This window comes from Cryptomeria japonica, chromosome 9 (genome assembly GCF_030272615.1).
Source record: "Cryptomeria japonica chromosome 9, Sugi_1.0, whole genome shotgun sequence".
In the NCBI taxonomy this organism is placed as follows: Eukaryota; Viridiplantae; Streptophyta; class Pinopsida; order Cupressales; family Cupressaceae; genus Cryptomeria; species Cryptomeria japonica.
The window spans coordinates 750,095,544-750,383,901 of record NC_081413.1 but is presented as its reverse complement, the minus strand read 5'-3'; the positions used below and the strand labels follow the sequence as shown (position 1 = coordinate 750,383,901).

Genomic DNA, 288,358 nt, shown 5'->3' with positions numbered 1-288,358 from the left:
ATTCTTGAAAAATGAGTATGAGTTCTTTTCACCATCATATTGTGCTTTCCTGTCAAATTGCCAAGGTCTTCCTAAAAGCAAATGACAAGCATCCATAGGTAGTATATCACACAAAATCTTATCTTGGTACTCACCTATGTTAAACTCTACCCAAGTTTGTTCACTCACCAATACATGCTGCCCTTTTTTCAACCATGTGACCTTGTAGGGTTCATTGTGTTGTATCCTAGGTAGTTGAAGTTTTGTAGCAGCTTCTTCTGATATGATGTTGTCAGTTGATCCTGAGTCAATGATAACTTTGCACACCTTTCCTTGGATCTTACATTTGATCCTGAAAAGAGCTTTCCTTTGAGACATATCTTTCTGAGATGGCTCTTTCATGAGGATCCTCCTGATCATGAGGTTTTCCCCTTCTTCTAATGGTAGACACCTTTGATTTGGTGTGGTTTCCTCTTGCACAAAATGGACTCTCTTATCACCTCCTTGAGATGAACTTGGCTTCTCTAGGCATCTATATGCTGGATGGCCTAGTTTTTGACAGTTATAACACTTCATGGTGGAGAAGTATGAACCTCTTCCAGGTCCATTAGATATACCCCTTCCTGGGTTGCCTGATCCCCTACCCCTATAGTTGGGTCTGTTCTGAGAATCCCTGCTTTTCTCAATAAGCTTAGACTCTCCCTGGGACCTATGATCTATGTTCCTTCCCCCAAAACTGCCTCTATGACTGCCTTTGTTTCCTCTGCCTCTGCCTCTACCATTCTGTTCTTGTTTCTTCTTGTTTCTCTCTTCTACCTTCAGTGCTAGTTGATAACACTTATGTAATGTGTTGGGACACCATAGGCTTAACTCTTCCTGAATATTCCATCTTAACCCATTGAGATACCTAGCAACTCTGACATTTTCATCTTCTTGTACCTTAGATCTAAGGCATAGTTTTTGGAATTCTTCAGTATAACTACTGACATCTAGGTCTTTCTGTCTCAAGTTTTGTCTCTTCCTATGTAACTGGATTTCATAATCTTCAGGAATGTAGGTGTCTTTGATTTTAGTTACCATTGTCTTCCAGGTGGCTATGGGTTTCTTTCCCTCTTTCACCCTTTCCTCTTGGATGAACTTCCACCAAGTTAAGGCTGCCCCTCTCATTCTGGATTTGGCTACCTTCACTTTCTGTGCTTCAGTAATTCCATCACATTCAAAGTGATTCTCTAGACCCTCTATCCACTCCATTAGTGCTTCTGGTTCCATCTTGCCACTGAAAAGGGACACTCCATCTAGGGCCTTTCCAGTCAAAGCTTTCAAAGCTTGTAAAAAGGTTTCTTGTTCTCTATCCAAGATTGGATCTAGTTCTGGGACTTCTTCCTCTAAGGTTTCCTTCTTATCTTTAGCATTTTCTACTCTCTCACTAACTTCTTCAATCTTGACTTCTACTTGGTTCAACTTTTTTTCAAGTTGTTGTAATCTTTCCCTAAGGAGTCTATTCTCTTCAACCTGATCCTCCATCCTCTTTGCTAACTCTGCATTGGTCACCATGTTGTTGGTGTTGTCTCCCACTGACTCACTACCTAACATGTGCTAATCTCTCAACCCAAATCTGAATTGGCTTTGATACCACTATGATGAGGAGGTAGAATAGAAGTTGGTCTTCTTTTGAGGTTGATGGGCTTTTGTTCTCAATGTGTTTCCCAAATCAATCCCTAGGCACAAATGGGATTATTCTAAACCTTTCTCCTATCTCCTCCTCTCTATTCAACACTTCTTTCACCCTATTGTATTGTACATCACTCCTCCTTACCTTCCATGCTAAGGCATTCAAATCTGAAATGAGGTCCCAAGTTTGGTTGTCCAACTGGCTGAATCTCCTCTCTTCTAGGAATGGGCAATTGTTGGAGAACCATGATTTACCTAACCTTGTTTGCACCTTTTAAGGATTTTAATCATATTAATGTGTTGACTGAGCATCTGGACAGGTCTGCAAAGTCTGATGACTGTCCCTCACCTTTCAAGAGTGAAAATATCCAAGTTGGATGCAAAGAGCGTTGTTCTACTCAAGGCAACTTCTAGGTTCAAAAGGTCATCTTGATCAAATGACTTAATGCAATACTATGGAGCTTTTAGTAGGGTGCCTCAGGTCTTAACTCATTAATTTTGATGATTTGAAGCAATCATTTACTTCTCCTTCCTTACCGATTTCATGAAATTGTCAAATTGGCCCCAAAAAGGCTACTAGGATTAGCCCTAGTTTTTAGTGAAAATTGTTCACCCTGCTCAATCTGCTAAACTTAATGGAAAACCCTTGGAGATGTGGTCATTTGATGATGAAATCTCAAGGATTTTTGCTATGGCAAGTACTGTACGGACTGTTTGAGGACTGTCCCACAAAATACGCATTTTTCAAGGGTTTTTGAGGGTTTTAGTGAGGGTTTGCAAATTAAAGGACTTCTCCATGATACTAGACCCAATTAAATGTTTCAAACCTTGCTATGACATATTCCAAACACTCCCAAGGATTCAAAACCTATCTTAGAATACTGTCATTATGTCAAACAAATGCCATGCTGCTGCTTTTACATAGAAATAACAGTCTAGAGGACTGAGACAGTGATTTTTTTAAGGTTTTGCATACATTTTGAACATTGGTAAACCAAATACAGATGCAACAATGACTTGACAGAGGTTGGAACAACCTACAAGACAAATAGGAAAGGATTTTTTTTTATGACTGTTGTTCATTCACCCGCCATCACTGCACTTGGACAGTATTAAAACTGTTACAACTTCCTTTGTTTGTTTTGATGTACTTATTTACTCTGTCCCTGGCCTGCAAAAAGGTGTTAATGGCAAGATAGAACAATGCATATAGCCCCTTCAAATATCTTGTAAGTTTGAACACTTAAAAGATGCCACAAAGCATGACAACATTATAAGACTGTGACAGAGAATACACTTTTCTAGGATCCTTATTTAGGTCCTTTACAACCAAATTGTGTACCTTGTCTTCTTAACATTGAAAACACTTGTAAATGCATTCCCATGATGCATAAAAGAGGAATCCATCATTCCACACTGTCCATTAGGGAGGTTGGCAATGAGGTTTTAACAATGAAACAGTGACACACTGTTTTACAGTCTGATTACACCTTTGCTTCTTGCATCCAACCAAGTCATGAGAGAGACAAGGATGGTAAAATGCAATGATAACTCTTGCCAACTTAATTCTTCTTCAACATTTCAAAGTACAGTGCTATGAACAACAAGGTACCATTCAAACAACTTTAAGAATACCCAAGCCAAGTTGTTCACTTCACATACTTGCCATGGGCTTACAAACACTTGTGCATTGCTAGAAAAGGAAAATAGATGTATGATACAGTATGTACAAAGGGTCCAACAAGTTTCCTCAAAGCCATGGATGAATAGACCTTGAAGAAACTAGTTGGACCATGAAAGACCTTCCATTGGAACCACAAAACAGTGCCTTTCCCAAGAGCACTTCAAACAAAACTTGTTCCAAATCACTACTCAAACATCCAAGGAGATCACACCAATTAAAAACAGGAGTAGTACGGACTCATGAAGCCATGGTACGGACTGTACTCTCAAAAGTGCAGGAAACTAGTTAAAACTCAAAAAAAAAGAAGAAGAGCAAACAAGTATTTCTTTTACTTTTCCAACATGAACCACACATACAATGATGGGAACATGGTTTTTATACATGTTCCAACTTATTGAAGCCTTTGTACAGACAGGTACAGGCTGGAACTAACCAAAACCACCAAAAATCACTTTTTTGCACTTTTTGACAACTTTTTGACAACTTTTGTTGCTCAAAAAGTTGCATTTTGATTCCTGGTGACTTGGCACTTAAACCAATGACTCAACATCATTATAAACACTAAATAAACATGCTCCAATTCCTTTCAAGGCTTTACAACATCAAAAATTCAAAAATGCTCATTTGGACCCAAAATTGACAGTTTTTGGCCCACTGAGCAAAAAACAAAAATCTTGGAAACTCTTAAACAACAATGAGTTCCAAACCTTATTACACCACAAAACAAACCTATTAAACCTACTAGAAACATAAAATAAACACACATGCTTAATTTGCAACAAAATGCTATACCTGCTAGGATTTGAGCATTCAGGTGCTCAGGTGCTCCTGCACCACTATTGTTCATACTAATGCTTCTTTGGTTTTGCTTTGGACTGAGCTATGTATTTAGTATTTTTTCCTATGTACTAGAAGGATTTTGTGGCCATATATTTTTCCTTATTCGTATAGACTCATACCTAAATCAGGGACTCCAACAGGTAAATCAACTTGGGGTAATAACATGGACCATGTTGTAGATGTTATATTTTCTAGTGTTGATATGACACTATGTGTGCTATATCAAACCTTGAGTGTCCTTGTGCACTTTGGACTCAACTTTGGGAGATGCATGGAGACCCTCATATCTCTCCATTACCAAAGGATCTTGCAGCATATTGTCTTTTTCCTGTTAAAAATATAGATTTAATACCCTTTTATGATGATACTTTAGAGGATCTTGAGTATATCATAGGTCTTTCATGTTTTGATGGATTAGAGGCCTATCTTCATCTTCTATTGTTCTTAATCAAAATGGCATTAGCTCATGCATATCCCCCATTGATTCAGTGTAGCATTAAATTGTTCTTCCACACATGGTTAGTTGGGATTTGTATCTTGAAAACATATAATCCTTGTTTGTGGAGTTTTATATTGCAAATTCGGAGAATTATTTTAAGGACATCAATCTACTCTTTATCGATGGGCACATCAACATTGTTAGCTTATCTTCATCATCCATGGAGCTTGTTCTTCATAAGTTTTTGTAGAGTCTTGATTTGTCACCTCCTACATTATCTAGGCATGTACACTATTGGGTTGTGGCATCATCATCTATCATGGACATAGCAACATTTGAGAAATTTCCAAAGACACACACAATTTGGATTTGGATTATTACATCTTCCTATTTATGGGAGTGGCTTTTCCTATCTCCAATCGATTTACTATTTTCTATCTCTTATGAAGGGATATTCATTGTACTATTATGACTGATGCAGTGCTTGGGGATTCACATTGAGCCCTCCTTTCCTTCTTTCACTAGTGCACTATTGTATTTTCCCTCATTTGGAGAGGAGTTTTCTCCCATGGGTTTTTTCTCCCTTTTCTTTATTTGTGAGAGTTGCATTGTTTTTTATTGATTTGTACATGATTAGGTCTTTGTTGTCGGGACTCATTCATGCATTCATTCATATTATATTTTTAGCTCTTCCCTAAGTTAATCTTAAGAGGGGGGGGGGGGGGTGGTTGATGTAATTAGGACAATTATCTAATTATTAACTAATTATGTCCTTTAATTACTTTATTCAATTAAGTTAAACTTAGGTGCTTTTTACCTTTTATTTAATTAGGAAAATATTAGCTTCACTTTAGTTTAGCTTTATTGGAGTTTTATTTAGTTCTCCTAAATTTAGTTTAGCGTATCCTTGTTCTCTCTATATAAGCACAATATTATGCATTGTATTTTCATTATGTAATCTCTTCTTTAGAGGAATATGGCATATTTCTCTTGTTGTTCTCATTAATGGAAGGTGTTCTAGTTTTTTGTTTGATCTTATTGGCTTGTGTTGCAAAATTCAACATGGTACCAAATCTCAATCTTAAATTCAATAATGTTACCTAGATTTCATTTTTTTTATGAAAATTTTTCTATTCACATTTGATTATATTCTTCATGATAGTAATTCTTCTTTTTTCGTCTCAAATAATCATTACTTTGTGATGTTTATGATTGTCACAATTTCTCCTTTGATTTCACGTACACCCATAGTTATGGCTTGTTGATTCTATGTCATATTATGACTCCATGGTCTTTATCTATCATAGTTTTGTAGGTGTTTATATATTGTACCCATTGCTATCTTTAGAGCTTTATTTCATTATTCACCATTCATTTCTTGTAATGTCGGCCAACAATACCCTAGAGAAACTAACCAACTAATTAGAAAATAGAGATTTAAAAAATAAATAAATAAATACACCATCATATGAAACTTAAGAAATGCATGCGATAAATAAACATGATCTAATAAATTAAAGCACACAAACAAAAATATTACATTATCTAAATTACATTCCCTAGGGTAACTCAAAATCATTACTTAAACACAATATAAAAGATATGAACTACATTAACTAACATTGATAAAATATTTTCCTTACTCAATCTAGTGTAGATTTCATAACAATAACATAAGAAAATAACCACATAATCCATTGAATACCTAATCATGAATTATAACATAAAAAATATTTCCAATACAATAAGTCCTTTTAACGCACTAATGCCAAATGTTCCTAAAATACATTTCCTACATACTATTCATTCTAAACATTCTTACAATATAGCCAGTACCATTTCCAAATGGAAGAAATCACATAAGAACGTCATTACATAACATATTGCAACGCATACAAAGTAATAAATATGAATATACATATACTACTCTAGATAAGAGATAATGATGTCCTAACTACAAGAATAGTATCCAAGTTATATATTAAAATAATATTCCTCAATATTATAAAATAGATCATGTGTCAACTTGGAATTTCACTTCAAAATATACCTGCAACTTGTTAGTTTTCAACAATAATAAAGATAAAAGCTACAGGAAAACTCCAAATTTAACCAATGAAACAAATAAAGGAGTACAAAACCTGAAAGCTTTTACCTCTATCCTATTGTCTCATTGTGTCTTATCACCATTTGAACTTGGTTGCATATGTTTTGCTCTTACACATGCACTGTGGTTGCTTCCAAGATGACAACGATGAAGAGATTGATAACTAGATGTTAATATGATAAGCTAAATGATTATGCAAAAGCTATATTAAAATGATAAGCTAAAAACTCATGAATGCAAGATAATTCCTAGATGACTACTAGCTCTAAAATGCTTAGGAAATGCTCTTTTTATAGATTTCCATGAGAAAAAATCCCATGTGGTAGAGATCAACGGTTGAGATTAAATATTGCAAGATTGATGGCTATGAAAAGATTGGTTGGGATGTGAGAGAAAAAAAAAGGAAGATGTTCCTCCTACACATGTAGGATGGAGGAAAAGGTGGAAGGAGAAGCCAAGAATTAGAAGGCTCACCTTGACTGGAGTTGAAGACTTGAGAAAATATAGGATGGTTGGAGAAGATTTACAGATGTTGAGACAAGTGGACTCAACTTCTTCCAAAGATGTAGGAAGGTTGGAGAATATATAGGAAAATTAAAAATTTGTGTACGTACACATTATTTCATTTAGAAGATGAAGATTGAAGATAAATGTGACTATTAAATAATTAAAAATTAATAATTTGTTTAGCCACAAAATTGTGAGTTGGCAAGATTGAGTTGATGTGGAGATGAGGTGAGTTGGAAACGGATATTAAATAATTGTAAAATTATTTATTTAATGGAAACTTTAGAAGAATTGATAATGGATGATTAAATATTAAATATTTAGTAAGATTGAATTAGAAGAATGCCTAAATGAATTAAATTAATTAAAATTTTCGATTTAATTATTTAATAAAAGAATAAGCATTAAATAAATAATAAATATTTATTTAATTATTCATAGCCAATTTTGAGTGTATAGATTTTGCCCCTCTTTGAAATATTGTTGGAACAACATTGTTTCAAAGAAAAATCAAGTCTCGATATTTGCCCCCGACGGTTGATAAAATGCCAATAGTGTGCCCCCTCGGGAGAATGATCATGAAATTTTGAAAATTTTGATTGAGCGATGAATCTCACGATAAATTGATGATAAGATTTGATTAAAAATCCCCTAGCCATTAAATTTAAATTTTTTGTTTTTTTCGACCCTTTTTTTAGCGCATTTACCTTTTTTATTCACGCTTTTTTTTTGCGCATTTGCTTTATGTTTTCATGCTTTTGTTGATAGTTCTCACGCTTTCACCTTTTTAGCGCATGTGTTAAATGTTTTTGTGGTTTTGTTAGGTTTTGTGGTACTTTTACTTAGTATAGCACATTCACACTATGTTATCACACATTTGATGAATTTGATAGTGCTTTTGTGTGTTTTGGCACAAACGCCCTTTTGTTCATTCATTTAAGATATTGTGTAGCACTTTTGTTTAAAATAGCGCAAATACATTAAGTTTTGGTGCATATGCTATTTGATGTAGCGCTTTCGATTAAGACAGATAATTTTTTATCTCGTTTTCGATTAAGAGAGATGATTTGAGATACGATTGATAGATTGATAACCATGATTGATGCTTTTAAATTAGATAGAAGCTCTAAGAGACCGATTTAGTCTCTAATGAAGAGCTTGATAGATAGATTGGATAGATAGATTGATCATGCATTCCTTGATAGATAGGATAGATGAATTGATAAATAATGATTGACTTAGACAAGTTTGTTTCCATAAACATGAGATATTAGATGTTCTCTATTGTCGTGAGCAATTTTTGTCAATGCAACACTTAGTTCCAGAGTTAGATGTTGTTGGGAAAAATGGTGTCTCAACCTTGCATTTATGCGAGGTTACTATTTATAGTAAGTTTTCATTTGAGCACGAAATGGTGCGAAACTCTCCCTGAAGCTTCTGGTTGGTTAGATAAGCATTCCGGTAAAGTTTCGTCGCAAGGTCACAGCTAGTTTTGAAGATATTAAAGTTTTCGTCTTGGAGGGGTGCAATAAAATATTTAAACTTAATTTTGGGGACTTTAGAGGCTCCGAAACGCCCTGAAAAGTGGCCATAACCGGCGAAGCGGGTTACGAGGTGATAGAGCACTTCGCGAGCTTTCCGGCGCTTCAAACGGTTAGTCAATCGGACACCCGGTTCTCAAGTTATGGCCTCCGGAAGTTTGTACTCCTGAAATAGGAAAAATAATTTGTATCGGATACATAAATGAGCTGTAAAAGGGAGCGACACGTGTTGATGTGTGCTTTAACATGTCATAGAAGGGAGATAAGGTCGGCTACACCTTATTGGGTGGTTTTAGCCCATGGTTTTGTAATACCGTTTGATGGTTTCTTGTATTGTATCTCCTATTTATGAGGTGTGTGAGATAGAGGTTGGGTGTAAGAGTCTTATGGCTATTGAGTTGCCTCTGAATCTCTGATTAGTGCTACTCCTGCGAAGAGCTTGCTCTGCAAGTATTTTGTAATCTGTTTTTGATTGCTGAATAAAATATTGAGCTGCTTTTGGAGGGTGAGGTTTTTCTCCCGAAAGGGTTTTCCCCACGTAAATCATTGTGTTGTGGTATGATTGCTATTATATCTATTTCTATTTTCTGTAACTGTTGTAATGATCTGAAAAAGTTTTGCATTACCCTCCTCTCAAGGTTAGTGTAGGAAGTTGTTTCCGCTACTTAACTTCCTTTCAAGTGGTATCAGAGCCTGATCACCTTTGGTTTCAATTGTGGGCAGTTGGGTTTTTTGAACTAATTCAGATTTGAGTGGGAGCTTGTGCAGAAGACACTTTGTGATCTTGTTGCAGGAATATTCAGATGGCGAGTTCGTCAGGGAGAATAGAGGTGGAGAAATTTAATGGAAGTAATTTTGAGATGTGGAAGCTGAAGATGGAAGATCTGCTAATAGATCGAGATCTTTGGGATGCTATTGACGCGAATGTCCAAAGGCCCTCAGATCCTACCTCGGCAGCTCAGTATGATGTTATGGACCGAAAAGCCAAGGGTCTAATCAGACTGTGCCTGGCAGACTCTGTTCTAATCAATGTCCATGAAGAAAACTCTACAAAGAAGCTATGGACTAAGCTTGGTGAGATGTATCAAGTGAAATCTTTATTAAATCAAATTTTCTTAAGAAAGAAATTGTATTCCTTGAAGATGGAAGAGGGTGGACGAATTGCAGACCACCTAGAAGCATTCAATATGATTGTGGCTCAATTAGTATCCGTCGGTGTTAAGATGGACGAGGAGGAGAAATGTCAGATCTTGCTTTGTTCTTTGCCTGATTCGTGGGATTCTCTTGTTATGGCTATCGGTAGTACTTCTGTTGTTTTGAAATCTGAAGATGTGGTGGGTGCCCTACTCGGTGAAGAGATGCGAAGGAAGGTATCCATCAGTTCAAAGGAAGCCCTAACCGTTCGTGGAAGACCTAAGGAGAAAGGCAAGAAGAATGAGAAGCGCGGCAAGTCCAAATCCAAAGGGAGATCGAAATCTCCTGGAAAGTCCAAAGTCATTTGCTGGAATTGCGGTAAACCGGGTCACATCCGTAAGGACTGCAAAGAAGAAAAGAAGAAGCAAAAGAAAAAGTTCGATTCTGATTCTGAGTCCGACAAGGAAGATGGTGATGCATTTATTGCGGCTTTGGCGACTCATGCAGGTAATGATGCCTGGCTAATTGACTCAGGTGCATCTTTTCATATGACTTCCAATAGAGATTGGTTTTCTGAATATGAAGGATTTAATGGAGGTAAGGTGTACTTGGGTGATGATTCACATTTAGACATTGTTGGTCGAGGTAAAGTTAGAATCAGGTTTTCTGATGGTAGAATAAAAAGGATTAATGGTGTGTTGCATATCCCTGGATTAAAACGAAACCTGTTATCTGTGAGCAAACTAATAGATGCAGGTGTGCAGGTAGTCTTTTCTGAAACAGGATGTAAGATGATTAAGGGTGCTATGGTAGTTGCTAGAGGTGTCAGGTTTGGCACTTTGTATAAGCTTGAAGCATACACTGTTGAGTGTAATAGCACTTCTGTAAAAAGTAAATCTGTGGATACCTCACTGGAAGATTTGAAGGTTTCACCTTCAGCAGATGGAAATGGTTTTTGGGTACCTAAGGGTGCACTTTCATCTGAAGCAAAGTTACCTGCAGAGAAGACTATTTTATGGCACCAGAGACTTGGCCACATTGGAGAAAAGGGTCTAAGGACCTTGAAAAATAAAAACCTTGTTGAAGGTTTGAATGATTGTAATCTTGACTTTGATTTCTGTGAGCATTGCATTTATGGAAAACAAAACCGCGTTCAGTTTTACTCGAGTTCTCATAAAACTTGTGGTGTTTTGGACCTTATCCATTCTGATGTGTTTGGTCCAGTAGATGTCTCTTCGATTGGAAAATCCACATATTATGTTTCATTTATTGATGATTTTAGTAGAAAGACATGGGTATATTTTCTAAAGAGTAAATCTGAAGTTTTTAGTCGTTTTAAAGAATTTAAAGCAATGGTTGAGTTGCAGACTGGAAAGAAAATAAAATGTTTGAGAACTGATAATGGCGGTGAGTTTTGCTCTAATGATTTTGATAGATTCTGTAAAGACTGTGGAATTAACAGGCAGAAGACAACTCCGTATTCTCCACAGCAGAATGGAGTTGCAGAAAGAATGAACAGGACACTGATGGAAAAGGCTAGGAGTATGTTGAGTGGTGCTGGTCTTGAACAAAAGTTTTGGGCTGAAGCTGTTGCCACTGCTTGCTACCTGATTAACAGGTCTCCTACATCAGCTCTCGTTGATAAAACGCCTATGGAAGCATGGTCAGGTCACAAGCCTTCATTGAGACATCTTAGAGTTTTTGGTTGCGAGGCATATGCACATGTGCCAAAGGAGAAGCGAACAAAGTTGGAGAAAAAGGCTGTGAAATGTATCTTCATCGGGTATAGTTATGGTGTGAAAGGATACAAGCTTTGGGACCCTGTTGCACAAAAAGTAATTCACAGTAGAAGTGTTATTTTTAGAGAAATTAAGTCTCCTTCTGTTACATTGCAGCCAGAACAGACTAAAAAAGAAGATGTGATTCAACTTCCTTCTACACCTGAAAGAGTTGAATCAAGACCCCTAGATAGGCAAGAATTTGAGGAGAGCTCATCTAGCTCTGAATCTTCAGAAGAGGAGGAAGAACCTCCAACTCAGCTTGTTCGAAGGTCTACAAGACATAGACAACCACCTGAAAGGTATTCACCTGATGATTGGAGATGTATTTTTGCTCTGAATACTAGTGTGGATGAACCGAAATCTATAGAAGAGGCATTAGGTATGAATGATGCAGAATCCTGGAAGATTGCTATGGAGGAAGAAATGATAGCTTTGAAAAAGAATGATACATGGGATCTTGTACCATTGCCTGAAGGACGAAAACCTGTTGGTTGTAAATGGGTGTTCAAGAAAAAGATTGGTTCAGATGGAAGCATTGAAAAGTATAAAGCAAGGTTAGTTGCAAAAGGCTACTCTCAGGTTGAGGGTGTTGATTACGGTGAGATATTTTCTCCTGTTGCAAAAATGACGTCAATTAGATTTTTGCTTTCTATTGCTACTGCTTATGATTTAGAGGTTGAGCAAATGGATGTGAAAACTACTTTCCTTCATGGTGATTTGGAGGAAGATATTTATATGACACAGCCAGAGCACTATGTGGTGAAAGGCAAAAGTAATTTGGTCTGTAAATTGAAGAAATCTTTGTATGGCCTCAAACAAAGTCCTAGGATGTGGTACCAGAAATTTGATACATATGTGTTGAGTTTGGGATTTGAACGTTCTAAATCAGATCACTGTGTTTATTATAAATCTGATGGTGATCTTTTCTTATTCATTGCATTGTATGTTGATGATATGTTATTCATTGGTAAAGGGAAAGGTATGATTTCAGAACTGAAGTCTCAGCTCGCTGCTAAATTTGAAATGAAAGATCTTGGTGCAGCAAAGCACATTCTTGGGATGGAAATTAGAAGAGATAGGGAAAACAGAAAGCTATGGCTAGGCCAGAGTAAGTATGTGAATTCAGTGTTACAGAGGTTCAACATGCAAAATTGTAGACCATTGAGTGTTCCTTTTACAGTTGGAACGAAACTATCTGTTTCAGATTGTCCTACATCCCCATTGGAGATGGAAGACATGAGCAGAGTGCCTTACCAAAGTGCGGTTGGAAGCTTGATGTATGCTATGGTCTGTACTAGACCAGACATTGCCCAAGCAGTGGGAGTACTTTCTAGATATATGTCTAATCCTGGTAGAGTTCATTGGGATGCAGTCAAAAGAGTCTTCAGATATTTGAAGGGTACTTCAGAGTATTCTTTGTGTTATCATGGTAATTCAGTTGGAGACATGACTTCCCTTGATATCCATGGTTATGTGGATTCAGATTGGGCAGGTGATATTGATAGCAGAAGATCCACCAGTGCTTATGTGTTTACTTTGTTTGGTGGTGCAATTAGTTGGATGAGTAAGCGACAGGCTGTGGTTGCTTTATCCACTACTGAAGCGGAGTATATGGCAGCTACTCATGCTTGTAAAGAGGCCATTTGGCTTAAGAGACTGTGTTCAGATATTGGAATAAAACAAGGTACAGTGACAGTTTACTGTGACAGTCAGAGTGCAATTAGCCTAGCTAAGAACCCGACATTTCATGCCCGGACCAAACATATTGATATTCAGTATCATTTTGTTAGAGATATGGTCGAAGATGGTAGGGTGAAGCTGGTTAAGGTGGAAACTTTGATGAATGTTGCAGATGCTTTAACTAAGGCTGTGAGCACAGAGAATTTCAGATGGTGTTCAGAGTCTATGGGCCTTATGGCCCCTAGCAATTGATTCATTGTGTTGACATTCCCTTCCGCTCATGCAAGGTGTTCGACAAGTGGGAGATTTGTTGGGAAAAATGGTGTCTCAACCTTGCATTTATGCGAGGTTACTATTTATAGTAAGTTTTCATTTGAGCATGAAATGGTGCGAAACTCTCCCTGAAGCTTCTGGTTGGTTAGATAAGCATTCCGGTAAAGTTTCGTCGCAAGGTCACAGCTAGTTTTGAAGATATTAAAGTTTTCGTCTTGGAGGGGTGCAATAAAATATTTAAACTTAATTTTGGGGACTTTAGAGGCTCCGAAACGCCCTGAAAAGTGGCCGTAACCGGCAAAGCGGGTTACGAGGTGATAGAGCACTTCGCGAGCTTTCCGGCGCTTCAAACGGTTTGTCAATCGGACACCCGGTTCTCAAGTCATGGCCTCCGGAAGTTTGTACTCCTGAAATAGGAAAAATAATTTGTATCGGATACATAAATGAGCTGTAAAAGGGAGCGACACGTGTTGATGTGTGCTTTAACATGTCATAGAAGGGAGATAAGGTCGGCTACACCTTATTGGGTGGTTTTAGCCCATGGTTTTGTAATACCGTTTGATGGTTTCTTGTATTGTATCTCCTATTTATGAGGTGTGTGAGATAGAGGTTGGGTGTAAGAGTCTTATGGCTATTGAGTTGCCTCTGAATCTCTGATTAGTGCTACTCCTGCGAAGAGCTTGCTCTGCAAGTATTTTGTAATCTGTTTTTGATTGCTGAATAAAATATTGAGCTGCTTTTGGAGGGTGGGGTTTTTCTCCCGAAAGGGTTTTCCCCACGTAAATCATTGTGTTGTGGTATGATTGCTATTATATCTATTTCTATTTTCTGTAACTGTTGTAATGATCTGAAAAAGTTTTGCATTACCCTCCTCTCAAGGTTAGTGTAGGAAGTTGTTTCCACTACTTAACTTCCTTTCAGATGTCACAGCATTGAGACATATTGATGCATGTGGTTTGAGAAATCTACTGTACATGTCTGATATCAGGATAAACAAGGGATTATTGACATCTCTTGTGGAGAGGTGGCATAGCAACCACAACACCTTCCACCTCCCTACTAGCAAGATCAACATGACCTTGGGGGATGTATAAAGGATATTGCACATTCTGGTCATTGGTGAGCTTGTACAATATGATCACCATTAGATGGGTGGGACAACAATATTGATGACCGTTTTTGGTGATGAGACTATTGACAGTTCTGAGACCAGATGGGAGGATATGTTGATGTATTATAACACTCTTCCTTCCATTTTGGTCGGTCTAGTTGGAGGATTTATTCGCTTAGACAGAAGATCACGCAGATTGTAAGTTGGTTGGGGCAGGATTTTGTTGAGTGTGATGCAGGATCAAAATATATATGCATGGGGAGTTTGTATGCGGGCTCATTTATACCATGATCTTCATGAGGTTGTATATGATGGTGCTGCCAGTTTCTCATCAGGTGTCACTCTCCTACAGGTATGGTGTTGGGAGCATATTGCGATCACACGACCTGTTCATGATAGGGTGTGAAGTGATGGACTACCATATATTTATCTATATCATGGCATGATTACCCAGCACAAGCTAGGTAAGATTGAGTATTAGCGATGGGTTCTTGATTCCATGGACTCAGTTGTGTGGCGACCATATATAGATTGTGAGCCATGGATGGATGATCCTTGATCATTACTAGTTGTCATGCAGATGAGATACTTGATTGGTCTTACTCCATTTGTTATTGAGAGGTAGCTTATTCAAAGAGTTCGTAGACAATTTGGCAGGCCACAGGGTATGCCATAAGGTGTCACCTTGTATGCACAGACATACAAGGACAGGCGATATTGGGGGCCTTCTCTTTCCTTTGATGCAGCATATGCAAAGTTCATTTCCATGCCACTTGTTCCTTATGAGCTAAGACCACATATATTGGATGCTAGCACTACTGAGGAGTATGTGCACTACTTAGCAGCTCAACCATTCCCACACATTAAAGATCCTACAGATCCACCACTCAGTGCAGGGGACGAGGATGATAATGAGAATGACCCTTGATGGAGGAGGTGATGGTGATAGGGTGGTCGAAGAGGGGATGGAGAGGAGGGGGATGATGGTAGAGGTGGTAGGAGAGGTAGCATACCATGTGTTCAGGGTGGACCTTTTGTGCTAAGAGGGTGAGGTCTTCCACTACCTATCGGAGGCAAGGATGCAGGTAGGGGCGAAGAATGAGGTGGACCATTATTACTTGATCCAGGCAGAGGTGGTAGGAGATTTGGAGGTCGAGGGAGTGGCTCAGATAGAGACCGAGGAGGGAGAGAGGGGAGAGGTACACCTTTTGATTTTGGGCAGGTTGGTCCCGATCCAAGATTTTTGGTTGCACATGGTGGATTTGATGAGGAGGACTCTGAGAATGATGTGCCACTAATCAAACGTCGACTTACCAAGGTACAACAGGTTGATGCCCCAACAGGTGGACACACAACAGAGGGATGGATCATTGGGGATGGAGAGGATGAGTCGATGTAGCAGGATGTGCCAGAGGCACTAAATCATACTGGTGATTTGTGAGCGCAGGTTGCACAACTCATAGCTCAGGTTTAGGCTCTTACTCTCAAAAGGGATACCACTAGACATGTGATGGATACTACCATTGAGAGGTATAGTCAAGTGAAGACCATGTTAGACCAGATTCAATAGGTTGGCTCAGGTTCTCTCTCAGCTGATATAGTTAGATCCTTCGTTTGTGCTGGGAAGGAGATTTCACACTAGCGTGGGTTATATGAGAGTGTGGTTCCTCCCAGTTAGAGAGAAAACAACTATGTCTCCACATAGGGATTGGGCAGGCAGGGTCAAATAGAGAGTGGTGGAGTTATGGGACCACCTCGCCGAGATAGAGATCTGGATCCTGGGGTAGGACCATCAAGTGGGGCACATCCTACTCAACTGCGATAGACAAATTCTAGTGGTAGTGCCACATGATTTGATACTTGATGCATCTTTTGATGTTTGTATCATGAGACTTTTGTACACTATTGATGGTTTTTTTCGATATCATTGTATACTTGGACAGTTTATGATTTATGATGATATGAAGACATTGATGGACTTTATATGATGCTACTCTATGATGTTTACTTTGTTATTCATGCATGATGATGTTGTGATGATGATTTTATTATGATCTATATGATGATTATTTATTCTCTACATGCATTGATTCTATGAATGATATGACCTACATGCTTTATTTAAATGAATAATGTTTTGATTATGATGTCATATTCTTATATGTGATGCGTTGATGATACTTATGAATAAAAATGCTTATATGTTGATGATTTTAATGTGATGCATTATTACTATAGATATATATGACAATGATATGATGATAGGTAATGATGATAGATGAAGTGAATGTTTATGCAATGCAATACTATCTATAAATGCAAATATTCCTAATGAATATGATAACGAATCAATGAACTAAATCAATGATAAATGAACCTAAATGATTGAATGTAATGAACCTAAATGATTAAATGAAATGAATTTAATGATCTTAAATGTAATGAACTTAATGCAAATGTTTTTGTTTGTCCAAGTATACTCAATCATTATTTATCAACCATTGATCATGAATGATAAGGATGCTTATAATTCAAATGATAATGAACACTTTAAAATGAAAATGAAAATGAAAATGCAAAGATCTATCTAAATGATATTGTCATCTTTTCCGCATTTTGGAACAATGCTTGATTTCGTCATTGAGATTTTAAAATGTTGTAAGAAAATACAAGCACTTTGGTACAATTACAGCAAGATGACCTGAGTCTTACTTGCATGGATTTTGATTTAGTAAGTTAATACAAGCATCTAGTTATAAGGAACCAAGATGACCTAAGTATTTCTTGCATAACAGACAAGGATTGTCCCCTTTCATATATGACTCGACACGTCCTCGATGATCTTTTACCGATCATGTCCTTAGACAAGTACATACATTACCAAGAGCTAAACCACAAACAATGAACAAAGAAAATAATCATGTCCCATCATAGCTCCTCTAGTCGTGGACATCTTCGAGTTACATAGAGTACATGATTAATGAAAATCAAGATACAAACATTGAATCATGTATGTCACATGTACATTCTCTTGGTTAAAACAAACATAATCATCTCGATTAATGATTGTTGATATGTGTTATCACTTGCTTGTTGATTCTCCAAATTCAGAGTTTCACGATTCAATCTTGTCTACAACCTGATTTTGTTTTCTTGCCTTATTGCTTGTTGCCTGTTTTCAAAATCCAATTTATTTTTGGTTTTTCTAAGTTTTCAATGTTGCCCCCAGTTAAGCTCAAGATTTTGCCCCCATCTTAGAAACAAACTTTATTATGGATATACAACAATGATCAAAATATGGCGAGACAACCACACATGATTATATACAAAAGGCTTTATTATGATCATACATAGATGAGATGGATGGATGGATACAGAAAGAAAATGCGAACTCATAGACATAAGAGCCAGCGAGTAGATAGCGCCTGTTTGCCAGGTTTTCACCATCTGTTTTTATTGCATTTTTCCTTCTTTTTTTTCACTGTTTTTGCTATTTTCACCGGTTTTGTAATTTTCTCTTTTTCTGCTTTTTATGGGTTTTCTACTTTTCACTTTTTAGATTTTCTTCTGCTTCAAACATATATCTTTTTCAAGTGCATGGTATTGATTGTCTCTTCAAACCATTCTCCCTCTGGTGTAGATAACCTATAAGCTCCAGATCCGTATGCAGCTACTGTGATATAAGGACCCAACCAGTTTGGTTCAAACTTTCCCTTTTTCTCTCTATCTTGCTCGTTGCGTGGATTTTTCCTTAGAATAAGATCTCCCAACTAAAATACTTTGCGCTTTACTTTGTGATTATAGCTTCTTGCCATCCTTTGCTGATATGCTTTTAAGTGATTTGAAGCGCTCTGGCGACGTTCTTGTAGCAATTCAAGTTCTTTCAACCTTGATACTCTTCATTCCTCATATGGGATGAGTTCCTTCAATAACATGTATAGAGAAGGTATCTCTACTTCAATTGGTAATTGTAGACACCTAAAATTGTCTGGTCTAATTAAATAAATATTTTATTTATTTAATTATTTTAATCCTAATTCTTCTATTAATTAAATAAATCCTTATTTATTTAATTAATTCATTTATCCTCTTCTAGCCTTATTTCTCATTTAAATAAATACCTTTATTTATTTAAATTGTCATTTCCTAGATTAAATAAATATCTTATTTATTTATTTGGTCCCACTTCCTCTATTAATTAAATAAATCTTTATTTATTTAATTATTTCATTAACCTTTTCTACCCATGACACATGTCATTCATCTCTTAATTCCTACACTACCCACCCCCTCATTATTTTCTTATTTTCTCTACCTACCCTCTAATCATAGCCGACCATTTATCTTTTACACCTCTCAATCTTATCCCTCCATTTCTTATAGTGTCTTCTATATAAGGAGATTCTTCCTTCATTATCAACCCTAATCAATCTATGCATCCTGATCAATTGACTACACTCTTTCATATGCGATCAAGCCTACTTGCAACCACACTTTCGTTCTTTTTTGAGCTCTTGTGCACATAAAATCTGAGAGCAAATATATCAAGCAAGATCAATGGAGATGGGAAGAATGGAGATTCAAACCCTATTGGATATGTGATGGTATAATCTTTGTGATTTTATTTGATTTGCATTACCTTAGGTAATATTCATATGTTATGGTGGATCTTTGTTGTTGTTGGGCTAGGGTTTTGTGGTTGAAATCATTTATTCTTTCAATATTGTTGTTGTTTCCACTTTCACCGTATACTTTTTGGCATGCCCGGTGGGACTCTTGTTCTGTTTGCATTTAACATCTTTTGTTGGAGATTTTGTGTTTTGAAGTTGCAGATCTGACATTTTTGATAACATTTTGATATTTTCGTGTCTGCGTACTTTCGGATCGCGTTTTTGATTTTCTGTCGCGTCTGTGACATCTGGAATCGCGTCTGCGCCTTCGACAATATTTTATTTTTTTGCAGATTTTGGGAAACGCTTATGTGTTCCCTAGTCACGTCTGTGAAGTCTTCTGGCACGTTTGTGTTTAGGAATCGTGTCTGTATTTAGGAATCGTGTCTGTGTCAGATCTAAGCACGTCTGCGTATTTGTATAGTGTTTGTGTTTTCGATATCCGCATTTGTGTGCAGTTGTTTCATTTTGGGTTTCTTTGATTTGGTTTTTCGTCATTCGGATTTCAGATCTGGTTTATTTGGAGCTAACATCTTCAAGATCTAGCTAACGAAATTGGTGCAGCTTGTCTTGAAAGCAAAATCGTTTTGTCGAAAGCCCCTATTACAAAAGTCTTTTGGATGTAAAATTTACCTAACTTGTGTACTTGCAGGAAGGGGTAATCATTTGAAACAGTCCAAACTACTAATAGATCTTTGTTGCAGGACCTTGGCAAAAGTTTTTAGTTTTTATTTTGTGCCTTGTTTTCATAGACTAGCAAACACTTCAATTGGTGCACTAAAATTGAACCAGTGTCTTTTGTGTCTTGAGCAATAGGCTCTTTTTGTTTAATCTCTAGAGGGCTTGTCTCCCCGTGTGGTCATTAGGACTACTAGTGAGGAGAGAACGACCCAAGTGGTAGCAAGGAAAACCCACCTCTTCCGAACCACTATAAACAACTATATCCATGGTGAAAACTATGGATAACATGTGCTGATTAGTTCATACCGACACTATGTCTCCCCATAAACTCATTTGATCAAATTTATTTGATCATTTGTAAGGCATAACCCCTACCGGCTGGGAGCCTTCTATATTTACAGAGCTGAAAGTGTTGCATGTATGGCCACACGAGCGGATGCCCTTACTAGCACCTTTTTGTTTTAGAAGCCAAAATCCTTCTAGTTGTTGGGGCAGGAGGTCAGACCTCTGGTAGCGACCCACACACATACGGTTCTTAGTAGAGACACAAATTTCACCACGAGGAGTTTTCGTGGGGACTGATGCTTGGCTGCCCTAAGAAGTGAGTGCCAAGGGTGGAGCCAGTGGGGTCAAGCATCTAAGTATCTACTCTGAATAGCGTAGCCTCGGGGGAAACTCCATGTGGGATCAACAACTATTGTCCTAGCCAGCCATAAGAATTGTGCTTGACTTATAGTGTGAACTGGGGCATTCCTTGTTTGTGACTGTCTGATCTCCATGCAAACAAGTACAATGACTTTCTAGGTCAAACATGTATCTGGATTGTCATAACCTATTTTGTCATAATAAAGTTAACTGATGATAATGCACAAGAAGCTCTTTCACTTCCATATCTTCTATCTTCCATCCCCCTTTCTTGACTGACTTCCATCGTCCTTCTTCAGTCCATGTAGCCTGCTATCACATGACTGAGTATAATGACACACCAAAAACATTTGCATATCATGTAGTTGCACTTGCATTACCACATATTAAGCATTTCATACATACATATAGATATCACAATTGCATCACATCCTGCACACAACACATTTTAGCACATTTTAAATTCTCATTATGTAAATAGTTATTTGCATCGTCATATTCATCTGTATTTCATACATTCACATTTGCATAGCATATAAAACATAAAAGAACAAAAATATTTCATTTCATCATGTACATATTTGCATCCATATCATAATCGCCATCATTAAACATACATCATAAGAACATCTCATCACATAGATACACATGCATATAGCTGCCACAAGGATGAATCTCGTATATATCAAAATCATAAGTGTCATGATACAATGATGTCAAAATCATATGGCTACAATCACCCGAAGGTGTCTACATCATAATGCAAAGTGGTACAAAACCGATACATAGGGACCACTATAAGGCTATGATGAACTCCCTCCCTTGGAGCCACCTAGCCTCGATGGAGTCTAAGCCCTGGAAGGACCCGCCCTAGGATCATCTCTCCTACCCCCTCTATCTGGTGGTGGTGGAGGACCCATAACCCCACCGTTGGATGCTTGTCTCCTCTAACTCCCTCCAGTGGTAGTAGTTGTCTGTGATGGTCTGTGAAAGCTCCTAGCCCACTGATCTAGTGGCATTTCCCTATAGTATAGGTCTTGCCAATAACCTATCTCCTCCCCTACCCGCAGAACATAGGCGTATCCAGCCCCTGTGTCTTCTGTCGCCTGCCTCCCAGCACTTAGTGTTGTCTCAGCCTTAGTGTAACACTGGATAGCCTGATCTCGCTCCTGCTCAGTGTCTATGAGTTGTCTCCTTTGTCGATCCCTCTCCCTCTCCAGCTCCTGGATCTCATATGCCTGTCCCTGGCAGATCTCCCTCAGCTCTAATAGCTCATCCTCCTCCTCCTTGGCCCCCTGTACCTGTGGCTCTACTTGTGGCTGCCCCTATACTAGTGACAGTACATGTGCTTGCTCCTGTGGCTGCCTCTACCCCTGTCCCCACCCCTGTCCCTGTCCCTGCACCTATTTGGGACCCTGTGCTGCTGGCACCTGTAATGGCAACCCACCTCGGCCTCTCACCACCTGAGCGTGTCTCTCCTCTCCACCCTCTCTCTATGGAGCCACTCTCCTCTCTCCTACTGCACCCTACCTCCTTCGTCGGCCTCTACCCCCACCATCTCCATCATCATCATCATCCCCTCTGCCATCTCCATCTATCAGCTCTCCTGGATCTGTCAGGCGTTGAATTGGATGCTTTGCCCAATATGCAGTATACTCTGCATCCATCCCTGCATCCTCAATCTCAGGCCACATATCCCATGGCAAGGGAGTCATCTCTACCAGCTACATCACGACTGATCATATGATAACAGTGGCCCAAAGTGTGCCTGGTCTCGCATTGTCCGCACATACATACCGGAACCCCGTGGCATCCACTGGATCCTGCCAAACTGCCTGCATACCTTGTCTACTAACTGCCTCTCCAGTACATAGGGCGTCCACCCAATCAAATATCTGCTCCTGAAGGTATAGAGTAGCTCCGCTGCGTCACCCTCCCACTGCTCGCACTCTCAGTACGCCTCCACATCACAGTGTCAATCTCATCAAGGACTCGACGCCAGTACTCCAACCTGCCAATCTGTGGTTGTGATGTAATCATATCAGACAAGGGCACAAAGCTACGTCCATGACCCCTACCTCTAAAATGTATCGATCGTGTCACTGGCAGATGCTCATATGCCCACACCTGTAGCAATGTAACTCTGCAGCCCAATCCTATGGATCCATGGTAGATGAACTGATGGAGCTCATAATATAAATGTGTTAGCACACATGGTCCCCAGGAATATCTGGTATGTTGTGTCACCAGTGTCTCCAAGGTGCTCCCCCAGCCCACAGCCAACCCTCGTGTCGCCCTATTTGGACACAGGAACCCACTGATCACTCCTCCTAGCACTGCTGGTAGCGCCAGTTCTGTCATTGTCATGGTGTCCCAGGCGACATGTCCTGCCCTCATCTCCAGTCCTGGATCCCGGAACACTTGTCTCAATGCCTCCCTGTCTCCATCTCAATCATAGGGTATCAACTCCTCATCGATTGGTATCCTCAGAATCCTGTACACATCCTCTAAGGTGACTGTCATCTCACCCATCAGCAAATGGAATGTGCATGTCTCAGAATGCCATCTCTCAGCAAGTGCAGTCAGCAAACCCATGTTTGCCCAAAACTCAGGCACATACAAAATAAATCTCAAACCCACAACCTCAATGGCAGCTCGGTCCTCAAATGTTAGCTCCGGTCGTAACCTCTGAGTCGACGGGAATCTCTCTCGTGACTCCAGCATAGGTAGGTACTCCTGCAGTCAAGCAAATCAATCACGTCAGTCATAGTGGCATTCATTGTTCATCACAAAATGTTGCTTATTATCCTAGTGCTTATATCTAACATATGGTACTCTATCAAAGTGACACTCACTATTCATCACAAAGTGTTGCTTCTATTCAAGTGACACTCATTGTTCATCACAAAGTGTTGCTATTTTTTCCTAGTGGTACTCCATGTTCATCACAAAGTACTATGTGTTTTAGCACTCACTGTTCATCACAAAGTGTTGTTCATATTAGCACTCACTGTTCATCACAAAGTGCTACTCATATTAGCACTCACTGTTCATCACAAAGTGCTGCTCATATTTGCACTCAATGTTCATTACAAAGTGTTGTTCATATTAGCACTCCATGTTCATCACAAAGTGTTGCTCATATTTGTACTCCTTGTTCATCACAAAGTACTTTATCTTGGTACTCCCTATTCATCACAAAGTGTCTTGATCTATCCTAGTCTTCCCTAGAGGACCTGCTTGAGTGTATCCTCTCAGCAGCTTATCCAATCGACAGCGTATGTTCATCACAGAACTGTCGATTTAACCTAGAAGACATAAATGCGCCTTCATGACATAAACGTGCTTACATACTACATAAACACGTCTGTCTTGCACAGATGTGCCTCTGCTCTTCACAGACGTGCCTATCCTGCACAGACGTGCCCACATAGCACAAACGCGCCTGCACAACGTAAACGCGCTCGCATTTGGCACAGACGCTTTTTTTGGCACAGATGCACCTGGCACCAACGCAGACGCGCCTCGACATTTTTGACATTGTTTGACATATTTTAAAATGCATTAAATGTGCTACCTAACATGCATTAATGACAACATTTATTGCAACAAAGTACAAAGAGGTTTTGTGGTACTCATTGGCTCTCCTGCGTCGGTTGGCCTCTGAAATCGGTGAATGCGATCGAATCTATGCACCAATGCCATCGCTGTTGACTGTTGCTGCTCTATTCTCTCTCTGCACTCTGATCTCTTGGATGTGTGGATGACAATGAGGATATTTTTCCCTCGTGGTATATTTTATAGACTGCCCTAGCCCTAGCCCTAGCCCTAGCCCTAGCCCTAGCCCTAGCCCTAGCCCTCATTTCCCGACTCAGTCTTCTTTATCCCATGACTCTGTCACTCTATCCTATTCAGTCAGTCCTTTCTAGCCTTTCTTTCTTATCGAGAGATTGTCTACAATCTTTCCAGACATTTTCATCCAATCTCTCGAGTGGGCATATCATTCCCATCTTGGGGCAACTTTGTATCAGGTCATATTATCTTCTTTGAAACAACGCAACAAGCTTCTGTGATATAAGGACCCAACCAGTTTGGTTCAAACTTTCCCTTTTTCTCTCTATCTTGCTCGTTGCATGGATTTTTTCTTAGAACAAGATCTCCCAACTGAAATACTTTGCACTTTACTTTGTGATTATAGCTTCTTGCCATCCTTTGTTGATATGCTTTTAAGTGATTTGAAGTGCTCTGGCGACATTCTTGTAGCAATTCAAATTCTTGCAACCTTGATACTCTTCATTCCTCATATGGGATGAGTCCCTTCAGTAACATGTATAGAGAAGGTATTTCTACTTCAATTGGTAATATTGCTTCTGATCCATACACAAGACAATATGGAGTTGCTTCAGTTGGTGTACGAATGCTAGTGTGATAAGCCCATAGAGTAGGATTCAACTGAACATGCTAGTGTGATAGTATGGTGTCCCGAAGCTATGTTGGATTTGGAATCGCTCACATAGTTCTTCCACATCTTGATTTTTAAATGGTCTTCCATTATCAGTGATAATAGAGATAGGAATTTCATAGCGACAAATGATGTAATTAAGGATATGAGATGCAATTTGTTTTCCTGCCATTGTTGTTACAGGCACTGCTTTGATCCATTTAGTGAAGTATTCAGCTGTAGTCAAAATGAACTTGTGTCCATTTAAAGATGAAGGATTAGTCTTTCCCATCGGGTCCAGTCCTAATTGAGAAAACGACCATGATCTTGCCAAAGGATGCAATTCTTGTGTCGGTGCAATGTATAAGATTATCATGAATCTGACATTGTTTGCACTTTTTAATGTATGTGAAGGAATCTCTTTCCATAGTGGGCCAATAATAACCCAAACAAATGAGTTTCTTAGCAACGAAGATCACTTGAATGTGTGCCACAAATACCTTCATGGACTTCTTTTAGAGATTTTTTTGATTCTTCACGTTCAAGAAACCTTGGGAGAGTGTTATCCACACCTCGTCTATAAAGGATATCAACAATAATGGTGTAACGGGCTGATTAATGAATGAAGATTCGCTTCTGATTTTGGGATAGGTCTAGGGGAAGGATATTGTCTTTTAAGTATATATAAGTTTGCCTATATAGTGAGGCCTTAGTTCCGGATATATTGCAGGCGATTTGAAAATTATGGGAATCAGGGGCGAGATAAAAGATTTCTTCCACGAGGAATTCATAAGGCTCTTGATTTCTTGAGTTTGTATCAGAGATGCTATTGTGGCCATGGCATCCACTGCCTTATTCTCATTCCTTGAAATCTGAACAAATGTGATTTGAGTAAAGTATTTCTTGAAATCTTCAATCAGTTTCTTGTAGGGTATCAGTTTACCATCCTTGGTTTGATATTCATCATTTATCTAGTGTTGGCATTCTAGTGCATTTTGTATGACCGGTGAATGATATGGTTGTCATTGTTGGCAACATCATCTCTCAAGTCTTCATAGCCTATTGACAATAAGTAGACCGGTATACAAAGGTTAACTGGCTAAGAAATGTGTAGAAAGGCTAAGCAGTAAGTAGACTGACACACAGGAGGTCAACGGACAAGCAGTGAGTAGACCGACACATAAGAGGTCAACCGACTAAGCAGTGAGTAGACCAGCACAGAAGAGGTCAACTGGCTAAGCAGTGAATAGATCGGTATACAAAAGGTAATCGGCTAGGTAGATTTTGATCGGTAGAGTCTGTAACCGACAAACTTGTAATGTTCGGTTAACATCCAGTTAAACCGACAGTCTTCTCTAGTCAACAGGTGGACTTATCCACATGAATGACTATCTCGACAGAGATTCCTACAATGATTTCTAGAGAGTGATTTATGGCGTGGTAACAAATGATGTTTAGGAGGGAAAGTTTGCAACAAATTTATAGATACAACGCCATCCATTTTATGATGATAAAATTTCAAAAGAAGAAGAAAAAGAAAAAGGAAAAATTATGACAAGTTGAATAATAAGAAAAAGAAGCAGAAGAACAAGAGAAAGACCAAGAGTAGGCAAAAAAAATAAGAGAAAGAGTAAGAAAAAGAGAAACAAAATGAGCAAGAAAAAGAACAATAAAAAAGAAAATAAATATGAGAGCACAAAACAAAAATGCTTTTGTAAAATTAGTCTTAACAAAAATTAATGCAACACATAAACAATTAATCAATAACACATATCCAACACATGTACTATGTGCAGGAAGGCGGAAGTTGGGTCTGATGCTCGATTTGATGACCTACCCTTGGTTTGATATTCTTCATTTATCTAGTGTTGGCATTCTGGTGCATTTTGCATGACCGGTGAATGATATGGTTGTCATTGTTAGCCAGATCATCTCCGAAGTCTTCACAACCTATTGACAGTAAGTCTTCTAAGCATGGACTTTGTAGTAGGACTCCCCAAGACTAAGACAGGTGTGGATAGCATCTATGTGGTAGTAGATAGATTTTCCAAGATGAGCCATTTCATCCCATGTAGGACTACACATGATGCTAGCTATATTGCACATCTTTTCTTTAAGGAGATTGTAAGGATTCATGGACTCCCACTAAGCATTATTTCCGATAGGGACAGCAAGTTCATGGGCCATTTTTGGCAAACTTTATGGAGGAGACTAGGAACTAATCTCTCACTTAGCTCAGCTTACCATCCACAAATTGATGGTCAAACTGAAGTCATTAATAGGGTGTTAGGCAACTTGTTGAGATGTCTAACCAAGGAGTATGGGTAGACATGGGATCTAATCATTCCTCCAGTAGAGTATGCCTATAATGACAGTGTGAATAGGACCACTGGAAAGAGTCCTTTTGAGGTTGTCTATGGTAGACATCCAAGGGGAGTGTGTAAACTCAAGGAACTTGGTTCCATGGAGATGAAGAGTGGCCAAGTAGAGGACTTCACTCAAACCATCAAGGAGATCCAAGAGTAGGTCAAGAGACCCATCCTAGATTCTACTCAAAAACTGAAGGCCAAAGTGGATGAAAGAAGGAGGGAGGTTCAGTTCAAAGTGGGTGACTATGTGATGGTCCATCCGAGCAAAGCTAGAATGCAAAGTGGCAAGCCTACTAAATTGCAAATGAAGAGGGTAGGACCTTGTAGAATTCTGTCAAAATATGGTGAGAAAGCCTACAAGGTTCATCTTCCTTCAAACTTAGCCATTTCACCAGTCTTCAATGTTGCTAATTTGATTATGTACAAAGGTGAGATAGTAGGGCAGATTGAGAATCAAGCCAAAGTACTGCAAGACTTGGATGTGAATGCCTTACCCCAAGTGAAGCAACCTATAACAGAGGAGATCTTGGAGTCAAGGGTGAAGAAATCTACTAGACACCAGGTCTACATGGAGCACTTGGTGAAGTGGGCAGATCAACCTGTGTCTGAAGCTACTTGGGTTGAAGAAAGCAAGTTCAAGAAGCTTGGCATTGATCCAGCTCTCCTCACTCCCCTAGTTCCTTAGTTTGTTGCAGAGGGGGAGTATGGTGTAGGAGCACCCTTCAAAGGGCTCCCACCATTTGCTTTCATTGTGTTCTTGCTTCTTTAAGAAGCCATTGTATATAAAATAAGAGCCATGTGCTCATTGGTCCTAGTTTGGGTTCTAGGGTCATAAGTCAAAGTTGAGTTTTTCTTGAAAGTAAAGGGTATGTGTGACTTTGAGGTGATTAGGGTCCTTCTTAGCATGGTGGTGTCCTTAGGGTAGCCCAATGTGGGTCTAGGAGTCAAGAAAAGCAACATTGAGAAAGTTGCTCAAAAGTTGCAAAAGTTGCATGACAACTTTTCAAAGTTGTCAAGCAACTTTTCCACCTAGTAGGTCAAGATCTTGAGTTTAGCGTGGATAACCCTAATATGGGCACATAGACCAAGGAAAGGGTAGTATAAGTAGTTGCAAACCCTAAGAAAATGGGTTGGATGTCAGTTGTTGTACGTCCCAAGGAAAGTGACTTGACTGTGACTGCAATTTTGTTGCTAGTCGGCACAAATGGAGTAAGAAAAGATCATTAATGGATTGATTTTCGAGCAAAAATGTGTTGAGAGTCTTGTATGGTGTATATAATTCCATTTTGAGCATTTATATTAGGTTTTGTTTTGCAAGTGTGGTGTGTTTGTAAATATTTTGTACATTGCCTTCTCACTGTCCAGTTTTGGACTGTTTTGAGAAAATGGGTTGTTAACTCCTTTCCCCAATGTGGAATCACCATGAAACCATGGGGAATAGGAGTACAGACCCTGTACATTACTTCAAAGCAAGTAGGGCCCTTGAAGATGCAGGGAAGCCAACCAAAGACCCACTCCTAGGCGAGACTAGACAGTGCCCGGCTAGGAAGGGGTGAAGTTGTAAAGGTCCAGGAGAGCAAGGAAGGACAGAGGAGGAGGCACCCTTTGGAGGAGTTGTAGAGGGGTGAGTGGAGCACCATTGGTGAGAAGGAGGAGCTTCCACCAATCTAGACAAGGTGGTGAAATCAACAAACCAACACTGTAACCTTGGCAGGCCTAAAAACCCTCTTTAAAACCCTTAAAAAACCCAAAATTCACCTAGGGTGGTGTACGAACACTTGGAGGCCCAAAACTAGAAAAATCCTTGAGCCCTTGTCAAATTAATACTAGGTCCTTTAGGAAGTTTCACAAGATTATGCATCATTTGCAAGAGGGAGCCCTAAAAGTCCAGATAGGAGGCGTAATTGGGCACAATCCTTGTAGCCCTATTTTGTAGGAAGAAGACAAAATAGTGAAATCGGTAAGGGGTTGAAAGTTTGAAACCTCTTGGGGGAACTTGAATGGATGGAAAACCTTGTATAAGACCTATCCTATCCTTGCTAGGACCTCAGAAGGTGTGGTACAAGCCAAACCCTTATTAGCCTAAGTAAGGGTTCTTGAATCTCATGTGTAGGTGAGACCTTAGGAGTAGAATTTCTAGTTGTTGGTGGGTGGATTGGGCAAGGTCAGGGGATTCCATAAGCAGGGGAAGTCCTAAAGACCCTAGGGTGTGGTTAGAACACCTAGTGATCTAAGGAAAGGATCTAAGAGCATAGGCTAGGCTAGTCTATCCCAAACCCCATCCCATCACTTCACTTGCAATAAGTTTGGACACAAATCTAAAGAATGAAATTTCAAGTCAAATGTATCAAGATCACCATTCAAACCAATCAGTCCTAATAAAAGGAATAATTAGTTCAATGCCACCTGTTCCATGTGTGATAATTTTGGTCATTTTGCAGAAAAGTGTAAAATGAGAATGAGCCAGATAAATAATTCAGGACCATGGAGGAAAACTGGTATGGCATGTTTCAATTGCCATAAGATCAGCCACTTAGCGAGAGAGTGCAGGAACCGGTCCTATAACTAGTCTAAAAACAAGAACCGATTTAGCAAGAAGAAAGAGCAAAATGACCTAAATGGAAAGAAGACAATTGACGAAGTGAGAAATGAAATGAAAAAAAAATGGATCAAGAAGGAAGAAAGAAAAGAAGGAGAATCTCATTCTGAAACCAATTCCTCATTCATTGGTGATGACAGTTCCTCTTTTAACTAGGCATATCAATGCCTAGGGGGAGCACATATGGTAAAAAAAAAATTCCCCTTAACCAATATAAAGTTATGTCTATCTGCATAGTTGAGATGCATAAAAGTTAGACTAAGTTCTTGTTTGAGATATGCCCTGTAAGCTAATTGTTTGTGTATCGGTATCAGTAATAAACAATCGGTAAAAGGCAGATTGGTGTACTTTAAGTTGAAAGTTTCAAAATTAATTGTTGTATCATTATATCGATAAATCTTAATGAATAAATAAGGAAATGCCAACACATTTTCATTTATACTGATTTCTTGTGAACTTTCTTGAGCTCTTGTGCGATCAAAAGCGATTGAGATCTTGTTAGTAATTTTTGTGCGGAAAGTTCAAGCAGAGTGATAGTGGTGGTTGGTATTTCTGAGAAAAAGGTATTCAAACCCCATTTGAGAAAAGTTTGTTTGAAGGTCATCATGGCAGCACCGATATCGATTACTATGTTGGTTGAAGTTATCAACTAACCCTAACCCAATTTCAAGCTGCATACGATGAAAGCCGGTGAGATCGACATGACCGGTGCCTTATCATTTGTGCCTTCTGGTGTATTATTGGTTGAAGACATCCATTCCTACATTCACTGCAAGCTTGAAGAACTTGGAGACAAATTCATTCAAAATGAGTTTAAAGGGTTTTGTGTTAATGATCAATTGAAGGCAGAATATCTACCTTTGAAGACCAAGGGTTTGTCTAATGTTGTTGATTTTCCTGATCAGTTTCATGACGACTGGGTTAGGTATGTACTAAGAAGAGTTCATGATCAATTCTTGTGGTTGGAAACTCAAGCACCGATCAAGATCACAAGGGACGTGATTCGAAGAGTTACAGGGTTTAGTGAAACCGGAGAAGCATTAACCCTAAGAACGATTTCATCATCTGAAGTCATTCGGTTAACCAAATCCCGATGTGATAGTAGAGCAATGAGAATCACCCATATCGAGGATGTTGAAGTAAGATTTTCTTCTGCAGTGCTGGGTTATAGGGTTATCAATCAAGTCGGATGAATAGTGTGTCGAGCGGTGCCATACATGTTGCCTATCGAATTATCAAGGAGGATGCAACCTATGATATTTGTGAGATGATTAAAAGCCAATTTATGGTCAACGTGGAAAGAATTGAAGGACAAGAAGCAATCTTTCAAATATGGCTCACTACCGGTATGTATATTTTTCTATGTGTAAAACTTTTTCCCCGATAAGGGTAAGGTAGTATGGTCTAAAGAGAAACCTATCATGGTTCAGATAGGTGAAATGATTAGGGATCTAGGAGATAGATTTTGTGAAATAATGTAGGGATACTTTAAGGAATTTCAAATTAGGATGCACAAGAGGGAAAGAATTCCAACCGGTATAGTACAGAAATACAAAGACAACATTTGCTTTATTATAGACACAGATTGTTGTATCATTCAAGCGGTTCAACCCAGAACCTTTTGGGTTCCACCTATGGGCTATGAGGTTGCAGTAGATATTGTTAAAATTCATGTCAATATGCTACTGTCCAAACTGGTAGACTCGAAGGCAAAGAGATTTGGAATCTATGAGGAGGCAAGCTCCAAAATAAAACAAGAACTTCAGGTGCCAATCATGAAAAGAAAAGTAAGAAGAATGATTGATACTCTTGACAAGAAATATGGAGGTGAAGCATCTAGTGCCACTACCTCCATTGGCTCTAGTGTACAATCAAGGGTCAACCCGAATAAAGTTGAAGGATTAATAGGTGAAAAGAAGAAAGTGTCAAAGACAAAACCCAAGGGGACTGCAGCAACCAAGCCTGCAACATATACAAAATAAATTTTTTAGGTATTCCTATATCTTCCCCAAGTAAAGATAGATCGGTAGGAGTGACATATGCCAGAAAGAAGAAGAGTGAAGGAAAATTTGATACAAAGCTCAAAAAGGATGAGAAAGAGGGTGATATCACTGACACCCAATCAAATGTAGAAATTAAAGAGGTTAGAAGGACTGAAAGAAACAAAGCTCCAACAGTTGATGAATTGGTCCATGGGATCAAAGAATTTGGAGGTTTATCCGGTGTTGGGAAAACATATTCCCTTAGTAATGAAGAAGACAAAAGGAAAATTGAAGAAGCCCTGATCTGAAACTTGCACAAGTTTTGTAGGACTCCCAGCGAATTATATGGAATAATCCCATCAGATTTGCAAGATCAAATTGAAGGGAGATGGAAAAGAGCTCTAACTGTTGAGAAATAATACAAAATAAAAAGCACTTATGGAAGTGCAACATGATTTAGACCTTGATCAAGCTTCACTAGTGGTTGAAGCATGAATTCAACATTTCAAGATAAGAAATAGAACTGGGAGAGTGGCAATAGGTGAAGTTGAAGCAGTGCACAAAGAAGGTGTTACCTTGTGGAAGAAAATCATGAATCAACAAAAGGAAGCTGAAAAAAGAAATAGAAAAGGAAACAAAACAAGACCAAGGTGCAGTTGTCCTTGACAATGAAAAAGGTAAGGAAAAAGACTCTGATAAAGGTTCTGATGTCTTCTCAATTAATGAGATTATAGGAAATGTTGTGTCAGATATTCCCAATCTGACAAAGGATGTCGAGCAACCGGTTCACACTACACCGATGAAGGAAGCTGATCAAACTAAGCTTCCCAGTCAAGATGAAGTAATAGTTGAAGACATTCCTTATGAGGATACACCTCACAAAACTTCATTGGCACCAAATCCTATTTAGTTGGAAGAAGGCAAAGAGGAAGAGAAGAAACTAGAGGATAAGAAAGAAATAATGGATACTCCTCCGACAAAGAGGAAGTTAGACTTAGAAAATGAAAGTGAAAAGAAGAAGTTAAAAATCATCACAACAACTAGTTTAGAAGTTGAGACTGCAGAAAAGGAAGACGAAACAAAGGAGGAAGAAGAGGGAGAATTTGTCATTGATATAAAGAAAATGATTCCCAAGTAGCTAATGAAGGTTTCAGAAAAAACTGAAAAATTCAAGCTGAAAAGGCTAAGTTAAGACCAAAGAAAAGAAGGCAAGAATTCTCAATTCTGCCAAGACAATTCTCTCTAACCTAAATCCTGACATTGATGTTGTCAATACTGCCCCCATCATTGATCAGTTAAATACTCTTGTTACAACAATCGGTTCAAAGGCAACCGATCTAGAGAAGGTTGCAGTAAGGCAATATGAATCAAAGAGGAGAAAATTTAATGGAACAAAAATCAATTGAAAAGTTGCCCTCTCCACCCTAACAAAAGAAGTTAGAAATATACTTTAGGAAGTTGGTCAATTATTGGTCAAATCTTCAAGTTTTATCGATTTCATTAGAGATCTAAGAAGACAAAAGAAATCAGACTCAAAAACAAATTCAAGATTTGATAAGTTCTTTTGACCCTCTTACCAGTTTAGCATCAACTTTTACTGGTAAGGTTAAACAACTCGATCATGAAATCAAAAGGTTGAAAGAAGAAGAGGACAAACGAGGTCTTAGTTTGTTAGAGCTACAGTGCTATCTAGCACCAATTATTGACTTCATGCAAATAAACATTAAAGAAGCAGACCGCCTCATAAGTGAACTTGACTGCAAGACAGTTGATGATATGGAAGTTTTATTGCAGTTATGCATGGACACTTCACCACCATGAAACAGGTAAAATCTTTATGGGAATCCTCATTGAAAGCAACTCAAGAAAATTTCAAGGACCTTTTTGCTTTACTTTGAAAAATTATTTTGTATAGTCTTTGCCATTGATGGAAAAAGGGGGAATTTTGGAGACTTGTACATTGTGAGTTACAGGAGTAAGAAACAGGGGCCAAAACCCGCACAGTTTTGTAGTATTTGCCACCAATGCCACAGGGGGAGTTTGTTGGCATTCTGGTGCATTTTATATGACCGATGAATGATAAGGTTGTCATTGTTGGCAATATCATCTCCCAAGTCTTCACAGCCTATCGACAGGAAGTAGACCGGTATACAGAGGTTAATCGGCTAAGCAATGTGTAGACAGGCTAAGCAATAAGTAGACTGGAACACAGGAGGTCAAATAACAAGCAGTGAGTAGACTGGCACAAAAGAGGTCAATCGACATAGAATAGGTCAACCGACTAAGTAGTGAACAAATCAGTATACAGAAGGTAATCGGCTAGGTAGATTTTGATCAGTACATCAGTAGAGTTTGTAACCGACGGACTAGTAACGTTCAGTTAACATCTAGTTAAATCGACAATCTTTTCTAGTCAACCGATGGACTTATCAACATGAATGACTGTCTCAGCAAAGATTCCTACAATGATTTATGGAGAGTGATTTATGGTGTGGTAACAAAATTTTGAATTTGATGTTTTGGAGGGAAAGTTGGTGATAGATCGAAAGGGTAATAAATTCACATCTCATTTTGATGAGGTTGTTGTTCATGTGTAAAGTGAAAATGTGAAAGTGAACACAGGGGGAGTAAAATAGTGTGCAAAGTCGAGTGACAGAGGACCAACTGAGTGTAGAGCCAAGGATCAGTAGATCAGCAGAGTGCAAAGCCAAAGGTATATCGGAGTTGTGCAAAGCAGACACAACCGATGCAGATATAGTATGATTTTCAGTGTGATCTGATCAAGCTATCAGTAGCCACTCCAACATATCATCTTTATGTTGCTTTCTAACCATTGCAACTAAAACCCCTTCATAGGGTGGACTTTAACAGGTCCCATTGTAAAAATACCTTAATCGGGTGTCATCTTAATTAATGATCCTAAGACCTTTAACAAGGCTACCTTTAATAGGGTAAAGGCACTGACAGGCCTTAATCAAAATCCCTTAATTGGGTGGCACCTAATAGTGTCTTTGTAATCTCCTAACAAGGATGGCTCCTCATCGGGTGTACTCCAAAAAAGTATAAATTTTGTGAGTTCACACTCACACCGTAGTTTTCTCCCATTTGGGTTTCCATGAGATAAATCTTGGTGGCACTGTGTATCTTTTCATGCATGCATATTCTTCTGCATTAATTATTTATATTGATGAATGTTAAGTTAGTGCAAACTTAAAGTTTAAGTTTTAATTGAGTTAAAACCGGTATAGTGTTGGTTCATCCCTCCCCTCTCAGCACATGTTGGGACCAACATCTAGTTGATAATTTGTTGTGAATCTCCATAGACATGTAATTCTTTTATATTCCATTTAATAGCCATCTTTATCCCAATTATCATTGGCTCATATTCTGAAGTATTATTTGTACATGGGAAGCACAATGTGTTTGACTTAGGAATAGTATGAACCTAAGGTGTTATGAATAAAATTCGTGCACCTGATCCATGTTGTGTGTAGTTTCCATCAAAGAACAACTCCCAAGCCTTCGTGTTGATAGTGAGAACATCTGCATTAGGAAACTCAATATTTAAAGGTGCATAATCACGCAGGGGCGCTTCAGCTAGTTGATCTACAATCACTTGGCCTTTTATAGCTTTTCGGTCAACCTACTCAATGTCAAACTCACTTAGCACCATGACCCATTTAGCTAGTTGTCTTGTTAATGTTGCCTTACTAAGCAGATATTTTAGAGGATCAATTTTTGCAATCAACTTAACAAACTGTGTGAGCATATAATATCACAACTTTTGGGTTTCAAACACCACTACCATACATGTTTTCTCCACTATTGTATAGTTTAGCTCATAACCAACCAAAGTTTGTTGATATAATATATTACCCTTTCTTTTCCTTCATTTGCATGTTGTGCCAAGCAATGGTGGATTGACCAGGTATTCCTTGATTTGCATGAATGCTTCCTCACATTTATCATCCCATCTGAATGGAACATTCTTATGTTATAAGTGGGTAAATGGATGACATCGATCAGCTAATTGAGATACAAAACTTCTTATTGATTTCAACCTTCCTTGCAAAGAACGCAATTGACTGATATTCTTTGGAGATTCCATTTCCATTATACCTTGTACTTTTGTTGGATCGACTTCTATGCCACGAGTAGATATGATATATCCTAGGAGTTTACCTTATGTGACTCCAAAAGAACACTTCTTCGGGTTCAGTGTCAACTTATATTATTCTAGTCTGTCAAAAATCTTGTCTAAGATCTCCAAATGCTCTTCTTTGTTATGTAACTTTGCCAATATATCATCCACATAATCTTAAATGAAAGTATGCATCATATCATGAAAAATAGTTGTCATAGCTCTTTGATATGTAGCTTCAGCATTCTTGAGCCCAAATGGCATGATGTTCCAACATAAAGTACCCCAAGGGCATGTGAAAGTTTTTTTCTCTTGATCCTCAGGGGATATATTGATTTGGTTATACCCTGAGAAGCCATCCATTAAAGAGAACATTTGATGTCCTATTGTGAGACGTACAATAATATCAATGCTTGGTAATGTAAATTCATCATGTTAGATACTTGATCAGTCCCAAAGACACTAAGAGGGGGGGGTGAATCAGTGTCTAACTGGTAGATGAAATATTTAAACTTGTCTGCAACTTTATAACCCAAATTAATATATCGATAAGCAAATAATAATGCAGTAAAGAGAAACAAAATAATAAGCATCAATGCACACCATAACACAAATATTTTTGGCGAGGAAACCCGATAGGGGAAAAACCTCGATGGAATTTGTGACCCACAATATTTACTCACTGGCCAGTATGAATAAATATTACTTAGTACAATAGGGGCATGCACGTGCAGGAAGGCCAACTGCCTAGAGCTCACTGCTCAACAACAAAAATGAGTCCCACTTACTACAATTGGATGGTTAAATCCAATAATAATGTACTGCTCAAAATAGCATCTATAATGCTAGACTCAATACCAGTTTAAGCTCTATTTGATACCTCGGCCATAAACCTTGATTCGCTTTGCTCTGCTCTTATTCACTCTCAAAATAAATACATCAAAGTGCATATACAATTATTCGCTAACATATATCGCTTACACATACCTAATTACATTTCAAAATTACCTACAAGATCTCATATATATATGAGTCTTTACAATACATCATGTCGGCTATACAAATATATTTACAATACAATACAAAACAATACTATTTTCAAGTCGGCTTGGACTGCTGGTATAATTTGTTGCCGGTGTGAATAATCTTTGTTGTGACTGTCCGTGTCGGTAGGTGAAATCTATTGGCGGTATAGCCTGTGAACCATGTTACCAATTGGTTGTCATCAATGACAACATCAACCATTCTCATCTGAGTGTATAATGCCAACAATCTCCCCCTTTGGCATTGATGGCAACACTCATGAGAAAAATAAAAAAAATTGATATCCAAAATGAAGTCCAAAAACTGAGTGTGCTTCCCCTGAGCAAATGATCTCCTTCTGTACATATTTCTCATTACACCACTCCCCCTTTGACATCAATGACAAAGGATGTCAAAAGTATCAAAAATTACCTAGAACCTTGTAGTTGGTTATGTACAAACTGGAAAATGTCTACCAAAACTAAGTTAAGACCTTGCAAAAACTTAGTACTGTCAGAAATTATAGTCTCTGTCTGTCGGATCATATCGGTGAGATAATGCATTTGATGCTCCGGTGATTTGTCCCCTTGAATAGTTGCCTTGGATAACTCATTCCTATGTGTTAACAAATTGTCCAATCTAGGACCAAGTTTGTTCTTTAACTCCTGGGTTTTCATTCTCAGCATTGCCTTTTCTCTTTCCAACTTCTTAATCTTCTCTTCATAAATTACCATCTCTTGATCCAAAACTGATGTGAGTACTGAAGAACCAATCATATTGTCAGCAATGTCATCAATTTCTTTCTATGTCTTCTTTATTTGCTCATCAATATCTTCTGTTAAATGGTGTGGTTTGCGTGCTTCCCTGTACAATTCCTTGTATTCCAAAATGGTGGAATTAAGTGTCGGTAACAAAGAATCAATCTGTCCTGTACAGGCCTTTATTGTTTTGTTAAAGAAATTGTCCTTCTCCTTATTTACCCTTTCTTGAATGGTCTCCTCATTTATCTTATCTATAGTTTGAATATTAGAAGAAATGAATTTGGACAATGTGTCCAATTTACCTATAGACCCAACTATGTGATCAACCTTGCACGCCGGTGCAATCATCTGCAAAATTGGTAAAGAATCATCAATAGCCTTAAATGCTAAGGCATTTCATTTTGTTATCTTCTTGATGGAATCCAATAATACATCAATGACATTTGTCAGTCTATAATCTGTGGTTGATGTACTGGGAGAAGTGCTAGGTACTGCAATGATTTTCTTCTCTTCTCTAGTTACCTTAACCACTTCTGCTTCCTTGCTTCCATCCTTAACCTCTTCTTTATCCACTTTTTCTTCCTTATTCTCATTCATGTTTACATTCTTACTTTCATTCCCTACCGGTTCAAATATATTTTGTTCCTTTTCTGCTTCTGTCGGTATCCCAATATTCTCTTGAGTGTCAACAGTGTTGACCGGTGACTCAAAGATCTCAACTTTTGTAGCTTCAACTTTCTTTTCCTCTGCAGTATCCTTATCCAACACAATATTGATATCCTGAGTTTCAACATTCATGGTGAATAGAATGTCTGACTTGAGATCAACATTATCTTCTTTCACTTCCTTTGACTTATCTTCTCCAGGCTTATTTTTCATTTCTGTCGGTGCCTATGCTACTACCGGTGGGGTGTCCTGAGCTGGTGATATCTGGTATATTACCAACCTTACCCTTACCCTTATCTATCTTCTGATATACTTTACTAAATAATTTATCAATCTTTTGTCTATCTTTCTCTTCTTTCTTCTCCTTCTCAACAAATAATATATCCCATTTATCAGTTATTTCATCTGCAATCTCTTTAACTCCGCCGGACATAAGACTAACTTGTCGGTGACCACTCACAAAAATAGTCCTGTTAGCTTCAGATATTAAGTCATCTATTTCTTGCTTTTAATTAATAGGATGAATGGCTAGCATAGCCTCAACCTTCAATTTCTTGTCTAACTCCATAACAAACATTCTCTTTGCTTCAAGTCTTAAGTATAAATCACTAGGAAGAACATCTAAAACTTCAATAAGAACTTTCTTATATATATCAAGATACAAAATAATGCTTTCCTTAATAGTATCCTTATTTGAATCCTTAAAAGAATGATAAAACTTATTAATATTACTAAGATTTCCTTCCTGAGTAATTTCATTTACTAATTCTTCTGGTGAAAGAGTATCTGGTTCCTTTTGTTCCGGTTGATTCTTCTTTGGTGTGACTTTCTTCTTCTGACCATTGGGCTCTCTCACAACCTGTTGTTTCTTTCTGAGTGTTCTAGATTTCTTTGGTGATGGAGCCGGTACCGGTGAGGGTTTTCTTTTCTTTCTTTCCACCCTTTTGAATTCAGCTGCCTTACCACTGTCAGAATCAGATGAGGTAGCCACAAGAGAGATATGTGCTACCGGTTGTTGTTTTGATTTTCTTTCTTGTTCAGCAACACCTTTCATCAGATCTAGTTTCAATAGGACCTTCTTAACAATTTCCACAAACTTAGAAGCATCTTTTATTTATTTTTCTCTTTTCTTCCTTTGCTTCTACATAGCAACACCACTCTATATAGTTTCAACATTACCAAATATCTCCTCTGTTGGTTCCAATGGATCATCTAGGAGTATTTTAGCATATGAATCCAAGATGTGTGAATCCACCTCATAGCCCATCTCTGTTATTCAGACAGTTCTAGGTCTAACTGCCTCCATCCATACTTCATCTCTTTTAATCACAAAGCATATTTATTTGTCATATTTGTCTACAATGCTCTGAGGGATCCTTTCCCTTTGCCTCATTTTTGCTTGAAAATCCTTGAAGTACTCTTTTACCAGTTTGTCACTATCTGAGCCCATGCTAGTAATTACCTCCTTTATCTATTTTCAAACAAAAATATCATAGGCAAAGTCCTTGTGTCCAATACCAGGAATCACCTTTGAGAAATACAACATTAAGCACACAATCAGGTTTCCAAACTTGAAAGTTCCCTTCTTGTCACCTTTGATCTTGTGCAAATTTTCCAACATTTCATCTTTCAACCATTCATAGATATCAATTTTAGCATTATTCATAATCATCTCATAGGCACTATGAATGCATAAACTTGAAACAGAATTCAACCTATTAGTGTGAGCAACTTTGTATCCAATAACCATACTAGCATATTTAACATTGTTGTTAGTTATATCACTAACCCTAAGTGATCTGTTGTCAAATGTAGCTCTGGTTAAGCTCATAACCTCTTTGTTTGGAATTTTATTTTTCTTATCAGGCCTAGTACCAGTAGAAGGTAAACCAGTAACAACCTTAATTTCTTCCTTAGTTATCTTGAAAACTGAATCTAACCATAAAAATTCTCCATGAACTCTGCTAAGAACATAACAAATAATCTCATATGAGAATTCAAGCATGTGAAGGATGTCAATGAACCCTAAATCCTCAACAATCTTGTGTTCCGATTTGACTATACCTTGGTTGTCAGCAATAACATTTATGAACATATTCTTTAAATCTTCGAACCCTAAATCTTCGATGTTACAATGAATATATGCCCTAGGGTCTTCAACAAATGCGACTCCCTTTGGAATTTTTGAAAATATACCAATGAAGTCATCCAGCTTAGCTATCTTAGGTATGATTTTGAAGATAGGTCTAGGACGCTTGACATTTTCCACAATAGTAGGGTTTGCAATGAATTCAAGAACAAAAGATGAAGATGCCATGTCGTAAGATAAAGACCTTTTAACTGAAAAACCTTGGATGCCTTGAAAATCCTTTGTTGCTTTGCTTCCTGAATGTTGGTGCTCAACTTTCGCGCTCTTCGAATGCTTGAATTATTTGGTAAGTTGAAATGAGAAATTCAAGTGCTTTATAACCAAAAAGTTAACTCACAACTGCATTAAATGCTTCGTCGGTGAAGTAAATTTTCATTGTAACTCAACATGTCTGTCGGTAAAGAAGAAATATAACTTCTTACCACCAACTGAGGGTAAATGTATTATATTCAATTAGTTGCCTTAACCCTAAGGATTATTCCTTAGTTAGATGAAGAATCTCCTGCCAGTGCAAGATTGCTCTTGTTCTGTCGGTGCAGAGACAGATTCATCATTTCTCTGATCTCTCTTCCCGATTCATTGTTTAGTGAATTCTTGCTTGATTTCATTTACCTTTTCTTTGCCTTTGTCATTATATCCTTTATTGTTCATCGATACACTCTTGCTTCTACAAAATTTTGCAATATGCCCAATCTTGTTAGATGCATAACAAGTTACATTGTTTTTTTAAATAGCTTTTCCATAACCTTGACTGGTTTGAGTTCTGCATTGATTAGATAAATGTCCAAATCTACCACCAATATAGCATTTCACATTCATTCTGTAATTGTTTGAGTTATGACCATTTTTATTGCATTTGGAACATTGACCGGTGGATGAATTTGTATTTTGATTATTCCTAAATCTGCATTGATTTGCTCTATGACCAAATTAGATGCAATTAAAACATTTCCCATTGAATTTATAAGCATTAGGTTGCCTTACCGGTTTGCTATGATCATGATTGTTTGCAGTTCCAGAACTTTCTCCATGTTCAAATCCAAGTCCAACTATTTCTCCATCAGGTTTCTGACTTTTCAGCATATCATCAAGCTTGTCTGAACTATTCTTGAATTTGTCTTTGTATTCATTTGCAGCGACCAACTCACTTTCCAAAGTACTAACTTGTCTCATAAGTTCCTCTTTGTCATGTTGTTGTGAACCAAATATGTTTTAAGCATATCATTTTCATAACTAAGCCTTAGAGATTCATCTGATCTTTCATTAAGTCTACTAGCCAAATCTTCTTCATTCCTCTTTCTATCTTCAATATCCTTACATAGTCTCATGGTTAAATCTTGCATCTCATTCTTCATGTTATTGTTCTCTTGTCTCAGTTTCTCTGTAATATCTTTGAGAGTTTCCTTTTCTTCATCATCTTGGTTTTGTAGTTGCACATGCAATTCTTTTCTCTTATTCTTTGCTATAACTAGATTATCTTGAAGTGCTTGGATGAATTTCTGAGTAGCTCTGAGTTCATCTTCCAGTTTGATTTTCTTTAATTTTCCTACATCAAAATCTTCAAGTGCTCCTTCCAATTGTTGTCTCAAACTTTCCATCAGTACTGGTTTCAGAATCTTCCTCAAGTTGTTAAGCTTCTGCAAATAGAGGACTATGCTCTGATACCAATTGTTAGATACTTGATCAGTCCCAAAGACACTGAGAGGGGGGGGGGGGGGTGAATCAGTGTCTAATCAGTACATGAAATATTTAAACTTGTTTGCAACTTTAAAACCCAAATTAATATACCGGTAAGCAAATAATAATGCAGTAAAGAGAAACAAAAGAATAAGCATCAATGCACACCATAACACAAATATTTTTGGCGAGGAAACCCGGTAGGGGATAAACCTCGGTAGGATTTGTGACCCACAATATTTACTCACTGGCTAGTATGAATAAATATTACTAGTACAATAGGGACCTGCACATGTAGAAAGGCCAACTGCCTAGAGCTCACTGCTCAACAACAAAATGGAGTCCCACTGACTACAATTGGATGGTTGATTCCAATAACAATGTACTACTCAAAATAGCATCTGTAATGTTGGATTCAGTACCAGTTTAAGATCTATCTAATAGCTCTGCCATAAACCTTGATTCGCTCTACTCTACTGTTATTCGCTCTGCTCTGTTGTTATTCGCTCTCAAAATAAATACATCAAAGTACATATATAATTATTCGCTAACATATACCACTTGTACATACCTAATTACATTTCAAAATGACCTACAAGATATCATAAATATATGAGTCTTTACAATACATCATGTCGGCTATAAAAATATATTTACAATACAAAACAATATTACTTCCAAGTCGGCTTGGACTGCTGATATAATTTGTTGCCGGTGTACTGGATGCCAGTGTGAAAAAGATTTGTTGTGACTGCCAGTGCCGATAGGTGAAATATATTGCCGGTATATCTTGTGAACCATGTTACCAGTTGGTTTCCATTAATGACAACATCAGACATTCTCATCTGAGTGTATAATTCCAACACATCCTTTGGACATGCTTTGTTCAGGTCCCTGAAATCTATGCACACTCTGATACTTTTGTCTGGTTTCGATATAGGCACAATATTTGACACCCATTCTGGATATGCGATTGGTTGTATAAATCTTACATCCAATAATTTCTTCAACTCTGCTTTGACAAGAAGAGCAATATGAGGATGCATATTTCTAAGTTTCTGTTTGACAAGTTTTGCTCTTGTAGTGACATTGAGATGATGCATAATGAGATCTGGATCAAGTCTTGGCATATCAACATATGACCAGGCAAAGTTGATTTGCCTCTTCTTGAAAAACTTGGTAAAGTCTTGTCTTTCTTGTTTTGATACAGATGTTGCAGGATGAAGAATCTTAAGACTCCCTAGAGTACCAATATTAACAACCTTTGTGGGTTCTATCAGAATAGTTGATCTCTCTTGAAAATATTCTGGTAGAGTGTCAAATCTTCCATCTTCAGGCACTTAAAGGAGTTTTTCACCATCAAATACCTCCTTTATTTTATCTTTTCATTGATCTAATGTTGCCTTAAAATGGTTTTCAGCATTAGACCTTCTTCTTTGTTTTATTATTTCACTTTTGCGACTGGAAGATTTGGCACCCTCCCGACTACAAGAAGCGTTATTTGATTCACTGGTTGAAGCTCTCTTTGGTATTACGGGTTCAATAGCGTTAAGGTATACAAATATGGCATGGTCGTTTGGAAAGGTATCAACTTCAATGAGTTTAGTATCATCCCATCCAATAAGTTCTGGATGGACTAAGGGTAAATTATCTGCTTGATCGGTCTCAATGGTCATTACATAGTTGTCAAAGTTTTTGGGTATATTAGTCGAGTTAAGGATAGCACTCTCTTCAGGATATTCTCTCTTGATCATTCTCCTATTAGTTCTGGTGAAGTTAGAATGAGTAATTTTTTATTCACCCTCAAGTGATCCATCTTCTGACATTTGTCACTCAAATGAATTGATAATATTGACATATAAATCTTTTGTGTCACAAACTTCTTTAGAAGATGCCTCAAAATTTGTATCAAACTCCCACTCATGTGAATCGGTTACACTACTAGCTTGTAATCTACATATTTGTTCATATAGATTATTGGTAGCTTTTGCTCATTTCCTTGTCATTTATTTTCTTCTTTCATATTATGCTTCCTCTAGACTGATTGTTTCAACTACTTGGCTATCCATCAATTCTTCTATGGTTCTACCAAGTTTTGGTTCTTGATGACTAGAGATTGATGGAGATCTTATGTCCTTTTGTTCTTCTGACTATTGAGTAGTGATCATATCTGTCTTTTGGATAGTGACTTCTTGTTTTCTCTTATTTTCTTCCTCCTATTTTCTAGCATATGCTTATTTTCTTTGGATTCTGATTTCTTCTTGTCTTTTGTCAAGCTCTTCTTTCTGTTTCTTGGAAGATGTGTTATCTTTTAGAGTAGCATCCTTATCTTCAATTTTTCCACTTGATAAATCAGATAGTGGATCTGGACCCCAGTCATATTCATGTGAGTCAATTTCAGAATCACTTTCTAGGACTACACCACTGTATTTAACAAGAATATTGTATGGTCAAAAGAGTTTTCTGACTGCTGATACAAGGTTTTTTGTTGGTTCTTTAATGGCTTGATGAGGATTTGTACTTTCTTGCACTTAATGAATCTGTTTATAGGAAGCCTCCTCTCTTTGAATGGCGAGTTCTCCTTGTTGTTTCTCATATTCCTCTTCTTTTTGTTTTCTGTTTGACTTTTCACCTGCTTGTTGTATCACTTCTTGCCATGATTCCTCTTTGCGTGCTACTTTTCTTCTCCATTGGGGATTTTGATGATGATCTCAATTTTGTATAGGTTCAGTATGTTGGTCATACCCAAGTCCAGATTTATGTTTAACATGTCGAGAGTGAGATGTGATTGGTTTTATGATGCCTTCTTGACGCTTGTGAATAGGGCCTTTTCCTTGGTATCCAATTCTCTGCATGATTCTGAATCCATTGCCATGCTTCTCTATGGGGATAGTGATATCTAAAGTTGTTGCTTTGATTTCTTCTTCATCTTTGTATAGCCAATCAAAGATGTCATTTTCTTCATTTTCTTCAAATAATGTTCCAGCTTTGACAAATTTTCCATTGTTGGATTTGCGTTTTTGCATTTGTTGGTTTTCCATATGACTTTGGAGAAAGTGGTAAAGTTTGCAAACAATACTTTCCCATTCATGCATCATTTAATTTTAGATTTTTCTCAAAAATTTCCAAAGTGGATGTATATAATGTCTCTTGAGATGCTTTGGCAAGAGACAATGCTTCTCTGTCATGAGGAACCCTTGCATCTTGAGTTGGTTTCAAATTGTTGCAATATTGACTGGAATCTGTTGATATGGTTATTTCTTGTCCATTATGTGGAAATTTGACACATTGATGATATGTCAAGGGAACTGCTTGCATACCATGAATCCATCGTCTACCCAAAATAATGTTGTAAGATAAATTCAAGTCCAAGACTTGACAAACTGTATCTCTCTCAACTGATCATGTTTTGAGTGGTAAAACCACTGTTCTCCTAGAAGAGCGTTCTTCTTTGTCATAGGCCTTGATTGTTATTTTGTTTTTAGGATCCACTACATTTTCTGAATATCCCAAAGGAATTATCAAACATAATGCACAAATGTTTAAGCCATCTCCTCCATCAATAAGAACACGTTTGATACGGGTTGTATGAATAAGCACTTCAATATGTAGTGGAGCATTATGAGGATGTTGGAATGATACGTCATCATGTTTTGTGAATGATAAGCAATGAGGAGCTATGAGATGTCCCATCATGTTTTGGAATTGATTAACTTCCAAGTCCTTAGAGACTGTTGTTTCTGCTAGAGCTTTTTCCAATATTTCCTTATGCATTGGTGAGATCTTGAGAAGATATAAGATTCATATTTGCTCGGGTATTTTCTGTAATTGATCCACTAAGTTATATTTTCTTTAAGTGGATGTTATATCGTTTGTTACACTCAGAAATGTTACCTTTGCCTTACTTTGAGTAATTGCATTCACTGCTTTTGCAGGTGCTTTGTCTTTAACAATGATGGCATTCACTACATAGTCATATGTGTAGGTATAGTTTACCTTTGCTTTTCCCTTATCATCTCGTGGATTGGATGGTCCACCCTCTTTATAATTGGGCAGTGGAGTTTTGAATGCCAAGTGTGATTCATTCATTTTATGACCGTCCACTATGACAACCTCATTGTCAATCAAGTCCTGAATGAAATGTTTCAGTCTTTGACAATCATTCACTTGGTGTCCTTTGTTTCTATAAAAATTACAAAAATGATTGTCATTCCACCAACTTGGTTTGACCTTAGGCTCAAAATCTCTTTCTTTTGGTAATGTGATCAACTTGTTTGCAAGAAGAGTTTTTAAAGCCGATTCCAATGGTTCCTCAATGTTTGTAATTTTTTTGTGGGGGTTGGAATAAAAGGACTTTGGTTTAGTATTCTCTTTATTGTTTAGCGGTGTTCGACTTGATAGATTGAAAATGGGTTGTTGTGGTTTAGCATCGTTGTTATAAGATACTCCCTCATTGGCAACATTTTTGTTCTTCGTCCAAAATTTTGGTTTATCATTGTTGCTATTATTGCTATTTTTGTTGTTACCATTGTTGTTGTTGTTGTAGTTCGAGGAATTGTAGAGTTTTAATTCTCCTTTCTTAACCACAACGTCCTCTATTTTTAGACCATTTTCAATCATCTTTGCAAAAGTAGGAGGACATTGCAATTTGAGTCTATAACTCATTTCATTGTTAATATTATCAATGAATATGTCCATTTTCTCTTGATTTAGTACCTCTCTAGGGTATGTGTTGAATAAACATCTCCATCTCTAAAGGAAAATCATGAAAGATTCCCAATTCTTTTGCTTAATGTTGCATAGGTCTAGCATTGTTATCTCATTTTTTATGTTGTAGGAGTATTGTGAGAAGAATATGTTCATGAGTTATTCAAAAGATTTAATCCCAAATGGAAATTTGAAGAACCATTCCATTGATTGGCCGCTTAAACTTTTAGAAAATAAACGCATAAGATAGGTTTCATTGTGTGCAAATTTCATACTCATAGTGCAAAGTCCCTGATATGATCTTGAGGATCAGATTTCCCATCATATTTATCGTATTTTGGGATTTCGCAATGTAGTGGGAATGAGACCATGTTCAAACTCCTTTCAAAAGGATATGCACAAATGTCCTCCAATGAATATTTCTTGGAACTTGTTCTATTATACATATCTTGTAGTTGTTGTTGCAAAGTTTGCATTTGTTGAGTGAGAATTAAAAGAGGATTATCAACATGGGTTCTCCTTATATCTCTGTGAGTCTTTGCATCACCCTGATTTCTTCTTGTTTCCTCTTGGTTCCTTGTATCATCCTGGTCTCTTCTTGTTCTATCTCCTCTTGTTTCTTCTCTATCTCTTCTTGTTTCTTCCTAGTTTACCCGATTCAAGTCATCATCGTTGTGGTCATCAGTGTTTTGATTTTGACTTGTTTCAACATTTTGCTTCTAACTTTTCATATTAAAACCTTGTGGCAATTTTGCTCCTGAACTTGCCAACAATGGAAAATATTTTTGCTTTTCTTTTTCCAAGATTCTTTCCATTAATTTGTCAAATCTGGAATCTTGTTGAAGGTCTCTAATGATATTATTGATTGCTTCTTCATCAACATTTGTGTGTCCAAAGTCATGAAACATTGGATTTTCTTCTTCCATTTTTTTTTGTTTTTGTTTTCTCAATTGCTTTTGTTGAGCTCTAGTCCAAACTGGCATATGATCAATTTGAAACTTCCCAAGTTTTGATCTTCTAGATGTAACTCAATAGGTGATCAATTGTTCAGGCAAATAAGCTAAGTTGATTCTACCACCTCTATTGGTACATTGAGATAAAGCATCTCTTTGTTGAAAAGCATGTGCTTGTAAGGTTTCTTCATCAAACCCAGTTCCACGACCATGTAGATAGTAATGAAAATGGTGTAGGAATATTCCGTGTTTCAATAAAAGTTTGCAGTTTATGTATAGAAACTTTCTCTTTTCAAGAGTGCTTTATAGCTAAGTTTCCTCTTTTTAAGATGACACAAAATAGTCATACGAGCATGTAATAGTTTGCAAGTTTCTTTGATCCCAATGAGAATGCAAATGTTTTGTGAAATTTTGATATAACCAAGTTCAAAGAGAAACGATATATTCAATGCAAAGAACAAGGTTATTTTGATCAAGCTTTGTAGTTTCGCGATAAAGGATGATATATCCTGATGAGAAACTATGTTTGTGAGCTCAATTTATCAAATATAAGTGATTATGCACTTTAAAATGTTGGATCTATAACTTGTTGAGATGAATACTTGTATAAACCTTAGGTGTGATCTAGCTTTTATGCTCAAAATGTTCAAGAACCCTGTTCATTTGACTAGTTACGAAGCTTGTGATAGTTGAAATGAGATCTTCTCGAAAATGGGTATCTAAACCTATTTTCAAAATTTTATGGTGACAAGTGGAAATGCTCTCTATTTTGAATGTGCTACAAGATTATATGAATGCGCTACAGGAGTTGACAAATGCGCTACATGAGTTGACAAATGTGCGGTTGTTTTCTACGTAGGTGCTAATATACGTTGCAAATGTGCTATAGGATTGCGTGTATTTGCTAAAAAGTTTTGTTTATGTGCTAGATTGTTGTTTAAATACATTGTAGAATGTTTCAAATGCATCGTTTTGCGTTGCAAGTGCGTAATTCTATGTTTTCTCTGCAAATTTTTCAGTTTTATGTTGTCTTCAAAAAGGGATGATTTTTTTGTTTTGATTTGAGGATGTATTGCAAACACAACAAGCACAATGTTTGGAAAATAGAACTGAAAAGACAAGCACAATTCTTATGGCAGGCCAGTACAAGAATTGTTGAATCTCACATGGTTTCCCTGAGGCTACATTATTCAAAGCGGATACTTAGATGCTTGACCCCACTGGCTCCACTCCACGACACTCACTTCTTTGGGATAGCCAAGCATCAATTCCCATGAAAACTCCTCATGGAAAACTTTGTATCTCTACTAAGAACCGTATGTGTGTGAGTCTCATCAGAGGTCCTACCTCATGTACCAACAACTAGAAGGATTTTGGCTTCTATACAAGAGATTTTTTAGTAATGACATCCGGTCGAGTGGCCATACATGCAACGTGTTACAATCCATTAAGGAAGGCCTCCTAGCCTATAGAGGTTACGCTCTATAGGGTTTATGGGAAGTCATAATGTCGGTATGGACTAATCAGCACTTGTTGCCTGTAACTTTTGTTACAAACACAATTTATTTATAGTGGATTGGAAGAGCTTGTCATTAGCCCATTTTCACTTGGGTCGTTCCCTCTCACTAAGCCTTAAGGGCTACTCGAGAGGCAGACCCTCTAAAAATTACATTTTCTAGAAAGTGGGTTTGGTTTTCTGATCACCTGGTTAAGGTGAGAGCATAATAACCTACCACTTTATGCAAACACAAAAAATAGTTGATTAATTAACCCTCTACATTAGTCTAAGTGCAACTATTTAAAGAAAACACAAATTCAAGTTGCATGATGATAATTAATATCCTATTTAAGCTATGTGGAGCAAAAATGATCAATTACTGAATCCCTAGTTACACTAGATGTGAAATGTATGAAAAACACCTGTCAAACCACCAATTAGATGTTTGAAAGATTTTTTCTTCGATGGTCGAAAAGCTGCAAGTGTTAGTCAAACAAGCTCTTTTGAAAATTATTGCAAACCATCAAAACAAATTCGCTAAAACTGTGAATGCGCTAAAATTAATTGCAAATGTGCTATCTAAATTAACAAATGCGTTAAACTGTGTATTAAATATGCTAAAACATAATGAATGTGCTGCTAAAATTAATAGATGCATTGAATTATATGAGAAATACGCTTTAGAAAGTCACAAATGTGCTAAAAGGCTTATAAATGCATTAACAAAATGAGTAAATGCGCGACTCTGCTAAAACTTTGAGAATGAAAGACAAAAAATAGAAAGTGTGGCCCGAGCCTCGCGGTGGGAGCCAACATGTGTCAACTTGGAATTTCACTTCAAAATATACCTACAACTTGTTAGTTTTCAACAATAATAAAGATAAAAGTTACAAGAAAACTCCAACTTTATCTAATGAAATAAATAAAGGAGTACAAAACCTGAAAGCTTATACCTCTATCATGTTGCCTCATTGTGTCTTATCACCATTTGAACTTGGTTGCTTCTAAGATGACAATGATGAATATATTGATAACTAGATGTTAATATGATAAGCTAAATGATTATGCAAAAGCTATATGAAAATGATAAGCTAAAAACTCACGGATGCAAGATAACTCCTAGATGACTACTAGCTCTAAAATGCTTAGGAAATGCTCTTTTTATAGGTTTTCATGAGCAAAAATCCCATGTGGCAGAGATCAACGGTTGAGATTAAATCTTGCAAGATTGATGGCTATGAAGAGATTGGTTGGGATGTGAGAGAAAAAAAGGAAGATGTTCCTCCTACACATGTAGGATGGAGGAAAAGGTAGAAGGAGAAGCCAAGTGTCAGAAGGCTCACCTTGACTGGAGTTGAAGACTTAAGAGAATATAGGATGGTCGGAGAAGATTTAGGGATGTTGAGACAAGTGGACTCAACTTCTTCCAAAGATGTAGGAAGGTTGGAGAATATATAGGAAAATTGAAAATGTGTACGTACACATTATTTCATTTAGAAGATGGAGATCGAAGATAAATGTGACTATTAAATAATTAAAAATTAATAATTTTTTTAGCCACAAAATTGTGAGTTGGCAAGATTGAGTTGATGTGGAGATGAGGTGAGTTGGAAAAGGAGATTAAATAATTGTAAAATTATTTATTTAATGGAAACTTTAAAAGAATTGATAATGGATGATTAAATATTAAATATTTAATAAGATTGAATTAGAAGAATGACTAAATGAATTAATTTAATTAAACTTTTAAATTTAATTATTTAATAGAAGAATAAGCATTAAAAAAATAATAAATATTTATTTAATTATTCATATCCAATTTTGAGTGTATACAGATCATATTTGCTCCAAGAATCCATAGCATAAGAATTGAAGAAGCGTAGAATCCTCAACACACACATGAACATCCAACGAAGAAGATCCCAATGGAAGAAGGCATCAAACCACCCGACCATGTGGAACCAAAAAGGTCCACCCCCTGTGCTCCAGAGTATGACATAATATCCCACACACACTCTAAATCTAGGCTGACACCTCATCTCCAAGGAATCATAAAACCATAAATTAACTCGCAACAAAGATTATGACATAATACAAAGGCTAAATCACAAGACAAGGCTTGTCCATGAAATATAAACTCATCAAAGGCTTCCACAAAACATAAAGATTAAGGTAGTAGGACACATATAGGGAAGAGTGTCATCACGTGCCACCAACAAGGGTTATCCTGGCAGTCCGACCCTCTCCAAACTCTAGACACTGATGCCCATTTGATGCACATACAAAACTGATTCAACATTTCATGAGGACAAGGTAGTATAGTCATGCCAACAAGGCCTTCCCAATCTCATCCTGATCCTGTACTAGCACTCTAGGCCATGAGTGGGGCACCAAAATTATCTTGTTTAATGTGAAAGAAACTACCCAACCCTCCTAGATTAATTTATTAAGGTTATCACTTGATTACAAAAATTTCCAATGAGATGTCTTGGCAGCCACTTGGGGGCCCTAGCACCCACTTGGAAGCCACTCCCCCTACCATGTTCCTAAAACCTAGGGTGAAAAGATAAATATAAATAATCTCATGACAAACACATAATACAACATTACATGACATCCATATCAAAATCCGAGTATCAATAACTTCTAATTCATAACACAATATTCCAAATAATCAAATGTAAAACCAATAAAACAATCTGACAAACCAATATACAAGATTACAACAAATTCATCAAAATACAAATAACCAAAACTAGAAAAGACATCACAGAAAGTGACAAAATCTCGAAACAAGCCTCTAGTCCAACTCAACTCGACATAGACTGCAAAAATCAACCAAAAAGGTTAAAACAAAGAAGTGGCACTTTTGCATAAACTTTTGGCGCATTTACTAATTTCTTTGACACTTTCACAAGTTATTCTAGTGCATTTACGACTCAGAATAATGCATACAAAACATACAGTAGCGCATATGTGAATCTGAATAGGCCATACATTGATTAGATTAGAGCATACATTAATGAGAATAGCGCATATATTCACCATCTTAGTGTCTTTGTTAACCAAAGTAGCGCATACGACAGGTATAATAGCGCACACGACTCTCATTTTAGCACATTCATGCTAGAAAGCAAAATATGACTTAGGTACAAAATAAAAACTATCGACTATCTTAGAAAATCAATAGACACAAAAAAACTAACTACAAACAAATGCAAATAAAGGCATAAACAACCAAATACATAATTCAACAAACATAAAATATAAAACAAGACTAATAAGTTTTAATCACCAAGCATATTTCAGACAAAATGAAACCCACAATTTGTATTTCCAGGAAACCAAACTATTGCAAATTAAACACAAAACTTTTAGAATAACAAAAGACATCTTTCTGAACGTGCACAACATACAAGCTTTTTCTTTTACAACACTATGCACAAATAAAATGAGATTCATAACCACCAACCTGGAACAAAGAATAGAAAAAAAATCGTAAGAAAGATGATGCACAATAATTTTGAAAACACGAAACGATCCACAGCCCAACAAGCTCCTTTTACGCATATACGATAATAAGGCAGAATTCGTAAAGCAACTCCCAGTCTTCCAAAGTGTTGGTTAACAGATTTTTACCTTTCTAAAATATCTTCAAAGATGACTCACAAATGCCCCAAATTGAAAGACAAAACTGAAACCAATAATAGGATAGATCTCTATTAGATAGATAATCTTCCTCTGAATTTTAGAGATACAACACCCTCTTTGATATAATTTGATTTTTGGGTATGCTTTTGACTAGAAGCAGGAAAGGCAAAACTAACATCTGAGCATAGCCACACTACAAATGTGAACTACTAACTTATAAACAAAGGGACTGAAACCAATGACACGAAGTTCGCCCTTTCCTAACACAAGCAAGAAATAAGTAGGAAAATAACAACAATTCCTCAGAGAGTATGTGAATATTCTAGACTCAAAGTTCATAAAATAACTACATCATGATATACTGTAACATATGAAACCTTCTAGGATTGTTTGTTATTAACATAAGAAAACAACAATGATAAAGAAATGCCAATGAAAACAAAGTTTCAGAAACACCCTTTATTTCCTGAACAAAATTTGGAGAGTACAAAGACTCTTTCTTTCTGTACAAAGATTTTGTTTCCTTACTACAAAATTGCACTACTATTTTCCTTTTTTAGAGCTAAAATTACCCCCCCTCTCTATGATAACTGACTATATATATATATATATATATATATATATATATATATATATATATATATATATATATATATATATATATATATATAAACTTTTTTAGGATGAGATCCTTCAGTTTCAACTAACTGATTCTTGGACCCCTAATTCAAATAAGAATATTTTCACCACATGGTGGAAGGTGAGCTATCACCACATCCTTTTAAGTCTAAATGTTATCAGAATTAACAATTCCATTTGGCCCTTTAAATACCGCTTCAAATTGTATACTTTACCATTTGATGCTCCTTTTGTTGGATTAAAAGAAAAAGATGGTCGTTTTCTACTTCTGGGCATGATGAATAGAGACCATTAATACTTTCCCACTAAATCACAGCCATACTTTAAATTGTTGTGGGCATTTGGTTTTTTTTTGAAACCATGAAGAAAGAGAAATGTGGATATATTTCCTAGCCAAAATGTACCATCATTCGGTATTCATGAAATAACTTCTCTTTTTCAATCAGCGCCATGAAACTGACTGTCGTGTGTTCTTTGTCTCAATACTTCAGCGGTTCTAAAGTTTTCTCCTGCTAAACCCAATTGGTACAAACATCTTTTCTAGTGCATGGGATATCGATCCTGATCGATGAGGTAGAAACCCATGTAGAGTATGCACGACATGTGATAGTCATAAACTTTTGTAGTCTTGAAATGGAATCCCGCCTTTGTAGTATCTAGCTCTTCCATTTTCATGATACTTGCACACAACCTGGAGAGAAATTCTTCTTCTTTGTAACGTTAGGAAAGTATTCTAATCCAACCATCTTAATGCCATCTTCTAACAACTATCATAGCCAACTCCCGATCTTAACAAAGCATTTCCTTCTGGTCTTGTGAACAAACCAAGTTTACTTTGCCTGGAATTGGCGTTTACAATTGTTTGTCTCATCCTTCGATGATGAAGAAAGATAATACAGAGCATCTTCATCACCAAATTAGTGGGTCAAAGATAACCACATGTACTATAATTCCTAATTGACCTTTGGTTCAAATGAGAAATTTGTTTTCTCACACTCAAATCCGCTCTTTGAAAGCAGTGATGACACCACTAATATCAAGTCATTGGACTGAGAATTGAAGTGTTCTTCTCACAAATACACCTTAGGCACTAGAAAATCCAATTATATTTCATTCACTTCAAAGTGGTTTGTAATATTTGCAAGTCAAAGATCGTCCGAACTGTGGAACAGTACTAGACATTTCAATGGGTTTGTAAACACAATCGTCGACCCGATGATGAATGCACTATCGATCGATCGGAGAAGTTAAGAACCTTGGAACCATAATGAGGAATTTGGAAAAGCATATATAATCGATATTTCAAATGAACACAAAATGATATCGGGTTCGATGTTCATTTGTCATTATATCGGGGCTTTCAAGAAATTAGGAAACATAAATATCACCTGACAATGCTTAGTATCGACAAGTCGGAGCTTTGCGGTGTTTTGGAAACTACATGCGCTATCGGTCAATATTGGAACTCAAATCATCTTAAACACCTTTTATTATGTTCATTGGATCTGCAACTGTTTTGATAACCAAGGAAACAATGTCGGGTACCTTGACTATAAGTGCTATTACCAATACACAAAGAAGACAAGATCGTAGGGTTTTTGCATTCTCAAAGTATAATTTTCACAAATGGGAATAACATGGACATTAGTTCACTATATAGGCAAAACAAAACTTGACCTTGAAAAAATATGAATCATATATTGATTAAAGGAGGGGGGCTAAAAGTTCAAAATTTGGGGTAATACCAAAGCATACACAGAAAAATCCTCTTTCGATTTCAGATCTAAAAGCGCAATAATCATAATCATAATGAACGTAACAGTGATGATGATGATGATGATGATAATAACCCTTCTCAAATTTCAAGAAAATTAAATAAATTAAATAATAACCCCCAAATACAACTCCTAAAAACCAATAATATAATGGAGTGGGTAAATAAATAAATGCACAAATAAATATGAATGCTCAACCACTATAATTCCACCAAATAATCATTAATTTATTATACTCCCAATAAATAAACACATATTCATATATATCAATACCCACCATCATTATTAATTAATTAATTACTACAGCTCCATAAAATTAACCAAACATAAATTAAATAAAATACCACATTATACTTAACAAAATGACTCTAGCGAAAACACTAGAACTGACAAGACACCAACTAAGCCTATAGTGTGATAAGACCTTATGTCATCTCCAATCAACTTGCCATTGGGATTAGAGACAAGATTAGACCTGTGAAACCAAGTGGATTCAATGTCTAGTACCTGCAACTTACATAACACTAAACATATATACATAACATATATACATAAGGTAGTCAAGTAGGTGAAAGAGAATCACAACATCACACCTTGCTCATAAATGAGTGGTATAACGTCATCCCTTTCACGTCCACAATAATAAAGCAAACATGGAAAACATAGTTCATCATTGACTACATCATCACATCCAATATAAGCATGGAGTAGGGTTAGTTCATAGCACAACAAAATCATAAGTACATATAAGACACGACATGCATATAGTGAGTATGCATGAATAACCAAACATATAATCCGACGTCATAATAGTCTTGAGTATATCATCATCCAAATAAAACCATAATGTATCAATTATCAATATGTAATATCTAACCCCAAACTAGCAACATCGAAAAACATAAATAAAGTCATAAGTATCTATCGAGAGTATCATAAAAGAGTGTGATATGGGAAGGCACTACATTGCCAATTGTGTTTTTGGCTCACGAAGTTAAAAAAGGATTTCCTCTTTTTTATTGATATCTTGCTCTTGTTTTTTCTTTTATTCTTTAGTGTAATCTTCATTAGATTCCTAAACTCATTCTACCTTGAATTACCATTGGTCCTTATTACGTATAACGACCCGTAAAGTAATTGTTTTCTTCCTAACAAAGTGTAATGTCCTAGATGGATAAATTTATGAAATTAACTTTAATTTATAGAAAGGGACATAAAATGAAACTTATTCTCATTCCAAACCCTCATTCAAATGTAGTTTCCGAATGAATTGAAATACCCCCCAAAAATAGCAAGCAATCTCACAACTAAGCTCTTGATTTGTAGATCTGATTGTTGGATCAATCCAAAACAACAACAAACTTAACATGCAAGTTACATTTTATATTATAATCAATAAAATACATAATATTGTTCTCATAAATTTATGGTAACAACAATTAAACAATCCAAAGTTCTGCAAATCTGGAACAAACAACTCACTACGAACTACACTATCTCAGTGATAGCTTCAAATAATTCCACACATGAGTTCAATATAATAAATAATAGAAAATTACATTATATTTGTATAAAAACCATGACCTCAAAGCTACCAATAAAATTTGCAATATCAGAATACATAGAAACCCAAATACACTACTTAACTCTTTCCCGCAACTTGTCAAAATACATAGAAACTATATCTAATTTGCAGGAGAAACATTCCAAATTCTACACAATGGTTACAAAGAAATACCCAAAAAAACTCATTCATGATGATTCCATAAAGATCTACAACAAATAGAGCATTCTAACCCCAAACCATTGCTTCAAACCCTTGCCAACAAACCAAACTCTAAAACTGCCAAATCCTTAAGCATAATGGTAATTTCTAGATGAGATTACACTAAAAAACCCTCTACCTCCTGACCTTAGATCACCTAGAAACCATGGGCATCCCGCTCAGAGAGTCTCCTTCTCCACTGGTTTATCAACCACTAGAGAAACAAGCCAAAGCTATGTCAAAACATGTGAACAAGAATACCCAAAATGTGAAATCCTTTCCAAATATATAGAGGAGGAAACCCAAATGACCCTCTCTTGGAAAAATAAATAAAATAATATGACTTCCACTAATTTCCCTCTAACAATGATCTCCAAAATATCTCAAGCAAGTTTCCAAACCCAAATTAGTAAGCATCATCCATTATGACAACTTGCCATATAATCTATCATAGTCATTAATGCCTCTTGAGTTGGCTCCACCAAAATAATAATAAATTTAACATTTATTTGTCCAAAAGATGTAAACTGATCTTGGACAATATATAAATATTAAATAATTTTTTTTTGTCAATGTATCTTGTTATAGTTGACTCACTATTTCTGAAAAGTGGGAACTTACTATTTTTAGTAAGTATTATTTTTAGAAAAGGGGACATGACAAGTATTCCCTTCCTAAAATCTCTTATCCTCGAGTAATTGTAATCATATTCTCTGAGATCTTAATTCCAAAGTGACCATTCATGCCAAATTGCAAGTCAAGTCTTGCTTGATCTTGTCCTATTGAGATATTGCATCTTTTGCCCAAGAACATTGTAGAAAATAAAAGGTCTCAAATATTTGTATGACAATGCCATGTACTAAACAACAATATCCATGTAATACAAGCCCACTGCTATGACAATCCATATGGACTTGTTAGAATATTAATGTTTACTTGGTAAAGGTTAATTATTTATTTGTATTATGTTTGGGATATTCTTTTGGAATCCCTACATGTTATTTGTCTTTTATGTCATATCACACATGTGTGAGGATGACTTATTCTTTTAATTCCTTTATTAAGGATATTAGTTTTCTCCTCCTTATGAGGATTTTGCCACTTTTCACACACATAGTATGAATGGTGGCATTCATAGAGATGGGAGTTACTTTGTAACTCTTCTCCTCATCTCTATTTAAGAGATGATTTTCCTCTCATTCTTCATATAGGACATCATTGTAATAATCCTCTCTCTCTCTCTCTCTCTCTCTCTCTCTCTCTCTCTCTCTCTCTCTCTCTCTCTCTCTCTCTCTCTCTCTCTCTCTCTCTCTCTCTCTCTCTCTCTCTCTAGGCTATTGTCATTTATTCATAATTCATAAGCTCTTGCATCTCCTCTCATTTTTGGTGTTTGCTCAACTCAAGTTGTTCTTCATCTTGGTAACTTTTTTTCAATCAAAAATATCTTGGATTATTATTTTATTTATTGCTTTTATTTTCCTTTCATGGTTTTAGAGCAACGACTATGCACATAGACAGTGAGGTAGAAATAAATAACATGCACACACAAGAGAACTGCAGTGCAGTTACAAGTAGCATGTATGTAGAAGGAAATGCACAAAAATGATAATATTTGAAGCTGCAAGGAACAAAACAAAGACCAATACAAATAAAAATGCATCAATAATACGACAAGTGATAGGGAAGAAGGTTTTTTAAATAAGTTTACAAAGGCACAAGAATAATATAAAGTTTCTTGAATAGAGAGAACATAAAGTAAAATTTATTTCTAGAATAAGAACATATGAACGTATATCCGAAATCAAATCAATATATTATCAAGTGGATTTAAAAAAATAAAAAATAGATTAATTATAAATGAACCAAATAGGAATGGGTCCACCAATGTGGGCGTGCAAGAGGTTAGAGAGATAAGGAGACAAAGGAGCTATAAGGTGGTGCCAGGCTAAAAAACCCTCTTCTGTAACTTCAATTGCGCATTACTAAGCAATTTTTTTTAAATTTATTATTATTTTTATTAATTCATTTGGGGGGCGGATGACCCCACAACACAACGGTTGTTGTGATCCTTGCCTCAAAAAAGGTCTTGTGTTTGAATCTTAGCATGATGTGTTGTACCAAACACTCTATCCCCAACTCCGTCTTTGTTCAAACTGAACGATCATCGACAAATGAAAGCAACACAAATGGTGGAGTTTATCACTGGCTGGCTTCAATTGATGCCATTGTGGTGGCAAGCTACGACTCCCCTGCATCGCATTCCCTCAAGCCTTGACCAAGTTAGCCCCCCTATGGCAACATAGAGAGATAAAGGATGTTCGCTTGGCTGACGACATGGAGAGATAAGGTTGTTTACTTGGCTTAGGCGGTGGAAGTTGCAGGGGATAAAAATTCTAACATAGCCATGGACAAGCTACAACTCAATCAACCAACCCGAATACACAGTCATGCTTGCCGAACCTTGTGGTGAGCTGTGGTGGTTGCAGCGTGGAGTGATAAGGAGGAAAAATGGCACTATTGGAGAGATAAGGTGTGCCATTAAAGAGATAAGAAGTCAGACAATTCCACACTCAGGCAATGGAGAGATAATGCAATGGTTGGACATGGAAGATGGAAATATAGATAGGATGACATGAGGAGATAAAAGGGTGTATTGCCAAACAAACATGAGGATGAGGCCCCTAAATAATATGGTCTCATTGGTGCATAGCTCCAGTCAAAAGTGAATACTGCTTTGACCGTGATTGAACAAAAAAAAAAGAAATGAACCAAATAGATTTTGAAACAAGTTGAATCTGTTAGAAATTTTTGAGATATAAATGCTTGCCAATATAAAAGATTTAAAATAAATAATCTAAATATGAAAGTAAAACTAATGCAAATTTTATTTGCCAATTGTAGCATTAGATTTGATATCTGATCCATCAATGGATCTGGGCTAAACCAGAGGTTTTCTTCCCTCGATTCTTTCCTACCGATGCACTCACTGAATGGAGTTGTAATTATCATTTTTAAAATTAATAAAAAAATTCTGGCTTCGGCCTTTTACCGATAAAACAAAAACAAAAAAACTAATGCAGATTTAAAAACAAATTGAAACAAAAATACAAATTTATATATGAGAAATCTAAAGAAAGAAACTAAATCTTTCTAGAAACAATGTGACTTTTCAAAATTAATTTGGAAACAAAATGAATTAGAGAGATTAAAAATGTTAGAGAAATAATTCTTCTTGACAAAATCCTATAAAACTAACACTAGTGAGTAGAATAAATAAAACAAGATCAAATATAACTGATTCTTATTAAAATTCCTCTTAATAAATCTATAAAACAATGCATAGATCTTATACATAAAATGTTAGAAACTAGCTCTTCAAAGAAGAATATATAGAAAACTCTTAACCATAAATTTATTAGAAAGTGGAGGAAAGAGACATTAGCTAAAAACTTGGTATCAAGTTTGTTTTTTTAAAATTGAAAATGCCTGCAAATCTTCATAAACTATTATGAAATCTAAAACTAGATGAATAAATCTTGCACAAGAAAGATGCTAGAAAACAACTCTTCTCTTCTCTCCAAGAGTGCCTCCAAAGTTGAGCTCATAAAATAAGCCAACCTTCATCAACTTCGACTTAAATAAGGATTAGTAACATGCTCTGATAACATGAAAGGAAAATAAGAGCAATACATGAAATAGTAATATAAGAAGTAATATAGAGGTTGTGGAGGACAATCCTCCTTCTCTAAACCCTCCTCATGCATCTCTTCCTCAAATTGATAGTGATAGTGATGATGATCATGGTAATTCTACTTCTAATGATTATTCTTCTAGTGATGACCCTATTACTTCTAAAAGAAAGCCTAGCCTAAATGGTTTAAAACTTTGATTCAATAAAGTGATGATCATTTAGCTAGAATGGATAGACTTAAGGCAAGAAAAGCCAATTATTACAATTATGCTTTGATGTCTATTATTACAAATACAAATGATCCTAAATCTTTTGAGCAAGTTAAAAATCAACCTCATTGGGAAAAGGCTATGCAAGAGGAATATGATACTTTGATTGCTATTCAAATTTGGGATTTAATTCCTTTACCTCAAGGTAAAAATCTTGTTTCTTGTAAATGGTTATATAAAAATAAGTTCAATGTTATTAATGAAGTTAGTAAGTTTAAATCTAGGTTACTTGCTAGAGGTTTTTCTCAAATAGAAGGCCTTGATTATAATGAAACCTTTGCTCCAATTGCTAAAATGCCTACTATTAAACTTGTTGTTGCTTTTTCTTCCCATATGCATTGGCGTATTCATCTAATGGATGCTAAAAGTGCTTTTCTAAATGGTGATTTACATGAAGAAATTTTTATGTCTCAACCTCCTGGTTTTGTTAAGGAATGTAATGAACATTTAGTTTGTAAGTTAAATAAATCTATCTATGGATTGAAACAATCTCCTAGAGAATGGTATTCTAAAATCAACGCTTTCTTTATTTCTCAAGGTTTTATTAGAAGCAAAAATTATCCTGACTTATATATTGAGCATACTAATGATAATATCGTGATTATTATTTTATATGTAGATGATTTAATTCTAATCTCAAGTTCTAATAATTTGATTTTTAAGTAAAGTCTCAACTCAATCAAAAGTTTGAAAAGACTGATTTAGGACTCTTACATTATTTTTGCACAAATATCCATGGCAACAAGCAATAAAATCCTTATTATAGTAGTTACACATTTTGAAATCAACAACTAGCTTAAGCTCCAATCTGTTGAAACAAACATAGTTGAAAAGCATACTAGTAATCTCACACTTTACCCCAATCTATGAGTGATCATTTCCAACTTCATCGACTGATATGTAGGAGTCGAGGTAAAATTTTGCAGCAACCATTAGCATCATACAAAGAAAAATCTCTTTCCTCAACACTCTAGACAACTCATTTTGATAGAAATTGATGTACACTCTCATAGTGTCAAGGTATACATAGTTGAAATACACAACAACTAACCCATCCTTCACCTCTATTTGAAAGATATCAATTTCAGGTGCATGGACTGATTAAAAATAATAGGAGTATAATGAAGGATCAAAAACAAAAAATCTACAATAACACCAAATTTGACATACTAGACATGCAAGCATGATCTCATGAAATGTAGGGATTACCTCTTCAATTTCTCTCAAAACTTATTGTGTAGCATTTTTGTTCTTTCTCATAGCACACATGAATTTTCTAAATGATATTAAATCAATCCCCTATGTAAATATTTTAGCTACAAATTCATTTTTATTGAATGCATTCCCACTTTTAATGGCATCCCATCTCCAAGAGATACATTTGAAGTCAACTATGATCAAATAAATTTTCTTACCTAAAGTTTGAATGGCTCCTTTATCATGGGCACACAAGAAGTGACATTCTTATAATCCTTTCATTGGACTCATAGACTGCAACCATTGAACCATATGATTATTCACCTCATTCTCCTTAAACCTTTGTTTGTTGATTGAAGAAAAGTTACCAAGATGAAGAACAAGAAGTGAAATAATAATCCAAGAAGTTTTTTGATAGAAGAAAAGTTACCAATTTGAAGATCAACTTGAGTCGAGAAAACACCAAAAAAGAGAGGAGACACAAGAGATTTTGAAAGGGAAAAAGCAAAGGAAAAACTCTTTATAGATTATGAATGAATGACAATAGCCAAACAGAGAGAGAGAGAGAGAGAGAGCAAGAACTGAAATAATAATCCAAAAAGTTTGTTGATTGAAAAAAAGTTGCCAAGATGAAGAACAACTTGAGTTGAGAAAACACTAGAAAAGAGAGGAGACACACGAGTTTTTAAAAGGGGAAAAAGAAAAGATAAAAACCCTTATAGATTATGAAAGAATGGCAATAGCCTAGAGAGAGAGAGAGAGAGAGAGAGAGAGAGAGAGAGAGAGAGAGAGAGAGAGAGAGAGAGAGAGAGAGAGAGAGAGAGAGAGAGAGAGAGAGAGAGAGAGAGAGAGAGAGAGAGAGAGAGAGAAGAAGCTTAATACAATGGTATCTTATAGGGAGAATGAGAGGAAAAACATCTCTTAAATAGAGATGAGGAGAGGAGTAACAAAGTAACTCCCATCTCTATAAATGCCACCATTAATGCTTTGTGTGTGCGATGTGGCAAAATCCTCATGAGGAGGAGAAAACTAATATTCGTAAATAAAAGAAGTAAAAGAAATGAGTCATCCTCACACATGTGTGAGATGACACAAAAGACAAATAACATGTAGGGATTCCAAAGGAATATCCCAAACATAATACAAATAACACAAATAAATCATTAAACCTTTACCAAGTAGAGATTAATATTCTAACACCCCCCCTTAAGCTTTACTTGGGGAGTTTACATCAAACCCTTCAATGGGTTGCAAACCAAGATTTTTACAATGAAGTTGGAGTTTGTCTTTATATAGTGGCTTAGAGAGAATATTGGCAACTCGATCTTGTCTTTTACAATAGAAAAGAGAAAATGTTTGTCTTCAATTTGTTCCCTAACGAATTGATGTTGAATAGCAATATGTGTGTTCCTTGCATGGAATATTGGATTCTTAGCCAAGGAAATGGAACTTTGACTATCACAATACAAAGGTGTTTGATCTTCTTGAGGCAGCCCCAAGTCTTAAAGTAATCTTCGTAATCAAAGAGCTTCTTTAGATGCATTAGTAGAATGTTGTTTTTTACTATTCCAAGAAATGACACTTGAACCAACAAAGAAACAATATCCACAAGTAGACTTACCATCATTGGGATCTCCCTCTAGTTTTGAATCAGTATATCCCTTTAAAATAAAATCACAATTTGCATCATAAAATAAACCGACATTAATAGTACCTTTAACATACCTCAAAATTCTTTTTGCAACTTTGAAATGAGTTTGTTGAGGTTTAGACATAAATCTAGAAACTAAACCAACGCTATAAGAAATATCGGGCCTAGTAAGAGTTAAATAATTTAAACTTCCAACTAGTTGCCTATATAAAGTAGCATCAACAAAAGATTTTTGCATATCAATCATAAGTTTAGTGCCTAATTCACAAGGAGTATAAACATGATGACCATCATTCATTTTAAATTTATTTAAAAGATCTTGAGCATATTTACTTTGACATAGAAAGATACCTTGAGATGTTTTCCAAATTTGCATACCCCTTGGAATGATGTATAGTGATTTTTTTGGGTCCTCTCTTTCTCTCGGAGTGGACCACTTTGAGTATTTTTGGTTCAGGTGGGTTATTTTGTATAATAATGTTTATTATATTCTTGGTCAACCCTCAATTAGGTTCTTGGTGATCTATCTTATATTTAAGGAGTGTGGATGTATGAGTTGTGTATGGGATAGTGTGTAAAATGATGAGAAGTGAATGTGGATGATATGCAAGTAGATTTGAGATTGCAAATGTGTAAAATGTGAAGAGATTTGAAGGTAATACATTTGGTGAGATAGTGTGTTGTGACAGTGGTGATTATCAGAGATGTATGTCATAATGCTAGTTGCTTGACATAGAGGTTCAAGGATAATCTAATGATCAAGAGATTATTCTCATATCAGTTCTACTATTATTTCTATTGCCGGAACACAGTGGGTCTCTTTGTAGCCTCCTTTGTATCTTGCCCTGAAGCAGTGTGCCTCAGTTGAGCAGGTCCATGTATCTTGCCCTAAGCCAGTGCGACTTAGTCTTGTAAGCTCATCAGGTGCATGTTGCCCCTTGGTAGTAAGCCTGAAAATTTGTAATCATTTATATTTATATTATAAGTATGATTCTCATTGTTGATTTTCCCTGATTGGGTTTTCAATGTAAATCTAGTGTTCATGTGTTGATTGTTGATGTTTTTAGTATTGTTAATTACTGTTTAATATCATTTAGATCATATTTGGAATGTTCCAAACTGATTCACCCACCCTCTTAGTCCTGTCATGGGTTTAATAGGGGCCACATTTACATGATTATGGATCTCCACTCCTTCTATAGTATTATGGGAGATTTGGAAGGAGAGAAACCGTAGGTTATTTCAAGAGAAATAAATGAATGTGGCATCGCTACAAAACAAAATTGAGTCTTCTATAGTGTAACTAATGAATAGAAGAATCTTGAAGCTACTACTAGAAGGATTACCATTCACAAAATGGGATGTGAAGATGAGATTGTTGGCAGGACTTAAAATCCCATTGTGGGTGGGCTTGAGAGGAGAAATAACAAAGATTTCTATAGCACAAATAGGATGACATCCCCCCAATTATGGTTGGATCAAGCTAAATTTGTGTGGTTCGTCAAGAGGTAATCCAAGTAAGTCATGGGTAGATTGTGTTTTACGTGACTGGAAAATCATATTAAGTGCTTCAATGCTATTTCTAGATGGCACCAATAATGGAGTTGAGTTTACGGATCTAATAAATGGATTAAAATTCAGTAATGAGCTACATATTTTTCGGTTGGAAGTGGAAGGTGACTCAACCCTAGTCATCAACGCAATTTAAGAGTTGACTCAACTTCAAACTAGAAGTTAAGAGATGTGCTAGAAAAACCTCAAGAATTAATTAGAAACTTTGAAGCAATATCATTTAACCACACATATCAAGAACGAAACACTTTACTAATAAACCAACAAATGAGGGAGTTGATGGTGTGGATTCATTCATCAGGGATGCAAAATTGGTGGTGACAATACATCAGCTAAGTATTGATGGGCACATATAAACATTAGAGGCAAATTGTCCTTTCATTGGAAAATGAGGCCCTTCTCTCAATATAATGGGAAAACAAAACTATGCTCAGACATGACCACCACGAAAGGTATGATGGTACAATGAAAGAATTTTAGCATTGTCATTCTCCGCTGTAAAAGAATGTGTTAATAGGAATGTCAAATCAAAGCACACAAAATATTGAAAGATGGCAACATGACATCCTCAAATGGAATAACTAGACACGATCATTTAATAAACATTGAGAAATGCATTCAATTAAATTATATGTGGCCAAATTTAAAAGGCCATCGATGGCTTCACTCATATTCATTCTTCAGTAGATCAAAATTGAGATGGCGACTCCAATACACCTGCAATGCAATAAATGTCAAATGTCAATCTTAGGGTTCATCTCAGACTCTAGGCTAGAATCAATATACAAAGTGCATAGGCTATTGGCAATGGAATCCATTATAATAGTTTTCGGTAAAGAGCTCCTCATTTTAACCAACATATATCAAGTAAACATTGATATAACATCTCAGTTTATGGCTTCACTCCTAGACTTAGGAGTATCAAAGGTGGATACTCTACTTTTATGGGAGATGTTTAAAGATGAACTCCTTCTTGACAATGTAGAGATTGCAATTTATGTAGATATTGGAGTGGGTATTCAATGGCCAGATGACCTCCCGAAGTTTCTTCAACTTGGAGCAGTGGTGGTAAAACAACCGTTCCTCCTCAATCTAGACGACGTGGCTCTGGCTTGATACAAGAGATGGGCAATAGTTGGTTGGTATTTTCTTCAAAAGCGTGCGGGTATTGACAATTTTGAGAATTTCTAGTGGCTTAATGGGTTTGCAAAGATGGTTTGTTCTAATGCTTTCTACAATGAAGATTGAAGACACGACTGGTAACACTTTTTTGTATTTATTTGCTTTATGGTTAAATGTCTGGTGAAAATGGAGGATAGTGGCCTTGGGTCTACAAATCAGGGCTCCAAATGGGTTTAGCTTGCCTTTGCATCGTGTTCTTTTGACTTTAGAAAGTTGGGCTTTGATGTTCTTATCTTAAGGAGCTTTATATTATCTGACTTGAGAAGAGTTGTCGGTGATTCTGTGTCTCTACTCTTATTTTGTCGCTAGTAATTACGTGGCACCTATGTTATGAGAATGACATCTTATGGCTAAGGAAATTAACTACTAGCATGTGTCCTAACAACAATTTTTTATCTTATGAGTTGGTGTCACATTTAAAATTATAAAAAATTCAAGTACTCTTTTTTGTTAATATAAATACTTTGTAGCTTCTACTTGTTGTTTACTAATAAAAATAAATAAATTATGAATATCAGATCCACAAGGCTTTATAGAATTCAAAAGGAAAACTATCACATCTTGGCGCTTTATAATCATCCATAGAATTGACCACTTCCTTGAGGTCCTCGAAGGAAAGCAATTGATCACAATTTATTTTTTGAGCTTTAGAATTCCTACACTAGACAACGTAGAGGTAGTCCCAAAGAGCACACCCTCGCTCAAGGTAGGGATCCCAAGTAGTTAAAACCTTCCTATAGTGGCGAACTAAGGCTTGGAGAATATCTAGGAGCTCAGAGAGAACCAACTGACATTCCTTAATATTTAAATTTCTTGAGAGGAATGCCGATCTCTGAGAGCTAGGAAGAACTTCTGAGACGAATGATCACCCACTTTAAGCCAACACAATTTGGCTTTAATTGGAGTGCCTTATAAAATGACCATCAACAATTTATTTTTGCTAACAAATCTGTACCATGTGAACTTGCAAGGTGGGAGAAAAAGGGTCCACAACAAGAGCTTGTGTTGCATGACAAAGATTTGAGGTTGTTGCCTCGTATGATTGCTAATGAAGAATGGCCAATTGTTAACTATTAATACGAAAGAAGCACAAGGTGCATTTGAATTACACAATTCCACCAAGCAATCCATTCAATTTGCTAAGTGGGACAACATTCAAGATTCTAAATCCACTAAATGTGATCCAATGTGGGTTGCTGAGTCGTCAACAAGGTGTTAAAAAAGAATTGGGATGTGGAAGGACACATCGAGCACACATGCCATTCAATGTTAAATTTGATGGAAAAGTGGTTTGAAAAGGTTCCCTTCAAAAGAGGCATAACTAACAAGGCATGACAAGAGGCAAATGAAAAAAAGATTGCACTAAGATCATGGCATGACCATGTTGTTTAAAAACTGTCATTTCCCACTTGGAAATTACTCTATGTATGCTAGACAATTTGAGAATGATGACCGTGTAAATTAGGGTCATAAAGGTGTTGGCATGTTGTGACTGATCATGTTGTAGGGCTTAAATTTTGGTGACTTTGTTAGTTGTGTTTTCCCTACAAAGCAAAAATAACCCATTATTTAATAAAGGAGTCAACTATTACTCTGGTATGTAAATCGACCTTTGTAAATTGACAAATAGGGCTTAATAAATAAGTGGTTGTGTAATGAGAAAAATTATCAGATTATTATTTTCTCTTCACTAGATAATAAAAGGAAAGTGGACGGTTGTTTCATTGTGGATGTAGCTTGCATTGGGTGAATCACATTAAATTTGTGTGTTATTATGGATTGTTATTTTTGCCATTTATTTTGTGTTATATTTAATATTGTTTTATTGCTCAAGTCTGCCTAAACCCCAACAAAAGGTCCAATTTATTGTACATATAAAATCATGCCTCTCGCTTGCCAATTATGCAACGAAAAGGCAAAGTCCCATCTTTATCATATGCCACCTCGATCATATTGAAGTCGTTGTACATAATCCAAGTAGTTGGGGGCATTGAATTTGTAGTCCACCACCATAGATAAAATTGTTCAACATCATTGGAAGCCTAAACATTAATGATCCCAAAAGAATGACTATCCATATTCATGAGGATCCACACACGATGCTGAGTTGGAATCTACCACACAAGATTGCTACTGTGGCGCAAACAAGGTGACAACTCCCCCATGACTAGACTCGTGATTGAGGCAAAAACAAGGCCCTATGGTCAAATACAATGACATGTTGTAGAAAGCATGTATGTGACAATTTTTAACTTCTTGAAGACACAAAACATCAATACCAAAGTAATTGTGATGAGTATCCCACACAAAATACTTATTGGAGAGGTCAATTAGACCTCAAATATTCCAAGAGAGGAAATTCATGGAAATTCTTGCATATCATCCCCATCCCCATCCTCCATAGAGGAGAAGTGAGTTTTATCTCAAAATTCCATTCCATTATTTTTCTGAAACAAACCCGCTATTCTCCAAGCACCTCATTGGGCTGCACAAGTGATGCAAGCTAGATGACTGAGAAGAAAGTATCGTTGTTGGCTAAGGAGTTCACGCAAATTTTGGTCAAACAAAAGTCTCAGGAGCAATGATAGTAGTAATATCTTTCCCCTTTGTAGAAGAGTCTAAAACTGTTGGTTGAGGCTATGCTGCAACATGCTCTTGAATTGGCCTTTAGGACTAACAACAAAAGTCCCTTTGCCCTCATCAGTCACCGTAGTCCATTTTTCCTCAATTTTGGAGTTTCAAGAGCTTGTGAAGGGTCAAATATACGAAGGGGTCTTAACCTTGGGGGCCACCATCAAACAATCCATGATTTCATGCTCCAACAAGTGGCACCAAAAATAAGTATTGGGTAAATTTAGATAAATTATTCATTGAGTGTGGTGAAAATCACCAATCTAAATATCAACTGACTCATCGAGATCTTGAGACAAGTTGACTTCCACACATACTTGTTTTTTAGGTCATGCTTGATAAAAATAGTCTAGCTCAACACAAATAACCTTTTCCACAGAAGAGGCAATAGTTCGAAGAAAATGCCCAGAAACTCAAGCCACACTGGCACACCAAGTTTCTTATTGTTCGAGATAGAAAAGTCTAAAGTCCATGGTTGGAAAATCAAAAGAGATGATTGAACATACCAATGGCCATGTTGAAACATGGTCTGAACATGGCTAACTTCAATACAATAATAATAAAAAGAACCCCCTTGGCAAGGTTCTGAACACCATCAAGGTGAACCTCATGAGGGGCCTAATTTTTAGTAAACAAATCCCATAACATGCTTTCAGAGGGGGACCTCTTAACAAAGTAACCCAATAAGAGTATGCTGCTCTAACCATTGACATACAATATCAAAATCTGGGATGGGTAAAGTGAGTTTTAGAATGCATAACTTGTGAAAAACCTTTTGAACAAATTTACAGGGATGCTTGTTTGGAGGAGCCATTGTTTGCAATTGCCAAACTATCAATGCCAACAAAAGTTGTTGGGCTAAAGCTAATCGAGACCATTTAAAGAAAGACTTAAAATTCTCACAATAAATGTAGTATGACACAAGAAAGAACCGCAATGCAAAGCTAAGATACATTGATAAAAGACAAAACCCTAGCAACCCTGTTTATATGTTTGTCATTTTAGATACCCACACAATTGATCAAGCAAGATGTGTCGCCTTAAGATCTCCCATATACCACAATTATATATAATTAATTGCATTATTTTAACTATCCTAGATATATGATGTAAAGGTATGTGATTTTCCCTTTTCCCTTAAATAAATTATATATATATATATATATATATATTATATAATAAGAAATTAATCCGAGGTATATACACACACCTTTCTTCCTCACCTTGGTGTTTTCTTACATAAGAATACCTGGACATTTCTAAACACTTCCATGGCAAAATTCATATAAAACGCCTTAAGATTTCATAATAAACCAAGTCTGCATTGTTTGAAAATCTCAGAGAGAAGTCACATACATCCTGTACCATATCCACATCAATTTTGTGTTAATTATAAGGTTTTTATCCGCCAGATGTTCGTGTTCGAATCTTCGGAAATCCTGTAAAGTTTGGGGGCATTTTCAGAGAACTTAATATTTTCACAGTAACTTGGTATGTAACTCTCAATTCTTCAAAACTTCTCTATATTATTAGGGTTATGCAATGATAACACTTGCTTTATGCCAGATTGAGTTGTGCACTGATTTAAAACTTTAAATTTTCAAAAGATCTGAAAATCTGACTTAGCATTGAATGCTTGTAATACAATGGATTTGTACTCGCCAAAATACACTGTTAAATATGAATTATTTAGACACTTTCTCACGTTTGAAAAATATTGAAGGAAAAATGTGTGTTGTAACACTTTTTAAGTTTACTTCCAGGAGATCATCTTTTATTTGTTTATGCATTTTGATGTTGAACTGGGCATTGAATATGTCTGCAAAGGATCCCTATTTTGTCTGATCTTAATTCAGTTGCCTTCCCTTTTTTCATTTTTTGCTTTGTTCGGTTAAGAGAAAAAGGACTCGTGTGAGATAATGGGCTGCCTGTAAAGAGGACCAGGGCGAATTAGAACCACATTCTCAGGCTTCTGGACTTGGTCCGTGGAGGGTGTTGCCACTTCTATTTTTGTTGAGGGAGTCGTCTGGTGAAATGCCCCAAGCCGAGCAATTTGAATAGACAGAATCTAAATTCGAAAACGTGGAGCCTCAATTTCTTGTATGGGAAACATTAAATCTACACAGAAGTGCTAGAGTTTTTTTTTCTCCCCAAATGACAGCTTTGACTTGGTGAGTTTTGCCAAAGATGTTATATTCTGATAGTTTCTACTTTCTAGTGCATACTTCCTGAAAGAGGGTAGCAAAAGTGGCAAATTCCATCTTTATTGTTACATAAAACTCTCCTAGCACTTGTTAACAGTGCTAGCCAAGGAAAATATGTCAACTTCTCTTTATAGGACCATTGTTTTAAGAAGTGTAAACATCGGGTCTCATTTAAATGTACCCCATAACGTTTACACCACAAATTAGCAACATGTCCATAGGGATCATGGGTCACTTAATTGCAATGAGCTGCGGTGAAGGGGGAAATTCGGACTTTTGTCCTCCCATTACCATTATGCCACGAGTAGTTGCCTGTCCTTTTCACTTTGCGCAAACTCGACATCCTTTATTTTTCTTGGCAAGGGTAACTAAGATCATCACTGGGCCCAAACTGGGCTTGGGAGTAACAAGCCCCAGCATTGGATTTGTTATTAGACGAGCATATGTCCTCAAAGTTATGGGCCACCTAGTGGCAGTTTGGTGATTTGTACTTGGGTCACCATTTTTTATGAATGCACTTTTATTTATGTTACACCTCAACCAATTGGGCACAAACTTCCTTCTTGTTTCTGTGTTTTCTTATTGCCCACCCGAGTCCACACTTACTATCTCAAATCAAAAGCAGCTGAGAAGTCTTCAGAGTGCATCACACTTTCGCAAGTAATGCAGATGATTTTGTAACAAATCAAGACCATTTATATCCTAGACATGCTAGCAAGACTAGAAGGAACTCCCATTTGGCAGTGATGCACATCAGTCTTATTTGACATAATACCAAACCATCCATATACCTTCAGAAAGATGATTAGCACTGAATATTTGGGAGCATTGTTAGCACTTGTATTGGTTCATGGTTTTCAATGCTACTACCTGTTATTCAGAATGTCAACAAATTCAGTTAGCAAACCAGTTTATTTAAGTGTTCTAAACTAGCAAGACCATGGCGGGTTTTTTGAGCTAAACTGCAGTAATCTTGCTCTGATGACGGTGAATAGTCTGAGAGATATGTCATTGCAGATTAGGATCAATAGCAAGGGAGTGATTGCTGATTAAGATCAAGAGAAAGGGACTGATGGCTTAACAACAAACACTCTCTGTAATGTTTTAAAGCAGTTACTGACATCCAAGTTTAGCTTCTTGGATTACATTAATAATAGTAAATGTTTAGTCGCCATCAGCATTTGCTGACAACCAGCTTTTGCAATTGCATTAGAAACTTGCCATTTCCAGTGCTGTGATGTTTTGCTAGCTTGAGTGCTTTCCTGGGACTGAATTAGAAATATAATATTTTATTTCCTTGGGAGGAAGACTTGGGGTTGTGCCACAAATATGGCAGGATACATGGAATTGCTTTGTACTTTAATCCAACATGTGGCAGACACTAACTTTATACAACTTTGTAAATATATCTTGAGCATTAGCAGTGTGCATGGTCTCACTTATTGTTGAATGCCTAACTTTGAAGTAGAACATCATTTGTGTAGTTAAAGACAAAACTAGCAGTGTAGCACTATTAATTAGTTTTTCTGTCAAGCTTTGAAGTAGTTCCCCTCTTAAAACATGTGTTTTCCTCAATGCATTAGTTTCTTTTAGATTACTTTAGCAACAACCTTAAGTGTTGTTTTCTTCTTTTCTTTTGTTGGTAACCTTGTAAATACATACACTCATCAACTTTTTAATGTACGGGGAACTTGCAATCAAACCATAAATAGTGTTTGGCTTGAATGTCTATCCCGTCAAAAATAATCTGGGACTTGTACCTAGCCTCACCCAGGTTTTGGCCTGCATTATCACATGTTTTCATGACCAACGTGGTTTAAATTTGGGTCATAATCATGGAAATTGGTTTGCTAGAACGTGGCCACAGGATACATGTCATTTTGTTCTGTTCTGCTTAATTTGTGGTATTGTTGTGTTTTGATCCCCTCTCTCTTGTTGTTACAGGCTTTTGCCAACTGCATACGTAGGATAGAACTAGTCCAACTATTGACAAACTTTGTTCCACGCATATATAAATAGACTTTAATTTTTTTTTGGATATATTTACAAATTTAGGTCAAATGAGCAACAGATTACAAAGTCTAGCAAAGATCAAGTCCATCCAAAATGAAGAAACATTATTGACAGTACATTTCACCCAACAGGTCCATCCAAAATGAAGAAACATTATCATCAAGTCAAAACACCTGTCAGCCTCATTCTAAAATGAAGAACAAAAACAGCAGACCAAAAACTTAGCTACCGGGTCTAACTGCAGAGACCATGCTCAGCAAGCTTACGCAATCATGTAAAACCGAACATTTGCATATTATATACCACCCAAAAAGAAGAAAAAAAATAACAGTCCAAAAGTTCAATAACTCAGCCTAAGTGTAGAATCCAAGACCAGCAAGACATATATATCAGCAGTATTTAATAAACTGATCAGCAACACAATATGTACCAGCCAAGGGCCCATATACAAGAACACAATGCATGACAAAGATTACTTGCCACCTTACCCACCTTTTTTTGGTCCAAACTATCAATGAGATGCTCAATATTCTTCTTCAAGGACTGCACCCTGAAGTCCACAAGTCGTGCAGCCAGATTTAAGATCGATGCTAATTGGAACAGTTGGATAGGGTGTATTGGCATCATCTTCATCTCTATCAAAGGAACTATTACCTGCTAACCGTTCAATACTCAGCCTAGAAATGTCATCTGCAACACACTTCTACATATCAACAAGCAAATCAATAGCAGAATCAAAAACTCCATGTCGAACAGCAGTAGCACATTCATAACAGCACGGGGAATCACATTTTGTGAAACAGATGGAGCAATAGGCTACTCATCCTTATCATATGCAACATTGTGAGAGCCAACCACCACTGTACACTCTGAGAGTCCAGGATAGGTGAGCCATCACGAAAAAAATTTCTTGATATATTCACTCCTGTGAACCTGCAAGGTCACATTATTTGCAACAAGAGACATAGTGACTTCCTGAGAAAAGTCAAAGAGCAATTGTCTACAATCCTGGAAAATCTCATTATTTCTTGCAACACAGGTAAACCACATCATTTCAGACATAATCAGCCACAGCATATCTGAAAATTTTGTAAGACGAGAAGAGCACTAAATACTGCCAAAAAGAATATTATACCACTGGATAGAAGATTTACCAGCACACAATGACCAAGTGGGAAGATTTACTGCATCTTCTTCGCAAAAGGACACTCATAAAACAAATAAATGATAGACTTAACACCCCCACAAACAAGCCAATACATTGACTCAGGGTTTAATATGCTAGTACCAACAGCCGGTTTTTTGAGTAATTACAGACCAAATTCTTTCCAATCTCTCAGGCTAGACATTCCCCTGGTCATGATATATCCACAAGGCATTCAACTTGCTGAGCAAGTCCATTGAAAAGACATCAAAGCATACAAGTGCCTAGGAGTGACATGCAGAAATTTCTTGTCCCCCATTCATTGGATCTCATCACAAAGACTATCATGCCAACGAGTGACCTCAAACTCAATTTAAACTAGCCTTTTTGACCATGGTGTATGTCTTCTTTGGCTGATCAAGAATACTAATTTTGCTCTGAACAAGCTGCTAATGCATTAAACTCACATCAAGAATAATACTGTCAGAAAAATTAATCCCCTTAGTGTAGCAAAACTTAGCAGAACAACCTTTGTTAGAGGCTAAAAGAGCACTCTTGCCCTTGAGAGTCCACCACAAAAACATAAAACCGACCAACTTTTTCTTGTTATGAGAAAAGAAACCACGCCCTTTGGCAAAAGTTTAAAACCTTTAACACACAGCCAAGCCTTCCAAATAGAGCAGAAAACATGAGATCCAAAGGGCTTCATTGTAAAGTTGCCAAAAAGAACACCTCACAATTGTAAATTTTTTCAATCAGAATACAATTTAGGAACAATGGAAGCAGTGAATCTTTGTCGTGCATTGCGTTGCTGATCAAGTAGCCAAAAACTGCTTCCATTGCTCATTACTATGAATAGCTTTGAATCCTTTGATAATGTATTTGATAGAGAGAGAGACATCGTGTTTGAAAATATCCTTCAGACCCATCTCCCCACTATTCTAGACTTATGTACTGTCACTAAAATTTGAAAGCAATTAACCAACACCCACCCCTTAGCCAACACTCCTCATACATCTCCCGTAGAATCTTAAGGGGAACAAAAGAGTTTAAATGTTTTTGTCAAATAAGACAAACCGCATCAGCCACACTAGAAGACAAAAGACACTAAAAGACAAAAGGCACTAGAATATAAAACATACTGAAGACAAAAGATAAAAAGGGATACATGTTTTATCAAATAATATTAAGAAAGCATCGATTGGTTTTGAAGGGGCAGCAATTCCATAAGGCATGCAAAAGAAAATTAATTAAGAGTTTCATTACAGCGATTAATAAAGGGAACTCCAAGGCAGCGATTACTTGTGAAGACTGAAGAGGTGTTTCCCTTGCAAAAACACAAGTCTTAATGAAAGGGTGTGGCCCCTTCCCATTTGATGATATAAGAGGGAGAACAAATGCCTTGGGAAAGGACATGGAATGATAAAGAGAAAATAGAGAATAAGAAATCTGAACATCATGGAAATGAATAGAGCTGAAATAAGAATGAATATCAATAAAGTTAATCAAATGGTTAAGTTTGAATTAGAAAAGTATACAGAAATAGAATAACAGCAGTCTATAGTATGAAGTGGAAATTAAATAAGAATTATGAATTAAGTTTAATTCAGAAAAAGTGTAGTCATCTATAATATTTTGAAAAGTGATTGGTATGCAATATGGTTAAATGTATTTGTCTGTAAATCTGCTAAGTAGCTTTAATTTATTTGATTTCCAACAAGCAATCATATCTGGAATCAATGTGAAACGTGTGATAAGGAGATGCAGCAATATGGTTTCTTCATCAAGTACGCCAAACACAAGCTAGATGTACCATTTCTGTGGACCAAGGGGCTGAAGGACTCGGAGGCTCATTCTGTGCCCTCGGGGTTGATTGAGGAGGACAGTCTCTTGGCGCCGTAACATGCTTTCCCATCAAATTCCTAATATGGGTGGCTGTTGGAAATAAGCTATGAAGTGAATCCAAATGCATTTAGGATATTGTGTTTTCAATAGGGGATTATTTACTTGATGTTAATCAATTACAATCTTTTCTAAGTTTAATTGCAATTATGTAATTTATTTATAGAATACTCTTTGCAAATAAGTTGTATTGTTGGAATTGTTATTTTTGGGCAAAAATCAGGTATATCCCAAATGGGAACATTACTTCTTAAGATGTTCCTTTAAGAGACAACATGCTTCTTATTTCCTTTTCTATTGGAACAGAGAAAACCTTTGATAAGATTTCTTAATTGATTAACATGAGAAGATGACACAAGCCAATGAGAAGAAAAACATAAGGTGTAGGAGGAAAACACTTTTTGGCACACTTGACAGCAAGAGAGACACCATGTTTGAAAATCTCCTTCAGACACATCTCCCTCACAATTCTAGGCATAACATATTGCTCCCAAGAGACAACATGCTTCTTATTTCCTTTTATGTCAGACAATATAAAGCTTTTAATAAGCTTTCTTAATGATTAACATGAGAAGAGGACACAAGCTAATAGGAAGAAAAATACAAGGGGTAGAAGAAAACACTTTTTGGCACACTTGAAACCTTCTTGAAATAGGCAATGAATTTTGCTGCTACTAAGCAATTTTGTTTTTTAGTTTCTACATAGCCCAACACCACATGCTTTTCAATAAAGAATTAAGGGAGACTGGGATCCCCAAATACTCGATTACCTCATTTGGGCCTACACACTTCCAGCCCTTGTTTAATAGCCAGTTGGAAAACTTATTAGCCCAACTAAGCAACTAGAAGTTAAGAAGAATAATGGAAACATTACCCTTTGAAAAATTGGCCTAGTGCTTCCCTTCAAAGTTAGTTAATAACTCATCCAAAATGTACTTACAATTCACAAAATTAGTTTCAGAGGGGGAGATCACATAGGGTAAGATTTTTTGAACTCTTGAAGCTAAAGCCTTAGCAAAAATACTATAAGATACATTGAGCAAAGTATTGGTCTCTAGTTCTTTGATTGACTTGATCACCATCACTAGGAAGCAACTTAATAATACCTTTGTTGATCTAGATTCCAAGAGTACCAACTACAATGATATCTCTATAGACCTCAAGCAATAATTTGTTGATCCAGTTAATTTTGGCTTTATAGAACCCAATAGGGAAGCCATTACACCCAAAAGCCTTGCCCTTTTTCATATGATAAAATGTGTTTTTAATCTCATCCAGAGTAAGATCAACATCTAGGTTATTACAACTTTATTCCCTAGTTTAACTTTACAAGGCACAACTTTGGAAACAATGCTTCTAGGATTAGACACAAGAACATCATCATCTTCTGAAGTGAACAAATTACTATATTTTTTTTGAAAAGCTTTCCTAATCTTAGTCTCATCCATTACTAGAACCCCCACCTCATTTGCCTTAATCTTCTCCCTATAATGCTTCACTTTCAAATACTTAAAAAGAACATAGAACCCTTGTCACCAAGGTGCAGCCACATAAGCCTAGACCCATATCTAGCATCCCTAGCCTTGTGGAACGTGTCACATCTCATCAAATGTTTAACTTCTAGGGCTTTTGTCTCCAAAATTGCATCAAAGGGGCTGACTTGGAGATCACTTTCCACTATAATAAGATCTTATTGCAACCTTCTAAGCCCATTTGCTCTATTTGTAGCTTTGTTCTCACCAAAAATCCTCACAAACTTGATAGAAACATGAACAACCATAGCCTTGTTCCATCTACTAAAATTAAAGCCTTATGAAAGCTTCCCAAAATTCAAAATCCACAAATTAAACATGGTAGTAAAGCAAGAAGGGTGTTTCAAATGAGAAATATTGAGCTTATAAAGACCTTCAAAGGCACAGGGAGGGAGAGGAGGATTGGAGAGAGGGAAGAATTCACTCTCAATGGGATGATGATCTATAGAGTTTTTTTTTGATTGGTAATTATGATTTTTAATTATATTAAATTGAAAAGAGTTCATACATAATTCATAAATATGTTGTGGCTTCATTCACTGATAAAACTATGAACCCGACTAGAGATCAAAATCCTATCAAACCGCCCATATGAGAATTATCCACCACCCATACATACTATTTTCTACTCATATATCCATATTGTTTGGTGTGACAAAGCAAAAACCTAGCCATCAACACCTACGAAACAGACTTTCCAAGCATATATAACATAATTACAGAGTTTATAGACTCTATTGACCCAAAAAATCCTGATAAAATACTTATTTTTTCATACTGCTAATTTTACTTTTTCCCCTAGTGCGGCACGCTCACCCTTCAGTCATCCTTCTTAAACTTCAACCTATTGCATTCTTCACAACCTTAGGGCCCAACATCTGCACCCCCCACTCTCTATCTTGGAGATATTCCTTGATGAAATCCCAACCCACTTGGGCTTCTGCACGACGCTCCTTCTTGTTACTAGATGCACTCCACAAGAGAAAGGGTCTTAGAGGCGGAGTGAATTCTACCACATGCAGCGATTCACCGTTTCATGCCACAAACCCTTCGCTGGGCCTTGCCATTGCTACAAATGCCCCCATACCATAAGTCTACTTATCTCTCATACATTTCCTCATTCACCAGTGGGTGTCTTCCTTATTTCCTAGCTCTAGGCACCAGGACAAGAAGAGGGATGTAATATTGACATTCGTTTAACTGTTAACATTTATATTCTGACTTCATGAATTCCTCGCCCAACAAAACATCTACCATCAGCAAGAACATCAGGTTGTCAATTTTGAAGACATTTCTCAGCCTCTTCTCTGATATTTTCCCCAAGAAAGCGATTTGTTGCTTTCTTGTGATAAATGTAAAATTCACCTGCATTTTCAGTATGCAACCCTCGACAACTCACCACTGCTCACAACACTCAAGGCCAAATTCAAATGAGCCTTTACAAGACTCAACCTGCAATTAAAAAAGGCTTCACATGTATACCATCATGCAAAGGCAAGGCTTAATGCCTCATTAATACTTCCTCAATTGGCTGCATATGGAAACGTCCAATCATCAACTTGTATATCTCTAAGATCTTCCCAAATCTCATCGGTTTGAGCATCATTAATGGCAACTACCCAATTTGATAGGACGTCAACTAAAACATTACCTTCCGGCCAAAAATGAGTTAATTTAAACTCATCGAACTTTGACAGCTCACTTCTCATGATTTTTATAAATTTATTTAATCTCCAGGTTAAAGCTTCACCTTTCTTAATTGCATTAATAATAATTATAATTTATGGAATCACCTTCTAAATGTAGTTTGGGGATTGACAGTCTGCTTGCCAATTTGATTGTCAAGATTACCGCTTGGGCCTCGGCTTCATTATTCGTACCATTTGCCAACCTTTTGGCTCCAAAGGCAACACTATTACCATTGCTATCCTGAGCCACAAACCCAACCCTAGGTGGACTAGGATTACCTTCTGATGCCCCGTTGAAGTTGATCTTGATCCAACCATCTTTTGGTTTGAGCCAAGTAATATTCTTTTTATTGGGATCAACTGGATCAACCTAGGAAGGCCCATTAACAGGCCGGTATTTGATTAGAGGCCATTTGGATTGAATTACACCATCCCACAGACTAAAAGGAGTTTTGATAGGATTTAAATGGGAGGCAGCTGCAGTTACCATTTATGAAATTGCATTCTCTATACAGACAAACATCCGAGATAAAGACGACTCCTCTTGAAAAATACGCCTGTTTTTCTCTTGCCAAATTTCCCAAACGAGAGTTGCCGGGCAAATCTTCTAGATACTCGAAAAGGTAGATTTATGTTGCTCTTTGAACCAACATTGGAACATCTCTCTTAGGGATGCCGGGAAAGGGGACTGCCATCCTAGTTTCTGAGTCATAAATCTCCAACAGCTATTAGTATAACCACGGTGAACAAATTGAGGATTTAATGTTTCCTCACTTGCATTACAAAGTGTGCACTTGAATGGACCTGAGAAACCAATCTTTTTTAATCTCTCCCCCATGAGAATATGTTCTCTCAAAGCCAACCAAGTAAAGGAGCTTGCCTTTGGTAAGTTGAATTTATTCCAACACAACTGATATGGCCAATTCTCCTTAGACACTGCAGATTCCAGCAAATTATAACTTATTTTGACTGAATATTTACCATGTTTTGAACCACACCAAATTATCTCGTCTTGGGAATCTGCGAGAAGTATATTCCTTTCTGAGAAAATGCTTTGGAGAATTTCAGACTGTTCTCTGGTTAAATTCAGATTGTTATAAGATATCCAACGCCATTACACCTTCTCATTCACCCTGCATTCTTCCATATAATCTGCTCTCTTAGTGCCCCACTGCTCTTCTGTTATTTGTTTGACTACTTGATATCTGGTGTTCTCCTTTAAGACAGGGAGTCCATCCCAGGAATCATTCCAAAAACTAGCTGATTTTTTATTGCCCAACTGCCATGTGAGATGATCAATGATAACAGATTGGCAAGAAACTAAAAAATGCCAAATGGTTGAATCCATTCATGATTTGTGTTTTTAAATATGCTCGAAATGAGTTTTGCACCCATCGCCTCATTCATAAGGTTCGAATTTCTAATGCCCGCAGTAACAGCTGTGTAATGTACCACCCCAGAAGGAACTACTGGGAACTGTTTTGTAGCAACCTGCTAGTTAATTTTAATTTAATAAACTATCTTTTCCTGTGTTTTGGTAGTCTTTCAGAATTAGACAGAAGTTGCTGAAGTTGTGTTTGTAGTTTTTGAAGAGAAATAACAATTATATTCTTTTTCCAATTAATGAAGCCAACTGAAACTAACTTAGGAATTACAGTCGCTTGTTATTTCAATCAGACTTCTACTGTAAACAAATACACTGTTTTCTTATGATAATGGTGCTATTACAAACAAGCAATGTCTTTTAAATCACTTTCTAACATACCCGATGGCTCCTTTGCATAAGAGTAGTTAATGAGTCAATCTTTAGGCAAGCAAACAACCAAGGTGCTCACTCTGTGATTCACAGTGATTTAGAAATCTGCTCTTCCCTTCTTCAAACTGCTGTCATATGGAGGTTTGATGTAGGTGCTCATATTGGTAGACATATGCTATGATTAACCCTTGAGTTTGGAGATGTATAGAGACTCCATATCCTTCAGCTGGTACGACCTGTTATAGGTCTGATTTATGTATATTAAATCCCTTTTGTTTGCTGCAACCCTTGTATACTGAACTATTGTGTTGGAGATGTAATCCCGATGATAGCCAGCTACCTAGAACGAAGTTCAGGGTTGGAATGAACTTCAAATCAATTGCAAAGGGGGTCGGCAAAGGGGGTCGGCCTAGCAAGCAGCCACCTCACTACAGCCACCACTAGAAGACTCCTTAATCTGATCCAAAAAACCCTTCAAACTGCTGGGAATGGAGTTTCATAAAAACCCCAATCTGAAAATGCATCAAAAGACTCTTGTTCACTTCCAACAAGCCAAATAGGGAGTGGCTAAACAAGCAAGCTCCTCTTTCAGATTTTTATCAGCAAATACATTTTCCAAAACTGGTTTCTTGTAGCCCAATTGAGATCCCTCAAGTAGAATCTCCTTGCACACTCTTGGTTTCTCACAGCTGCAAGTATGTTTACTTATGGAGGATTCGTCTCCAATAAGCAGCTTAAACCCTAAGGTTTAGACAAGCTCCTCTAAGGAGACAAGAACAAGATTAAAATACCACATAACATACCAAATGATTTCCAAATAGCCTTTTTAATATTCTCCAAGTCATGTGCCCTATTTAGGGTTTCTTCCCAACACCCACTTTATGTTTTTTAATTGAGTTTTGCTTTTCTCTTTAATACTTCTTTTAATTTGAGATTACTTAAAACTTTTAAATCTCACTCAATTTCTTGTAATGATCTTTTCTTTGTCCTCGAGGGCGTACAAGATAAGTCACTTAATTTCACCCTTTTATCATTTTCAATGACTTTATTATAACTTAATAATTTGGCTTTCCAAGACACCTTTAATATCTTTTATAATATTATAAATAACCATAAAATGAGTGAACTCTATTTTCTCTCTCTTGGGACGTCTAGCAAGGAAGCACCTCATTCTTTCTCTAGACTCATGTATGCCTTTGAAGGAGATATTCTGGGGTTTTATACAGTTTTAGACTTGCAACTTGGAGATAACAATACTGTTGACTGATTCCATCAATGTTTACTCTAAAGTGCCCTCAGAAATAGGAGAAAATCACCAGTCTAGTGTCCTCTGGCCATCCTTATCAGTCTACGAGGACTTTGTTAATTGACTGATCCTAATCTGTTGACTCTGGCTAAGAAGGGGACATTACAAGCAGACTTTGGTTGACAAATTTTATCCCATGCCAACAAGGGAATTTTATCTTCCTCTTGATTTCCATTCCAAAAAAACTTTCTCATCTTTTGTTCAATGACTTTGATAATCTTGGGGGGGATCTTTAAACACATCATAGAATAAAGAGAGATTGCAGAAATCACTGACTTCAGCATTAAAATTCTACCTGCAGAAGTTAGCCACTTACTTTTTGATGATCATAGAGTGTTGTAAGAATTATCTTGGACCACATTGTCGTTAAGAACAGGGATGGGATCAGAACTAAGCTATCAAGCATGAACTTGTACAACCTAGAAAACATCCTCTTATTACTTGTTTGAAAAGTAGACTAGGTGAACCAAATACCCTTGCTGTCTTGCTTCCACCCTAGCAAGGGGTCAACAAGGTTTCTTCTCCTTTTGAACTTGCTCATTTTTTTCATTCCCTTTCCATTCAAATTTACAATCTCCCGTTTTGTTAGAACTAGATTCAACCATATTGAAATCACCACCACAAACCCTTGTAATATCTCTTAAATTATTGGCTAACCATTTCTACAAATTAGATCTTCCTTTGTAGTCATTGGAAGCATAAACTAAACTTATACCAAAAATTTTCTTATCCAGTTGAAACTGAAAAACATTTTATCTTGGAGTGTGAAGCACTTAAAGTCAGCCGGGAGAAGTTTGCCAATTTCCTAACTGCCAGCACATGGTATAACCTGTTCAGCGAGGAGCATATCGTGAAGATGGGTGCTCTCATCATCAGCCTGAATAAGCAGAGATCAGACCTTAAAAAACTGATTCAGCTTGATCAGATTGTCCCATAGGCTATTCTTAGCCTCGTGGACGTTAAAATTCTTTCTTCTTCTTCTTCTAACCTATTATAAGGAGAAATGTGGTGAAAAATGGGGCCCAAAAGGGTGTTCAAGAGAATGGAAACCCTCCCTATCCCTTTGGAATGCTTTTAGGAAAAAAAAAATGCATTTGGTCTGATAACCTTACATGCATGATGCACCTTCCTAACAACATCCAATTGATTTCATTTCTTGCAAGAGAACACAGTTTAAGTTTACCTTGGCTTTGCACAAGGATTTAACAAGATATTCCAGTTTAAGGCTTTCATCAAAGCAGAATAAAGAGAAAAATACGGAAATTTGCTGGGAGGGGGGAATTACTTCCCCCTTTCTCCCTACTCATCCTTTCCAAAGAAAAGGGGGGAGATCATTACTCTCCGCAACACACCAATAGAAGAGCCAGATTTAATTTCATCAATTAGCATACCATCTTCACTGTTTCCATTTAACACATCATTATCAATATGAGACACATCATGAGCAAAAGTTTTCTGCCTTAAGAAGAATGTCAGAAGAATTTTTACTACCCTTGGATACAGGTCCAAACTGTTCCCACCAGACCCCTTTGCAAGGATTTGCCAAAGGGTCTGGAATCTCCTAACACCCCAAGGCCCTTTTATTATAGTTATTCAGTTCAATAATTTGAAAGGGTGGGTTTAAATCATTGGAGACTTATCAGAGGAAGGTTTCTTAACAGAACAAGCTGGAATAACATCATCTTATTGACTCTCTTTGATAATCTGTGGCAAAAACATCAGCCTCTTCACAATTTTTTTTCAGTCTAACTCTAAATCCATATTTCGATCCACAACCTGATCAGTACTGTTTCCTAAATCAATTCTCGTCTTTTTTGCAGAAAAAACAAGTTCTCCCAGGCCATTAACTTTACGGTTATGAACAGACCCATGGAAAGGAACTGAAATGAAGCTAGGAAGACAAATGTTGTGTTTAAACTTTGAAGTAAATCAAAATTCTTGCATTCATATGTGGAACAGAAGATCTAGTACCATCCATTTTTATTACTTCACCAAGGGGTTTTAAAACTTGTGGAATCAAAAACCAGAATCTAGGTGGCACATTGCAGATTTCAACCCCTTTCTGGGAAGAGTTTAAAATCACATTCTCAGGGTTTGTAATAAGGTCCTAGGTAAATGCTTTAAACAAGTATCTTCCCACATTCCAAAATCCTTTTCTGCATACTATTTTTCTTTAAGCAAATGAAAAATAAACCCTTGCAAATCAATGGCAAAATGTAACATGTGATCCCATTTTTATTCCCCACATATTTGATAACCAATCATCAAAAAACCTTCTCACAGGGAGAGTCTCTGGTGTGAAACAAACAAAGAAAAGACCCACAAGTTTTAACCTATTTTCTTATTTCTCCAAAACACCAAGCATTGCTCATCTTGCAGGCTTTTTGCTTGCACCTGTGTATGAATGGACCCTCCATCCTCCTCCCTCTTCAACTATTGTCTGCTTGCAAGAAACCAGAGCTTCCTTGAATGATTTACCATCAAATCCACTTCCATTAGTCTTCCCTTTAAAATCTATCTCTATCTATACCCTGCTGCATTTGGATGCTGCCGGACTGCAAGCAAATATGTTGCAGAACATTCGCAGTTCACACACTGGGGAATAAAGGAAATGTACCTACAAGCCCAAAATTGCAGATGGAATGTGGGAAATATCCAATGTAAAAAAAACAAAACACAAGACACAAAATATGTCACAACAGCGCTTAATTAAATGAATCCACCAAACCCAAAACCACAAAATAAAACACCAAGAGGGCAAGATCACAGAGAGAGCAAAGAAATAAAGCAAGCTAGAAGGAGGAGATCAATGGAGGGGGATTTTTTGTCTTCCACACCAAAGCTTTCAACACCAGCCCTCTTTCCAGGCATTGGTTTATAGACTTGAATTTATGCATACAGATAGTTCTTAGGCCATTATTAAAATCTGAAGAGCTTTTTAAGTCATTTCTGGGGTCAACTTGCATATGCTTGTAGTTCCTTTTTGTGTGCATTCAACTTTTCTACAATCAAAACTTTGTAGCAATAGGACAAAGTTACAACGCTCTTGTTGAGCTTTTGATAGGTAAATAATTTTAATCGCTCAAACTGTCTAGCTGCAAGTGTCTTCAGATTAAGATTTCAAGAGTTGCACCCATTGTGCTTTTATAGTTATATTTTAACTTTTGATTCTAATCAATCTTGCTACAAAAGGCCACATAAAATTCCTTTACTGAAAATTGAAAATGTATTTGCATATAAATATCTGATATGCTTGCACAATGCTTTTGGTAGCTAAATATGTGCAGTGTCAACTCCACACTTTGTTGTAAGATTCCTGATGTGCAACTTATGGTGAAAGAAAATTGTCTGTTGAAAGTTTTATGTTTAAAACATCAATTGCAAAATTGAAAGTTAACATTGAATAACGAGCTCAAAGAAGACTCAAATCTGGAATGCCAAATTCTCAGCATCTGCTCTAGCATAGCATTTTGTGGAACTATGATCCGCACTAAAGAAATAGATTAAAATGTAACATATTGTCAGCAGAAGTTGGCATCCACAAGCTGTCATTTAAGCTTCAGGCAACTATGATTTGACAGACTCTGAACACACATTTCAGCTCATTGTATATGTTTTTAACATTTTCTACTTCTTTGTAATTCAGATATCATTGCCCTTTTCCACATTGCATATGTGCATGTAGGAGTGATTTGACAGACACTCTGAACCAGAGTTCCGTGACTCGCCATGACTCGCCAAAACTCGGCGAGTCACGGGCCGAGTGACCCTCGGCGAGTCTTGGGTGGCTCGGACCCGGACTCGGCGAGTCATGGCGAGTCATGGATTAGACACCTTTGTAGGTAGGACCTAGGCTCCTCTGAGCCATAGACTTGTAGTTGTTTTACTTTTGATATATGTGTGGAACTGGAACATTTGAATTTTGATGTCATGGATTTCATATTCCATGAGTTTTGTAATATTTTTACATTTGACACTATTTATATATCTATGGTTATTGGGTGCTATTTCCTTCAGCTACAATTTGCGTATATACTAATGTGATCGATGTATACTTGTGTATGTGATCAAATTAACTTCTATTTGATGATGTTATTGTGTATTTAAGGTTTGTTAAATAAAGGGTGCATGAAACAAGTTTTAAATCCTTAAAAATCACTAAATTTCTTGGGTTTTTCATTTTGCCGAGTCTTGCCGAGTCCTGGCCGATCCGAGTGCCGAGTCCTGGCCGATCCGAGTCACCCTTGCCGAGTCCGCGCCGAGTCCAAGTCCCATTTCTATGGTCTGAACACACAATTCAGCTTATTGGATATTTGTTCTATTTGTGAGAGGGACTTATGCTATCATCTGTCTTGGAAGTCTTATACTTTGGGAGAGAACCAAGAAAGCAAATCCAAGTTACAATTTTCTTTTTTTGTAATGCACATTGAAAGACATTTATATAAATTATATTAGAATTACCGTCAAGTTACCTTGCATCATAGTCTTTTAGGTGCAAGATAGCTGCATTGTGTTGGATATGGTTTTTGTCAGATAATATTTTATGTTTTTGTAAGTAATGTTTTGAATTTTGATAAAGCCATAATAATAAATGAAGAGAATGGTCTATAACATGAAAACACAAAACATTTCAATTCTTGGAGAAATTGGAGGGTTTTGTAGAATGTGAAAAGTCATTATCCGTATTAAGTTATCAACAAGGTTGTCTAACATGATAACATCTTTATATCATTGAGCAAAACATCTGTTTGCGAGGGTTATGTTGATATTCTGTTTAGTGAAGGAATTGTTTCATCTTTTGCCCTTTCTCTTATTCATATGATTGCTGTGATATTATAGGTTTTCTGTGCACCACCTATTTAAATAGTCATGATCTGAATATTCTTGGGATTCATGTATAAATGTGAACTGTTATCAACGAGGTCACTGTTTGGGTACATTGATTCTAAGTTGATGTTAATGACTTAAACCTGCCTATAGCATTGCTTTTATGAGATTCCTACCTTTCATTTTTTAATCAATCAGTAAGGGCTTATCTATAATTTGACTGATTGTAGTATGTTCACAACTAGATGATGCTGTTTGAAAGGCTCTCTAGGGTGTAAATGAACAGATTGGCAAGGCCTGGTTTATTCCCGAGCTCAGTGATAAGTGATGAGGTTGAAACCCTAGGGGTACAAAATGTGAACACCATATATAAAGTAAAGTCAAATAGTCCCTTTTTTCCTGCAAGGGAGCTTTCATTAGCAGGAGGCACGATGGCTAGGCTGTCGGCTTAAAGAAAAGGATCTCTTGTTCCCATCCAAGAGCAATGCAGCTATTCATGAGTACTGCTTTTGAATTTAACCCAAAAACTTTTCCTCATCACGAGTTGAAATTTTCTTCTAATGAATGTAAATCTATGTATCTTGGGGATGTGCCCCCTATGTTCTCAGACCCTGTCCCCTATAGGGGATGCAGGGACCGTTCAGAAATGTGCCCCAACTATCTCTGATGAGCAGAAATTCTAGGAAATGGCCCTTTTCTTGTTGGTATTAGAATAATAATTTGTTATTATATCTTTTATGGTCAATATTGTAATATTAGTGTAATCTTAGTTAGATTAGCTAGTTTCTTTTTCTGTCGTCGGATTGATTTTTTCTAGAAACATCGTATCCATAATTGCTATATGTACATATCATTCTTTCAATAATAAGCAAGCAATTACCATTTAATTAACATGGTATCAGAGTGGGAGATGCTTTTTATTTGGAAAAATCTTATAAATCTAAAATTTTTTGTAAGGAAATTTTAGTGAAATTTTTTCAAAAATAATCTTTTTGTCTGTGGGTTTTGTCTTTTCTCGTGTGCCCTCTCCTACGTGGTTTTCTGCTCGTGATTCTTTTCATAGGCCGTGCAACTACATGTTTTTTAGTTTTCTAGAAATTGCGGCCTCTTTTTGCACGTGTTCAAGGGTTTCGAGAGTCGATTTTCCCTGTTTGAAAGTCATGTTGGTCTGCAAATTGTGCATAAGTGGAAATCGTGCCATTTTTTTTTCATCTTGAAATTTTTGTATGTGATGTTTTTTTTACATGACTGCGGGTTCGTTTGGCGATTTTTAGTTTGCATCCCGTCGCGTGTTTTTCACGGGCTCCTGGCTATAGATTTTAGAAGGCACATCTTTTGCAAGAAGTCACACCCATTTCCTGCCTGTTCTTTGCAAAAATCGTGACCTTTTCGCCTTTTTTGGGCTCACGAATTTACTTCCGATGATTCATTTTTTTGTGACGGGATCTCCTTTGTTTTCCAACCTCTTGTGTTTCTGTCCACGATTTTCAAAAAAATGTGTTTTGTTTTTCTTCTTGCGGGCTATCTTGTCACTATTCGCGGCTAGGTTTTTTTTTCAGCAGATTGTTTTCACGATTTTTTACAAAATCGTTTGGTTCTTCAACAATTTTCTGCGACCTAGGGTTTTTGTCTCAAAATTTGTGTCGCCATCTTTTGCAGTGCCTTGAAATTCGTGTTAGGGTTTTTTGCCTCAAAATTTGTGCTTGAATTCGCCTTAGTTTTTTGTGCATTGGGATCCATGCCTTGGGTTCGTTTTAGCCTTTTCTGTTTGCCTTGTTTTTTTGTGTCTTGAAAAGTGTGAAAGATGGCTTCTTTGACCAACATTATGTTGGAAGGTAGTTAGCAATTCAACGGGCGCAACTACAACACTTGGAAGCAGCGAATGATGGCCATATTTGAATATTGCCGCCTTAATGCACTCGTTTTGGGTACAGAAACTTGTCCTACAATAGCTGGATAGGACCAGGACAAATTTGATGAGCGCAACTAGGAAGCTGTAATGCTTATCAAACTTTCAATTACTGATGATCAGATACCTCAAGTGTTGTTTGGCAAGATAGTTGCAGAGATTTGGACTCATCTGAAGGATCTCCATGCAACATCAAACAAGAGTCGTGTGTTCTTTTTGAAAAGCCAACTGTTCTCCATAATGATGCTTGAAAAGATGTCTCTGCAGGAGCATTTGCTTAATATCAAGGACATTTGTGATCAGTTGGAAGCAATCGGGTGGAAGATGGAAAAAGAGGACATGGTAGTTATCACTTTGAAGAGTCTGCCGAAGTCTTATGAGCATTTTGTTGAGACACTCAATATTACTGCAACTAATGTTGGCCCCAAATTTCCAGATCTATGCAACAAACTTCTGCGGCAAGATCAGTGGAAACAACAGGTCGGCAGCGGTGCCAGTTCGTTCTCCATAGAACAAGCTTTCATAGCCAAGTCTTTTCACAAGGATAAAGGAATATCTTAGTCTTCTCGAATCTCAGCAGAAGAACTCTGCTCCATCATCAAAAAGCTCGAAGAAGAAGAACGTTCAGTGCAACTACTGTCACAAGTACGGTCACATGAAGTTGGAATATCGTAAACTCTTGGCTGCTCAGTCCAAGCAAGGAGGTTCTCAACCTAAGGCGAATGTTGTAGAGCACACTGAGTAGAATGAATTTGCCTTTTACGCTTTCATGGCTAAAAGACCTGCAGATCATGTGAAGTCTTCTGCTTGGTACATCGATTCAGGTGCTTCTTGATGCTTCACTCATTGCCGCGACTGGTTCATAGAATATCAATCTTTTTTCAGATTTTGTGATTTTTGGAGAATAGTATATTGTCGTCGGCAAGGGCAATGTACATATTCAGTCTGGAGGGAGGATTTCGATTTTCCTCAATGATTACTACGTTCCAGGAATGGAACTCAACCTTCTCTCTGTCAGTCAGATTAGGAGACACTCTCCTCGGCTCGATGTGATCTTTAGTTCACATAAGTGCAGTTTGGTTGATCGGGAGACTCGGTCTACAGTTACTGTCGGTCTTGAGGATCATGGTCTATATAGACTCATTGATTTGGGTGATTTTCAAGAGCATGCTATGGCAGCCAAGCGCTGTTCCATCAGTAACCTCTGGCATCAGCAGTATGGGCATTTGAATGTGCACTATCTCTTTCAACTTTTTTGGGAGGATCTGGTTATTGGGTTGCTAGAGATTCAGACCTAGAGTCTAGGAGTTTGCAGAGCTTTTCAGGATAGAAAGTAGCATTGGACTCTGTTTTCGGATGGTGACTCTGTTTTGGTCAACACATAATTACTCTTAGGTCAGATAATGGGGGGGAGTTTTGTTCTTTTGCTTTCTCCAACTTCTGTGAACAACATGGTATTAAGCGTTAGCTTACAACACCTTACACCCCTTGCAAAACGGTGTTGTTGAGCGGCACAACCGCACTATAACTGAAATGGCTTGGTTTATGTTGGAACATAAAAGTGTTCCAAAGAAATTTTGGGCGGAAGCAGTCTACATTGCTGTCTACCTCTTGAATCGGTCCCCTACAATGGTCATTAAGAAGAAGACTCTAGAAGAGGCCTGGTCAGGCCGCAAGCCCAAAATCAGTCACTTGAAAGTTTTTTGCTCCATAACATTTGTTTGGATTCCTAATGCCAAGTGCACCGAGTTGGATTCCAAGAGCCAAAAACTCATGTTCATTGTTACAACAAGAATCACAAAGCTTATTGGTTGATTGATGTAGACATAGATCATCTCATATTTAGTTGGGATGCGGTCTTTAATGAAGAACGAGGGCCATTTTAGCTCTTTTCTCCTATGTTGGATCTTGATGATCAGCCGAAGGCTAAAGATTTGGGTGTTCGGAAGTGTTCGTCTTCCGTTAGGTAACAAGTTTACTTGATGGGAGGGATACAGCTGTTCCAAGCTGTACACTTGTTAGTTTTGCTGTAGGGTCTCCCAAAGAGGTAGTTGCTCCACTTAACTATCCTCAAGATCCTTTCGATCTTTTGTTTGATGAATCTGTTCCCGCTGCACCTCCTAATCCAGATGTTGGTACTTCTACTCTCCGGCCTAAATGGTGGGCTCAGACCATTGGTGATCTTCATGATGTTGAGCTCATCGAGGGTAGATCAGCTCGAAACAAGAGCAAACACCCTGATTTAGTAATTCTGCTCTCATGGCCAACATTCACAGTGTGTATGAGCCTCAAACATACTCTGAAGGGATACTTGAGTGGGAACAAGCTATGGAGGTGGAGCACCATAGTCTTCTAAAGAACAACACTTGGGTTTTGTCTGATCTTCCCCCAGGGAAGAAACCCATTGGTTGCAAATGGGTCTATAAGGTCAAGTATAAGGCTATGGTACATTGGATGAGTACAAAGCTCGACTGGTAGTGAATGGCTTCTCTTAGCGTGAAGGTATTGACTACGAGGAGACCTTTGCTCCAACAACAAAGATGAGAACCATCAGATTAGTTCTAGCCATGGTAACTCAGTTTGGCTGGAAGGTCCATTAGATGGAATTTAAGATTGCCTTCCTCAATGGTGAGTTGCAGGAAGAAGTCTACATGATGCAACCTCCTAGATTCAAGGTTGCTGGTAAAGAACACCAGGTGTGCAAATTGGTGAAAGCACTCTATGGCTTGAAATAGGCTTCTCGGGCTTGGTACATGAAAATTGATAAGTACCTCACTCATCAAGGCTTCCAAAGGAGTCCTTTCAACTCAATTTTGTATGTCAAAACCATTGGTAATGATATCATCCTTCTTGTCATCTATGTGGATGATCTAATTATCATTGACAGTTTGGCACTTTTGATTTAGGAAATCAAACAGAGTTTGTGCTAGTCGTTTGACATGATCAACCTAGGGCTTCTGCATTATTGCTTAGGTGTTGAACTTTGGTAGAATGGTGACAACATCTTCATCTCTTAGTTGAAGTATGCCAGGGCTCTGCTAGACAAGTTTCGAATGCAGTACTGCAAACCTACATCTACACCAATGGAGAAAGTGTTGATGTATTTTTTATGCACTTCAAACACAAAATAAAATACCAAAAGTATTCTATCCTCTCTTGATCAAAATCTTCTTGGATGCTAAATTATATGATCAATCAAGATGACTCCAAGGTTTCTATAGTCAGGTCTTGACGTGTTGATAGCTCAATTGGTTGATGTAATTGCTGGTAATCCAAGGGGACTTACATTGCATACTTGAATGTTGAGCGTTTGGATGTTGCTGGAACTTAACCATCCAATATTGCAATTTAGTGATGCTTTCTCTTTAACTGACTTGGATTTAAAAAAAGAAGAAGAAGGGTTTAGAGAATCTAGTCTATTTCTAGAATGTAAGAGCGATGGACAATCTTTGGTGAAACTCCAACTAAGCTAAGCTTTGACATGCGAGCAACATCTCCACAAAGCTAGTGCAATCTCCTAAGGTAAGCATATGATGTTCAAATCACCACCATGAACATAGACACCATCAAGATAATGCATATCAATGAAGAAGTAGCAATTGAAGTGAAGCTTGGCTAAATAGATCCACTTGACTATGCAAGGCAAGTCTACAATCAACAAATTGCTAGTAGTATGGATATATGAATTTCACCATTGATCATGCACAAAGTTCTTTCATTCATCTAATTATTCTAACATGAAGATCTAACAAGAAACCATGCTATTGTATAAGAAACAACACATTCCACCACAACTTCAATGAAAAGGAAGCTTATTTACAACTTTGGCAACAATTTCTGCCTTCTCTTCCTATTCTACTCTAGCTGCTATCTGCTACTAAACTATTCTTGAACTACTAACTATTATTGAACTATTAACTATTAACCTTTACAAATGAGAGATTTGAGCCTTCTATAGATAGCTCTTTACGATGAATGGCTCGGATCGATTCGCAATCAATGGCTGAGATTACATAATGGAAACCCTAATTAGGGTTGGTAAGACAACTCCCTTTCAGCCAATGAGAAAATTACATTTAATTTGACATGTGTTCCACATTGAATGTGAACCAATGAAATATGAGATTAGGTAGCTCAAAGTTTGTGTCTCCATATGATGAGTTAGGGGCATTGCATTTGGACATGCTGATGTGGAGCCTCTTGATTGGTGGAGTGGTGACTAGGATGCCACTTCAATTTGCACTTGTAGACTTGATAGATTATCATGAAGGAATGTTGAGCAATATCTCGTGATACTCAACATTATTCAGTTTGCTCAATGTGATGATGATGATTGATCTTTCCTTATTCATGATTTACTTGATGAATGATACACCTGGTTTGAGTTAACTCCTCAATGTATTGACTTTGATTCTTGGATTCCCAAAGGGAATTCAAGATTGTAAAAACATTCCTTCAACATTCCTTGATCAACCAAACTTCTTCATTTTACCATGATGCAATGAAAAACTTTGAATATATTATGCTCCTCTTGTTGTCATGCTTGCCTCGTGTCACGGTTATTGAAATGCTTGAAGTTCTTCATCTGTGCAATGTTTTGAATCTTCTTCCATGCTTTCGAAACCTTGACTCTTTTACATTGTATCAGACTAATCTTGGACATGACAATCTTAGGTCTGATTTGTGAATTAAGCCTGCATCTCTGATTTTTAAGTTATTTCAGGTCTAATGCTATGTGAATTTTCACAGAATGATGCCTTAAATGTCCTCTTTGTTGCCATTGATGTGGCGAGAACCTTGATGAAATAAAGATCTCCAATGATGATCTTGCTTGAGTTCTCCTTTCATCCTCATCATGCTACTGAGTTCTTTCACTTGATCCTTTGCCTTTGCTTATATGGTGAAATCCATCTTTGAATTGTTGTTCTTATCTCCTACAATTAGGTCTGCCCTTTTGATTTCCTGCTTTGTCACCTGCAAAACAAACTAGTAGGTATCAAACACACATAACACATACTTAGTTTCATCCATCTTTTATCCCTTATGTGTTCTAATTCTGTCTGATTTGTGTTTGCTACAGGTCTGATCATGTAATGGAATTCCTCCAAAATCTGCCCAGATTGCTTTCAAAATGGATAAAAGAATGTCTTCAACTTGATCTTAAGCTACCCAATTCCGAAATTGTCTTCTTTAAGTATATTTTGATCAAACCCAATGATCAAGAAAATTGTCCAAAACTCGCTGTTTCCAAATGAAATTCGCTGTCTCAGACCACAACTGGAAATCGTTTTAAATGATGTTGAAATGAGATATAAGCACTCCTTTATATGGGTGCTGATGCTAAGAGTTGCATCTCTTCATTCTTAGGACAACTTGCTTTTAATAAATATAATGGTTAATTACCCTTTCCTTGCTGGGCACGTACAGTACTCAAGATGACATCCGACTTAATGTTCTTGAATTGCTTTATTATTATTTTAAGGTTTTTGAATTTTCAATGCCTTCGTTTAAAATCGTTGCCAATGAAGCTGACTCAATTCTTTTTATTACTTTATGCCTTTTCATAACTTAGAATCTTGTTTCTCTATGTTTGCCTTCAGATTATTGAATTAAAACTTTTATATCAAGTGGGCCCCCTCTTTCATCTTTGCTGGCACTGACGTCTTTTCCATGCTAGTTGGGGTTTTTTGAGTTTTCTAAATTTGTGATCGGTCTCCTCTTTGACTGGTACCTCCTTGACATCCTTGCTGCACTAAGACTTTTCCATACCTGTTGAGTGCCTTAGACTTGATCATAACATGCCGCGGTGGGAGAAGAGAGAAGGATGTTGGTGATGACGTGAGAGAAGGTAGAGGGGGATGTGTGAAGAAGGACATGCTGTGGCGAGGGAGACATAAGGAATGTTGATGAAGCACATGCCATGGTGGAAGGGGAGAGCAATATGAGGGGAAGGAACATGCTGCGGTGGAAGGAGTGTGGGGGATGCGAGGTAGGGATATGCCGTGGTGAAGGGATAGGTGAAGGATGTGGGGAGGAAGCATGTGCCGTGAGGAAGATAGGGGTGCAGGATGTAGAAAGGGGATGTGCCATGATGGGAAGGGAGAGAAGGATGTGGGGTGAGGAAAGGTAGTGAAGGTGAGATGGGCGTATAAGGGGATAAAGGGAGGTAAATGGAGGATGGGATGAAATAAGGATGGGTGACAGTGGATAAAGGGAGATATAAGGATGGTTACCGGTGGGTAGGGAGGTTAGGCAAAGGGAAGTAAGGGAATGAAGGATGGGGGGGTGGTGAAAGGGTAGGTTAGGATAGGATGGAAGTTGGGAGGTAGGAAAGTGAAGGAAGGGAGGTAAAAGGATGTGAAGGATAGGATGGGGGTTAGGTAGGTGAAGAAAGGGGGTTTAGGATATATGGCGTGGGCTAGGATAGGATAGGAAGGTAAGTGGGTGTGGATGTGAAAGGTAGATAGGAATAGTAGGAAGTGAGGTGGAAAGGGAGGCATAAGGGATGTGAAGGGTGAAGGTAATGAGGGATGTGGAAGGTGAAAAGGGGTAATGGAAGGTGAAGGGGAAGGAGGGTGAAGGTAAAAAGGAAGATGATGGAAAGGATAGATGGAAGGAGGGAAGGAAGGATGGAGGGTGGAAGGAGATGAAGGAAAATGGAGGGAAGATGGAGGTGGATGGAAGGAAGGGAGAATAGAGGGAGGCATGAAGGATGTTGCGGCTAGGGAAGGTGTAAAGGATATGGAGGATAAGGGATGAAGGTTGAAGGATGAAAGGAAGGGTGGATGAAAGGATTATGGAAAGGTAATCAAGGACGGATAGGTGAAAGGAAGGAAGGATTGAAATGTATGGACGGAAGAATGGAGAGGCAGGCTCCCTCATGTGAAGATTTTACCCTTGAATTTTATTTCGGGAATCCAAGGAAAGAAATTGATATTCCAAATTTCACTCTTTCATACATTTCTTACTCCGAACCTTCATCATGGAATTCATGCTTGGACATGACCTGGAAACTGCATTGCATCTTCTCTCAAGTAAGAGGTTGAAAGCTCCAAAACTATTGCTAAGCTAGGCGACTAAACTAAGACAACTACTCTAGTAAGCGAAAAAAAGTAGGGGTCCCCATTTGCAATGGGGCGATGTGTGAAAATGTCACAACAAAAAGGCCTTCGGCCAAATCTGATTCACCTATTGAGAATGAATCCACATTCCGACAACTAGTGGGCAGTCTCATCTATCTCACTGCCACTAGACCTGATCTCAGTTATGTTGTGAGCTACATTTCTTGTTTCATGACAACCCCTATAGCTGAACATTGGATTGTAGTGAAGCGTGACCTGTGCTATGTCAAGGGCACTTTTGACTTTGACATTCTGTATGGCAGAAACAAAGATCTTAGACTCATTGATTACATAGTCTTAGATTGGGCAGGCTATGTTGATGACAAAAAATCTACATTTGGATATGTCTTTAGTTTGGGAACAGGTACTGTTACTTGGACTAGTAAGAAGCAACAGGCTGTAGCTCTTTCCTCGACCAAAGCAGAATATTGGGGAACTGTAAAAACAACTTGTGAGGCAATTTGGCTTCGAAGGATGCTTTCAGACATGCAAATGTCTTAGGTGGGCCCTTCACCCCGCTTCTGTGACAATCAAGGGGTGCTCAAACTTGCCAAGAATCCAATCTCCCATGAACGAACCAAGCATGTTGAGCTTCATTGTCAATTCATTTGAAAGCTGGTTGAAGACGGATCAATAGATTTTTAGTATGTTCCAACTGAGGATCAAACTGCAGACATCCTCACCAAGGCTCTGGGCTTAGATAAGTTCGTCAAATTTAGGGGACAATTTGGTGTAGTTGACAAATTGACCATTAATGGAGGGTATTAGAAGAATAATTTGTTATTATTTCTTTAATGGTCAATATTGTAATATTAGTGTAAAGTGTAAACTTAGTTAGATTAGCTAGTTTTCTTTTCTGTCGTGTGTGATTGATTGTGTCTTTTAGAAACATCGTATCCGTAGTTGCTATATGTACATATTATTCTTTCAGTAATAAGCATGTAATTACCATTTAATTAATAGTTGGTGTGGGGGGAGGGGAAATGGCATGGCTAGCTGTTCACTACAGCCCAGTTAGAAGAAAACATATATTACAAAAAAACACAAAATTGAAGAAAAAGGATGTGGCATTGGCTTTGTTTTAATGCTCTAGTTTCAGGATGAAACAATAATGTCATCTTACGAGTAGCTTGTGCTATAGATGACATTTTCTTATGGTACTCAAAATTTCGCCCAAACTTGATGAAACATTGCTATCAACATGTCCAATACCTAGTATTTGGCAACCACAAGCCACATCTACAATTTCTATATAAGGTTTTTTAAAAGATTAGTGATTTTTTTCAGCCTGCTATAATTCTCAATTCAAGTAAATTTTGGTTTTGACGACAGCACTGGTCGCTTCAACCAATGAAAGTCATGAGCAATGTAAAGGAAATTGCCATTTTAGTGTACCATTGACTTTTAAATTATTAGATGTGCACACTATAACAGAAAAATTTCTGTACTCTATTAAAATACAATCAATATACTTGATGCCTATGCATTGCTTGTGATAGTGTCTAAATCATTTTGAAGTGCCATTTATATAAACTTGAAATTCTAGTTCAGTATGGTAGACAACATTTTTTTAGTAACAACGTAATCTTAAATTATGTTTACCCCAAGTCTAGCTCAAGTAAGATAAGGTGATTGCAAAAGCAGAAGGCATCCAATCAAACTGTTGCATTGGTCATATGATCATTTAAACTACAAGAGCACCCCAAAACCTTGAGGTATTTATACAATATTGCTACTACTTGAATATGAATGAACAAACATTTGTCTATTCCAAGTGGTGAGTATTCACACACACACATGTATGTATGTGTATACTTATATGTATATGCTGCCACTTGAATATGAAGGAACAAAGATTTGACTGTTCCTAGAGATAAGCATGTTAAATTTAATATATATAAATGCCAGTTATTAATATTGGTTAGTAAATATTCACATTGACAATGAAAGTAATGAAAATTATTTAACTTGTGCATTGACTCACACAAAATCTGAAATTTCAATTCAGTTATAAAAGTATGTACATTGTATTAAGGTTATATAATGTATATGATGAATGCCTTATCAATCTTATTGTATGAAATTATGAATACTTTAAATTTCTTATATTTTAAGCATTTCCCTTTTTTTAATAGCCATCTGTTGCCATCCCCTAAAAACTTGCCTCCGAAAAAACCCATCTTGGAAATGTGTCGCCCATTCTTGGAAACTTGGTGTAAAGTATATGTGAATCTGAAGCCTCTAATATGATGCTGTACAAAATTTTAACTGCAGCACAGGGTATGGAAATCTATAACTTCGCTATTTTATCACATTGTTTCAACTAATTTCTAGCCACACTCTTCGTTTCATAGCAATGGCACTAAATGCACGATTATGTTTTATGCTAGTCTTCAAATCTTTTACAGCTCCATTACAACCTTATACTGAAGTCCTGTACTAGTTTTAATAGTGGATTCTTTTTTTAGTTTACTGCAACAATCATTAGCTCTGACTTTGCAGTTTTTGTGGTACAGCTAGATAAATCAGGCACAATGGGTATTATAGAGAAAATTAAGGAGATAGAAGCTGAAATGGCACGGACACAAAAGAATAAAGCTACAGGTTCATTTGTTGCTTTTACTTCAATTCATATTTGCTAGTATCTTTCATGGATTCTTGACGTGTTTCATGGTATTACTGTTATGTGTCTATGGATGTACAAATTTTATACCGCCAATCATGGAAAAATGCTGTGAATGGATTTAAAAGCTTTCACTCTTAGATCCTAGGTCAGATACTTATAGATCATAGATCTTTGTGTTTAATTATGATTTACTTGCATTGGTTTGACTTTCACTGCAGAAAAATTTCTTTGGTAGATCATTTATTTATCCTTATTCTACTTGTTAGCATTTTTATTTGTCTTTTGTGAGACAACATAAAATGGAAAGGTAAAACCACTTTTCAAACTGTAAAAGGAAGCTCCTTGAGACTTAACTAAACCTAAAACTAACCTTAGGCTAAAACTATAAAAATACTTTTCAAGTATGCACACTATACACAATTTTAATGAGGAGTTTTGCATAAATGTAAATTACTAATTTGACTATGTTTTTGCTCTAGATACATGTGCGGGAGTGTTAACAGTCAGCCTTTGCAGTGAGATTTACAGATATAATGGAGGGTGAACTATGAAGCACAATGAACAAACGCATCTTTTTGATAGCCAAAATAGAAACTAGTATTCCATTGCAACAAAGATTTTAAGGGAAAATGGACAAAGGCTTACTATTGGCTAAAGCAAAGACTAGTAGATCTACATCAACAGGAGAAAATTATACAAATTGAACATCATTTGAATTTAGAAAATAAATTTCTACTTGTGTAATGTCCCTTTCTAAAATAGGATTTGATAATAAATGATAATAAAATTAAAATATAAATAAATAAATATAATATAATTAAAAGTTAATTAAGTTTAATGAAAGGTCAAGAGGCATGCAATGAAGAGTTGTGACTCTTTCGAACATGAGATATAAAAGGGAGAAGCGTTCATTTGAAAGGGGATATGGAGGAGGGAAGAAACAATGGAGCATAGGAATGAAGGGTCAATGGAAGGAGAAAGGAATAGTAAGAGAATCAGGAAGTGACCCCTTCAAAAGGAAAAAATTATGAAGGTTTGTGCTCTTTCAAAAAGGTGATAATTGTGAAAGTTTGTGACTCTCTCAAAGGGGAGAAGTGATGAAGGGTTGTGACTCTTGCAAAGGGTGGTAATTGTGAATGTTGTTACTCTCTCAAGGGGCAGAAATGATGAAGGGTTGTGACTCTTTTGAAGGGTGGTATTTGTGAAAGGTTATGACCATTGCAAAGCGCATACATGATGAAGAGGTGTGACTCTCCCTCACATTGGAAGATATAAAGAGGAGAAGGTTTCATTTGAGGAGGACATTTAAAGGAGATGAATTTAGGGAATAATCTATCGTTTTCAAAGGCAACAATAAAAAGTGGTGACTCAATTCATATGAAAGTTGGTGACCCTTTCACCAATAAAGCATAAAGGAGAATTCATTCGCAGCATTGAAGGATCACTTATCAATCATCATTCATGAATCTATCAAAACAAATGCTTCATTCGTCCATCAATCATTAATCCCTCAAGAAATCAAGCAAACGATCAATCAGCAAGATAAAGCAAACAATCATCAAACCCACCTCAATCATCACTTCATTTTGGGATCAAGAAAAACAAACAATTCAGCAATCAAGCATCACTCTATCAAATCAACATTCATTCAATCATCATCCACCAATATATCAAACTAATGTTCATTACATCGGCACTTATCAATCAGATCACGGAGTTTTAGATATAAATTGTATTCAGAAATAAAGCAGCCATTTATATTTAGTAGAATAATTGGTATGCAATATGATTAAGTCTGTTATTTAATCTCTTATATGAATCATTGATTTATCTATTTGATTAGCTTGACAATCTACCAAGGAGTTAGAACTAATAAGCATTCATCAGATTTAATAGAACAATTTTATTAGAAACAGGCAAGGAAACATAGTAGGGTTGTAGGAGTACAAGTCCTGTCCAAAGTGTACACCCATTGAGTTGGTTGCTTGTGGGCCAAGGGGTCAGGTTGAGTTGGTTGCTTGTTCGATGCTCTTGGGCTTAATTGTGGAGGATAGTCTCCCGACATCTTATGGTGTTTTCCCCCCAAGTGTCTAATATGGTTGAAGCTATAGTGTGCATGCTTACAAATAGGAATCTTCATTATCATTTTGTTAATGATTAATTGATTATTCTCCCAAGTTCAATTCTTATTACATAATTTAGTGAAAGAATACTCTTGTAGATAAGTTATATTTTTGGATTTGTCATTCTTTTGGGCAAAATTAGGTATATCCCAAATGGAGACATTACAACGTGATATATAAAATTGTTAGTGAATAAGAAGCATTAATACAAACCTGGATAAAGTGAAAAATAATTGAATGATTTATTTACGAATATACAATGTATATAAAGAGAATTACAAGACGTTCTAAAAAGAATGAACCGTTCAACTAAAGCTTCAACATGAAGCTAAAAAGCTAAAACGCTTAAAAAAGCTAAAAAGCTAACTACGCCTTCTAATAAAAGTAGTAGTTATACTAAACGAACTAAAAAGACAACCAAGTCGACAACTAAGATGCCCATTATAGAATAGATATAATATTATTTTAATACCCTCCCTAATGGTCATCATACTCAATACCCTACAGAAAACACTGCAGGTTTTTTTGATCACAAATGCAAAGCAAAGAACACTTTGCCACTACAAAGATCCTCCCGGTATATGCAGAATGTTAATGACCAAGAGTATCGAAAGCTGTCCAACCTAATGTAATCCTCAGAAGCCTGAAACCATGATTTTGAGGAAAAATTGGCAAACCCTCCAATGAGCAACAAACATGATTTTGATAAAAACTGCAAAAACTTTTGCAGAAGAGTATCGAGCACTGTTTGCTCCAGCAACTTCAAAATGGACTGCAAGGTACCACGATTGTAGATGTTCGCCCTAGCAACTCCAGGTGCAACCCAAAACAGATTGCAACAAAGCATAATTTTTGTGGAAAAAACCGTCAAACCTTGAAAATTGGATTTATAAATCATCGTTTTTGTGGAAAAAATTGTAAAACTCTGATAACCAAAATCCCATGCGAACATCGCGAATTATAGATGATAATTTTCAAGGAAAAATTATAAACCCTACGAACAATTTTTGAGGAAAAAATCGTGAAAACCCTCCTATGATTTTTTATGGCAAAAAAAAAGAAAACCCAAAAAGATAATTTTTGTGAAAAAAATTTAACAAAACCCAAAATAATTTTTTTTGAAAACTAATTTTTTAAGGCAAAAAAAATTTAAAAAACCAGAAATAATTTTTTTAAGGGACAAATTATAAAACCTGGAATAATTTTTTTGAATCCAAAAAATTATAAAAACTCAAAACTTTTTTTTTCAAGAGACAAATTTTAAACCCAACAAATAATTCTTTTGGATAGAAATTATGAAAAACCCATCATGCCAAAAAAATCATCCATAGGTTTTGAGAAAGCTTAGTAGCAGGTACAAAAAACTCGGCGTAGAAGACCCTAGGGCCCAAAAAAACTTGATTTTTCTTTAAAAAAATTGTAAAAAAAAAACCATCAAAATGGCCGCCACCATCAAGGACAACACGGTCTCAAAAAAATGCGAAACGCATTAAACACGCGTAGGAAAAACGTTTATAATGCAGCTGAATATCGCACAGAAATGGCGAGGGGAAAAAATGTTATCGAAGATATGTTGCAGATTGAGAAAAAAAATCGTGAAAAAACACCGTCGGATAGCTTGTAAAAAAACGCCAATTTTTTTCTGTGTAGAACACTAATCCATAGAAACCCTATCTGTCACAGGAAAAGAAGCCGCCCTTTTCAGAGGCCTGCGTCGAAAATAAACCTCCTGCAATTTTTGCATGAAAAAACCTTTTTGGAAAAAATTCGCGCCGCCATAAAAAACACAAACACAAGTCGCGAATGAAGCCATGAAGTTGCAGAAAAATCTGGCCCCCCCCCCCCATCGCCATCGTATGTAAAAAACCGTCGCTAGAAAAAACTTGGAAATCCGACAAAAATATTGTTGATTTTTGGTGGAAAGAAGCTATGCAATGCAAGTAAATGAACAGAGGTCTCAAAAAAATTGAAAACACGAAGCCCTCAATTTTGCAAGAAGAAAGATTCAAAAACCCTTTACAAACCCACAAAATAAATCCATGAAAATTCCGACACAAAAAACCTTCAAAAATCTTTCGTGGCACAAACCCTCTACGATCCGAAAGTAGCAATATGTTTTTTTCATTAAAAAGCACTTCAAAAATTGCTGAAAATAATTTCCAAGTAGAAGGGCTTACGAATTTTTTATTAAAAAATTCGCCAAATTCTAAAAAATCCCATCGACCTGCTTTGATACCATGAAAAATAATTTAATGATTTATTTACGAATATACATGTATAAAGAGAATTACAAGATGGTGTTCTAAAAAGAACGAACCGTTCAATTAAAGCTTCAACATGAAGCTAAAAAGCTATAAATGAAAAAGCTAACTATGCCTTTTAATAAAAGCAGTAGTTACACTAAATGAACTTAAAAGACAACTAAGTCGACAACTAAGATGACCATTATAGAATAGATATAATATTTTATTTTAATAAGTAAATAGCTGGATAGGACAGCACCTCTATTAATAATAGAGGTTTTACATCCACCAGAGGTGTCTATATTTAGTTACCTCCTTCAAAAGGCTGAAATATATCCAATTTCAAAGTGCAAACAACAAAAAAGCACTAACTGTCTATATACCTGCTTTGACCAAGGATACAAAATCTGGACACAGAGATCTATACTGTATCAACACTGCACAACTATCTACCTACTACACAACATATAGTAATAAAACACCATAGTAATAAATGATAAAACAAAAAACCATGAGGGAAGAGGCACCATTATTTATTGTCCAAGGGGCTTGAAATGCTCTCATAAAACCTTTGAGCAGCAAGGGCCTGTGCTACAATTGGGCAGTCTTCACTGCAGTCCACATGAGCCTCCCTAGATGCAACTTCCTCCACCAGCCTCATGTCATTTGGAATCCACAGCTCCCCACGACCCAGACCCCAGTCATTACCATTTGCAACAACCTCATTATCATCCACCCCAATATCACGCCTATGTAATGTCCCCTTTTTAGCTTGTTCCTATTTTTGAACAATTAGCCTATCATTCTGACCCTCGTAGGCTAATGAGGATGGACAAAAGGTCTCTTTCAGTTGGTATATACTCTAGGATTCAGTATGCTTTGGTTTGGCTTTTGTTTGGCATTATTTGGATCTCATTTGCTATACATTTGCCATATTTACTATCTATAGTAAGCCAAAACTTGCTCAAGAGGGGACCTTTCTATTTTTAGAAAGAGTATATGGTCACATGGGGAAAAGCAGGATCGACTCCCATTTTAGACGGCATAACAAAATGTTAAGTATTTTGGGAGCTATTAATATTTTAGTGGCCAAATTAATATTAAATCATTAAATGGCTTATTATAAAGTTATAATCAAACTTTATAATTTCACTTAAGTTGAGGGTCAAGTCATCATTGGAAGGGGCCATTTATTCAATTAATTCTTGGAAGCCTAAGCCAAGGTATTAATAAAAGTATTGGAGTTAATGAAATATTATTTCATTTAAATGATTTAAAATGCCTTTTTGGAGAAATTAAAATTTCTTTGGAGATATATAAACCTTGGAATTAGAAGTTCGATTCATTATGTGATTATTTTTTCTAAACTTGTTTGTTGGAGAGCATTGGGGTTTGAAGAGACCAAGGGTTTTTGCAAATTTCAGAATTATTGGGCATTGGAGAGCGTAGCATCTTCACTGCAGCAGCTATCTGAGGTTGTGCAACATTCAATTGAGGATTGCTAATCAGTTGGCCTCACACAGGGGTCAATATTGGGCGAATTGGAATGAGAAATCAGTGGGTTTTTAATCAGATTTGAGGAACCAGATTGCAGGCATTCATATGTGATATTTAGGAGTGTTTTGGAACCATCTATATTCAGTTATGACTTGCTTTTTGGGCAGCCACAGTCAGCATTAATTGCGCTACCTGTAAAGGGGCAATTTTTTTGTTTGAACTTTGAAGGCATAAAAATTTCTGAATTTAATCTAGAAGGCAGCAGCTTACTATAGGGGATCAAAACGCCGCCTTTGGAGGTGTAAATCAAAGCTTATGTTGCAGATCAAATCGTTAAATCAGGTTCCTATTGCTCTATTGTAGTTGCTTTTTGGATTCCAGTCAATTCATAAGGGTTCAAAAAATAATTGGTTCCTTGTTAGCTCTATGAAATTCATGTTTTAATGTATGCATCTTGTTAAGTTTCTATGTACTTGATCATTTGTATATTCCTTTCATTCAATATATCTGAAAATTCTAAAAAAGCAAATAAAAAATCAGAAAACTCAAAACCAAAATAAACCCTCATTCACCAACAAAACATCAGAGAACCGGCATTGAAGACAAGGGGTCTCTACAGCCTACCCTGCAGGCCTTCCTCCCTCACATACTTTCCCAAATCATACCCTTCCGATCTTGCCAGATTGCCAGTAACAAACAGAATGAAAGTCAAATTTCTGTTTCTCTCCGCATGGCCTTGGTTGTATTTCTCCAGCTCCATAGTCTACAGAATGCAAAATTTCCTTGTCTTCCCCCCTGCATCCTGGGTCATGTAATATTGGTGGGCCAATGGAATACGATTCTGGTCATCAATGTTGCCTAGGATCCAGGACCGCATCGATTTCCCCCAAGAAGGAATGCCTGAAAATCATTTGGCACACCACCTTTGTTCTAGGTTTGCAGACACCCATCTGAATGCAAATGGCCAGAAACATGACCGGGATGCTCGAGTTCACTTTATACTTGTGTGTCGCCCGCAAAAACTCCGAGCCCAAAATCTTCCTAACCGCATGCAAAATCAGAGGTTGCTTTGATTCCAGAACCATCTGGAGACGCTTCTCTGTAATCTCCCCAAGAAATGCCATTTGTTGCTTGGTTGATTCCAAAAGAATAGGGGTGTCCATATCAATAGCTTCCAAATTACTCAGAAGAAGGGAATTATGCGAGATGCAACTCCTACCATACTTACCAAATGTATAACTCCCTTCACTAAGAAAGGTTGCGAGTCGTATTGATTGCCTATCTAATGAGATCATACCTCAACCCATACTCTAAATAAATTCTGAATGCAACCTTTATTTATTATAATTCCTTCTTAGGACATGAAGGCTTAGGTTGTTGCCATCTAGACATCGCACTGATTCGAGTACAAACCACAAATTTGGTTGATATTATGTAATAGATAGTTTGCCACTTGGAAATAGGCTTAGACATGTCGCTTGGTTATTGAATACTTAGTTGTCATATCCATACTTGCCAACTTCCTTGGAAATTTTCCCATCAACTACTGCCCAATCCTCGTAATTATTTCCACAACCAATTGCTATCAATTCCAAATCATTTTTCAGAGTGAATAGTATCAATGTTACTTTTTTGCTCCGCCACCTGTTTGGCCAAGTCATTTGCCATCCCATTGCCTTCTCGATAAATATGACAAATTTTAAATTCTACAAAACTTTTCAAAGCATTTGTGATTGGCGTAAGCGATCTCTCAAGTCGCCAACTTACCACCCATTGATTCTTGATTGCATTGATCATTAAAAGAGAATCCCCTTCAAGAGAGATTTTTTCTGCCCCCAATTTCCTAGCAAGCTCCACTCCTTTCAAGGCTGCTCGATATTCTGCTATGTTGTTAGTGGTCTTCCCAATGTATTCAGCCGATACCTTGATGGTGTGACCGTGGTCATCTCTAGCTATACAAGCAACACTTGCATGTCCTGGATTGCCTAAGGAGGCTCCATCAAAGTTTATTTTGATCCATCCCTTCTCCGGAGCTTGCCAGCATGTAGTCTTGCATTTTTCAGCAACAACCGATTGTGCAAACTCATAGCCCTTGGGAACCATCGGACCCGAGAATTGCCTCAACAACTCATTGTGTCGATTTGTAAAGATATTGGACTTACTGATACACCTTTTAGTTGCTTCATTTACCAATTCCACAATTCCAGCTTCCATCTTTGACACAAGAATTTCCCTAGGCATGGCCTGGTCCTTGAAGACCCTCCTATTCCTTTCTTTCCAGAGTTCCCATATGACTGTGGAGGGGAGAATTGACCAAATACTGCTGAACATACCTTTAGGCATCAATGTTGGCCAATATATGAACCATTCCTTGATGCTCTGAGGCTCCACATGCTGAAAGCCTAGCTTTCCCAGAAAGAATTTCCAACAAAATTGAGCATAAGGACAGGCCTAGAGGAGGTGATCAACGTATTGTGCATTGCTGTTACACAACAAACATCTGCTAGGTCCACAAATTCCAATTTTGGCAAGTCTATCCTGAGTCATAATCCTACCCTGGATGGCTAGCCAGGAGACACCAGCTTTGGGAAGGACATATTTGCCCCAAAGGAGTTTGATTGGCCAAAGGCCTTCCTCCAAAGCAGCTTCTTTCAGCCTATACCCAAGCTTTACCTTGTATTCTGCTTCTTGGCTGTGTATGAATTGCTTCATGGGCAACAACAATTCCCTCTGTGATAGACCTACCCGGGGCAAAACCACTCTGTTCTTCCGAGATGATCTTATCCAAAATCTTCTTTACTCTATTTGCCATTACTTTAGTGATTATCTTGTAGCACGTATTACATAAAGCAATTGGCCGAAAATCATTCATACCTGAAGCATCTTTCTTCTTGGGGATAAGGGCTAAAAAGGTATGATTGATGGATCCTAGAATTGTTGCTTTTTTTCAAGATTCCTCTGCAGCCTTGAGTAAATCATCTTTAATGATCTCCCAAAAGGTTTGATTGAAGCAAGCCGGAAATCCATCAGGTCCAGGGGCCTTGTCAGGGGCTAATTGAAAAGTAGCCTTTCTGAGTTCCTCCAAAGATATAGGCCTGGATATCTCCCTATTCTCCTCCTTAGAGATGATGCTGGGAATCTGATTGAGAAACTCAATCCTAGTAGCTCTCTAATTTATGTTTTGATTATCTCGATTCTGAAAGTATCCCATTGCTTCTCGACTGATCTCATCTTTGGAGCAGATTACAGTCCCGTCTTCTCTGATCAACTCTAGGATTTTGTTTCTGTTTCTATTTGTAACTGTAGAGTTGTGAAAGAATTTATATTATCATCCCCTTCCTAAAGCCAGAGCTTGTGCGACTTTTGTCTCCAATATTGTTCCTCTCAAATCAAGATTTCTGCTTGCTCCGCTTTAAGTTTTTGCTCCAATCTGAACTCTTCTTCTCTCATTCCTGGAGATATAACTTCATTTAGAACCCTTAGTTCACTTTCAATCCTTTGGCTTTCAGTGAAAATGTTCTTGAAGTGTACCCTGTTCCACTCCTTGAGTTTAGTCTTTATGTATGAGAGTTTCTTATGAAAAATAAACATCTTGGAATGGTTTCCAATCCTACATTCCTTCCACCATTGAGTCAATGAGGCCAAAAGGGATGGATCCCTGATCCTCATCCTCTCAAACCTGAAGGGGGACCCACCAGAATATGGACTTTAATACAAAGTTAATCAATTTAATTAATGAAATTACAAACACAATTAATAACTTCAAGTGAGCACTAATTTCTGCAGCATAGGCTTAGCATCAAACAACATTGCACAAAGTACTTCTTTATGGGTTAGAATAAAGAGTATTAAGAGACTTAAGAATATTAATTATATATCCCAAAAAGAATTAATTTAAAGCAAGCCTACCCTCAACTGCAGGAAGAATTGAAAGAAAACACGTCTAAAGCAAAGTAATTTTAAAACAATTAATAAAACACCAAGGTTTAAAATACGCTTATAGTTATATTCATTGTTGGGAAACAGCCACTACTAAAATTGACAGCTGCTTTATGTAGCTGGTGCTAAAAGTAGCATTGTTGCACATGAATGATTTAGTATTCTGAAGCAATTTTGTGTTCAACACTTGAAGAAGCAACTGTCCCTGGAATCTTCCTAAAAAATAATTTTTTTAAAAACGCATCTTTCTAAAAATAGTAAGTTGGACTCCAGAGCTCATCTTGGTATTCTTTGGAAAAGCAAACTTGATAAAAATAGCAGTTTCTGAAAATATAAATTTTTGTAAACTTTCAGATTTCCCATTGAACACGGGAAATTCAAGCATTTGATTATGCCAACCTTTTGCATTTCTTCTCCTGATGCATCACATTTTAACACAAATGAAAGAGAAAAATCAGGTATTAAATAAGATTAGAATAATTTTAAATGTTTATGGTACAGGGTGGAAAATTGCATGAAAGCTTCCACCGTGTTTAAATCTTTGTTTGATTCATATATACAAAGAAGGAAAGGAATGTCGTGTTGAGAAGTTTGCATTGATGATAATTATATATATATTTTTAAATAATATGATTGCTGCTTAGGCAATGCAGATTGCTCATATTTTTCTGAACTTATGAAATAGTTTAAGAAGGTGAACGGTCACATTTCACCAAGCTTGTAATTATTGCAGAATACCATTTGGGGCAGCTTAAAGCGAAGATAGCCAAGTTGAGGACACAATTGTTGGAGCCACCTAAGGTTTGAGTGTTTCTTACCAGAAATTTCTAGTTCTAATTATAACAAAATGATTTTTTTTTTGTATTTTCTCTATATCTAATTCTAAAATCATATGATAACTACATTATTGTGAAGTGGTGTTCCTACTGATGTTATTCAATTTAAGTTGCAATATTTCTAGAGTACAGGCAAGCTTGTACCCATGAAAACTCTATATGCAATGAAACTAATGCTGTATATACTTTTTGTCCAGCTTTTCCTGAATAGTTTAGCTTTTTCCTTAGTCATTTGACTCATTTCTGTATCACCTATACCACTATTTTTTAGTTATTTCTGTATCACATACACTACCATTTTTGTGATAGATTAGTGAGGATTCTATCGAGGCCATTATAGATGCTCATACAAAAAAGATAATAAGTAGAAATAAAATGGCCATATCAACCTAGGGCTAGCAGATTTGAATATTGCTGTTATGGCTTGAAGTGGAGGGGGAAGCTCTGTAGACACACTCAAAAACTAAACATAAGCTTATTGTTTGACAGGAACCCATAGAAGGAGAAACGAAATTCACTGATAAGGAGCAGGTGCCTTATCATTGCAAATACTACCCTAGCCACCAACCCCATGTGCATGTTCTTCAGCATGCTTAGAGAACCCTTTACCAATCTTCACTGTCATTGCATCACCTTTAGGGTAGGACACTTGGCTCCCTTTGCAGTTGGCCAGGTATCGAATCTTGGCATCTAGCATGATCTCTGCACATTAGCTGCATGATCCAGATTCCATCCTCCAGCAAAGGCAAGGTAAAGAAGCTTGCGATCTCCAACTTAACCCTACTTTGAGTATCCACCAGATGCTTGACAACCATTTTTAGATCAACACACATCAAACTATTAGAGCTGATTATACACTGCCAAAAGCTCCTTGCTGAACATTCTTAAATCTCCCATAGTAGTCACCTGCTTTAGTCCATCTGCCACACCTCTGTTTTGACCTCAATGTAGTTTGCTGAAAACAGAGGACGCATTATGTGTATGTAGAATCACACAAGACACTCATTCCACAATCTCTGTAGCCAACATCTTCTCTTCCAATTTTCGCAGGAAATCCTCCATGATTGAAGCCCTTGAATGTGCCACAGCAGTGTTCCCAGAGCATTGTTGCCCTAGGATACTTTTGAAGGTTGAGGGTTTCTAAATCAGGGCAGTAGAATATGTTACACAGGTGCCATTTAGAAATCAATCCTCTGTAATAGGGATCCTCTGGTTTGGCTTTAACCAAAGCATTGCGAAGAACCATTCAAACCTGCATATAGAGAAGAAGAAATATTACCAGCAAACGAGCACTCACAAAGTTGACTTGCAGAAGGACCTGCAGAGTGAAAAGCTGAGTGAAGAAATGAAGATTACACGCATGAAAGGCAAGCCAGCTCCATGCCTTAAAACTCACGCCATCGGAAACTTGCACGAACAAGCGGACAAAAGAAACTTCTCTTCCAAGACAAAAATAAATTAGTGTTGCCATTTTTGAAAGAAAATAATGAACTATGGGGGCTGCAATCATCATCAACATAGTTGCTGCCATTTATATATACATTTTTTATCTTTATTACAATAAATAATACAGATGATTACAGTTGGAAAAGTGAACAATTAACCTAAACTAAGAATCTGTAAAACCAAAGTTAGGGTGGAAAATCAATATCCATGAATGAGCCCATGCCATCCAATGCATACGTCTACTTATTGAACAAAGATGAGGAAGAGGATTGATCTACTCCTGCATTTTCCAAAAGATTAATGACCTTATTGCATTCTTGGAAACAATGACTAAAACAGATATCATTGAAAGACTTGTAGAAAACTAGGGTTTCATCAAAAAAAGTTCAAATTTATCGACTTTGATATGCCATTTTATTCAGTCCTTGAATAATCACTGAAAAATCTCCCTTTGTTATAAGATTTTTGCATTGCATGGCAATAGCCATAGGGAGACCTTTGATGAGTGTTTTCCATCCAGCTTCATTATTTGTCTTAGGACATATAAAGAAGGAACCTCTTTATAATAATAATAAAGGCTAATTGAATCTTGAATAACATCTCCCTCCCCTATTAAACGTGGATTACTTCATGAAGCACCATCAGCCTTAAGTTTGCAGAAACCTTATGGATAATTCATCCAAGATGATTGATTTCTAACTAACTGCTTATCTGTTATCACATTATCATGGTATACCACTACTTTCTTCATGAATGTATCTTAGACCATTTTCTATCCTTGTGTTGGAAATGCTGTCATTGATGTCAAAGGTATATAGACAATTGGAAGTTGTCATTAATGTCAAATTGTATAAGTGAATTTGGATTGATTGTCAATGATGCCAAAGGGTTCATAGAGCAAAGATTGATAGACGAAATAACTGGCATCATTATTGTTGATGTCAAATGAAATCTATGTCAAATGTGGGCAAAAAGGAGATCGTTGTCGAAGTGTAATCCATATCAATAGGATGGTCGACTCCATGCAGCATTGCATCTATAATATTGATTTTTTATTGGAGGAATTAAATTATCTTATAGTCTTTTAGACTGACCCCCTAATTTTGAAGTCAATGTTTTGAAACTTGTTTTAAAGGTGGTCGATTCTCATTATGGCAGTGAACCATGTTAAAGGAAGGCAACAAACTATCATTAAATACAGCATGGGAATTAAAGATAACAAACAGTAATTAATGACAGTGATTAAGATAAATGATGAAGTCTTAAGAGGCAGCGATCTGCATATGCATTCAAAAGAAAACATATGAGACAAAAGAAAAAAACATTTAAGGCAAACAACAAAAAATGACAAAAAACAGAAAATGACAAAAAGCAGAAAATGGCAAAAGTGGACAGCTATTTACAGAGGAGATGCTTATTCATAAATGTTGATTATTTTCTTGTCATTGATGTCAAAGTTTGGTTACTGGTTGTTGGGTTAAGCTTCTTATCTACTTGTTTGTTTGAGCAGCTCGAGCTGCCTGTGTGCTTATTTGTTTTGGTCAGCGGCAGCTTATTTGTTTTGCTCAACAGTCAACTTTATGCCATATCATTTTGGTGGGACCAGATTTTTCCTTTAAGTTTTTTGTGAATATTTTCCAGCCAGTGATATCATTTTGGTGGGACCAGATTTTTCCTTTAAAGTTTTTTTTTTGTGAATATTTTCCAGCCACCAATATCATTTTGGTGGGACCGGACTTTTCCTTCTGAATTTTTTTGTGAATATTTTCCAAGCATGGCTGGATGTTAAAACTTTTGTGCCACATCATTTTCTTTTGTGACACATCATCAGCTGTGTGTCAACTATTTGAATATCCTTTGACCATTTTTGGCATACATGGTTTAGTGTTAATATTTCTTAATAAGGAGTGTTGGCGGCCTGGTCAATTAAGATGTATAATGTATTTTCAGAAATCGCTTGGAGAATGGATGATAGTGGTCCGAGACTTTTGCTGATGATAATTAGTTTCTTTGCAGGGTCGTTTTTTTTAAGCCGAATATTGCTGTATGGTGGAACGAATTTATTTATTATGACAGATATCGTGCCTACTGTTTTAGGCATATGTGTTTATGCATTTAAGTCTGAATTCATTGGTTTTATTTTGAATTCGAATTTGTTTCGTATTCAGATATTTTAGGGGAGTTTATGACTTGCAATCATTTCACCGTGTGGCTGGGTTGTGGTGGAACGCATTTGACAGAAGTTTTTTAATAAGTCGGACCATTTAATTACTTCATGAGGTGGAGATTGTTGATGCCAAAAATAAAGAAGATATGCATGGCATTTTTCTTGAAAGTCGTTTTTGACAGAAAACTCTTTTCGGGATTGACTGCATGCGTCAGGGGTGCTGGAGTTGGGTCTCATGAATGAGTGATTATTATGTTTAGATGTGTTGTAACTGAAAATACAGCAAGCTATTCTTCTGATTTGAGATATATATTTCTGAACAGGGATATATATTATTTTGGTTCGTGGATTTCAGGGGTGATTGAGATGTAGAGTGGACACAAAAAATATATTTCTTTGTGTCTGTGCGTTGAATAAGCAGAACAGTATTGTAATGCTGAAAGGTTTTCTTTTGTCAAAATCTTACACTGAATTTATAGTGGAGTTCGCCTTATGTGTTGTTACAGTTGCATAAGGACAAGTTAGTGTCTACAGTGTTGCTGAATGAAACCATGTTACTATCATACTGAGACAGTCAAAATGTTCAAGAAGAGCCTAGCAGTGTTAAATCCTTTTTCTGAGCATTGTATTGAAGGAGTTGCAAGTTTTATCTTCAAAAATATTTGCTTGTAAGAGAGTTGGTGCTCTCAAAAGTTCTTGTTTAGTGATCATTCTCAGTTGGTGCTGAGTAGAGGGTTGGTACCTTCTTGATGTTTTTGTAATTTGGGTTGGTGCCCACTTTAAGATACTGAAGAGATTTTTGTGCCGTGGTTTTTTACCCGAAAGGGTTTTCCACGAAAAAATTTATGTGTCTGTCTATATGCTTAGCTTGCATTCATTTATTTACTTTTCGAGTGGGTTCAAATTTTGTTAGAGTTTTTTAAATTCTCCAATACTGATTCACCCCCCACCTCTCAGTATTGGCTGTGTGTTTTTCAATTGGTATTAGACGAGGTACCTTCTAGTTAGGCTTAAAATCTTCAAGGTAGATTTTGTTGGAACCTCAAAATGAGTGCTCTTGAAGGATTAGCAAGTAACAGATCTCTTCTATTTGATGGATCGAATTATGCCTTTTGGTTTGTCAGAATGAGAGCTTACCTAGTGTCACTTGGGTTTGATGTCTGGAATTCAGTGGCAACCGGCTACATGCCTCCTCAAAATCCACCGTCTACTCCTGATGAAAAGAGAGCATTTTAAAGTAATGCTAAAGCCATGAATGCCATACTTTGTGGATTATATGAATCTGAGTTTGTGAAAGTCATGCACTGTGACAGTGCTCAGGTTATGTGGGATAAGCTTAGAAATGCCTACGAAGGAGATGAAAAGGTTAAAAAGGCCAAGCTTCAAACTCACAGAATGCAGTTTGAAAGTTTGAAAATGAAAGATGATGAGGATGTTGCAGCATATTTCCTAAGGGTTGATGAAGTGGTCAACTCTTTCAAAGGCTTAGGAGAAACAGTTGATGATAAAGTTGTCATATAGAAAATTTTAAGATCTCTGCTGCTAAGGTTTGATGCAAAGATTTCTGCAGTTGAGGAGATGGATGATCTTGATCAAATGACTATTGACAAACTTCATGGTATTTTAACAGCATATGAGATGAGAACAAACACTGAATCGACAAAGAGAGAGACTGCCTTTAAAGCATCCAAGAAGGGCAAACAAAAGTAGCAAATGTCAAGTGATAGTTTGGAGGATGATGCTGATTTAGAAGAAGCAATGTTCACTAGAAGATCTAAGAAGGACTTTAGCAAATACAAAAAGACCTCTCTTAGGTGTTTTAACTGTGGCAAATTTGGACATTTTGCAGCAAAGTGCCCTTACGAAGACAATGAAGACAACAACAGTGAAAGGAAGTCAAATTCAATAAGAAGAAGTATAGAAGAAAGACAAGAAGACTTGGAAATCTAAGAAGAGCTTATACTCAAAGTGTAATGTCCCCTTTTTAGCGCAACATGATATGGGGTGTCGTTAGCCTATTCTGACATGGTCCAGAAGGCTAACAAGGACATTGGTGGGATCCTGAGGTGTTTTGGCCTAGGTGTTTTCAGTTTCAGGCCAATCGGTGCTACTCTGACAGGGTTTCTAGACACTTACTATTTATAGTAAGTTAGTCCCCAAGCAGTGACTTGAAATTTTTAGTGTTTCCCTGGTTGGCATAATTATCAGTAAAAATGTTTGAAGGCGACAATGATTTAAAGAGATTATCAACAATGTTTTAATATTTAACGATAAAGTGTAAAGTTAAATTAAATATTTAACTTTATCGTTATATTATAAGGTTGGGAATATAAAGTAATGTTTAAAATATTAAAAGTTCCCTTTAATGTGTACATTGTGGGAAATAATATTTTATTCTAAAATGTATTATCCCACATTTAGGAAATGAAGTGTTTTGCATCCAGGAAGAAGATATAAATGGAGGTTGAGAGCTCTCTTTTGGGGGGTATGCTGGGATGAGATTAATGTTATGCTGTTGGATTTCATAGAGATCTGATTATTGGGCTTGGAGGATGGAATCCCTCTTTGCTAGCATTCTCTTCGCTGTTGAAAGACACAGTTAGGAGGATTAATGGTGTTTTCATTCAGGAAACACATTGGGCTTCATCTGGTGCTCTCGCATGAAGTTTTTACAGGGGTTTGAAAGTGCAGATTTGAAGATAGTGATTTTGCTACAGTACCGCGTGAATAGTGTTTTTGCTACAGTATTGTGTGAATAGTGTTTTGCTACAGTACCGCGTGAATAGTGATTTGCTACAGTATCGCGTGAATAGTGATTTGCTACAGTGTCACGTGAATAGTGTTTTGCTACAGTGCCGCGTGAATAGTAAAAATGCTACAGTGCCGTGAATAGTGCAGCTATAGTGTGCGAACAGTGTTTCAGCAGGTTCTATACTTGTGGAGTTCAGGTTTGAATTTGTTTATTATCATATGGTCTGTAATGTTCTTCAGATCTGATTTGTATGCTTGAAGTTGGAATTAAATAAATACCATCAGCATTAATCTTCTTGTTTCTGGTATTTGATATGTTTGGTTGTTTTTATATTGAATGAACTTTGAAAGCTTTACAATAATATATCAGTTTATCCAATTTATCCTATTGCAAATCAAGAACCAAAAAATCCAGTAGTCAGCTTGCAAGCCAACTGTTTGACAAAATTACACTAAGTAAAAAGGACATAAATTTAGTGTCGAACAGGGGGTGTCCATTACACAAAGAAGGAAATTGAATCGTCTGATGAAAGTGATGAAGAATCTCTTAGTGACGAAATCTTGTTCATGGCCATGGAAGAGAATCATATAGAAAAGCAGGATGATGAAAGTGATCTTGGAGAAGAAGATGGAGAAGTTGGTTTAGAGCAAGAATTAATAAGTGCTCTTCATGAGATCAAAATTCTTAAGAAGAAAAATCTGGCTTTAAAAGTGTAGCTCAAAGAAGAATGTGAAGAAAAATCTGGTAAATCACAAGCTCTTGAAGATGTAGAAAATCTGAAAAACAAATTAAAAATCTGAAATTTCAGATTGAAGAGGCTAAGAAACTTGAAGAGGAATTGAGAAATTAGATTAAGGTTAAAGCTGAAAGTTGTGAAAAACTTGAAGATGAGATATCTTCTTTAAGGAAAATAGAAAAATCAACTACTCTACTAAATCATGAAGAGATAAATCAGAAAGGTTCACTCTCATTGGACAACCTGTTAGCTGCTCAAAAACAGTCCTCGGACAAGAGTGGTGTTGGTCTTAATGAATTCAAAAGTTCGAAAGTAGAACAACAGACTACAAATGGAGAAAACTCAAGGTTTTCATCAACAAAAACCAAAAACAATGGTTTCAGACAGCCCTTCAGTGCTAGGCAAGAACACTTATCCAGGTTTAATCATTCATTCTTTCATGGTTATTGTTTTGCATGTAACTATTATGGACACAAGGTAGCAAGTTGTAGGATGTCTTTTAGAAATAATTTTAGTTTTGCAATAGTTTTGCAAGCAAGAACTCTTTTGCTCCTCTGAGAGATTATACTTATGTTTGCTATAAATGTAATAACATTGGGCATAGTGCAAAGTTTTGTAAGAATGACAGGGCAGATTTTCAAAAGAAGGATGATAAGAACAGTGTGAAAGAAACCAAAGTTTGGAGGAAGAAGGAGGAGGCTGAAACTAAGTCTCTGATTGTGCAAACAACTCTTCTTGCACATAATGAGAAGGATATATGGTATGTGGATAGTGGCTGCTCTAGACACATGATTGGAGATGAGAGTAAATTTTTGACTCTCAAGAAATATGCAGGTGGTAAGGTTAGATTTGGTGGAAACTCTTCTGCTAAAGTTGCTGGAAAAGGTACACTCATGTTGAGTGATGGTAAGACTAAGGTTGAGAATGTGCTATTTGTTGAAGGCTTGAAACACAATCTACTCAGTGTTAGTCCGTTGTGTGATCAAGGTCATAGTCTAACTTTCAGTTCTGACTGTTGTAAAACCAGTAAAGATGGTATTCATATTGCTGATGCAAATAGGGCCCCGAATAATTTATATATTCTTGATGATGCTAACAGTGAATCATGTTGTTTAAGTATACTTGATGAATCTTGGTTGTGGCACAAGAGACTTGGTCATATAAGTTTTGATAGTCTTGTTCAGATCAGCAAGAAGGAATTGGTGAGAGACTTGCCAAAGCTCACTAAACCATCTAATATTGTATGCAAAGACTGTCAGTTGGGCAAACAAACTCGAAGGAGTTTTAAGGACAAAGAATATTCAAGCACAATGCCTTAAGAACTGATTCATACTGACTTGTGTGGACCAACAAGAACTGCATGCATTCAAGGTGAGAGATATTTTATGTTATTAATTGATGATTACTCACATATGACTTGGGTGGCATTTTTGAAGGAAAAATCAGAAGCTTTGGAGAAGTTCAAAGCTTTCAAAGCCTTGGTGTAAAATGAGAAAGGACTGAAAATCAAATGTCTCTGTTCAGATAATGGAGGGGAATTTACCTCCAATGAGTTCGTGAGCTTTTGTGAAAAGTATGGTATCAAGAGACAATTTTCAGCCCCTAGGACACCTCAACAAAATGGGGTGGTTGAGAGAAAGAACAAATCAGTTCAAGAGATGGCAAGAAGCATGATGAATGAATCAAAGGTAAAAGATTGTTTTTGGAAAGAAGCTGTCCATACAGCTGTTTATATTCAAAATAGAAGTTTTGTAAGGGCTAAGCATAACAAGTCACCTTCTGAATTGTGGAATGGTACGGCAACAACTCTTAAATATTTTAAAATTTTTGGGAGCCCATGTTATATTAGGAGAGATGAAGATAAGTTAGGCAAATTTGATCCTAGAGTTGATGAGGGTATTTTTTCTAGGATACTCTTAAAAAAGTAAGGCCTACAAATCTATTAATAAGAGATTACACAAAATAGTTGAAAGCCCCAATGTAAAAATTCATGAGATTACTAATTCTTCTAAAAATTTGCAAAGTTGTGATGATAGCTTGCAAGGAGTTGAAGCTGAAAATGTTGGCCAGCCAACTTCTACAAATCCACAAGTTGGGACAGCAAGCAACAATGTTGCAAATACTCCTAATGATCAAAATGAAGGTGCTGGTTCACTTTTTGAGGATGGAACAACAGAAAATCAGTCAAGTACAACAGATGCATTAGCTGGTCCTACAACTTCATATGATAGAAATGCAACTATAATCATAACTTCCCTCAAGTCTACTTCAAGATTTGTTGAGAAAAATCATTTTGTTAATCAAATTATGCAAGAGGACAGACCTAGAGCATCAAGAAGACAAGTTAATTACTATGAGGATGATGATATCTCATTGTTGTCCATGATTGAACCAAAAATGTTTGAAGAAGCAGTAGAGGATAAGTCTTGGGTTTCAGCTATGAAAGAGGAGTTAGACCAAATAAACAAGAGTGGAACTTGGGAGTTTGTTCCAAGACCTAGAGACAAAAACGTGATTGGTACAAAGTGGGTTTTTAGAAACAAATTGAATGAGGATGGCCAAGTGGTAAGGAACAAGGCAAGATTGGTGTGCAAGGGATATGCTCAGGTTGAAGGTATAGATTTCGATGAAACTTTTGCACTAGTTGCTAGATTAGAGGCTATTAGAATGTTTTTAGCATTTGCATCTTTTAAAGGTTTTAAGGCCTTTCAAATGGATGTTAAATTTGCATTCTTAAATGGTGACTTGAATGAAGAGGTATATGTAGAACAACCTGATGGTTTTATTTCAGAGAATCAAGATTATGTGTGCAAGCTGAAAAAGGCACTTTATGGGCTCAAACAAACACCTCGTGCTTGGTATGACAGATTGAACAGCTATTTGCTTCAGCAAGGGTTTAGAAGAGGTGTTGCGGACAACAACCTATACATCAAAGAGGAAGGTAAAAACATGCTAATTGTGGTTGTTTATGTTGATGATTTAATTTTTGGAAGTGATTGTGTGCAGATGTGTGAAGTTTTTGCAAATAACATGAAGGAGGAGTTTGAGATGTCAATGTTGGGAGAGCTGTCATTTTTCTTTGGGCTACAAATTCATCAATCTAAGGAAGGTATATTTATCTCTCAGACAAAATACATTAGAGAGATGTTGAAGAGATTTAAAATGGAAGATTGCACTCCTGTTTGCACTCCTATGGTGACTGGTTGTAAACTTAGTAGGGATGATGAATCACCAGATGCTAATCAGATTCTCTACAGGTCTATGATCGGTAGCTTGTTATATGTTACAACCACTAGACCTGCTATAATGGAGGCTGTAGGTTATCTTGTAAGGTTTCAAACAACCCCTAAGGAGGCACATGTTCATGGAATCAAGAGAATATTCAAGTACCTGTTGACGTGTATTTTATACACTATCATACACAGAATAAAATACCAATAGGTATCTTATCCTCTCTTGAGAAAATAGTCTCTAACTGCTGAAGATCTGCAAAAAGGATCAGTTAGATGGACTCCAAGGTTCTTTTAGTGGGGTCTCCACGTGTGGACAAGCTTTTTTAGTGGTATGATGTGATTTGCTGTTTCCTCCAAGGGGTCTTACGTATTCAAAGCTCGAAGATTTTACTAAACTAAAGGAACTTTCAAAAAAAAAGCAAAAGATAGGGTTTAAGAGGTCTAATCTAGCCTAACCCTATGAATGACTTAGCATGGACGAGACTTGGCAAGACTCAACCAACTTCAATTTTGCCATAAGATAACAACTCAATTGAAATTAGTGCGATCTTCTAAGGTAATAATGATGTTCAATGCATCAAAGACCAAGGACACTACTACGAAGGTACATATCCTAGATACGAAAATGCTTGAAGGTTAAGGACTCAAAATGTTCTCCAGTCGACCACGCAAGGCGTTCCTACAATCAGCAAGAAGCTAGTGGTTTGGATTGCGAATCCTACCAAATATCAAATCCCACACTTAGTCTTTCAAATTAACAAACTACTTTGATTGAGCGTGATTCAAGTACATCCAACAACCATGAAGATAACTTAAGAAATTTGCAACAAAACACCATAACTTCAATATTTTATTGATTTCCAAGTCATCATATACAACAATTGCTTGAATTTCTCTCTTCAAGACTCAATCTTGCTACAAAATAAAATTGCTTACAACTCTAATCTCTCTTCTCTATTACATCAACTATTACTATTATCTGACTATTAACTATTATCAAATGAAATGAAAAATGGGGGTATAAATAGCATCCCCAGTTACAATGAAAGGTCCAGATTGAAAATAAATCAACGGACAAGATCATGACACCTAAACCCTAATTAGGGTTTGTTACAAATGACCTCCTTTTTACTGAACAATATTAAATGCATAGCCAAATATTAAATTCGGCACAAAAATCTAGGAGGTATCAACCAATGAGAAATAAGATGTCATGTCATCTGTAACAACCTTTCATCTAGAATCTTATTCCCTTTCCAATTCTCTTTCTTAGCATATGCAATGAATTTTGTCACGATTCCTTCGATTTCTGTGATTGGAATCTCGGGAAGATTCTTGATACTCTCTTCTAAGTGGATGACCTGATCGAATGCATCTAGAAGAGCTGCGTCCCAAGTAGGTTCAAGTTCCTTCGTTCTATCAATCAGGAGCATGGTGGCATACATCTGATCATACTGTTCATCTGTAACATCTGCGTCCTTGCGAAAGATGATCTTGATTCTATCCTCAAATTCTTGTATATCCACATCTGTCTCGACCTCGATCCTTCTGCCAAGAATGGTACGAAGTACCTCAAATACTCTGTCCTGGATCGGATTGATCACCTCCTCAACTTGACCACATCTAACACTGATGTCCTCGAAGAGAACACTCTTTATATGAAGTAAGGTTGACCACTGAAACAAATTGTGAGAATCACCTTCTAAGATCCTCTCCTGTGCTAAAATTCTTCTGGATGTGTGTCTTATTACTTTCAAGACAGGGATGACAACGTCCTTGGTATGGGCAAATGCAGCTACTGTTGCCATCAATCTGTGGATTATCTCAAGAACTTGGATAGCCTGATGAATGATCTTCGACATCCTTGTAACAAACTCTATGGCCACTGTATGAGATCTATCCATCCAACTACATGTGCGCTGGACCAGGTTCCTGAATCTTTCTGCTTCATTGATCGATTGAAGGGGCAATGCCCGCACTGGTGACCTAACTGGATCCTGACGTCCCAAAGGTTCATTGATGTGACTGAAATATGTCCTCCATGCACCTCTCTCTCTCTCTCAAGCTTTCTATTCTTTTCCACTTCTTCTCTAAGCTTGTCCTTCAATGCCTCAAATGTGTCGGTAGCATCATCCATTGTCTGCTCTGCAGTGGATGGTCCTAACTCAATAGTTTGTATATGATAGTCTTCTACTAGGATCTCACCCTCATATTTATCTGCTGCCGGTGTAGCTATCTGCAGTTTTCTGGATCCAGTCTCATCCCGAATCATCTTGGACATCTTTGTAGCCTTCTTCTTCTCTGTTATCACATGTGAACGCCCAATAAGGCTCTCTAAATCAATTGCACTGTCCTCGTCCTCAATTACGATCACCTTAGTCAATCTTTCCTTCAACCAATCTGGGATATTCGATCTTGTCTCTTGAACTTGAATTTCTTTATGTACTATTTCTTCTTGTCTGGGAGGAGATGTCATTTCATTATCATTATCTAAATCATAGTCTTGGAGAGATCCATCTGACGAAACATGCTATGCCTGTCCTTCCTCCTGCTTGTCATTCTGTACCATCGACTCCATGGACTCTTCCACTCGAACTGTTCTATTTTCCGGTCTGGAAGAAGTACCTGGTGTTTGATCTTTGTTGGCACCTTGCTTTTTCTTGGAAGACTCTTTCTTTTCTGATCTTTCCTTTCTCTTTGAACCTCTCGAATGGAGATTGCCCTCACTGGCACATCGAAGGTTACCTTCACCTGAATTCCTTGGATTAGGATTGCCTTCACTAACACTGGCTCCACCTTCGGCTGGTTTCTCTTCCAAAGTAAAAGACATAGCTATGCCTTGTTCTCTCAACGTCTGATGCTGAACGTCTACCCATCTGCGAGTACAAGACAAGACTGGTGCCATCAAATCATCTAAATCCACGGCCTCGGGCTCATTCCAATCCAATCTTATCGTTTTGCTTTCTCTATCATATGAAGATTGGATGTGCCTGCCGTTGTCCTGAGCTTGGTCGGCCACTCTATAAATCCTGCATTTCCTGATGAAATCCAAAGGCAATCTAGAATGTATCTTTCGTTTCACTTCAAGATCATCTAGGAGGTTCATCATAAAATCTTCAATTTGGTGCTCATGTTTAAATCTTCTACCGACCGTCTCCTCTAAATGTCCATGTGGATCAAAACTATTCCTCCAAGCAAAAGATGAAAAAGAATACAAGGCTAACTCCTTCTCTGCGTCATCCATGGCTAAGACATTAGGACATACCTCAACTGAATTACCCAAAATAATAGGTACCTGAACTCCATTCTGATGTCTGTGTCTGAATGCCTTCACATATGCTGCCAACTGCCTTGTTACTTCAAGTAACACAATTCTGTCTGTCGGGTACCTCGGCAACATGTATGGAGGTAAAGGACATCCATGCACTCTAATGTAAGTGAACTTGGGAAACTGAATGAACCAAGCACCGTACCTCTTGATGAACTCCTGGGCATCTTGAGATAATCTGTTGTGAATTCCACCTTGCAACGTCCTTGTGATGTTCATCGTGAAAGTATCATTGACTAACTTGTAGTTTTTTCCTGGCGGATGATGCAAGTAGGTATAGGATTCACAAGCTCTGACCTCGCCGGGTCCTCTTCCAATCACTCCTCTGTGAGGTAGTCCTGCGTACTCAACACTCCTGATTAAGGCATAGATGACGTATGAACTCATGTGGAAGGACTTAGTAGCCCTGAGTCTCCTCAACTGTACGTCCAAGCAATGGCTAATTATTCTAGCCCAATGTATCGTACCCTTTCCTTGAACAATCACCTGGATGAAGTAAAACATCCACTTCTCAAAATAGAAGGCATGAGGTGCTCCTGTAACTCTGTTGAGCATAGTAATCAAATCTCTGTATTCCTCCTGGAAATCAATCCGATGCGGTGTGTTCGGTACCTTGCTTAGACGGGGACGACTCTTGAGTAGCCAGTTCTTGTTAATTATGCTTAGGCAAGCATCTGGATCATCATCGTACATTGATTTGGCTCCTTCAATGCTCTTGTATATCATGTCCCTGTGCTCTGGAAGATGGAAAGCTTCACTTATGGCTTCCTCTGAAAGGTACGCCAAAGTGTTTCCCTCATTGGACACAATTGTCCTGGACTGTGGATTGTAGTGACGGGCACACTCGATCATCAACTCGTGGCACTGAATAGCTGGAGGAAAACCGGCCGCCTTAATGATGCCACTCTCTATTATTCTCCGGGCGACAGGTGATGGCTTGCCGATGTAAGGGACCTCTCGGAACTTCTTCGTGCTAAAGTTCCCCAAGTTGGTATCTCCAATGTTGCTCCACTTCGACACGATCTTGGTCTCCACCTCTTCGGTCTTCTGATCTTCTTTCATGAGAGTTGAGCGGTTGGTGGATGCTCCCGCCTTTGGGGTCGCCATACCTACACAACATTTCATTATAAGAACTAGATTTTGCAATGAATAATGTAAATAAGAGAGAAAAGTTTTAGGAAACGTCATGATAAGTCTCTAGAGTTATCATTTCCTAAAAAAACAACGATTGAGCTAAGAGATTCAAAATTCAAAATTTCAAAATTTGAAATATGACGATGAATGAATAAAGCAATAATAATTAAAATCGCCATACCTCGATAGAGAGCTAACTCTAAAATGCAAAAAGGAAAAGATCGCCTAGGGAAAATTGGAGGAGTAAAATAGTCTTCAATGTGGTCTCCTCAAAATCGACTTCGCCACCTCTGGAGAGAACGTGATCTTCAATTATCGCCTTTGGTGTGGTCTTAAATGATCTTCAAATTCGCCCTTGACAAATCGCTCAAACAAATCCTCCAAGTCTTTAGCAAATTCGCCTCAATGTATCCTCAAGTTCGCATTTGGTGTGATCTTCAAATTCGCACCACCTTTTGATAACTAAGCGCCACCTTTGGTTTGAATTCGCACCACACCACAATCACACTTCGCACCACCCTTGGAGTGTCTACGCCACCTTCGATAATATTCGCACTATCTTCACTTCTCCTCAATTCACATGAAGAAAGGTAAAAATGATTATGTAAAAATGAAATCTCTCACCCTTCATATATAGCGCACTCATCCTTTCACCCCTTAGGCCGACTTAGATATAAAAAACATTTTTTTAAATGCTTTTCAATAAAATAACAAGGCCGACTTGCTTAATTGAGCGCTCTAAATCGATTTTTATTAATTAATTAATTAATTATTAATGCCTTGCGTTTGCAAATTTCGATTTTTTAATAAAGGCAAAAATAATTAATAAAAGATAACGCCATATTAAATGCTAAATAAAAATGGATTTTCAATTTTTTAATCGATTTAGCATTTAAGGAAATTTAAATTTGTTTATTTGGCGCCAAAATTGGAAGACAAAGGGACGTACCTCATCGGTCTGGTCCCTTGGAGAGGGACAGGAGCGATTCAACATTTTTGTCCTGATTTTGCATTTTTTCACGATCAACTCCTTCATCTCCACGTTAAAAATCGATCATCTTGATAGGTTCTTCGCATTTGATCATCTTGCATGTGTGCTTAAGTGCCTTTTGAGTGTACATCGCCCTGGTCCTTGTCCAAAGGACAGGAGCGATCTTCTTGTTTCCACGTCCATCTTGCATCTTTTAACTTCGATCTTTTATTGTTGGCGAATAACATCCTTTGTTCGTGTCTTTTGCGCTTATTCCATTTGCTCGCATGAAGTTTTGGGCGTATTAAAGGGATCATCGCCCTTGTCCCTTGGAGAGGGACAAGAGCGATCCATGTTTTCTCCTTGACCTTGTCAACTTTAAACCTTGATCTTCGTTGTGATGTCCTTCAAACGTCGTCCTTCACCTTACCTAACCTCGCCTTGCTTTGACCTCGAAGGAATATGAGGGCCTTTGATAAGATCGCCCTGGTCCTTGTCCAAAGGACAGGAGCGATGGGAGCTTTTCACCTTGATTGGCAATGTTTGGACGTTCAACACTCTTGCGAATTGTCTTCAAACGATGCCTTGGACCATGCATTACCTTATGAAATCTTGTTCTTACGTAAATCTTGCACAAAATGACCAATGCATCTAACATCGCCCTGGTCCCTTGGAGAGGGACAGGAGCGATCTATGTCCTAGGATGCGAATTTCATCATTGTGACGACCTTTTAATGTTTGTGCTTGCTAAAGACGCCTTGAAATGTCCCTCGCCACCTTGTCTTGACTTGGATCGACCTTGAACTTGCATAGGAAGTAACATCACCATTGTATCGCCCTGGTCCCTTGGAGAGGGATAGGAGCGATCCTCCTTTTGTAGCCTTTATCTCACTTTGTCAGGTTCCAAGTCTATATTCAACGTATTCGTCTTTCTTCACTCCATTCGTTCATGCCTTAACATCATCTGTAACTTTGCAAGAAAATCATTTATATCAAAAATCGCTCTGGTCCCTTCCTGAGGGACAAGAGCGAACTAGACATTTAGGACCCTAGTGGACGTCTAAAAAATCTTCAATTTGTATTCAATGCGTCCATCTCATGTTTTCCCTTATCTTTGAACGTAAACTTGCCTTGATTTTAGCTCGGATCTTGCCTAATGAAGGAAATCGCTCTGGTCCCTGGGAGAGGGACGGGAGCTACAAGGTACCTCGCCCTGGTCCCTTGGAGAGGGACAGGAGCGAACTTTGCATTCTGGGTTATTCTCCTTCATTTTAGCATTTCAAATTATATTCATTTGGTAAAGCATCTTCATTTGGACCCCTTCAAATTGTTAAGTCTTCGAAATCTTGCAAGGACAAGGCGAAATTGAATTTGTAGCTCCAGTCCTTCACTGAGGGACAGGAGCGATTTTCCTCCTAGAGGCATTTCTGTGCTCATAAAAATCTTCAATTTATATTCAATGGAAAGATATCGCCGTTCTCCATCACTTCCAACTTGAAATTTGTCTGGACTCTGCAGGGATGATGAGATATTTGAAAATGAGCTCCCGTCCTTCACTGAGGGACAGGAGCGATTTTGCTCCTACAGGCCAAAATAACATGATTTTTCACATTTTAACACTTCACGAGGCGAAAACAAATCAATTCCAATGCCCAGGATAAAAATCAAAAAAGGTCAAAATTTGGTCAAAATATTCAATCGGACAAAAATTCACATTTCACTTTCAACACTTAGACAAATTAAAGCTCTGCATTAACATTCTAATTGAAAATTAGACCATTTTGGCGAATTCATTGCATTCAAAATTTGCATCCTAGAAAAGGAAGCTCAAAAAGCTCTCAAAAACGACTGGATTCTGGCCTGAAAAGACAAAATTTAAAACCCTAAGGCTTGACCCTAAATCCAGACGACTAACTAACTAACAAAATCCTAAAAACGAAAGCGAAAACGAGCGAAAGACAAGCAGAAGAGGGGGTCCCCATTTGCGATGGGGCGATGTGTGAAATGGTCACAACAGTACCTCAAAGGTACAATGGAGTATGGTCTTTGGTATCCAAGTGGAAATGACTTCTTGCTTACAACATACACAGATGCAGATTGGGGTGGCTCAGTTGATGACCAGAAGAGCACAAGCGGAGGTGCCTTCTTTCTTGGTAAGTGTTCGGTTTCCTGGCATAATAAAAAACAAGCTTTAGTTTCTCTTTCAACCGCTGAAGCTGAACATATAGCAGCAGTGTCCTGCTGTACACAAGTTCTTTGGATGAAGTAAACATTGCAAGACTTCAAGGTAGATTTTAATCAGCCAATTCCTATTCTATATGATAACATGAGTGTTATTAGCATATCTAAAAATCCAGTTTTACACTCTAGAACCAAGCACATTCCAATTAAATATCACTTTTTGCGTGAACAAGTTAGTGATCAACAAGTGAAGCTTGAATATGTTTCTACTAAGGATCAACTTGCAGATGTTTTTACAAAGCCCTTGCCCTGGGACACCTTTGAAAGGTTAAGACAGCAGCTTGGAGTGGTTTCACTCCATTTTTGAAGGGGTGTATTGCATAGGGGGAGCATCCATTCTATGATCTTATGCTCCAGTTCAGTTTGTGCAGGTTTATTCATTGGTTTTTATCAGTTTGCAGCTTTGTATCAGTCATTGATGTCAAAGGGGTAGCAGGACTTCAGGTGGAGAAATGAAGAAGTTTTATCCCTTGGATTCCAGATGAAGGTTGTGTTGCCATCAATGAAGAAAAAGAGGGAGATTGCTGATTTTTTTCTTGTTATTGATGTCAAAGTTTGGTTACTGATTGTTCGGTTAAGCTTCTTATCTACTTGGTTGTTTGAGCAGGTTGAGCTGCCTGTGTGCTTATTTGTTTTGGTTAGCAACAACTTATTTGTTTTGGTCAGCAATCAACTTAATGCCACTTCAGCCTATTATGCCATATCATTTTGGTGGGACCAAATTTTTCCTTTAAGTTTTTTGTTAATATTTTCCAGCCAGCGATATCATTTTGGTGGGACCATGGTGGGACCAAATTTTTCCTTAAAAGTTTTTTTTTGTGAATATTTTCCAGCCACTGATATCATTTTGGTGGGACCAGACTTTTCCTTAAGATTTTTTTTAAGAGTATTTTCCAAGCATGGCTGGACATTAAATTTTTTGTGCCACATCATTTTCTTTTGTGACACATCATCAGCTATGTGTGAACTATTTGAATATCCTTTGACCATTTTTAGCATACGTGGTTGAGTGTTAATATTTCTTAATACGGAGTGTTGGCGGCCTGGTCAATTAAGATATATAACGTATTTTCAGATATCGCTTGGAGAATGGATGATAGTGGTCCGAGATTTTGCTGATGATAATTAGTTTCTTTGCAGGGTCGTTTTTTTTTAAGCTGAATATTGCTGTATGGTGGAACGAATTTATTTATTATGACAGATATCGTGCCTACTGTTTTAGGCATATGTGTATATGCGTTTAAGTCTAAATTCATCGGTTTTATTTTGAATTCGAATTTGTTTCATATTCAAATATTTTAGGGGAGTTTATGACTTGCAATCATTTCACCGTGTGCGGCTGGGTTGTGGTGGAACACATTTGACAGAAGCTTTTTAATAAGTCGGACCATTTAATTACTTCATGAGGTGGAGATTTTCGATACCAAAAATAAAGAAGAATATGTATGGCTTTTTTTTGTTGAAAGTTGTTTTTGACAGAATTTTTTTTTGGGGATTGACTGCATGCGTCAAGGGTACTGGAGTTGGGTCGCATGGATGAGTGATTATTATTTTTAGATGTGCTGTAACTGAAAATACAAGCTATTCTTCCGATTTGAGATATATATTTCTGAACAAGGATATATTTTTTTATGGTTTGTGGATTTCAGGGGTGATTGAGATGTAGAGCAGACACAAAAGATATATTTTTCTGTGTCTGTGCGTTGAATAAGCACAACAGTATTGTAATGCTGAAAGGTTTTCTTTTCTCAAAATCCTACTCTGAATTTATAATGGAGTTTGCCTTATGTGTTGTTACAGTTGAATAAGGACAAGTTAGTGTCTACAGTGTTGCTGAATGAAACCATGTTACTATCATACTGAGACATTCAAAATGTTCAAGAAGAGCCTAGCAGTGTTAAATCCTTTTTCCGAGTATTGTATTGAAGGAGTTGCAAGTTTTATCTTCAAAAATATTTGCTTGTAAGAGAGTTGGTGCTCTCAAAAGTTCTTGTTTAGTGATCATTCTTAGTTGGTGTTGAGTAGAGGGTTGGTGCCTTCTTGATGTTTTTGTAATCTGGGTTGGTGCCCACTTTAAGATATTTAATAGTTTTTTGTGCCGTGGTTTTTTACCCGAAAGGGTTTTCAACGAGAAAATTTCTGTGTCTGTCGATATGCTTAACACCCCCCCCCACGAGAACTTTTCGAGTGGGTTCAAGTTCTGTTAGAGTTTTTAAAATTCTCCAATACTGATTTACCCCCCCCCTCTTAGTATTGGCTGTGTCTTTTCCAATAAACAACAAATATATGTAATTAAGAAGAGTAAGGATTATTAATTTGTAGTAATAAACAAAGACAAATGAAAATCAACAAATAGGACAAAATAAGAATAAAACAAAAAGTCATCGGAAGAGATAAAAGAGTGTTAAAAAGTGCAAAGAGGAGCAAACGAAGAAGCAGCAATTACTATTTACGAGGGAAATGTACTAAGGCAGCACTTGAGCTCATGAAGTAAACTCTATTTAAAAGGATTAACTAATTATTTTTACACAGGCAGCGATTATCTTTGAGATGACTTTTGAAAATAAATAAAAACATAAAGATTTTGTTAACAAAGGTAATGTCTCTTTTGAAAGAGATATCTTTTCATTTGGACATAAAGATGTATGAATAAAGTTTATGAATTATTAAGAGAGGGCTTTTGAAAGAGATGAGTGAGACTGGAGTGAAATAAATAAATGAGATATACTGGGCATACATATGGGTTTATACATGCAGATTTGAAAAGAGGAATATTCAGATTTGAAGGAGGGCAAATTTGGAAATAAATGTCATGTCACTTAAAAGCAAGAGGATTTTGATGAGAAGAGCAAGATAAATATTTTGTCACACAAAGACAGATTCGTAAAGAGGAACATAGTGCAGAATTATGAAATAAGTTAGAGCAGACTTTTGAAACATTTTTACTGCAGATCTAAGAACAAGATTATAACAGATTAGTAATCAGATTTAAGGCATTTTTTGATCAGGTATATCGTATATGAGTTGAAAATATTGAATTGTGCATCATCCGTTGAAGAAGCAACATTCAAGGTGGAACATTGTTTTGGAAGTTGGTTGTTCCTGAAGGAGATATTGGTGTCTCTCTAGTAGGTTGGTGTCTACTTATTGAGTTGTGGGAGTTAGTGCTCACAAATTGAATGAGGGGTTGTGTTGATGTGTTTTTTATGACATTGTGAACACAAAATAAAATACTAATTATTCTATCCTCTCTTGAACAAGGAAACCCTATATGCTATACAATGTGATCATGTAAGACAACCCCAAGGTTTCTTTAGTCAAGTCTTGACATGCAAATGGATAGTCTCAATGAAATGATGTGATATGCTGGTATCACAAAGGGACTGGCGCTTTTGAATCATAGCTGGAGCTTTCAAAACTAACTTACTTAAACAAAGAAAAATAAAAAAGGAAAGGGTTTAGAGAATCTATGCTAATCCTAAGGACAATGATAATAATAGATGATGCTCGGATAGACAAATTCCTCAAACCAAACTTTGCTTCGCCATGATAACAACAACTACACAAAACTAATGCGATCTCCAAAGGTAGTAAATGATTTTCATATTGCAAACATCCATTCAAATACCCAATGCTAGCGCAATCCAAATGAACATTCACAATCAGACTATTGCAACAATAATTAGGCTCAGGCTTACTTTACACTGTAGCTTACAATCAACAAACCACTAAAAGCATGAACCAAGGAATTCATCACATATCATCGCATTTCTCCATCAAGATCAATGAACTTTAACTAACTAATAAATAACAAGAAACCATGCAACATGTGGAAATAACACAGAAGAATCCACCATATCTTGAACGAAAATCATATGTTTATTCCAACATGGCTTTGGCAATATTCTCTAGCTTCCTCCTCCTACTCTAATTCTACTTGCTAATTATGAACTATTATTTGAGTATTAACTATTAACCCTTACAAATGAAAAGGCAAAGCCTTTTATAGACATCTTAATTACAATTGAAGGGCCACGATTGATTTAGAATCAATGGATCAATGGCCAAGATTTGAACAAAACCCTAATTAGGGTGTGTTACAACTAACTCCTTCTCGACCAATGAGAAAATTACATTGCTTTGGACATATCTCGCTTTTGAATGTGGATCAATAAGAAATAAGGTTAGGTACATTGAATTTAATGGCCTCAACATGTGTAATTGTTGATGAGTCGGGTACATTGAACTTGGATGTCTCGACTTGGAATTATTTGGTTGGTTGAGAATGATTAGGTTCCACATTAGCATGCATATCTTGTAAAGTTTCTCCTTCATCACAAAGAAGTCCTTGTATTTCGAGCAATATCTCTTGATACTCAACATTTCCAATTGCTTGACCGATTGTGATGGTTCATATTCCCAAATTGCATCATCTTGATGATCAAGTTTCTAACTTTGCTCAACTCTTCTGAAACTATCTTTCCTCCTTGATCATTCTTCCTTTTCACTTTTCCATCTTCACATTTGGGAATTTTCCTTCTTTTGTGATGTTCTTCTTCTCAGATTTCCATTCTTTACTTTTGGAATCCTAAAATACTTCTTCGCCTTGGAATGTAGACCTTGTTGTGAAATTTCCTTGATGTAGAGTTCTCATGTTGATCTTCGATTTCCAAGGGAAATCCAAGGTTAATGTAATATCTTTCCTTGTAGAGCAATTAGAACTCAAACCTTTATTGCTCCCGTTGTCTCTTGCATGTTGCATGTTGCATTATTGAGGTTGTGAAGTCTTTCATTCTTACATGTGCATCCTCTTTGAAGTCCTTGAGCTTGTTTTTTCTTAATTGAGCAATCCTCCATATTGTTGAGTTCCTTCTCTTGCTGAAATGTGAAACTTCGATGTTGTAATTCCTTGAGCTTGCATTATCTTTTGCACTTGCATCTTCACTCCTTGCCATCCTTGTAGAGCAATCCTTGTGAAGTCCTCTTGATTTGGTGGAAAAGTCCATTCCATGCTCCACGCTCCTTATTCCTTGCTTCATCTATTACATTGAATGTAAGTATTAAAGAATATGATTATATGTTTCCCGTGATTCATTTGTGGATAGATGTTTCATAACATCTCTTTGCCATTGATGTCAAAGGGGGAGAGATATAAAATGGGGGAGAGTTAGAGAACAAAGAAAGAATTACGTTGCCATCAATTACAAAGGGGGAGATTGTTGGAAGTCTTGTAATTGATGTCAAAGGTATATAGACAATTGGAAGTTGTCATTGCTCTCAAAGTGTTTAAGAGAAGTTGTTGGATTGATTGTCAATGATGACAGAGAGTTCATAAAGTGAAGATTGATAGACAAAATAATTGCCATCATTATCATTGATTTCAAATGAAATCTATGTCAAATGTGGGCAAGAAGGAGATCGTTGTTAAAGTATAATCCACATCAATAGGATGGTTGACTTCATGTAGCATTGCATCCATATAATCCATATCAATAGGATGGTTGACTTCACACAACATTGCATCTATATTATTGATTTTGTATTGGAGGAATTAAATAATCTAATTGTCTTTTAGACTGACTACCTTTTTGAAGTCAATGTTGGGAAACTTGTTTTGAAGGTGGTCAATTCTCATTATGGCAGTGACGCATGTTAAAGGAAGGCAACAAACGATCATTAAGTACAATATGGGAATTAAATGTAACAAACAACAATTAATGACAATGATTAAGATAAATAACAAAGTCTTAGGAGAGTGATTTATATACGCATTCAATTTGTTGATATGCTTTCAAAAGAAAACACACAAGACAAGAAAAAACAGATAAGACAAAAAAGATAAAACGACAAAAAACAGAAAATGACAAAAGTGGACAGCAATTTATAGAGGAGGTGCTTATTCATAAATAGGAATTATATGTAATTAAGAAGAATATGAATTATTAAGAGTAGCGATTTGTATTAATAAACAAAGGCAAATGAAAGGCAACAAATAGGATAAAAGAAGAATAAAACAAGAAGTCATGAGAGACAAATAAAAAGTCAGCGGAAGAGATTAAAGAGTGTTAATAAGTGCAAAAAGGAGCAAACAAAGAAGCAGTGATTACTATTTGCAAGGGAAACGTGTTAAGGCAGCGCTTGGGTTCATGAATAGAGGAGGTGCTTATTCATAAATAGGAATTATATGTAATTAAGAAGAATATGAATTATCAAGAGTAGCGATTTGTATTAATAAACAAAGGCAAATGAAAGGCAACAAATAGGATAAAAGAAGAATAAAACAAGAAGTCATAGGAGACAAATAAAAAGTCAGCGGAAGAGATTAAAGAGTGTTAATAAGTGCAAAAAGGAGCAAACAAAGAAGCAGCGATTACTATTTGCAAGGGAAACGTGTTAAGGCAGCGCTTGGGTTCATGAAGTAAACTTTATTTAAAAGGATATATGATAGGTTTTGAGGATAAACAAATTAGTTTTCAAAAGCTGCGATTATCTTTGAGATGACTTTTGAAAATACATTAAAACATAAAGATCTTGTTAACAAAGGTAAAGTCTCTTCTAATGAATGTCTCTTTTCAAAGAGATACATATTTTCATTTGGACATAAAGATATAAATGAAGTTTATGAAATATGAAGAGAGGTAAGTGTGAAGAAAAGATATATCATTCTGATTTATTACAGCAGAGGAGAAATAAATATGAAAAATATTGCAGACTTGTGAAGGATTACCTCTTACCTCTCTTTGTAAAGAGGTATATTGGAGTAGTACAAAAGGAGATGAGTGAGATTAGAGTGAAAAAAAAAAAGAGATATACTCCAGCACATATGCGAGTTTATACATGCAGATTTGAAAAGAGGAATATGCAGGTTTGAAGGAGGGCAAACGTGGAAAGAAATGTCAAGTCATTTAAATGCAATAAGATTTTTATGAGAAGAGCAAGATAAATATTTTGTCATACAAAGACAGATTTCTAAAGAGGAACATAGTGCAAATATATGAAACAAGTTAGAGCAGACTTGTTAAACGTTTTTAGTGCAGATCTAAGAACAAGATTATACCAGATTAGTGATCAGATTTAAGGGTTTCCATGTAAATATCTGTGTTATTGTGTTCTTCTTTTGTGCATGATTATCGATGTTGAGTAAATAAGGTTATTATAATTGATAAAATTTTAACTTGGTAAAAGATATAGTAGCACTTATTATAGAATTTGCTTGTTTGTGGAGTGCCTTATGTTGTCTGGCTGCTAGCTTGCACAAGCTCCCTAGTTTCCTAGAATTATTTTTGTAAATCTCTGCCTTGTTGGCTGTGGGTGGAATCTTGACTTTTCTAGTACCATTCTGGTTCTTCTTATGGTAAGAAACCTTTGTTGGCTTTGGACTAACCAAAGATCACGTCTATCTATCTTGGGTTGTGGCATTACTTGGCATGTATTGCATGTCAGCAATGATTTATAGGGAATAGCAATACCAATTAAATTTGCCCTTTTTTTGGTTGAAAAAAAATTGCTTTTTTTGTGTGAAAATTTGGAAACAGTCCTTGCTATAACCTAGGTCATTGGCAGAATTTCTTTTTTAACAGACTGTTGAAGTTTTTGTATGCTCTTGTGAGGTTTTCTTATTATAGGGTCTCTTCCATATACAGATATTGAGTAAATCCATCTTAAGTTTGTTTGCATTGTTTATTCCTGTCACAGAGAGAATAAATGGCCAAGAGAACTTGAGATGTAATTTTGTGCTATCCCAATCTCTTTATTTGGACAGAAATCCCAGTTAGCATATGGCTGGTATTATTTGTTTGCAGATTTCTGTTTTTTTATAACTAATATGTTGCAAGCATGATATTTACAGAAATAATGGAAAATTAATTTTCTGTAGTGTATTTGAAATCTGTATGAATTTCAATTCTGCCCAATTAGTAGTTTGTTGTGTGTGAACTCTTCTCTTATATGATTTCTTTCTGTCGGTTCAATGTACAATATTAGTTGATTACTTATCACATGTTATTGAGGTTGGTGACACTTTTTACATTTTCAACACCTATCTTTGATAAAAATATGTTTTGATTATCGTGTTTATCAAAATTTCAATCAATAATGCAACAGGGTACTAGTGGAGGTGGTGATGGTTTTGAAGTCTCCAAATATGGCCATGGTCGTGTTGCTCTGATTGGATTCCCAAGGTATTATGTACACCACTAATATGGAGAAATGAATATTGATGGTATGAGTGTTTTTTATGGCTTTGTGAAGTTCATTTTGTCATGCTATAAATCTATATTGGAAGTATTTTTGCAGCTTGGGGCCAAAATGCTACCTAATCATACTTCTTTGATTGCTGCGATTAAACTTATCCATGATTCTATAGGCTACTGGCACAAGCTAAGCGTTGTGATAATCTGGCATTATTGAAGCTTGTGCCCTATTGCACCAATTGCAATGCCATGATTTCTTTAGAAGGAAAAAGCATGGATGATAGATTTTTTTAACACACTTGTAGGAAAGTTGAGAGGCTTTTGGGGAATCTGTTTTAGAAGGTTGTTTATTGGCTAAAAATCTACTCTGAGCATATGCAGAGTTGTTTATACAGCCTTGCAGGTTTTAGAGCTGAGTTGGCTGTTCATAACTCTCAGAACGTTTTTTTAATTATATGTACTGTCTGAAATTGCTTTTCAAAAAGTACAATAAAGTTCTATACACACAAATAACCTACTCTCGGTAAGACTTATTGTACTCTCTTTATTGTTTATTACTGCAAGTCTCTTCTAAGAAAACAGTTTATTGATGTTCAGTTCACATTGCTTTCCAATTTCCATTTCAGCTTTAAATTTGAAGATTTGAAGATTTCGTTTCATCATTATTGTCATGATTCTGTTTAACTCACAACAGTGTTACTAGAGTAAATTGGCCTATACCAGTAGTATTAAAGGTGGTTAAGATGTTAGGTGCAGAATTTTCAGTTATGAACAGCCACTGATTTCGTCATTTTGACCTGATCCTTAATCAGTCAAAACTCTCTATGACGATAATTGATTCAATCAGGTACCTGCACAGTTGATCCTTATAGAATTTAGAATTCACAAAAAAATATTTCTTCTGCTTGCTTAAAACAAATGAAATTGCTTAAGAGATATGAATATAGAGAGCACAAACAGAAACAATCTTGCAGAATAGTTATCATCTTCTACCTTTAATTTATTCTCTGTTATATGTTGATTGTGTCTATGCTTATGCGATTTTTGAGAATTCTTTGTAATTTCTCTTTCATTTTGAGTTGGAATTGTCTAATTGTTTCAATAAATTTTGAAGCTTTAGCCACTCCATTATCTTGTCATACTTGTTTCATTTTCTTACCGAAAGCTATATCAAGTGGACTTTAGTGCAAATACCCCTAGCATGCGTCAAATGGCAACTGATTTATAGATGAATGAATCACCCTATTATAGAAGTGATGAATGTACATCTGTGACTAATCCCAAGTTTTAAGACACTGTTGTATACCCTTATGTATTGCGCCAAGGGCTTGGGCCACAGTAATGTTTTTGAACCTTGTATCCATCATACTCGACAAAGTGGACCAAAATTTTCCCAATAGAATTGGTAAGCCTAAAGTGCACCCATACATGAGAAAAGAACATTTCAGCAGCTTCTTTACTTGTTATAAGTCTTTTTGCATGGTGTTAGAATTCACATTATACCGAATCTATCAATTACCATAAATAAATAATCATGTCCATGTCTAGTTATAGGCAATCCTCTTATAATGTGCATAGAAAATACTTTCCAATGGTCTTGTGGGGATAGGAAGAGGCAAATACGTAGCTTGTCTTAGATTTGCTAGTGCAACACAATTTGTAGTTTTTAACAAAACTTGCTACTTCCTGCTATATTTTGGGCCAAATCATATACCTTTGAAATGAAACACTGTTTTACCCATACTTCAAAAAAACTTGTGACCTGGGTAAAACATGACAGGCCCATATTTGACTTCAACTTAGCAAAATTTCCAAACATGAAAAAAGACACATTTTATTTTCAGTATCTTAAAAAACACGCATAAACATGAATTTAGAGAACTGATAAGTAGTTTTTCATTCCTTTATAGATGAAAACTAAAAGAGAAGTTCATCACACATCACATTGTTGTATGATCATTAATTACAAATCTGTACTATTATTTAAGAAACTTTTGAAATTTCTAAGTGGTTGTGTGGGTGCCTTTGTAGTGCCTTCATTAGATGTCCCTCCTCAGACATATCATGGGGAGGCACATCTGATGAAGATCCAATTGACACCTCGGCCATGCTTTTTGCTTCCTATTGTGTCACTACATATGCTGCCTATTCTGTTGCTTTGCTTTCAATATCAATGATCTCATCTGCAAAAAAGACGGGCTCCACATAATCAATGATTCAATCTAAATACAAATCTATGTCATCATGGTGAATGGCATCATGTGTGCCCTTCCCTTTGCCTTTTTTAGTACATAGACATGTACCACATAAAAACGAGGCCATTTAGGTGCTCTTGTGTCTATTATGTTTGAGAGCACACAAACTAAAATATATGTTATCATTCAATCAAATGACTTACATATTTATAGGATTCTCAAATCCTATTTTAGAGGAAATAAGTCCTCTAAAAATATAAGTTTTTTTTAACAACTCAACAAACATATTTACGTACAACCATAGTTTGCAAACTCTATGAGTACTCTCTGATTTGCCGAGTACTCTATTTTTTTTGCTGCGCGAGTTTTCACAAGTTTAACTCACGCTTTTATAGACACAAAAAAACATGGGTAAAAATGTCGATATAGGTAAAATGCTAATTAATATGCATTTTTTCACATGTTTTTTTTGCTATAAAACCATGCATTTTCTCTTTTAAGATGCCAATTTTTAAATTAATACATTTTGTAATTGAATTTAACAAAAAAAAAATGTTTCTTTAAGAGATTTTAATTTTTATAGTCTAAGTTGCCGAGTTTTTACCGAGTTTTTGTTGAGTTGAAAATTTTGGGCTTGCCAAGTACTCTTTGAGTCCAAGTTTGCGAACTACACGTACAACTAATATGTTACTAGCATACCTATCTTTAGAGGACTGCAGGTAAAGTATGTCAAAATATATCATATTTGTTCATTATTCTACTAAAAAAATTATTATATTATTATATTGTAATTAATATTAAATTATATTAATTATTATATTATGATATTGTAGTTAATATTAAATTATTCAAATATTATTATATTTTTATATTTCTATTAAACTCTTGACCAAAGCAAAAAAATCTATTAAGACTACATTATTATTATTTTATCATATCATTATATTATTATTATAATATTAGATTGAGATAATTATGAAGTTAATTGATTGCATGATGGAGATAGATTAAATTGATTGATTATTTAAACTAAGAGTGAGTGGTAGTTGAGAGGAGAAATTAAATAAAATATATATTTTTTGTTTTTCATACATTTAAGTGTCACAAACAAATGCTTCTAGTTTTTATTAACGAACTTTTTTGCATCCATTATGTGAGTGTAATATGCTTTTGGCATAATGATAGTCCACACATTACTAACAAACCTATAACAAACTATGTTGACTTTAACAAATATACCAACACCCTCCCTTAATGACAAACCTAATAGGTTTTGTCATTACAACAATTTGAACACACATAATCATGAACTCACATAATCACTTCTTTGATGAGTGTGGACATAGCTCTCTCATAGTACAAACTAACAAGACTTGAGCGAATCCCTAACTTACCCCTAAATTTTACAAATTTGAATCGACTGAGCAGTTTTGTCATTATGTCAGCAAGTTGTTCACGGCTGGACAATATCGAAGACAGGTTGCATTGTGGGCTGTAAGCTGCCGGACATAATGATGATGAATTTCGATATGTTTAGTGCGGGCATGATAAATTAGATGTTTAACCAGCTTGAGAACACTCTGATTGTCACAAAGAATAGGTGTTAGCTCATGTCGATCTATGTGAAGATCATAAAGAACTTGACATAACCAAACAACTTCACAGCCTACACTATATGCCACTTTATATTTTGCTTCTGTAGATGATAATGCAACAGTATGTTGTAATTTTGTATGCCAAGAAATAGCTCTAGATGCAAGTGAGAACACATATTTGGTAGTTGATCTATGATCATCAATGGAACTTGCCCAATCTGCATCTGTCTGCTCAAGTGAAATTCCTTTGTGTGCTGATACAATATACCAAAGTCAGGGATACCTTTGATATATTTCAAAATTCGTTTTGCTGCAAACAGTGTTTTGTCTTTGGAATGTACATGAATCGAGATAGATATCTAACTACAAAACACAGGTTTGGCTTGGTAGTAGTAGGATAGATCAAACTACCTACCGGTAGTCTGTAAATGGTCTGAGAGGAATCTAAATGGGTTGGCAACTTCAACCCAACTTCCGTAGGCGTAGCAAGAGGATTACGATCAAGCATCCAAAATTTCTCCAAAAGTGTTTCAGCATACTTGGCTTGAGAAATGAAAACCATACAATTTCTGTGCCAAAACTCTATGCCTAGGCAATAACGAAGGAGACCAAGATCTATCATTTCAAATACAAAACAAAGATCATTCTTAACTTTTTGAAGGAGCTGGCCTTCACTACCTATGATGACTAGGTCATCCACATGCAATGAGAATAACAATGCCCTCACCAGAAAGTTGTACATAGAGATTAGGATCTGAAGGACATCTTAATCCGGAATTTATAAGATGAGTGTCAATCTTAAAATACCAAGCTCTAGGAGCTTGCTTTAGTTCATACAAGGACTTGATTAGCCTACAAACAAGATGTTCCTTCCTTGCTACTTGAAACCCCTATGGTTGGACCATGTAGACTTCTTCATTTAAGTCACCATTCGAGAATGCTCTTTTGACATCCATTTGGTATAATGGCCACCCAAACTGAGCTACAAGAGAAGAAACAAGGTGAAGACATACTATTTTGGCTGTAGGAGCAAATGTCTCCTCATAGTTTATACCTTCTTGCTGTGTATATCCTTTGGCAACAAGTTGAGGTTTGAACTTGTCAATGAACCCATTTGATTTGTATTTCACCTTGTACACCCATTTGTAACAAATGGGCTTCTTGCCATGAGGCAATTCACATAGCTTCCATGTGTTGTTCTTTGTCAAGGCATCAAATTTTGCTTTTATAGCAGCTTCGTATTCTGGTTTACCAGAGGTTTCTTCAAATCGGGTTGGTTCAAACTCTTATGAGGCCGAGGCAAAATTTGCATACTTTGCAACTCTGTCTTTCCTTTTCATAGCTTGTCTCATTCGAGCAATTTTCTGTTCATCTTTTTTTTTAATGGTCTTATCAAACCATTTTGGACGAGTTCTAGGTATTTGTTGTTGATTGTCAACAGGTTTACTTGGAGAAGAACACACTGTATCCCAAAGAGGATTTTGTATATACCTATGTGGTCTATCCTCCTTCTTGTCATCTTCAGACTTTGAATGTTGACTACTTGATGAATCATCATTTGTACTTACAAACTCTTTCTTGACATGAAATTCATTGTTTGGAAGCTCAATTGGTTTACCATCATTTGCAAAGTAAGGTGTCTTTTCATGAACAATTACATCTCTACTAACAACTAATTTTCTAGTAATTACATCAAGCGATATGCTTTTGATTTTTCACTATAACCAACAAACATGAATTTCTGACTTTTTCCATCTAGTTTATCTACATTGTTTTGTTTAACTAGTGCAAAAGCAACACACCCAAAAATACAAAAATAATCAATAGTAGGCTTAGGACATATCCAAACTTCTTTAGGAGTAGTAATCTATAAAGACTTACTAGGACATCCTTTGAGAATGTGTACAATAGTCTGTACTGCTTCTGCCTAGTAATGGATTGCTACATTTTGACTATGCATCATACATTGATCCATTTCAACAATCGTCCTATTTTTGCATTCAACAATTACCTACTCCATGGGTGAACCTCCTTGTTGCTGCAAGCAACCCTTTCCTCTATTGTGGCAACTTCTTATGGCAAGTGGGTCAATTACTCACTCTTCTTTATTGTGAGTCCTTAGACCTATGGTTGCAAGTGGCCACCTTTATTGCAAGTGTCTTCTGCACTATGCCAACTCCTTTGTCGATGGCTGTGAGAACACTTTGCTATATTGAGAGGAGGGGGTGAATCAGTATAACAACAAACTTTTACTTTTCAAAACTTAATTAATCACAATAGCAATGCTTCAAATCTTATCCACAACAACACAAATGTAAGATCTAGCAATCATGTTTGCAAGACGTCCCAAGATATTCTAGATCAAAAATTTTATCAAGTAGGGGTGTGGGCCTAGTACCTTATATCTCCTGTCAACGTATAAACCCCTGTATTGTTGGTACTAGGTTGTGTTCTCCCCGTTGATTTCCGGTGGTCTTGCAAGGTTGCAGATGACTTGCTAGGGTGAATCTGAGGTTAGCAGGAATTGGGGATCCCTGCCTTCCTCAATGTAGCGCTTGATGATATCCTTGTTATATCCACCCCGCTCGGCGATAAACATGTCGTTTTGTTTCACAATCATCTAGAGGCGTGGGCCTAGCATTTCCCCATATTCTTTCGAGTCAATCTCCCCTTCCAAGTCCTCTGGTTCCACTTCCTTTGAGCTTGTACCTCCTTTTGTTTCTTCTCTTCTTCAAAATTATAGGCATAACAAAATAAGCATTCTTCAAGTTCTTGAAGATGCATGGCACAACAATGCCTTAAACCTGTTTTATTTTCAATGTTTTCTTGATCCACGTTATGGGTGCAACCTAGTCTTCTCCTGGTGCAAATGGTTGCTCTTTGATCACCGGGTCTTCTTTCGGTGTCAACTCCCTTCTTATCGTCTTGTCACCTTGGGTGGCATACCCCAACATGTTGATTGCTACAATGGGTATTCGTTCCTAGTAAATCTTAAGTTTGGATCCATTCACAGGATTGCAGATAGGCTTGTCATCGAGAGTTGCTAGTTTGATCACCTTGTTCTGGCCAACCTCCTGAACTTTATATGGTCCTAACCAAAGAACTTTAAACTTCCCAGGTTTGAGTCTGTTGTGGCCGTTATATTTTAAAACTAATTGTCTTGGTTAGAAGTTCATTTACCAGAGGTGTTTGTCATGCTATAACTTTCATCGACGTTGCACGGCCTTCGTTGTGCGCTATGCCATCACTCTTCATTTATTCAACTTATTAAGAGCAAGAAGATGGTCCTTCAAGCTCTTCATATCTTTGAGGCAGTTTTCGATGGCAATGTGTAGCCATGTACTTCATCGGAACCACTGTCTCCTGTCCATACATTAGTTGAAATGGACTATGTCCCATTGTCACTTTGTATGTCGTGCGGTACGCCCATAGTATTGTTGGGAGTCTTTCTTCCCAATCTTCTTTCTCCACATCACATGACATATATTATGGAGACCAAGACTTTGTTTGTCAAATCGGCCTAATCATTGGCTCGTAGGTAGTACAAACTTGACAGGTGATGAAAGATCTTAAATTCTGTAATCATCAATTGGATGACATTGTCCACAAAATATACTCCCCTGTCACTTGTAGTCTGGATTGGGATGCCGAACCTTGTTACCATCTGCTCATAGATGAACTTTGCTGTACTGAGGGCAGTATTGTCAGGGAGTGCTCTCCCCTTTGCCCACTTTGTGAGGTACTCCGTTGCCACCACAATATACTTACATCGGATGTGTCTGACTCATTTTTAACGGTCTAATGAAATCCAAGTCCCACCTCTCAAAAAGCTCCTGAAGCTGTGAATAGTGACTCGAGGTCCCACTTTGGTGGTTTTCCAGCTCTCTGGTACATATCACAACCCACTACCCACTTGCTAGCCTCTCTATGCAGCAAAGAAATGGGACTTGGACTCGGCTCAGACTCGGCAAGGCCGACTTGGACTTGGACTCGGGACTCAGCGTCAGACTCGACTGGACTCGGGAAAGTGAAAAACTCAAGAAATTTAGAGATTTTTAAAGATTTAAAACTTGTTTCATGCACCCTTTATTGAACACACCTTAAAGACACAATAACATCATCAAACTCGTCTCTTTTGATTACATACAGAAGTATACATCAATCACATAAACATAAACGCAAATTGTAGTTGAAGGAAATAACATAGATATATAAATATTGTCAAATGTATACAATATTAAAAAACTCATGCAATAAAAAATCCATGTCATCATATGATCATCATCAAATGTTCCATACAAATACCCAATGTAAATACAACTACAAGCCTATGGCTCAGACGAGTGTGCACCCTCTGGCCCTGACCCCCTATGAAGGCGTCTAAGGTAGGTTCTGGATGATTCGACAACCATAGCCGCTCCCCGTGACACCATGCCATGCTCACCAAAATCAAGAACATCTGTGTCACTATTTGCCTTTGAATCTCCTGTCTCTGCTCGTGCTCTCCGCTCCTCCTCTGCCATGGCTACAGCCTCAGCCTCTATATCTACTTGGTCGATCCAATTAGTGTCATCATCACTAAAGACAGCCACAAGATTTGTCTTAGTGGCCCACTCTGCATTAGGATCAACCTCATCTAGAATGATAGGAAAGATGTCAGCTAATGCATTCTTTCTCATTCTCAGGCGAAGGTTGTAGTGAACATAGACAAGATCATTCATCTTCTCCACGGATAATCTATTGCGCCTCTTGGAGTGTATGTGCTCAAACATACTCCAATTGCGTTCACAATCAGATGCGCTGCATGGTTGGCTCAAGATGCGAATGGCCAACTTCTAAAGATTTGGTGTCATTGGGCCAAAAAAGCTCCACCAATTATCTGAGTTTGAAATGAGAAAAACAAATAACATCAGTCTCACTCATAAACTCATTTAACAATATACAATGAAGTAAAATTAAGCCTTACAATTTATTTTTACTTGACATCATATTTGTCCTACTTTCTTTGGCGATAGGATGAGAGAAGGTCTCCCCTTGTGCATTTGAGAACAACTGTAGCTCTCGAATAAGCTCTGTCTGAGTAGAACCAGCAGGTGCCATCTTCTCCATGATTGAGTACAGCCCATTAAGGACCTCCAAATTAGCCTTGAAAGTAGGGCTAAAATGGAATGTCGGATTCAGATAATAGGTTGCTGCATGGATGGGCCTATGAAGCTAATGATGCCATCTCCTATCAATGATCTCCCAAATGGGACCATACTTGCTCTCATCTCCTCCATAGACGGATTTGATGCCCTCCTTCGCCCTATCCATGCCCTCATATATGTAGCCCATTGCGGGCTTTTCTCCATCCACAACTCGCAATAGAACCACCAAGGGCTTAACAAAGTGCAAAATTGAAAATATTGTGTAATTTAGAAAAAATGAGGAAATAAGAGGATATGATGAATAAGTTATAAAACAAAAAGTTAAATTGTAGAATTTATAAAAACTTTACCTTCACTATCTCATCACAAGGGATCCAAAAGTCTCGCTGATAAAAAATGCAGTCTGCCATATCTTTCCCTGCAGGGGTGGCAACATAGGATGAGGAAGACCACTCCTCACCAACAATTATACATCTCAAGGCCGACTTACACCGAAGCATGGACTGCAATGTGATGAAGTTTGTGGCAAATCTTGTGATTCCTGGAAGAGCTAACTCCTTCTGCTCTGTGTATTGTCTCATAAGAGCCAACACCCATGAATGATTATATACAAATTTGCACACATTTCTCGCCCTTTCTACACATCTCTTGACCCATGGGAGTTTTCTAATATCCTCCAACATGAGGTCAATGCAATGGGCAACACATGGAGTCCAAACTATAGATGGGTGCCTCTCCATCAATAGTCTACCTGCAGCAACATAATTTGTTGCATTGTAATTAATGAAGTTACACAATAGTAATTAATTTGCAAACAAAATTAGGTTGTAATCAAAAGTTTACGTGCAGGAACATAATTTGCTACATTGTCGGTCACCACCTGTACCACGTTCTCCTCACCCACCTCATCAAGTATCTCCTCTATTTGCTCACATAGGTAGGTGGCATTCTTGCAATGGGCGGAGGCATCAATGGACTTGATGAAAACGGTGCCCCTTGAAATAAAAAAATAAAACAAGATTAATAATCATTCAATAAATCATTAAATGAAAATAAAAAATTAATGACATAATGAAAGTAAAATTAATCAATCACCTACAGAAGAAACAAGAAAATTAAGGAGAGTTCTATTTTTCCCATCCGTCCAACCATCAGTCATGATGGTGCAACCTTTAGTGCTCTATATCTGGCGTTGTTCACCTAATTCCTTCTTCACATTATTCACCAATTGAGTCAAAATCGGTCCCCTCAAATCAGACTCAGAAGGGGCTTTGAACCCTGCCCACATATGGTAAGGGCATCAACCATTTCTTGCCAATAAGGAGACCTGTCACAAATAAATTAAATGAGATAAGTTAAGTATGTACGGGATAAAATAAAACGAAAAATCAAAGTATAAAAATTAAAACAATCAAACATAAAACATTGACCTGGCTGTAAAGAATTGAACATTGCTATAGACCCAAAACCTGCCAACTGCCATTTTAGCGGCATCATGGACCTCCTTGTTCCAACCCATGCTCTCAAGCGACTATTGGGACCTAGGAGTAGTGCAGGTTGCAAAGGAGGTATCCAACGTAGATTTACGAATTCTAGGTCCAATTGTAACACTCCCACTACCACTGGTAGTGCTAGGAACATGAGTAGTGGCACCTATAGAAGCACAAGCACTAGCACTAGTAGTAGCATCGTGAGTGGGATGATATGAAGGCGTGGAAGAAGGCCCTCCAACACAACCTAAAGCTGTCCCACTTCCAATGGCCGCGAGATCATCCTTTTGCTTCTTTTTGTTTTCAATTGCTTCAACTATTACATAGCACTCGCATATGGCCTCAGTCGTTGCTTCAATGCATCGGTCGTCATCATGCCCATGCACACCAGCAATATGGTATGTCAATCTGTATATGCCTTGATGGAATATTGTTTTGAAAAAAAAAACACTTTGTCTGCCTTGTTTTTTGCCCAGGAAAATCCTCATGAAATTTCCGAGCAAGGTCTTTTCTAATGGGGGGTGTAGAAGAACTAGAAGACATTGTATGATAGTTTTGTGAAACTTGAGGCAAATAAGAAAGTGAAGGTTGCTGCAATAAAACATTACAAATACAAAAATAAATTAATACATTCGGTCTCATTGAACATTTTTTTGAAAAAAACTAAGGTAAGGTTTGTAAATGTTTTTTTAAAAAAAATTGTAGGGTTTGTCAAACCCTACTTTAAAATTTTTTTTTTTACAAACCCTACATACAACCCTACATAGTAATATACAAAAGATTTTGGAAGAAAATGTAAAACTTTCAAAATAAATGAATAGAAAATGGAATTTTTGCAAACAAAAAAACCTCAAAAAAAACAATCTTACCTCTTACAACAAGCTTGAAATGAGCTGCAAACTCTTCCTATCCAACTCTTGATGCACCGAATCTAAACACAATGCAGCTCCAATGTGATTAAGGGAAAAAACCTTGAGCTTTCTCCTTGCTAGTTTTTCTTCAATGCACCCTTGTTTATCTTCATAGCTCACTTTACTCCTATTTTTGCAAGTGAATGAAATGAAGTTCAGTTTTCGGGGATAAGGATAAATAACAAAAAAAAAAGAAGTTAAAAAAACTTTTTAAAATGTGATTTTTTTGTCATTTTGTTTAACCCAGCCGACGATCGAGTTTCAGCATGGGACTCGCCGAGTTTGGCGATTTTAGGCCATACTCGGCAACTCCGCGAGTTTGGCGAGCTTGCCTCCTGGACTCGGTCGAGTTCGAGTCCGAGCTCTATAGACTCGAGAGGCATGATTCGGACTCGGACTCACCGAGTTTGGGTGAGTCCGGGCGATTCTCGTTTCTTTGATATGTAGTGTTGGCCACCACAACCCTGCCAGCAAGACCTTGTGTTATAGCTTCAAATGTCTTGCAATGCCTTGTAGGATCCTCCAATCCATTCCCTGTGAACTTTGTAAGTTTCTGCCTGTCAACACTTGGACTCACTAGGGGGGTCACAACCTTTCTTGATTGGTCTTTACCTTGTGCTCGGGACCAAATTGTATTGTTTTGCTCTTGATGTTCGGGTGTGTTTCTTGCACTTTCGACCATGTGCGAGCCCTCTACACGTCCATTGTTTGTGTCCTTTACACCTTGGTTACCTTCCTCGATCCTCAACTCTCTTCTCCTTAGAGTCTTTTGCACAGGCCCCCCTGTTCTTGGTCCCTCTGCTTTTGGTAGGTTCTCGATACCGTGTAGGTTGTTTTCAAATATTTTGGCAACCTTGTTCCCGAGATTTTGTCCTTCGTCTTCTTCATCACATATTGACCGTACGAACGGACTACTCTTAGTGGACTCGCTCTCGGAGTCTTCGTCCAACATTGATTGTACGGATTGGTTTTGTACTTGGTCCGCAAGGTCTTCGTCTACAACTTCTTCCCGCTCACTCCATGTATGAGGTGTTGTGTTCCCTTCGCTAGACGGTTGTCTCTCTCGACTAGGGCTTCGGCGGACACTTCTACTTCTACTCCTTGCTAGACTCCTATGATTCCTCAATCATTTTCCGTAACCGTCATCTATGATGTCCCTATCCAATCTATTAAACCAAACAAGCAAACAGTTATGTTGTGAGAAAGCTCCTTTTATTATCTTTATGAATGATGTGAAAAAAGAGGAGTGATGATTTACAAGAATGACAACTAAAGAATAAGAAACAACGACTAATGAACATCATATCCTATGAGTTTGAAGTATAACAGACAATGCAGCATTTACACAATATGTTAAGAGCCATAACGACAATCAGATGATGACTGGGCAATAGATATTAGAAGTATTGTCTTGTAAATGGTATTAGAGGAGTGATTGAATGATAATGAGCAATGATGATTATGAAGAGTATCATTTATTCAACAGAGTGGTTAATCCACTCTTCAGAAGCAGTGACTAAGGGAGATGCAGATGCTTATGATAAACTGCGATTAAAATATGACACAAGTTAACATAAATAACCATTAAAACGGTGGACACAAGTCAAGGTGGCACCGATGATTAATGCCAAAACAGTTGTTAAGAGCAGTGACTATATCTTGAAAAGATAGCACTCTTATTAGTAAGGAAAGTTTAAATGTTACAATGAACATAAGTGCAACGATTAATAACAAAGGAGATAATAATTTTTTACATCAATAATAAACAAACCTAATGGAGCGATTCATTATAAGGCTAAGACAACAAAAGGGTCGACTCTCTATGAAAGATAAAAGGCAGCGATTATGGATATAAAGGCAAAGGTGTCAATTTGCTGAACAAGACATAATTACTGTATGGCAAACAGATTAGCATGCTGACCAATCATTAAAAGCAACTAGTTATTTTGAAAAGGTATGGCTTGTAAGGAATGAAATGGTGCAATTTGTAATTTGCTTATTTAAAAGGAATCAAACATACAGTTTGATAAAATGCGATGCTTTGATTAGTGAAAGGGTGCGATTCTTATGCATAAACAATATTGGTTTTGAAGAGGTAAGGTGTTGATTATTTATGATATGAGTTTGCACCTCTCTGTGAAGGGATATGTGAAAGATATAAAATCATAAGGCAAGGGTTGATTGAAAGGTGTGTGAAGACTTTTATTACTTATTAAGTTCCAGATTTGAATCACTCTAGTAGAATAGAAATTCATCACTTTAGTAGAGTAGAAATTCATAACATGGAGGCATTTGTTTCAAGTACTTAAATCAGGCGAGGCTTCATAATAGAATTGCATAATTATAAGGATAACAATCAGGAAGAGCATTCAAGTTTCAAGGTCTATAATCTATCTTATATAGGCAGACTTAGACCCAATTTGATGCATCGATATAAGGACAATAAATCATGAACAGCAATAAGAGTTGTATTAAGATCAATATCATCTTCTTGCACATACAAATCATATTTCATATCGGAAACTCAAGCAAGTTATAATAGTTCATAGTTATCTAATAACTTATTATTTATTTTGATTGTTCAATTGTTAAATATATTGCAATTTAGTAGATATATTTCAGTGTTTTTAAAAGAGGACATTACATTGTCGTTGTTCACTTTGCTCTTTAAGCCAGGGAGATCTCCTCAACGATCCCTCTTCCTCCTCTCGTCTGTGTATAGTACGTCTTCTTTCCTTATTTGGCCATAGGAGCATTAATTGTTGGAGGTACGACGTCTGCTTGTGCTATGCTCTTCTTCCTCCCTTCCGTTCCTTTCCTCCTACTATTGTAGTATTTGCTGCCGATGTTGCTCTTGATCCCTTTCCTCCCAAAGATCTCGAAGGTCAATTAAGTTCCATGCCAATAGCCTTGGGAGTCGTTCAGAAGGTGATCGATCGCGTCGTGTACTGTTAGGTCATCATGGATGACGCTCTCAAGGACCTCTCATTGGAGAGCCTCCCTTTGAATGTATCGATTGACGAATACTTCCCACAGGTTTACTAGATCCTGTGTCAATTTGTTCTCAATTGTATCTTCCTCTTCTTTAGTAGTTTTCGATACTTCCTAGTCGAACGGTCAGCCATTACATTGTCGCCATACTACCTCTCTGTGGCTTAGATCTCCAGGTTTCGTATCGGCAACGACACCAAAATGTTTACTCCCGTAGGAAATTGGTTTAGATTATGCAGAGTAAACATGAATAGAAATCATATTATCAAGCAACACAACATAACAAATCAAAATACGAGAATATGGCCATAAACATATATCATTTATTGCTAGAATGTAATGTGTACATGAACATAAGTGGTTTTCGAGGCAACAATGAAGTATATATATAATACCCGGTGGTTGGTTAAGATTACCAACCGTCAGGAACCACCAACAACTACTCGGAAACAAATGTCATTACATAGCCAACTATAACATTATTACTTAACAATATATTATGTATTAATTATGGCAAAGCTGTCAACTACAATGTTTTACTGCATACCTATATGTTTTTGGGTCATTTTCTATGCTTTCATATAGAAAAATACAAAGTACAAGCAAACAAAATTTTTACTTTGAGTAGATTTTACTGTAGAAGTTAAATTTTCAACTATAATGAGGCTTATCCTTTTGAATTGTATCCTAATAAGGGTTTGGCTAAAAAAATGCAGGGCTGCCCCGAAAATAGTGGGCCATGCTTTGTGACAATTTCAGGGCTAGCCATTTTTTTCTAAAATAATCCTTTTTAGGTGAAAGTAAAATAGGTCTTTTTTGCTCCTCGGGGATGTGTTCTTTGTCTTTTTTACCCTTGTCCCCTATAGGGGACATTTTAGAGACACCTGAGAAATGCAACCCCTCCCATCCCCTTCCCTTCCCTCCCTTGTCATCTCTTTTGTCAAAATATAGGAAATGTCTTGGGGAATTCAAAAAATATGCTGGGTATGTTAGGGGCTAACATATCCAAGGACAATTTCAGTTACATAAAAAAAAACTTACAACCTTTGTTTGGTTTATGACATGTCCACTAGGATTCACAAAAAAATATAAAAATGTTGTTTGCCATGAAGGTTTGTGTGGTTTTGAAGATGTTAATATGTGCCCAAACTCTCAAACCCCATCACAACCAAGTAATAGACCAATGATGAATCATAATCACAAAATCTACAAAATTTGAAAAAACATATCTCCTATTGCAAATCTCTACCTCATCACAATCAAGGATTCTTGTTTTATATATTGGACAACTTGTTTAGTATACAAGGACTGCCATAGACAAAGTTGGCATGATATAGTCATTAGATTGTTGAATACGAGTTAAGTCATAGTTGGCAGGAAATGCCATTTTCATAATGCAAAAATGTATTTGCACAGGCAACTCATAGAACAATCTCATCTAAGGTCAAACTAGAACATAATCAGTTATCTTTTTACTTAACCATTCCTCTTTGTTAATGAGTTTGACAACAAAACATGCAGCCTTGAAGGCTTTAGGAAAACTTTAATACTAAATCCCTCACTTGAGTGTACGCACAAGTCAGGCATGTTTTCATTAACTCATGCTTATATGTATATACAAATAACATCATAACTCCTATTCAATTACCCATGCTGACAAAGGTTCTACAATGTCTATGAAGAATGCTATATCAATGTTTTCATATAAATATTTGAAATAAAAAATTGCTTTAAAAAAAAAAATAGTTGTCCCCTACTTTCCTTGTCCCAGGAACTTGTTGGAGCATAGGTTTTTTAGTCCTAAGCAATTTTATATGGTTAAAATTCGTATGATGTATTATGTCTGTTTTTTTCCTACTTTTTTACCCAGTAATTTGTTTTTAGTGTCCCAGTTTTGCTAAGTTTTCCTAAATTAAACACAGGCGACTGAATTTTATTTACAGTCGTATCACGTCATGCTAATGCCATGTAATGGGATGCTACTATCCTCCTATTGTGTAGGAAATTCAGATTGATCTGTCAATTTTTTTTTTTGTTGTTGGCATACTTTTTCTTCTATATATGCTATCTCAGCTCGTCTTAGATCATTATTCTCTTAAATGAGTGCCATTTAGATGTTATGTATTTGTTGTAGCCTTTGTGTTAAAAACTCTGTCCATGTCAGAAAGCTTTAGCTCAGCTCAGAACTTATGCTGGAAGAACTCATTCATATATGTATTCTTTTCACTGATGCTTGAAGCCTTAAAGGTAGCTTTCAATTCATGCAACTAAATTCTTGTAGATATATAACTGTAAAACCTGAATTTTCAAGACTTGAATTTCATAGATAACCGTGTCATTAAAAGTTTATAAACTCTTAACCTGTTCTCACAGTGTGGGAAAATCAACACTTCTTACAATGCTTACTGGGACGCACTCAGAAGCAGCATCGTATGAGTTCACAACACTTACCTGTATTCCTGGTGTCATACATTACAATGATGCCAAGATACAACTCCTCGATCTTCCTGGAATCATTGAGGGTGCTTCTGAAGGCAAAGGACGTGGTCGACAGGTAAAGTTTTGTTTATTTTTTTCTTTGCTTATTCTTTAATTTCTGCAAACTAAATTTTTACAAACATCTAACAAACATTATTCTGTAATCTGTGGAAGTGGAGTTTCATATTATAGATATTTTTCACAATCATGTTGAGAGTTTTAGTGTTGAGAGAATCTTAGCAGGGCACTTGTCACTTTATATTCATATTTTTTAGGTTGAGGAAAGATTGCATATGAAAAATATTCATAAAGGGGATTTATATATGGGCTTTTACCATATTTTTTTAATGATTTACATGGATACATGTAAAGATTGGAGCTGGGATGATGGCCATTTTAATTTCATGTGACTTGACCTTTGCAATATTTTGGAAATAGTTGCAAATTGTTGACATGAGTTGATTTTAAAACATGTCATGTTGTGTACTAAGTGAAAAAATACCTTTGATCATAAGAATTTGATATTTTGGATTTGATTGAATTTGTTGCAGGCTTAGAACAGATCTTTAGGAGGGCTTGTAGTTGACTAAATTTAGCTCAATTTTAATGCTATTGTGAGTCATTATATGTTATATGAAAAGTTGAGAACTTAGAAGGTTTGCAGGCTAATGAAAAATTCATCTTATATGTTGTGACTCTTCATTCCTGTTCTTTGTTGTATAATTTAATTCAAACTAGTTTTCAAGTTATGTCCTGCAGTTATGCTACCCATAATGTGAACAAGGAAGTGTAAAATAAGTTGTCTTTCAGTAAGAGGTTGTAGGGATAGAAGATCTGTGTTAGATTTTGTTGCTGATTTAGCTAGCCCTTTTTTGAAACTACAAAATTTTATCCAGGTCTCATTGCCAAGGGTAAGTTTGGTTCGAAACATTTCCCATTCTTTGATTTTTAAATTTTTGGAAGGAATACTTTAAATTACACCAAGGACCATGAGGGCTACATCAGCTGAACAACAATGTAATGTAAAAATCTTGTCATACAAAGATAGAAAGACATTAACATTTGAAATTTGCATAATCTTGGAAACATTTAATTCTGGATTTAACAAAGCTAAATCTCATATTCTAAGACAAATGGGGAACATTCTTGACAGTAGTCAACCTTACCCTATGGTATGTTTTTGCAACTATCTTTGATTATCTATGCAGCTTGCAAAACAGAGCGTTGCTAGGAATGAGAAGCAATGAGAATGTAATTAATATTCTGTTTGTGGCCATGCATTTCCGGAGGAGATGTATAGATTCTTCTCTCCCACAAAGAACACATAAAGACCCACATATTAAAACCATAACAGACATGCCAACCTTACTAAAGTGTTGTTTTGACACTTGAGCCTTGTTTATGCACAAAACACTCCAAGGATTTGTGTTTGATAGAAGATATTTTGATCTCCAAAGAGTCAGAAATCGTCTTCCATCTGATAGAGAATACTGGAAAATATATTCTAATACTTGTATTGTAATTTTGTAAATAATAGGATTGTACAGATATGATGATTGCAATACAATTAGAATGCCACATAAACAAAGACTATAGGAATCTGTTTCAAGTACATATATGCTATAACTAATATTAAAGTTTCTATTGCTTGAGATGCTTTGTTTCCAATGCATAGGGACTGAAGGATTTATGTCCACAAAAATGATTTTGTCATGATGGATCTTATCTTGGTAGGTTCTTCTTTTTGATTAGATATTTTGTAATATCATTCTTTAAAATTGCTTGAATGGCATTGATGGCAGCAAGAGAAATCATCTGTATATTTCCAAAGGAATGAATACATTGTTGACTTGGTAGTCAGCACCTCCTTGGGGACTTGTGACATGGCTTAACCGCCTCTTGTGTATCGGGTTAAATCTTGCGTTGATAGTTCGATCTTTTGGCGCAACGGCAAACGATTCCAACAATTGGTATCAGAGCCTTGCACGGGTTCGAGTCTCCCTTTAGTGGCTGTTGAGGGGGAGATTGTTGACTTGGTGGTCAGCACCTCCTTGGGGACTTGTGACATGGCTTAACCACCTCCCGTGGATGGGGTTAAATCTGGCGTTTGTATTGGGCGTTGATAGTTTGAGCTTTTGGCGCAATGGCAAACGATTCCAACATACGTTTAAATACACCTCATAGTGTAACCAATATTAATATTATTCTTTATATTTTCTCAAATGGTGTTAATGGTGACAAAAGAAATCATCTGCATATTTGCAAGGGAATGATGTATTTAAATACCCCTCATACTGTAACCAAGATTTGTTATAAATAGCCAATAGTAGACTTATTCCCACTACAATCTATTTCTACATGAATGGGAATTATTAGTGTTTTAATTAGCAACTTTTAGTGGAACATGAAAGGAAATAGATTTGTAGTAGAATTGCTCTTCAAATTAAAAGGAGAAACTCCTTTTAAAATAAAAATTAATCTACTAAGAACAAAATGTATTTGCAACGTATAATCTTTACAATGTTTTTCTAGGGATTTCACGTTCAACACAAGGCGAAGGATTTTATGCCTTTTGATTTAACATAAATCTTAACGCTAGATGCTTGTGCTGTTTACCTAAATGTAGAGATTGAACACTATGAGTACACACATGGAGTTGAATAGGTTAACACATAAACATGAACACTGGTAAATTAAATGCAGGACTTGATACAAAACCATGATCTACACTTTCGATTTAACCAGCAATATGCAGGCATGAGAATTACAATTAACTAAGTGCGAAAGGACACTTATTTATACTATTTTACAAAGCTATTGCATAAAAAAAAAACCTAACTATTACTGGGTGGAGCGTTGCTGAGCTAATAAAGCAGCACCTAACACCTCTGTTTTTTCTGTTACTGTTGTCTACTACCATTCACGTAGAAACTCTTAGGTCTTCCACATTTGTTAATTTGCTATTCATGTTGCTACCAGTTCCTATTTGAGTGCTACATGCCACAACTTTCACCAGTTCACAGGCACAAATTGAATATATGCTCTGATACCATAATACAATTCATTAAGAGGTAATGAGCAATTGATTTATTGAAAAATAAGAATGTTTACACAAGAAGGATGTGTGGTTAGCATTCAATTGATCACAACCAACTATTAACCATTTGTATGGTAAATGAAATGTTAACCATACAAATTCTAACACTCTTGAGCAGGGTAACCAATATAATTAAAGTTTTCTTTCACCTCCACCCTCCATCACCACTCGCTACTATTCTACCATGAGAAGAATACACGTGGCATCAAATTGATTGGATGCAACTCTTCATCACCACTCGCCACTATTCTACCATGAGAAGAATACATGTGGCATCAAATTGATTGGATGCATAGTAAATGGTTACTTACTTGAAACTTCAATTAAAAACAAATTCTTCAAAAGGTGTGAGGCTTTTCTAATTCTTTGTGAAGGAAATCATCACCAGTATGATACAGTGTTGTGCTAAACATTTTTCTATGATAGTGCTTTACTATCTGCACAATCCAACTACAGCTGCTTTGTAACTACATGGTTTGAAGTGAGACATAGATTCTAAGGCTGTCGATAATACACAAAAGGCACTGGATCAACTTTCACAACCTGAAGCATATAATATCATCACTAAATGGTCTCATAGTGCACATTCCAGCAATAGAGTTGATGAAGGATTTTATGATTTAGCTGTGGACATTATTTTGGAGGATTGCAATTGCCAACTTTATGGCCAAACCTTAGAAGAAGTCATGCAGCTGTCTCAAAATTGTTCCTCTCACCTTTGAAAGAGATTTATCATTTGCAGATTATTGGCATCCCAGATACTAACCATTTCTTGTGATGCTTTCCCACAATATCTGTAAAATTGTTATGCCGATTGATTATGTGCACTATTACATATCACCCACAATTTAAATATCTTGATTACGCAATGCATTCAGGCCATGCTAATGCAGGGAAAAGTATACAATAACATTTAATCCAATTTATCTGGAAGGAAAGTTTGCTTTAGTTTTCAAAAGGCTTCTAATTCTACCTTACCTCAGGAAAGCCAATAAACAACATCGAGAATTAGGCCCTTTTCCAGCAGCGCCTTGAGCTCTTTAAACACTGAACTTTTCAGACTACACGCTTTCTTTTGTAAATATAGAAGAAGAATCATGTATAGAGTCTCTAAGTGGTGAATTCAATGCTTAAGATTCGCAGTCACAGGCTTTCATTGGTAAAATAACGAAAAATCCCAGAGACAAATCCAAATACAATTCAACTCAACCTTTGTTGACACCAGATATGAAAAAAGAGTAATAATCTTTGTAGAAAAGCTAGAAACTGAAGAAAAGTTTTGGTTTAGGATTCCTTTGAACAATGATTGTTTCATATCAGCAAAATGGAGCAATGCATTGCTGAAGGCACTGAGTGGGGACAGGAGTTAAAAGATGCTGGAGTGTGAGGTAGCGAATCAAGTGAAGAAACTGCTGTTGTAAACCGTGCTTCCTATAAAGTTTCACACCTGATCAATAGGGTTGTATCCTCTGTTTAAGCACACCACAGCCATTGTTGGCTTGTGCATTTGCAACTATGTTTTAAAATATGTATTGAAAAAGAGGTTTTAGTTCCATATTTGGTGGGAAGCATTCTGTTTTGTAATTTCTAACCATTTACGGGTTAGAAATTAAATTTCTTAGTATTAACTTATAAGACATTGGCCTACCATGACAGTTGGCAGTATGTTGATTCGGATATGTTCTTGTTGTCTATTAAATGTAATGTTCCTTTTTGGTCCATTCCAACATTCTTAGAAACTTCCAAGATTCTTGGATGTAATATCCTGAACTCGGATATTGCTTCAATTTTTATTTAGGTTTTGCATTTTTGTCATGTTTTATTTCATCACAACATGAAAACATGCAGATTGGACATGCAAGATAACGATAGAGATTTCCAAGGAAATAAATAGATAAACAAGAGAATCTAATAGAGCCAATTATATAATCTTTTGTCTTGGAATACATATGGCTGTTCAGATCATAGATACTGCTGTTACAAGTTAATTCAAATTTATACAATATGCAAAGGAGATGACATACCATAAGAATATTGGCGCCTCAATCAAACTTAATAGATGCAGCTCCAAACAACATAACACAGAAATACAAAGAGGCATCTAGCACTCCCACTAAACATAGCCTCTTCCAAAGAATGAATTCACCTACTTGAGGTATGGCGACTCTCTTAGTATGTGCTACAATGAATTAATGAAAGCTGAGATAATATGGTAGCGACTGGAACTCGAAACTGGGCTATGACTTCTTCATATAAGCATCAACTTCAATCAGCTCTGTACATATAAATGGCTCTGGAATATAATAGGTTTTCTTTCCTCCAATATGGTGTTGGAATAGGGTAATGAAACCCTCATGAAATCCTTAAAACTCCTTCAGATTTCCAATACAAACCTAAGTACCATCTTTCAAATTTGTATTTGGCACAAATTGTTAAAAATTTGCAATAAATCCTTCATCATCAAAATTCAGAAATCTGCAGTAGATATAGCTTTGAATCTCCACAAAACTGAACAATACATTGCAATTGTGAATCTTGAGATGGATTCACCAAGTGGGCTGATCTGGGTTTTCATCTAAATACCCAAAACCTCTAGGGTTTATTGAACTTGCAAGCCAAAGCTCTCAAGCTCTCGAGGAAAAGTTTCTTTTTAAATAACAAGTCAAGAATGAATCCCCATTTCACTTTTTCCTCCTTTTATAATGCTTTTCGTTTTTGAAATTAATACTTTATTTTATTTCTCTTTTAATTTACTTTTCTCCTCAAAAGTGACTTTACTTTATAATTTGTCATTGACATTATTATAAAGCTACTTTATAAAATAAAGTATGTCTAGCTGCTAATTAATTAAATTTAAATAATCCCATAGGACTTAGGACTATTTAACATTTAATTAATTAATTTATTCCCTTAAATAAATCCTATTAGCCTATGGGAATAAAATAGGCTAATAATCTCCTCTAGGTGATCACTTGAAGATAAGGGGACATCACGTTGGAAAATACCAAATTAATCAAAAAAGAATTTTGATAGTGGCAGTGAGTTAAAGTGTTCAAGATGAGCCTAATGGTACCCAAATGTAGTTTCCACACTCTGAGAGTTCTCCACACTTCTTGGAGAAGTTTTCTATTTTTGGAAAGCACCAATTTTCATAAGGTTTCCGTTTGATATCGTAAGGACTTAAGATATTTTGGCATTGTTGGAATTCATATTTGATTCATTTTACTTTTCGACAACTTTGGTCATGTGGGCTGGAAACCCTTGTGAATGCAGGAGAAAAACCTTTGTGCGATTTGAAGAAACATGGCTGCACAAACCCGCATTCAACAAAAGATCCACGCAAATGTGAAGAAACATCCATGCGATTCACCTTCTAAAAAATCATGAAAAATGTCTAAAAACTGCCTGCCGCGAATCTGTAGAAGAAACCCTCGCTGCGATTTGGAGAAAAATAGGACTGACAAAACTGTGACATGTAGAAAAGGTTACGCAAAAAGTCCACATGATTTCACTAGTTACCCATGCGATTTTGTAATAGAAAAACCCTCGAAAAGATGCACCCACATTATTTTTGTTTTTTCGATTTTTTTAATAGAACCCTTGGTTCGAGAAAACTACGTTTTTGATTAAAAAACGATTCAAAAAAGTTCTGGAAAAAAATTCCAATTAGCGCACAATTTTTTTAAGAAAATTCGTCAAAAAACTTAACCTGCTTTGATACCATGAAATGGTATTTCGATTTATACAATAGAGACAAAAGGTTCTATTTATAAAAGATTACAAGATGATGTTTCTAAAAAGAAACAATCATAAACAACAAAAAAGGAAACTTACTAAACCAACTAAAATGACCATTATAGAAACATTACGATATTATTTTAATAGTTTGAGCTATTGTTCAACTATTCAGCCTAGGATGAGAACCCTAAGGAATATATTGGTTTCGTGGATGATAACCCATCTAGCCAATCCTTGGTGAATTCATGCAGTGTTCACAAGTGTGCAAATTTGTACAAGATTGATAAAGATCGTGAGAGAGAGATATATTGTTTTCTTCCAAGTTGAGTTTGCTACTTAGATTGTTGATTGAAAGATTATTATGAAGATTTGCAGGAAACAAATTTGTAGAAGATTTGCCTGAAAATTACAAAATTGAGGATAAAAAGTATTGATTTTTCATGTGATCTGAATTTGTTTTAGAATTTAGGTAACAATACTTGGTGTGACAATCCTGCGGTATTGTGAGAATATCAATGGACAATATGGCAAATCTGAAAATTAGGTGCATACTTCTAAAAGTCATCTTTATTCATTTAAAAAACAACATTGATACATTTACATGGAATATCAAAGGTCACCACATCCTTGGAAGTTGAATAGTTGGATGGGGGATAAACGACTAACGTAACTCAAATCTTCAAAAAGCAATATTTATTTTGGTACCTGTTGTGACCATTTCACACATCGCCCCATACAAATGGGGAGCCCCTCTTTTTGCTTTTGTTTTGCCTGTTCTTCTCTCCGCTTTTAAGGTTTTGAGTAAGTGAGTGAGTCGTCTGGACTAGGGTTAAGCCTTAAGGGTTTCTTTTGGATATTTTCAAGCCAAGTCTAGTCAAATTTTGAAAGATTATTAAGCATCCTCCCGAAGATTGCAATTTTTGAAATAAGATGAGCCTGCCAGGAAGTCAAGTATGTCTCAGGTTAGGTCCAGTCAGGATTTTGAGGGCAAAATTCAAGTTAGGTTTAAGTATTACCATTTTAATGATGGGATTGTGCATTTTTTTTTGTTTGGGTAAATTTTGACCAAAATTTTGGAAGCAAGATAACTGATTCCTGGCCTTGAAGATGACCTAACCCTGCATGATGAAGTGATTTGGAGATTTAAATTGTGGTTATTTTGGCTTATAAAGGCAAAATCGCTCCTGTCCCTCTCCCAGGGACCAAGGCGAAAATATTATTTGGTGCATATCTGTCTCTAACTTCCTTTAATTGTTTTGTGCAAGGTCGCCAGGAGATGATCGGATGTAAATTGAAGATTTTGAAGATTTTGAAGACTCGAAAATGATAAATTTTGAAGGTTTAAGGTGAATTCGCTCCTGTCCTCTACTGAAGGACCAAGGCGAAATGGTTTACTTAAGTCATTCTTGGCCTTGATCGATCAAATTGAAGTGCCAAGGATACAATGAAGGATGAAATGAGCATAATGGAGTATCCAGACTTAGTCGAAAGCGATGGAAGGTTGAACTTTTTGTCTAGAAAGATGAATTCGCTCCTGTCCCTCACCAAGGGACCAGAGCGATTTTTCTTTGTACACACCTTCTTGGACCATCTTTGGATTTGGGGTCTCGTTCACGGATTGTAAAAAGATGATATCTTCCCCAGCAAAGGAAATTTGAGATGAAAAGTGAAAAGATTTGGCCTTGAGGACAAAAGGCGCTCCTGTCCCTCACTGAAGGATCGGAGCTTGAATTCCAAATTTGCATTATCCTTGCAAGATCTAAGTAATTTTGCGATTTGAAGAGGTCAAGGGAAGTGTGTTTTATTCATTGGATATAACTTAAGTGGCCTACAAAGGAGAGAATCAACCCAAGTTGCAATAGGCGCTCCTGTCCCTCTCCAAGGGACCAGAGTGATTTTCAAAGGAAGCTCCTGTCCCTCTCCAAGGGACCAGAGCGAAATCTTCAAATTTGCCTAATAGCCTAACATTTTGGAATGCTACTTTCGTTTCCAAGACTCAAGATGGAATAAGGAATGATGTTTTACGCCTTGGAGGTAATTAGATATTGATATGGTTAAGAATTTGTGCTATGGACTAAAAATCGCTCCTGTCCTTCACTGGAGGACCAGGGCGATTTCTATAAAATCAACCATTTTCCTCCAAAGCCACGCCAAGACAAGGCGATACAAGATGGGAAATGTCCTTCGAAAGACGATGGACAAAGAATTGACCCCAAAAATCAACGATCCTGGGCTCAAATGTAAAAATCGCTCCTGTCCTTCACTGGAGGACCAGGGCGAAAATCCTTGGATGAGCTCATTTTGTCTTGAGAAAACGAGTTGAAAATGCACTGAAGGGACAATAAGGATCATTGCTTACCCCACCACATGAATTGGCGATTTGGAAGACAAGGACCAAGGACAAAAGGTAAGATCGCTCCTGTCCCTCACTAAGGGACCAGGGCGAAAGTGCTTTAAGGCACACTCCTTCCAAAGAAGGAATAAATTAAACTCAAGGTTCCCAATAAAAATGCTATTTTGGATGTCCAGGAAGAGACTTTGAACGTGAAAAGCAAGAAATACAAGGCCAAAAATGAAAGGGCGCTCCTGTCCCTCTCCCAGGGACCAAGGCGAGATTCTTAACAAAGTGATATTTTTACCATGCCTAGGCGCCAATGTCCTCTAAATCACATTAAATGTCAATTTCGCTAAAACTCCAAAATATTTAAAAAATTAAATTGACATTTAATAAGTGCGCATAGCATTTAATAATTAATTTTGAGCCTTAAAAAATCGAAATTTTTAATTATAAAGGCATTTAAAATTAATTATTATTAAATTAAATTTAAAAGATAGAGCGCTTGGGGTATTATTTTAATATTTTAATAAAGTCGGCCTCTTCTTTTATTAAATTTTGTTTATTTTGGTCTATTTTCACCAAGTCAGCCTATGGGAAATTGCAATGGTGAGCGCCTATATAATGGGGGTGTGTTGAACCATTTGAACCCATCATTCAATCATTTATTCAAGTGCGATTTGGAAGAACAAGAAGGAGTGCGAAATTTGATTTAAGAGGAGCGAATTTTATTGAAGGCTAGAGGTGGAGCGAATTTTCCTCAAGGCGTTGAAGACTAAAGGTGGTGAAGTTGATAAGGAAGCGCATTTTGCTAGAGGACTTCAATCTACCTTTTTCCTAGCGAATTTCCTTATTTTGCATTGTTTTTTAGAGTTAGTTCTCAAGAAGAGGTATGGCGAGATTTATCCTAGTCTCAATTTTGAATTTCAAATTACGTAGCCATATTTAGGAAATGATAATTCAAAGATTTATCATGAAGTTTCCTAATTGAAATCTTTGAATCTCCTTTCTACTCTATATGTTTAAATTGCAAAATATATTACTCATTATGAAATGTTATGTAGGTGTCAAGATGGCGACCCCAAAGGCGGGAGCACCCACTAGTCGTCCAGCTCTCATGAAGGAAGATCAAAGGAATGAAGAATTGGAGACCAAGATCGTGTCAAAGTGGAGCAACATTGGAGATACCAACTTGGGAAACTTCAGTGTGAAGAAGTTTTGAGAGGTCCCTTATATTGGAAAGCCATCACCTGTCGCAAGGAGAATAATTGAAAGTGGCATTATCAAGGCGGCCGGCTTCCCTCCAGCAGTCCAGTGTCATGAGCTGATGATCGAGTGTGCCCGCCATTATGACCCACAATCAAGATCAATCGTGTCCAAGGAAGGAAACACTTTGGCTTACCTTTCAGAAGAGGCTATCAGTGAAGCTCTCCATTTACCAGAACATAAAGATATGATTTACAAAAGCTTGGAAGGAGCTAGGTCCATGTACGAAGATGATCCAGACACTTGCTTGAGCATCATCGATAAGAATTGGTTACTCAAAAGTCGTCCTCGCCTGAGCAAGATTCCCAACACACCACATAGGATCGACTTCCAGGAGGAGTACAAAGATTTGATAACTTTACTCAATCGAGTTACAGGGGCTCCTCAAGCCTTCTATTTTGAGAAGTGGATGTTCTACTTCATCCAAGTGATAGTTCAAGGAAAAGGGACAATTCATTGGGCTAGAATTATTAGCCATTGCTTGGACGTGCAGTTGAGAAGACTGAAGGCTACCAAGTCATTCCACATGAGCTCGTACATCATATATGCCCTGATCAGGAGCTTTGAATATGCAGGACTACCTCACAGAGGAGTGATCGGAAGAGGGCCCGGGGAGGTCAGAGTTTGTGAATCTTATGTTCATTTGCATCACCCACCTGGAAGTAACTACAAGTTAGTTAATGATACCTTCACGATGAACATCACCAGGACATTGCAAGGCGGGATTCACAATCGGATATCTCAAGATGCACAAGAGCTTGTGAAGAGGTATGGTGCTTGGTTTATCCAATTCCAGAAGTTTACATATATTAGAGTTCATGGGTGTCCTTCACCTCCATATATGTTGCCAAGATATCCGACAGACAGAATAGTGTTACTGGAGGTGACTAGGCAGTTGGCAGCTTATGCAAAGGCATTCAGACACAGGCATGGAAATGGAATTCCTGTGCCTATCATACTAGGGAATTCAGTTGAGGTATGTCCTAATGCTCCAGCCATGGATGACGCAGAGAAAGAGTTGGCCTTATATTCATTTTCATTCTTTGCCTTGAGAGAGAATTTTGATCCTTATGGATATATAGAAGAAACAGTTGGTAGAAAGTACAAGCATGAATTTCAGATAGAGGATTTTTTGATGAATCTCTCAGATGATTTAGAAGTGAAAAGAAAGATGCATTCCAGGATACCTTTGGATCTCATCAGGAAATGCAAAGTTTACAGAGTGGCTGATCAAGCTCAGGACAGTGGCAGACATCTCCAATCATCTTATGACCGAGAAGACAAAGCAGTAAAGATAGATTGGAATGAACTTGAGGTTTTTGACTTAAAAGCTTTGATGGCTCCAGTTTTGTCTTGTACTCGCAGATGGGTTGATGTTCAACATCAAAAGTTAAGAGAACAGAACATACCTATGACTTTTACTTTGGAGGAAAGACCAGGGGAAGGAGGAGCAAGCACAAGCGAAGGCAATCCTCATCCTAGGAGCACAAATGAAGACAATCCTCACCCTAGATGCGTAAGTGAAGGCAATCCTCATCCTAGAAGCACGAAGAGGAAAGAAAGATCTGAGAAAAGGGAACCCTCCAAGAAGAAGCAGGAGGCCCATCGAGATCACTCATCTGGCACATCTTCCCGACATGAAAAAAGGACAAGTCAAGGACAAGAGAAGAGGGTACTTGAAGTTGAGGAATCTATGGAATCAATGGTCCAGAATGATAAACATGAAGAAAGGCAAGCACCTCAACGTTCATCAAGTCAATCTCCTCAAGTTAATGAGCTACATGAAGACAAGAATAACGATGAAGTGACATCTCCTCTCCGAGAAGAAGAACCATTGCCTAAAGAGATACAAGTTAGAGAGACAAGGTCTGCCATTCCAGATTGGTTAAAGGAGAGGCTAACAAGGGTGATTGTGATCGAAGATGAAGATAATGTGATTGATTTAGAAAGCCTCGCTGGAAATTCTCAGGGAGTAACAGAAAGGAAGAAGGCCACCAAAATGTCCAAGATGATCAGAGATGAGACAGGGTCCAGAAAGTTGCAGATAGCTACACCGACAGTGGACAAGTACGAAGGTGAAATCCTTGCAGAAGAGTATGATGTAGAAACATTTGAACTTGGTCCACTCACAGCCGAGCAGACACTGGATGAGGCAACTGATTCATTTGAGGCACTTAAAGACAAGCTTAAAGAAGAAATGGAAAAGAATAGAAAGCTTGAGCGAGAGGTCGGTGCTTGGAGAGGCTACTTTAGCCATCTCAATCAGCCTTTGGGACGTCAGGATCCAGCAGTATCTCCTGTGCAAGCACTTCCCCTTGAATCAGTTGGTGAGGCAGAAAGAGTTAAGAGCTTGGTCTAGCTTATGAGCTCTTGGATTGACAAATCCCATACCGTTGCCATTGAGTTCGTAACAAGAATGATGCAGACCACCCATCGAGCTATCCAGGTCCTTGAGATCATTCACAACCTAATGATAATAGTAGCCGCCTTTGCCCACGCTAGAGATGTTATCATTCCTTTTCTGCAAGTAATCAGGCAAACACCAAGGAAGATCTTAGCACAAGAAAAGATAATGGATGGAGGAGCTCATAATTTACTCCAGTGGTCAACTCTACTTCAGATGAAGGAAGTTCTTTTCGAAGACATTAGTACGAAATGCAATCAAGTTGAGGAGGTCATCCATCCAATTCAGGACAAGGTGTTTGAGGTGTTATGTTCTATTCTTGGCAGGAGGATTGAAGATGAGACAGATGTGAATCTTCAAGAGTTGGAGGAGAAGGTCAAGGTCATCTTTTGCAAAGATGAGAATGTTATCACAGATGAGCAAAGGGATCAAATGTTCGCTACTATGCTCCTGATTGAGAAAATCAAAGAACTCGAGCCTGGATGGGACATAGCTCTTCTCAAGGCTTTTGATCAGGTCATCCACTTGAAGGAACGAATGAGGAATCTTCCAGAGATTCCTATTGCTGGGATTGAAGGAATTGTGTCCAGATTCACTGCATACGCTAAGAAGGAGCATTGGAAAGGGAACAAGGTTCTAGAAGAGAGGTTGTTATAGATGATGTGGCACCTTAATTATCATTGGTTTATGTTTCCTAGATTTTTGTGCCAATTAAATATTTGGCTATGCATTTAATATTGTTCAATAAAAGGGGAACTTTTTGTAATAAAACCCTAATTAGGGTTTAGGTGTTAGAATCTCAGCCGTTGATCTTCTTTTGATCTGGGCTGTTCATTGTAATTGAGGATGCTATATATACCCTCATTCATTTTCATTTTGTCATTAGAAATTAGAGTATAGATAGAGAATAGCAGAATAGAATTAGAGCTTTTGGAGAGAAGAAAGTTATTTTGTAGCAAGATTGAGTTTTTGAATAGAGAATTTCAAGCAATTGTTGTCTATTTTGGCTTTGAGATTAATAAAATATTGAAGTTATGGTGTTTTATTGCAAATCTTGTGGCTACTTTCATGGTTGCTTACTTTCTTGAATCATTCTTGGTCGAAGTAGTATTTAAATTTGAAGGACTAAGTGTTGGGCTTGATCTTTGGTGAGATTCACGTTTCAAACCACTAGCTTCTTACTGATTGTAAGAATGCCTTGTGTGGTCAACTGGAGATATTTGGATTACTTAAACCTTCAGTCATTATTGAACTATTGATATGTACCTTCATGGTAGTGTCTATGATTCTTGATGAATTGAAAAATCAATAGTCACCTTAGAAGATCGCATCAACTTCAGTAGAGTTGTTATTCCTTGGCAATACTGAAATTGGTAGAATCTTACCAAGTCTAGCCTGCATTGAGTCATTCCTAGGATTAGATTAGAATTCATCTCTTGCAAACCCTACCTTTTGATCTTTTTGAGAACTTGTTAGTTTTAGGAAATCCTGTTCCTGCAATAACGGAAACGTAAGGCCCCTTGATGAAACAGCATTCACAACGACCACTGGTGCTTATCCACACGTAGAGACCCTACATCAAAGAACCTTGGAGTCATCCTGATTGATCCTTTCTCGCGACATCTTCAGCAATCAGAGGCTTTATTCAAGATAGGATAAGGTACCCTTGGGTATTTTATTCTGTGTTAGGCAGTGTACAAAATACACGTCAACAGTACCATAACTTGGTAGGGTCATAACTTCTAGCCCGTTGGACGAAATCTGAAATTTTTGGAATAATTGGAAAAGTCTTGAAGGGATCTAGTTTTAGTTCCTTGAAAAGGATACTTATGGCAACCATTTCAAGGGATCGAGATAGTCTCTAGGCCAAGTTTTTCTTTGAAGGCCTTCAAAAACATAATTTAGTAATGTGAAGAAAATACAAAAAAATTGGATTTTTAAAGTTTTCCATTATCAATTGTGCAAATGCCACCCAACTGTTCCGAAATTGCTACTATACCATTCCTCCCCCCTTGAGAGGCAATGGGCCCCATTGCATCAACGATCTACAACAAATGAGGAAATCATCTAGCAATGTATTCCTTGGTGAATAACTCGTGTTGATGAAGTAATTGTCCTGCTTGGACCACACGATAGAGAGGAATTTATTGCCTTTATAATTTTTTCACATGAACTTCAATAACCTGACAATAGGTTTGGGATTCAGTTCTACATTCTAAATTTTCTCAGTAATGCTCTACCCAATTGGAAAGCAATGATTTGCACGATGGTAGTCATGCGAGCCCTTTACTTTTGGTTCGTGTGCTGCACGTTCTCGTGAATTGGTTGTTGGAGATGGTGAATCTTATCAATTGAATTCTTGATCTGACAATGCAATGGAACCTTTGTTGGTGATGTGAGTACCCTTTTCAGTTTTGTTTGTAGTCTATCCCTCCGATTCTGCTGAATGGTGGTGGTGGTTGTTTTGGTATGAGATCTGGCTAGAATTGGCTGTGCCTCATTAGGGTGGACGATTAAGAATTTTAAAATACACAAGTTCCAGTTTGTGCAATTATATGCCTACATTGTGTTGCTTCAATTAGAGATGTAGATTTTGTAAGACTTACCTCAAGCATTTGATACTTCTTTTCGCCCAACTTGAAAATAACACTACGAGGTTTGGACTCATAAATGCTGTGACACTTGTACATGTATGGTTGTCCCAACAACACATCACACACATCCAAAGGTGCAACATCACATATTACCTCATCTTTGAATAGTTCGACAGAATAAGGCAAACAACATTGTTTTCTTTCTTGGATATCATGCCCTTGGCTCACCCAACCCATAGAGTAGGGTTGTGGGTGGGGTGTTGTTTGTACAGGCAAATTTTAAGGATAACATGTATCAAGTCAACAAAAAAATTTATAGATATCTTTTTTCAATATCATCTTATATTCAGTTGTGTAATCTATTTTGGGAGATTTTTTCTTCTTTTAAGAGGGATATTTATTTTTATTGTTTGTTATTTTTCCATTATAAATATATACAATTAATATTTTAACTTCATCACTGTTTTGCATTTGCAGGTGATTGCTGTTGCCAAATCTTCAGATCTGGTGTTAATGGTTCTTGATGCTTCTAAAGTAAGTTTGATTCACGATCTTAGTGTTTTTCTTGAGAAAATTTTATTTCAAAAATATAACCTTGATCCTCACAGGTTTTTGGAAATGATCATTACTGCAATATCTTATTGAAAATATGATTCAATTTTCAACTATGTTTTCAGAGTGAGGGTCATCGACAAATTTTAACAGGAGAATTAGAATCAGTGGGGTTGCGTTTAAACAAGAGACCACCTCAGGTATTTATCTTGCCTGGAAGAAAGGTTATTAAGAAGTGAGATATTAGTTTTCAAAATGTTCATTTTTTGATGCATTTCTGGTGTGGTACCTTAAGGAAATGAATTTATTAGTCAGAAACTTCCATGCTATGAGAGAAACAAAGATCATTCATTCTTCTTTTTGAGTTGGGGGCTTACAGCCATGTGTTCCACAGGGTGCATCCCCTGGCTTCTCTGACAAAAATAAAATCCTGGCATTTCTGGGATGGGGATATGTTAAAATTCAGTACTTGCTATACAGATTCTACACTATAGGGTTCGAAACAAATTGACTAATTTAACCTCTGATCAGACCTACAATTCTGAGTGCACTAACTTGCATATGCAAACTTCTGAAAGTGCAAAATAACTAAGTTGCCATTGGGGTACGGGAAGTGGAACCTGGTATGGTGGTACGGCAATTTTGTATTTTGCAAATTATGAATGTGAGGTATTTAGTTGTGAAAATGAAAATACTCAAGTCTCAAAATGTCATTACACCATGAAAGTTCAAATTACAATTGATATTTAAGTTCATATTCTTCTTCGTCAGAAGCATCAAGCTCAACATCAACATTTGGTTCAATTTCATTTGGACCACAATTGGATTGCCATTCCCACTTGCTCTGTCAAATGCAGAAGCTGGTTCAATTTTTTTTCAAACATTTGACAAAAAGCCAAATCATTAACATTACAAGGAAAGTGATTTCACAAAACATAAACAAACAGCTGCTACATAGGCATAATGTGAATCAACTGAATTCAATCTCATTAATGCTGATATAAAGTTTACTTCCCCGTGTTCACTGGTACAACTGACAAACATAACTGAAATGATATTTAATTACTTGCTTGCTGGTATATTCTGATACCTGTACCCGAAACGTACCCGTATGAGGACCCAGGTTTTACTAGCAGTACCCAGTAACATAAAATAATAACATGAATATCGGAATTTTTCAGTTGTGGGAAAGCAATTGTTATTATTCTGGAAAAATCTGGATACAAAAGATGGATGCCACAAAGTCATAATAACCCACAAACTTGGTGCTCCAAAATAGAACAAAGCAATCCTAAGTTTAGATGGTCTTTTACCACAAAAGAAACATCTAAATGCAAGTCAACACCCAGAATAAAACCAATAGAAGTAGTGCCTAAAAAAGTTCACACTCTGTCTAGAATAGAGCAGAAAACAGAGGTCCATGGGCTACTCAGAATGATTAGAAAGCAAAACTCTGTTTACACATGGAGTAAATCCGCAGTACAAGTAATGACAGCGCCAACTCAGCGGCTTCAACTCTTAAAATCAGGGCCTAACATTTAGAAAAACTTGTGCTTAAGATAATCCCAAACTTGGCGACTAGAACATTTATGACAAGTTTCAAAAATAGTCAGATTTTGCAGCACCCAGCAGAGGATAAAAATACTGAAAATACCATCTGATTTTTCTAATGTGCAGTGCCCAGTAACACCAAGTGACCATAATCTAATGATGTCTCTCAGTACTTGGAATCTCTTTTGACAGGGGCTTTGTCAAAATGTTTGCAATTTTCTCATTTTGAGGGAAGATAGCCTTCTAAATTTGGCCTTTGAGAAAATGGTAATGAATTTCCATGTGCTTGAAGCGATTATGAAACTCTAAAGTTTTAGATAGCTTAATGCGAATTTGATTGTCTTATTAAACTGTTGTAAGCTCCAACATTTGATTAGTAAATAAGTTTTGTTATCAGCTTGTGAAGCTAAATAGCATCACAACTCGCAAAAGAAGCTACTATATACAGTACACCGCTTCAGCTGAGCTTAATGCTACAACTACTTGTTTCTTGTTGAAATAGGATATGATTCTTGACCTAAGGTTGAGACAAAGCCTTGAAGTGCTCTTCCTATCACTAGCATCATTTGCTTGGTCTAGATCTACAAAGCCATGCATCACTAACTCTTTGTTTCCAACATTCTTCAATCCATAATGAATTATGTCCTTCAAGTATCAGAGCACATGTTTTGCAGCAGTCTGGTGAGTTTGTCTTATCTCCACTATTCATTGACTTAATATGTTCATTGCAAAGCAAATGTTAGGTCTAAAATGTTGATGATAGAATAGCTACGATCGGACTCCATTAGGGCCGACAGAGACAACGTAATTGTCTAATTGGCCGACATAATAAAATACCTAAAAGTATCTTCTCCTCTCTCGAACAAAATCTCCCAAATGCTGAAGATTAGATTAAGGATCACTTGAGAAGACTCCAATGTTCATGAATGTAGGGTCACTACGTGTGGATAAGCTCTGTTGGTTGATGTGATTATGCTGGAATCACAAGGGGACTTACATTTGAATGCCCGAATGCTTGATTCGCTGGAAATTAGATCATCTGATGTTACAATATGGTGATGCTTTTGATCCTAAACTAGCTAGAGTTTGAAAAAAAAGGCAAAAGATGAGGGGTTGAGAGAGTCTATTCTAATCCTAAGAATCTAGGAAGATGAGTGAATGATTAGATGGAATCCTACTGAGCGAGGTCTCACCATCAAACTGAACAATTTGACACAAGCTCAATGCAATCTTTTAAGGACGTTTCAAAGATGTTCGAATCAATACCATCAAATATTGATCACCATTCAAGTTAATGCATAAGCAATGAGTGTAGAACGATTCAAAGTTAAGCTCATATCATTCCAATTGACCACACAAGGCGCACTTACAAGCAGCAAGAGGCTAGTGGTATGGACAAAATGAATTCCACACAAATACATTCAACAAATTCCTCCACTCAATTTAATCAACATGAAAGTAAATTGAGAAGCAAAGACCATGTGAGTTGTTGAAATAACAAATGAAATTCACCTTAACTTCAATTAAATCAATTGTTCTTTACAACATTGTTTGGCAACAATCTTTGCCTTCTCCTACTCTAACTTCTATTCTAATCTAGCTACCATCTTAGCTCTATTCATTACTCTATTCACTATTCTATTCGCTATTAACTATTAACCTTTACAAATGAAGAGCTTGAGCCTTTTATAATGCTCTCAATACAATTCAATGGCTCAGATCCATTTGAAATCAATGGCCGAGATTTTACAATGAAAACCCTAATTAGGGTTTGTTACAACAAACTCTCCTTAGCCAATGAGAAAATTACATTCAATGAGCGTGGACCAATAGATATTAGGGGTAGGTACATCGGAGTTTGTGCATCCATGGGTAAGCTTGGTTTATTGAATCAAGATGCTCTGATGTGGATCTCTCTGATTGGTGGAGTAGCCACTGGGATGCCACCTCAATCTTGCACTTTGTAGAGTTGATTTGATTCATCACCATGAAGGGATGTTGAGAGATATCTCTTGATACTCAACATTATCCAGTTTGTTTAAAGTGATGATGATGAGAAGCGGACTTTGATTAACTCTTCTGAAACTATCTGCTTCTTTGATCATGTTTGATATTTTGTGATGACTTTGGTTGACTTTTTCGTGCTCATGATGTACTTTGAGTGGATGATGCACTTGGTTTAATGTAGCTCTTCAATGTACTGAATTTGATTCTTGGATTGCCGAAGGGAATTCAAGATTGTCAAACATTCTTCCATCATGTGGGTTATCTTTTCTTCATGCTCTAGTGCGTTGAGGTAGTTGAGTGGATTCTTCCTTGCATTCCTTTTATCTCCTCATGTCGTCATGATGTGGTGGGAATCTTTTGAGATCTTCACTCCCTTGATGTTCGTGTTTGCTGATGAAGTCTCCTCTTGATCTTGCATAATGGTGATAGGAAGTACATGTCATGGTCAAGTCATTCCTTCATCTTTTGATTGCTCATCTTGCCTCGAAGTAGTATCATCTTCCTTACATATCTGCAAAACAAAGCAAGTATAGTATCAAACACACATGATTTATAATATTTACATACTCCTATTTTGACTTGATCTCTTATTCTGATTTTATGGGATTTTTCACTAAATCTGATCAAAGGACTGACAATAATCAATGAATTCACTGTGTGGAAGGTAAACTTAATGTCCTAGGGCAAATCTGGGCTGTCTTGATGAAATCTGCTGGTTGGTAGGTCTCTTAACTAGGCAAATTCACTCCAACCTGATGCTCCAATGATTAATTCGCCTTCTCACAAAATCAGGGTTGCTCCTTTAATGATTGAAATTCGCCTTTATGTTGACTGAAAATCGCTGATGCTTGATGAAGTTTGCTGTCCTGCTGGTGAAATTCGCTGCTAGAGAGGGATTATGTTCTGAAATGATGCTAAAATGATTAATTTAACCTCTCTTTTATATGCGCTTTAGGGTAAAGGATGTGTCTCTTGGATATAAGGCTGACTTGGTCTAATAATAAATAGCTTCCTTAATGCTGGCCGACCTATGACATTCAAGCCCTCCCTTTTAAAATTCGAATTTTAAATCAATTTGGCACCAAAATACTTGTTTTTGGGGAATTCGCTCTAGGACCTTTGGGAGGTACATGGAAAAAATTCGCTCTTGGACCTTAGGAAGGTACATGTCCTTGTGAAGAAATTCGCTCTATGTCCTTTGCAAGGTACATGACTTGGAGATGAAAGTCGCTCTGGGACCTTAGCAAGGACATAACTCAAAATTCGCTCTAGGATCTCTCCAAGTACATAACTCAAAATTCGCTCTAGGACCTTTGGAAGGTACATGGCAGAGTTCGCTCTCAATCTTGAGCAAGGTACGGGACCTAATGAAAATTTCACTCCAAAGCTTGAGTAAGATACATGGTTTAGTGAAAAAGTTCACTTTAGATCCTTGACAAGGTACATGACCTTAGGAAGAAATTTGCTTTGGATACTTTGCAAGGCACAGGGTTCAAATAAGAAACTCGCTCAATGTCCTTGACAAGGTACATATGATAAAATTTGCTCTATGACCTCAGCAAGGTACATGATTGAGTAAAGGATTCACTCTGGTTTTGGACAAAGTTCGCTCTTAGACCTCTCCAAGGTACATCAATTGGGTAAAATTCGCTTTATGGCCTCTCCAAGGTACATCATTTCAAAATTCGTTGTAGGACCTCACTTGGAGAAATTTGCTCTTGATCCCTTGCAAGGTACACATCTTGGTGAAAATTTGCTTTGGACCCTTAGGAAGGTACATGTCCTTGTGAAGAAATTCGCTCTATGTCCTTTGCAAGGTACATCATTTGGAGATGAAATTCGCTCTAGGACCTTAGCAACGTACATCGATATTTCGCTTTGGATCCTTTGGAAGGTACATGCCCTTGGTGAAATTTTCGCTCTTGGACCTCAACAAGGTACATCATTTGGAAAGTTCGCTCTCAAGCATCTGCAAGGTACATGATTTCTCAAATTCGCTCTTGAGCCTTGGCAAGGTACAGGAGCTAAATGCAAAAATTCACTCTGGAACCTCAACAAGGTACATTACTTCAAAATTCGCTCTAAATCTTGAGTAAGGTATAGGACGGGGTCTAAGGCAAGTTTGCTCTAGCAAGGTACAAGGCCTAAATGAAATTCAAGGAGGACACCATTCAAACAACCAAGGCTTGTTCTTGCAACTAGAAATATGATCAGATAACACAAGAAACCTAGGCATGATATAAAGGAGTCCTATTTAACTATCATGCTCAACTCATTTGACTTTCTTAGTTCCTCATTTCAATCATAACCTTGCAAACAAGAGACAAGTCATTTATTCCAAAAGCCTCGACAATTGATTGTTTTCACTCCAACCTCAGGAGACCACCCTGACTTGATGAACCCTCTAGCTACTTGAGAAACTCTATCCCTTCAATGCAAAGATTAATAGCAAAGGACCAGAAAAAAAGTGGGGGTCCCCATTTGCAATGGGGCGATGTGTGAATACCTCACAACAAGATGAGAAGCTTCAATGGAAGAGAAAGAACCATAAAGCAATGAAGATGTTGGTTGACTCGGTGAAAGATCACATCGTGCCAATTATCTCCAAGTTGGAAACAACATATGGCATGTTCAAAGCATTAGAGGAGATGTATGAGATAAACAACACTAGCCGAGCCCTTGCATTAAAGCAACAACTTCACCACATCAAAATGACGAAAGAAGAATCCATCACCTCATACTTCATGAGGATTACTAAATTGAGAGATCAACTCTCTACCATTGGACACACTATAGAGGGCAAAGAGTTAACCATGTTGGCACTCAATGGTCTCCCTTCATCTTGGGAGTCATTTATTCAAGGGATAAGTGCAAGATCAAAACTTCCTAAGTTTGATCAATTGAAGATAGATTGCATTCAAGAAGAGTCAAGATTGGTCGCAAGAGGCATTGATCAAAGTTCTACAAATGAAGATATTCATGTTCTTGCCTCTCACTCCTCAGAGAAGAAAGGTAAGAAAGGACACTTCAAAAGAAGGAAGGATATTTCAGAAATCCAATGCATTAGATGTGACAAATATGGTCACTACGCAATGAAATGTCCAACCAGGACTATGCCTCAAGCTTCCATTGCGGATGTTGGTTAGACTCTTCCACAAAAGGATGCAAATGGATTCATATTCTGATTTGAAAGAGATTAGTTTTATGGTTGAATAATGTTCATGAATTTCATATGTAGTTATTAATTCATGCAATTACATTATGCGTGTTATTTGTGAAACAACATTGTCAGCAGAAGTCCGCTTACAACAAGCTGCATTTGGATATCGTGTTTTTAAATTTCTTCAATTTACTTGTCCCTTACATACAAGACATCTTCAGAATCACAGCCCGTTGCTTTTCAGGTTATAGAGTTTTGAAGTTCTATTTGTGATGAAGAGATTGAAATTCAGGAAGAATATGTAGAGGACTTTAGTGGAGATTTTGAGATTTTGCATTTCCAAACAAATATTTACCTGCAGAAGTGCAATTTACTTGTGAAAGCCATAGAGGCATTTGTGCAGGTGATGATATCATCTAGGGTTATGAAGCAAGATGAGACAAGAAGGCTCTTCTAGTGAGAGGGAGCACATGGCAAGGAGATTTTGTTCTAAATCTCAGGATGGTCATATTCCTGCCTAGGGCTTGATCTTATGACAGTAGATCCATGGTGGCTTTGGATCTAGCAGTTCTAGCTGTATGAGGATCATACCAAATGATGAGAGTCTCCTGAAGCAAGCTATCTTCCATGATTAGGGACCATGTGAGCAGGGGATGCTTCCGAAACAGACGAAGCAGCTAAGAGGATGTGCTTCGATTGATATCCGAGGATCTTGGTCATATTGGTTCAGAGGGAGTGGACCATGTCAAGATGGTTTCTCTAGTTATCAGTCAAAGGACTACGATTCATGGGATGGAGACCTATGTATGTAGGGTGGAAGGCCTTTATGCTGACTCCTAGGTCATGATATTCCTGGATAGATAAATACTTGGTGAGCCTGGAATACATCAAGAGTGATGCAGACTTCAACCTTGTATTTCATGAAAGGTCAAAGCATGTGGAGATCAAGTATCACTATGTTAGAGACATTGTGTAAAGGAATGCTATTCAGTTGAAGTACATTAGTACTGATGAGCAAACGACAAACACTCTCACCAAGTCTCTCTCCAGAATAAAGTTTGTGTACTTTCGAGGTAAGCTTTGTATGGTAGAGAATAAAGCCCTAGCTAAGATTGAGTCTCAACAACATTGACTTGTTTATATTTTGTTGATATATATATACTAATGTCTTCTTATTTTCAAAAGATGTTTAAAGTGTAAACTCTTGATTAATGCATTTCTCTTTGAGAGAGACTTGAGGTGTAAGCCCTTTTCTCACCCTCTGATATGGTTCATGGTGAATGTCGTGTGTGACTCCATGACAAACATCACGTGAGAGAATCCATGATGATTTTCTTGTACTTGTGTGTTTATCCTTTGGATGAGCCATGTTGAATATCATTGTGAAGTGACAATCTCACAATGATGAACACGCGTACATCTCACCATTATTGTAAGGTGACGATCCCACAATAATGGTTGTATATATCATTATGGTGGATATCACGTGAAGTGATATCTATGGATATGCCATAATGATTGATATCTCATGAGGTGATATCTGTGGACATGCCATAGTGGTGGATATTACATGAGGAGATATCTATGGATAAACCATAATGGTGGATATCATGTGAATTGATATCTATGGATATGCCATAATGGTTGATATCTCGTGGGGTGATATCTGTCGACATGCCATAATGATGGATATGACATGAGGAGATGTCTATGTATAAACCATAATGGTGGACGTCACGTGAGGTGATGGATATGCCATAATGGTTGATATCACGTGAGGTGATATCTATGGATAAGCCATTTTGATTGATATCACATGAAGTGATATATATGAAGGAGCCATGATGGTTGACATCACAGTAAGGCTTATATCTTTCCTTTCCACATATGGATGTAGCCATTGTGGTCGATCATGATGATGAGGTGATTTAACTTATAGAAATTGAGAAGGATTCCTCCCTAGCTAAGAGGGAGTGTTGATGATAGAATAGCTACGGTCAGACTCCATTAGGGCCGACAGAGACAACGTAATTGTCTAATTGGCCTATCGGCCTTAGACGATTACGTATGCCCGCTAGTAATGAAAATGATATAAATGTTTATGTGCCGTTTAATAAATATAGTTAATGATTACCTTCAACGTACATATCCAACTATTGACTTGCATTCATAATCGATGTTTGGTTATGATCGATTATTATCGTATTGGTTAATGATTGAATTCTTATCGCTGTGGTTAATAATCAACTTAGTTTAATTGATTATACATAACTGATTATATATGAAGCCGTTTTGATTTCAATAGTCATTGGGTCTATTAGTGAAGAGTCACGACTTCTTAGGAGGTCATGTGGCATCGTATTTTAATATGATTCATTTCCTTTGAAGTGATAGAATATTAATGTAGCAAGAGATCGATAATATATATACTGCGATACAACAAGGATTTGAAATACAGCAGTTCGTGAAGAATGCTATACGTAATAAGAAGTCAAATATATACTGCAGTTCATAATTACAATTGAGCAAGGCGTATTCAGGAGTGCGTAAATATTAAACTGTAGAGGTTGCATTATAATCAAAGGTCGGATATATATCTACATATATTCGTGGATCTATGCAGATCGATAGTTACACTCCACGGTGGCAATCAGATTAACATCAGCAATTACATATATTGATTGCAGATCAATATATATACATAGCATATTGTGAGAGCATATCATAAAAGACTTAATACATTAGCAGACTGGAGGGAACCAATAGCTTATCATATATATCCTATATATTGGATCAAAGACAACCAATTAGACAGTCGATATACTCAAGTTGACTGGATAATATAATCTCAGATTGCCATTCGTAAGTTAGGAGACCAATATTCATTGGTGACTGTGATCAAAACATAAATCAAATCTTAAATTTACCTGCCCATGATAATCTGATCAAAACTCAACATAATATTTGTTAATGTTTTGTAGCTTCGGTCAGATTATTCTAACTGATGAAATCAAATGCTTAATTGGCCTATCGGCCTTAAGCATTTGATATCTATCCTACACAAGTATTAATCAAATTACGTGTTTAATAAGATTCTTGCTTTAATTATTAATCTATGAAATATGATTGTAAATTAATCATATGTATGTATTTAATAATGTATATTTATACATTATTAAATACATACATATAATTAAGTTGAGTATATTAATCATAATTAATCATATGTATATCGATTTTGAGTATCGATCATATTATATATTCTAAGCGAATCATATTATTAAAGTGTATTGGTATCAAATGCAAATTGGAATCGATAACAATCGATTAACCTTTGTTCTGTATTGGCGTGACTATCACAGCCGATAAGACATATCTACGTAGAGTCAAGTCTTTGCGTGGACATGTTCCACGTAGAGGCATGCCTCTATGTAGGCATGTCAACCTCTATATGTAGAGGTGGTCAATCGGTACTTGTGAATACATACAGAAATATTAAGTGTTGACACAAGCCCGACTGCCACCTTCATCACAGCAGCCTGTATGCTGGTAAAATCGATAAGTAATATATCGATTGTTTCTTTATTTAAAACAGCAGTTGTAGAGAGATCGATATTATTATAAATCAATCATTGGAATCGCAGTTCATATTATAATAAATCGATATTCTTAGTGATTGATAATATTGTAATAAGACTTGGAGATTACATTCTTAAATTGAAAATATCCTATATTCAAATCTGAGAAAACTTCAACATGGTATCAGAGCTAGTCTAAGAAAGATCCAATCAGATTTGAGTCTAAAGGCTGTCGAATTTATCATTTGAATCTTTTCCTTCAGAAAAACATATTTCTTCCCCAAATGGCCAACAGTGTTAGGTTCGAGGATTGTCTTGAAGGCGCCTCTAACTTTGTCTTATGGAAATTCAGAATTATGATCACATTAAGAGAGCAAGAGTTAGAAGCTTTTGTAAAAAAGGAGATAACCATACCAAATGAACAAGATGAGAAGAGACAATGGATAAAGAACAACAATAAGGCCATGAAGCTATTAGTGGATGTAGTTAAGGATCACATAGTACCTATAATCTGCAAGTTGGATACAGCATTCAAAATGTTCTCAACATTAGAAAGCATGTTTGAAATAAACAATACAAGCAGGGCTCTATCACTCAAAAACTTCATCATGTGAAGATGAACAAAGGAGAAACCATTACAACATACTTCATGAGAAGGAGCTAACTATGTTGGCATTGAATGGATTACCAGCCTCATGGGAAGGATTCATACAAGGAATTAGTGCTCGCTCAAAACTCCCAAAATTTGATCGATTAAAGAGAGACTGCATTCAAGAGGAATCCAGACTAATCACAAGGGGGGATGATCAAAACTCTACGAATGAAGACATTCATGTGCTAAACTCTCATTCTCACAAAAAGGGAAAGAAAAGGAACTTCAAAAGGAAGAAGGACAAAGATACAAGAGGAAAGTACTCATCCAAGAGAAAAAGGGATATGACCAAGGTGCAATGTTTCAAATGTGACCATTATGGGCATTACGCCATAAAGTGTCTAGACAGGCCAAGACCTCAAGCCACTATTGCAGAAGTTGGTAAGATAGGGTTAGAGAATGATTCAGAGAAACTTGTGTTCTACTCAGCACTATCAAGTCAAGTATCAACCAGTCCTAATACTTGGGTGATTGATAGTGGAGCATCACGTCACATTACAGGATTCAAAGAACATCTTGATAGTCTATTAGAAAACTCTGATGAGGAAGTAACTATTGGGGATGATTCAAACTATCTTGTAAAAAGAATTGGGCCCTGTACTATAAACCTGAATTCAGGCATTTCTCTTCAACTCACAGGTGTGTTATATGTTCCAGGGATAAAGAGGAATTTAGTCTCCATTTCAGCTCTTGAAGACAAAGGATATATAATCACCTTTATGGAAGGAAAGGTCTTGGCATGGCCAAAGAACTCAACCATCAAGAAGGCTTACACTATTGGAGTAAGACATGGGTGCCTCTATAAACTTTGCATTTCTTCCTCTCAAGCCCTAATCCATGAGTCAACAAGTACATGTGAAATTTGGCACAGAAGGTTAGGACATCTCCATTTTCGAGCTCTCCCTTCAATTGAAAAAATGGTAATAGGTTTACCTAAGCTCAAGCAAAATCATGAAGGAACATGCAAAGGATGTGCCTTAGGAAAAAAAAACACGAAAGGGACTTTTCACTCCAGTGGGAGCAAATCTAAAAATGTACTAGAAATTATTCATTCTGATTTATGTGGACCCATGTCTGTAACCTCTTTAGGAGGATTTTTGTATTATGTTATCTTTGTAGATGATTTCTGTAGAAAGACATGGATATATTTTTTAAAATGTAAAGAGTCAGAAGAAATCCTTATGAGATTTAAGGAATTCAAGGCTCTAGCAGAAAATATATCGGGTAAGAGAATTAAAATACTAAGAACAGATAATGGGGGGGAATATACTTCAGATAACTTTAAAAACTTTTGTATAAATGCTGCGATTAAGAGGGAGTATACAGTTCCTTATAATCCTTAACAAAATGGGTTGGCAGAGAGGAAGAATAGAACTATTGTTGAAGCTGCTAGAGCTATGATGTATGATCAAAACTTAGAAACCTCTTTTTGGGCTGAAGCCTCTAGTACTGCTGTATATATACAAAATAGATGTCCTCACTCCCTCCTAGATGACAAAACCCCTGAAGAAACTTTCACTAGAGTTAAACTGGACATAAGCCACCTAAGAGTCTTTGGATGTCCAGTCTATATTCAGGCAAAAAGGGCATATTTGTAGGATATAGTGAAACATCTAAAGCCTACAAAATCTACATACCTGGACAAAGGTTAATTGAATTAAGTAGAGATGTCATAATTGAGGAAGACATTGCTTTCAAAAAATCTAAAAGTACTCAAGAGTTAGAAGATCAAGAATCTTCTCTAAATATGGAAGAGGATCTTGCTCTTGAGATTTAGAGGGATACTCATGAAGTAATAGAAAATGAAGGACAAAATGAATTCATGGATCCTGCAAATGAACTTAGAGACACTAATGTGAATCGAAAGAGGCCACTTTGGGCAAGGAAAATGATTCAGGAGGCTAAAGACTATGTAGCACCTGAAGGGACCTTCAGGGAAAGCAAAAGACCTCACAGGTTCTCCAGCTATGTTGCCTTGATGAGTGAGATCATCACATCAAAACTTTCTAGTGTCAAGGAGGCCATTAAAAATCAAGTGTGGAAGGATGCTATGACAGAAGAGTATCGTTCCATCATTAAGAATGATGTTTGGGACATTGTGCCCCGACCTAAAGATAAATCAGTAGTGTCTTGAAAATGGCTTTTCAAAATCAAACATGCGTCAGATGGCAGCATTGAGAAATACAAAGCACGATTTATTGCCAAAGGTTTCTCTTAGAAGGAAGGGATTGATTATGAAGAAACTTTTGCCCCAGTTGCCAGATATACTTTTGTTAGAGTTGTCATTGCCATTGGTGCATCTAAAGGATGGAAGATTCACTTGATGGATGTGAAGACCGCCTTCCTGAATGGGGTAATAGAAGAGGAAGTATACATAGAGCAACCCGAAGTGTTTGTCATGCATGGAAATGGTTCTCATGTATTCAAGTTGAAGAAAGCCTTATATGGGCTCAATCAGGCTCCTCGAGCTTGGTATGAAAGGATAGATAAATATCTTCTGGGCTTAAACTTCTCCAAGAATGATGCAGATCTGAATTTGTACTTCAAGGTAATTAATGGTGAAATGTTGATTCTCATTTTATATGTTGATGATTTACTAATTATAGGAGAAGATCACCTAATTATCAAATGTAAACAAGGTCTTGCATCAAAGTTTGACATGAAGGACTTGGGTCCTTTACATTATTTCCTCAGTTTAGAAGTTTGGCAACAGGCAGATAGCATCATCCTAAATCACCGAAAGTACACTATTGATATTCTGAAAAGATTTGGAATGATGGAGTGTAAGCCTATGTGTACCCATATGGAAACAAACTTGCACAAGTTAAAGGAAGCAACAACGGAATCAGAATTTGCAGATCCCAACTTATACAGGCAGATAATTGGGTCCCTAATGTATTTGGTTAACACTAGGCCAAACATTTGTTATCCAGTTAATGCACTTAGTCAATTCATGTGTGAACCAAAGCATATACATATGGTTGCAGCTAAGCATATTCTGAGATACCTGCATGGTACTATTGGGTATGGTCTTAAATACACTAATGTTGACCTAGATCTTCATGGATACATTGATTCGGATTGGGCTGGAAGTGTGGTATATAGAAAGAGCACATCAGGGTGCCGCTTTAGCTTAGGATCAGCTATGATTTCCTGGATTAGTAGGAAATAGTCCTCAGTGGCACCGAGTTCTACAGAAGCCGAGTACATTGCAGCTTCCATGGGAGCAAGGGAAGCAGTATGGCTAAGGAAACTCCTTGTGGGATTGTTTGGTCAACCTTTGGACTCTACTATCATCCATTGTGACAACCAAAGTTGCATGAAACTTTCAGTAAATTCAGTGTTCCATGACCGGTCAAAGCATATTGAGATTCCTTATCACTATGTTAGAGATATGGTTGAAAGGAATGTGATTCAGCTAAAGTATGTCAGTACAGGCGAGCAGACTACAAACATTCTTACCAAACCTCTATCCAAGTCAAAAGTTGAGCATTTTTGAAATAAACTTGGTATGGTTGAAAATGTAAGTTAATTTGAGATTAAATCTAAATTATTTAATTCTGCTGCACTAATATCGCTAAAGATGTTTAATGTGTAAACTCTTTTGTCATGTGTGAGACTCCATGACTGCATGGGCCCTGTGAACATTTTTGAAAGGTGACGACTTTTCAACAATGAACACTTGTATTTGATTGATATTGTAAAGTGACTACTTTGCAATATTTGACATCACTATCATGATGGATATCATGGGACTTGATATCTATGGACACGTCATGATAATTAGCATCTCAGTAGACATTATGGTGGATATCATGAGACTTGATATCAATGGATAACCGTAGTAGTTGAGATAATCATGGTGGATATTATGTGACATAATATCCATGGATATGCCATGATTTAATATTCCTATGGTAGGTATCATGTGACGTGATGCTAGTGCACATATCATAGTTATTAATCTATGAAATATGATTGTAAAGTAATCATATGTATGTATTTAATAATGTATATTTATACATTATTAAATACATACATATACTTAAATTGATTATATTAATATATGTATATTGATATTGAGTATCGATCAGATTATATATTCTAAGCGAATCATATTATTAAAGTGTATCGATATCAAATGCAAATTGGAATCGATAACAATCGATTAACCTTTGTTATGTATAGGCATGACTATCACAGCTGATAAGACATATCTACGTATAGACATGTCTCTACGTGGACATGTTCCACGTAGAGGCATGCCTCTATGTAGGCATGTCTCCCTCTATATGTAGAGGTGGTCAATCGGTACTTGTGAATACATACAGAAATATTAAGTGTTGACACAAGCCCGACTGCCACCTTCATCACAGCAGCCCGTATGCTGGTAAAATCGATAAGTAATATATCGATTGTTTCTTTGTTTAAAACAACACTTGTAGATAGATCGATATTATTATAGATCAATCATTGGAACATCAGTTCATATTATAATAAATCATTATTCTTAGTGATTGATAATACTGTAATAAGACTTGGAGATTACAATCTTAAATTTAAAATATCCTATATTCAAATCTGATAAAACTTCAACAATATATACCAAGTACATTAGAGAAAATAGCAGCCGCCTTTATACAAATGGATCCATCAAATGTGATTCTTAATCCATAGTCAAATTCAATTTGGAATCATTGGAATAGCAAGGGGGTTACAATCCAACATTTAAAATCATTCTAGAATTTCTACAATAAAACTTCAACAATATTTACCAAGCATATTAGAGAAAAAAGCAACTGCCTTTATACAAATGGATCCACCAAATCTGATTGTTGATCCATAGTCAAATTCAATTTGGAATCATTGTTATAGCAAGGGGGTTACAATGCAACATTTAAAATCTTTCTAGAATTTCTAATGTATGTATTAAAGTAATATTGTAATATTGCTATAATGGTAATTGTAGTCTTTAGTTAGTTATAGGAAGTTTCCTTTCTGTCTTTCTTGTTCCCATTCTTGATCGTTTCCGTTATGGAAAGTCTCTATATAAGGAGCCTTCATCTTCTCTATAAACAACATCGAATTATCATTTCATGGTATTAGAGCGGGGAAAGTGTTAATGCAAATTGAACTTAATAAAGATATAGATGAATGTTAACTAAATCAAATTCTGTTTTGAATATGCAGGTAAGTGTACAGTAATGTCTGTTATGATGATTAAATCACTAAACGTGAATGCCCAACTCTTATAATATGTAGTCGATCTGCAGTATAAACTGCCTTGGATATTGTTATCAGTCTGTAATATCGAATGACTATTCAGGTCGCTGAGATTATTTCTGCAGAAGAATGCAAGTCATTTATTGATTTCAATGATTGCATTCTTCCATCGAATGAGGATATATATGAAGCTTAGAACCGATTCATGATCAGTTGTGTCCCTTCAATCATCAAACGGTGTGTCTTAATGGTTAGTTAGTAAACTAACCCGATTCATATGAATCCGTTTAGTTAGTAAGTACTAACTAACCATTAGTTTGTTTATCAATACAAACATGGGTCGAATGGTAATTCAATCGCACCTCCAACATTTGATATATTAATTCATATATATCTCAAGTTTATCTTAGACAAAGATATTAATTCATGTCTTATTTCGGTGCTTCAATTTAATCTGACTAAAGCTACAATATCTTCAACAGAAAGAATTTTTGATAGATTGTTTTAGTTGGAACTTTTTCTAGATGTTTTTTTAATGAAAAAATGTGGGTTTTTTTCGCTGTTGTAGAAACGAAGGGTTCTCTGCTGGAGGATTTTTTGATTTTTTTTTCCACAAAAAATCATGGAGGAAGGGCTTTCTAATTTTTTCTCAACAAAAAATCATGTATGGAGGGTTTTTTGATTTTTTTCCAAAAAAAGTCATGGAGGGTTTTCTGATTTTTTTTTGGAAAAAAATCATTATCGGTTTTTTGTTTTTTGTGCGATTTTTTCATGCCAAAATCGTGTTTTTTTCCAGATTTCCGAGTTCGTGGGTTTTATCCAGATTTATGAGTTTGTGCGTTTAACCGTTTTTTTCACAAAATGAAGGTTTTTGCCGACTTTTTCAGAAAATCATGTTGCTCTTTTCGACGATTATTTTGAACAAAAAATATGGTTTCTGAAGGGTTTTCTGATTTTTTTTTCCATAAAAAGTCATGTAAGGTATTGCTGTTTTTTTGGTTTTTACTATTTTTTCATAGTGTGTGATTTTAGCATCGCATTGAGGGTTTGATGATGTTTCTACAAAATCGTGGTTTCAATCTTTTGTCGATTTTTTATCAACAAATAGTGAAGTTATTTGAGAAGCTGATCTCGGTGTCTTTGGATAAAGGGAGAGATGGGTTCGTTACACAACATCATGTTGGAAGGTTCAAAGGATTATGGTAAACTTGGTCATATCTAGAAGTTCTGCAAAACCACGGAGGGTCTCAGTAGTAGGCTCATGTCATAGAGCATTCTGAGGAGAAGGGGGCAGCCTTCTATGCATTCATGACCAAATGACTTGCAGATGATGTCAAGTCTTTTGTAGGGTAGTTAGTAGGATGACGATAAAGGGAGGGTATTAGAGTAATATTGTAATATTTCTATAATGGTCATTTGAGTCGTTTAGTTAGTATTTAGAAACTTTTGTTTATGTGTTTTTTCTTTAGTTAGTTTTAGGAAGTTTCTTTTCTGTCTTTCATGTTTCTATTATTAATCGTTTCTGTTATGGAAAGATCCTTTTGTAATCTCTATATAAGGAGCCTTTGTCTCCTTTGTAAACAACATCAAATTATCATTTCAATATGTTTCCCTTGACATAAGAAGACTTTGCTTGTACTTTACCACACTTAAGGACTTAGGAAAGGATGCATAAGGCTGATATCTTTTGTGTCAAATTTGGATGCCAATGCCCTTTTGCACCTTACTAGGATCTTCTCACTATTTTCTATTAGAATAAGATCATCCACATACAAGACTAGAACAAATTGATTAAATTTATCAAAAAATCAATATCTGCAGCAACGTTAGTGAAGCACAAACTTAATAAGTGCTCATGAATCTGAGAATACCAAGCTCGAGGTGCTTGATTCATCTCACATAGGGTCATTTTACACCCATATATGATTAGTTGGAGTAAATAGGTCAATCACTTAATTAATTAATCAATCTTTAATTAGGTCCCCTTTTACTTATTATACTTAAGCTAAACTTAGGAGTGCTTTTTAATTCTGGGTCATGTTGTTGTTGAAAATAGAATAATTTCAGTCGGAATACATAGACAAATATAATTGTCTAATTGGCCTATTGGCCTTAGACAATTACGTAATACAAACTACTGATTTAGTTATGACTAAATTAAACCCTATCATTATCAAGTTGCTAATTAATCATCGATTGATATTAATCAATATTAATGTTAGTTATACTTATATTGATATGATCAACTATATTATTATTTGTATTAATTCATAGTGTCAATCGATGTCATTTGATATTATTATTGGTATTAATCGACTGTGACTGTAAATAGCATATGATATTATTACTTGTAGTATGATCGACTATGTTAGTCGATATCATACAATGTACCTATCTTTACGTGTTAACCAACTATGTTAACCGATTACCGACTATGTTAAATCGACTATGTAAAACGATTCAAGTATCGATTTGATTATGGATGCTAACTAGTCTTAATGGTGTCGGTTACCGTTTAAATGATAACTCCTCATCAAGAGTCACGATGTCCGTATGGATTCGAATGGAATAATATTTAATGCATAGTTCGGTTTCTTTGGTAAGTCGGACAACTTAAAAAGGAAAAAACATATCTTGCAGTCTATACAATATAACAATGAAGATAATTCAGAAATCAGTGAAGACATATATTCAGTCGACAATCACAGCAATATAAACAAACAGTGAATATCGAATCATATATGGTAAATAAGAAACAGCGATAACTTATATTATATGTGGTTGACACATACAGCAAACATATACTTAGTGTGTTGTCGACATTCAACAGTGAATAGTTCTGTGATAAGGCAGTGACATTCAACAGTCAACATTCAACAGTGGATAAGGCTGTAATACTGTAGAAGTATATTGTGTAATTGCTGTTAAATAATCTATATCATTCAAACTTATCTAAATATATTCTGCAAATTGAATCATACTGGAATTTGTAGCATTACAATCAGATAAGTGACAATAAAATAAAATTATACCATATATAAATCTGATCCAACTTTAACTTTTGTCTCGTAGCATAGGTTGAGGACACTTGTCGTTCTAATCTAATCCTCATCTAGGGTTTGAATTTTCTTTTATAAGCATTCATTTATACATTGTAATCATTTCGGTTAATTTAGATTCATTTCAATAGCAGATGATTTTCTTGATCATTTCTCTTTCCAAGGTTGCATAACACAATCATGGCTTTTTCTCTCTAGATGTGATAGGCACTTGGTTATAGGTGATTCTTGGGAGTTGTGGGATTATCTATCAACTCCAACATAGTATTCAAGCACCGGATCTACGACTTCTTGTCCGTTTTTTAAGGGATTTGGCTTTGAGGGAAAACTTGGCTCATCTTGGAGTGAAACGAGCATTGCATTGAGTCCGAAATGGCCAAAACCCCTATGATCATTTGTTCAAGCGCAAAAAACGGAGCAATTGCAAAAAGAGAAACTTTTTTTAGAGGGTTCAAGGATTTTCATATGGAAATCCATATGGCCATATGCCACTGTACAACTCGTCTGCCATTAAATCTTGTTGTGCTTGTGCTTTGTACAGTTTGGTAAGAGCTTTTCAATTTATTTTAAATTTATGTTTGTTTATTATTTCCAAAAAAACAATGTTTTTAATTGGTTGAGGGTACACTGTACCCTTTTAGCGGTAGAGCATGTGACTCCCATGACCCTCTTAATTGCCATTTACCCTACTGATGGTGTTGAATTTAGTTCATAGGCAGAAGCACAGACTTCGGGCAGCCACTCTAGACTATCGATACAAGTTTACAACCAATCGGTTGGCCAAAAGTTTTTGGTAGTTTCAAATTTTCCCAACGACCTTTCTCTTGGCCACTAGTGAGTTCCTAATAGTCAGCATCAAAGAAATGGGACTCGGACTCGGCAAGGCCGACTTGGACTCGTACTCGGTACTCGGAGTCGGAGTCGGCTAGACTCGGCAAAGTGAAAAACTCAAGAAATTTAGAGATTTTAAAAGATTTAAAACTTGTTTCATGCACCCTTTATTAAATACACCTTAAAGACACAATAACATCATCAAACTCAGCTCATTTGATTACATACACAATTATACATCAATCCCATAAGCATAAATGCAAATTGTAGCTGAAGGAAATAACAAACATAGATATATATAAATATTGTCAAATGTATACAATACTACAAAACTCATGGACTAAAAAATCCATGTCATCATATGATCATCATCAAATGTTCCATACAAATACCAAATGTAAATACAACTACAAGCCTATGGCTCAGAGGAGTCTGTATCCCTCAACCCCGGCCCCCTGCGAAGGCGTCTAAGGTAGGTCCTGGATGATTTGACAGTCATAGCCTCTCCCCGTGACACCATGCCAACCTCACCAACATTGGGAATATCTGTGTCACTATTTGCCTCTGGCTCTCCTATCTCTGCTCCTCCTCTTCCATGGCTATAGCCTCAGCCTCTATATCTACCTGTTGACTTGATCAGTGGACAATAAAGCAAAAAAAAATAGAACTTAAAAAAACTTTTAAAAATATGTTTTTTGAATGCCTTTTTTCATGCCCAGCGCCGATCGGGTTTGCACGACGGGATTCGCGAGTTTGGGCGATTGGGGCAAAATCACCCAATTGGCGAGTTGGGCGAGTTTGCCCCCTAGACTCGGCCGAGCCCGAGTCCGAGTTTGCTGAACTCATGGGGGGTGATTCGGACTTGGACTCGTCGAGTTTGGGCGATTCTAGGTGATTTCCGTTTCTTTAGTTAGCATGAGTCAATCGACGAAGGCAAATTTAGCTAATATTCTGCTTGTTGGTTAACAGATTTATCACCTAACTCTATATTCTTACACCCATGGAGGTGACAAATGTAACCACAATTGAACCAACCTCTAACAAATTTTTGCTGACTGATTCTCTGCTTATTTTAAAAGGTGGCAGCTACCTTCATCAGATATTCAACGAATAATATTCTAATCAAGATTGCTTTTAACTAGAAAGTAAATTAAGGAAATGTTTTTAACCAAAAAGCTTTGAAAGGCACACACACACAACATGAATCAATTTTTTAAAATTTTTTTTAACTCTTAAAGAAGTAAAATAATCACCATAGAAGCACCATTCATAGATAATCCTTTCGCAGTTATAGGAACAACCAAAAGAATCACTATCCCAATATCAGATAACCCATTGATGAAATATTCAACATAAGCAGAACAAATCCATATACCATAATTCAAAGATCATAAATACTTGGAATCCAACAGTGTCTTTCTATATTGAGATTAACTAGAAAAATAGAAAATGCTCAAAAAATAACAAGAGTCATTTTGCTCTTATGAGAAAAACAAAGTTTGCCCAAAAAGATCCTAAAATTAGTCTGCATCCAACTATTTAAAGAACATAAAAGTAACGGTTTCTTGAAGACAACCGTTTTAAAACTGAGTCTTTAAAAATGTCATGAGAGCCAATATTAAGAAAGTAGTTAAAATTATAGAAATTAAACAGTTGCTCCATCTCCAACATTCTTGTCCTCAATTACCTCCACCTCCTGTTGATCTTGTGCCACCTCCTGTGCCCTGATTCTTTGCCGGTACTCTCGGTATCTGGTGAAAATTGTAGTGATGTTTTTGCTCCTTGGTGTAGTGGTTATCTATAGCCTTGTTTTCCTTTTTGGAAGCATATTATCTGCTTTGGCAAGGGTCCTGTGTATACCATCAATCTTAGCTTCAAATGACACTGCACAAGTTTGCAAATTACTCAGCTTCCTGAACGTGTCTGACGTGGTAGTTTGAGGATCTTTGATTTCCTTATGGTATAGTGCATTGTATTGCTCCGTCATTTCCTTGAGATCTCGCACATTCTCCTCGAACCCATCCATCAGGTCTACTTCCAAGGCATTAAAATTTTCCTTTATTTTCACCAAGATTTCAAAGTATTTTTCCAAAATCTTATTGATATCCTTTATGTAATCATCATATATTGTCACCTTCAATTCCAAGGCTTCAAGCTAGGTGGGATCAATCTCTTTAGTATTTTCTACCATCTTTTCTGCAACTAGCACGACGTGACTCAATGAGGGTGAAAAACTGATTGCTCAAATAATTGGATAATCTATTCAACGATATACACACGTATATATAGAGATTGCAAGAAGACATTGTAAATTAAGAACTAGTCATTAAAGTGAAATCAAATAAGCTAAAAAGCTTAGAAAAGCTAAATATAGCTTAAAAAGTTAAATAATAAAAAGCTAACTAAACAAGCTAAATAAGTTGACTAAAAAGCTAAATAGCTAAATAAGTCAACAACTAAGATGACCGCTAAAAATAGAAGATGACCATTATAGAATAGATATTAATATTAGTTTAACAGAGAGAAGTTCCACGATTTCTTTAGAAAGCACATATGTGCTGCCATGTTCTTTTTTGACTTGCTGAAGCTTAGTCACCAGTTCTCTTCTCTTAGTAGTTACATTAATGTACAATCGTTTGAATTTGCCGAGATAGAGAAGACCACCTTGATACAATTCTTCTATCCATTCACTGGCAGCTGTGGCGTATCCGAGATTCTTTTTAACTTTTTGGACAGTATCAGGGTCAATTCCTTGAACATTCGAGCTCGAAGCTCCTCCAGTGTCAGGGTCTATAATTGATGAAATAAAATCTCTTAAAGACTGAACCTGGGATTGCAACTCCAGATTTTCCTTTTTTTGTTCCTTGGTTCTTTTAAACAATGCATTAACCAAGAAATCAGCATGATACACATCCTCCTCTAGGGTAGATTGTCCCATGTCAACATGGCTGAATTTATAATCGGTTTCTGTTATTTCATTTTCATTCATATCACTCACGATATCAACGATCACTAACAGTTGATGTTTGGACACATAATCAAAGATGATCCGAGACATTCTTTTAGCCTTCTTTGGTTTGCAAGAGCCTTGCAGAAGCAAAGCGACGAGGTCGATTTCATCTGTCATGGGAGGGGCACTTTTTCTCTTCTTTTCTACTTCCATTTTCAACCAAGCTAGAGAAGAGGTCTCAAGTTTTGTGTCTTTATTGGCAGCATCCACACTCTTCACAACTTTTGCCGATTGATCATTCACAGAGGCATTCTGAATAGGAGAAGTGGGAATTTCCAAGAGTGGAGGGAAATAATTATCATCAATTATTTGTTGGTAAATGGCTTCAGAGTCAACAAGTACTGTTTTCCCCTTAGTCTGTACAGATTCATCATCTTGCTCACAAATTGCTTTGAGCTTAGCTCCAGTCTCTTCAGTTATATCGCTGTCACCTCCTAATTGTGAGCTTTGGCTAGACGATTTTGTTGCTGACTTATCCATAGACACCTTCACGGTAGTGGCAGACGTGACCCCTTGCTCCCTCCTTGATGAAGATTTCTGTTCTTGAACAGGATTGACATTTTGCCGCCACTTTCCATTTAACCAATCTGAAGTTCTTCTAAGAACAGGGGCAATACGAACCATCAAATCTGAAATTTCACTTTCTGACCAATCAATTTTGGACGGGGTTTTGGCAACAAGGGTGTGATACTCCGGGGCAATGACAAACTATCTTTCTTTGCATCATCAAGGACATTGAAAGAGATACCAAAGGCTCATACTTGCTTCAAAGTTAGCCTCATGAAACTTCTTTTATATGCCTCACTATCTTCTAAACAATCTTCCCAAAAATCTTCAATATCTGGACGATGCATATAGTTCTTGGCTCCATATAGATGTTGTTTCACATATATTTTGCCGTCAAAGTTAACTCTTGCCGATAAATATTGAAAATGAAATTCATCTACGGTTTTCACAACCCCCTTGGTAGCACTATTGGTTTTGTAGGAGAAGAAAGACATAGATAATGGAAATGCATACCCCTTCTTTCCCATATTCAAATATTTAACATTAACTACAGCCATTTGTTGACACACTTCAAGGAAAACAAGAAAATCACTAGGAAACCGGGGTAGCTTCAATGGAGCTTTTTCAAAAGCCCCAATTCTGAGGTAGGTGAACCTATCAAACTGAGTATAAAAACTTCCAAATTTCATTATCAGAGCAGTGGCTTCATGTTAAATCGGTAGCCCAGGGTTTCCTTCAAGCTTTTTAACAATTTCCATGAGAAAAGCATCATTGACACGAGAGTAAATTATCATCTCGACTTGCATGGTGAGCTGGGAAACTTTCTATAAACAGGCACATTTGATGTAGGAGGACCTTGTGGTTCTAACCCCGCCGAGATGGTTTCTTGGCTAGCTAAAACATAAATCAAATATGAACACACATTGAAAACTGCATACTGTTGGAGGTTTTTCAACTGCTCATTTAAATGGTAGCTAATTATTGCAGCCCAATTGACAGAATTCTTTTGACTACAAATGACCAAGATAAAACGACACATCCAGAACTCAAAAGTGTTTGAGCGGACACTTCCCACCACACGGTGCAACAAAGCAATAATGTCTGAAATTCCTTCCCTGAAATGCATTCTTCTAAGTTTGGCGGGCAATTTGGACTTACCTCCTCTTTCGGACTTCAACCAAGATTTGGCTATAGAATTCTTGCACCAATCCTCGTGGGCTTTGAAATATTCCTCTCCCGCAATCACAAACATTTCTTCAAGAGTTTCTTTTTCTGGAATACACAGTGCCCAGGAAATGCTCTCAGGGGTGATTCTCGCAATCACCGTTCCGTGTTCAGCTCGGATTTCTTGAGTGGCTGAATTATATCTTTTTGAGCATGCAATTACTAAATCGGCATTGAATATAGCAGATGGAAAACCTCTTGCATGCGCTAAACCTCTCTAAAGAATTTTGTCCTGCAATGTGGTTCTGTCACCTTGCTCAAGCTGTTCCAAAAACTTCTCAACATCAAGGTGTTCAATCTGAGTATCCCTTCTGCCAGCCCAGTGATTTTGAATTCCACTCTGCATGAGTGCAAACTATTGAAATAGAATACTGCATGAAAAGAACAACTCAAAATGATATATAGGTTCAAAAGTCTTTCACCACCCCATCCATGTACTTATTTAGACATGACATGCATTTAATGCTGCATTTACTTCACCCCTCGAAAATCGGTCTTTTAATTTGCATGTCCCTGCTTAAAAGAGAAATCAAGGTTAGTCCGTACATGTCACTTTACAAGGTGGCGGCCCCTGAAAATCTAGGCAGCACTCACAGATCGCTTGATCGTGAGAAATCAAAACTGCAGAACCAATGACTGGGTTTGAAAACGTATAAAAGCCGCGACTTAGGACTTAGATTATCAAAGTGAACAATGAGGTTCACAATGCAGGAACACGCAAAGACTCGAAAAGTAAAAGGACACAAGACTTGTGGGCCTTTAACACAATTTAGGTTTCATGGATAACACTATGTCATAACTAAAGATTTGAGTGTAATTAAATTTTTCAGCTGTCTTTTAGCATATTTAGACCATTTGTAAGAATATTCTAGCATTTTTAGGAATCCAACATCTCTTTGATATTTGGGAATATTTTGGGAGAATCTAACATATTCCAATGCAAGGTAACATATTTTGTGCAGACGTGAGTGTGATGTCAGCTTCTGTAGAGCTCTACTGCCCCCCTTGCCCTAGTATTTGTGCCTAAAATAGTCATTTTTCTTTTTCTTTTTTGCAATTACTTGGGTGTACGATTTTGAAATTAGACAAACAAGATATCATCGAAAATTTGGGTCGGAGCACTTCCCAGTGGTGCAGGTTTCATCATCAGATTTTGTTGATATCTTGTTTGTTGAAATTAGACTAACTCCCACAACTGAATTTGTCGGCACTGACCCCCTGGAAGGACCAACTCCCACAACTGAGCACCAACTCAGCAAGAGACACCAATCTCTTATTTGATAGGCACCAACATACGAATTCTTCAATAGATGATATTGTTCTACCTTCTTCAGAAATCTGATTCAAACTTCTGATCTTGAATAATCTTTATTTTACTTCAATCTTCCACACTTATAAATTCATCATAAAATGTGCTTGCATGTCTTTCAAATATCTGCTCAATATGCTTCATAAGTCTACTTGAATCTGCCTCATAAATCTTCTTTAACTCGCTTTATAAGTTTGAACAAGTCTGCCTCATAAACTCCTTATATAGACTGCAATACCTCATGCATATCTGCACGTATTCTTCTTCTCAAATCTCATAGTTTCCTTTTCTTTTTTTACTTTATCTTGCTGGCTTATCTTTGATATACCATGTACACAATCCTCTTTAATTCTGCTGTAAATTTCTCATAACCTCCCTCTTAACTCTGATGTAATCTCCATTCATAGGCTTCTCTTAATTCAATATAATTTCCACATTGATTACCTTCTCAAATCAGATGTATATTTATATCTGATTAATTTTCACAGCATATATATGACACACTTATTTTTTATTTTATCCACCTTGCACACACTTCAAATTGATTCTTTTTCCCTTATATAGCTTTCAAGTAACTCTTCATGAAAGGTTACTTCTTTTTGAAACCCAACGGTTTGTGACAATAATTATATTGTTCATTTAAATCAATTCAATAACTATCGGTTATGCCATGTTTACCATCAGTTTTGTTTTATTAATAATTATTAATTATTGGTTTTATTTATTATACTTGATTTAGAACCATGATTTTTGTTAAACCATTGATTCATTGGCTTCTGTTTTGTATAATTGATATCCACAATAATATTATTTAGTTGTGCTTTGTTTGTTTGACAGCCACAATACCCATTGATCCGTATGATTTTGGACATAACTGAAGCATGATTACTAGTCAGATTACCACCGATTGAAAACATCATAAAATCATGATGCTAGTCCATATATCGTTCACAAAGTCTTTATTTCTACTGCCTGCAGCCTTTGCTATTCTGTTCATACATTTCCTTTGGATAGTACTGTCAAACAGGTCATGTTTCTTTTCCTTAACTGTGTACATTAGTTACTTGTTTATGCCTCTGAATTATTGTATCTATATTCAATCACTTGCTGAGGTATAATCTAAATTATTACATTGTGTATTTGGATCTCATCTTTTAAAATGCACAGGTCCATGTAACAAGTTCCGATGGCTCATACAAGCTGCATTACAAGTGTTTCCTTTTACAAACATAACCACTGCTCTTAATCGCTTCCTCTTTTAGACTTATTCATTGCTACCTTAATTTGAGCATTGTAAATATAAATATTAACTTCTGTAAGTGCCGCCTTTAGTAAACACTGTCTCTTAATGAGATCGTTGAAAACTTTGTCTGTAAATGCTGCGTATTATAATTGCCTGTAATTGCCTTTGTCTGTACATTCATCCTTGTAAACAACTTGCAGCTTTTGTCTTATAAATCCTAATCGCTGAAATTCATCTCTTAAGTGACTTCTAACCAAAGAAACGGGACTCGGACTCGGCTCGGACTCGGCAAGGATGACTCAGACTCGGACTTGGGACTCAGAGTTAGATTCGGCTGGACTTGGGAAAGTGAAAAACGAAGGAAATTTAGAGATTTTTAAAGATTTAAAACTTGTTTCATGCACCCTTTATTGAATACAGCTTAAAGACACAATAACATCATCAAACTTGGCTCATTTGATTACATACACAAGTATACATCAATCACATAAGCATAAACGCAAATTGTAGCTGAAGGAAATAACAAACATAGATATATAAATATTGTCAAATGTATACAATATTACAAAACTCATGGAATAAAAAATACATGTCATCATATGATCATCATCAAATGTTCCATACAAATACCAAAGGTAAATACAACTGAGCGTGCATCCTCTGGCCCCAGCCCCCTGCGAAGGCGTCTAAGTTAGGTCCTGGATGATTCGGCAGCCATAGCCGCTCCCCGTGGCACCATGCCATGCTCACCAACATCAGGAACATCTGTGTCACTATTTGCCTTTGAATCTCCTGTCTCTGCTCGTGCTCTTCGCTCCTCCTCTGCCATGGCTATAGCCTCAGCCTCTATATCTACCTGGTCGATCCAATCAATGTCATCATCACTAAAGACAGCCACAGGATCTGTCTCAGTGGCCCACTCTGCATCAGGACCAACCTCATCTAGAATGATAGGAGAGATGTCAGCTAATGCATTCTTTCTCATTCTTAGACGGAGGTTGTAGTGAACAAAGACGAGATCATTCATCTTCTCCACGGATAATCTATTGCGCCTCTTGGAGTGTATGTGCTCAAACATACTCGAATTGTGCCCACAACTAGATGCGCTGCATGGTTGGCTCAAGATGCGAATGGCCAACTTCTGAAGATTTGGTGTCTTTGGGCCAAAAAAGCTCCACCAATTATCTAAGTTTGAAATGAGAAAAATAAATAAAATCAGTCTCACTCATAAACTCATTTAACAATATACAATAAAACTAAAATTAAGCCTTACAATTTATTTTTACCTGGCATCATAGTTGTCCTACTTTCTTTGGCGATAGGACAAGAGAAGGTTTCCCCTTGTGCATTTGATAACAACTGTAGCTCTCGAATAAGCTCTGTCTGAGTAGAACCAGCAGGTGCCATCTTCTCCATGATTGAGTATAGCCCATTAAGGACCTCCACATCAGCCTTGAAAGTAGGGCTAAAATGGAATGCCGGATTCAGATAATAGGTTGCTGCATGGATGGGCCTATGAAGCTGATGGTGCCATCTCCTATCAATGATCTCCCAAATGGGACCATACTTGCTCTCATCTCCTCCATAGATGGATTTGATGCCCTCCTTCGCCCTATCCATGCCCTCATATATGTAGCCCATTGCTGGCTTTTCTCCATCCGCAACTCGCAACAAAGCCACCAAGGGCTTAACAAACTGCAAAATTGAAAATATTGTGTAATGTAGAAAAATGAGCAAATAAGAGAATATGATGAATAAGTTATAAAACAAAAAGTTAATCTGTATAATTTATTAAAAAATTACCTTCACTATCTCATCACAAGGGATCCAAGAGTCTCGCTCATCAAAAATTCAGTCTGCCATATCTTTCCCTGCAGGGGTGGCAGCATAGGATGGGGAAGACCACTCCTCACCAACAATTATACGTCTCAAGGCCGACTTACAGCAAAGCATGGACTGCAATGTGATTCCTGGACGAGCTAACTCCTTTTGCTCTGTGTATTGTCTCATAAGAGCCAACACCCATGAATGATTATATACAAATTTGCACACATTTCTCGCCCTTTCTACACATCTCTTGACCCATGGGAGTTTTCCAATATCCTCCAACATGAGGTCAATGCAATGGGCGGCACATGGAGTCCAAACTATAGATGGGTGCCTCTCCATCAATAGTCTACTTGCAGCAACATAATTTGTTGCATTGTAATTAATGAAGTTACGAAATTGTAATTAATTTGCAAACAAAATTAGTTTGTAATCAAAAGTTTACCTGCAGCAACATAATTTGCTGCGTTGTCGGTCACCACCTGTACCACGCTCTCCTCACCCACCTCATCAATCATCTCTATCTCCTCACATAGGTAGGTGGCATTCTTGCAATGGGTGGAGGCATCAATGGACTAGATGAAAACGGTGCCCCCTGAAATAAAAAAATAAAGCAAGATCAATGATCATTTAATAAATCATTAAATGAAAAATAAAAAATTAATGACTAAATGAAACTAAAATTAATCAATCACCTTCGGAAGAAACAAGAAAATTAAGGAGAGTTCTATTTCTCCCATCCGTCCAACCATCAGTCATAATGGTGCAATCTTAGTGCTCCATATCTGGCGTTGTTCAACTAATTCCTTCTTCACATCATTCACCAATTGAGTCAAAATGGGTCCCCTCAAATCAGACTCAGAAGGGGTTTTGAACCTCGCCCCGCATATGGTAAGGGCATCAACCATTTCTTGCCAATAAGGAGACCTGTCACAAATAAATTAAATAAGATAAGTTAAGTATGTACTATGTAGTATGTACGGGAAAAAGTAAAACGAAGAATCAAAGTATAAAAACTAAAACAATCAAACATAAAACATTCACTTGGCTGTGAAGAATGGAACACTGCCGTAGACACACAACCTGCCAACTGCCATTTTAGCGGCATCATGGACCTCCTTGTTCCAACCTATGCTCTCAAGCGACTGTTGGGACCCAGGAGTAGTGTGAGGCGCAAAGAAGGTATCCAACCTAGATTTACGAATTCTAGGTCGAATGCTAACACTCCCACTACCACTGGCATGGTGAGTGGGACGATATGGTGGCATGGAAGAAGGCCCTCCAACACAACCTAAAGCTGTCCCACTTCCAATGGCCGCAAGATCATCCTTTTGCTTCTTTTTGTTTTCAATTGCTTCAACCATTACATAGCACTCGTGTATGGCCTCAGTCGTTGCTTCAATGCATCAGTCGACATCATGCCTCCATGGAATATTGTTTTTCAAAAAAACACTTTGTTTGCCCCTTTTTTTGCTGTAGAAAATCCTCATGAAATTTCCAAGCAGGTCCTTTCTAATGGGGGGTCTAGAAGAACTAGAAGACATTGTATGATGGTTTTGTGAAACTTGAGGCAAATAAGAAAGTGAAGGTTGCTGCAATAAAACATTACAAATACAAAAAGAAATTAATACATTCATTCTTTGTTGTGCATTCATTCCAGAGAAACGAAAATCGCTAGAAATCGCCCAAAGTTGGTGAGTCCAAATCTGAGTCACCTCCCACGAGTCTAGCAAACTCGGACTCGGACTCTGTCGAGTTTGGTGTCCAAACTCTCTTGGATTCGGCCAGACTCGCCAGACTCGGCTAGACTCGGCCAGACTCCCCAGACTCAGCCAGACTCGGCCAGACATAGACTGGGGTCCAAAATCTTCAAAAATCTCTAAATTTCTTGAGTTTTTCAATTTCCCGAGTCCAAACGAGTCTGTAGTCAAGTTTGAGTCCAAGTCCGAGTCCAGTTTCTTTGATTCATTCTCATTGAACATATTTTTCAAAAAAACTAAGGTAGGGTTTGTAAATTGAAAAAAAAAAAAAAATTGTAGGTTTTGTTAAACCCTACTTTTAAAATTTTTTTTTTTTACAAACCCTACATACAACCCTACATAGTAATATACAAAAGATTTTGGAAGATAATATAAAACATTCAAAATAAATGAATAGAAAATGGAATTTTTGCATAGAAGAAACAAAATAACCTAAAGAAAACTATCTTACCTCTTACAACAAGCTTGAAATGTGCTGCAAACTCTTCCTATCCAACTCTTGATGCACCAAATCCAAACACAATGCAACCCCAATGTGATAAATGGAAGAAATCTTGAGCTTCCTCGTTGCTGGATTTTCTTCAATGCACCCTTGTTTTTCTTCACAAGTCACTTTACTCCTATTTTTGCAAGTGAATGAAATGAAGTTCACTTTTAGGGGCCAAGGATAAATATAAAAAAAAAAGAAGTTAAAAAAGCTTTTTAAAATGTTTTTTTTTGTCATTTTGTTTAACCCAGCCGACGATCGAGTTTCAAGCACGGGACTCGCCGAGTTTGGTGAGTTTAGGCCAAACTCGCCAACTCGGTGAGTCTGGCGAGTTTGCCGCCTGGACTCGACCGAGTCTGAGTTCGAGATTTGCAGACTCGGGAGGCATGACTCGGACCCGGACTCGCCAAGTTTGGGCGAGTCCAGGCGATTCTCGTTTCTCTGCTTCAAACACAAACAAGAGAATTGGGATGATGTGCCAACAAGTAACGTCTTTTTCAAATTATCATAGTACCCTTGTTTTTCTTCACAGCTCACTTTACTCCTATTTTTGCAAGTGAATGGAATGAAGTTCACTGTTAGGGGCTAAGGATAAATAACAAAAAAAAAGGAAGTTCAAAAAACTTTTTAAAATGTTTTTTTTTGTCATTTTGTTTAACCCAGCCGACAACCTAGTTTCAGGCATGGGACTCGCCGAGTCAGCGAGTCTGGTGAGTTTGCCTCCTGGACTCGGCCGAGTCCGAGCTCTACAGACTCAGGAGGCATGACTCGGACCCGGTCTCGCCGAGTTTGGGCGATTCTCGTTTTTCTGCTTCAAACACAAACAAGAGAATTGGGATGATGTGCCAACAAGTAACGTCTTTTTCAAATCATCACGATACTGATATTTATCTGTCATCCACCAATTGCTACACTTGAGAATATATTCGCTACATTTCTTTTTAACTTAAATCTCCACTTCCATACATTGTCATCAATGATAATGATGACAATTACTTCATCTTCTATGAACTCAATGACAACCTTTTGAACAATTTTACACATATGTTCTCTCTTTTGACATGAATGATGAATTTTGTCTCTACCATTGTCCTCTTGCCTCCTTTGAAAGATTCCCAGCTAGTCTGTACTGAATTTTTTCTGATTTCTAATGTTGCTGATCAAAGGTAATAGGATAGTTTTTCAGAGGTTTTGCTTGAGTTTTGATGCCGATGATTGCATAAGGTTTAAATATGAAAGTATGGTAATGATAGAGAATTTTTGAACCCAAAATGCAGAGATATAAATGACTGATAATTAAATTCTGAATACTGATTTTCTCGAACAGCAAGACAATAATTTTTAGAATTAAGAGAATTAGTTCACCACAACAATTATTTGTATACCAGGAGTCAACGCTCAATCAGGAGAGGATTTTATCGATGAATTTCATGAGATCACAGTTTGTGAGCTTCCAACTAGCGAGGATGACTCCAAATGGCTTTATTTGCATGTACAGTAATTATCAAAAACAAATACTGAAAGAAATAGGGAAATTGCTATGCCCCATGTTTGGCTTGTAGACAAGATTATTCAATTTACTGAAAGAACAATAATCTGAATTAGAATTGACTCCTGTAGCCTACTGAGATCACCAAGTCATTGTTAGAGGGTGCCGATTATGAAGTCTGCTCGAATTCCAAACCCTTTCTTGACTGGTACGGCCAAGTGTGCAACCTAGAGATTGCTAGATGGTATGGCCAGCTAAGGAATTGGCACCGTTGGCTCTAGGAATGATGCGGCTGCCTTGAGGTGATTCCAAACCCTGAAATTTGCAATATAAACTCTATTACCTGCTGACATTAATGTCTTTTGAAGCACCAATAGAAACCTTGTATGGATTTTCCTCAATTGTGAATTGGGGTTTCGTCCAATTCACTTGTCTCTAGGGAGTTTTCATTCCCAAAAGTTTAATCTGCTGCTGAAATTCATCTCCAAAGCTCAAATCCCAATTTGCTGATGTAAAAATGAAATGTAAGATGTTGAAATGAAGCTCTTGTTACTTTATTGCCTCCTAACCCTAATTGTAACACTTAGGGTTCTCTTTGCTTTATTTTAATGAGTTTATTAAAATAAAATTTCCTCCTAGCAAGTTTGACCCCTTTGAGGGTCTTATTCATCATTGAGAAAGACCACCTTTATAAATTAACATGATGTTGCCTAGAGGTGCGTGCCATGGGGGTACTTTTAAAATGTTTTATTTAAACTTTATAACTTCACCTTATAAAGTCACTTTAATTAATTTTCTATTTTTAGCAAAAAGTGACTTTATAATAAAATAACAGTAAGTCTTCTTAAAAATAAGCCATCCTAGTGCAAATTGCCAAGTGCAAGATCCCACATGCCAACACTAACATCTCCTATCCACTGGATCTGCCTACAGAGATGGGTAATAGGCAAATCTCTGCATTTGAGTGATCATCTAGGAAAGAGGGGACATTACATTTTTGACATCAATGACAACATTTCCCATAGATCACCTCAGTCAAGTATGCGTAGAACTTCATAATTTCCCCTTTGGGTCACTTAAAACACATTTATAATAATAAGTTTTCACTCTTCATAAGTACCTATTCTAGTGAGAGAGTGAAAGGGGAAGTGAGAGATAAAAGGTTGGATTAAGTGGAAATGCATACAATATAGAGTGAGTGCTCCTAAGTGGAAGAGTTGTTAAGTGGGGAATATAATGAGTAATTAATGTATTTATAAAATCTTATTGAGGTTTTAGGGTTTCAGCCCTAATTAGGGCATAGCTTTGGAGATTGATAAAAGGGCAAACTTGAAAGCTAAGAGGCATGTTATGTTGGATTTTATTTTCATTCTGGCCTCCCTAGAGGAGCGTGTCTGAACCTTAGGGTTTGAGGACTTTGGCGACCGAAACCTCCATTGTTTGCACATTTGCAGCTGTGAGAGATCAGCCAAGGGTGTGAGGAAAAACTCCATTTTCAGGGGTTTCCATTGATCATCAAAGTTGAAGAGTTTTTTGTAGAAAATCTGAAGTTTGCTACTTGCTTGTGTGGCTGTACCATTCTTGGATTGGAAAGGCTTGCTACATACGTTTTTTGGATCATCTTTGCTTAAGGATTGTATTGGCACATGAGGACAAGTTGTTTGAAGATCTTGCAGAAGTTTTGAAGTGTTTCTTTGGACTAGTTGAAGAGCTTTTTACAGTGGCTGTAGTGAGGTGGCTGCTTGGCAGGCCGACCCCCCTTTACAGCTCTTTTGGAGGTCATTTCAGTCTCAAACTTTCCTCTAGGTAGCTGTCCTTTATTGTACTCTCATCTTGAACACAACAGTTCAGTCAACAAGGGTTGCAGCAGTCAAAAAGGGTGCAATACTCAAAAAATCAGACCCATATCAGGCCGTACCAGCTGTAGGATGTGGAGTCTCTAAGCATCCAAACGTTGAAGGTTGGCCATAGCATGTTTTCCTAATATGAGCACCTACATCAGACCATCACTGTGAATCATTTTTTGAGTGTGCACCTTGGTTGTTCAAAGTTCAACTTAATTACTACTCAAGCTACCGGGTATGTTTGGTAGTGTTTTGAAAGGCATTGTTTGCTCTGTAATAGCACCCTTATCATAAGATTCATGTACTTGTCTACAATAGAAATCTGATAGAAATAATAAGCTTGATTGTGATTTCCAGAACAGTTTTCAGTTTACTTCATTTACTACAAGAAGAAAGCATTTGTCTTTTCTCTTTCAAAACTTCAAAACAAATCAAAAACACATCTTCGGCAACTTCTATCTAGTTCTGAAAGACCACCAAAAAAATAGAGAAAAATAGTTTATTAAATTAAAATTTACAAGCAGGTTACTCAGTGGCAGATTCTAGTGTTCCATCTGGGGTGGGACATTACACAACAAGTCATGCATTAAGTTAAGAATCTACTAGATGGTTTTGTACAGATATGTGGGTACTACTGAAATTAGGGTTTTAACTTTTGTGTCAGTAGAATTTGAATGCAAATTAAATTCAAGAAAAATATGATGTGAGGATAGCTAAACTTATGTAATTTAAATTTGGGTTAGCAACTCCTTGATAGGCCTATGAAACTATGCAAACACATGGATATTGGTGAAATAAAAGTTTTGTCTCTGTACAGACTGAATTTAAATAGAAAACAAGCAAAATATAATGTTGGTCTAGCTGAAGACTATGTAATTCAAAACAAGCTTACTGACTTGTCCTGAAAAGAGGGACGTGGGGACGCCTTGGGGATGTCCCTTGGCCGTCCCATAGTATTAATTTTTAAGTTTTGATAATTTGTTTGTCTTTGACTCATGTGAACTCTCAATTTAAGTTATTTAACACAAATGTTATATGTTAAGGTTCTATAATGTATGTATGCATGCTTTATCCATGTTTTCATATGAATATTTAAAAGCTCCCTTTATATTTTGAATTATCATTTAACAACAAAGTCACTGTATTTCCTATTTTAGTGTATAGCATTTTTAACTGCATGTATGATGATCCACAAATAGAAATTGGTGTGGGTTTAAAAAGATCAGGTCACCTACAAGTTGGGATATAAAAGTTTTTTCATGTTTTCTTTTATCCGGCTTGCTTATGTGTCTTTCTTTGTAATTGAATAATCTTTAAACCCACATAGTCAGGTGAAACTATGAATACTGCTACAAGGAGGGGAATTTTCTAAGGGGAACCATTAGTGACACCGCAAAATTAGCACCTTTGTCACTTCCAAAAATCTCAACACCACCATCTGCTCCATGGTATTCAGTGTCACCAAAGAAGAATTTTGCCATCCCCAAAAAGAAAATGTAGCAGGCCTCGATCGGATTAAGTGTTTGAGTGGGATTCTCAACTTTAATATTGAGATAAAAATTTTGTTAATTTTGATCAGATTATAGTAGGTAGGTACTTTTAAATTTTATTTGAACTTAGATCTTAGTTTTGATATTCATTCAACTTATGAAAGGTATGAATTCAATCTGCAATATGTATGTTGAATTCACTGTGAATGAATAGAATGTTCCATGTGAACATAGACTGCTGTATGTATAACTCAATATGCCATGATATATATGAATAATCCGATCTGCAGATTATATATATATATTATCTTTTGATGATGACAAACTGTTATATGTTATTGAATTCTACCAAGTTCGAAATTATATTTGACTGCTATCTACACAGACTGCTGTGTTTTTACTTCCACATGATTTATGTGTATACAGTAATTAGTCGATCTGTTTATTACCTCTCACTGTCCCGTTCCAAAGGAGACACATCTTTCTAAAATATGAAGACCGAAGTCTTCCTAGGGGTTGTGACTCTTTACTAAGAGTCCAATAGGTTATAAAGTCAAACTGATTCACTAATTGGCATAATCGGTTATGCAAGGGATATTAATAATCAACCCGATCACAACCGATGCAAGGGATTATAATAATAATAGACAAATCGATACTCAGATTTCTATCTTGTTTGTTGTATCGCTACGTTTCTTTTAATGTTCACAACTGGAGAATCTTGTTAACTTAAATTCTTTTCTCATCTATTATCGTTCAAAGGGGATTCATATACTAATATTGTTAATTTTTAATAATCAGATAAGCATTAAGAAACAGAAAATCAGAATGCAAGATAGACAAACACAAAATCAACACATGACACACAAATACCCTGGGAAAACCTCCCTCATGGAGGTGAAAAACCCAGCAACACTTCCTAATCTTTATTAGCAATAATCTGTAGGTATCTTTACACTCAGAACAACAATATATATGTACAGGTGAAACCAAGCTAGGGCACAGCAGTGTGATGAACTTATCTGCTGATCACGAAGGATATAAACACAGTTCGCTGATACTGGAGTGCTAGCTGCCCCTGAGTGGATTCGCTATCTCTTGAACTGGTTCGCTGTCCTTGGAGTATGTTCACTGTGCCTCTAATGCTGTTCACTGTGCTGCTAATGATGTTCGCTGAAGTGCAAGGTATATTCGCCAGTGATCGCTGATGTTAGGCTGCGGAAAAGAAGTTTGTTATGTTCACCAAGCAAAGTGACAAATTCGCTGATGGCAGATCGCATATATGCAGAGATCATTCACTGATTATGATTGTGTTGTAATGCATCAATGTGCCTTTGTTATATACAAGACACAAGTCTTCTTATCTCCCAAGTCGGCTTTGTATCTTGCTGCCAAAAACAATTCAAATACACGTGTTTTACCGCCCAGATTGGGCCTACCCTATTTACAAGTTACATGAGTTTGGGCTCATCCTAATTACATAAATGATCGCTCAATTACATATTTGTTTTACTGCTCAAATTGGGCCTACCCTATTTACAAGTTACAATAAAACAATTTTGGGCCCAGCCCAATGTAGATATATTTGTTCATATTTGTTTGCTCATATAATTCGATCTAGCTATTGGTTTTCAACACTCCCTCTTAGCTAGGGAGGATTCTAGCAAATAGTGTAATCATGCATCATGGACTTCTTCATCTTACATTGCCCGCAGAGGATGAAATGTAACCTGCAAGAAAACAACAAAACTTTCCATCTTGCATTTCCCCCAGAGGATGGATCCACCTTGCATTGCCCGCAGAGGGTGGAAGATGTCTTTCACCTCAACCTTCTCCCAGAGAAGGAAATACTGTCACCTTGCATTGCCCGCAGAGGGTGACTCCACCATGGATTGCCCGCAGAGGTGGAAGATGCAACTTAAAGCATCACTGAGACTGAGGCTCCCTCTCAATCATAGCTGGATTCTCCACAATTCCAAGCCTATCTCTGGAGTATTCAAACTTTACATGAACAAGGGGCTTGGTGAGAATGTCTGCAACCTGCTCATCAGTGCTGACATATTTCAGCTATAAGGCACCTCTTTGTACCATATCACAAACATAGTGATAGTGAGTTTCCACATGCTTTGATCTGTCATGAAACATAGGATTAGCAGACATTTTAATACAACTTTGATTATCACAATGAATAACTGTGGGTTCCCAAGGTTGTCCAAACAACCCAACAAGAAGCTTTTGAAGCCACACTGCTTCTCTCGATGCAACACTTGATGCAATAGACTCAGCTTCTGCAGTATTCAAGGTTACTGAAGACTATTTCCTGTTGGCCCAAGAAGTCATAGCAGAACCCAAACAGAAACAAATACCTGAAGTGCTCTTCCTATCGGTAACACTTTTTGTCCAATCAGAATCTGAGTAGCTTTCCAAGGTAACGGTAGTGTTGTTTGGATACTTTAGCCCATAGCCAACCGTTCCACGCAAGTATCTCAGAATATGTTTGGCTGCAACAAGGTGAACATGCTTTGGCTTGTTCATAAACTGGCTGAGAGCACTCACTGCATAACAGATGTCTGGTCTAGTGTTAACTAGATACATCAATGATCAAATCAACTGCCTGTACTCAGAATGATCTGCAAAATCAAAGTTAGTTGCAGATAAACTCAATTTCTTCAAGTTAGTTTCCACAGGAGTAGACATAGGGTTGCAATCCAACATTCCAAATCTCTTCAAAATATCAACAATATATTTTCCTTGATTTAGAATGATTTCATTAGGTCTTTGCAACACTTCTAATCCTAGAAAGTAATGCATTAGACCTAGATCCTTTATTTCAAATTCAGTAGCTAATTCTTTTTTACACCTAATGATGAGACTATCTTCGCCAATTAGAAATAAATCATCCACATATAAAACTAGAATTAGCATTTCACCATTAAATACTTTAAAGTAAAGGTTAGGATCAACATCATTCTTACAAAACCCTAAACTAGCTAAATACTTATCAATTCTTTCATACAAAGCTCGAGGAGTTTGCTTGAGGCCGTAAAGAGCTTTCTTTAATCTGCATACATGAGATTCTCTATTATGAGTCTCACATCCTTCTGGTTGCTCAATATAGACTTCTTCCTCAATGACTCCATTAAGGAAGGCAGTCTTTACATCTATGTGATGTAACTCCCAATCCTTAGCTGCAACAATGGCTATAATAGTTCTAATAGAAGTATATCTAGCAACAGGGGCAAATGTTTCTTCATAATCTATGCCTTCCTTTTGAGAAAAACCACGAGCTACAAATCTAGCTTTATATTTCTCTATACTACCATTCGCAACATGTTTAATTTTATATAGCCATTTAGAAGAAACAACAAACTTACCTTTAGGTCTAGGTACAATATCCCAGACATCATTCTTGATGATGGATTGATACTCTTCGTCCATAGCTAATTTCCATGCTTGCTGGTTCATGGCTTCTTCTATGCTGAATGGTTCAGATTCAATGATGTTGTACATCATTGCAACATAGTTGGAGAAATTTTGAGGTCTCTTACTTTCTTTGAAAGTGCCACTAGGAGCTGCAAACTTTTCTGCTTATCGAATTGTGCTCTTAACCCAAAGTGGCCTTTTCTTGCTCACCGCAATGTCTCTAGGTCCATCAGTTGGATCCAGAGGCTTAGGAGGATCACCATGCTCAATAGGTTCGGGAAGCTCAATAGACTCATTTTGAATCTCAGGGTTAGTATCAATGTCCATGCTTTGATTATCATTAACTTCTCTATCATCATTTACAAGGGAACCTTTAGATTTCTTAAAAGCAATATTTTCTTCAAACGTGACATCTCTACTTACCTCAACAAGGATACCTTTCTTCCCGGATAGCTCTAGCTTAGTTCTCTTTTCCTTTGGCACATGAACATAGACAAGACTTCCAAAAATCCTTAGGTGACTGATATTCGGTTTGACTCCAGTGAAGGCCTCTTCAGGAGTCATGTTCTTTAGGACACGGTGAGGGCATCTGTTCTGAATGTATACTGCAGTCTTGGAAGCTTCGGCCCATAAGGAAGTTTGCAGATCCTGATCATGAATGATTGCTTTAGTTGCTTCAACAATGGCTCTATTCTTTCGTTCAGCCACACCATTTTGCTGAGGATTGTAGGGAACGCAAAACTCCCTGTTAATTCCTGTCTCTACACAAAAGTCATTGAAACTACCTAAGGTGTATTCACCTCCATTGTCAGATCTTAACACTTTAATCCTTTTACCAGACATATTTTCAGCTAGGGCTTTAAATTCTTTAAACCTACTTAGCACTTTATCAGATTCTTTAGATTTTAGAAAGTAAATCCAAGTCTTTCTAGAAAAATAATCTATAAATGTAACATAGTATAGAAATCCACTAGATGAGGGAACAAAAATGGGTCCACATAGATCATAATGAACAAGGCTAATTTTTCCTTCGCTCTACTTTCACTTTTAATGAAATGGACTCTTAGTGTTCTTACCTAATGCACAACCTTTGCAAGTATCATCATGAAAATAACTAAGTTTAGGCATACCTTTAACCATCTTTTCAAGTGAGGGAAGTGCTTGAAAGTGAAGGTGACCAAGCCTTCTATCCCATAGCTCGCTAGATTTAGGAGCTTCATGGATGAGTGCTCGAATAGGATTAGCTGAAAGCTTATACAAACTATCATATCTTTTTCCAATAACACGAGCAGATTTAAAACTAGATTTATTAGGCCAAGCAAGTACTTTACCCTCAAAAAATGCTATTTGATAACCTTTATCTTCTAGGGCAGAAATGGAGATTAAATTTCTTTTAATTCCAGGAACAAATAAAATATCACTAAGATGCAAGGAGATACCAGATTCTAAATTTAAAGAAGTATTGCCAAAACCTCATACTGAATACTGAGCATCATCACCAATTACCACATGAAGATTGGACTCTTTCTCCATTAAGTTTGAGAGTTGCTCCCGGTATCCAGTGATATGTCTGGATGCACCACTGTCTATCAACCAAGTGTTGCTGTCAGTTGGGACATTGCTAGATAAGGCGGAAATGAAGAGGAAGTCTTCGTCATCCTTCGAATCTGCAACTTCATTCAGGTTCACTTCTCCTTGCTTGGGCAAATTCTGACATTCTTTAGCATAGTGTCCAAACTTATCGCATTGGCTTCTTCCTTGAATCGTAAGCAGCAAGAGGTCTGAAGTCTCTATCTCTTTTGAAGTTGTTCTTCTTCCAATGATCACCCTTTATTTTGACATGTTGAGATGCAAGCACATGATGATCACCTCCATGAGTGGCTTTGAGCATTCCTCTTGCAACTAGGCGAGATTCCTCTTGAATGCAATAAGACCGGAGGTGATCAAAAGAGGGAAATTCAGCTCTTTCGCTTATGCTTTGAAGAAATGGATCCCAAGAATTAAGGCGACCATTTAATGCAATCATGACAATATCCTTGTCCACTACTTCACTTCCAATGGAGCTGAGTTGGTCCTTCAATTCTGAAATTTTCATGAAGAAGGACATGATTGAATCTCCCTTGCTCATCTTGATTTGAAGAACTTGCTGCCTCAGAGTAAGAGCCCGACTGATGTTATTGATTTCAAACATTCCTTCTAGGTGTTTGAACATCTCCTTGGCTGAAGGCAACTTGGAGATGACTGGAACAAGATGATCCTTCATAGAATCAATTAGAAACTTCTTTGCCTTAAGAGCATTCTTCTTGAACTGCTTTAACTCTTTTGGATTTGAGGGTTCAGGTAGATCCTTGTCTTCCACAAACTGTAACAGTTCAACCTCTTCAAGGGCAAGAAGAACATGAACTTTCCAAGAAGTAAAGTTGAGAGCACCATCAAGTCTGTCCTCTACCTTCAGTTCTGTAAACATCTTGCAAAACTAAAACAACAAACTGAAAGTGAAGGATAATTGATAATCTGATTACTTTATAATGAACCTAAAGCTTTGATACCATGCTAATTTTTAGTAATCAGATAAGCATTAAGAAACAGAAAATCAGAATGCAAGATAGACAAACACAAATTCGACACATGACACACAAATACCCTAGGAAAACCTCCCTCTTGGAGGTGAAAAACCCAGCAACACTTCCTAATCTTTATTAGCAATAATCTGTAGGTATCTTTACACTTAGAACAACAATATATATGCACAGATGAAACCAAGCTAGGGCACAACAATGTGATGAACTTATCTGCTGATCACGAAGGATATAAACACAGTTCGCTGATACTGGAGTGCCTGCTGCCCCTGAGTGGATTTGCTATTTCTTGAACTGGTTCGCTGTCCTTGGAATATGTTCGTGCCTCTAATGGTGTTCGCTGTGCTGCTAATGATGTTCGCTGAAGTGCAAGGTATATTCGCCAGTGATCGCTGATGTTAGGCTGCAGATATCAAGTTTGCTATATTCACCAAGCAAAGTCACAAATTCGCTGATGGCAGATTGCATATATGCAGAGATCATTCGCTGATTATGATTGTGTTTTAATGCATCAATGTGCCTTTGTTATATACAAGACACAAGTCTTCTTATCTCCCAAGTCGGCCTTGTATCTTGCCGCCAAAACAATTCAAATACACGTGTTTTACCGCCCAGATTGGGCCTACCCTATTTACAAGTTACATGAGTTTGGGCCCAGCCCAATTACATAAATGATTGCTCAATTACATGTTTGTTTTACCGCCCAAATTGGGCCTACCCTATTTACAAGTTACCAACAAAAACAATTTTGGGCCCAACCCAATGTAGATACATTTGTTCATATTTATTTGCTCATATAATCCGATCTAGCTATCAGTTTTCAACAAATATGACGCCCGATAGTCTCTTAGTGAATCGTGTCTCTTGTCTCTTCATTAAGAGACTCGATGACTATTTGCAACAAGGATTAATACAGAGTAACTCCCAACCGTTTCAATTACAATCGGTGTTAACTAAAGTGATAACCAATACAACCGGTTTAGGTAAAGCTGATAGTAACTAAAACAATTATGAATCCAAGTTGATAATAATTATAAGTATGATAATCGGTGATCATCAGAATTCTAACTAATATTGAATTAAGTAATTGAATATACAAATGTCTAAGGCCGATAGGCCAATTGGACATTTGGATTGGCTAGACTAATCAGAGAGATCCTACTGTAGCTACACTTCTTCAACAATTTTAGCCTACGGTTTTTGATAATGTATTTATATATATATTTTTCTTTGTGAAAGTTATTAACTTCAAATAAGTAGTGATTGTCAGTATTAGAATAATATCTTTCTCTGTGTTATTAATGGTCATTTAAGTTGTTTCTAACTTCGCCTCTAGTTAACGATTGTTTCTTTTAGAAACATTGTCTTTGTAACTCTATTTAAAGGAGATTTGTCTCCTTGATTAATTGAACAACATCGATTCTTTGAAATCCATATGCTTTTGCATTTGTATTATGGTATCAGAGTAGAGAATTAAATTTTTTTGAAATTCCTTTGTTATTCTAAAAGTTTTCGAAAGGAATTTTTTAGAAAAAAATTCAAAAGTTTTTCGAAGCTGTTTGCTTCCAGTTCATGGATTTTTTGCTGCAAATCGCATCGCATGTCTTTGCCCTCGCTCGGCGTCTATTCTCCACGTGTTTATGCTCGATTTGGTTCATTCATGGCCGCTTAGGGTTTTTGCAATTTTCGACTAGGGTTTTGACCCTTCAGTTCAAGTCAAAATTTTATTCTGGTTGCAGATTCTTGGTGGGTTTTTCAAGACCTCAACGGGGTCTTCGTCAAATTTTTCTGGGTGCATCATTTTCCATGCCTCTATTTTTTAGCCATCGGATCTGCATTCTGATTTCAGATTCTTGGTTGGTTTTTTGAGAGCTTTTCTGGGTTGGTCTCAGATTATTTTGGGTGCCTCGTTTTCTGTGTCTCAAATTTTGTGCCAGCGAATTTCTGCTTGTAATTGTCTCATTGCATTGAACTTCGTACCTTAGGTTTTGTGCATTCAACATTTTTTAGTATCTCATTTTTCGTGCCTCGAAAAGCATGAAGATGGCTTATGGGCATCAATGTTTGTTTCGGTTTTTAATATTTTTTTACCTAAAAAAATTCTAATGGGTTTTAATATTTTTTTTTACCTAATAAAAAATCTGTGGGTTTTAATAATTTTGCCCTAAAACATTATCTATGGGTTTTTAATTATTTTGTGTTCTTGAAAAAAATCATAGAGGGTTTATGATTTTGTCCTCAAAAATTGTACTCTGTTGTAGTCTGTTTTTAGTTGCACTTGGAGTTGTTTTGCGAACATTTGCACTAGTCTCTTGTTTGCAATCTATTTTCGGGCATCTTGCTCATCTGCAATAGTTTGGAGGGTTTGCTGATTTTTTCCTCAAAATCGTGACAACTGTTCTTGGTGTCTCTAGTTACAGGGAGGGACAGTTCTCCAACATTAGGTTGGACGGTTGGTGTTGTTTTGGGTATCTCCAAAAGTTCTGTAGTTTCTGGGAAGGTTGGTAGGAGACTCATCTCAAGTGGATGAGTCAGTGGCAGGCTCTTGTCTTCTGTTACAACGTGTTCTGAGAAGAAGGGGGCAACCTTCTCTGTTATTTCTCTTGGTCGTTAGTCGTTAGAACGATGACCATTAAGGGAGGGTATTAGAATGATATCTTTCTCTTTGTGTTATTAATGGTCATTTAAGTTGTTTCTAACTTCGCCTCTAGTTGACGATTGTTTCTTATAGAAACATCATCTTTTTAACTCTATTTAGAGGAGCTTTGTCTCCTTGATTAATTGAACAACATCGATTATTTGAAATTCATATGCTTTTGCGTCTGTATCAGTCAGAAGTTGTGATAAATTGATTAGTGGTTGCTATCAGAGTTTGAACCCTTGAATCTGTTGTTTGGTAGTTTCAGTATTATAAGTTGGTCCTTTGGATTTGATTCTATGGTACGCTGAAGATATTGGAAGACTTTTCAGGATGTGGGCCTCAAACTCTTAAGTAACCATATTTTTCATGTATTAACAATGCTTATATAAAAAAAATGCCACATATTTTTACGCAGATTAGATCATTATTTTATTATTTTGTGAGGGGCTCATCCATGTCATGTTATGCGTTTCCTTTTTATCTGGATCCACATTTTGTGATGGTCTTTACTGTTTTCAATCCTGATATATCATCAAACTCGGACTCAAGGAAATCCTACTTTAACAAGTGTCAAAATTGTAATCTGATGTTTTATTGGAGTGCAAGTTTGGGGGGATATTGGGTGACAATCACAAAGAGAGCACATGCAATCAAAGTGAACACATCCCCATAAACAAGAATGAGTGCAATTGATTTTTTTTGGTTTATGTGCCACAGATACATAAACAGGGAAATCATGGAAGATAGTCAATGATGCCCGCCTATGACAAGTCCTTTGTGATGGTTCTTGTGCAGCTTCTTAAAGTTTTGGGCTTCATACATTTCTTAGAACAATAGCTAATAAAGCATCGAATATGTTGTCATTATATAAATGCTTAGCTCATTAAATTGCATGTTTTAGTACTTACGTTGTTACATTGCACATTACTTTAATGACATTGACTTGTATGTGATATGAAGACTTGACTCTAATTGTGATGTGGACATTGTTTTATTGCTATCAACGACTATTAGTCTATTTACAAAATATAATGTATCATCACAATAGGGGTTAACCTGTACTATGCACAAAGGAAAGTTGTGATATGTTTCATGATATTTTGTACCATACAAAAATTTCGTATGCTATTTCAGCATATCTGTTGATTTTCATATATAAGTTTCTTTAAATTTCAGTTTGCCAGCACTATTTCTTAGGATTTATAAAATATGGTTTGTCTGGCAGATATATTTCAAAAGGAAAAAAACTGGTGGCATTTCCTTCAATACCACGGCGCCATTAACACATGTGGATGAGAAACTTTGTTATCAAATATTGCATGAATACAAGATCCATAATGCTGAGGTATATTTCATGTATGCATTTCTGTTTATGCTGATTTCACTGGGATTGGCTAGTGAAACCAATTACATAGCTGTAAGCAGGTTAGTATTTAAGTATTGAATTTGTTAGATATTATGGACGTTTTATCATATATATGGCAGCATTTTTGGAATTTTTTTTGACATTTGATAATAGCAATTTTTGTGAAATTTGTTTAAATGCCTGCTAAAGATAAAATTTATTCTTTCTCTTAATTAGTAAGAAATTAAGAATCATTAAACACGATGATACATTCTTCTTAATATTCATGCATGTGGTTGATCCTTTCTTTAAAATTAAATAAGAACCTTCAATTTGTTCTCAAAATAAAGATACTCTGAGTGCAAAGCTTGTAAAGCCTAGTCATGATATATTCGCGTTAAGAATCTTAGTATGAACATACAAAATTGACATAAAAAGGCCCAGGTTAATATAGTTTGATTTGGAAATGGAAGGAGAAGTGACAGAGAAGCCATGTAATGGTATGGTTTTATGTTTTTATATTTGTTTGTGATTTTTCAGTTTTTACCTCTTATTCGGTCTGTTTCTAAACATAATGTTTCTTTCTGAAATTCGGTACTTTGAGTACTTTTTCTTGGAATAGGAATTTCAGATTTTATTTTGCAATTATGTATTTAGTGCTTCTGGTTGCGGTGAACAAGTTTTGGTCTGGAGATTTAGATTTCTCAACGAGTCTTCTGATGCATTTTGGAGAAGCAAGAGAAACTGTTCTTATTGAAATTGAGAAAACAAAGAACACTAGGCTCGACACATAAATTCAGTCATTCATATTCAACACTACATTATTACATTCAATGGCTTTATATAGCTATTCAACCTATTAACTACCCATAACCACCTGACAACTAACTATTAACTAATCTGAATAATCTCTTGTAACATATTACATAATTACATAATTACTTGCATTATAAATGATTATTCAATAACATCCCGCTTTAGTGTTAACATAGGAATTTTTATGCTAGCTCCCTTTAATGAATTTTTTTGTTGGATGTTGGGATTTTTTATTTTTATCTCACTTTGCTGATGTTTTTTTGATGCATCCATTCATAGGATTGATAGAAACTGATTTGAACACTTCTTTAAAAAATTATAACACATAGGTGACCAAACTACATGTGGCCTGCTATATCAATCTGTATTATTCACTTCAGATATTTAGTACCTTCCATGCCTTTGCCTTCGTTGGATCAATCGCTTGTTTCCACCTTCACTATGTTTTATCATTTCCTTCATTCTCGTTTTGAGATTTGAGATAGCAGACCTTGCTTTCTTCTTCTGAGAGTGTAATTTGTGAGATACACCTTATGTCATTTAAAGGTAGATATCATGCTGAGAAATATGTAAAGAATAATGGCTGGCATGAAGAGATTAATCTTCCAAGATAGGGTAGGTTCTCCAACTGCACCAAACCTTTTTCTTCGTATCCTTATAATGCCTTTGGCATTCAATCCTTAAGAAGCTCGATCAATCTCCTAGTCAGTTCTAGTGAGGTTTTCCACCCTGGATTGAGGTTTCATAACCTTGGCAATTTCTATAACATTGCCCAAGAGATGGTTTGAAATTGAATAAATGATTATGAATGATAAGACTAAACTGAATATTAAACCTTTGCAGGGGCTTTTATTGGACAGCAACCAGAAAACTCAATGTACATTTTTAGTTATTTTTCTTCTGATTTTTAATATGAATAAGAACAAAATAGAGTGAAAACAGCAAAAAAGTGAAAAAGATGGATAGAGGAGAGAAACCAAATACAGATGGATGATGAATGCTGACAGATTTGCTTGTGGTCTGCACTGCACCTGTGTTGACAAAATGCAAGAATGGTGGATGGATATGAATGGTTATCATACGTGGACTGCACGGCTTGGCTGTTGAATATAGTATATACCGATCTGGTGAAGGAAAGACAAGCGAATGGAAGGCAAACAGAGATATCTATAAAACCTGCTCTGATACTGAAAATGAGAAAAAGGATAGCCAAAAGGCTCAACACTTTAATTCAGTCATTCATCTTCAACACTACATTATTACATTCGATGGCTTTATATAGCTATTCAATCTATTAACTACCCATAACCACTTAACAACTAACTAGCAACTAATCTTTACTAACTAAGTTACTAAAGTGATCATTACATAATCACTTATGTTATTAGTTATTTTTCAATATGTTATGTCAAGCACTAATTTCTAACAGTTGTGAATTTTGAAAATATTTGTCTTGATTCAAGTAATCTGTGTTTCTGTTTCTCATTCACTAAATTGATTACCATCGATTATCAGAGCAAGTTTCATAGTTTAGTCATAGTAGTTCATGTTTTTTTTTCTTGTTCACCGATTTGATTCCTCTGAACAGATTGAACTGCATATCATAGTTTAGATGGACTATTTAATTGGCATAGGTTTGGAGTCCAAAAGAGCTTGTCTGCATTTAACTGAATTGCATTAAGAATAAACATGGTTTTGTGACATAAGATTGCAGGTTTGTTCAGAGAGGGTGCTGCTGTTCATGTTCTCCTGTTTTGATTTTCATAAATCATATTGCATATAACATCTTAGGCATAATATTTAATTTACACGGGCTTTAAGGTCCAAAAGTGCTTGCCTGCATGCAACTGAATTGCAATAGGAATAAACATGATTCTATGATGTATGGTTGCAGGTCTTGTTTAGAGAGGATGCCACTGTCGACGATCTTATTGATGTCATTGAAGGGAACCGGAAATACATTAAGTGCATTTATGTCTATAATAAGATTGACGTCGTCGGGATTGATGATGTTGACAGGCTATCCCGGCAACCAAACTCAATTGTTATTAGTTGTAATTTGAAGGTATTTGGCATCATCCTTTTCTGAAAAAGTATTGTTATTTATTGGTTTATAATGTTTTTTCCATATTTTTGATCATCTTGCTGGTTTTTTATTATTTGATTTATTAATCTCTTTGCAGTTGAATCTTGATCGTTTACTTGCAAAAATGTGGGATGAAATGGGCCTTGTTAGGGTCTATACCAAGCCTCAGGGACAACAACCTGATTTTTCTGAGCCTTTTGTCCTTTCGCTGGTAAACTGTAGCATATTAATCACATTTTTTGTAATTTGTTAATTAATTAATGTATTTTGTGAATGTCATGTCATCTCCTGTTCTTTTATTTTTGATTTTGAGCAGGACAGAGGTGGCTGCACAGTGGAAGATTTTTGTAACCACATACACAAGAGTTTGTTGAAGGATGTTAAGTATGTACTTATATGGGGAACCAGTGCAAAACATTATCCACAACGTTGTGGTATGTCTCACACACTTCATGATGAGGATGTGGTCCAGATAGTAAAGAAAAAGGTAAGCAGAGGGATGGAGGTGGGAATTTCAATTCAAATACAAATTGAGAGTTTTTGCTAAATCAAATTGTGATATGCATTTCTGTCTTTAAATTATGTTTAATTTTAGGTTTGTCACATTTAACAATGAAATTAATGTAAAATTGTCCCGCCTTTCTATTGTTAATTGGAAATCTTAATATAGGAAACATTATGTCCAGAATGCCTGTAAAGAAATAATGTGCAAAAGGAATCCCGAGGCCATGAGTTCACTGACATTGAATATAGTTGGGATGGATGATGGAGGGGTAAGGCTCAATATAGAAATCCATCCTAGGCATGACAGGATTTCAGGGAGAGATCTGAATGACCTGAAAGATGAACTTGTCCCTAAGCAACAAGTAAAGGTATTACTTAAAATGAACACACTTAGCAGTTGGCACATAGTACAGAGAATTAATAGTCATAAATAATTAATAAGTTCAATGTGTTGGAAATATTGTCATTGATGTCAAAGGTACAAAAGACGAAGTTAGATATCATCAATGTCAAAGAAGGAATAAGGAGAATGTTGGAAAGTTTGGTGAAAATGTATGGGTAAGATTGTTTAAAAGATTGTCATTGAGTTGTCACCATTATCATTAATGACACTCGAGAGATGAAAGTTATGAAGAATTCATGAGTGGTATGGCTGTGACTATATGAAGAATCAAAGATACATTCAAGATTACCTGCAGTTGGCGATTAAGATGAGACAAACAAATGCAGCAGTGACTAAAGATTAAGAGCAGTGATACAAGACAGAGATCAAAGATGCAGAAATTGAAGGAGTTTTGGTTGTGTAGCAAGTGATATGCAGAGATCAAGGATAAGTGATTAGCAAACTGTTTGTTAATATGTATCAAAGTTTAATATATACGATACATGCTGGTCAACTTCCTCAGTAATACACAGCAATATTAATAAGTCTATAATGACAGCAATTGAGTACATACAAGCGTGCATTAATGTAGACCAAAAAGGTATGTTAAGGAACAGAAATTTTTAGAAGAACAATGATTACATTGTGATGTGAAGGCACTGATAAAGACAACACTTATAATGCAGCGTGGATAAGCGATGCATGAAAAGGCATAAATTATGACTGAGACACAGCAATTAAAGACATAAAGTTAAAGAGGCAGCAATAAAGAAAAATACAATGGGCAGAGATCAAGTATTAAACTCATTAATTAATCACAAAAGGAAATAATTATGCCTAATCACAAAGGAGCGATCAAAAAGTTTTTTTTGTGCACCACATAAGACAAAGACAAAGCATAAGACAAATCCATATAGGACAAAATAAGAAAAGGACAGAAGTGAATAAAACATAAATCAATAAAAGACAAAGTTTATACAATGGAGTGGTTAACATAGACATCCAACGATTTTATGAATAAGACAGAATAAGAAGTGGTGCGATTTAAAAGGGACAACGATTTGTTTATTTAGTGCTACGATTTTATTATAGAGTGAGGTGTCAATCATAAAGCAGTAATAACAAACAATTTACAAAGATAATGATTACAAAAAGGCAGGGATTAAAATGATAAAATGGCGGCAATTATTGTTAGGGAAATACAACACTTAACAACAAGCATTATAAGTTTTAATGCAGCGATTCGTTAAGGAGCTGTGTTCTTTGTGAAAACCACTTGTATTCATAAAGAGATATCTTTTGAGATATATATAAATGTATAGTGAAGGTGTGAATTTTAAAAAATGGTAAGCAATAAAATATATATTTTCAGAGTATAAGAGCAGATCTAGAAGAAATAAAGGGGCATAAAACGAAGAGTATTTTAGATCAATTTTAAGAGGAAATGCTGTCCACCTATGAAGTATAAATACAGAATTATATGAATGACATCTATGAGAAGTAAGAGCAGAAATCTATGTGAAGATATTGCCATGTTTATGATCAGACTTGTGAAAGGAGATTGTGTGTGATTTGGATTAGATTTATGAAGAAAGGATATTGTGTGAGTGTGATCAGATTTGAGGAAGCAAAGTATGTGATTTGAATCAGATTTGAGGAAGGAAAATATATGTGATCTGGATCAAGGAAGAATGTTTTGTGAAGAAGAATAAGAAGGGAAGGAAGAGTGTGGTGTGTGTGATGTATTGAGTGAAGATAAAGAGATACACACCAAATTGAGGAGTAGATTGAAAATATTATAACAGCATACTGATAGCAGCTTGTGAAGTAAAGTTGGGGCAGTTTCAAGGTAATTGAACTACATCTTTATAGCGGTTTGAGAAGAGAACTAGGGTCAGATTTGAAGGCAATAAAAGGGCAAGTTTATTGCATATTTGGTGAAGGTCAAAATCATTCATCATCTGTTGTAGAAGCAACACTATCAAGGTGGAAACTTAGCATAAGGGTTTGGTGCCTATAGTGAGTTGGTGCTTCCAGTGGGTTGGTGCTCACAAATTAAGTTAGGGGTCGGTGCCTCTAGTAGGTTGGTCCCTACAAACATTGTAAATGAAGAATTATATAAAAGCATTGATTTGTCATGGATTTCTCCCATTGGGGTTTCCAGGTAAATATTGTGTTATTGTGTTCTTATGTGCATGGTTGTCAGAATTCAGTAAATAATACTATTGTGGTTGATAAAGTTTAAATTGGTAAAAATCGTTGTTGTACTAATTCACCCCCCCTCTTAGTATAACTGCATGCTCTTCACCATGGACAATGTTACCAACTCAGCACAAAAACTAGGCACACCTAGGTACAAATTGTTTGGGAATTGGATTCGGTTATGAAATGCCTGTGGAACTGTCTAGGGTTCTTTTTTGGGGGGCTGATTCATTTGCAAATTGCAATTGATTATGAGTATACCTGGGAGATTCCAAGTTGGTTGTGGCAATTCTGGGGTGATTTGGTAGTCTTGCAATCAATGTAGCCATTCATTGTCTCTCCCTCTTTGAAACCGACATGTGTGAACATTTTAACATCAGCTAAGATGAGGGTTTCTTGGAAATAGTGCTTGTTTAAGGTTAGGATTTGTTTGAGTAGTCAACGTTGCAGATAAACCAATATTTGTGAAATAGCAAAAGGAAATTTTTGTTGCAGATGCATTTACTCACAACAGTTGATGACACTTGAACGATATATTTAATAATCAATTGCTTTTTTCTAAGCATAGTCCATAATAATGCGTTTGACAGTTTCCATTTCTCCAAACCAAGCCATCATAAATTCCACCATAGATAGAAAAAGTTTGGTCCAATGTTTAGTCAAAGGCACTGATATATTTACCATTTGCCTCTCTATTTTCCCAATAAATGATTAGCTCTTGAATTCCAATGGCAACGGACATAACCTACTCCAAACAAGTAACATTGTAGGGATTATTTCATTTGGTTTAAGCCTTAAGGTCTAAGGTTGCAAAACACGACAGAAAATTGCACCACTCACAAGTACTCGCGAGCTAGCAAGTCTGATGAGTTACTCTTTGCTATACTCACTGATGGGTTTTTCAAAAAATTGCGGTGATCTTACCTTAAAAACCCGTGCATAATGAATTTCTTTGGCCCGCGGTAAGATAAAAGTCATTGTTTCCAGCGGTGTTTCCACCTGTCTTTTGCATGCGACGACAATTTAGGGCACATGATAGTGATTTATAGGGCACGTGACAATGATTAAGAGATGTGACTCTAAAAAAGACAGGTTTTTGTTCAATTTTGTTTAATGTTATAAAAGTTTCAAGTGAAATTATGACAAGGTTTACACATATTTGTTATATATATGTAGACAAGCGATGAAGGATTGTCTTAGTCTTACATTAACCAAAGGAATGATATGGCTTATTATTTGAATACATTTTAATTATATAGTCTACTTTCTTATTTTTTTTATTTTTTAAAGGGTAAGTACTGTTAGAGAAGTCAGCTCCCATTTATTAAATTCCAAACAATAAAATATAGAGATTGCATCAAGCCTAAAATGGGTGTGCCTTCAAATTACATATCTAGATTTTCTACTTTCTTTGAGGATCTTAAAATCATTGGATGCTTATGTTTAGATGATGGAGTTTTCTTCCTCTTCACCTTTGTCCATTCTTGTTCTCTCTCGAAGGGAGAATGTAATCTAGTGCTCTTTGCCACTTTCAAAGTTTCATCATTATTGCTAGCTACTAGTGTGACAGATGATACATATGAAATCTCAGTGTTCTTGTGTAGCGAATTTGATTTCGAATGTGGCATTGTGTTGTCATTGATGTCAACTGGTATGCAAGTTGATGTTACCGATATGCAAGTAGGAGTATTGCAGATTGTTTGCATGTTGATGTCAACCGGTAAGCAAGCAAAGAGACAAATTGAAGGACCCAGATAAGAAGGTGAAAGGATGTGAAGTGTTTGCCACTTTGGCAAAATGGTCGAGGACTGTCACCAATAAATGATAACATGTCCTAATCGGTAGAACAAAGAAGTGCACGATATGAAGGTTAACCGATTGGTGTATATTAGTAGCATGTTCGGTCGGGGATCAAGTTTGAGCCAACACAGTCAAGTGAGTTGGATGCTGACAGAGATGTCACATGGACTCTAGGTGGCGAACATGCAGTGGTAGGTGAATAGTGCATTGGCGAGGTAGTTGCCGACTAGGTAGGTATTAAATGAAGACTGCAGAAATCACGGATCGATTGCAGAGGATTGCGGCTCAAAGCAGATTGAAAGGCAGAGATTTTATTTTTTTGATATCATGATCGAAGCAGGATATCTGATCATCTTGTTGATCTGGAGAAGGAAACAACTAGATCATTTATTGTAATCGACAAAATCAAGGCCAATGAACAGGATCCAGTTTGCTAAATATAGTAAACGTTTATTGGAAGAATAAAAAGGACAAAGCCTTTTTTGTTGATCTATTGCAGGTTGTCGATTCAAGAAGATGAGATTTGATTTGATATGGATCGTGGTTGGTGAAGAAAACCTTAGGCACGTAAAGTTTGAGTTTTTGTTTTGGCGAGAAAGCATGTGTATAAATGTGCAGATCAAAGACTTAAGCTACATGATGAGAAAGCGTGATTATGCTAGAGGAGAGTTGATCAGTTTGAGCATTGATAGCAAAATATTGAAGTGATTTGAGTGTTAGAAGAAGAACCGGCAAGAAGGGTTAACCGGCAAGGTTTAAGGTAACCGGTAAGCCGTTATAGAGCATAATAGTCTATCAAACCGGCAGAGATTGAACCAGTAAGGTAGCCACTGAGAGTGAAGGAAAGCAGAGAGAGTGTGAGAGGAGATCCGACTAGGCGGACGCTGAGTTAAAGAGGATTTAGACAAAGAATTGAGATCCGGTAGAGAAGTAGTGTGACAGAAAATAGTTTAACTGACAGAGTGAACTGTTTGCAGGGGTTGCAAAACTTATTTGTAACAAAGTGTTTATCATTGTATTGTTTTTATATCTCATTGTATTTCACTAAGTGGGTGCTCAGTGTAGGGTTTGGTGCTCCTTGAGTTGGTGCTTAGAATAGATTAGGGGTTGGTGCTCCTTTGGGTAGGTGCCCATAAATTGTTAGGGGTTGGTGCCCTAAACATTGTAAAACTCTTATTTCATTGTGACGCTGGATTGGAGCAGTAGATCTCCAACAACATTTCTCACCGAGGTTTTTCCCACATTGGGTTTTACTTGTATATCCGGTGTTATGTGATGTGCTCTTGTGTGTGGCTGCTTGTTAGTGTTTTCATTATCCTACCGGTTGCACACATTGTTTGAAATTGTTTATAATCACTGATTCACCCCTCTCAGTGATATCTTGTGTTCTACACATCTTATCAAGCACAAACTTTTGAGAATGTTCTTTCTCATCAATAGGAGAGAGAGGTTGCGAAGTTGGATCCTTTCCTTGGAGAGTAGAAGAAGATTTAACATCATTCTGCTCAGAAGGGGAAATAACATAATGGCTGGAATTAACATCATCCCACCAAGTGGGCATGTTGTTGGAGACAACATTAGTCCTTCAACAATATGTTTCCTTCTACATTTTGTAGTAAGATGTTCTGTTGCAAAACATTTTCTACATCTGAAGGTTTTTTTTTCATAATCTATGGGTTAACACCAATGCCTGTCTCCAACCATTAGGAAAATCTTTGTCGGAAGGCCTTTTGATAAATCCATCTTGACACATAACTGAGCATAAGTAAAATTCTCATAATTAATTGTTTCCTTTGAAATGCTATGGTACTTGCCCAAGCCATTTCTAATAGCCTTCAGGAATTCAATTTCCTAGAATTGCAAAGGTAGATAAGGTAAACGTATTCAAAAAAGGCTAAAGAAAATGTTTGTTCTTGGGTCGAAAGAGGGGAACCATGGCTTCATGCATAAGAAATCTCCTTGGCAAAACCGTGGACTCATTTTGAGCACCAATTCCTTGTCTTCTTGAGATTCAAATTCCAATATGAAAAATCCCTTGTCACAAGGGTAGATACTTATTTCATCTTTCATATATTCTTTTCAATTCATGCTTATCTAGCATGTAGATCGCATAACTTTGGCTATACCTTCATGAATCTACATATGAGGGTATGATCCTTCAGGTAATCCTCTTTGTTGCAGGCAAAGTTGTCCAAATGGATTTTGGGAGTAGAGGTTGAATGGTGTACACAAAAAGGAGGGTATTGATAAGAACCATCGCAGGAGAAGGGGGATTAGACAGAACATCCCCAATCCACACAAAATAGCCAACATGTTTGTGACCGCCATGTAGACCATAAGCATCACGATGAAGAATATTCATGAAATTAAGTGGTGCAACGATGTTACCCTGCATGGAAGACTGACTAGGAATAGGGTTAGGAGAACCACTGTTGGAACGACCATCCGCACTAGTCCCCACAATAGAGCCTTGACTAATCATAGGATCCATACATTCCAAAGCCAAACAAAAGGCAAGACGTTGCGAATCAAAACTAGGCGCTAGGGCATCATCGCATAGAAGGGAGGATCGTGAAAGAAGCACGAGAAACGTCCCCAGAATCACCAGCAACCAAGCGATCGTGGCCAAGAGGAGAACCAACAAAGCCACAACAACCAAAACCAACCAACAAAGCAGCATGTGAAAGGGCAGGCAGCGAACGCAAACCTCCATTGCACCAAAAACAAAGGGACAGAGAACCATTTTGTAGCATAATGATGCGAGCAAAATATAGTCTAATTTAGCATTATATAGTCTACTTTAATTATACTTTTTTAGTTTCTTAATTAATTGTGTAATTTAATTTCTATTTTTTTATTTATTTTAATTAAATAAAATAATTTGAACATCTTTAAATTTATTAATTGAAATATTATATCTTTTTGTTAAATATTAAATTGATATTTTATAAGTTTGAAAAAATGAAATTAGTTGTTATAACTTAAATTAATAATTTTTAAGGATTATACTTATCATCACTAATATGTATGTAAATGATATGTAATTTTGATTTATATATGATGGAAATCAATCATATGTTCTAGAAATTCAATAATATGTATCTTTTTGAAGAATATTTTAAAAACTTTATGTATTTTCAAATGCTCGATAAATTTGCCGAGCTTTTCCCCAAGTTTTTAATTTCTTTGGGCATGCTGAGTCTGAGTTTTTGTACTATGGTCTATATTTTCACAAAAGCCCTACCTTGTTTAGGAGCCAGCAGTCACTCTGGGAAACAGTCTCTCTTCTTGGTGGTATATGGAACAGTTAAAGATGCACTGGCCCCTGGCATCATTGTAATGGAGTCACAAACTTCTTTCCAATTCAGTTCTTTTCATTCTCAAAATTGTGGCGTATGACAGCCCTATTTGAACTTCCAAATGTGAACATCCAGTACCAGAGATAAAATTGTGAACTCCTAACCTTCATAATTACTGAGAACACGCAGGTAAAGTCCTGTAGTGCTGAACAAAGTTTGAAACAGTCCAGTAATAAAAGATTTTCAATAGTATTAACTAAAGATTTACTCCATCTGTTATGAATAAGAATCAGAACTAGATCATGAAATTTAGTAAAATCAACTAAATAAGTCACTATTCTCATTTAATCAGTAAAACACACTAAACTGTATCTTGATCCACACTTAGATTTGTCACTGTGATGTTTCAGTAAAAGCAACTTGATTTGCCCAATGGGTAGTGACAATGTTTACAATTGTTAGAGAAACTACTGTTGGATTAAGGATTTTCCTTTGCATTTGAGAGGGGAAGCTCCCTTGTATGATAGGTTTTTAATATTTTGGGGTATGCTTTTAACCAAAAATTAGGAATCACACAAAGAACTAAAACTGAAATAAAAGAAGGGAAACCCTAAATAGGCTCATGGGCAGAAATCTAGTATTTCTAAGAATAAGAATGAGTAGTTTGTAGAAGAGAAATGAACACAGATTTATTCCTTCTAAAGGTGTTTATAAGAAACACGTAATTAGAGGTTAATAGTGGGAATATCATCTAACATAAGAAAGATACATTCACCTAGGGTTTTCAAACTTATAGATCTGAAAACAGTAATTTATCTCATCCAAGATTGCATAGGATAAACATGTATGTTGAACAAAACTAATTGCATTCTCCACATAACAAAATATGTTTAAAATAATGGTTGCAGATTTAACATAAGAAAAACCTACAGCATAAAGAAGCAATACATAGGATCATTGACCAGCAATATAATTCTCTATTCAATTAAAATGTAAACTTTTCTGCTCTTGCAACTTCTTTTAGTTTATTACTTATCAATATTTTTGAGAAAGTTATTACTTTTTTTGACCTCAAGTTATAAACATAGTCACTTTATTTAGTCATGTTAAAATCACTCAATATACAGTTTGAGTAAAGTAATATGATGACAAAGAAAATAGTATTCAGCCTTGTGATGGTCTCTTTTCCGAAGTTTGCTTATTCAAGCTTCAAACTATGGAGACTACAGCTATTGCAAAGAGGATCTGGCCTTGTAATTTCTAAAGTTTTCTACAGGTGGCACAATTATTCTACCCCTTGGTATAGAAATATTGAGGAGGCATACTTTCTAAGTTAATAATGATTTTCTTATTGCTGCAACTCTTTTATGAAAGACTAAAATATCTTCTTGAAAGGCAATAAGAGAAGTGGATGTATTGCTTAGTTTCCTCATAGTATCAAGAACATCCATTCTGAAAAGTTCTTTTGAAATCATATACCTGATTTTTTTCTTTATGGTAGGGACATCAACCAACCCAGTTCCATCATCTTGAAGTAAATCAAAATCAAAAGCTAAACAATTAGCCTGAATGTTAGACATTATTGATTTACACGACATCATTAGTCTTTTGAATTCTGATGTCGACTACTTCCAAACTATTAACTTCTTGTAGAGTGGGAAAAATGAACTATTGCAAAGGGTTATCAATCCTTTGAGAGCTCATGTTCCTACCCTTCACTTAGATAAATCCGAAGATAACTATGACCTTCAAGTTTATCTGATTATTTGACAAAATATGTGTTTTTAGTGTGCACAGAGTTTTATGAAATTCATAGGACTTCAGGAACCAGAAGTAGAGACCACAGAGGTCTCTTGAACAATCTGGTCGACTCTCTGTCTAGGCTGTTTGTGCGGAGCGCAAACGATAGCGTGGCACGCTGATGTACCGCTTGGATAGAGAACAAGGACTATCACATGAAACAACAAAATGATTTATATAAAATCATGAATGCGGGAAATGATTAGATGCGACTAGACTGTATATTTAATAGATTGAAATAACAGAATGGAATGCTATGAAATGAAACTAAACTATCAAAATGACAAGGAGAGGTAAGAGATCACGAAGGATGTCGAATAAACTCGAAGAAACTCTCCAAAGTATTTCTTCTCCATTACCTACATTCAAAAGACCAAAGAATGTGTTTGGTGGCTATATAGGGGCTTGCTATAGTCAAACCCCCATTTTGGTGTTTCCACCTCCACGGACAGCTAAGACAGATGAAAGGATAATAAAAGTAGACAGGTATTAATATGCTATTGAGATCAAAATAAGACAATATGCTCAATAAACCTTAAAGATATACTCTTCCTTAAGTAGAAGAAGCAAAACAACCTGCAAGTGCAACAAGGAAATAGCAATGATCTCCAAGGCCACAGTGATGTTCTTTGTATGATGAGAATGGACCTCCAAGTTATTGCTGTGCTGAAGAAATGGCAACAAAAATGGCGTGTGAAGTTAAGTGAGATTGCTAGAATGATGTTTAAGAGTGTGAGAATGCTAGAATCTGTCAAGAATGGATAGAATGAATAAAATCAAGTTCAAATCTTGTTCGTAGAGGCAAAGAGGGAAGGTTTTAGTTCAAAATAGCAAGGTCAGATAATTCCCAATGCTAATGTAGGTTGCAGAGGCATTACACTGCTGAAACGTGGCAAGTGTAATGTCTCAATGGATAGTACGACTACAGATTTTCGCAGGATGCTAGCGTATCATGTGGACGTTTGCATTTTGTGCATTCACCTAGACAAAAATCATACTTATGGTTGAGGAATAGGGACATGTTTGGCAAAAGGGGAATGTTTCAAAATAGGCTCAAGGATAAAGAGCATAATTGTCTTAAGTTGAACTAAAGGTAAGGTGTAGGATGCAATTTACAACATTACACTTCCATCCCCTTTGAACCATGAAATGGAATCATTTTCTTTGGGTTTATTGAGGACTTTTTCAGAAATCTGAATATTTACATTAATTTTTTACCATTACTCAGAGCTCTTTGATTATCAATTGCCACACATTTTCCTCCTTTGCAGCTTGTAGCTCAATTTTTATTTTGTTTTCCTCCGTTTCAACTTTTTCGTATAATTGTGTGACTTATTCAATATAGATAAGCCCATCTAAAATTACCTATTCTACCCAAGATTTGGTTGCCTTGCCTTAAGCTTGATAGTTGCTATTTTTTCAATGCTCTCTTTATTCACATCTCCCATAGCTGAGCTAGTAGAAACTGATGATATGGTCAAAGGTTGAGGAGATGTATCAACAATAGATTTGAATATAGGAAGGCAGTACATGAATTTGTTCTTCCAATTATTCTCTTGTCTCCTCTTTCTCAGTTGTCTCTACTAAATTGGTAGTCGACACTTGAAAGTTGTGAATGCCACTCTCGTGTGTGGCTAGGCCAGGATCAACCTTGGAAAGTTTATAATTAACCTTTGTCATGGTCCTTTTGTGCTTGTCTACTATAGGCTCCTCTATGTCCACATACTCATCACTAGAAGAATGGTCCATCATCAACTTGGAAGTAGTATGGGTCTTCTTTGATTGAGGTGTCATTTCTAGCATCTTCACTACTGCATTGAAACTAGGATCAATTATGATGCATCTGGGTCCATGAGCAATACTACAACACCCAAAAAGATTTGTCTTTGCTTTGTTGTTGTTTTCCTTAATTTGTTTGCTTGTATGGATGGATGATGAAATTTCCGAAAAATTGGTGGCTCAAGTTTCAAATTTGAAAAGATTTGAGTTCATTAGAGCAAGTTATGCAACTGCAGAACTTTTCCTACGCTTTAGGATATTTTGGTGTTGCGAAACTTCAAGTAAGTTCAGGATATATGTCCTTGATCCTTCAAACCTTCACCTCACTCCTTTTCTTGGCCTTCGATCTTAGCCAAAATGTCCCATTGTGGCATTCCGACCTTGTCAAGGATATATCTTGTTAACCCCCAAATATCCACAACATCCTCTCTGCAATTTCCATGTGCTCCTGATATCCCCGAAATGACATGCTATTGTAGAACTTTTCATGCAATTTTGATATTATCCACATACCCCTCGAAATTCTGCAATAGGCTTAATTTCCTTCAAAATCATGCTACTGTGAAATTTCTAGTCAAGTAGATATATCACTGTACCCCCTGAATTTCTGCAACTGTTGCCAAAATGCAAATTTTTGCTAGATGTGATGGTTTTAACCGCCTGCATTGGATTCTGAGGGATGTCTTCGTACCCTCTCAATTGCAGATTCTTCTTCACTCCTACAATAAACTCCTTAGGGTCCCTTGCTCAACACTTCGACAGTCACAGGGACTAACCTTGCTCTGATACCACTTGGTGTAGGTCAAGATCTAGGGGCTCTTTTGAGCCACTAAACCAGGCAGCAAAATGAAACTTACAGACAACAATTCTGAATATCTTTTATTAACTTACAACTAAAACATTACATTAGGAGTTTCAGATGTTCAGTACATTATAGTTCAACATACAAGCATGGCTTCCCACATGGCTTGGCATAAGCCTTACAATAATAGATATCTGATTCAAATTGTTTTCTCAGTATTTGCCTTGAAACCACCTTCAATCTGCAATCTCTCTCTAACTTCCCTCTAGTTCAGCTGTTTGCAAAAGAACACCCCAAAAACTGCCTCCAAAATGAGCTCAAGATTCATATTATAGCTCACAAAAGGAGTAAAGGTGGTTTTCCCATGTCCAAGCATGTTAGGACGTGTCAAACCCTCATTTATGATCCATGTGCAGGTGGTTAAAGCTATCACTTTGTCGTTTTTCAGAGACAATTTGCATTCTGTTAGCAATTGTTGAAATTCAAGGGGTATAGCCGTATAGGGATATATCTGCTTGACTAGAAAGTTCTGCAGTTGCATGTTTTTGAAGGAAATTTAAGCTGTAGATTTTTGAGGGCTATGTGGATAATATCCACATTGCATGAAAAGTTCCGCAACAACAGGTCATTTTAGGGAAATTAGGAGCACAAGGAAATTGCGGAGATTTAGGGGTGATTTGGATGTTGCAGAGATTTGGGGGCTAACAACATATATCCTTCATAGGGTCTAAATTCCGCAATGGGGAATCTTGGCTGAGATTGAGAGGAAAAAAAGGAGTGAGGTGGAGGTTTGAAGGATTAAGGACATATATCTTGAACATGCTTGAAGTTCTGCAACACCAAAATATCCTAAAGCATAGGAAAAATTCCACAATTGCATATCTTACTGAAATGAACTCGGATCTTCCTCAAATTTGAGTTGTGAGCATCCAATTGGCTTGTTAAAAAGATGATGCAATCACTTAGCCATGATCCATCTACAATTCTTCGGAAATTACATCATCTTTTCCTACAAACAAACAAAGGGAGGAAAACAACAAAGAAAAGATAAAATCGTTTTGGGTGACGTAGGATTTCTCATGGACTCGGATGCCTCTGCATCAAATTACTTGAGTATGCTTCCTCTTTTGGTAATCGTTTCTTTCAATCAAGGTGAAGGGAATGGTGTTGAATGGGAATTGGGTCTTGAAGAAGATAAAGGTATAATGGGAGGTAGGGTAGCCTTAGGATAGTGTCAACACTTGTGTTACTTGGTGGTGGTTAATGAGAATGTGAACAAGGAGCAGATGGTGGAGAACTTGTCATGTCCCCTTTTCTTTGAGCTAAGAAAATAATTTAATAATTTAACTTAAACTGCCCAGAAAGTGATTTCATTCTATATTTGTAAAAGGCAACTTATGTTAAAACGTTGTTTTATAAAGTGTCGCTAGGATGGGGGGTGCCAAATGTAATGTTTATTTAAAATGTCATTCTAGACACTTAATATATAAAGTTTTGGAGGGGAAAAGGAAGAACAAATTAACAATCAATTACCCTCAAAAGATTATAAAAGGTAGAGCTAGGTAAAGAGAGAGATCATCAATTGGTTTGTGAACAAACCTTTGTTTCTTAGATTGAAACCCCCATGATCATCTTTCTTCCTAAGGACGAAAATCCTTTTGGTATCACAATTTGGAGGTCAAGAAACCTCTAAGTTTCCTTTGGATTCAAGGATGAAAACCCCCCTATGCATTCAAGCAATTTCATTTAGGGATTGTTGGTGTGTTGAAGGTTTAAAGTTCTATTTTTATGAGTATTATTGAAATTTCTAGGTTGTGAAGTTGCTGAAGTAATATGTATTGATGGAAATGTTGTCATTGATGTCAAAGGAATTAGATGTCTTTGATGTCATAGATGTAAGAAGACAATTAGTCCTGTCAAAGGTGATGATTAAGGAATTGGATAGCTGTGATTTATATGAAGAAGACATGAAACCATTAATGATCAGAATTGAAGGCATCTCCATGATCAGGTTAGTAATCAGTATTGAAGATGAACTCCATATACAAGATGAGGGTATACAGTGATCAATGCAGCGACCTGTTTACAAAGACAATAAACCACTAAGCAACAAACTGATATATATATATATATATATTGTCTCAACAAATGGCTACAGAATACATATATAGTGTGTGTGTGTATACACAGTAATATATAAAAAGATGACAGCATACAGAAGACTGTAGTATATACAGTGCCAGTATTGATTGTTCCAGCATTATATATATACTGAAGTATATTCAGTATTGACTATATACAGAACATAGCAAAGGTTCAGAACATAGCAATATACACATATCAATAAAAAGAGTATTATACAGAAGATACGATTTGCAGATAATTTAAAGTTTGTGTTGGTCAAAAGACAGATCAGAAGTTGAAGTCATTAATTCATATTACTTTATGAAAAAATGGCACTAGAAGACAAAGACAGGGGGACAGCTGTTGGAATAAAAGAACAAAGCACAAAAGACAAAAGACATTTAAAAAGCTGAGTTTGTTTCCTTAAAAAAGCAAGAGAAGAATAAAACAATATTGGTGGGGGCCGATACCAAACCTTGTTTGGGAAATTATGTTGAAGTGGAGTATAGAATTTACGTGGCATACAATTTTGATATATATATAAGTCTGAGACAGTCTATGTAATCAGTTAATATGGAGTCCACGCATTCAGTGTTAATATGTGTTGATGGTCAATTTTGAAGACACCGATTATGTGAGAAATCATAAATAATTGATGGCAGAGATATTCTATTAAGAAATCGAAATTAAGAAGCAACTGATGGAAAGTGAATCGGTGGTCAAACAAAGATAAATTTATCGATGACTAAAATAACGTTGAAACAAAGGTAATGATTTTATAATATTTATTTGAACATTGACTAGGTTCAAAGGAAGATACGGTGAAGAGTTTCGATAAAATTGGTATTCCTAAAGGTTGCGATTTGCGGAAGGGTGCGATCTTTGGTTTATTACAAGGATTTTATATTATATAAAACTATTCTTAGTTAAGAAGTATGTCTTCACAAAAGAATTCAGTGAAAGGTTATGTAAATAATTCTGACTATTCAATGAGAAGGGATGACCATTAAAATAAAAGATATAAATGGAAGCTGATCTTGTTGTGTGGAATCTGAAGAAACGCGTGTCTACATATATGCTGTGTGAGGTGTGGTACGTGTGAAGCATGAAATTATAGTGTGTGAAAAATAAAGAAGACCTTTATGAGAAGTGAGTATACGTGAAAATATGTGGAGAATGTGAATAGAGTAGGTGTGGAATAAGAAAGTGGAGTTGTAATGTCCCCTTTCTAGGTGACAGGAGAAGAGTAGTGGGATGGTCTATTATTTGGATCTCGTAGGCTAGCAGTGGTGGATAGAGACTCACACAGGGTATTCAATATCCGGAGTTGGTGTTTCAGGCAGTTTGTGGGCCGTTGGAAGCAGTTCCTTGATTTTAGGGAGATTCCCTACTTTTTAGGAGGTTGTGGCAGTTTCCATATTTGAGGTTCCACGGGACCATACCATGGTTTCAGTTTCAAGAAGATTGGGTGTTTTTCCTAGTTTTTAGGAGCATCCCTAGATTTTAGGGATGGGATTGCCAGTTGGCCCATCTTGTCTGACATCAGTCACAGATAGGTGACAAAGTCAGATTCATGTTTGGTTGGCTATTTTGGGCTATTATTGGATCTATGGAAATATTTTAATATATTTAAATATTTCCTAAGTTAGCGATTAAGTAAATTAAAATAAGGCTATGTATATAGCCATTTTGGAGTAATAAGGGGTTTTTGGCTTCATCTGGTTTGATATGCCTGTGTGTTATAGCTCGTTGGAAAGGTCTTGAACTTTGCTACATGATTCTCACCTCGCGGAGTCTTTTTGGATGCTTGAAGTTATTTATTCGCAATAAAGTGATATTTTTCTATAGTTTGATGCCATAGTTGGGAAAGTGTCACTTTAATTATAAAGCGCAAGCTTTATTATTCTTTAGGGTTCGATTTGCAAAGGGAAAGGAGTTATAAGGAAATGAAAACCTAATTGATAGCATCTTTGATCATTTTGAAACTTGCAAATTTGGGAATTGCTCTGGAAGAGTGATTTTGGTCTGGGATGCAAACCCCAGGTCTAAGCTTGCTGGGACGTAGCCCTCAGCAGGAGTTGACAGTGGATTTATCCAGGATTGCACAGAGATTGTCAGAGGTAGAAGACACATCTTCTTGTCCTGAAGATTTAGCGTGCATATTGGGGGTTTCAACAGGGCGACTAGTCTATTTCAGCTGGCACGTGATTTGCAGCAGCTTCCACGCCTCCTTTGCAACCATGCCTTGTTTGTATGTTGGCTTGAAGGGTTGTATTCAGCTTATTTGGTCTTCCTTGTTTGTTGCCAGTAATATTCTTCCATCTGGCATCAATCCAGATTGAGAACAGCTCCAAATAAATGTATGGATTCTTGCTGAATACAAAACTAGGTTATTTGCCTGGTATGATTTGCAGTATTTTCAGATTGCCTAAGTGTTATTACATATGAACATTGTTTACTGTTTTATTTCACAGTTGTTGCTATTTATCAATTACTTTACTTATAACATCAAAACCCAAAAAGAAACAATCCCTTTCTGCAACTTTTGTCTATTCTATAAGATCACCGGAAAATTACAAAAAATATAATATGTTTAATTAAGAATTTACAACAGCAACAACAAAAGGATCCATTTGGGATCTTTCAGTGGTATCAGAGCATAATCCTGCCAGCCTGTGGGTTATAATTGCATTCACTTGGTGTGATTGAATTTGGTTTTCAATTGGACAGTAAAAAGAATTATCATGACAGGGTTATGTAAAAATAAACAAGCAGCGAGGGAATTTGATCAAACACCTTCAAAGAGTTCAAGACACCCTAGAGGTACAACTACATCTAAAAGTACAAGGAGGAGGCCCCCTGTTAAAACATTCAATGATACAGTCATAAGCAACTATCATGGGTATTGCTCCCTTCCAAAAAAGCTATAGGATATGCTTGCCTTCACCCAATTTATGGGTATTCCAGATGAAGCTGAAGATGTTATGAATTCATATCAGCTGCAAATAAAAAGAGAAGAACCGATTGACTCATCCATAAATGAGGTTTGTAAAAATCTCTATGAGGAATTTGATGAACATGCTACAATGGATGAAGTGGTACCTATGAATGTTGAAAACATGTCACAAAGGTATGGCAACCATTCTGATTTTTATAACAGCAATCCTTCATATGAACACAATGATGATTCACAGATCATGGCACATGAGGAGGAAGTTGTAGGAGGGATTCCTACAGTTGGCACACAATATATGAGTGTTAAACAAGAAGGATGCAAGGGAATAACAAGCCATAGCAGCCCTGACTTTTATAACAGTAGTGAGTCATTCTCTCCTTTTCATGTTGTTGGTGCTTCTAATAATTGGGAAATGAGTCATGAAAATTCTATTATGGTGGGTACACATGAAGCATGCTTTGATCATGATAAGTCACATGGTATATCTCATGCTAGGACTGGGTTTAGACACTTTGGAGCAGCTGATATAACTCGGTCCCAAGTGATGAATGATGCTTGGCTAGAAAGGGCAAGGCAAACCAAGCTATTGGCTCAACAAGCCAAGATCAATCTTCAACGTGTTCGTGTTGTTCACCATTCATCTAATGATGAGAGATATGAGTTGCCTAATTCAGAATTTCCAGTTGAGGTATTTGATCATTCTCCAAGAGATGATAGTGGTTTGATTGATGACTCTTTTAGTGGGCCAGCCACTTGAGAGTTCTTTGTGTGGAGTAGTGTTGGCATGCATACTTCATTTCTGAGTTTGTCACCTATTTCACTTGATATGGCAGCAATATCTTTGTTGGTTGGTGACTTCATTTTCTTCGATTCCTTGAGGACTAGTGACTGTCCTAGGTGGAATCATGTGGCATATCCTGACATTTCATTGTCTACAATAGTTTACCAGCAGTCTAGGAGTGTTCGGAGGTATACCTTTGGGATAGAGATGGAGTGTGGGGTGATTTTCGTTGATTGCCATTGGTTTGATGACAAATTTGATACCATCTATGTTGCTGATCAGAGTATGACAGTGAGGGTTGGCGGCCACTTGTTTTGGTTATATGGAATATGGGGGTTCATTTTCACATTGTTTTGATATTCTACATGTTTGTATGGTTACTTCAAGTTGAACATTTGACATTCTCCTACTTCATCTCCTACAGCAAATTCTATATTTTGATTTGGGATCCGGGTATTGATTTGCTTGGTACATTATTTTACATGGATTCCCATACGTTACTTCATGGTTTGTGGTATTTGGGCATTTTTATTAGAGTAGTGCAGCGGTTGGGTGAAGCAACATTTATCAGATTGGTATGGGGTCCGGATGTTGGCTTGCTAGGTACTTTGTTCCTCATGGATCACTGCATGTTATTGCATAACATTCATGTAGACTAGAACAGGAGCATTCAGTATTTTATGTACGGCTTGTATGGGATGGTGGTGGTACATGGAGGCATTGCTTGTGGACAAGCAATCTCCAGGAAGGGAGGACTGTAATGTCCCCTTTCTAGGTGATAGGAGAAGAGTAGTGGGATGGTCTATTATTTGGATCTCGTAGGCTGGCAGTGGTGGATAGAGACTCACACGGGGTATTCAATATCCGGAGTTTGTGTTTCAGGCAATTTGTGGGCCGTTGGGAGGAGTTTCTTGATTTTAGGAGGTTGTGGCAGTTTCCATATATGAGGTTCCACGGGACCATACCATGGCTTCAGTTTCGGGAAGATTGGGCGTGTTTCCTAGTTTCTAGGAGCATCCCTAGATTTTAGGGATGAGATTGCCAGTTGGCCCATCTTGTCCGGCATCAGTCACAGACATGTGACAAAGTCAGATTCAGTTTTGGTTGGTTATTTTGGGCTATTATTGGATCTATGGAAATATTTTAATATATTTAAATATTTCCTAAGTTAGCGATTAAATAAATTAAAATAAGGCTATGTATATAGCGATTTTGGAGTAATAAGGGGTTTTTGGCTTCATCTGGTTTGATATGCCTATGTGTTATAGCTTGTTGGAAAGGTCTTGAACTTTGCTACATGATTCTCACCTCCCGGAGTCTTTTTGGATGCTTGAAGCTATTTATTCGCAATAAAGTGATATTTTTCTATAGTTTGACGCCATAATTGGGAAAGTGTCACTTTAATTATAAAGCACAAGCTTTATTATTCTTTAGGGTTCGATTTGCAAAGGGAAAGGAGTTATAAGGAAATGAAAACCTAATTGATAGCATCTTTGATCATTTTGAAACTTGCGAATTTGGGAATTGCTCTAGAAGAGTGATTTTGGTCTGGGACGCAAACCCCAGGTCTGAGCTTGCTGGGACATAGCCCTTAGTAGGAGTTGACAGTGGATTTATCCAGGATTGCACAAAGATTGTCAGAGGTAGAAGACACATCTTCTTGTCCTGAAGATTCAGCGTGCATATTGGGGGTTTCAACAGGGTGGCTAGTCTATTTCAGCTGGCACGTGATTTGCAGCAGCTTCCACACTTCCTTTGCAACCATGCCTTGTTTGTATGTTGGCTTGAAGGGTTGTATTCAGCTTATTTGGTCTTCCTTGTTCGTTGCCAGTAATATTCCTCCATCTGGCATCAATCCAGATTGAGAACAGCTCCAAATAAATGTATGGATACATGCTGAATACAAAAACTAGGTTATTTGCCTGGTATGATTTGTAGTATTTTCAGATTGCTTAAGTGTTATTACATATGAACATTGTTTACTGTTTTATTTCACAGTTGTTGCTATTTATCAATTACTTTACTTATAACATCAAAACCCAAAAAGAAACAATCCCTTTCTGCAACTTTTATCTATTCTATAAGATCACCGGAAAATTACAAAAAATATAATATGTTTAATTAAGAATTTACAGCAGCAACAGCAAAAAGATCCATTTGGGATCTTTTAGGAGTATAATGCTGAATATATAATTCTGTGTGTAAGAAATAGAGATTGCGTGGGTAAAGAGTATGGAGTGTATAGTGCTGTGAATATGTGTTGAATATAAAATAAAAGTTATCTCTGAGAAAAGAGTGATGTGAGTGGTGTATCATGTACAAAATACACATACATATTTTATATCAGATCCTATGAAGAAAAGAAGACTGAATGAAGAACTTTATACAGTGAACTGCAAAGTAATTCTTGAAATGATTAAATGCAGATTTGAAATAAGAGTGTGAAGAGATTATTTTTGGTATAGAAGCAGATTAAGTGAAGATAGTATTCAGACTTGCTCAACAGAAGACGATGACCATTTTGGTGGCAGAATTTTTATCAGACTAAAGCAGATTTGTGAAGCAAATTTAAGCAGGTTTATGAAGCAGACTTAGAGCAGATTATAGATAGATTTGTGAAAGTTTTATAAACTGATTTGTATCACAGATTGATAAGGAAAGTGTGGCCAGGTTTATATGACTGGTTAGGAATGTTCATCATAGTAGTTTGAAAAAAGGAATTAAGTGTCCATCATGAGTTGAGATAGCAACATTATTAAGGTAGAAATTCAGATTATGAAGTGGGTTGGTGCTCACAGATTCTGAATTGGGAGTTGGTGCTTCCAGTGGGTAGGTGCTCACAAAATCTGAATTGGGAGTTGGTGCTCACAAATTTCAGAAGTGGGAGTTGGTGCTTCCAGTGGGTTGGTGCTCACAAACAGAGTTAAGGGTTAGTGGGTTGGTGCCTCTGGTAGGTTGGTGCCTATGAACATTGTAAAAGAAGATTTATATAAAAGCATTTATTGCCGTGGTTTTCTCCCATAAGGGTTTCCACTTATATATCTTGTGTTCTATTTGTGTTCATAATAATTAGATCACATATGAATGTTAGTATGCAATGAATATGGTAATAAGATAAGTTATATACTTATGATTGAAGTTGAAAAAGTTTAAATTGGTAAAATATTGTTGTTATACTGATTCAGCCCGCGCCCCCCCCCCCCCCCCCCCCGCCTGGTTTGTGTCTTTGTGAAGTTATTAAATTTTTGTGGTTTTCTAGTTTGATTTAGATTTTCAGTCATTTATGAAGGGCTTCAGTGTTTATCTGCACATGAAGAAATCAATAATATTCTAGATTAATATTATGTCATATTGGCTATGAAGGATCTCAGTTAATGTGAGTAGGATTGAAATAAAATATCTACTTTATTGTGTATTCTGCTGAATTTTTATTTTTTATGTTAAAGATAATATAACAGTAGTTACATTATGATAATCTGAAACTTCATCCAGTATCTCGAATCAAAACTATTAACAGTAGGAGAGAACAGAATCGACCAGTTCTAGACAGAAAGATTACAAGATATTGATAATTTGCATCTAAATCCAGATCCTATACAGATAAACAGTTCTTCTAATCCCATGCCCCTACAAAATTATTATTACCCTCATCTGCATTACAGTCATAAGCTCCTAGTGGTGGTTCAATCTTAGGGTCAGTGCTTTGATCCCATCTGACCCCCTTCATGGCTTCCAGATTCTTGTTCCTTTCTTTAATAGATTCCTTCGTAATTACTTTCTCCTTCAAGAACTGGTGGAGCAATTCAAGCTCATCTTTATTCAGCTTATTCTTTTCGTGAGGAAAGTAATGGGCTGCTTGAAAATCTGCCTTGTAGAGAAGCATAAGTCCTCCTTGAATATCTGTCTTGGAGCAGGATCATGAACCTCTCCTTTGGAATCTCCATTGTAGCTGCAACCTGAATCATGATGAAAAGAAAAGTGAGTTTAGTTTAAACTCAGTAAGATGCCTCCTTCTAGACCTAAATAGTTCTTCATTCCTCCTCTTCTATAAAAACCACAAAACTTCACAAGTAAAAATGGACCAAAATCTGTTAATAGAATTATCAAAACAGTCTACATAACCGGCAAGAATTTCCATCCAAGAGAAGTTTTCCCTTCTACCCCAGTTGACAGGTTACCCAAAAAACAAAGACCAAATAGAGGTTGCACATTGACATTAAAAAAAAAGATGTTTAAGAGTTTCAGGTTCTTGACAGATATTACAGGTTCTGGAGTTAAAACCAATGTCAGTTAACACATCCCCTACAGCAAGTTTTTTTTATAGCAAAAGCCAACGAAAATAAGTCTTTTTAGGTTCAGCAGGGTTATGCCAGAGAAACTTAAACACAGAGAGCCATTTAGGGTACGACCAATCGTTATTCCAACCCTTCTTCACCCGCTGAACAATTTCATTATTCTGATTCATCATCTCATAAATCTTTTTCACAGTAACATTATCAAACCTTGTACCATCCTGCCACCTGATAAAATCAAGACTGAGTGGCATACATTATTTCCCCCGGGGAACTGTGTCCCAAAGCATTTTTTGTCATAGTGTATGTTCTCTTATGTGTTAAGGAAACACCAAACTTCTCTATTAAGTGCTCCCATGTACTCACTCTGCCATCAACTAATATATCCTTGAAGGAACTGATGCCAAAAGAAGCCCAGGTTTTTGCAGAACACCCTTGTGTCAAAGCCAAAGGCTTATTATTGTTTTCCAACCCCCACCATAAAGATCTGTCCAAAACACAATAAACTGGGGATGTACCAACAGAAGAACCATTCTTAATCAGTTTTTTAACCTGAACCCATGCTTTCCACAGTGAGGAGAATACCACCAAGCTATCGATTTTGACATCAAAATCCTCAAAAATAATATCATAAAGGTTCATTCTAGACTAAAATTTTGCCTTCTTAGGTTTTGATAGGGCAAGATTATTCCTAATCAGAACCTTCCAAGGTTCATTACCCTGGAGTGCTTTATAAATCCACTTAGAGGCAAGTGCTATGCCCTGAATTTTCAAATCCTTGAGTCCCTTTCCACCTTGGGATTTAGGGTTACAACACCATTTCCAAGAGACACAGTGTCTTCTTATTACCCCTCCCATCAGACCATAAAAAATCTCTCAGGATCCTTTCTAATTTGTTGAAGTGGACATTTGCAAAGAGCCATGCAGAAGAATGATACACAGCATGAGATGAGAAAGCTTTCCGAACAATTTGAGCTCTCCCAGCCAAAGAAAGAAGATGAGTCTGCCACTTGCTATGTTTCTTTTCAATTTTTATAAAGAGCCACTCCCACATATCCTTAAGGGAGGGAAAGATTGCAAAAGGGATGCCTAAATACCTTATAATTTTGGAAGGACCCGACCAGCCTCACCCTTTAGCATTGAGCCAATCAGATGGCTGCTCAGACCACCCAATAACTGTGAACTTTTGAGGTGCTACCTTAGAACCAAAAGCCTCACAAATACAAATACCTTTCAATGGTGAGGGGATTGCATTAGATCTTAAGATATAGTGCAGTGCATTTGCAGCCAAGACAAACAGGGAAGGGGCAATAGGACAGCCATATCTAATTGATCTCTGAAGTTTAATAGGCTCTGTAAATTGGCCATTAATGTCTATAACTGTAGAGGAATCTTGAAAGAGTATGTCTATCCATTTACAAAATCTGGAAGGAAAACCAAAAGCTTTCAGCATCCCTGTGATGAAGGGCCATTCAACCCTATCATAGGCCTTTCCAAAATCTAAGAGGACCATGACCATATTTTGATTATCTTGTTTTGCCCAATGCATGGCTTCCCAACTAGTAATCAAGTTCTCCAATATATACCTGCACTTAATAAATCCAGTATGAGTAACAGAGATGATCTTTCCCAAGATATTTGAAAGTCTTCTTGCCAGGGTTCTGGCCAAAATTTTATTAGACAGGTTGAGTAAAGTAATAGGCCTCCAATTCTGAACTAAAGATCTATCCCCTTCCTTGGGTATTAGCTTGATCAGACCTCTATTGATATGCTCTCCTAGGGAGCCCTTCTCAAATGCATCAGTATATAATTACATGAGCTCCAGACTGATCCAATCAAGGTTTTTTCTATAGAACTCAACCGGTAATCCATCTAGTCCAGGAGACTTATCATTAGCAAAGAAAAAAAGGTATTATCAATTTCTTGCACTGTGATATCACCGCCTAGAGCACTAGCATCCCCCTCAGAGAGTTTCCTCGGGATAAGCTTCAAACAATTATCTAAAGCAGTCTGATTTCTAAGTCCATGCTCTGAAGAGAACAATTCAGTGATAAAAGGCCCTAAATGCTTCAATAATCTTACCCTGATCATTAAACAAAGAACCATCTTGAGAGATAGCTTCAATAAACTCCCTCTTTTGCTTAGCCTTAACAAGATTGAAAAAGTATTTAGAACCTCTGTCTCCCCCTTTGAGCCATGTCATCTTTGCTCTAATCTTCTGACCTTGATGTTTAAAGGTTTGAGTCTTCCTAAGGAGTGACTTAATCCTCGGAAGCTAAACCTATATCAACTCATTGGGGCCCTGACTCTGCAACTCAAGTTCTACCTCGGCAAGCTTTTGATGAAGTAAGGCTTCAAGATAATTTCTATCAAGGGCATTCTTTTTTCCAATAACTTGAAATATATTTCTCCAAACACTCACCAAAGTATCCCATTTTTTGGTGGGAGAACATCCCTTATTACAGCATTTAGAAAGAATGGTAGCAGTATGAATAGCATTCAATGAGTCCACATCATTTAGTAAGGACACATTAACTTAAACAGATTAGAATTCCTTTGTTTTTGAACATCCGAAGCCCCCAAAAAACCACTGAGGCCCCAATAGGGTAATGATCTGACATTGAAGCAGGGAATACAGTTACAGCATTTTCCCCTTCCAACTTCTAACAAGAAAAAGCCTCTCTGTCAAAATACATTCTATCCCGTCTGCAGTATATTTTGTGATTTGAGGCCTGATTATTGCACCAAGCAAATCAGATAGAGGAAGATACCCCCTTCATACTTGCCAAAGGATCAACAATGTTATGAATTCTTTTCAGTTTGGCCTAATAGAATTGTTCATCTCCTTTCCAACTTGGAGGCTTACCCCCTTTCTTGTCTTCTTTAAACTCGACCATATGTAAATCCCCTACAAGAATCCAGTGAGCTTTAGGAAGAGATAGTGCCAACCAGTTCCATGGTGCCGCCCTGCTTCTATAGTCATTTGGAGAATAGAGAGAACAAATACCCATCACCTTGTCTTCAATTTTCAACGTAGTCCAACATGCTCTGTTGCAAGGGGAAATGCCAACTTGGTTAATGTTGGCTATCCACTTTGGATTGATAAGGATTGCAGAACCACCTTTACCCTTCTCATGGTCAGTAATAACTGTTTTAGTATTTTTCCATATAAAGTTCAAAGTGTTAACAGCTTGAAATCCTACAACTTTAATCTCTTGGAGACACAAGAAATCAATATAATCTCTGTTTTTGCAAAAAGACCTTGCCACATACTTCCTACCCCCAGTTTCCAACCCCCTCACATTCCAGCTATATATTTTGAAATTCATTTCGGATCTGGGATGGGAGGAGGAAGTTTCTTCTGATTACTGTATAGAATGTCACTTCCTTTTTTTCCACTTTTCTTATCAATAGCAGACTTTAAAGCAGACAGTCTATTCACCATTTTTCTTTTCTTTTTATCAATCTTTTTTGGGGCTATTCTCCCTGTTCCCTTCGAGGGGGAAGCCATCATATCACCTTCACCCTGGGTAAAACCAGGTTCTTTGCTATCATAATCCTCACAAGACGTAGTGTCAAAATCAACATCTTGGTGTCCATTCTCTGTCCCTGTGGAAAGCATTAGGTTCAAGTTTCTCAGTCTATCAGCATTAGCTTTAAGGGTTTCAAGGGCCAATTGCTGGGCATTCAATTTGGCTATATCTAGAGGAGGATCACAAATAGTATGGTGGTCAAAGTCAGCTATGGGAGCAGGAGGGAGGTCAGCCGGAATGACTTCCAATTCCTCAAACAATGGGTTAATCAAAGACATATTCAACCCAGTTTGAAAGACGTCCTTACTCACAGAGTGCTCAGAGTGCTCAATGTTTTCCTCAGAGCAAGATTTTAGATTATTATCCCCATCATTTCTTGTCAAAATAACAGGAGATACCTCTTTGTTTAAACTATTATCTTGCACCAATTCTTTTGAAGGGTTCAACTGGGGAGTTTTCTGTGGTCCAGGTCCAGAAACAACATTGAAGGCCCCTTTTCATTTTATTTCAGGGAAGGGCAATGTTTCCGAAAATGGCCATTATTTTTGCAGAAAAAACATGCATTCAAATTTCCCATAACCTTAACATCCCACATCATCACCTCCTAATCAAAATTGAGCACGATTTTTTTAGGGATATCAACTTCTGTGTTTAGGGCAATCAATATCCTAGCATTAAGGTGTGGAAGAGTCACTCTAGAGTCTTTGATTTGCAACACTTTGCCCAAGTGTTTCAGAATTTTAGGAAGAAACGACCAGTGCTCAGTTTGGACATTCCTAGTTTCAACCCAATTGGGTGCAGACCTAGCAACAACATTACCCAGATTACCCTTCGTCAGCCAAGGGCAAGCCCTAAACAGGGATTGACCAACATTCCAGAAATTCTTCTTTAAAACCCTTTCTTGCATGGAGAGAGATTTAAAAGTTATCACAAAGAGTTCTCTTTGGATCATTCTACAAAAAATCACATAAATTCCCAATTTCCTTCCCCACACATTGCCTATCCATTCATCAAAAAACTTTCTTGACGGTAGAGAATTAGAATCCAAACAGACAAAGAAAACTGCAACGTTCCTAAGTCTAGATTGCTCATTTCTAATTGCCTTAATCATATCTTCGTTCGTAGACAATTCAAGAACTTTCCCAGGGGAAGGTGGCATCTTACCATTGTGTCCATTTCTGGGGTCTCGAGCCTGGAAGTTGCCTCCCCCTCCACTTCCATTATCCCCAGCTCCCAGAAATCATTCAGTTCCCATTCCGTTATGGTGTGCCAATCTGAACTCTCCATGGAACTCCGCCATCTGAGGACACCACCGGCTTTGAATCTGCGACCAATGCTTGTTTAAAGTTCAACTTAGCAGCCCCACAATCTGCCTGCTTATCAGTCTTATCAATTTTTAATTCACCCAAAGTGCCATCACCTCCACCCAGATCTTCATTAATCTCTCCCATGAGCCCTCGGTTTGGGAGTCCTTCAATTAATGAGGTTGTACCCACGGCTCACAGGGATAATAAAAGCAGGAAGCGGGAAAATTAAATACAATGATTTAAAAATTCAAACCACCAAAAGAGTAGGAAAAACACCAGAACTCAAAGAAAAAACAAATCAAACCGAGAAGACCCTGGAAGAGGACAAAGTCAATCAATCTCGACAAAGAATACCAACCAGAAGACAAAGCCCTCCAAGGATGCTAAAGGCAGAAACCCTTCAGCTTCCTCAGAGCTTCTCCCCTGCACTGTCTACTTTTTGAAAATACAAGCTCTGCTGATTTATTACCTCTGCAGGACTAATAATAATCTAAATTAGTTTTGATGTGCCATACAAGTTATTGTATGATCTGTACCAAATATTTGGTTGGAACAGAATTAGTAACTACTTTCCTACCTGTACCTGGTGAAGACTACTCATTGAGAAACTGTAAACTATTTTGTGAAGGAGCCACACACTTTGGACAACAACAAATTAAATTTGTGGCTGCTGTATTATTTGTCAAAAGTGACTGTACCAATTGACAAGCTAGCTGATTCACTTTTCAAACCAAATCACAATAGTTGGGTAGATTGATTCACTTTGTATTGACTGCTGTGCCTCTCCAATAGTTATTTGCAAGTTATCTAGTGTTATTCTTACTATTATTCCTAGATGTACTAATCTAAGGAAAAGTTATTTTGGTATTTGGGAGCTGATGTTTTTTTATTTCTAGGTCTGCTGCAACTTTCTGGATTGCAGTTTTAGCCCCACATCAGTCTGTACCAATATAGACTGTGTGTGAAATGTTTTCATTTGATATTCCTCAATCCATACAGTTTTAGTCAAATATCATTTGCACATTTGTTTGATATTTGGGTTGCTACATACCATTGTTTTTGTTTGGAAGTGAGCTGTACATTTGGGACTGTATCCGAGGCCTCATTTTCAACATCTTCTACATCTCATCTAGATTAAAGGCATTGATTTTTTCAAGTTTTGGCCTCATGCAATCTCGTCTTCTAACTTATAAATCATCTTTGCAATCTTCTCAATAATCTTTCAAATGGGATAAATGAGTGTATCTTGGTCCAAGATGCAAGTGATCTCTGACATAGTTATTGCTATCAAAGGAGATTCTTCGCTATAGAAGTGTAAGTTGACTTTTGTAAGAGATCTCTCAATGTTTTGAGCATCTGAGGATGATTGACAAGTATAATAACTCAAGCTCAATGGGAAGGGGTATCTTGCTTTCTTCCTTTCCTTGCACATTTTATTAAAATTCTTGCTTTCTTGCTTTCTTCCTTAACTACAGATGAAGCTTCTTGTAACAAGTGTCACCATGAAGTTCATTTTGTAAACATTTACTAAAATAAATGTGTTATTGGCCTCAAATATTTTGCCTATTTTGAAATTTTACTGTATTTTTTAATTCTTATGGCACCACTTATTTTACTTGACTTTAAAAACTAACTGGTGTAACTGAGGAAGTCTCTGTATGCATTTACATTAGTTCAGTTTCACTTTTACCATGTGCCTAAGGTCCGTAATTCAATGTGATTCACTTTGTAAAAGTGCATGTTTGTAACTCTCATATATTTTTCTTACATTTTAAAAATTACCACCTCTAATTCTATTGACAACCCTGCAAATGCTTCCCTAACCTTTATCGAGTTTTCAAGTTTTGAAATCACCAACAGAGAAGTCCCTGAAATGCACTCACATGGGTTTTACCGTGTGCTTAAGGTTGCTTCTCTCACATGATTGAAGGTGCTTTGGTTGTGGACAAAAGAACATTTGATAGTATATAGTATATGCTTGGGAGGAGGAACATGGTTGTGTTTTCTGTGTAGTTTGTTGGATCTGTGCTGCATACTTTGCAAGCTCTACATCCTGCGATCCCCAGTGGTGTCCATTGCTGTGCCCCTGCTAAGGATTATGGGGGCTTATGTGAAAATTGTTCGGCTGTTAGAGATGATTTTTCAGCCCATGGTTTATACCCATTGTATCGCAATACTGCTTAGTGGTTTCCTATAGTGGTGTGCCTGTAAATACCTAGACATGGATTAGGCTTAGAACCGAGTGGGAAATATCTTAGTGGATTGTGAATGGTTGAGCTAACACAGTAGGTGACTGCAGTTTTTGTAGGGTTTAAAAAAAAAGGTTTCCCAGCATAAATAATTATGTTATATTGTAAATGTGCCATTATTTGCTTTCTATTGCATTTATGATTCCATTATCATTGCTTCTTTTACACAGTTTCATTCAAATTATTTTGTCTTCAGTTTAGTGAACCTTTTGTTAGAATCATGAATTCCTGAAGCAACCTCAATGTATAAGAATGCATGCAAATTGCCAGTATTTTATGATATCTATAATCTGGTAACTGAAAATGATTCACTCTAACAAGTAATATACAAAGAAACCCTTGTTTTACTCAAGCATGGATTATTATGTGGATGATTGGCATGCAACAACTTACACTTTTTTTATTTATAATGCAGGAGAGAGAGGAAGATGGAGGCAGAGGGCGATTCAAGTCACATACCACAGGTCCTGCTCGAATTTCAGACAGAGAGAAAAAGGCACCCTTGAAAACATAGAAGTAGACTTCAGCAACCATAACTCAAGTAGCCCATAATATGACATGCTATCGTGGCATCTGTTATATGTATGATTATGTAATTGGTTGGTTTTATTCTGCTACTTTAGAATGAACCCAATTTCTGTGAAAGCTTGCTTTTTGCTACAATTGCTTGATCGAGGAATAATCTATTGTTTAACTGATGGAGCATTTTTTGAATCACTTTGGAGTGCGAGTTGCACTACCTGTGAATTGCAGGTTGCGTTGCTTATTCCCATTTTTATCCTTTCAAAATGATTAAATATGGTTTCTACCTTTCAAATTTTATAGTTTGATGATGTTAAGAAAGGGATTTGACTCCTTCATTGTCACACTCCTCTGGAGGTTTGGGGATTATACTAGGTAGCCCACGAGAATATATCTAGGCAAACTCCGTGAAATAAAACTGCAAACTTTGTATGTAAATTTAATGTAATACATTATGTACAATCATCTGACATATTGTTGATTATTTCTAAAAGCTGCCAGTTTTTCATCAAATTTTAGTATTTCATATATAAAGATGAGTTGTTTCTTGGTGCTGAGCTTACTTATGTGCCAATTTTTTATTGCTTTTATGCTTTTAGTTTCTTCTGTATTTCTCTTCCGCTTCTATTTAAAAATACTTCTGCTTGGTTATCTTTGTGCACGGAATGTTTTACTGCTTCTGATAATGTGGATGTTGATTTGTTATTGAAAAACTTCGCAGAACATTCTCAATAGAAAAAAACCAGTATCATTTACGGAACACTGCATTCCTGTTGAACTGAAATTGGTAACTTTGTGTACCAGAGCTTAGACAGAGATTCCATGACATATGAACCTTCAAACTCATGACAATACCTGCTGAATGCTGGGATCAGGTTATCACTTCTCCCCTATATAATATAAATCCTAGTAGGAGATGTAACTCTTGAAGCAGGAGGAATTGTAAACCTACTTATAGCAACATACAAGACTATGGTAGTCTAAATGTAAAATACCAGAATGAAAGTACTACAACAAGTGAATTGAACACCTTCTAATTTCGTCTTGATGAAAGACAAGGCTAAAAGACACATTTGTTCTTTCAAGGAAAACACCTCATTTGGTAGATCCATTGAATTACATTCCTCCAAGTAGCTTAGAGAATGGATAATGGGAAATTAGACCACCATGAGACAAATATGGATACTATCAAAGGGGATTCTTTGGATGCTTGAACTAAAACCTTATTTCTTGAAATACTAGGAAATAGGCTCGATCCAACATAAGAGATTACTCGTGTTTCCCTATAATGGATCAAGCTCCTTTTGTGAGCAAGGAACCTATGGATAACATTGAGCATTGTGTCTTACAATGTAAAACTAGAGCCAACCTTACAAGAATGTGGATGAGTTGAGACTTTAGTGGCAAATAAAATAAGTTTTTGGCTTTGAATGATGTGCCTTGTTTAGGAACAGCCAATAATAGCCTATATAAAGACATCCCATTTAAGTGCAAGTGCTACAATTTAATTCACCAACTTTACTTAAGTTTCAAGAACCACTTGTACAATTAAAGTCTTTAATCTTAAAGGTTGTTGACCCACACTATTGTTAATCCTCCCACGTAGCCTATTCGTAGGGATAAAGGTGGTGTTGTAGTGGCCATGTTCCGAAGTTTTTTATTCTTTTGGGCGCTATTCTTGCTGGAAATGTGACACACATAAACTCACCAATTAAGGGAAAACCTGTCCCAACTCACCTATCTAGTAGGTGTGTTCCTTCATTTAGGTGTTCTTACTCACAATTCATCAACACCTTTCCTTACTAAGGACTCACAAACTCACAAATCATCCACCAACCTAAAGGTTATCATCCACACATTCTCATACTCCTTTCCTTGACCAAACTCACAAGGTTCAACTCCTACATCCACCCTTCAAGTCTTCATTACACCTGGTTGCCTAGACTCATTCCAATGGTCTTAAACACATCATTTGGACAGTCTTTATGTAAACACAATATTCTTGTTTTGAGACACACTTTCAAATACTCCCAACATGCCTAGACCACCCAAAGTACAAAAGAAATCTCACTGCTGCAATGCTGTCCCTTTGTGACAGTCACATAGGCCTGAGACAGTCATGCCTACAAGGGCCTACCTTTGTTTAGATACCTTCCAAATACAAGTAGTGAAGATGGTAATTCTCCCTTCTACCCCTCTGACCTTTAAACTCAACACTCAACCCTTCATAAACTTGTAAAGTGCAATGATTCGGTGTACACTGTCAAACTAGGACAGTCGTGTCATCATGGTTTGATTAACTTCTTTTTTCATACAACACTTGGTCCATGCCAAGGGAACCCTCACTTATTCCTCCCTTCACTCACAACCTCATTCCACACCTTTGTTTCTTTTATACCATTCAATTCTTCATGTAAACTCTGTACTTTCAGACTGTGGCCCTGTCAAACCTGCACTTTGACATCATTGGCATGCGCAAAATGCATCATGAAACCCTACAATCATTAGAAGACAAAGAGATACATATTTACAAGATTTTCCATCCACTGGATGGTGTTTCAATCATGAATATAAAGAGTTTTACATTTTCCTGTGTCTTGGATTACCCTAGTTTGGGGTTTTGACAGATTTTAGGAAAAACAAGATATATTATTCTACAGTTCACCAAATCAAATGAAACCACTTGGAAAAGGAAGAATACTCATTCAAGAATCATAACAAATAAGTTTGCAAAGCAAATGAATAAAACTTGTCTATGAATAACTCCTTGGAGCAGACTGTCACGTGGTAAATCACAAGAAGTGCAAAAAGTTTCAAGATTTTTATTGATTCTTCCTTAATACAATTAACAACCACCTTGGTTTGACCTTCCCAAGGTCTATTTATGCATCCACATGGTGGTTACAACTTCTCCAACTACATTTCAAAGCATATGTACGTTGGGTACAATAATGCAACATTTTGTGTAACTCACAACTAGACAATTTTGTGACAACATTTTGCAATATTGACAACTGTGACCTTAGACAAACCTATGACCCCCAAAACATCAAAATAGGTCCAAATGGACATAAGAACATCTTCACAACACATTTTACATCAAAATGGACCATTTAGACACCTTGAGCACTCTTTGACAACTTTTTACAACTTTAGAGCAATTTTGAGCAATTTTGCCAATATGAGTAACCTATGACTAGACATAACAAATATTTGTCTAGATGACCTTATTCATAAAAAATGATCATAATTGACCTTATTTACATTGAGAATCCATCAAAACACTTGTCTTCCATATTTGACCCCATGGAGCCCTGATGAGTAAGGAGGTGCTCCGGCACCAAAATGTGAAAGTCCTATCTACAAGTGACGGTGGTTAGCATTCCTATGCTAACTTTGCAGGTCTTGGGGGTGTTGCTTGACCCCTACATGAAAAATTGCAGCCTTTACCTTGTGCTAAATCTTCCCTAGTGGTGATTTATAGACAAGATGTGATCAAAACCGAAGCTTTTTATTTGAACAAAGGGCTTGGTTTTTATATCATCAAATTTTGGCCTATTCTTCTAGACCTACATAACCATGTCTTCGATTCTTGGAGGCCTATCATCATGTGCAAGATGAAGTTCTTCGCTTTACCGGGGGCTTCTTCATTGTGTCTTTTGACTTGTTTAAGGCTAAGGACTTGGTGCTTAATGTTGACCTATGGATGTGGGGAAGCACTCTCTTTTTGACAAGTCTTAGACTCCTTCCTTCAACCCCCTTTTCAAATTGCTCAATGTTCGATGGGTGTGGGTTTGTCTTTCATGTCTTCCTCTTTAGTTATGGGAATATTCTTGCTATGAGTTCATAAGCAACTCTATTGGTCACTTATTGAAGGTTGAGTTTACCACTTCATACATGTATCACCCAATGTTTGCTTGCATTTTGGTAGATGTTGGCATATCCAAGTTTTTGCATGAGGACGTGGTTGTGATGGTGGGGGATAGGCCTTGGACTTAACCACTTGATTATGAGAGCTTGCCCTTTTGATGTAGATAACACTTTTCTAATGACCACTTGGTTGTTGAGTGTCCACTCTCTAGGCACAAAGGTGCGGCAACATGGCAGAATAGTGTTTGCAAAAAGCACTTGACTATGTATGCCTTTGACTCTAGGATATCAAAAGCCAATATTTTTATTTGTGCAAGGGCCTGTTTTGCAAATTCAACAAATTTTGGCCTTCTCTTCTTGACTTACATAACTAGGTCTTGGATTCTTGGAGGCCTATCATTGTAGGCAAGATCAAGCTCTTCCCTTTACCAAGGGCTTCTTTGTTGTGTCTTTTGACTTGTTTAAGGCTAAGGATTTGGTGCTTGGTGGTGACCTATGGATGTGAGGAAATCATTCTCTTTTTGCCAAGTCTTAGACTCCTTTAGCCCTATTTCCAAATTACTCAATGTTAGACTAGTGTGGGTTTGCCCTTTTGGCCTTCCTCATTAGTTTTGGGAAGATTCTTGCTATGAGTACATAAGCAACTCTATTGGTCTCTTCTTGAAGGTTTAGTTTAACACTTCATGCATGGATCACTCAATGGTAGCTTGCATTTTGGTGGATGTTGACATACCCAAGCCTCTTCATAAGGTTGTGGTTGAGTTGGTAGGGGATAGGCATTGGACTTAACCATTTGACTATTACAACTATCACTTTCGATGTAGATAATGTTTTTCTAATGGTCACTTGATTGTTGAGTGCCCACTCTCCAAGCACAAAGGTGAGGCGACATGGTGGAATATTGTTTGCAAAGAGCACTATGCATGCCTTCAACTCTAGCCAATGGTTCCTCCTAGGATGATGTGTCTTCTAGGGATGACGGTTCTTACACAAATGGTATGACTCTAATGAGTCCCACCCCTATTGGCTCATCAACTCTCGTTAGTGAGTCTGAACCACCTTCTACCTCAATTGCTCAATTAGAAATGGCTATGGCTCTACTTCAGCCTACCCATGTGGTGGTTGCTCATTGTTTGGCCATTCCACTTTGATTTTCTATCAATCCTATTGCACACATAGATGAGCTCTTTGTGAAGGAATCCCCCCTTGCTACTCCTTGCTCTCAAGACATGGAGGATTGTATCTTTTGGATTGTTGTACAAAGGTGGAAGGTAGGTCTTCCCGAATCTCTCTCTCAATCTCAACACTAGACTAAAGGGTGTGAGATTGAATAGAATTGGTTTTAGCATTGTCTAGGTTGGATCTTGAGGATTCTTTGCTTTTTTTGGTGGTTGTTCTTGTTAGCTTTGTCATAGATTTGTCTAGGTTTGTTTCATTTTTGCTAGATCGTTTAGTTTGTCTCATAGTTCATAGTACTCATTTTATTTGTGTGGTGGTTATTTTGCTATAAAAGAGTTTGGGCCCTTTCAAAATCCATTGTTATCTATATCAAAAAACTATAGTTAGAACTTACATTGTTAAGTCTTGCCATTAAAGAAATCGAATTCGTCAAGGCTTGATTATAATGTTCTTCTCAACCTTCCTCTAATTGGGAAATTGAAGACAGGATGTTGTCTCTTTATGTAAAGGAACAAGCTTATTAATGTTTTCCTCATAAGGAATACGATGGTTACTGTCTAGCCTTTCCTTATGAGAATGCATCTAGTATTGACCAAGAGATTCAAAACTAGGGGTCTAATAATATCTAAGTTAGTTTGGTTGAAGTAACATGTAAGTCAAACATCATATTAAGATCCTAGGTTGTCATACTTGATTGGAACACCATTCTCCCTTTTAGGGAAAAGAAGATGAAGGTAGATATAGAGAGATTGCAATGCCAATATCCTTCTTAAGCAAAAGAAGATTATGAAAACATGCGGAGAAAAAAAAACACTATTTGACAAAGAAAAATAAATTACCAACATCTTTGACTTCTTGTGTCCAATACTAAATGCTAATAAATGTAGTGTCAAATAGAGGTATTTGTTTTGATTGATAGGGTATTTTGTTACCCTTACTCCGTAGGGTTAGGTAATGAGTCTAAAACTAGTGTCTTGATCAATACTAGTATAATAGTGTACCCATAATGGGATGTGACGTCTTCAATGCATTAAAAAAATCCATCTTCTATGACGGAAAGTGTGATCATTTCAATCCTATCTAGAAGTCAAATTACATCTAATGCACCTATGAGGAATTAATGTTCATCTTTATCTCAAGTTTTTCAAGAGCATAGAAGAACAAATTCCCAATTAGAGTGCTCTTGAATAAGATTACAAGTTTGTTACAAGTCAAATTCATTCTTATTGTAAAAAAAATATTGTAACTTCACATTTCCCAACATATAAAAATGAAGAGATTTCAATTATGAGAGCTAAAATAAATTTTGCAGCTATATGAATATGAATATAAATAAACAATTCAATATATTTTCTTGAAACATCAATTCAATGTACTTTCCTCATAGTAAAATAAATAATATATTTTTCAAATAATTCTACTTTATTAACTCCAAATTTTCATATTTCTTATTTGAAGAACTTTCAAGTATGAAAATCCTTGCAGACTTGATTAGGGCCAAAGCAAAGAATAAGAAAATTGCTATGTTTAGTGTCTAGAGGTGGTGTTGATTCTCTAAATAACAAGCTACATATTCTTTTTTCTAGAACATGAAGCAACATTCAATCACTAGGGATTGAATTGCTTTCCTCATAAACTATTGTTCTTTGTACCCTTTGGTTGGTGTTGGTCTTCTATGTTGATGGTTTGTTGTTAGTTTGTTAATTTGTAGGCTATTTTGCATGGTCTCCATGTTGGGACCCATTTTGTTTCAGCCATTTGGCTTTTGTATAGGTATGGACTCTTGTTATCTCTTTTATTTAATAAAGCACAATTGGATTGATAAACTTGTTTGGTCAATCAATGACCTATTTAGACCTATATGTGCACTTTTACACGAATTATATCTAGATCTTTATTTCATAATTGAGGAGATGATGCAAGTTAATATACTAAATCTCCTATCTTATAACTTTGCAATTTGATCATTCATGCACCCTCTTATCTTTAATATAGATATTTCATTCTGACATATAACTTCAACATATTTTTTTAAATTGAATATTCATTACAAATATCTTGCTCATTTGAACATCAACATATGACCAATACAAGCTCACTTTTATTTAGAAACCACCTCCTATGGAGGACCATGAGTCACAACTTATAATTCCACTTTAGATATCCCTGTGGGGAGTTGAACTTGAGTCTCCACAATGAGATCCCAACATTTTAACCAATTAAGCTCAACCCCTTGGATAACAACATAAATTTTTCAAAAGTATTATCATATTATTACATAGTACACACTTAATGAATGTCATCACTATCCCATACTAAGTGTACACCCATCATTGACTTTTATATAATTTACATATTCAAAACGTATAATTGAGGTGATAAACAAGCATTTTAGACTACATGAATATCCTCTCTTCTTGTACAAAGTAGAATTTGAAGGGAAACAAGAACACAATTACCCCTAAACAATGTCCATATCAATTTATGTAGTATTTGAATATGGTTTTCATACAAGTTTGGATCCAATAGGGATTAATTGCGAATAATACTTCACCTTGATAGATACCCACAACTAATAATTTTTATACATACCAAGGATCTCATTCTTATATAATATTTCACAAAACACATGTACAAGGTTATTGTGTTTATTAGGTCCAATTATAAAGTACAATAAAATAAAAAATAATATGAAAATCCAATAAATCATATTAAGCAACATTATACCAACAAATGAATTACACATTCCCCTCAAATTGGTACAATTAATGAAAGGATTGTTGGCAATTGACACTCATCCGGTGGATACCAATGCATGTATAATGGGTTAGGGTTATCATTGATAGCAACTCTTTATGGAAATCATATCTGGTAGTTATGGATTTTGGCAACCGACAGAGTGAGTGGTTCGATAATCTGTCACTGGTATTTCAGGATAGCAGAGCACTTTTGGTCCAAAATCCTTGCGGTGATTTTGGTGGATAGATTTGTGCATGGGATGATGGGTCCAACATGTAGAAATCATTTTGACATCATTTGGTTGATCCACATATGTTTTAGAGATCCGGTCTAAGTCGACACTTGGTTACACGTTACATTGCATAATATGGATCGCTGGATTGATGAATGTTTATTTTTGTGATTGCGGATATATATGACCGATGTAGAAGATCTTTTTAGGTGTGATATAAGCAAGTAGTGATCGAGAAACCTATTTGGTGCAACTTCACGTGCGCATTCTTGATTTGGTAGCTGACTGAGAAGCAAAACAAGGCAGAGTTGCAGAGCAGTTACAGTCGAGACTTTTTGCACTTAACCGGAACTCATCCAAGCATTGTTTGATGCTATTTTGGAGTTCAATCATTGTAGTTATCATTGTAAATGATTTGCAAGTCAGTGTGACTTCCATATTGTAAATTGAACCTTTGGTTCTAGGCAGTGTGCTTGAATGCAAGTGCATTCCCCTTATGTAATATTTATGTACTCCCGATCACAGTATATGAATATTGTAGAGAAAGACAATTATTTTCTAGTATATTGATTTGAATTTGCTAGTATACTCCATCTCTTCATATGTTGAGATTGTCCGTTCTTCTTTCATCATTGTTACACAATATGAACACTATCATACAATTCATCATATAAATCTAGGAATGTAATTTACAAATTTTATGGTGAAAACCCTTTTGTATTTTGTAATAAGTTGTGAAATCCCAATTGGCATTCTTGTGTTGCCTCTAGGGTTGATATAATTCATTTTTCTTTTCTATTTTTTTGTGCTTTTAGGTTAAAGTACACAAAAATATTAAAATCCCACATCATACGAGTGAGGTTCCCCTCTCAGACATAGAGGAAATTTTTCAGTTCAATAACAAATCTGTTTACCAACAAAAATTCACTTTTACAAATATTAATCCAATAACTATATTTCAAAGACAACTTCATTCTATAAAAGGGTGTTAGTCAAAGATAAATATGAATAAGACTTGAGCTAGTACTATTGAAGCATTTCTCTTATTTGAAATCTTGTGATGTACAAATTGATCTTTCTAGAGCTTTGTGAATCTTGAATCATCAAGTTATTCAAGAAGTGTGAAGACATTAAAGTGAAGTTTGAATTATAAGAGATTCATGTTAAGATCATAGAGAGTAGTGTTTAATTTTATTTGAGTACATTAATCATTTATACCAAAATATCCCTTGGTTATATAATAAACAAACAAAAGAAACATGCCTTGAAATAGAATTGTCCAAAGTGGGTTATACTTTTTATTCTATGTTCATAAAAAAATCAATTAAAATCATAAATGAAATTTAAAAGGGGCTATTTAGCTTATAGGTCATTGGCTTTCACTTGATTGTTGAGCTTGTAGGTTGTGTACTTGTGTTAGGCCATTGTGTTGATGGGTTTGAAAATGGTCATAGTGTCTTGGGTATTGAGTCATGTTGAGACATGGACCAACTAGGACTCCAACCTAGGACCTTCCATACGCTGCTGGAGTGCTCTACCACTGAGCTATTGGCCCCTCTTGGACCAGTCCATCGTCGGTCCGGGTGTGGCTTATTTCCAACACCAACACCCCCCCTTAAGCCACAACTCTCATGTGCTTGGGGCTCCTATCCTGGACCTGGCTCTAATACCATGTTGAGACATGGACCAGCTAGGACTCGAACCTAGGACCTTCCATACACTGCTGAAGTGCTCTACCACTGAGCTACTAGCCCCTCTTGGACCAGTCCATCGTCGGTCTGGGTGTGGCTTATTTCCAACACCAACAAGTCCCCCAAACAGTGGTCTAGGCAACAAATCTACTAGGAAGAGATATCTCATAATTGATCTCTTAAGACTTGAATTAGACAAAGACAAATAATAACATTAGAAGAAGAATATAATAACCAATTGAAATGTCAAATGAAGATTGAGACAAATTGGATCGGAAGGTGGTGGCTACTATCATTCTCTCACTATCCAACAATGTCTTGTTTAATGTCTCAACAAGGCAACAAATTGATTATGAGGTCATCTATTAGACATGTATGAGATGGCCTCTAGACTTTAACCAAATTATTTTTGATGAAAAAATCGAAGGAAGGCAGTGGCATTACAAATCATTTGAACAAGCTTAATACCTTAACGAGTCTTTTAATTTCAATCAATACTAATTTGGACGATGAGGTCAATGCTATCTTCTTGTTGTGTTTTTCACCTAATAGCTAGGAAGGAGTTGTTATGGATATTAGCAACTCAATATTTGATAAGAAAGGAAGTGTACTAAAATTTGATGATTTTGTTGGGATTCTTTACAATGAGGACCTAAGGAAAAACCAAGGTACGTCATCGCAAACCTATTTTGAGGACCCATTTTACCCTTGTAGGTACATGGGTATAAGCTCTATTTGTTCCTACATTATTCTATATTTTTCATATTGTATTTTGTATTTTTGGGGAAGATGAAAAGTGTTGAGACATTTAGATCTCTTCTATGTTGACTTAAATTTTATTTTTTTCAAGTATACTTCTTCCTTTGTACTCGTAGCTCCACAAGTATGATAACAAGTTAAACCTTCCTTCAAATGATAATCATGATTACTTTTTGTATTTAATTACTTGAAATGTTGTGGATCCCTTGTGTGTACTTTTGTGTGATGTTGATTGTCTTTGTGACACCTCTCCTTTTTGTGATGGTCTGCCATGAGCATAATGACACATGTTTCATCCTCACAAACTTCTTGTTGATGTCTATTCCTTATAGGCATGATTCTTCCTCTTTTATATTATAAAATTATTTGCATTTAATGTGTTTATGATATTATTTTAAGGGGTCCCTTACTTGCACACACTTCACTTTTATGCTCCCCACAACATTGGCCCCCTATAACATCAATTTTATTGCATCCATTGCAATGCTAGTGGTATATGATCCACTAGAATAATGCAAATTGCTAGCCTATGGGTCTCTATGTGTCCTACCTCTTTTACATACTTTTCATGGTCACCCTACAACTCAACTTGTAATGTCATTGTTTCATGGGTGTATCATATGGTTCCTAGCATAACACAACTTGCTAGCCCTAAAACCTTATTTTGCATGCCTTTCTAGCAACACACTATTGAAAAATACCTCTTTATTTCATTTTCTCTATTCTATATTTTTCTCTCTTCTTGTGTTCTTTTTATTTTTGGATATATTTATTTATTATGTATTTGCTTTCATATGTGATGTCAATTTTTATAAGTTCACGATCTTGTTAAGATATCTACTTTGCAAGTTTAATATATTCTAACTTATTTCCCTATGCATGATTTATTACTAATGCATTTTGTTTTGTAGTTCTTAGTATATAGGCATGGTTTCCCTACTTGAAGAACCAATATCTTCTACGAAAAGGAAGCTAAGGTGTGGAAAATTCTTCGTAACACTAGTCAAGTGAGTGAGATAGTGCAAATTTTCTTTACAAATCTTAACTATTACATAATAAAAAACACATTCAAATAGAGATATTCAACATTCATAAAAAGCCACGTGAATGGATTTTGAAACGGTTGCAACGGCTAGTGTTCCCTCCCCTCTTACAACGGTTCTATCTACGAATGTTGCTCCTTTTACATCGACTCTATCTACAATGGCTCCATCTAAAATCACTTTTATTGAGGCTATGCTGAGCCTGCTTCCTTTGTGGGAGTTTCTGCTCAGGCACTTATCCTGGCTAGTGATGTGTGTGGCCATGCGCTTGTGGGTTCTCTTGCCTCTCATGTTGGCGAGCCTCCTCTCAACCCCTTAGTTGTGGGTGGGTTTGGTTCTTCTATTGGTGGTCCTGCTAGGGCTTGTGTTGGAGCACCTCCTCCTAGGCCTTTTTCTTCCACTAGTGGGTGGAGCTTTGCTCATGTTGCTAAATCTGCTGCTACTCTTCCTCCCAAAGGAAAATCTCGTCCTTTCCCTTGTGCCAATATCTCCCCTATTGTGGTTTGTGTCCATGATGTGGTAGAAAATGTAGGCTTCTACCAATGTTGTGGGTTGGTGTGCAGGTTTGTCTGGTTTTGGCCTTCCCTTCCAGATCCTCATCGTTGGGTGAGTGATTCTTGTAAGCCTTTGGTTGTTGGCACCATTGAGATTTACCCTTGTGCTAAAGGTATTTTATTGTTTCCTTTGTTTCCTCTGTGGATCATGACTTCGTGTTGAGCAAGCTATGGGCTTGGAGATTTTAATCTCTTTTGGTCAAACCCTGGACAACTTCTTTCAACCCTCGTACTAAAACACTCAATGTGCGGCTAGTGTGGGTTCATCTTCCCAATCTTACTCTTCATATTTGGGTGTATTCTTTTTATGAGTCCATTAGCAACTCTATCAGACACTTCTTGAAGTTTGATGATACCACATCCTTCATGGGTCATTCTACTTTTGCTTGTATTCTAATCGACATTGACATCTCTATGCCTCTCCCCGGGGATGTGGTTCTTATGGTTGGGGATAGACCATGTACTCAATCGTTGGATTATAAGGGCATCCCCTTCCGTTGTTGTAGATGCTTCTCAATTGTTCACTTAGCTTCTAATTGCTCTCTCTTGCGTCGTCAAGGTTTTGCGACTTGGTGGAAAGATGCAGTTGTTGATCACTTGATTGTCAATGCTTTTGATTCTGATGACTCTTCTCATGTTGATAATGACTCCTCTTGGGAGATATTGTGACTCTTACTGCTATTGGGGCCTCTACTAGCCCCTGGATACTATCAGTGTGGCCTCCTCTCGCCTTGAGGCTTTTACTCCCGTTGCTCTTGTTCTGCAACAATTGTTTGCTCCTGGTGAGTCTACTCCAGGTGTTGTTCTACAATAACAATATGCTCTAGGTGCAGATAAAAACTCCAAGGGGATTTTCCATATTGATCCTACATGCAATGATGTTCCTAATAATAGTATTTCCTGGACTATTGTTTGTCACATGCAGAAAGGTAAGTCTCCCCTCCACCCCCCAAACTCTTTTGTGTCGAGTTATGGGTGATTTTCCCCACTCTTGAGTCGAGTTTATATTTTTTGACTATTATGTTTTTGGTTTGGCAAGCCTTTTAATAGCGGTCTTCTGACTTGTTATTAATGACCTATTCGACCTAAGCTTGTATAGGGCCAACACCCTTGTTTTGTTGCCTTTCTTTTTTGTCGCCTACAGGTCGTTGTATACAGGGCCAACACCCTTGTTTTGCTACTTATTTTAATAAAAAAACATCTGTAAAGATTATACTATATAACACAAGATATATCATGGGGAAAACCCTTTAAGGAGAAAAAACCCACACTCCAGAAGCACAATATTTTGTATCTCTTGCCACTTGTCCAATATGTCATAGAATATGTCATAGGTGTCAAAAGTTGTCATATGTAAGTGTGTCATAGAATATGGTCATAAAACTTTCATAACATGACACTTGTGACCTACATGTAAGATCCTCAAAGTGGGATGCTTACCTCCACATGGCAACATATTTCATACAATCGTGTTGCTAAGTAAGAAGCCACCAAGCATGTGGATCCCACTAGATGACTAGAAATTTGTAGGCAAATAAAAATAATAAATAAATAAATGCAATAATCAATGTTAGGATTTGCAAAGGTTGAGACATATTGATCCCAATATCTACAATATCCTTTTGGTATATTTATTATTAACTCTTTATTGCATATATTTTAATGTGCATATGTTTTTATGATAAAAGCAACAAAACAATTGTGTTTACTCTACACAAAGACATACCAAAAAGGAAGCTTACAATAGGTCAAGAACAAACCACTGACATGAACAACAGTCCTGACAATATTATCATTTGGAACACCATCACAAAGGGGAACAAGAGAAGTCCCCTTAGTGAGACTATCAACATAAGGAGCAAAACATTGACTAGGAAACATGTCAACCACCAAAGACTAGAACAAATCAGGAGCTATAGGCAGAGTATGGTCCACGGGGCATGAGGGGGCCACACCAATGCTATAGGTATCCATATGACCTAAATAGGTCACACCAGCAGTAGAAGGAAAAACATCATTCTAGGAGTCATTAGTAGCCTATGAAGAGTCATTAGAGGAAGAATAAAAAACCAAGACAATTAGGTCATCACCATTAGCATCCTTCCACCCATTGGTATCACTTTTATGACATGAGAAAGAACAATTTGTGGCCAAGTGACCAGTAGAGAAGCAATGATGACATCAAAAGGGAGACCCTCATAATCTAGTGATTGAATCCATGGCCTGTCCCAACCATGAGAACCAAATCCCAATAAAGAGGTATGGATATGTCAATATCGATCATAACATGTGCAAAGGTAGAAAGACCCATGGAGAAGGTGGTATCATCTGTTGGAAATCTAAGTTTGGTTGATCTTGGTTGTCATTGATGTCAAACTTGGTTGTTCAGATGGAGTTTGGTCTAGATATGATCTTGTACAATTGCAGGTTTCTTTGTCTAGTGTTTGGTGTTTCTATTGAGTTTGATGCATTGGTGTTGGTTATGGCAAGTTCATTATGCAAGAAAGAGTTTTTAATGTATGCAAGAAACAATATTTAATGCCTCGTTGGTAGAATGCTTTGCATCCCTCTAGATGGTACAGATTATATTTTATTGATGTTGCATTGGTTGTTTTTATGGTTCATGGATTGTAGAAGTTGGTTATTACTGCTCTCTGATAGTAAGGGTGTCTATTAGACTAGCTCAGAAAGTCTTTCATGGCCTTCAGATATGTTGACTATTATGTTACGGTTTAGTGGACATGCTTATGTGGTTCATGCAATGTTTAAGTTCAATTCTCTGGTGGTGTTTTTGTTCCACAATTGAGATATGTTAGTTTGTACTTGGTATAATCAGTTGTGTTATGGTTTGGTGTGTCTGATTGGATTATCTTGTTTGGATCATACTTTTTGGTCCAGATATGCATTGAAGGTTGAGCTGGAATATTGCTATAGGTCTCACTATGGTATGTGGAGATCCGTGATAGGTAATTTGCATTGGAAGATGTCTTTTGGTTGAGTGAGTGTTAAGCCTTATTGTTTATCTACACATTTCATTTGGTGGTGACTTTGGAGGATGTGTTAGTGTGTGTGGTTCATTGGTTCAACTTGGAAGGATGTATTGTGATGTTTTTGCGTTCCCTCTGTTGGCATTATGTGAACCGGCATGAAGACATAATGATATTGTATGTTGTCATTGATGTCAATATGAGACATGGTGTGAACCGACACATGTGATAGGTGAAGAGAGAGAGGAACCGACATATGTATGAACCGGTTTATATGCCAAAGTGAAGCGGCATATTTGTTCAAGGTGAACCGACATGTAGTTATGGGAACCGACACATGGAAGCATTGTATGACTACCGGTTGGTAGGTAGCTTCCACTTCAGGATTTCCGGTTGGCGTACCTCAAGTCTGTGTGACTCAATCGGTGATCTTTGTGTGATGAGTTAGCAGTATGATGGAGGACAGATCGTGTTTCCATGTAAGCTCTGTGCGCATGAAGGATCTTGCATGAAGAAGACTATTCCTATCTACCTCGAGAATGAGCGAAGTTTGTCAAATGGTGATAATGCGTGATGGGTTATCAGCTGCCATGAAATCAGTGGATAATGGACAATGGAGAATGTCTTGAGATCGATTCAAGATTGTTGCATTTAATGTAGTATGATTCAATGGTCAGGATCGAACCATTTGAATTGCTTAACCTAACAGGTTTAGGGTTTAGGGTTTTTGCTACTGACCTGTATGTTTCCTATAAGGTCGATGTTGTGTTTCTTTCTGAGGTTGTTGGCAAAAGTTGTGAGTGTGTATCCAAGGGAAGTGATACGTGATTCTTTCTAGACCAAAGGAGAGAAGAGATATCTACAAAGTGAATGTGCAGAAGGTGAAGAGGAGCCAAAACAGATCTGCATTAGCATTGAGTGTTGTTAACAAATCATTGTAATTCTTGTTGATCTCTAGCCACTTCAACAGTTGTAAAATCCCCTAATAGGGTAGCCTTAACCGGCTTGATTCAAATCCCTTAAATGGATAACTCGAGGCTAATGAGTTCTGAGAAGCTATAGAGCTTAGGAGATCCTTTCAGCTATTGAGTTCTTGAAATCCTCTAACAAGGTGACCCTACGAGGTTTAACCCTTAACCGAGTATCCCTTAACCGGGTGATCCCTAACAGGATCGGTTCCTAACAAAACCTATTGTAATGTCTTTAACCGGACAAGGCTCCTAATAGAGCGGACTTCTAAAGAGTTCAAAAAGCAGCTTGTGGGTATTCATCCCCACCGTGGTTTTTCCCAGTTGGGTTTCCACGTGAAAAATATGTGTGTCAAGTGAAATGCTTTTGTCTTGTGATGCTTTGTTTTACCTGTTAAGTATATGAAGGTTCTATGTTTTATGCCTATCTATAAAACATATTGAACTCACTGTTGTGAAGATCTGATGATTAAGTTTATACCTGTTTATGCATGAGAATATAGTGATATTGTAGTATTGAGCTAAGAGGGAAGCTTATTGAGTGACCGGTTCATGACTGATTGAGCTGTATTGGATGTTACCGGTTGCACTCTGTTTTACCAGTATCCCTGTTTGTCAGTCATTTGGAGTATTTGTTGTCAAATCGGTTTTGGACTATATTTGTGTTTGTACTGATTCACCCCCCCCCTCTCTGTACCGGTTTGGTACTTATGGTTCATCATTGAGTTATCAATTGGTAGCAGAGTGCCTCCAGGTCCTCTATGTTGTAAGCTTAACCGCTTGAGGAAAAGATCCTAGTCAAATGATGAAGAGGGAAGGTCCAAAGTTTAACAGGGAAAATTTTGGTATATGGAAAGACAGGATGAAGATATTCATCAAAATCATGGGAGTTCAACACTGGAGTTATGTTGAAAATGTATATGTTGTTCCTACCGGTACTCTCACCAATGACCAAAAGAGAGAGATACAAGAAAATGGGCAAGTCATGGAAGCCCTCATCAGTAGTCTATCTGACATTGAGTTTATTGATGTTTAGGACAAGGCAAATCCCAAAAAGGTATGGGATGCTCTTGAAAATATCTATGGTGGTGATGAGCATGTAAAACAGGCTAAGGAAGAGAGCCTGAGAGGGAAGTTTGAAGACATGTGGATGGTTGAAGGAGAGACAATTCAGCAGTATGGAATAAGAATCAAAATGGTTGTTGGAGAAATCAAGAGTGCAGGTGGTAAAATAGAAGATTCCACTATGGTAAGCAAAGTCTTGAGATCCCTATTGCCGGTCTATGCAATAAGGGTTGTTGCTATTCAGGAGATGAGATCAATAGACAAGTCTAAGGTGTCCTTGGACTCCATCATAGCCAAGTTGACAACCTATGAGTTGAATAGTTTTGATGGCAGTGTTCAAAAGACAGAATCAACTTTTAGAGCCTCTGTTATACCTTCCAGAAAAGGAAAAGAGGCTAGCACTAGTGGGGAACCTAATCAGAGCAGAGAAATGAATGATGAAGAGTTTCTGATGGAATTTGAAGCACTTCTTGCCAGGAAATTCTCAAAAGGAACTGGTAAATACAAAGGTAAGCTACCTTTGAAATGTTTCTCTTGTAACCGGATATGACATATTGCTATGAATTGTCCTAATAGCGACAACAAGGATAAACCAGAAAGGTTCAAGAAATTCAATGGAGGAAACTGGAGAAACTATTTTGTGGCAGTTGATGAAGGTGTCACAGATGAGGAATCAAAAGATGAAGAGAATGAAGACATTGTGTTTGTTGCTGTAAAGGAAGATGTGGCAGACAAGAAGGCTCTTGTCTCCCGGTTTGATGATTCCAATGAGTGGATCATTGACAGTGGTTGTTCTCACCATATGGCTGGTGACCGAAGCAAGTTTCTATCCTTAGAGGAGTATGATGGTGGTGTGGTTCGCTTTGGCAATGATGCACCATGCATGGTCAAAGGCAGAGGGTCCATCTCTTTGAATATAAAGAGTAGTGCTAACAATGTGTACTGGGTTGATGGTCTCAGACACAACCTTCTAAGTGTTGCCCAGCTAAATGACAGTGGCCTCACTCTGCAATTCAAGAATGGAGTTTGCAGAATCAAAGGAAAAGATGGTAAATTGGTGGCCACCGGCATGTAGACTAAAGGTAACCTATTTCATCTGAATGCAAATATAAGTACATGTCTTATGGCTAAGCTTGATGATAGCTGGATATGGCATAGGAGATTCTGCCATGTAAACTTTGATAACATTGTGAAGGCTAGTTAGATCAAGGCAGTTAGAGGGTTTCCGGTGCTGAGCAAACCAGATAATACCTTGTGTAGAGAATGTCAATTGGGGAAAATGTCTTCCTCAACTTTTAAAGGTAAATCTTTCACTGCTGACAACTTGCTTGATCTTGTGCATACTGATTTATGTGGTCCTATGAAAACTAGAAGTGTGCAAGGTGATAGGTACTTCATGATTCTCACTGATGATTGCTCAAGAATGATGTGGGTCACATTCTTGAAAGACAAGTCTGAAGCTTTTAGGAAATTCAAAGCTTTCAGAGCATTAGTGGAGAAGGAAAGCGGTAAAAGGATCAAGTGTCTCAGAACTGATCAAGGAGGGCAATTCACTTCCAGTGAATTCAACAAGTATTGTGAAGAATTTGGCATCAGAAGACAGTTGTCTGCCCCCAGAAATCCACAGCAAAATGGCCTAGTAGAGAGAAATAACTGGACTGTGGTTGAAGCAGCTAGAACCATGTTGATCCAAGGAAAGGTAGTTCACACCTTTTGGAGAGAAGTGGTGAGCACTGCAGTCTACACTATGAACCGGGTACTCATCAAAAAGGGTAAGGACAAAACTCCTTATGAGTATTGGATCGGTAAGACACCTGTGGTTAACTACTTTAAGGTATTTGGTAGCAAATGTTACATCAAGAGAAGTGAACATCAGGGCAAATTTGAAGCTAAATGTGATGAAGGAATATTTCTAGGATATTCCACCAAGAGTAAAGCTTTCAAGTGTTACAACAATAGGACTCAGAGAATTATGGAAAGCATCAATGTAAGAGTTGATGAATCCTCTGAGAAGACTGAGGAAACCGACAGTGAGCAAGCTGTAAATGAATCGGTTGTAACCTTCTGGGAACCGGTTGTCAATCAACCGAGTACCAATAACAGTGTTCCTGGACCGATGAATGCTGATACTGATGAAGATGAGGATGAAGAGGAAAAGCAAGAAGAACCAGTTAAGACCATTCCTCGGTATGTCAAGTTGAATCATGATCCTAAGCAGATCATAGGTGATAAGGATGCAGGAATCCTTACAAGAAGAAAGATCAGAGAAAACTCATGTATGATCTCTGAATTTGAGCCTAAATCATTCAAAGAGGCTCATAAAGATGAAGACTGGATCAAGGCAATGGAAGAAGAACTTGATCAGATAGAGAAAAATGGTACATGGTCCTTGGTACCCAGACCAGAGCATAAAAATGTCATTGGCACCAAATGGGTGTTCAGAAATAAGCTGAATGAGGATGGTAAAGTGATTAGGAATAAAGCCAGATTGGTATGCAAAGGATATGCTCAAGAAGAAGGAGAAGACTATGGAGAGACCTTTGTTCTTGTAGCCAGATTGGAAGGAGTTCGTATGCTTCTTACATATGCAGCTTTTAAGAGGTTCAAGGTATATCAAATGGATGTAAAATTTGCATTCCTAAATGGTGTACTTGAAGAGGAGGTGTATATTGAGCAACCAGATGGGTTTTCCCTATCTGAAGATAGTGACATGGTATGTAGGCTACATAAAGCTTTATATGGTCTAAAGCAAGCACCTAGGGCATGATATGAGCGCCTACATTCCCATCTTGTGAAGATTGGATTTGAGAGAACAAGTGAAGATAGCAATATCTACTTGAAGTCTGAAGGAGATCAGATCTTGATTTGTGAGGTTTTTGTTGATGACATTATCTTTGGAGGAGATGACACAATGAGTCATGAGTTTGCTGATGAGATGAAGAAAGAGTTTGAGATGTCACTCATAGGGGAGATTAAGTTCTTCATTGGACTGCAGATCTAGTAGATGAAAGATTGAATCTTCATCACTCAGTCCAAATATGTCAAAGAGGTGTTGAAGACTTTTGGCATGGAAGATAGCAAACCGGTTGGTACACCAATGGTGACCGGTTGCAAATTGACAAAAGAGGATGATTCCGCACTAGTTGATGAGAAGGAATACCGGTCAATGATTGGTAAGTTGCATTATGTAGTGTGGTTCAGAATAAAGAGATTGCATTGGAGCATGTGTCCAGTAAGGAGCAGTTAGCACACATATTCACCAAGCCTCTCCCAAAGACAACATTTGTGCATTTGAGAGGTGAATTAGGGGTATTAGCCCTTCAGGAGGTGAACTAAAAGTAATTGTTCCACATCAGTCAAGTACTAGAAAGACAAATTTTAGTTGATTGATGTGTTGAAGGATGCTACTCCTCAGGGGGAGTAGCATGATGACACAAAGATGCTTGTACCTCCACTTTGGCATTGTTGTCAAAGGGGGAGAAGGAGTGAAGTGGAAAAGATATCTGCAGCAAATAGGGGAGAAGGAGTGAAGCGGAGAGATATCTTTGTATATTGCCATCAATGCCAAAGGGGAAGATTGTTGGCATTATGTGAACCGACATGAAGACATAATGATATTGTATGTTGTCATTGATGTCAATATGTGACATGGTGTGAACCAGCACATGTGATAGGTGAAGAGAGAGAGGAACCAACATATGTATGAACCAGTTTATATGCCAAAGTGAAGCGGCATATTTGTTCAAGGTGAACCGGCATGTAGTTATGGGAACCGACACATGGAAGCATTGTATGACTACCAGTTGGTAGGTAGCTTCCACTTTAGGATTTCCGATTGGCATACCTCAAGTCTGTGTGACTCAATTGGTGATCTTTGTGTGATGAGTTAGTAGTATGATGGAGGATAGATCATGTTGCCACGTAAGCTCTGTGCGCATGAAGGATCTTGCATGAAGAAGACTATTCCTATCTACCTCGGGAATGAGCGAAGTTTGTCAAACGGTGATAACGCGTGATGGGTTATCAGCCGCCATGAAATCGGTGGATAATGGACGATGGAGAATGTCTTGAGATCGATTCAAGATTGTTGCATTTAATGCAGTATGATTCAACGGTCAAGATCGAACCGTTTGAATTGCTTAACCTAACAGGTTTAGGGTTGAGGGTTTTTGCTACCGACCTGTATGTTTCCTATAAGGTCGGTGTTGTGTTTCTTTCTGAGGTTGTTGGCAAAAGTTGTGAGTGTGTATCCAAGGGAAGTGATATGTGATTCTTACCAGACCAAAGGAGAGAAGAGATATCTGCAAAGTGAATGTGCAGAAGGTGAAGAGGAGCCAAAACGGATCTGCATTACAATTGAGTGTTGTTAATAAATCATTGTAATTCCTGTTGATCTCTAACCACTTCAACAATTGTAAAATCCCCTAACAGGGCAGCCTTAACCAGCTTGATTCAAATCCCTTAACCGGGTAACTCGAGGCTAATGAGTTCTGAGAAGCTATAGAGCTTAGGAGATCCTTTTAGCTATTGAGTTCTTGAAATCCTCTAACAAGGTGACCCTACCGGGTATCCCTTAACCGAGTGATCCCTAACAAGATCGGTTCCTAACAGAACCTATTGTAATGTCTTTAACCGGACAAGGCTCCTAACAGAGCAGACTTCTAAAGAGTTCAAAAAGCAGCTTGTGGGTATTCATCCCCACCGTGGTTTTTCCTAGTTGGGTTTCCACGTGAAAAATATGTGTGTCATGTGAAAAGCTTTTGTCTTGTGATGCTTTGTTTTACCTGTTAAGCATATGAAGGTTCTCTGTTTTATGCCTATCTATAAAACATACTAAACTCACTGTTGTGAAGATCTGATGATTAATTTTACCTGTTTATGCATGAGAATATAATGATACTGTAGTATTGAGCTAAGAGGGAGGCTTATTGAGTGACCGGTTCATGACTAATTGAGTTGTACTGGATGTTACCGGTTGCACTCTATTTTACTAGTATCCCTGTTTGTCAGTCATTTGGAGTATTTGCTGTCAAACCAGTTTTGGACTATATTTGTGTGTGTACTGATTCACCCCCCCCTCTCAGTACCGGTTTGGTACATGTGGTTCATCATTGAGTTATCACCCTCTTTCTCCTAGAGTGGATTGCTTTGAGTATTTTTGGTCGAAGCAAGAGACTCAATATGAAATAGGAAGAGCAATAGGAAAAAGAGATCTATATGCTATGTTTCCTTTGCCATTGATGTCAAAGGGGGTGAAAGTGACCCAAAATGCTAAATAATATTATGGTAAAATGCTAATAAGTTTCTTACAATTCAGGTATACATCACAAAGGGATTTTCCAATTGGTTTGGTTTGTATTAATGTGATATTAGCATTTTGTTGTTTTTCATGAATGACAAATGTAGAGATTGTTGGACATATGTTGTCATTGATGTCAAAGGTGTTGATCATTTTTGTCATTGATGTCAAGGCATTTGAAAGAGTGAAATTATTGTCATGTCTATGTTTAAGCATTTGAGTTTTGAATTAGCAAGCTATGAGGGATAGCTCTCTTAATGTCATCATTATTTTCTAGTTTGAGCTGTTCTTGACTAAATATATATATTTTTTGGAAGCATCATCAATATGCTTATGAGGTTTGTTGCTTAGGAATAAAATATGTGTTTAGTTGCACTGTCAACGTATTGGGTTCCACATTCTACCTCAATTGAGAGTTATGGCCTATGATTTGCAAGGTAATTATACACATGACTTTTCATATTCTAGAGTTTCATGGATGAGCTTCAACAAACTAGAAGTTAGAATTGACAAAGTTTTCAATATGCTTATAGGTTGACCGAGTTGGTGCTTCGGTTTGATGTGCTAGTGGATTATAATGTGTGTCTATTGGAAGTAGTGTGTGATTTTACTTTAAGGATAGATGAACATGTGTTGGGTAGCCCATAGCATGTCCCTTCTTCTAGAGTAACAGGTGGGTTTTTCAATCGATCCTATTACACATTTTCTATAGGGTTTATTCTTGTGGCCAACTTGCAAATGCAATAATCTTGTTCTAATTTGACATTTGAATGTAATTATGATTGTAGCTTATATAAATAATTTATCTAGGTTCATTCCTAGTATGATTTTTAATGTTAATATCAAGAAGGTATTGATGTGCAAGTATGCGGGTGATGTTATATGAATAGAAAATCATTTTATGGTTTCATCTGAAGATCATATACACTATAATATGACGTTTTGATGTTGATCAAATCAAAAATTCATTTATTAATTATCTTTGAAGGTCCAAAATTTATATCGCATTCATTTTGGTGGGATTGGTGTCTCACATGTTGAGCTAGTGCTTAGATCTTGGATTTGGGAATTGGTGTCTCTTGGAGGTTAGTTCCCATAAACATAATTCGGATCAGTGTCTCTAGTAGGTTGGTGTCTACTTAATATTATATATTCCTTACTATATTTCTACTTTTGTGAGGCTAAATTTGGGTAGTAGATCCAAGCAACTATTCTCATTGTATTTTTTCGCTTCTAGGTTTCCATGTAAATCTAGTGTTCATATGTGTGAATGTGTGCTTCTGTTTGTAAGGAAAGCAGAGTGCGGAAAATGCCTTCCTAATTTTAATTTCTTAGAGAAGTGAAGTAGATGAGTTTTTAATTCAAATAGATACACAATACAAGACAAATAGAACAACATGAAAAAATCCAACACAGAAACGTACACCAAATTTCACATGGGAAAACCCTTACGGGTGAAAAACCAACACACTAAAGCAATCTCTTGTATTAGAGTAAAATTAGTTTACATACAAGTTACAAATCTCTGATCTAGTCTCTATTGAGGCAATAGCAGTACAAAAGATTACATTCACAATCGACAATTTCAATTCTTCTTACATAATTACCAAAAATGATGCCTCAATCCCCTCTACACAATGATAGAAATCATTCACACACAATCTAACTCTTCAACCATTTTTCCAGATGTTTATATCTTTGTGTTGAAATACAGTTTGATTCAGTTACTAATTGTCGAACTTCCTCAGATTGTCAATAACATGCCACGTTATCTCCATCGCTTCAACTTCCTCTGAGTCATCCCTGATGAATACTAAGAGGGGGGGGGGGGGTGAATTAGTATACCAAAAAATACTGAACTTAAACACTTAAACAGTTTAGCAGAAAACCGGTATAACAGTTTTACTAACAAACCATTTAACACAAATGCAAACCAAACAGAAAATAACGTATTCACCCACAGAAGCACAATCACCATTACACAAGAGATTTTGACGTGGAAGCCCAAATGGGAAAAACCACGGTGAGATGAAACTCACAAGTAACTATTTGCAGAATAGTAACCAGGCCGGTTAAGGTCAGACTAGTTAAGGTCATACAATGTTCTTCACCAGAACAGATCTTGTTAGGAATCTCAATCTCTGTTAGGAGATAAGTTTGATTAAAGACTACCTTGTGAGAGGATTTTAGATCCACAGATGTGAACCACCTTGTTAGAGGATTTATAAAGGCTTTTCTAGGCCTACCCAGTTAAGGGTTTCTGACTTGTCAAAGATGTGAGTAATCAACAAGTGAATGATCTAGCAAATAGCACAATCTGCTTGGTTAGATCCATGATAGCTCATTGCTAATGCATTTCAGCATTACTTCGGTCTTCAATAAATCCACACTTTGTTACAACACACAGCCTTGATCTTCTCTCCTAAGATTGCACATACAAAAACTCATCAACCACCAAAAACCCTAACAGCTACATCTGCTAAAACCCTAGACACAATGTCCTTAAAAAGGAATCTGATTTCATGTTGGTCCAATAAGATCACATTGCAAGTTCCTAGGTTCATTGCATCTAGACACATTTCATAACACGACACAAATCATAGTCAAAGTCTCGGTGGATGGTAACTCATCACAAAAATATCGGTTGGTAACTCTCACAGAGTATTACCGGTTCATACAACTTTACCGATTACTGGTTGGTAACTCATCACAGAGTAATACCAGTTAAACATTAAACCAATTACCGTTTGTCCAAAAATGAAGACTGGGAAAATGATAACTACCACTTCAATTTCTTCGCTCCACTTGAGATCCTCGAACTGCTTGAGGTCTCCATACCGCTTGAGATCGGTAAACACTTTCTACAAAACACCGATAGCCTATAGACTATAATACAATACCGGCAAGTGTGTGTCCATCAATGACAATGACAACATAAACATAAAAAATGCCAACAATCTCCCCCTTTGGCATTGATGGCAACACTTAGGAAAATTTTGACATCTAAGTGTTTTACAACAAAAATATGCCATAATCAAAACTACTCCCCCTAAGCATATATACTATCCCTTTTGCAAAAAATACAATGTATACTACTCCCTTACAGAGATAAACATGAAAGTATACATAGCATGCATCAAAATTTTGAATATTTGAATACAAAATACTACTCCCCCTTTGCCAACAATGACAAAGTGCAGCTGAATAACCCCTGTGTCCATTGGCATTAAAATAATAAGAGTTTATGACAATAAAGAGTGAAACTTGTCAAAAACCGATTTAAAGTCTTGCATAAATGTCTTCATGGATACAAACCATGACTCAAGCAATGAGGTAGCAACCTCACTCTCCGCTTGCATCTAGGATACATGTTCCTCCATGGCATCCAAGGTACTCATCTCTTGAGTAACCGTCAAGGCATCCAGATTGAGATAGCATTTCTGAAGTATTTGCAGTCTTGGTAGTAGAACCAGTAGTAGTTCCTGCAAATCCCTGGTCCAGTTGCTGATCTCCAAATCAATTCTTGCAGCTTGAAGTTGAAACCGGTGAATGGTTTGCCCATAAGCGGTAAAGGAATCATATGGCGTCTTGAAGGTGCTTATGAATGTCTGCAGATTAGTTTGCAGTTTGTCTTTCTGAGAAAGCACATCATTACAGAATAGATGGGGTTGACATATCTTGCTGAGTGGTAGATTCCCCTCATCCAGAACATCTTTAATGTCCTTCTGTGCCTTCTGCAGATCGGACCGGAGCTCTTTTAACTTTTTCACCAAGGCAGTGTTCAAAGCCTTTTGATGCTTCTTTTTGGCATTAGCTTCGGCAACATCTTCCAGGCATTGCACTTGGTCCTCTACAACTGTGCATAAGAGCTTCAATTGAGCTAAAGAGGAATCGGTACTTGGGAGATTGGTATCGGGAATCAAACTGGTGAGTGTTTCCACCGTAGTTTGAATCACATCTTCCTCCTTTTTCCTCCTTAGTGCATCCAATCGCTCTTGAGAAATCTTAATGCTTTGCAGTAGCTCCGTTTCATTTTCATACTGGAGGTCAATGAGACTAGTGATGTCAACCGATTTGGTTTCATCACCGGTTGCCTTTGGGGTCTCTGTATGAGCACTCTTTGCTGCTTCCTCCTTTTCTTTGGCTTTCTCCTTATCTTCTTCTGCCTTCTTCTACTCTTCAACTTCTTTCTTTCTTTTCTTTTCTTCCTTCTTCCTTTCTTCTTCTTTCAACTTCTCTTCTTCTTTCCTTTCCTCTTCCTTCTTCTTCTTCTCCTCTTCTTGTTTCCGCTCTTCTTCCTTCTTTTTCTCCACTTCCTATGTCTTCTCATCTTCCTTCTTCTTCTTCTCCTCTTCCTGTTTGCGCTCTTCTTCCTTCTTTTTCTCCACTTCTTGTTTCTTCTCATCTTCCTTCTTCTTCTTCTCCTCTTCCTGTTTGCGCTCTTCTTCCTTCTTTTTCTCCACTTCTTGTTTCTTCTCATCTTCCTTCTTCTTCTTCTCCTCTTCCTATTTGCGCTCTTCTTCCTTCTTCTTCTTCTCCTCTTCCTATTTCCGCTCTTCTTCCTTCTTCTCTGCTTCCTGTTTCATCTCTTCTTCCTTTCTCTTCTCCTCTTCCTTTCTCTTCTCTTCTTCCTTTCTCTTCTCATCATGTTTCTCCTGTCCTGCCATTTCTGATGGTGTATCAGGGGTAACATCTTCACCATTCAGGGCATCAACATCAATGGGGTCCATTTGCTCAGTGACCTGTTCTCCCTCACTATTATACACCTCATCTGGTTTTACAATTTCCGGTTCTTGTTCAGCCTTTTTGTTGGCTTTGAATACTTGGTGCAATCTCAGAGCAGCTTGGGCATGAGAGTGAGTATCTTTTACCACCTCAGGGACTTTCCCTTCTAGCAACAAGAGTCTCCTTCTTCACATAAAGAAGAGGCCTTTATATTTTTCCATAACTTCATAGAGTTCGAAATTGGACACATCAGGAAAATATTGTGCAATTATTTCCTCTCTTATTTCCTGTTCTTTTTCTATGGCAATGTGCCATTTGTTGTCTAAATAATTATATAAAGAATCTGGTGTCACAAATTTAATTTCTGATGGTGACTAGTCATTAATACATAAATACTGAATGAGTGCCTGTTCTACTTCCTCCTTCTCATTATCATTGAAATCATCAAAATAATCTACTAAGTCACTCAACACTTTCCTGTTAATATTCTTAATGGTTCTTTGACAATGTGTCAAAGGTTTGTAAGAGGAGATATCAATATTTACTGGTGCTGATGATGTCGGTTCACTGTTGGTTGTCTTTGTCTTCTTCCTTGTTTGCCTAGTCTTCTTAGGTGGTTCTTCAAATACAGTGTCTTCTAAGTCTGGTGTGTTGCTTATTGTTTTCTGCTTTCTCTCAAAGACTTTGGCGGGTGCAACTTCTGGTTTCTTCTTTTTCGGTGACCGCTTGGTCACTTTAGGACTCACTGGAGTAACCGGTGCCGATACAGATGGTACTGCCTTCCCTTTCTTCACTGAGGGCTCCTCAACCAGTGTAATCCTCTCTAGATAGGTGTCGGTTCTCTTCTCCTTGGGATCAAGCAGTGAGGCAAGTAGGGTAGAAGCATATCCATCTAGTATGTCGTACATTACCTCATAACCCATAGGCTCCACTTCTTCCTTTCTGGGCTCAACAACCTCCATTATGCACTCATCTACTTTGATGATAAAGCAGATGTCCTCTTCATACTTCTTGACAATATCACTGGATATTTTCACCCTTTGGCTCATCTTGCGTCTGAACTCATCAAAGTATTTGTTCAGGACTTCAGGGTAACCGGTTCCAACCACTTGTAGACTTTCCCTGATTAACTGGTTGGTCAACAGACCACTGAATATCACCGACTCCTGGAAAGTAGCCTTGGAAGTAGAAGAACAATCCGACCAATAGTTGTTCGAATTTAAATATCAAGGCATTGTCCTGTTTTATTGAATTCAGGTTCACCGGGAGTTGCCTTTGCATATAGGTGCATAAATCAAATGAGGCATCTTCCATAATCATCCTGTACCTAGCATTTACCGCTGCAGCAGAGACAAAGTTGATCTTGCTAGCATAGAATGTCCGGTAACCTATCACCATGCAGGCATACTTGACCAGATCGTCCTTGATGGTATTGATGGTCATTCCCCTTTGATCGCTCACAGAACCGGTGAGATTAGTCCTTACGGTCTTGTTGATCTTCCTTAGGGCTGGCACTTCCCCAATGTTACAGAAACCGGTGACGACATGAATCGCTTTCGATGTGATGTCATGTGTCCGGTCTAAATACATTTTGTCACCATGAACTCTGCTTAGAATGATGCGAATGTGATCATCTGAGAATTATTCAAGGAAATAGACCGCATTGTGAAGCTTCTTCTTTTCCAAGATGTTGAATTCCAGTTTGATCTTCTTGTCCTTTCCGCAGAACAAACTCAACTGAGAATGGATCACTAGAGATCCTAGGTCTTCAATTTTACAGTCAATGTAATCTGAAATACCTTCCTCTACTATAACACCAGGGGGAATTTGGGATGGGCATTATATTTTGCCTTTCGTTGTATGAAATCAACTAAATCAACGGGTGCACTAGAGCTAGAGTGAGATGCTAAAGCCATGATAAACAAAGAAACTCGAGAAATACCTTCGAATGTCGAGTTTTAGGGCTTGCGATTTCTGCTTTGACACTCACCACTTCAGTTGCTGGATTACCGCTTTGGGTTCTACACTTGACTGATTGATGATATCTTCAGATTCTTCTTCAGGGTTTTGAAATCTCTCTGAATTGAAAGACAAATCGCCTTTTGTCGTTCTGCGCTTGAAAACTTCTTCACTCGAAAATTGATAAGTGAAAATGACTTGAAAAACCTTTTTAAATGAATTCTTCACCTACCATAATAAATGCTCCACTATTAGGGCGTAAACCCTAATTTGCCTTTTACCGTTTCTGGTCTTCTGCCAATTGACAGGTATCGCATACCGGTTAAGGTCTTTTATCGATGTAAATCGGGGGTTCAAAACATTTCACCGATTTGTTCCCCCTAAGCTTTCCTGTAGCTTCGTTTGCCGGTTCAGAGATTTCCACACCGGGTGCAGAAACCAGTTCTTCTTGAGACACTTCTTATGGCTTCTTTTTCCAGGTTTTCTTCATATCCAGTTCAACAGTTTCAACATCAATCTTTCATTCCGGAGTGACCGGTATATCATTTGATATATTCTTTCTCGTTCTGCAGAATCTTGTTGTATGACCCAATTTGTTGCAATGATAGAAAATCATTCCAGGTGATCTCCAAGGTCCATTATTCATGTTTCCATTCTTCCTTCTGCATGTTGTAGTTGTGTGGCCACTACCATGAAAGATCAAACAAGTTGCTCTCCATCCGGTTGCCGCTTGATAGCCACCACTTCTTGACTGATGATTATAGGTATTAAACTGGTTTGGATTCCGATTCCTAGAGGGTTCGGGAAAGACTCCTTGACTCCTTTGAGGATACCTTCCGGTGGTGTGCATGACAGACCTGCATTCAAATGCTTTATGCCCAGACTTGTTGTATGCATAACAATTTCCATTGAATCTATTGGATCTAGGCTTATTGTTTAGAAAGTAAGGAAAGTTATTGTAAGCCTTGTTTCTACATACATTAGCAGTATGTCCTTCCTTGAGACAATTAAAACAAATAGGTTTGAATTTTTTCTTACCTTTATCCTTTGGTGTCGGTTGCTTCTTTGATGCTACATCTTTTGCTCTAGAGGTCTCACCTTCTTCATACTCAGAGAAACCAAGTCCAGTGGTATTCTTTACTGGTTTTGCTGATTCAAGCTTTTGTTCTAACTTAACAGTGCTCTTATTGAATTTGGCAAGTATTTCCTTTGACTCAGTGAGTTCATTGGTAATAGCAACATTGGACTCCTTCAAGGTTGCATTCTCAGAAATTGCCAAGTTTAGTTCACCTTGCATTTCTTCTTTTTCCACTTTGCTTTCTTGGAGATGAGCGGTAAGTGCACTGATTTCTTGCTTCAACTTGGAGATCTCATGATCTTTGTCTTTTATCAGATCTTCAGCTTTCCTCTGGTTCTCAAGCTCTTGACACATCCTGATAGTTAGTCCTTCCAATTCCCTTCTTAGGTTGGCATTAGACTCATTCAGTTTTTCAACTTCTCCAACTAGGGCATCCATGTCCGCTTCATCAAAGGAACTGTTTTCAGTTAGCTCCATCAGTTTCTCAGCATGCTCTCTCCTTTTTGCCAGAGAGGCCTTATACTTGACTTTGAGTTCATCATAGGCTTTCTCAGATTGAGTGAGCCGATGAGTAAGTTCCCTCACAGTGTACTCCCCCATATCTCTTTCCAAGTGGTTAAACTTAAAGAAAAGGTTGGCTCTGATACCAATTGATGAATACTAAGAGGGGGGGTGAATTAGTATACCAAAAAATACTGAACTTAAACACTTAAACAACCGGTATAACAGTTTTACTAACAATCCAGTTAACACAAATGCAAACCAAACAACAAATAAGGCCTTCACCCACAGAAGCACAATCACCATAACACAAGAGGTTTTGACGTGGAAACCCAAATGGGAAAAACCACGGTGAAATGAAACTCACAAGTAACTATCTGCAAAATAGTAACCAGACTGGTTAAGGTCATACAATGTTCTTCACTAAAACAGATCCTGTTAGGAATCTCAATCGTTGTTAGGAGATAAGTCTGATTAAAGATTACCTTGTGAGAGGATTTCAGATCCATAGATGTGAACCACCTTGTTAGAGGATTTACAAAGGCTTTTCTGGGCCTACCCGGTTAAGGGTTTCTGACTTGTCAAATATGTGAGTAATCAACAAGTGAATGATCTAGCAAATAGCACAATATGCTTGGTTAGATCCATGATAGCTCATTGCTAATGCATTTTAGCATTACTTCAGTCTTCAGTAAATCCACACTTTGTTACAACACACAAACTTGATCTTCTCTCCTAAGATCGCACATACAAAAACTCATCAACCACCAAAAACCCTAATAGCTACATCTGCTAAAACCCTAGACATGATGTCCTTAAAAAGGAATTTAATTTCATGTTGGTCTAATAGGATTACATTGCAAGTTCTTAGGTTCATTGCATCTAGACACATTTGATAACATGACACAAATCACCGTCAAAGTGTCGGTGGATGGTAACTCATCACAAAAATACTGGTTGGTAACTCTCACAGAGTATTACCGGTTCATAAAACTTTACCGATTACCAGTTGGTAACTCATCACAGAGTAATACCGGTTTAAACATTAAACCGATTACTGGTTGTCCAAAAATGAAGACTGGGAAAATGATAACTGTCGCTTCAGTTTCTTCGCTCCGCTTGAGATCCTATAATGCAATACCGGTTTGGAATAAATACCGACAAGTGTGTGTCCATCAATGACAATCACAACATAAACATAAAAAATGCCAACAATTCCAGTTTCCACCAATCACCTACATACAACTCAACAAGTCGCTTTACACTCGATCGTGGTCCCCACCTCTGTCGCTTTCGACTTGACTTTCCACAGAAGTCATTTTGGCATTGTTGTGAGATGATGAGATGAGCATGTCCTTTCTCCTCTAGTTATCTAGCAAAGCTCCTTGGGAACCCTTAGACTACTTGCAGGGTGGTGGGGAAGGAAAACCTTCTTTCATTCCTCTTAGCCCACAATACCACCCTTGTACCACTATTCACCATGCGGGGTGGCAGGATGAACCATCCTTTTGCCTTTGACCTTATCCCACATTATACCTGAGTCTTTTGAAAAATCCCTGTGGGGTGGTGGGAAGAGCCATTCCTTTGTCTTCACCAAAACTTTATCGAACTTGGGCTTGTCGGTGTAGCACATGACTTCAGGGGATTGTCGTGGGAGACAATACCAAAAATAGATGTTACAACAAAACTCCTTGATGTCACCAAGACTTTAGCAAAGTCTCCTCAACAACCGCTTATCACCTAGAGCATGAGACTTTGGTTGAATACTTGGAGAGTCATACCGAGATCAGATGTTACAACGAAATTGTTGCTCTGCACAGTGCTACTTTAGGCAGGTATATATAACATGAAGGTTATCAACTACGCCATCAATAACAAGAAGGTTATTCACACTGAATTACACATTTAAAGATCAAGTGCCATCTGTCCGAGATTTCAACCAGTAAGTTTGAGACACCCATTCTCCCACTTGACGAAGAACTTACTGATATCTCCATAATACTTAGTGATTAGTGAGAAACATGGGCTCCAAGACCCATCGAGTTAGCACACCATTTGAACTTTTTTGTTTTCACACATTTTGTCAATGCATCTGCAACATTCTTTAGAGTATCCACCTTTTACAGATTAACCTTTCCATCTTCCACCATGTCACGAACAAAGTGATATTATACATCAACATGTTTCGACCTGGCATGGAAAGTGGGATTTTTCGCCAAACAAATGGCACTCTGACTGTTGCAACAAATAGAAATTTGTCCTACATTAAACCCAACAATCAGTACACAAATGATTAAGCCCAAAAGCCTCTTGACAGGCACTAGTTGGTGCCATGTACTTTGCCTTTGTAGTGGACAAAGCGACTACATCTTGTCGCTTGCTCATCCAACTGATTGCACCACCATTCAACATGAATACATATCCAATGGTGAATCTTATGATGTCAATGTCCCCTACCCAATCAAAATCCACATATCCTTGAATGCTAATAGCCCTCTGCGATCCAACCGAGTTTCCATGATAACATAGAGCATACTAAGAGGTACCTTTCAATTATCTAAACACTCTCTTCACAACATCCCAATGCGATCTTCCTGGATTTTCCATAAATTGACTTAATACTCCCAGTGCTTGGGCAATGTCTGGCCTTGTACAAACCATTTCATACATTAGGCTGCCAATTGCACTTGCATAAGGCACCTTGGCCATGTCCCCCTTCTCAGTAGAATATTTTGGACAATCTTCAACAGAAAGCTTCATTCCTTGCAACACTGGAACAACTAACTGCTTGCAATCTGACATGTTAAATCTCTCCATGACAGTACTAATGTACTTTCTCTAACTGAGCCAAAGATTTCTATTATTTCTATCCCTGTTGATTTCCATCCCTAGAATATACCTAGTTGCACCTAAATATCTCATTTCAAACCGTGCTGACAACTGAGATTTTAAGTTAGAAATCATACCCTTGTCATTCCCAATGAACAACTTATCATCCACATACAAAGAAATGATAATTAAACGGTCATTTTTAGTCTTATAGTACACACAATGATCAAAATTTGACCTTACAAACCCCAGAGACAACACAAAGGTGTCAAACTTATGATACCACACTCTAGGTGACTGTTTTAAACCATGAAGAGATTTTTTCAACTTGCAAACCAAGGATTCTTTACCTTTTACCACAAAATTCTCAAGCTGGGACATATAAATCTCTTCCTCCAAGTCACCATGAAGGAACGTTGTCTTCACATCTATCTTGCTCAATCTCAAAGTCATATGCAGTCTACCTTCACGAAAGGGCACTAGATCTCAAGTTTCATTCTTCCTTAGTGAAGACATTTCTTTGTTCATGGCCTCCAACTAGGAATCTGAATCAGGAATTTGTATTGCCTCTTTCACAGTCCTAGGCTCATGAGTGTTAGTAACTAGAGCATAGGCACAATTTGTATCCAGCAATGAGAAACCATACCTATCAAGTTGTCTTCTCTCTTGTGTAGACCTCCTCAATGTCTTAGGTAGAGGTTCTTGTTCTTCTTCTTGACCAGAACTATCAGAGCTTCTTGAGCTCTCCCCACTTTTAGGTACATATGGAGTTTGAAGTTCCTCCTTTTCTGGAGTTAGAGGAATTTCAACTTCTGCTTCTTCTTTCTTTGTTTTTTCAGAATGCATATCAACTGAGGTGGTCTTCAACTCACAAAAGATTACACTTTTGTTGTACAATACCTTCTCAATTACAGGATTCCAAAGCTTCTATCCTTTCACTCCTAAGGCGTATCCAATAAAGATATACTTAACAACCTTGTTATCCAACTTAGATCTATTTACATCAGGCACATACACATCACAACCAAAGACACGAATATGTCTTAGAGAGGTCTTCTTACCAACCATGCTTCCATGGGCATTTTATCCACCAATGCTGAAGTGGGAGATCTATTTTGTAAATAACATGTAGTAGACACAGCCTCAGCCCATAAATCCTCCTCTAGACCAACACTAATCAACATGCTTCTCACCTTTTCCATAAATGTTCTATTTAGCCTTTCAGCAACTCCATTTTGTTGTGGAGTTTAAGGTGTGGTCTTGTGTCATTTAATTCCATGGTCTTTACAAAATCAATCAAATTCTACAGAACATAATTCACTGCCATTATCAGTCCTCGGGCATTTAATTTTCCTACCAGTCTGATTTTCAACAAAGGTTTCAAACTCCTTAAACCGACCAAACACTTCTAGTTTATTTTTTAGTAAATACACAAATGCCCTGCTCGAATAATCATTTTTAAAGGAAACATAGTATCTAGAATTCGATAACGAAGGAACATTAACTGGACCAAATACATCAGAGTGAATATAATCCAATAAACCAGAATATTTATGAGGACTAGAATAAAACGAAACATGATGTTTCTTTCCATATATACAATGTTCGCAAAATTCAAATTCAAATTCAAAATTACAATCAACCCCTCTACCTGCTTTTTGTTTTTCAGAGCTTTTAAGCCCTTTTCTCCTATGTGACTGAGTCTATGATGCCAAAACATGGTTTTCTTAGCAGGAAGTTTAACTTCCATTGAACTTGCAATGTTCTTCTTCCAAGAAGCCTTGTCTGAATTTCCAAAGACATTATTACATTGAATGGATTGTGTGTCCAACTTGAATAGAGTACCAATCCTTGCACCCTTAGCCGGCACTATTGAGCCTCTAGTCATCTTACAGCCTCCACCTGAGAATAATACTTGTACACCAGCATCATTCAGCTTACTAACAAAAAACATATTATGAGCCAGACTTGGTATGTGCATTATGCCATCAATTCCCTTCGTTCTTCCATCAAGAAACCTTTCAAGAGATGAATCACTAGCCAGGTAAACCTTTCCATCATCATACTCTTCATACTTGGAAAACCATTCTTTGTGAGATGTCATGTGGAAAGATGCACCAGAATCGATCAACCAGACGTTGTTAACTATCTGTGTTGCCAAGGCAGCAATGAAAGCATATGCATTGCTATGAAAAGATTCAGTATCAGAAGAGTTCTTCTTTTTCTTTTTCTCCTCTTTACAACCCTTTCGGATATGCCAGTCTGCCCACAATTCCATCATTTCACCTTGGACTTCTTCCCAGGAGACTATAATCTCTCCTTTGATTTGGATTTGGACTTCTTGTCCTTTTGTTTTGCTTTCTCTTTTGATCTGCCTCAAACAACAAGGGCCTCCTTGGCCATTTCAGAAGACTTCCTTTGTGTCTCTTCTGAGAGCAGTGAAGAAACCATATCCTCCATTTTGAAGGTGGTTGTTGTACTCCCAATAGCCATCACCAGATGGTCCCATGTGTCCAGCAAGGAACACAACGAAAGCATACAACAATCCTCATCCTTAATTGTATCTCCCACAAAAGTTAATTGTGCAAAGATCATGTTGAAAGCATTTAAATGGTCTGCTACAAATGTCCCTTCACTCATTTTCAAGGAGTATAACTTCTTCCTCAGGAACAACTTGTTTACCAGAGACATTCTCTGATAAATATCACCAAATTTCTTCCACAAAGAAGATGTTGTCTTCTTTTCATGAACATTCAAGAGAACAAAATCCGTAAGGCATAATCTAATCAGCCCTTTAGCCTTCCTATCTGCGAGATCCCAATCTTCTCATTTCATACCTGTTGGTTTTGATCTAGACAATGCAACCCAAAGGTCTCTATCTACCAACAGATCTTCCATCTTGAGTTTTTCATAACTCGTAGTTGCCACCATTGAATTTCTCAATTTCCACTCTTCTTGATGTGCGCATCATCTCAGTTTGCAATTTCAAACAAACTTCTGCAAAACTCCCACTGCAGAATTAACACGAAAACCCTGTCCTAACCACAAGGATAACACAACTGGCTAGGCACTGATACCACTTGTAAGGAAAGCAGAGTGTGGAAAATGTATTCCTAATGTTAATTTCTTAGAGAAGTGAAGCAAATGATTTTTTAATTCAAATTAAGGCAACTAAGATACACAATACAAGACAAACAGAACAACATGAAAAACTCTAACAGAAAAACGTACACCAGATTTCACATGGGAAAACCCTTACAGGTGAAAAACCCACACACCAAAGAAATATCTTGTATTACAATAAAATATGTTTACATAAAAGTTACAGATCTCTGATCTGGTCTCTATTTAGGCAACAACAATATAAAAGATTACATTCACAATCGACTTTTCAATTTCGCTTACAGAATTACCAAAAATGATGCCACAATCCCCTCTACACAATGATAGAAATCATTCACACACGATCTAACCCTTCAACCGTTTTCCAGATGTTTATATGTCTGTCAAAATATGGTTTGATTCAGTTACTAACTATCAAACTTCCTCAGATTGTCAATAACATGCCATGTTATCTCCATTACTTCAGCTTCCTTTGAGTCATTCCAGTTTCGACCAATCACCTACACACAACTCAGCAAGTCACTTCACACTCGACCGTGGTCCCCACCTCTATCTCTTTTGACTTGACTTTCCACTGAAGTCACTTTGGCATCATTACGGGAAGACAAGATGAGCATGTCCTTGCTCCTCTAGTTATCCCGCAAATCTCCTCAAGAACCCTCAGACTACCTGTGGTGTGGCAGGAAAGGAAAACCTTCTTTCTTCCCTCTTAGCCCATAGTACCACCCTTGTACCACTATTCACCATGCTAGGTGGCGGGATGAACCATCCCTTCACCTTTGGCCTTATCCCACACTACACCTGAGACTACTGGAAAATCCCCGCAGGGTGGCAGGAAGAACCATTCCTTCATCTTCGCCAAGACTTTTCCAAAACTATATCGAACTTGGGCTCGTCGGTGTAGCACATGACTTCGGGTGACTGTTGTGGGAGACATACCAAAAATAGATGTTACAATAGAACTCCTTGATGTCCCCAAGACTTTAGCGAAGTCTCCCCGACAACCGCTTATCGCCCAGACCATGAGACTTTGGTTGACTACTTGGAGAGTCATACCAAAATCAAATGTTACAACGAAATCATTGCTCCACATAGTGCTACTTCATGCGGGTATATTTTGTTGTACTCGATTTTGGCATGGCCAAAATCATGAGGCAACCCTACGAAACTAGTCCGTTTCATACCTTACGGCCTCTAGGAGGGCTTAATCGACTTGGTCGGTTAGTCTGTTTCGTTCTTTTCTCTTCGTTTTATTGTTTGCCTTGTTTTTTTTGGTTTTTTTTTCCAGTTTGTAGTTTTACTTGCAGTTCGGACTTTAAAGTCCGAACTGCAGGGTTCTTTTGGCTAAAGTTGCACGTTGGAGTTTAAACTTCGGTGTGTATTTGCTGGTCTTTGCCTGCAAAGTCCGAACTGCATGTGGTCTTTACCGGCAGTTCAGACTTTAAAGTCCGAACTGCATGTGGCCTTCACCGGCAGTTCGGACTTTAAAGTCCGAACTGCAACTGCGTGTGGTTTTAATGTCACATTAATTGTTCTTTTAGGGTTTGTTAAAACGCTTTTTAAAGTTAATCTTTGCATTTTAATCTTCATTTCTAGTTTGTATCGCGCGCCTTCACCCCCGTTTTCATCGCTCACCACTCGGATTTTCTTCTCCGTGGCTCGATCAGATCGCTCACGACTCGGATTTTTCGAAGATCAAAGCGGAAGAGGTGGGTTTTTTTTTTGTTTTCATTTGTTCTTCTTTGCTTGTTTTCATTTTTTTTTTCCCTTTCTTTTTGTTTGTTTGTGCTTGCCTTCTTTGGTTTTGTTCCGGAGAATAGTCGGATTTTGAAGTCCGATTGCCTCCAAACTTTTCTAGAAAGCACATCGGACTTTAAAGTCTGTTGTGCTTGTTTGAGGTTTTTTCTCAACACATCGGACTTTAAAGTTTGATGTGTAAATGTCTTTCCCCAGATTGACACATCGGACTTTAAAGTCCGATGTGTTGATATCCTTTTACAAAATTGCACTTCGGACTTTAAAGTCCGATGTGCAAATTTTTGTCGGTAAAGAAGCAGGTCGGACTTTTTTCCTCGACCTGCTATTTTTTGGCAGGTTTTACTCCTTGGCCTATTTTGAGTCCCGTTTTTCGATCCGTTTGAGAAAAAATTGATTTTTGATAATGAAGAATGGCTAATCATTAGTATTGAATGCAGTCATTGTGCACGAATGTCAAAGAAGCCCAAGTCTTTCTCAGGATATCCTTTTCCGAGTAAAGCATCATCAAAGAAGATGAAATACAAGTACGAAAGGTACTTGAATATGTAACCTGAGAGTTCAGTGGACTCAAACATTAAGGAGATCAAGGACACCGAAATTGGGCATGTTGACATGCAAGATTTTCTTGACCGGGTTCAGAAGGCTCTTGCACGCTTGACCAGTTTAATCAAATCTGAGCTACATAAGTATGCATCTTTCCCAGTTGCGGCTCACGATCCTAAATTTGTACTAGCAGTGGCTGATCACTTTGATCCAAGCACAAGGTAGGTAAAAGATGATGATCAAAAGGTCATAATGACTCTAGATAGTGTATTCTTCAATAGTGTTTTCAAAGGCTCATCAGCTGAAGAAGTGGCTGATATTTCTCAAGAGAGTACTCAAGAGTACTACGAGAAACATGAGGATAAATACAAAAAGGTGATCAATATTGTTTATCTCTCAACTGCTAGATCTTCCCTCACCTCGCGATGGCCTAAGTCTTTCCATAGAAGTGATTTTAATGAGGAATATAATGACATGGTCACCATGTTATCCAGAGTGAGAGGATTAAAAGACTCTCATTATTTCCAAAGCTGGATGATTTACTATATGAATATAATTAGAAAGGGAGCTGCAAGAATTGATTGGGGAGAACA

General features: G+C 37.0%; 2 protein-coding genes across 3 annotated transcripts; both read left to right on the top strand.

Annotated features, from left to right (window-relative positions):
- Positions 1-70,934: 70,934 nt before the first annotated feature.
- LOC131064647 (developmentally-regulated G-protein 1) lies at positions 70,935-249,333 on the top strand. Of its 2 annotated transcripts, none has more exons than XM_057998866.2 (12): positions 70,935-71,223; positions 99,651-99,738; positions 110,296-110,363; positions 136,509-136,585; positions 153,300-153,480; positions 169,316-169,372; positions 169,516-169,590; positions 215,510-215,629; positions 218,340-218,510; positions 218,629-218,742; positions 218,848-219,018; positions 248,757-249,333. In XM_057998866.2, the coding sequence occupies exons 2-12, from the start codon at positions 99,669-99,671 to the stop codon at positions 248,853-248,855; spliced, it is 1,203 nt and encodes a 400-aa protein (XP_057854849.1). In that variant the 5' UTR covers positions 70,935-71,223; positions 99,651-99,668; the 3' UTR covers positions 248,856-249,333. The 2 variants fall into 2 exon arrangements, with proteins under 2 accessions (XP_057854849.1, XP_057854850.1); XM_057998867.2 differs by having other exon boundaries at positions 99,637-99,738.
- On the top strand, positions 97,153-97,635 carry LOC131064620 (secreted RxLR effector protein 161-like). The gene has a single exon (XM_057998808.2). The coding sequence runs from the start codon at positions 97,153-97,155 to the stop codon at positions 97,633-97,635; it is 483 nt and encodes a 160-aa protein (XP_057854791.2).
- Positions 249,334-288,358: the final 39,025 nt, after the last annotated feature.

Bases quoted from the DNA above. Each gene is read 5' to 3' on its own strand.
- LOC131064647 (XM_057998866.2), top strand. From the start codon at position 99,669: ATGGGTATTATAGAGAAAATTAAGGAGATAGAAGCTGAAATGGCACGG. The intron at 169,591-215,509 runs GTATTTATCTTG...TTTGTCTGGCAG, and splicing joins TAAACAAGAGACCACCTCAG to ATATATTTCAAAAGGAAAAA. The intron at 215,630-218,339 runs GTATATTTCATG...GTATGGTTGCAG, and splicing joins ACAAGATCCATAATGCTGAG to GTCTTGTTTAGAGAGGATGC.
- LOC131064620 (XM_057998808.2), top strand. From the start codon at position 97,153: ATGTGTGAAAATGTCACAACAAAAAGGCCTTCGGCCAAATCTGATTCA.